The sequence below is a fragment of the Pristis pectinata genome, chromosome 7 (genome assembly GCF_009764475.1).
Source record: "Pristis pectinata isolate sPriPec2 chromosome 7, sPriPec2.1.pri, whole genome shotgun sequence".
In the NCBI taxonomy this organism is placed as follows: domain Eukaryota; kingdom Metazoa; phylum Chordata; class Chondrichthyes; order Rhinopristiformes; family Pristidae; genus Pristis; species Pristis pectinata.
Genome location: NC_067411.1, coordinates 40,968,072 through 41,256,429, shown reverse-complemented (window position 1 = coordinate 41,256,429; position 288,358 = coordinate 40,968,072). Strand labels below are relative to the sequence as shown.

General features: G+C 41.8%; 8 protein-coding genes across 22 annotated transcripts in view; 5 read left to right on the top strand and 3 right to left on the bottom strand.

The window, feature by feature from the left end:
* Positions 1–48,658, bottom strand: part of aco1 (aconitase 1, soluble) — a 72,530-nt gene extending 23,872 nt beyond the window's left edge. Inside the window, exons 1-10 of one of the 3 annotated variants that reach the window (XM_052019800.1) lie at positions 48,540–48,658; positions 42,962–43,117; positions 40,918–41,047; positions 23,654–23,822; positions 18,718–18,855; positions 13,901–13,970; positions 11,053–11,236; positions 10,049–10,188; positions 9,564–9,735; positions 7,374–7,474 (exon numbers count right to left, since the gene is read on the bottom strand). In XM_052019800.1, coding sequence (XP_051875760.1) covers positions 7,374–7,474; positions 9,564–9,735; positions 10,049–10,188; positions 11,053–11,236; positions 13,901–13,970; positions 18,718–18,855; positions 23,654–23,822; positions 40,918–41,014 — 1,071 coding nt within the window. In that variant the 5' untranslated portion in view covers positions 41,015–41,047; positions 42,962–43,117; positions 48,540–48,658. The remainder of the gene's footprint in view (positions 1–7,373; positions 7,475–9,563; positions 9,736–10,048; positions 10,189–11,052; positions 11,237–13,900; positions 13,971–18,717; positions 18,856–23,653; positions 23,823–40,917; positions 41,048–42,961; positions 43,118–48,539) is intronic. The other 2 variants (XM_052019798.1, XM_052019801.1) reach the window with 2 other exon arrangements.
* Positions 48,659–76,627: 27,969 nt separating this feature from the next.
* smu1a (SMU1 DNA replication regulator and spliceosomal factor a) lies at positions 76,628–100,668 on the top strand. The gene is made up of 12 exons (XM_052019918.1): positions 76,628–76,787; positions 82,394–82,604; positions 84,291–84,443; positions 87,060–87,170; positions 89,189–89,317; positions 89,692–89,811; positions 90,851–90,967; positions 93,670–93,797; positions 96,749–96,875; positions 97,700–97,867; positions 98,963–99,115; positions 100,344–100,668. Exons 1-12 carry the CDS (start codon positions 76,762–76,764, stop codon positions 100,440–100,442), a joined length of 1,542 nt encoding a protein of 513 aa, XP_051875878.1. The 5' UTR covers positions 76,628–76,761; the 3' UTR covers positions 100,443–100,668.
* Positions 100,669–101,018: 350 nt separating this feature from the next.
* On the bottom strand, positions 101,019–117,822 carry LOC127572548 (dnaJ homolog subfamily A member 1-like). Of its 2 annotated transcripts, none has more exons than XM_052019919.1 (9): positions 117,681–117,822; positions 113,652–113,799; positions 110,707–110,887; positions 109,700–109,804; positions 107,596–107,823; positions 105,989–106,103; positions 105,783–105,898; positions 105,385–105,485; positions 101,019–101,429 (listed from the first exon to the last, which is right to left on the bottom strand). In XM_052019919.1, the coding sequence occupies exons 2-9, from the start codon at positions 113,781–113,783 to the stop codon at positions 101,211–101,213; spliced, it is 1,197 nt and encodes a 398-aa protein (XP_051875879.1). In that variant the 5' UTR covers positions 113,784–113,799; positions 117,681–117,822; the 3' UTR covers positions 101,019–101,210. The 2 variants fall into 2 exon arrangements, with proteins under 2 accessions (XP_051875879.1, XP_051875880.1); XM_052019920.1 differs by having other exon boundaries at positions 117,596–117,690.
* A 4,014-nt stretch (positions 117,823–121,836) lies between these two features.
* Positions 121,837–150,912, top strand: aptx (aprataxin). Of its 6 annotated transcripts, XR_007956707.1 has the most exons (9): positions 121,844–122,078; positions 128,432–128,565; positions 129,891–129,937; positions 132,042–132,383; positions 139,385–139,435; positions 140,406–140,632; positions 145,118–145,244; positions 147,704–147,807; positions 149,509–149,656. XR_007956707.1 is itself a non-coding variant. In XM_052020546.1 (8 exons), exons 2-8 carry the CDS (start codon positions 128,436–128,438, stop codon positions 149,658–149,660), a joined length of 1,053 nt encoding a protein of 350 aa, XP_051876506.1. In that variant the 5' UTR covers positions 121,837–122,027; positions 128,432–128,435; the 3' UTR covers positions 149,661–150,911. The 6 variants fall into 6 exon arrangements, 5 of the variants coding, with proteins under 5 accessions (XP_051876506.1, XP_051876508.1, XP_051876509.1 ...); XM_052020546.1 differs by lacking the exon at positions 145,118–145,244 and having other exon boundaries at positions 121,837–122,027; positions 149,509–150,911; XM_052020548.1 differs by lacking the exon at positions 145,118–145,244 and having other exon boundaries at positions 121,844–122,027; positions 129,896–129,937; positions 149,509–150,912.
* Positions 150,913–153,434: 2,522 nt separating this feature from the next.
* Positions 153,435–154,595, top strand: LOC127572610 (actin-like protein 7B). Its single transcript, XM_052020064.1, has one exon. It carries the CDS (start codon positions 153,435–153,437, stop codon positions 154,593–154,595), a length of 1,161 nt encoding a protein of 386 aa, XP_051876024.1.
* A 4,506-nt stretch (positions 154,596–159,101) lies between these two features.
* On the top strand, positions 159,102–160,238 carry LOC127572200 (actin-like protein 7A). 2 transcript variants are annotated; one of them, XM_052019126.1, is made up of 2 exons: positions 159,336–159,365; positions 159,477–160,238. In XM_052019126.1, the coding sequence occupies exon 2, from the start codon at positions 159,477–159,479 to the stop codon at positions 160,236–160,238; it is 762 nt and encodes a 253-aa protein (XP_051875086.1). In that variant the 5' UTR covers positions 159,336–159,365. The 2 variants fall into 2 exon arrangements, with proteins under 2 accessions (XP_051875085.1, XP_051875086.1); XM_052019125.1 differs by having other exon boundaries at positions 159,102–160,238.
* Positions 160,239–166,423: 6,185 nt separating this feature from the next.
* elp1 (elongator acetyltransferase complex subunit 1) lies at positions 166,424–236,684 on the bottom strand. The gene is made up of 37 exons (XM_052019293.1): positions 236,509–236,684; positions 234,920–235,086; positions 232,847–232,999; positions 231,980–232,061; positions 227,386–227,466; positions 226,323–226,408; positions 223,944–224,043; positions 220,889–220,979; positions 218,689–218,812; positions 211,052–211,157; positions 208,723–208,944; positions 207,304–207,474; positions 206,517–206,616; positions 204,103–204,279; positions 203,423–203,529; positions 202,287–202,396; positions 201,571–201,624; positions 201,367–201,472; positions 200,056–200,171; positions 199,799–199,872; positions 198,411–198,489; positions 196,453–196,532; positions 195,457–195,588; positions 194,548–194,633; positions 193,338–193,486; positions 192,544–192,667; positions 187,943–188,040; positions 185,990–186,191; positions 185,272–185,333; positions 182,321–182,383; positions 181,642–181,702; positions 180,665–180,778; positions 180,452–180,563; positions 178,533–178,660; positions 172,115–172,269; positions 168,703–168,778; positions 166,424–167,250 (listed from the first exon to the last, which is right to left on the bottom strand). Exons 2-37 carry the CDS (start codon positions 235,067–235,069, stop codon positions 167,186–167,188), a joined length of 3,996 nt encoding a protein of 1,331 aa, XP_051875253.1. The 5' UTR covers positions 235,070–235,086; positions 236,509–236,684; the 3' UTR covers positions 166,424–167,185.
* Positions 236,053–287,924, top strand: tbc1d2 (TBC1 domain family, member 2). 6 transcript variants are annotated; one of them, XM_052019295.1, is made up of 15 exons: positions 236,661–236,794; positions 241,194–241,325; positions 242,118–242,529; positions 250,098–250,245; positions 259,585–259,720; positions 261,242–261,381; positions 263,818–264,017; positions 264,886–265,269; positions 265,973–266,083; positions 274,811–274,992; positions 277,013–277,516; positions 278,158–278,278; positions 278,946–279,131; positions 280,580–280,701; positions 282,829–287,924. In XM_052019295.1, the coding sequence occupies exons 3-15, from the start codon at positions 242,128–242,130 to the stop codon at positions 283,022–283,024; spliced, it is 2,832 nt and encodes a 943-aa protein (XP_051875255.1). In that variant the 5' UTR covers positions 236,661–236,794; positions 241,194–241,325; positions 242,118–242,127; the 3' UTR covers positions 283,025–287,924. The 6 variants fall into 6 exon arrangements, with proteins under 6 accessions (XP_051875254.1, XP_051875255.1, XP_051875259.1 ...); XM_052019294.1 differs by lacking the exons at positions 236,661–236,794; positions 241,194–241,325 and adding an exon at positions 236,053–236,090; XM_052019299.1 differs by lacking the exon at positions 241,194–241,325 and having other exon boundaries at positions 236,686–236,794.
* Positions 287,925–288,358: the final 434 nt, after the last annotated feature.

The following is a 288,358-nucleotide window of genomic DNA, read 5'->3' as shown; positions in this document are numbered from 1 at the left end:
ATTTTATGTCAAAAATTTTTCAACAAATAGTCTATGAGCTGGGAGCAAAGCAGATTGTATCATCTGCATATCACCCAGAATCTCAAGGAGCTCTGGAGAGATTTCATTCTACTCTCAAAAATATGCTGAAGACTTATTGCTTTGAAAACACCAAGGATTGGGACGAAGGTATCCATTTACTTTTGTTTGCCGTTAGAGAATCGATCCAGGAGTCAATAGGATTTAGTCCGTTTGAGCTTGTATTTGGACATAGGGTGAGAGGACCTTTGGAGTTGTTGAGAGAGCAATGGGTTAATGAGGAAGTGCACTTGAGTCTGTTGGATTATGTCCAAAAATTTAAAACTCGGTTGGAGAGAGTCTGCCAGCTAGCGAGAGAGAATTTGAAAACAAGCCAGATAAGAATGAAGACATATTTTGATAGACGTGCTCGGCCTAGGACATTCGCAGTGGGGCAAAAGGTGTTGGTATTTTTCCCTAGCCAAAATAATCCCTTGCAATCTCGTTTTTCTGGACCCTATGTTATTGAATCTCGAGTGACTGATCTAACATATATAATCAAAACACCAGATAGACGCAAGAAAACACAACTCTGTCATGTAAACATGCTAAAACCTTATTATGAGAGGGATTCAGTTGTGGCCTTGGTGGATGGTGTAAAGGTTGTTTCTAGAATGCCTGATGTTGATGTTGAGGAAGGCCAATTTAGACCAAATATTGTTCCATCGAAACTAAAAAACCAAAATATCATGGAGAGCCTTGAAACGAAGTTGGACCATTTACAAGTTTCACAAAAACAACAGATGAGAGAATTAATTTTAAAATTTAAAAATTTGTTCCCAGATGTTCCAAACAGAACATCGATAATTACCCATGATGTTGATGTTGGGGATGCAAAACCAATCAAACAACACCCATATCGAATGAATGTGGAAAAAAGTAAACTTGTTGATCAGGAAATAAAATACATGTTGGAAAATGATATTATTAGACATTCTACTTCAAATTGGAGTTCGCCCTGTGTTATTGTACCTAAACCTGATGGAACTGTTAGATTTTGCACAGATTACAGGAAAGTGAATGCTGTAACAAAGTCAGATGCTTACCCTATTCCTAGGGTGGATGATTGCACAGACAGAGTGGGAAAGGCTAAATTTCTTACAAAGATTGACCTATTAAAAGGGTACTGGTGTGTTCCATTAACAGATAGAGGAAGGGAAATTTCAGCCTTTGTAACCCCTTCTGGATTGTATGAATACAATGTTTTGCCATTTGGAATGAAAAATGCTCCGGCAACATTTCAAAGAATGATTAATTCAGCGATTCATGGGTTAAAACATACAGATGCCTACATTGACGACTTAGTGACTAGGAATGATACATGGGAGGATCACATCTCTGCGTTAGAAAGGTTGTTTGAAAGACTTTCCAAGGCTAACCTTACAGTTAACTTGGCTAAAAGTGAATTTGGCCATGCCACTGTGACGTATCTTGGTTATGTTGTAGGTCAAGGCAAGCAAGCTCCTGTTCAGGCAAAAGTTCAAGCAATATCTGAGTTCCCTATTCCCACAGGTACGAGGACTGTTAGAAGATTTTTGGGAATGGTTGGATATTACCGAAAATTTTGTAAAAATTTTGCTGATATTGCTCTTCCCTTAACTAATCTTCTGAAGAAGGGAGTAAAGTTTGTTTGGACAGATTCTTGTCAAGAAGCATTTGAGAAGCTGAAAGCCATTTTATGCTACCATCCTGTGCTCAAAACACCTGACTTTGAAAAGCCATTTTCATTAGCAGTAGATGCCAGTGATGAAGCTGCAGGAGCTGTGTTGTTGCAGAAGGGTGACCTTGATGATATTGACCATCCTGTAGCTTACTTTTCAAAGAAATTTAATGAGCATCAAAAGAATTATTCCACCATAGAGAAAGAATTACTGTCGCTTATTTTAGCCTTGCAACATTTCAGTGTATATGTTTGCACCGCTCAAAAACCATTGACTGTGTATACAGCTCATAACCCATTGGTGTTTCCGAGCCGAGTCAAAAACAAGAACAGAAGGCTGTTAAACTGGAGTTTAATTTTGCAAGAGTTTGATCTCATGATAACTCACAGTAAAGGCAAAGATAATGTGATTGCTGATTGTCTTTCCCGATGTTAAATGGGAAACATGTATCTGTACTAATCTGATAGTCTGTAGTTGTGTAGCATGATAATTATTAACATTACTAACTGTATGCGCGGTTGAATTTTTCTTGGGAAAAATTTTTTTTAGGTGGGAGGTGTTATGGACTCAGTGAAAGTCCCTTTAAGATAGAGAGTGTGTGTGTATGTGTGTGTGGGGCGTGCTTACGTCAATAGAAGATAAAGGACGTAATGACATTGTTGAAGAAGTAAGAAGAAGAAGAAGGAGAGAGAGAGAAGGGAGAGAGACACCAGCCTGCTTGTTTTCTCTATCGATGGATGAGAAACAATAACTGTGTTTGCCACTGAAATCCATGTATGGAAGTTGGAAGTAATCTGGTGGAGTTCACTTTGTTGCTGACCTGTAGAAGGAAACAGGTATTTGTGTGTGGACGACCACGGTTCGGATGCTTTTCGGGGTGAGGAAGTCACTACCGAGTAAACACTGAAGTGTCGTTTGGGTTCCATCGTGGAACATTTGGATTTCGTATGTACTCTCTCTATGTTTTTCTACATCTACATCTTATCTTCAGACAACGGTGGTTGTTGAAGAAGCCCTTGCTCATGTTTCACCTTATGGCTTGCGAAACTGAACTTTAAGAACCATTCCGGAACTGGGAGTTTTGGACTTTGTCACACACACACACGACGAGTTTAGTTTTGGGGTTAACGTTCGAGGTTTAACATTTTTGAATTCTAACATACTAACATTTTTACTTTTATTTTACGTATTATCATAAGTAGTGATTAATAAAATAGTTTTTAACACTGAATCATGCTCAGTGTGTTTCTTTTGTTGCTGGTTCGTGACAGTTCTATGGTCTCAGCTGAGTTGAAAGCCGGGTACCAGAGGGGGAAAGGCAGTGTCCAACCCACATCACTGTTAAAAGTACAGCTTTTTGCTTTAGCTGACCATCTATATGAAGTTACCTTATCTATTTTCATTGTAGCAGCATCACAACATATTAGGCAACACATGTGTATGATAGGAATAAAAGTTTTCTTGTTGCTCAGAGAAAGGTTAGTAAAATAGGGAATCTATGGGAATCACTGCCATTACCAAATAAATTAATCAGAGAGACTACAAAAGAAATACCAGGATGCCCTCACACTATGGAAATTGCTTAAACAAGTGAAATAATGTTTCCAGAAAAAAACTAAGAATAATTGTACTGCACGGTTTGAACTTTTAAATCTTGACTGCACTGCTGGCCAATCTCACTGCAATTGGGCTTTTATGTGGGGGCACAGAACTAATCAGCAAGGTTCACATTCCCAATTACTGAATCATTATGTTGACATTGGACAAGGAGGTCAAGTGCAAGGAAGACAGAAGAATGCTACAAAAAGTTTCCTGCTGCTGTCTGAGTTTAAATATAAAATAATACTAGTTGTATACAACTTCCCTAGAAGAATGTTACTTCCAGGGTCAGTGATGGAGGCATAAATCCTAAATGACGTCCTAAATAAGCAATTTGCGTTGGTAGTTATCAAGGAGGAGGACATGAAGATCAGTGTGGAGCACGCTAATATGCTAGGGCATTTTGAGATAGAGGAGGTAACGTTGGGTCTCTTAAAGAACATTAAGGTGGATAAGTCCCCAGGGTTTGATGGGATATACCCTAGGTTATTGAGAGAGGCAAGAGAGGAGATTTCTGGGGCCATGACTATGATCTTCGTGCCTCCTCTAGCCACAGGCGAGGTCCCAGAGGATTGGCAGATAGCTAATGTTATCCCATTATTCAAGAAGGGAAATGGGGATAATCCTGGAAACTATAGACTGGTGAGTCTCATGTCAGTGGTAGGGAAGCTACTGGAGAGGATTCTTAGGGATAGGATTTATGAGCATTTGGAAAGCCATGGCCTAATTAGGGCCAGTCAGCATGGCTTTGTATGAGGCAAGTTGTGTCTTACTAACTTGATTTCAGTTTTTTGAGGAGGTGATGAAAGTGATTGATGAAAGTAGAGCTATGGATGTTATCTACGTGGATTTTAGTAAGGCGTTTGGCAGGGTCCCTCATGGGAGGGTCATCCAGAAGATTAAGATGCATGGGATCCACAGTGATTTGGCCGTTTGGATTCAGAGTTGGCTTGCATATAGAAGACAGAGGGTGTTCCGCAGGGATCCGTACTGGGACCTCTGCTTTTGTGATACATAAAAATGACCTGGATGAAAATGTAGATGAGTGGGTTAGTAGTTCACAGACAATACAAAGATTGGTGGTGTTGTGGATAGTGTAGAAGATTGCCAAAGGCTACAGCAGGATATAGATCTGTTGCAGATTTGGGTGGAGAAGCGCCAGATGGAGTTTAATCTGGCCAAATGTGAGATGTTGCACTTTGGGAGATCGAATGTAAAAGAGAGAGTACACTGTTAAATGGCAAGACCCTTAACAGTGTTCATGTACAGAGGGATCTTAGGGTCCATATCCATAGCTCCCTGAAAGTGGCTGCATGGGTTGATAGGGTGGTAAAAAAAAAAGGCGAATGGCATGCTTGACTTTATTAGTCGAGGCTCTGAGTTCAAGAATCAGGAAGTTATGTTGCAGCTTTATAAAACTCTAGTTAGGCCACATATTCTGGTTGCCCCATTATAGATGGGTTGTGGAGGCAGAAAAGGTTTACCAGGATGCTGCCTAGATTAGAAGGCATGTGTTATAAGGAGAGGTTGGACAAACTTGGGTTGTTTTCTCTGGAGTGGCAAAGGCTGAGGGGAGATCTGATAGGGGTTTATAGGATTATGAGGGGCATCGATAGAGTAGGCAGCTGGTATTTTCTTCCCCAGGGTCGGAATGTCTAATACTGCAGGGCATGCATTTAAGGTGAGAGGGGGCAAGTTCAAAGGAGATATGGGGGGCATTTTTTTTAAAACGCTGAGAGTGGTGGGTGCCTGGAATGCACTGCCAGGGGTGATTATGGAGGCAAATATGATAGAGGCTTTCAAGAGGCTCCTAGATAGGCACATGAATGTGCAGAGATTAGAGGGATATTGACATTGTGTAGCCAGAAGGGATTAGTTTAGTTAGGCTCTTAATTACTAGTTTAGTTAGTTTGGCAAAACATCGTGGGCCAAAGAGCCTGTTCTTGTGATGTATTGTTCTATATTCTAAATCATGTCAACATTCAAGAGTAAAGAAAATCAGATTACTTTTCATACCACAGATACTGCCTGACCTGCTGAGTTTTTCCAGCATTTGTTCCATTCAAAATTCTAGCATCTGCAGTCTTTGCTTTCATTGTGGATGGCTGAACATAGGAAAAGGGAATGAAAAGGGAAAAGCAAGGAAAAATGTAATCACGACTATTTGCTTGTGCGAAGGTAAATGCTACCAGGAACTGGTTGGTCCAAAAAGCCTGCAGCTTAGCTTCTATATTCTAAAAGGAAGGGGAGTGAACAGCATTTGTGTAATGTGTGCCTCCATACATATTTTCATATTAATAAATACATGCTTAACAGAATAGTATGTATATTCTGTAAAAAGTGTATATACTGAAATTTATATTTTATGGGTCCCCTTCCAAGCCACTAATAATGTTGAATAAGGGATGCATAAAGAGATTATCACATTGCTGTTTGTGAAAACTTGGTGTGCACAAACAGACTGTCATAGTTCTTGTAACAGTGACCATACTTTACTGGCTGTAAGGTGCCATGGAAATATGCTTAGTTCTCGATACCTGCTGATTTTCTATCCACGGACATGTGTGGATAGGTTGCAAGGTTGGCCTCAGGCCTAATCTCGAATATTTTCTATATACATGTCCATGCTTAAGAATCAATCATTGTCTGTAGGAATAGGGTGAATAGAGCCACTTGTGTCAGGTTACTCCCTGCTGTGCGCTATTCTAATAGACAGCAGTCTTTGTTTACACAGCTGCACTTTGTAAAACCAATCACAGCTTGTAAATATCAATACATTCCATTGTAGTAGATTATTAGCCAATATAATTTCCTTCTAGGTCTTTGAACACTTTAATGTGTTTTTTAATGTCTGTTAGTAATTTTATAACATTACATGACATGCCTAGGTTTATTTGGGGAATGTTTTGGTTACAAAAGGGCCTTAGTGCCATCCACATTTTTTGTTCTCCATGGAAAGTACCTGCCCCTATCCCTCGCTGATAACAAGAACTTGGCGTACTGAAAGATAGTAAAAGAGGCGTATCTGTCTGTGCTGGTTGAATAGTTGAATTTATTTACTGATAAAATTTACAAAACTAGATACGTTCCTTAGCAAGAATTTGGGAATCATGGAAAGGATCGTAATCATTGGATTTGATGTGGAAATGCAAAGTTAGATAGTAAGGGGAGGTAGTACCAAAAGGCGCAGAATGTTAAAAGTCCTGATTAGGACTAAAAGCAATGCCGATTGCTGAATGGCAGTGTTGAAATGCTTGGTGAGGAAATGGAGGAATGCCAAATATTTAATGGGTTTTCAAAAGTGTGTGATAAATGCAGAAATGTGAGGCCAAGGAGAAGCCAGGGGCAGTTATGAAGAGTATGCTGAAGCAGAGAATAATGATGACATCCAAAATATACTTCAATAAATATTGGGGTGGGTCTAGGATAGGGACATTTCAGGGTGTATAGATTCATTATTTGAAAAAAATATCAGAAACACCATGAAAAGAATATTTAAAACTTCATAAACTTAAAGCTAAATTGAAGACTATGCTTGAACTAATTTTTAAAAAATCAAACATCAGGTGAAAAGAGAAACAAAATTACAGGCAAAGGGACTCAACTACAAACACCAGAAGGGTTAAAAAAAAGTGCTTCGAGTAAGTTATTTCAACTGGGAACTTCCTTGGAAAATCAAAATCAAATGAATGTTTATCCCTCCCCAAAACCACTTTCCAGTATTTGCCCCTAACTAAACCTCTATACTGTCAACCTCATTAGGAGTGAATACGCTTCAGAAGTACTTAAATGGCTATGAAACTCTTAGACATGCTGAGGTCATGAAAAGCACAATTGCAAATCCATTCTTTTTGTTCCTTCTTTCTTTGCTCAAACGTGCAACACCCTTCTCGCCACCCTCCATCCATTTCAGAACTTACATAACTACTTGAAAATGCTGTAACCACAGATTCAAAGACCTGAGACTACTGTGCATGTTAGAAAAAAGAACTAAAATTTGACTTGAGGTCTCTGCGAACTCTGAGATTTTAGCTGAATCTGTAGCGATAACTTTACCTGAGTAAACTCCGGATCCTGGGAAGGATCATTGAAATCTCGGAACATTCCAACAGCTCGGAGATATTGTTCAATGTAACTGAGTTTACTTTTATCTCGACCTTAAAGAAGGAACAGAACACAGCAAGAACTGTTGGTTTCTAGAAACAGAAAATATTTTCTTAATAGTTAAAAAGAAATCCTGATGTCAAAATGCAAAAGATACTCTAAAAAGCAAAACATTTCAGAACTATCAATGTGCAGCTGTAAAAAAAAACAATCTATATAAAGAAATTTGGCATGTCCCCTTTGACCCTCACCAATTTTTAGCGATGCACCATAGCTAAAAATGCATTCTGGATGCATCATGGCTTGGTACGGCAACTGCTCTGCCCAGGACCACAAGAAACTGCAGAGATGTGGACACAACTCAGCACATCACGGAAACCAGCCTCCCCTCGCCCCTTTACTGAGGCAGCAAGAAGTGTCTACACTTCTTGCTGCCTCAGTAAAGCAGCCAGCATAATCAAAGACCCCACCCACCCCAGACTTTCTCTCTTCTGCCCCCTCCTATCGGGCAAGTAAGCATGTACAACCAAGCTCAAGGATAGCTTCTATCCCACTGTTACAAGGCTATTGAACGGTCCCCTAGTATGATAAGATGGATTCTTGACCTCACAACCTAGGATTCTTGACCTCACAAAACAACCTATCTCATTATGGCCTTGCATCTTATTGTCTACCTGCACTGCACTCTCTCTGTAACTGTAACACTTTATTCTGTATTCTGTTATTGTTTTCCCTTGTACTACCTCAATGCACTGTTGTAATGAAATGATCTGTATGTACGGCACACAAAACAAGTTTTTCACCATACCTCGGTACATGTGACAATAATAAACCCACTTACCGATTTAAATGTTCACAATGCATTTGGTAGGTATGTGGTCATTAATACCTTCTACGTGTCAAATTTTCCTACAGCATTAAGTTTTGACGTTTTTTGTCTTTTATAATTATGTTGTGACTTCCACCATTTACTGTGTTCAGGCTTCACTCCGTTACACATTTTTCTTGTGGCTAGGAAGATAGCCAGTCAACCCATTTCCTAAGTTTCTTAATCGTGCTCTTCAACTTGTTGCAGGATCAGCATAGTAATGCCATTCCTCCCATTTCTCTACTAGGATGTGGAAACAATGACCTTCCACACAAAAATGATGGAAAGTGAGTGGAGTACAAATTTAAATCCAATAGCAGAACTGAGGCAATGCCACGCAGTCCTAACAAAATGTGGTGCCCTTCAGTCACAGGAGACTGAACATCAGACATTAGGAATAGGAAAGATCTGCTTGTTGACATGGCCTAAAGTTACCTGCATCCAACATTATTGAAACTGATCATCTTTTTCTTTATTTTATTTCTGCTTCTTGGAGCTTATGCACAAATAGCTCCTTGCATTCCTTCCAACAGTGACTATATATCAAACACAGAACATTGGCTTGGAAGCGTTTTGAGACAACCTAAAATTATTTTTTTTAATGCGCTATTGGTATTAGTACATTTTTTCTCCAAATTTTGTTTCTTAAAAATAGCTCAGAGCAAACCCTTATAAATCTGGAACGTCTGTGACCTACAGGCCCTACCAGCTGGCTCTTGAAGCCACAAAAACTGTGTTTATATTCTTCATTCCATAGTTCCAACTGGTTACATTTCCTAAAAATAAGTAATGGGAACATTTGGTCTCAGCTCTGCTTCCACAGTAGTGGAAAGATGCTAGATGGGTGTCAGGTCATGGCAGCCTTTACAGATTTTACATGAACCTTATTACACCATCAGTCTATTAGTATGAAAAATGTAATCTTTTAAAAAGCAGGTTACTGAAATAGAACACTAGGATCTAGAATGCACTGCTTATAAAGGCAGTGGAAGCAGTTTAAATAAAAACTTTAAAAAAGAAATTGGATAAATAAGGAACTTTACAGGGGCTAGGGGGAAAAACAGCAGATCTTAAGTCATTTAAAGTCATTTTGTAAGCCAGCATAGGGACATTGCATTGAACAGCCTCTAACTGCTTTATACAAGTCCACAATTCTATTTTTGGAAACTCACCAGTGCTTCAGTAGCATTCACTATTGAAGAAAAGCAGATGAGGAGCAAGAATAGATACAGATTACTGAACTGTTCATTTAAAGATAGTTTCCACGTTCTTACCTGTTTGTTCTAGGTACTTTATGCTTATGTTATCCACTGGAAAGAAAGCTGCTGTTGCCCCATACTCTGGGCACATGTTGGCAATAGTTGCTCGATCAGCAATGGATAGTTGTGCCACACCTGGGCCAAAGAATTCAACAAATTTCCCAACAACTCCAACCTGGCGAAGATGCTTTAAAGAATAACGAAGAAAAAAGAAAGGCCTCAATGTGCAAGTTAGTTATCTGCGTTAACAATAATTTAATTGTTCTCAAGTGGATGCCATAACCAGAGAAATATGAAAGAGGTTGCAATTCACTTTATGAAAATATGATACAAGTTTGACATCCTTAAGCTTGAAATATCGTGGTATTGACATTCATCAGTTGCTAAATGCTCATTATGGAAAGGCTGCCTGTTAACTTGCAAAATTTGATTAAAGTAACTTAGGATTGAATTTCTACCTGCTTGCATTTGTTCAGTGTATGAGAATATAGTGTACTTACTTTTGTGATTGTGAGCACTATATCTGTTGATGTTGCCAAAGAGGTTGGAGTTCCCATCAACTTATAACCAACTACTTTTGGTAGAACCATGCTGATGGGTTGACCAAGCATCACTGCCTCAGCCTCTATGCCACCCACACCTGCAAAAAAAAAAGAACAATTTTAAACCATCAGTTTCACATAATTTGGAACATCCCAGCATACAGAAGCTCCAGCAGCACACTCTTAGAATGAAACTACATACTGTATTGGCAATTGAGCATTTGTGCTCTACACAAGGAATGATTGGTCAGAAATGGGTTTTAAGGTGCAAGATGTAGAGAAATTATGGAAGAAATTCCACAGCTCAGTAACTAGGGAGCTGAAGGTATACTCCCAATGATGCAGCCAAGCAAACTGGGGATACACACAATAATATTCACTGATCCCCATATCCTTTGATTCCCTTTGTGTCAAAATCCTTTCAAACTTAGCCTAGAATATGCTCAACTTCCAACTCTCCCTGCAGATTGAAAACCCCATAGATTTATAAAGAAATTTCTCCTCTTAATAATATGCATGGACACTCATTAGCACACCTAACAAAGTTTCACTATCTATGCTCAGATGCTTGGAATCCTAAACCAAATTTCCCAGCTCTGGTGTTGCAAATGTATCCCCTTGTAATCTACAGTTAACAGTAGCATTTTTAACAATTAAACACATCTCAGTGAATTGCCATAAATCCTAATAAGCGACAGTAGAATTCCACATTTCTCCAGATTGTCAGAAAATTGGCATAAGGCATGTTTTAGGGTGAGACTGATGTTTCTTGACTGAAAACATTCCCACCATGATAAGATTTTCAAAAAAATATTCTTGAAAACTGAAAATGTGCCCTTAAGCAAATTTATATTTGAAAGGATTTTGGGAGAACAAAGTAGTAACCACTTTCATACAAAGATAATAAAGTTAATTCTCAATCATAATGCTTAGATAAAGAAAACAGCCAACAAGTAGCTTACCCCAGCCGAGGACTCCAAGGCCATCGATCATCGTTGTGTGGGAATCCGTTCCCACAAGACTATCAGGGTAGTAGCATCCATCATGATCAAATACCACCCGTGCTAAATATTCTAGATTCACCTGATGGATGATTCCCGAGCCCGGAGGAATGATCTTCATATTTTGAAAAGCTTTAGAGCCCCACTTTAATTTACAGAAAAAGGCAAGAAAAGATCTTAAGCTGAAGATAATTTATATGTACATTGTCATGCTAAATGCAAATCAAGGGTACCTAAACCTTTGCATTGTAGGTCAAAGCAAAAAGACAGCAGGGCAAACAAAAATAATGCTTTCTTAATCAGATTTTTGCAGACCAGGTGTAATTTGCAAAGTAAGTAGAGTCATAGAGCTCTACAGCACAGAAACAGGCCCTTCAGCCCATCTAGTCCATGCCAGCCTGGTTTTCTGCTTAGTCCCATCTACCTGCACCCAGACCATAGCCCTCCATACCTCTCTCATTCATGTACCTATCCAAACTTCTCTTAAATGTTACAATTGAACCTGCATCCACCACTTCTGCTGGCAGCTCGTTCCACACTCTGACTGAAGTAGTTCCCCTTCAGATTCCCCTTAAATATTTCACCCTTCACCCTAAACCTATGTCTTCTAGTTCGTCTCTCACCCAACCTGAGGGGAAAAAGCCTGCATGCATTCACCCTATCTATAACCCTCAACTTTGTATACTTCTATAAGATCTCCTCTCATTCTTCTGTGCCCTAGGGAATAAAGTCCTAACCTATTCAACCTATCCCTGTAACTCAGGTTCTCAAGTCCCAGCAAAATCTGTGTAAATTTTCTCTGCACTCTTTCAAGCTTATTGATATCTTTCCTGTAGGTAGGTGACCAGAACTGCACACAATACTCTAAATTTGGCCTCACCAATGTCTTATACAACTTCAACATAACATCCCAACTCCTGAACTCAATGCCCTGATTCAGGAAGGCTAATGTGCCAAAAGCTTTCTTTATGACCCTATCTACCTGCGATGCCACTCTCAAGGAACTATGGATCTGTATTCCCAGGTCCCTTTGCTCTACCGCACACCTTAGTGCCCTACCCTTCACTATGCAAGTCATACCCTGGTTTGTCCTCCCAAAGTGCATTAATTCTGTTTTGACAGAAATTTCTTAGAATATTAATGAAGGCTAAATATACATAAGGAAAAAATATTTAAAGAACCTTCAGCTACAAATTTTCCAGTTTTCCAGAAATTAATGCTTTGCTGTGCTACACTTCTTTCTGCCTTACACTCCACTTCTACATGGATATCACTGTACATTACCACAATCTGAACTACTGCTACTTACATTCATACTCACACTTACAACTTGAAACTACCTTTGCTAAAAGCATGTAGATATTTTTAACTAAAGAAATTACCATCTAATTAAAAAACATTGCCATTGGTAACCTGGGACTAAACCTGACATATTTTAAAATTAATTTTGTTATTCACGGGGTGTTCCCTTTCAGTAGCCCCAGCCAAGAACTGCTGTGGATCATTGTTCGGGTGTTCTCAAAATGCATAATTACTTACAATCCTGATCTCTTTAAATCTCTTTGTGTGCAGCTTCATATTATTTACCAAAATACCCTTTCTGGCGATTTACCTCCCCATGTTACTGAGTAAAAGCATTGGCAAAATTTCCCACAAAGGTATAGGGGCACCAAGGAACAGTGGGATACTTTCCCCACCCTCTAACACAGAGACAGTCCCAAGCCAATTTTAGCCTCCCAAGGGTCAACATGGAGGGATCAACCAACTCAAAAGACTGGGAATCAAAAATAAAAAAAACTGCAGATGTTGGAAATCTCAAACAAAAACAGAAAATGCTGAAAATACTCAGCAGGTCAGAACACATCTGTGGGAAGAGAAAGCATCATTAAAAAGGAGACAAAATGAAGGTTGTAAAGCTGGAGAGAGGATGGGGGATGTCTCTGATAGGGAGAAACTGGGGTGACCATGGGGATAAGCTGTAAACAAGGTTAGCTGGTCAATGAGTGAATGGAAGCAGTTGGAGAGTGAGAACATAGACAAAAGAATGTGGGAGTTGTGAAATGCAGAGCAGGAGGATATGCCCAGCAGGTCAGGCAGAGAGAAAAAAAAGCTGAGTTAATATCACAGATGGATAACTGATACAGATCATGAAATCAAGTGACCCGAGGTTGTAGAATTCAATATTGAGTCATTCCCCTCCCCCACCCTCCATGCAGCTTTACAGGTTTCTTTTGGCTCCTTTTCGGTTCCGAAACCAAAAATGATCCCTCTGTTTCTCTTCCGACAGATGCAGCCTGACCTGCTGGGTATTTCCAGCATTTATTGTTTTTTGTGTCAAAAGACTGGGAACTGACTTTGATATTTCCTGCCTCACAGTTTAGCTGCATGCCACTTTTGCAGGCAATATATGCCAGAGTATATATATATTTTTTTAACTATTTTAATCAAATATCAGTAATGACTATCAGACTCAAATGCTGGGAAGCAGGAAGGAAATTCTAGAATTACTGAGATAATCAAAAATCTGTGTAATGGTCTTTTCACAATCTTTTACATGATGTAAACACACTTGAGCACAGCTCATGAGACCTTACATTATCTCTGCTCATTTTCCAACTGTGGGTGGAATTGGAAGCGTTTCAGAATTCTGGTCCTTTGCCCACCCCCTTTCCTCCATGCTTCCTTGGAGATTCTTTCAGTTCACAAGGTCAAAGTCAAAAATCACGAGATCTTCCTTCCCAGACAAATGAAACATTAAAAATACATTTTTATTGCACAATGGTTGACAACACTACATAAAAAGAGATACCTTTAAAAATTCAAATCTTTCTCGGTTTCTTTCAAATTCCAGTTTTTGGTTTTGTTGCAAACTATCTGGCCTGCAAAGAAAGCACAAAACATTTGTCACATAGCTTATTACAAGGGCAGTACTCAAATTAACTTACTGAAGTAAATTGAGAGGAATCACTTAATGCAGTATTTTGAAAACTGTTTAAAATAACAGCCAGCAATCATCACTGGCATATATTGTTTATGCAACTTTATAATGAAAATAATAAATATCAAGGAATTATCCCACTCAAAATACTAATCTAGATGCACATATTCTATATGACTGAATAATGAGATCTTCAATATTTATTTTCTTCCTGATTGCACTGCAAGGCAAGAAATGGAATGGCACCATTACTCAACTTTACAACATGAACCACTAGCAAGAAAATGCCTGATTTATTAAGATAAACTATATGGCTTCTTCTTATTCTTTTAAAGTTATACTGGGGTTCAAAGAATTAAGTTTCAAGGATAGGCTGCATAGATTAAATTTGTTTTCCCTTAAAGTTTGAAGAATAAGTGAAATAATTAAGGTCATCAGATTGATGTGATTGTAAGAGTTTAATAGGATGAATTGAGAGGAAAAAGTATTTCCTCTGTGAGGAAATTGATATTGGTTTATTATTATCACTTGTACTGAGGTACAGTGAAAAACTTGTCTTGCATACTGATTGTACAGGTCAATTTATTACACAGTGCAGTTACATTGGGTTAGTACAGAGTGCATTGATGTAGTACAGGTAAAAACAATAACAGTACAGAATAAAGTGTCACAGCTACAGAGAAAGTGCAGTGCAATAAGGTGCAAGGTCACAACAAGATAGATCGTGAGGTCATAGTCCATCTCATCATATAAGGGAACTGTTCAATAGTCTTATCACAGTGGGGTAACACATGTCCTTAAGTCTGGTGGTACATGGGGAGAAGTACCTTAAATTTAGACCAAGGCTGTTCAAGGGGAATGTTAGGAAGAACTTTTTCACCCGAAATATATTGTAAATATGTAACCCTATTCTCCACTCCCAAGCCAAAAATGCTCAGGAGATACTGGGTCAACCAAACATTTTAAAGCTAAGATTGATAAATTTTCATAAAGTAAGAATATTATGGGTTATTAACCAAGGGTAGGAGTTAAGAAATATCTCAGTTAATGATTTAGTTGAATGATGTTACAGGCTTGAGAAAGGATGAGATCTTTGAAGCAGCATGCACTGTGGATAGACAGGGACTTGTGAATGCACTATCCTTTGATTTACAAAAGGTATTTGTGAAAAATAAAAGCTCATGTCATAGGTATCACATTGTTGTGGATAACAATTAGCTGGCTAAAAGGAAACAAGAGAATGGGCATAAATGGGACTTTCTTCTGGTTGCCAAAATGTAATGAATGGTGTGCCACAGAGATCAGTGCCAGGGCCTCTTTATTTATACAAATGACTTGGATGAAGGCACTCAGAGTATAATAGCTGTATTTGCTGATGACATACAGATATGAAAGTAGGCTCTGAAGAGCACACTAGGAGATTTCAAGGGGGGTATAGATAGGTTAATTGACTAGGCAAAGATTTGACAAATGGTGTATAATTTGGAAAAATGTAAAATTGTCCATTTGTCAAGAATTTTTAAAATTCTGAACAATGAGACAGTGTGGAGCTCTGAGATGCAGAGGGATCCTGGGTGCCTAACTGTTTAATTCACAAAAAAATAGAATTCCAGGACAGCAAGTAATTCAGGAAGGTAACAGAATGAGAATTAGGGGTCACTGTTTAAAACTTAGTTGGTCATTTAAGAAAGACAAGGTTTTTTTTCTCTGAGAGGATGTGTTTTTGGAATTTTCTTCCTCAAAAGGCAGTGGAAACAGAGTTTTTGGATATTATTAAGGCTAATTTTGATAGATTATTGATACGCAAGGAGTGTGTGTGTGAAAGGTCACATGGAGTAAGCAGCAACATGGAGCTGAGGTTACAATGGAATATGCCATAATCTTATTGAGCCGAGTGGCCCACTCCTGCTCCTAATTCATAAGCTCATATTTTCAATTAAACTATAAAATGCAATGTAAAATGTGCACAGTTCAATGTATTCAAAAAGGTCAATTTCAGGAAGCAAGTTGCACAGGATACCAAATATTCTCATGTCACTTTCACTTTGAGGGAATATGGAGTTCTCTCAACATTAACAACACTAATAAAATGAATATATTTCAAGAATTCCAGTGGTTTTATATAACTAGATATTTACAAGCCTTGAAATCTGCAGTTAAAATACAGGGTCACTTCAAGCAAACCAAACCAATCCAATAAAAGAGATCTGCAAACTTGTATTATGTACTAGTGTACAAAACCAACTTTGGTTCAATTACTAGTCTCCCCCATTTCTTGATGTGTGTGTGTTTTTTTTCCCCATAATTAAATATAAAAAAAACAGCAAATAAAAATAATTGTTTCCCTGTCTATTGCTTTCTGGGTTCTTGCTGCTTTGCCTCAGTCTCTTCAGAGTTTTCCACCAACCATGGCTACAGTTTTCACTTTTTGATCGCCTAGGATTTACATCACTAGATCCTACCTCCATGTGCAATGCTAGAAAGGTTTAGCTACACAACTGACAGCTTTGATTGCTTCCTTCAACGTTAATCCTATTCTCTTTTGATCTTCCTTGGAAAGTATCAAATTAATTCAAATAGAAAAGGACTTTTTCCATTAGCCCATGTTTATCAATGTTTTAAAAAAAATAACATCACAAGATCACAAGACAAAGGAACAGAAGTAGGCCATTCGGCCCATCGAGTCTGCTCCATGAGCTAAACTAAAACTATTCCTATCTAGCCCCAATTTCCGGCCTTATCCCCATATCCCTTGATACCTTGACTAATTAGATACCTATCAATCTCCTTAAATGCCCCCAATGATTGGGCCTCCACAGCTGTAAGTGGCAAAGAATTCCATAATTTCACTACCCTCTGGCTAAAGAAACTTCTCCTCATTTCTGTTTTAAACCAGTACCCTCTAGTTCTAAGATTGTGCACTCTAGTCCTGGACTCACCCACCAACGGAAACAGCTTAACCACATCTACTTTGTCCAGTCCTTCCAACATTCTAAATGTTTCTATGAGGTCCCCTCTCATTCTTCTGTATTCCAGTGAGTACAGTCCAAGAGCCAACAAACACTCATCATAAGCAAGCCCTTTCATTCCGGGAATCATCCTCATAAATCTTTTCTGAACCCTCTCCAACATTAGTACATCCTTCCTAAGATAAGGGGCCCAAAACTACACACTGTATTCTAAATGAGGCCTCACCAGTGCGCCATTAGTTCAGTTTAGCACATCAAAATCTAGGATTCAAAAGAGGTGGCTTAACTTCTATTTGAATTGATCTTTCGGCAGGTCCTCAAGATGCACATTGCCCAACACTATGTAAACTATCATGAATTTAAAACACTGGAAACAAAAAACTTTAATTTCAGAAAGAAGTCTGCACTTGCCTATTCATACAAGTTCTCTGTTTTTGTAATTATAGATTAACAGTATTCAAATTAGCCTATCAGCAGCTTTCCGCAATAAATATGCACATTACGCTGTTTTACCCATTTCCCTAAGGAGCCATTTGTACTTCAGTACAACACATAGATCAAAGTAAGCCTATCTGGAAAAAAAACTGCTAAGTGCATAGATCGTCTATATTAAAATAAAAGCAAAACAAGTCATGCAAATCCAAACTGAAACTACTATAAATAGATTAATGGATTTAGGAAACTAGCCATATTTATGCAAACACAAAACAGATGGCCTTTTAAAAAATAAGCAGGGAAGCAAACACTTGATTAATCCATACTAATGAAATAACATGCTGCATTACTTTTTAAGAAGCAAGACCAATCCTCTTAAAACCACCACCACAGAATCCTAAAGATTCATGTGCCACTGGGGCAAAAACCAGTTCATAAACAATAGACATTTCCATGAGTCATAAGCAATGGAACAATTTGCTGAATCCTGGTGATTCACTGGTTCAGGAGCGTAAGCAAATATGTCCCATTCGGGCAAAGAATAATACTAATAAATACAAGGTTGGTTTTCATTGAAGTTGTTTACTGCATCAGTTTAATTGCTGGCTTAAAGGTATTTAATATTTCTGGGAAATTTATCTAATTTTCAATTCAATGTAAAATCAAATAAATTTAAGTATTTTGCATGAAACTGCATTTGTGCATAAAGCAAGGATATAAATTCACCTGCAAAGCAGAGTGTAACTATGTAAACAGACTGTAAACTTTCAGAATAGGTGGCTATCAACTTGAACTTTCAGCAGATATAATTCAATCATGCATCTTAGCAATGTTTTTCAATGCAATTATTCATTTTCATTAAAAATTTTCACTTCATAACATGTTGGTCAGGCTTATCCTTGCTGACAAGGCTGATAAAAATAATATAAAAATGTTGTTCTCTCCCCTACATACACTTCGCATGACATCTCTTTTTGCTTATTATCTAGAATACCAAGAATTGTAATTAGATATTAAATAGACTCACTGAAATCACTCCAGCAGCATAGTATGCCCAATGAGATGAAATAGTAATTTATAAAAACATAAGCATGGATCTAAAGGTCATTTTTAAAAGCACATTCTGATTTCAAAGCAGTATCAGGCAAACAAGTAAAGAATGGTAAACAAAGCTCCAAGTCTATTTTTGTCACTCCTCTTTAGAAAACAAATTAACAAGGTCATTTAAAAATCTTTGCAAGCTCTGAAACAAGAGCTACCAACAATTTGATCATTGCAACTTACCATCTGTTAAAATCTACTTGGATGGAGTGGTCAATAACCAAGTCTGCAGGACAAATTGGGTTGATTTTCTCTGGATCTCCTCCTAGATTTTTCACAGCATCTCGCATGGCAGCAAAGTCTACCACTGCAGGCACACCACTGTGGATAGACACAGGTATAGTTATTTTCACAGAAATTTTCCATTAGCTTTAGGGTGAAAGGGGCATGGCCACATTTTTCTCTCTTTAAAACAGTAGACTGCAAATGTATAATGATTCAAAGTCAAGGATTTTGGTCCTGAAAAATATTAAATCACAGGAGCTATACAGGTAAAAAGTACCACAGTCACTTGTGTCCACTGGTAGCAGATGCTAGCCATCACATTATTGGAACACTAGATGGACATATAGACTGCTTTTGTCCATGGGATCTGTGCACAAATTCAATCCAGTCTGAAGGAATGAACTCAGTCTCAAAAGCAAATTTTATGTGCATGCAATGGTCTCAAAATAGATCACCATGCCCAGCAAGTTTTGGAATTAGACCACCAGGTTTCAACCCTAGTTATAATGGATAAGGCAAGTTCAGACAGGTCTTGGAACACAATAAAATGGAAGCAAGAGTAGCTAACAGGAGCCTCCAGCCTGTCCTGCCACTCAATATGATCATGGCTGACCTACCCTAAAGCTCAACTGTTCTTCTGTGCCAGTTCCACACAGCCCTCAATCTTTCAAAAAAATTATCTACATCCTCTTTAAATACTTCCAATGACCTACACTCCACAAACTTCCGAGGTGGAGAATTCCTGTGATTCACCACCCTCTGGGAGAAGAAATTCTTATGGACCTCAGTATTAAATGACCAGCCCCTTGTAATTATGTTCCCTCATTCGAGACTCTCCCACCAGTGGAAACATCTCATTATCTACCCCGTCCTGTCCCATTAGAATCTTATATGTTTTAGTAAGATCACCCCTCATTCTTCTAAACACCAAAGAATACAGATCCAAATTCTTTGGCCATTCTCATCCCAGGAATTAGCCTAGTGAATCTCTTCTGCACAACCTGCAATTTCCAAACAATTGGATAGCAGATTAACAGAGTTTTACTGTACATCTTCTTTTAAATAAGGGGAACAAAACTGTACCCATTACTCAGGTGTGACCTCACCAACACCCTGTACAATTGTGACAATACTTCTCTATTACTAAACCTCAAATCCCTTTCAATAAAGACCTATTTGTCACTTGCCTTTCTAACTACCTGCTGCACCTGCATGCTAACTTCCTGTGCATGAATCATGAAAACACCTTGGTTGTTCCAGACATAGGAGCAGAATTAGGCCATTCGGCTCATCAAGTCTGCTCCAACGCTCGATTATGGCTGATTTATTTTTCCTTCTCAACCCCATTCTCCTGCCTTCTCCCAATAACCTTTGACGCCCTTACTAATCAAGAACCTATTAACCTCCGCTTTAAATATACCCAATAACTTGGCCCCCATAGCCATTTGTGGCAATGAATTCCACAGATTCACCACCTTCTGACTAAAGAAATTCCTCCTCATCTCTGTACTAAAGGATGTCCTTCTATTCTGAGGCTGTGCCCTCTAGTCCTAGACTCTTCCACTACTGGAAACATCCTCTCCACGTCCACTCTATCTAGGCCTTCCAATATTCAGTACGTCTCAGTGGCATCCCCCCTCGTCCTTCTAAATTCCAGCGAATACAGGTCCAGAGCCATCAAACGCTCCTCATACGTTAACCCTTTCATTCCTGGGATCATTCTTGTAAACCTCCTCTGGACCCTCTCCAATGACAGCGCATCCTTCCTTAGATGTGGGGCCCAAAACTGCTCACAATACTCCAAATGTGGTCTGACCAACCCCTTATAAAGCCTCAGCATTACATCCTTGCTTTCATTTTCTAGTCCTCTCAAAATGAATGCTAACATTGCACTTGCCTTCCTTACTACTGACTCAAGCTGCAAGTTAACCTTCAGGGAATCCTGCACTAGGACTCCCAAGTCCCTTTGCACCTCCGATTTCTAAAATCACTCCACGTTTATAAAATAGCCTACGCCATTATTCCTTCTACCAAAGTGCATGACCGTACACTTCTCTACACTCTATTCCATCTGCCACTTCTTTACCCATTCTCCCAACCTGTCCAAGTCCTTCTGCAGACTCTATGAATCCACAACACTACCTGCCCCTCCACCTATCTTTGTATCATCCGCAAACTTGGCTAGAAAGCCATCAATTCCGTCATCCAGACCATTAACATATAACATGAAAAGTAGCAGACTCAACACCGACCCCTGCAGAACACCACTAGTCATTGGCAGTCAACCAGAAAAGGCCTCCTTTATTTCCACTCTTTGCCTTCTGCCAGTCAGCCAATCTTTTATCCATGCTAGTACCTTTCCTGTAATACCATAGGCTCCTATCTTGTTTAGTAGCCTCATGTGCAGCACCTTGTCAAAGGCCTTCTGAAAATCCAAGTAAACAATATCCACTGACCCTCCTTTGTCTATCCTGCCTTCAGTCCTTCCAGTTTCCCAAGCACCTTCTCCTTAGTAATAGCAACTACACTCACTTCTGCCCACTGACTCTCTCGAATTTCTGGCATGTTGCTGGTGTCTTCCACAGTGAAGAATGATGCAAAACATTTATTCAGTTAGTCCGCCATTACTTTGTTCCCTATTACTATCTCTCCAGCGTCATTTTCCAGTGGTCTGATGTCCACTCTTACCTCTCTTTTACTCTTTATATATCTGAAAAAACTTTTGGTATCCTCTTTTATATTATTGGCAAGCTTACCTTCGTATTTCATCTTTTCTCCCCTTATTGCTTTTTTAGTTGCCTTCCGTTGGTTTTTAAAAGGTTCCCAGTCCTCTAGCTCCCTACTGATTTTTGCAATATTGTATGCCCTCTTGCTTTTATGCTGTCTTTGACTTCCCTTGTCAGCCACGGTTGCCTCACCCTCCCTTAGAATGCTTCTTCTTCTTTGGGATGAACTGATCCTGCGTGTTCTGAATTACTCCCAGAAACTCCTGCCGTTGTTGCTCTATTGTCATCACTGCTAGGTCCCCTTCCAATCAACTTCGGCCAGCTCCTTTCTCATGCCTCTGTAGTTACCGTTACTCAACAGTAATACCAATACATCTTATTTTAGCTTCTCCCTCTCAAACTGCAGGGTGAATTCTATCATATTATGATCACTGCCTCCTAAGGGTTCCTTTACCTTAAGCTCCCTAATCAAATCTGGTTCATTGCACAATGCAAAATCCAGAAATGCCTTTTCCCTAGTGGGCTTGACCACAAGCTGCTCTAAAAAGTCATCTCATAGGCATTCTACAAATTCCTTCTCTTGGGATCCAGTACCAACTTGATTTTCCCAATCTACCTGCATATTGACATCCCCCATGACCACTGTAACATTGCCCTTTTTACATGCCTTTTCCATCTCCTGTTGTAATTTGTATCCCATAATCCTTGCTACCATTCGGAGGCCTATGTATAATTCCCATCAGCGTCTTTTTACCCTTGCAGTTCCTTAACTCTATCCGCAAGGATTCTACATCTTCTAAACCTATGTCACTTCTTGCTAAGGATTTGATTTCATTTTTTAAACCAACAGAGCCACCCCACCCCCTCTGCCCACCTGCCTGTCTTTTCAATAGGATATGTATCCTTGGATGTTTAGCTCCCAGCTGTGATCTTCATTCAACCATGACTCTGTGATGCCCACAACGTCCTACATGCCAATTTCTAACTGCGCTATGAGCTCATCTACCTTATTTCGTATACTGTATGCATTCAAGTATAATACCTTCATTCCTGTGTTCACCACCCTTCCTCTCAAATTAGTCTCCCTGTTGCCTGAAGTTAAATTCTTATCCTTTTCTGATCTTTGTCGTATTCTTTATTCTGGAGACTTCAGTAACCTCTCCTGCACTCTCCTTCCCTTTTACTTTATCCATACTTTTCCAATCTGCTGAACCCACCCCCCTCTGTCCTCCACTCATCTGCAATCTCACTCCATTTAGACAACAGTCCACCTTTTGATTCCTCTTACCAAAGTTAAGACCTCACACTTCCCACATTAAACTCCATTTGCCAAGTTTGCGCCCATTCACTCAACCTATTTACATCCTTTGACAACATCCAAATATCCTTATCATAGCATACCCTCCCACCCATTTTTGTATCATTGGCAAATTTGGGAATATTACACTCTGCTCCCTCCAAGTCACTGATAATAGATAGGTCATGTATCACAAATTCCTGATCAAGTTCAAATTAAGCACAGAGGCAAGCTCTAAATCCAAACCCCCAGTGAATAGTAGCAGCAAAATATTTAGTCACCAAACTGTTCTTATTCCACCATGTAGGCAAGTGGAATCTGCTAAGCTATTGCTTATGCCACTGACTGTTTCTCCAAACAAAGTGGTTCTATCCTTCTGCTCTTTCTGATCTGCCCCTTCTCGTTCTACTAAAAGATTTCCTACCCGCATCTTCCTGGTTTCTGCCATTGTTATTGCTGTTTCTTTTCCCAGCCTAGCTTTCAGATTCATTGCTTCTGCCCAGTCACACACCTCCTTCCCTTTGCATCATCCATCACTCTTCCCAAGAGTCAAGCCAAGTTCCATTTCCTTTCCATCCAATACATTCTTCCCAAAGAATCTCTCATCAACTTTCTCGCATGCCTAGAACCTCAGCACAGATGAGTGCTCCCAAATTCCAGATTTCACTTTGTAATGCCAAGTTTCTCTTCCTTCAAGGTTGTCAAATCAGATCATTATCGGATGAAAAAAAAATCAACCATTTTTTTCTTTCCAAGTATAATCTGTAGATTATTCCCATAAAACTTATTGGATAATCATGCTCAGATCTTTTTCTTCTTTTATTCACAAAATACTGTATGTTTCAGCATTTTACATTCAAGTTACCCTTACGTGAAATCTTGCAAGATGACACGAGCTGGCTTAAAAGGCACCTCGACATTTTGGTGTTGTGTCACTTTCCAGTTCAATATGTTTTCAACATCTTCTTTCTTCACCAGAAAACAATCACAGTTTCTGATTGCTGCTTCCAGAAGGACACGGATCGAGAATGGCAACTGTGCTATTGAGGGAGAGACGCAAGTCATTTTAAAACAGCTAACATTACAATGCATAAATTGCATTAGCAGCAGATACGAATGATCGTTAGGCAGCAGAAAGTTGGACAGAAAAACTCTGAACAAAATAAATGGCTGGTGAAGTAAAAGAAAAGAACTGCCTTGTGTTAATGTTGTGCCTTTATCATCTGAAGACACTTCAAAAGGAGCATTACCAAACTATGCTAGACATTACTAGCTACATATGGAAATATCAGGATGCGTGGCCAAACACTTGGTTAGAGACAGGGGTGTGTGCAGAAATTTAAATTAGTTTCTTTTTGGAGAGAGACAATCAATACATCGACACACATGCATGCACATCCTCAACATGCTTAACTATCATCAGGGATGGGGAGCATCTTGTTGGTCCCACTTTTTTTCCTTCCCCTGGTCAAAAGTTACGTCTGAAGGAGTGCCTTAGAAGTAAAAGGAGCAATGGATGCAGAGCAGTGTAAAGGAGGAATTCCAGAGATTAAACCCTAGACGGATGAAGACATAACTGGCAATGGTAGAGTGAAGAAAGTGGTTAGCAAAATCGATGCTCATGGAATTAAAGAAATCAGTAACAGGATGGATCAGAAAATGACTTACAGACACAAAGCAGAGGGTAATATAAACTGTTGTTTTTCAGATTGGAGGATGGTGGACAGTGGAGTTCCCAGAATTCAGTGCTGAGACTATTGAATTTTTATACATTATTGACTTAAACACAGGTGTGCATGGTTACATTTCAAAAACTGTAGGTAAAACAAGGCTTGAAAGTGTGGTAAACAGTGACCAATGAAGAGGGTAAAAATAAACTGCAAAACTGGAGGCATGGTACACAAACAAGGAAGGAATGGGAGGAGAAAGATCCAGTTGTTTTAGTCCATGTGGGTACCATTGACATAGGTAGAACAAGGAAGAAGGTTCTGCTGAGGGAATCTGAGTAGCTAGGGACTAAATTAAAAAGTAGCGGTTAGCGCAACGCTATTACAGCGCCAGCCATCGGGGTTCGATTGCCGTCGCCGTCTGTAAGGAGTTTGTACGTTCTCCCGTGTCTGCGTGGGTTTCCTCCGGGTCCTCCGGTTTCGTCCCACATTCCAAAGACGTACGGGTAGGTTAATTTGGGTTTAAAATGGGTGGCGCGGACTCGTTGGTCCGGAAGGGCCTGTTACCACACTGTAAATAAAATTTTAAAAATTTAATTTAAAATTTTGAAAAAATAGGTAATAATATCTGGATTGCTACCTCGGCACGGGGTCAATAAGATTAGAATTAAATGTGTGGCTCAAAGATTGGTGTGGGAGAAGTGGGTCTGAATTTGTGGGACATTGCACCATATTGGGGAAGGAGATAGCTGTTCCAATGGGACGGGCTCCACCTGAACCACGCTGGGACCAGGGTCCTGGCGAATTGTATAACTAGGGCTATAGATAGGGCTTTAAACTAAATAATGGGTGGGTGGGTTCAACTGATTGGAGAAGTATAGATAAAGTAAAACAGAAGGAGAGCACAGAAGAGGTTACTGTCGTCTCCAGAATAAAAAATAAGACAGAAAGTTTAGAAAAGGGTAAGAATTTAACTTCAGGCAACATGGAGACAAATTTGAGAAGAGGGGTGGTGAACACAGGACTGAAGGCATTATACTAGAATGCACACAGTACATGAAACAAGGTAGATGAGCTTATAGTGCAGTTAGAAATTGGCAGGTATGATGTTGTGGGCATCAGAGTTGTGGCAGAAAGAAGATCACAGCTGGGAGCTAAACATCCAAGGATAGAAGATTGGCTGACTGGCAGAAGGTAAAAAGTGGGAATAAAGGGGGTCTTTTCCAGTTGGCTGCCACTAGTGGGGGTCCGCAGGGGTCGGTGTTGGGTCTGCTACTTTTCACATTATATGTTAATGGTCTGGATGACAGAATTGATGGCTTTCTAGCCAAGTTTGCAGATGATACAAAGATAGGTGGAGGGGCAGGTATTGTTGAGGAATCAGGGGGTCTGCAGAAGGACTTGAACAGGTTGGGAGAATGGGTAAAGAAGTGACAAATGGAATAAAGCGTAGGGAAGTGTATGGTCATGCTCTTTGGAGAAGGAATAAAGGCTTAGACTATTTTATAAATGGGGATTGAATTCAGAAATCGGAGGTGCAAAGGGACTTGGGAGTCTTAGTGCAGGATTCCCTTAAGGTTAACTTCCAGAGAGTCTAGGACCAGAGGGCACAGACTCAGAATAGAAGGACATTGCTTTAGAACAGTAATAAGGAGGAATTTCTTTAGCCATACGGTGGTGAATCTGTGGAATTTATTGCCACAGACGGCTGTGGAGGCCAAGTCATTGGGTATATTTAAAGAGGAGGTTTATAGGCTCTTGATTAGTAAGGGTGTCAAAGGTTACAGGGAGAAGGCAAGAGAATGGGATTGAGAGGGAAAAATAAATCAACCATGTTTGAATGGCAGAACAGACTCGTTGGGCCGAATGGCCCAATCCTGCTCCTATGTCTTATCATCTTATGGAATGCTTAGCCTATTAAAAACATTGATAGACTGCAACCAGGATAATGTGTTCTGTTCTGACCTCTATACTTTAGGAAGGATATGAAGCTACTAGGAAGAGGGCAGAAAAGATTTATGAGAACAGTTCCAGGGATAAGTGATTTTAACTGCAGTAAAACTCAGGTAATCCGCTATCCTATTGTTTGGAAGTCCTGATGGTTTGGGATCTAGCTCACCTGACTCTGCTCCTTTTAAACATACCGGGGTCTCATTCTCACACTCCTTTCAAGCTCACCAAGGCCCCATTTCCCATGCTCCTTCTAAACTAATAGTTCCATGTTTCCCCATAAACTCACTGGGGCTCCATTTCCCACTCTCCCTTTGAACTCAAGGCCCCATTTCCCACTCCCTTTAAATTCACCTGGTTCAATAGAAAATTTATTATATTGCTGTGCAACATGTAAAAAAAGTGTGTTAGTGTACGACTAGGAGTAATATCCAACAATCTGGAAAATTGCCAATCTGGCACCAAGGTCCCAGTTGCCAGATTATCAGAGTTTTATTGTAAAAAGTGAAAATGGAGAGGCTAGATTCATTCTCCTAAAAATAAAGTAGGTTGAGAGGAGATTTGATTGAGATGTGTAAGATTATGACTGATTTAGATAGGGCAGACAAAGGGAAGCCATTCCAATTAGTGGCTTATTCAACCAGGGAGCACTGGTTTAAAATTTGGGCAAAAAGTACAAAGGGATTATGAGGAAAACTTTTATTTTGCAGCGAATAGTTACGATTTTGAACTCACTGCCTGCAAGGCTGGTGGAAACTGTATCAGTGTCTTCAAAAGGGGAATTGGGTAGACACACAAAACAGAACATGGGAAAAATATAGGGGACAGGAACTGACTGGGTTGTCTCATTCTGTGTTGTAACAATTCTATGATTTTACGAACAAAAAAAAACAAATATAGGCTGGAGGTCAGGTAACAGGAATTGCAAAACTAGATTATGGAAAATGCTGGAAATACTCAGGAGGTCAGGCAACATCTGTGGAGATAGAAACAAGAGTTAATGTTTCAATTCAATTACCTTTCAACAGAATAAGGAAAAGTTAGAAATTAAAAATATTTAAGTCGCAGAGAAGGGATGTGGGTTTTGTCTAGACAGGACAAAGGGAACCTCTGTGACAGAGTGGAGACCAAGAGAGACCAAATGACATTGAAAGTGGTGGTGCCTGCTGAGAAAGAGTAGCAAAAACTTGTTCATTGCAGCTGATCTGTCCAGAGGAGATGCAAATAGAAGTGGACTAATAATGGCTGAGAGAGACAAAAAGAAAGCTAGAACCCTGATATCCAAAAAATACTGTTAATAGAAATTTGAAATTAAAACAATGTTGGAAATACTCAGCAATTCAGGCAGCATTTGTGGAGAGGGAAAAAAGAAGCTAACATTGCAGTTGATGACCTCCATCAGGACAGGCCGGTTTTAATATAAAGTAGAGGGGCTAATTATCTGAAATCGCCAAATTCTATGTGGAATCCTAAGTGCCTAGTTGGAAGATGAGATGGTGTTCTTCCCACTTATGCTGGACTTCACTGCAATAGTACAAGAGATTAAAGGCAGGAAGGTCGGCGGCATGGGAAGTTAAAGTGATAGGCAATTTGAAGGTGAGGACTGTACGGAGATGGTCACCCAGTGTGAATTTGGTTCCTTCGCAGTACATGATATCACATTGTGAACACCCCATTCAGTATGCTAGATTGTAACTGATACAAATGAATCATTGTTTCACTGGAAGGACTGTTTGGGTCCCTAGAAGGTGGAAGGAACCAGGTGTTGCACCTCTTATGATTGCCTGTAAAGGTGCAGACGGAAGGGGAGTAGATGCTGATGAAGATGCAAAAGTGAACCAGAGAGTTGCAGAGGGAGCAGTCCCTTCAGAATGCTGAAAAAGGAGGGGAGGGAAAGATATGCTTGATGGAGGCATCGCATTGAATGTGCTAGAATTACAGAAGAATTAAAAAGTAGATAGAGCATGTCTATTCCACTGCTGCAAGAAATGGTCTTTAAAAAAAGAGCAAAGGAATAGAATTCACCGGCTGTTAAAAGTCCCAAATGTAATATGTTTGTAAAATCTCAGTCAAGCTCTCCATGAGCATAGATCAAAATTACTAAGGGGTTATAAGACCCATGTTGAAATGTGGGATAAAGAAATATCAAAATCATAGACAGATGCAAAGGAGTGAGGCATTGTGTTGAAGCAGAGGAGGTATTTCACTGGTTTAAATGATTATATTGACCATACCCATCTCTGGAATGCTTGAAGAAGACAACTGGGTACCCTTAGAGAGCTCTATTTCTTAGTAATGAGCAAGTTTTGATAAGCACTGTGAAATTAAAAAACTAAAAATAAATTGTTGGACCAAAACCAAAGCTAAATTATTGGAAGGCAGATCTCTTGTAATTAGTGGGGCCAGCAAACATCTTCTTCATAAAGTTAAAAGTAATTCTAAAAATCTTCTTCAAATATGATTAATGCAAACATCAAGTTTAACATTTGAGCAATTTTGAAATGGGTGAATCTGTCATACTACATTCCTCCAATATGCTAAGCTAAATATTGACCCTGGATGATGCAAAGCATAAATATTATACTGGCTAATGCATAATACTTTAATAGTTCTGTTTGATCAGCACTCCATCTGCCACTCTGAACACTCCCTTGCCCCTCCACAAGTGTGTATCATCTATACATAAACAATGAGTTTGAGAGTTGTCAACACCATCACTGGAACACACCCCAGCCCACCACCAGAAATGTACTGGCATTCCTTCATTGTCATCAGCTCAAAATGCTGGAACCCACCCCCCACCCCCAAAAATTAATGAACATTCTGGGAGGACCTTCACTGTAAAAGCCGCAGCAGCTTAAGTAGGCAGCTCACTACCACCTTATCAAAATGAATTAGGGATGGTCGATAAATGCTGCTTGTAAAATATCCCATAACAAAATAAAAATGGGATTCTTCGCAGCTTTTTGAAAGTAAGTACCAATGGATTTTATAATGGAAAGCTGTTACTAAACTGGAACTATTATAACTATTTTCTCTCCAAGGACATACATGTTTATTGTATCCATAAAGAACTACTCCGTAAATCAGTGCTATAAAAAGGCATATTCTGAGATGAGTGTAAACACGTACGCATGAACGGTAGAAACATCTCAATTACAGCAGTTTCCACATCATTAATAAAGCCAACAACTGAAAACAAAATAAACAATCCTTTCTCAGCAATCTGCAGCAATGATTGCTTTGCTGTCTAATTATCATATCAAGCTATGGGTTTGCCTTTAATTATGGAAAAGTTAAAACACTCCACAACTAAGTCCTATCGTAATTATACAAGATTATTTTTAATACATTTATGATGCAATAGCAAGATTAACGCATTAAACATCAGCCAATTCCACAACTCTGGCAACGATGCATTAGCATGAGCCAAAAAGCCACAATTTGAGAGGAAGGGTGTTAAGAGATACATTAGGCAATGGTGCTTTTGTTATTTTTGAAGATTTTTTTTCTAATGCTGGTTAGGGACACAATTGCAAATTTGTGTGACTGACACCAAACTGCTAAAGCACCCAGTAATGATAACACATTACAGAAGCATTGTTTGTTGTGTGCATTTTGGCTGCTGTTTTTCTCACAACACAATTATGATTAAAAACACTTTATTAGCTATATAGTGCTTTAGGATGTCCTGAGATATTGAGAGACGTAGCAGAAATATAATCTTTTCTTTCATACATCCCCTCACAAAACACAGGAGATAACCCACTAAAACAAAGCGTACTCCTTAACATGCATACTGATAAGACTAGAAACTTCCCTTGTGCCTTTGGGGATTACACCAAGGGAGGGTCTTATCTGAGATAGAGTTGTGCCCTGCCCCTCAAGCTCTCCTACATATCCAGAAGCACCACAACACCAATGCAATCCTGTAGTTTCTTACCATGCCCTTTGGGCAATTCTCTAGACTAACGGTTCCAATGCAATCCAAGAGAGCATCCCACCTTGCAACCCCATAATCTTTAAGTCAACCAGAACAATGTTTGGATCCTAACTTGCAACATCAATTTACCTAGTATATCTTTGCTTGCTGACCTACATCGACTCCCATAAATTTTAAAATTCTTATCCCTTTTCTCCAAATCTCTCTGTGCCTCCCACCTCTAAGCACACTCCTATGGCCACCCTTGTAATCTCCTCCAGCCCTACAATCCTTCAAGATTTCTCACCCTTCTAATACTGGAACTCTCGTGCATACCTGAAATTAATAGCTCCACTATTGCCAATCATGCCTTTAACTCATGGTCCCAAGCTCTGGACTTTTCTCCTCAAGACTTTATGCCTCTCTTTCTTCCCTTAAGGTGGTCCCCAAGTCTACTTTGACTGAGCTTTTGCTTAGCTGCCCTATGGGTCCAAATGTTGAAAAACACCTTGGGGCTTTTTAGTACATTGTAGATGTTATATAAGCATTGCAATTTTGAAATATTTCCTCCTAACACCAGCCCAGGCTCCAACTGCCAGCTTTAAATTAGCATCCTTCATAGGAGTAGGGATGTAGGGATGTTATAGGAAATTTATAAAACTGTACTAGTAAGAAATTTGTTACTTTCAATCTGATGCTTGTTGAAATGAGAGACAACAATTAGAAAATGTCATTTCTGAACTAAGGGAAGAGGGGTGCAGGATGAGGATCATTTGGACTTTAAGGACATAACTTCAGAGGTGCTTAGAGACAATGGCACAGAAACAAGCAATTGAGCCCAGTCAGTCCCTGCCAACCTCACTCGAGCATCTTCCAATCCAACCCTCAACCGCATAACCCTCTATTCCTTTCCCTCTCTCTAATGCTCATACAATCTCCCCGTTAATCCATCTGTACTACTCAATCAGCCATTCCCCATGAAACTTATTTCAACTTTTTTCTTTTATTACCTTTTGTTTTTCTTAGTGACCATGTTATATTGATGCCCTCTAGTTTGGCTAAATAGAAATACTGAAGACACAAGAGACTGCAGCTGCTGGAATCTGGAGCAACACACAAAATGCTGGAGGAATACAGCAGGACAGGCAGTGTCTATGGAGGGAAATAGTCAGTTGATGTTTCGGGTTGAGACCCTTCATCTGGACTGAACTACTGGAAACTACTGCCTCTTTCTCTAACTTAAATAGAAAATTATAAGCCATTGCAGCAGCAAAACAAAATCTTCAAAATAATAATGGCTGACATGGAAAAGTCACATTATGGAAAGAAACCATTCAGTCCATCAATCTCTACTGACTCTGTGCAAGAGTTTTCCAGCTAGTACCAGTCCCCACACCTACCCCACCCAAAGCATTGCATAGTTTTTTTCCTTTCAATTACTTATCCAGATCCTTCTTGAACACCATGATTGAATCAACCTCTACTATTCCCTCTGGTGTGCATTCCAGTTCTTATTGACTCAGTTTTTCCTGATGTGCCTTTTGGTTCTTTTGCCAATCACCTTCATTGTGTCCTCTGGTTCTTCACTTTTGTGCCAATGGGAACAGTTCCTCTCCACCTACCCTGTCCAGAATGATCATGATTTTAAATGCCATTATAAGATCCCTTTCGTTCTTAAAACAAACAGCTCCCCACCCCCCCCCCCAGTTTCTTCAGTCAATCTATGTATATAACAAGTTCTTCATCCCATTCTTGCAAATCTCTTCTGCCTTCTTTATAGCACTTCACATCTCTCCCAAAGTGTGGTGCCCAGAACTAAATACGATAAAGTTATCTCTTCGTATGCAAAGGCCAATTTACCAGCTTGTAGTTAAAATGCAAAGGGAAAAAAAAGCCTGAACTTCTAGGTTTAATCCTGCTCAGCTCAGTGGACTCTGCTGCAGGAATAGGTGCAACTTGACATTTTCCTATTTTGTTAACCCATTACAACTTTGGGCATGGTAACAGGGAGTTTTCAGGTGGTTGTTGCTGTCAGGGGCAAATCAGAGTGAACTGACTGCATGCAGCTTGGTCTCAACCTTCACGTGCAAAAGCAACTCCTTTGCTGCACAGTGGACGTGAGCATCTTCAGGACACCACCCAATCCATTATGCAGTGTGGATAAAAGGCAACATTGCTGTTTCTGGCAAATGTTCCACCTAAGCTGTGGCAGCATCAGATTATTGTTTGTCTCCGAGCAGAAGTTGCACTGGTAAAGCACAGAAGGCCAGCACTGCCTGCCATTCATGGGCCTGACACAGGTACTACTCAAAGTTACAGAGGGAGGGAAAGATCTCTATGGGAGATATGGCAGGTGTACACCTGCTTGGACTTGTCTATGTTGATGACTGCGGGTAGATCCACAGTATGGCCTGGTTTCTTGGTGCAGGGGATGCGTGGATAGGTATTGCAGGTCATTGGATTATAACCCGGTCACCAGAGATGGGCTGTTGCTGTGGGATCCTTTGCATTATCTTTGTTTTTGCATTAGCCATGGAGGTGTTCCACTCCACCCTTCAATAATCAAGAGCCAACTGTACTCAAAGTATGGATGAACCACTGAGCCAGGCAGCATCCGTGAAGTAAAACAGGCGAGTAGCCTGTGGAGTAAAACAGGAGGGAGTAGGGAAGAACAGTTCCACTGGGGCACAGGTCAAAGGTAAGGATAGAAGGAAGAAAAAAAGAAAAAACGGTGGTAGAAAAAAGAGATGTTAGGGAAGAGAAGAAGCATGGTGGGGGGGTGGGGGAGGTTTGTGGCGAAGGGGGGAGGGAATTACTTTAAGTGGGAAAATTCAATATTCATGCCGTTAGGCTGCAAGGTTCCAAGAAGGAAAATGAGGTGCTGTCCCTCCAGTTTGCGCTTGGAATTATCCTGGCAGTGGAGGAGGCCGAGGGCTGACATATCAGTGATAGTGTGGGAGGGGGACGTGAAGTGACTGGCAATGGGGAGATGCAGATTGTGGTTAAAGACAGAGCGCAGGTGGTCTGTGGAATGGTTACCTAGTCTGCGTTTGGTCTCACTAATGTAGAGGAGGCCATACCTGAAGCACCGAATGCAGTAGAAGATATTAAGCGAGGTGCAGGTGAATCTCTATCTCACCCGAAAGGACTGTTTGGGTCCCTGGATGGAAGTGGTGTAGGGCCAGGTGTTGCACCTATGTCAGGGAAGGGTGGGGGGAAGGGGGGGGGGTAGGGGGATTGGGCTGGTGAGAGGAAAGGGGTTAGAGGGGTTGGGAGTGTTAAAGGGATGAAGAGTGCAATGTAAGATAGGAGGTGGATGTCAGAGAGGTGGAGCAGGGTAGGGGGAGGGGATAAGGGGGGCTGGGAGTGGGCTGGTGGAGGTGCAAGGTGGGGTGCAGAATTTGAAGTAGATGGGGGGAAGAAACAAAGCAGAGACAACAGAAGGCGAAGCCTGGAGGGAGGGAGACCCTGGGGAGGAAGGGGGTGAGAAGAGCAGAGAGTGGTGTAGGGATAGGTCCAGGGAAGGTAACAGGCCCAGTTGGGGAGTCCAGGTGGAAGAAGAGGGCTGGGGGCGAAGACCTCTACCTTACAAAGGCCAGATGCCAACACTCGGACACTTCCTCCAACCTACCCCTTAACCATGACCGCACCAAGGCCACTAGGGCTTCCCCTTTTCCTATCTTCAGTCCTGAAGAAGGGTCCTGACCCAAAGCGTTGATTGCCTGTTTTTCTCCACGGATGCTGCCTGACCTGCTGAGTTTCTCCAGCACCATAGCATTTTTCATCTAGATTCCAGCATCTGCATTCCTTTGTTTCTCTATGGATGAAACACTGTTATTATAAAGGTTCATCGTGGCTTTCTTACTCTTATGCTCTATGCCTCTATTTATAAAGCCCAGGATTCCAGATGCTTTTTTTAAATTGGATTTTCAACAATTTATGCAGATTCTTCCACTCCCCTACATCTCCATGTTTCTGTGCCTTTTTACAGAATTGTGCTCTCTTGTTCATATTGCCCCTTTCTACCAAAATGTAACATTCTACATCTTTCTATGTTAACTTTGATTTGTCATAGGCAACCCAATTCTTCTAGCTTGCCTACATCCTCTTGAAGTCCATTCCTGTCCTCTTAACAATTTGTAATACTTCAAAGTTTTATGTCACCTGCAAATTTGGAAATAGGGCATGAATGTATATGAAGAAAAGATGTGGGTACAAACCCCTGGGGAACCCCATTGTACACTTTGGTCTAAAAATTAACTGTTCACTACTACTCTTTTCTGTTAGTTAATGGATTTTCTATCCATGCTGTTAGTAACCCTTTTATTCCATAGGCTTCAACCTTAATGACAAATACTGTGCACAGTTTTGGTTCCTGGTACTAAAAAAAAGATATAATAATAATGGAGGCAGTCCAAAAGAGATTCATTCCTGGAATGAGAGGATTGTTCTATCAAGAGAGGCTAAACAAGTCTTTCACAGCCCCAGCAGTCAGCGGGAACTTGAGGAGCAGGCCTGATTAGGGATAGTCACCATGGCTTTGTGTATGGCAGGTCATGCCTAACCAATCTAATAGGTTTTCAAGGAGGTTACCAGGAAAATTTGAAAGGAAGACAGTGGACGTTGTCTATATGGACTTTAGCAAGGCCTTTGACAAAGTCCCACATTGGGAGGCTGCTCCAGAAGGTTAAGTTGCTTGGCATTCAGGATGAAGTAGCCAACTGGATTCAATGTTGGCTTAGTGGGAGAAGCCAGAGAGTGGCAGCAGATGGTTGTCTCTCTGATTGGAGGCCTCTGACTAGTGGTGTCCCACAGAGATTGGTGCTGGGTCGATTGATGTTTATCATCTACATTAATGATTTAGATGATAATGTGGTAAACTGGATCAGCAACTTGCGGATGACACCAAGACTGGAGGCATAGTGAGGAAGGCTATCAATGCTTGCAAAGTGATCTGGACCAGCTGGGAAAATGGGCTGAAAAATGGCTGATGGAATTTAATGCAGACGTGTGAGGTGCTGCACTTTAGGAGGACAAGCCAATGTAAAACTTGCACAGTGAATGGTAGGGCCCTGAGCTGTGTGGTAGAAGAAAGGGACCTGGGAATAGAAATCCATAGTTCCTTGAAAGTGGCATCGCAGGTAGAGAGGGTCATAAAGAGCTTTTGGCACATTGGCCTTCATAAATCAGGGAACTGAGTTCAGGAGTTGGGATGTTATGTTAAAGTTGTATAAGATGTTGGTGAGGCCAAATTTAGAGTATTGTGTGCAGTTCTGGTCACCTACCTACAGGAAAGATATCAATAAGCTTGAGTGCAGAGAAAATTTGGACTATTGCTGGGACTTGAGGACCTGAGTTACAGGGGTAGGTTGAACAGGTTAGGACTTTATTCCCTGGAGTGCAGGAGAATGAAGGGAGATCTTGTAAAAGTATACAAAGTTATGAGGGTATAGATAGAGTGAATGTATGCAGGCTTTCACCCTTCAGGTTGGGTGAGACTAGAACTAGAGGTCATGGGTTTAGGGTGAAATCTGAAATATTTAAGGAAAATCTGAGCAGGAACTACTTCACTCAGAGGGTGGTGCGAGTGTGGAATGAGCTGCCAGCAGAAGTGGTGGATGTGGGTCAACTGTAACATTTAAGAGAAGTTTGGATAGGTACATGAATGAGAGAGGTATGGAAGGCTATGGTCCGAGTGCAGGTAGATGGGACTAGGCAGAAAACCAGGCTGGCATGGACTAGATGGGCCAAAGGGCCTGTTTATGTGCTGTAGTGCTATTAGTGAGAGATCTTTAATTTCCCCAGTATTGACTAGACTACTCAGAATATCAAGGGCCTGAACGGGGTGGAATTTGTGAAATGTGTCCAAGAAAGTTTCCTAAGTCAATATATACCCTACTTGGGAGGGTGCAATACTGGACCCTCTTGGGGAACAAGGCAGGGCAAGTAACTGAAGTGGCAGTCAGCACTTTTGCTCTAGTGATCATAATTCTATTAGTTTTGAGACAGTGATGGAAAAGGATAGGACAGGCCCACAGTTTAGGGTCCTAAACTGCAGCAGGGCTAATTTTGGGGGAATTAGAGGATCTAGCAGAGGTTGACTGGATTAGTCTGCTTGGAGGGAAAGGAATGAAGAGCAAGTGGGAGGCTTTTAAGAGTATGAAATCAAGAGTTCAAAAGCAGCATATTCCTGTTAGGGTGAATGGTAAATATGGCAAGTTTAGGGAACCTTGGCTGACAAGAGATATTGAGGCTCTGGTCAAAAAAAAAAGGAAGCATGCATTGGGTTTAGGAGGTTGGGGATGAGTAAATCCCTTGACTATAAAAAGATTAAGAATACACTTGAGGGAAATCAGGAGGGCAAAGGGAGGGTATGAGATGGATCTAGCACACAAGGTTAAGGAAAATCCCAAGAGGTTCTATAGCTATATTACAAGGGTAGTTAGGGAGAGAGTAGTTCCCCTTAAAGATCAGCAGGGTCTCAAGCCACAGGAGATGGGTGGGATTTTTAATATTTCCCCAGGGTAGGTGAGTCCAAAACTAGGGGGCACAGATTTAGGGTGAGAGGGGCAAGATTTAAAAGGGACCTGAGGGACAACTTTTTCAAGCAGAGGATCAGTATATGGAATGAGCTGCCAGAGGAAGTGGTTGATATAGGTAGAATAGTATCACTTACAGGGGCTTAGAGGGATATGGACTGAACACAGGAAATTGGGACTAGCTGAGTGTGTACTGTGGTCGGCAAGGCCTTGTTGGACTGAAGAGCCTGTATCTATGCTGTATTGCTCTGACTCCAACCTTTATTTCCTCTTTATCAATTTTTAAATTTGCCCAGTATCTCAACCACATCATCTTTTTGCTGAGATTCTAGCAGTATCTTTCTTGATGAAAGATGTAATATAGTGACTATGCCCTCTGCTTGCATGAGTTGATTCCCCAATCAATGCAACTTCTCTTGCTGCCCATTTATTGCCTATGGAAGATTTTTTGGATTCCCTTACTGAGGGTCATCTTGTATGATTTGCTTTACATACAAATGACATGACAGTTGAAACTTGGGCAAATAACATAAGTGCATAAGAAATATGAAATTGATTTGTTTTCCTTGCTTTCTAGGTGTAGGAAATCAGATGATATCTCCATTATTTTCCAAATAGTCCCAATTAGAATTTAATATCAGAGATGAACCATCTCAAAGTCGTATCAGGTCTAGAGAGGGCACAATCCATTCTCATCAATGAATACCAAATTACAAAAAGGTTTTTAATCTGGGAAATGTAGTTGTCACCTAGATCCACACTCAAACCTTCCAAGGTAGTTCACAAACAGTAGTAAACAAAATTTGATACCAAAAAAAGAGCTTGGTTAATGATATAACTTAAGTTGCATCTTAGAGTCCCAGTGCAGCATGGTGCAAAAATGGGCCCTTTGGCCCACCACACCCACGCTGACCATTTTGCCCATCTATACTAATCCCATTTGCCCACATTAGGTCTGTATCCATCTGAAAAGAAGTTAAGGTTTAGGGAGGGAATTCTAAACAGCTGGTATGATACTGAATTGCAAATAATCACAGGAATTATTACCTTATCTGAATGTGAAATTAAGAGGGGCTCTTAACTAGTAGCTGAATCTTTTTTTAAAAAATGTATGGTGATTGACATTTGCCTATAGGCCTATAAACAATATTTTCCCAAGGGCAAACTGTGACCACAACATTTTTTATTCAGTGAGTAAATAATTAAATCTATTTAAATTATTTTTTTTACAGCGTGGTAACAGGCCCTTCCGGCCCAATGAGTCTGTGCCACCCATTTTAAACCCAAATTGACCTACCCGTATGTCTTTTTTAGAATATGGGAGGAAACTGGAGCACCCGGAGGAAACCCATGCAGACATGGGAGAATGTACAAACTCCTTACAGTCAGTGGGAATCAAACCCTGATCGCTGGCGCTGTAATAGCCTCGCACTAACCACTACGCTACTGTGCCGCCCTGATAGTGAGGGTAGTAATGGACAGGGATCTGCTGAAGGTAAAGGAATCTCAATAAAACTAGGAAGATTTTTAGCTGCTGAATGTCCCAACTGCATTTTGTGCAAAGAATGGGCAAATAGCCAGTAGCAGTGTGATCTTGCAGCCATCCTAGAGTGCTAAAATCCATGGAAACAAAGCATGCAAACCAGAGTACAGAGACATTTAAAGAAATTAAACACTATTTACCATCACAGAAATATTTTCATCCATATAAACACTATCTCTGTACCAAAACAAAATTGTAAAAGGGCACATTCGTATAGTAAACTTTGTAACTTTTGACATAGGAGAATTGAAGAGTACTATGGAACAATGCTTTCTCACTTAAGTTACTTTGACCAGAAATTAGCCCGTTAAATATTTCAACAAAATTATAAATCTTTGTTAGCGCTACAGTGCAACCAAATCTAATTTCTGAAATACTGCAAAGATCATTGCCAATGTACATTATAACATTAATAATGTGCAAATGTAGTGCAAGAGAAGAAGCAAGGAATCAGAGTAAAGATCAGAATCTCTCTTCTCAGCAATGATACTGCAAAAGAGCAGCTGCTTTTTTCAGATGAGAGTAGCCCACAGCTTTAAGGAAATAGTGACTCAAGCTGATGTGTGTCAGTGGTGGTGGTTGTTGCAAGCCAATGAGGAGTTAGTGAATGCAGACATTTTTCTGACAAGTGAATAAAGCATAGATGCTGATATTATAAATTATTTTAAATTATGTAATCCATTTTTCTACACTATTCTTCTTCCATCACTTTGTCCTTCAGTTTTCAATAATCTCTGCAACTACTATAATGCACGTTCAGTTACAGAGGCCATGTTTGTTGCTGTACCATCTGAATGATATTCAGCTTTTTCTGCTTGTAAATATTAGCAACATGGCTTGCTATTTAACATTTGACACTATCAATGTTTTTAACTTCCAAAAACTGCCATCCCAGTCACTGAGATAATACTGGCTTTATACCAACCTTCAGGTGAGAAAACTGAAGACTTAATTCAACAGTCTTGGCTTTAACAGGAAAGTGTGATCAAAAATAAGTCTGGTTGTAACAACACCCTACATTTATACACTCTCTCTCTCATACTGAAATATTACAAGGCACTTAATGGTAATATTATCATAAAACAAGACTCCAAACCATACAGCTGACACCACTGTAGTGGGCCAAATGTCAAATAATGATGAGTCAGAGCACAGAAAGGAGAGAGCCTAGTGACAAGGTGTCATGACAACAACCTTTCCCTCATTGTCAGCAAAACAGAAGAACTGGTTGTTGATTTCTGGAAAGGGGGGTGGGGGGGAAGAGAAAGAGGAGAGAGAAGTGGTACCTGTTTACATCAACGGTGCTGAGGTTGAGAGAGTTGAAAGCTTCAAGTTCCTAGGCGTGAACATTACCAATAGCCTGTCCTGGTCCAACCATGTAGACACCAGGCAAAGAAAGCTCACAAGCACTTCTACTTCCTCAGGAGGCTAAAGAAATTTGGCATGTCCCCTTTGACACTCACCAATTTTTATTGATGCACCACAGAAAGCAGCTTTTCTAGATGCATCACGGCTTGGTATGGCAACTGCAAGAAATTGCAGAGTTGTCAACACAGCTCAACACATCACAGAAACCAGCCTCCCCTCCTTGGACTCTGTCTACACTTCCCGCTGCCTCAGAAAAGCAGCCAACATAATCAAAGACCCCACCCATCCCGGACATTCTCTCTTCTCCCCCCTCCCATGGGGCAGAAGATACAAAAGCCTACAAGCACGTACCACCAGGCTCAAGGACAGCTTCTATCCTGCTGTTATAAGACTATTGAATGGTCTCCTTGTATGATAAAATGGACTCTTGTCTTCACAATCTACCTCGTTATGGCCTTGCACCTTATTGTCTTTCTGCACTGCACTCTCTGTAACTGTAACACTATTCTGCATTGTTATTGTTTTCCCTTGTACTATTTCAATGCACTGTTGTAATGAAATGACATGTATGGATCTCATACAAAAAAGTTTTTCCACTGTACCTCAGTACATGTGACAAAAATATACCAATTTAAAGATATTAGGAAAGATGATAAAATGTTTAATTGAAGTGGTAGATTTCCAGGAGCATCTTTAAGGAGAAGGGAAAGGAAGGCAAAGCGTTTGGGGAAAATTTTTCCAGACTAAGGGCAAGTGAGCTGAAAGCAAGTGGGAACAATTAAAAATCGAGAGACTGTAAGAGGAGCGAAGTAGTCTACAAGATTCATAGTAAAATATTCCCCTCATTGTGGTTAGTAATTTATATTTGTTAATTTTGAAATGTGTGAAATGATCTCAGCAGTTTGGCAACACTTGTAGAGGTTTCATAAGCTACCTGGCGTTGACACTAATGTTCAAGTGTATTGCAGCTTCTTTTACTCAGCCTTTGCACTTCCATTTCCCATATTACTGGTGGTTCAAGCACTCAATGACAAGCAAATTAAAAATGCTGGATTCATCAAGATAGATATAAGACAATCAAGCTATATGTACACTCAATGGATAAATCATTATACTGTCATAGAAAGTGCATTCAGTTTTGCTTACCATATCTGTCATCTCTTATTTTGGACAGATTATAGAACTTCTTTTCCTTACAATTAGGATCAAGGGGCTCCAAGAGTTGTCCATAGGGGTTACTCATTGTAACTTGAGTATAATGGCTAAAAGTGATAACCTGAAGTACAAATTTAAACATTATTGATCTATCCAAAAAAAAATACAGCATTACACAAAAGTTCATTAAAATAGTCACAAGTCACTTTAGTGCCCAACTATTAAGGTGTGCTGTAACCAAGAAAAAGTCACAGGTTAAAAATAGCAGTACCACTGTAAAACCACAACAAACCCAACAATACTGCATTGTTAGACTGCAGTATTGCAACTAAAAATTTGGCAGGCAAGAAATGGTATTAGTACACCCATAATAAGGTATTATAATGGATCTCTACACCTACAACTATGTAGCTAAGCATAGCTCTAACGCCATGTACAAATTCACTGATGGCACCACTGTTGGCAGAATTACAGATGGTGATGAGGAGACATACAGGATTGAGATAGTTCAGTTGGTTGACTGGTGTCGTAACAACAACTTTGCACTCAATGACAGCAAAACCAAGGAACTGATTGTGGACTTTAGGAAGGGGAAGTCAGGCGAACTAGCACCAGTCCTCACTGAGGGGTCTGCGATGGAAAGGGTGAGCAGCTTCAAGTTCCTGGGCATCAACATCTTGGAGGATCTATCCTAGGACCAGCACATAGATGCAACCATGAAGATGGTACACCAGCATTGCTACTTTCTTAGAAGTAGGAGGAGATTTGGCATGTCATTGAAGACGCTGACAAACTTCTACAGTGGAAAGCATTCTCACTGATGGCATCACAGCCTGATATAGAAACTTAGATGCGCAAGAATGCAAGGGGCTATGGAGAGTGGTGGACTCAGCCAGTTCCGTCACGGTACAGCTCTTCCCAACACCAAGGACATCTACAAGAGGTGATGTCTCAGGAAGGCGACATCCGTCATTAAGGACCCCAAGCTATCCAGGCCATGCCCTCTTCTTGTTGCTGCCATTAGGCAGGAGGTACAGGAGCCTGTAGACCCACACCTTGAGATTCAACAACAACTTTCTCCCCCACTGCCATCAGGTTCTTGAACCAACCTGAAAAACCCTAATTCTACCTTGGACTATATTTCCCTCAACTTGAACTAATGTTGTTATGTCTTTGTTTACTTTGTCATGCAACTTGTGTATGATTTATGTTAATTTAAGTTTATATAATTTATGTTTGTTGTGTTTGCAACATACTGTGCTGCTGCTGCAAAAAGCAAATTTTCATGGCATTTATACCCTGGATATGTATGCTCATGACAATAAACTTGAACCTGAAAATACTGAGCACTTAAGCCTATGTTATATTGAAAGTGTAGAAAATCACAGTCAAGTTTATGAAAATAAACACTGTAGTTAAAGGACCTCATCCAAAATCTTGTTACTCATGTCCTAACCCATACTCAAGTCCCATTAACCCAACATCCTGTGATCAATGATGCAATGTGGCTCCCAGATGCACAGGGACTTGGAAATACATCACCATTCTTTCATTGTTTCAGGATACAAATCCTGGGCTTCCTCACCAATAGCTTTGTAGAAGTTCCTTCAACTGGTGATTCAAAAAGATGCTTCATCAGGTTCTTCTTAAGCGCTGTTAAAGATGGGCAATATATGCTGACCTTGCCAGAAATACCCAGATCTCAAAAAAAATGAACATAAGCAAACATACAGCAAAAGAAAAATAGCATTTGCCCTATTCTGCTCTTTTGTGTATTCTCAATTCCATCACTGCTGCTTTCAACTGCCAGTTCTAAGCTCTTGAACTCCCTCCCTAAACATTTCCATGCATCTTCCATTTATCCCCATTTCTCCCTTTCTCTGTCCCTCAAACTTATCCTTTTGAGAAAGTTTGTCATGTCCTAACGTCTACTTTTCTGCCTTAGTGTCAAATTTTGTTTGATAATGTTCTTGTGAAGCAGCTAGTGATATTTTACTATACCAAAGGCCCTTTCTAATAATGCCACTGTTATTACCTTCACAATGAGATATCAGATGTACTAATTCTCTCTCATAATTATTCCCCTTCAAAATTATGAGTCTTCTCTTATGTTTTTGTAGACAACTAGAAGTTTTCTGCCTGTGATTCTTTGATGAGATGATGGCTGATACTGTTAATAAAAAAAAAATCCCTGAACACAAAAAAAATAGGAGTAGGATTAGACAACTCAGTTTCTAAACATGTGCAATACTAATAGCAAAACATTTTTTAAACTGTTGCCATAAAATCTGCAAGGTTGGACTGATACTTTTCAAAAGGTCAGTCATAACTCCTAACAATGCTTAACAAACTGTGTTCTGCATTTGCTGACTTACTCATGAACTGATTGTGAAACGATTCACATTGACAATGCACCTTATCACATGCTTAAAGTGTGTTCAACTAATACAGCAACTAATTTGCATCTAGAATTTTCCACAATAAAATTAATGACTGCTTTTTCAAAAAAATAATTCATAAATGGAGATGTTCTTCATTCAAGGGATGTGCGCATTGGTACAGTCTATTCTTTAAATGCACTCATGGAGGTGGTGATGATCGGCACCCTTAAATTGCTGTAGTTCATGCAGTGAAGTTACACCCACAAGGCTGTTAAGCAAGCAATTCCAAGATTTTAACTCAACAGCTCTGAAGGAATGGCAACATCCTTCCAAGCCAGAATAGGATGCGATTTGAAGGGAACTTTCAGACTGTAATGTTCCCGTGCATTTGCAGCTTTGTCTTCTCAGTGGTAAAGGTCATGGGTTTGAGAGATGCTGTTAAAGTAGATACTGTGAGCAACTGCATACTACTTGTAGATGATATGCACTTCAGCCACACGTGGCAGCAGTGGAGGGAGTTTAGGGTGGTTGATGATGTATCAATCACGTGGACTACTTTTTGAGTACTCTTGAACCCACACTCATCCAGGTAACTGGAGAATATTCCATCAAATTCCTGCCTTCAGCCTTATGGATAGTGGGCAGACAATGGTGAACAAAGAGGCGTGTCACTCACAATAGAATACCCAGCCTCTGATCTGCATATGTAAATACAGCATTTATCTCATCCATAGTAACCATACCCCCCCACCCACCACACCCAGATACTAATGTCAAGCAGGGATGGTTAGACTCTCCCTTGTTGAAGATGGTCATTTCTTGGGATTTCTGCAGTACATATGAATTAGGAGCAAGAGTAGGCCATTTTGACCCTCAAGCATGCTTAATAAGATGCTGATTGATCTGACTGTAACCTCATCTCCACATTCCTGTCTACTACTGGCTTATCAAATAACCATCTATCTTTACCTTAAAATATTCAAAGACTGCTTCCACAGCATCTGAGGAAGAAAGCATCAGACTCACTACCACTGAAGAAAAAAAATGCCTCACCTCTGATTAAGTGGGCTGCACCTTATTTGTCTTTTAAAAAATAGTGACACCTAATTCTAGATTCTCCTGCAAGAGGAAACATCTACCTTGTCAAGACCTCTCAGGATTTTGTTTCAATCAAGTCACCACCCATTCTTCTGAACTCTGGCATATATAAGCCCAGACTGTCCAACCTTTCCTCACAAGACAACCTACTCATTCCAGGTATCAGTCTAGTAAAATTTCACTGAACTTCTTCCAACTCATTAACACCCTTTGGTAAAAAAGGAGATTAATACAGTAGTCCAGATGTGATCTCATTAATGGCCTGTATAACCACCCTACTTCTGTACTCAATTCAACTAGCAATAAAAGAAAACATTCTGTTAGTCATCCTAACTACTTGCTGTACCTGCATACCAGCCTTCTGTGTATCATGCACTTGGACAGCCAGATCCCTCTCCAGCTCAGAGTTCTGCATTCTCTCAGCATTTAAATAATACGCTTTCTTATTTTTCCTACAAAAAGTACATCCTTTCCCACATTATATTCTATTTGGTAGATTTCTGTCCACTCATTTAACTATATCCATTTGTAGCCTCCTTACATTCTCTTCACAACTTGCTTTCCTACCCATCTTTGTATGATCAGCAGATTTAGCCACCATACCCAAGGTGCCTTCATCCGAAGCACTTGTACAAATTGTAAAAGTTTAGACCCCTGCAATAATCTGACATTCAGCCAAACAGAAAAAAAGACCCATTTATACCTGCTCTCTGTTAGTCTATCCATCTTCTATCCATGCCAGTATGTTACCTCCTGCACCGTGAGCTTTTTTCCCCCCTCCTTGATATGGCATTTTATTAAAGGTCTCAGGAAATATAAGTACAGGAGATCCTGCAGTGCCCCTTTATCCATAGCACATGCTACTTCTTCAAAGAATTGCTATTTGTCAAGTCTTGCTGCACATTTCTCTGAGAAATTGGTGGTGGAGAGCCACCACTTTGAATCACTGCATTCTATGCATTGATGAGACTAAAAGAGTGCTAATGGATAGGACATAATCAAATTTTAGTCCTCAGAGTTCAGAGAGTCACACAGCATGGTGGACCAACTCAACTTGGCCCACCATGTCTGAGTTGACCATTAAGTATCGATACCATTTTTCCACTCAGATTCCTATCGTTCTTCCTCATCCCACTAATTTTCTCGCCATATTTGGGACAATTTACCTACCAACCTGTACATTATTTGGATGTGGGAGGAAACTGAGTTCCTAGGAGGAATCCAATTCAGCAAGCCCTGATCCTCCAGTCCCCTTATTTCTGTCCCCTTTCCCATATCCACCTACAGCCCCCCGTCATCCATTTTTGCTCCCCCCCCCCCAAATCTACTACCCACACATTTCATCCACTGGCTCTCCACCCAGCCCCTAATCTAGTTCTGGTTTCATTTTCCTTTTACCCCTCCCCTAATGGTTCCCATTATCACCATCCTTACTTGTCAAATGCCAGCACACTGGTAGCCTTCGTGTTCCTGCTCATCACCCTTCAGCATCTGTCTCCAGCTTCACCCTCTCCCCACAACCACCCCCCCCCACTCCATCTGTCTCTTTTTTATGTCTGCCTCCATCCATCTCCCTCTGTCTTCCCACTCCACCCCTCCCACTCTCCCATCTGGCTCGATCTGCCCATCATTCTTCATCCCCATCAGTCCACTAATCACCTCTGGCCCCCGTAACACCATTCACCCTTTCCTCTCGATGCTATCTCCCCTCTTCACTCTCTGTCCTGGTGAAAGCTTTTGATTCAAAACATTGACAACTCCTACCCTCCACCAACTCCCAAATGCTCTCAGCCTGAGGTTTTCCAGCAGATTGATTGTTGCTCCAAATTCCGGCATCTGCAGTCTCGTATCTCTGAGAGGAATTCACGTGGGTCACAGGGAGAACATGCAAACTCCACACAGACTGCACCAGAGGTTAGGATTGAATCTGAGTCACTGGAGCTGTGAATCAACAGTTCTAATAGCTGCACCACTGTGCTGCCCTGACTCATAATACAGTCCAGTATGTTTTGTACAAAATCTACAAACACTGAAGATCTTATCACTGTTTACATATTTTCCAGTCTTTTTCCAACCAAGGTGTCAATGCAAGCAAACGATCAGTTAAAGTTGAACAAACATGGTGTGGTAGGAAAGTCTGAACAGAAGTAGTATTGCGTCTAGTTCACTATGGATATAATAACGTATTGGTGGGATTTTTTTTTTATTATACTTCAGCACACTTAACCCAAACTGGAGAAATATGACTTATCAACAACCACTAGAAAGACTAGTTTGTATTTGGGTAGTAAAAATGTTCAGCTTACATAAACATTAAAATTCAATGTGGTGCAATACCTACCTTCACTTTGAGACTTTGACCGAAGCAGAATGTACTTTATTTTTGCACTTTTGAACTATTAAAAGAACATCTAAGCAAACAATAAATAAACTTTGCTGGTTATCAATTTAGATCAGGAGACAAAGAGTGGTATTTTAGTATTTAAAATGTGATTGGATTTCAATACTGGAGAAGCAATTCCAAACAAAATGGTTCATGTATATTGAGAAACTTAAGCAAACAGACAGAGAAAACTGATACATCTGTGGGAGAATCAAACTAGCATATGGAATGCACCCAGCTAGCTTTTTAACCAAAGGCAAGGTTGATTTTCTATACAACAACAAGCTTGCATTACAACACGCTGACTCTTTTCCCCACTTCTAGCCACTTAGCTCTGTTTTCATAGAACCTTCACATTTCCCCACACTCTGCTATCTTTAAACAATATTCTGTTCTTTCCACAGTTGCTGACTGACCTGTAAAGTGCTTCCAGAATTTTGTTTTAATATCATATTTTCAACATTTGCAGTTTTTGATATATACACATTCATCCTGTACTTTTACCCCAGTCATGCCGGAATTGCTACCACTGCACAAAATAATACTTTTCCCTTGCATTATTGCCAATGCAAGGGACCATGCAACTTTTGCCTTCATGGCTCTCATTGAACAAGGTCCTGTACCTTTCCCCTGCATTGCTGGATACCAAAAAGACACCATCTTTCATAGAATTATAAAAATTTACAGCATACAATGAGGCCCCTCAGCTCACTGTGTGCTGCATTGCTGTCACTGCACAGAATGCTCCATCTGTCCCCTGCACTACTGCCTTTGCAATGAAATGTACACTTTTTTTGTCATCACACAGGATCACACATCTTGCTCCTGCATGTCTTACTCTGCAGGCCTTGCAATTTCACAATATGATTCCATGGTGTACAGGAGTGTGCCCTTCCTCCCTGCACTGGTGTCATTCACCAGCATCATTCACCTTCCCTCTTTATGGGCATCATCACACAGGTTCCTGCATCTTCTCTTAGCATCAGTCACTGCACAGTCGCATGCAGTTGCCATTGCACTGCAGTCAGTGAACAGGAATCACATTTCCACACATTGCTCCTGCATTGGTGCTATTTTAAATTCGCACTTAAAAGGCACTTAAATGACGTTCAACTTTTCCCTGCATTGTACAGGACTCCCCAGCTTTCCCCATATTTCGGTCATCGCTTAGGACCCTGCACCTTGCTACCTACATTGGCGTTAATGCACAGAATCTGCACCTCCCCCAATTATCAATCACGACAGAGTCTGCAGCTACCCTGCATTGTTGTCAATGTATCAGAACTACACCTTCCTCCTGCACCGGAATCATTGCACAGTAAACTGCATGTTTTCTTTGCATCTAGAGTCACTGGACAGGACCCTGCTCCTTTCCCCCGGATGACTGTCATTGTAAGGAATCTGCACCTTCCACATCGGCTTCACTGAATGTACCCCTGTGACTTCTCCATAGAATACTGCCACAGCAGTGCCCTGCTCTTTCCTCCTACGTTCCTGCCATTGCACAGGGACCTTGCACCTTCCTCCCGCACTGGTGCCATTGCACAGGGACCTTGCACCTTCCTCCCGCACTGGTGCCATTGCAAGGGACCCGGCACCTTTCCCCTTCATTGATGCCGTTGCCCGAAGTCCAGTCCCCGCACGGCGCGCGCGATCAAGGCACAGCAAGCTGCAGCCCTGCGAGGGGAGACAGTAAGCGTGCTGTTCCCACACCGGCCCTCAGAGTCAGCACCAACAATAACTCCAATTACCTTACGCGAAGCCTGACACAATCCACTCCTTTTCACCGCGGCGTTGCTGCGGGAACCCCCTCCTCCGACCAGCGGCCGCCCGTCAACACACCTCCGCGCATGCGCCCATCCCGCTCGCGCAGTCGGCGTCCGCACGTCCTGTGGCTGTTGTTGCACGTCATCACGTAATTTGGCTGGCGAACATGCCCTCCCCCGCCAAGCACATGGAGCAGGTGTTAATGCCCCAACTCTGCCGCGGGTTCTAGCAATGGCAGAGAGAGAGAGTTTGCATTTCTTTAGCCCCTTTCACATCACTTTCAGGACATCCCAATATGCTTCCTGCCAATGAAGGGCTCTCACTTTGTAAAGATGGAAGCACGATAGCTAATGTGTGCATGACAAGCGCCCACAAACAGCAACGTGCCAATGAACAGGTAATCTGGTTCAGCAGTGTTGATTGAGGAATGGATACTAAAAGGCCTGGATAGAGTGGACGTGGAGAAGATGTTTCCATTAGTACGAGGGTCTAGGGTCCAAGGGAACAGCCTCAGAATAAAAGGACGTCCCTTCAAAACTGAGATGAGGAGGAAATTCTGCAGCCAGTGGATGGCAAATCTATGAATTTGTTGTCACAGGGGGCTGTGGAGGCCAAGTCATTGGGTGTATTTAAGGCAGAGATTGATAGGTTATTGATTGGTAAAGGGGTTAAGGGTTTTGAGGAGAAGGCGGGAGAATGGAGTTGAAAAAGAATCAGCCATGATTGAATGGTGGAGTGGATTCCATGGGCTGCATCTATACCTTATGGTTTTATGGGACATAAGGGAAAATCTCCCTGTTCTTTGAAATGCATGGGATCTTTCTGGAACAGCTTAGAGTTCAGACTTTCAACCAAAAAACAGTTATGCAGCACTTCCTGAATACTACACCAAAGTGCAGCCCAGGTTTTGTAAAGATCCTGCAGTAGGACTGGCATCCACAACTGTTGCCCCATAGGCAAAAAGTGCTACCAATTGAGCTACGACAAGGGTTACCAATGGTCTTATTTAGGTAGAATGCCCAATTATATAAATAGAAATTGGCTTCTCAGCTACAAAGATCAAGTCCAAGGCAAATGATTCTAAGACATGGGCAACACATTAGCCAATTTGTGCACATTTGATAACAACCAGATAATTCTATTTTAACAGAAGAGCAAACAACAGTAGATGCTGGAAATCTGAAGTAAAAACAGAAAATGCAAGAAATACTCAATGGGTTAGGCAGCTTGGTTTTAATCTTAATTCCCTTAATCAGAATTACCCTGCTCTTCAAAATTGTGCCTTGGTATTTTTGTATCCTCATGAGAAAGAAAATAGGATCTCATTTCATACGAAAAACAGCATCTCCAAACACTCCCTCAGTATTATACAAATGTCATCTTAGGTTTTTGTTTAGGTCTCCAGGGTGGGATTTGAACCTATAATCTTCCAACACAGAGGTAAGAATGAAGCACAGCCAGCACTGAAGGAGTTATAGTACCTTCAACTTCAAACATAAAATGCCTGTTTAAGCCATTTCTGAGAAGGGTTACATTGAGTCATTGTCCTTGGCAGTTAGCCAGGATACTGAACACAGTACGTGCAGATAGGAAGCTATGGGATCTGAAATTACATAATATGCAAGACAAAAAAAACACTTGCAGGTTCTTATCATCATGTTTATTTAAATTTGATTTGTTTGTGTCATTTCAAAATGTAGGCTTTCAAAGTGTCAAATTATTTTGGAGGCTGTTTTTCCTCATGTATTATGGAAAACATTGTACACAAGAACTCTTGAAAAGTATGTTTCCATCTCACAGAATGATTTTTTAAAAAACTTTTTTAATCATTCTAGATTTTCCTATCTCTTTAAATCAGCTGACAACCAAGCCTCTACTTAAGCAACCTGCTACCCGCAGTGTTCCGGCCTGGAAGCCTGACTTTAAGTTTATGGACCCCTGTCAGTTTTAACTCTGAATCCCACTCCTATTCTACCTTCATCTTTGTACATTATACGAATGAAGTTTGAAGCAAGCTTCAGAAGGGCCACCTCAAATTTCAGTTAGGATGTGTGACAGCCTTCAGGATTCAATGCCAACTTTACCATTTGAGATTACAGCTCCTGCACACTATCTTTCAAACAGTAGCTGCTGCTAATGTTTCAGTTAGTCCACTTTATACTTCCTGTTATCCCATCATTATGTTTCTTATCTATTACCGTCGCCTGTTGTCTTGCCTATCGTGTCCTTTGTCATTTAATCATTCCAGCCTTCTACCCCACCACAGATCTTCCCTTTGTTCTTTCCTTCCTTCAATCCTGCTCTGCCTCTGTTACCTACTTAAAACCTGGTTACCTAAAAGTTGTTCTCCAGCCAGTAGCACTAAGTGCCCTATATAGTAGTGTCAGCACAATTCCCTGCTTCTGAATTAAATTCTGTTAAAGTCATTAGAATGAATTTTGTTAGCAATGTGTCCCACTACCAATTGAGAATGAATTTCTAAGCAGTTATATCTATAACCGTTACCATTTCTGATGATTAGATGCATTAAAACTATTTCTCTCTTGTCAAATGCTGCCTGATAGATAGTTACAGCAATTTTTGTTTTTCTATTTCCAAATCTCATGACATGAAAGCATTTTTTTTTGAGGAATGCAAAACTAGTCCCAGCTTTCCCTATGTTTAACTAGATTAACAGTACTGCTGCTCAGACAGATCTGAGCAGAGAGCCCCTCTATACCCACAGCTTCTGTGACACTGGGAGATGAGTAGTTCAACACCTCAAACTATCACTTTGCTTCATAGCAGAACCATCCTTCAATGCATTGTTTATCTCTCTCACACATATATTGTCTTTTCCCAATACAATCTCTGCTGTTCACCTTCACCATCTAATAAGCATTGTTCAAAATGCTTTTTATTCTGGATGAGATGTTAAATCGAGGTTTCTGCTCTGATGGACAAGGGGTTCCATGTCTACTAGTATAAGGAAGAGCAATAGAAGTCTGTGATATCAGCCTATTTAGTACCCCTTCATAAACCATATGTTCATTTTTTAATTTTTTTTCATCTGGGAGTGGAGGACATGCCCAGGCTGACCTGCTGAGCATGTCTTCCTGCATTTCTCGCCTCCTACGTTCTTTTGTCTATGTTCTCACTCTCTAACTGCACCCAGTTATTCATTGACCAGATAACCTTTTTTTACAACTTATCCCGCTGCTCTCCCAAGTTTTACCCGATCAGATACCAACCACCCGCCCCCCCCCCCCGTACCTTAACAAGCTCCTTATGTCTGCTACAACAAAAAAATAGAAATGCTGGAAGAACACAGCAGGTCAAGCAGCATCAGTTGAGACAAAAGGTATATGTGTATGTTGAGATATATGTCCAACATCTCATATTCTGCTTGGATAGCTTTCAACTCAATGGTATGAACATTGAATTTTCCACTTTCAGGTAACCCACACTCTCCAGTGCTCACATCCCACACACTCTCACCTGTCCACCTAGTTTTCTTCTCCCTTTCTTCATTTCTCCCATCCTCCCCCCCCCCCCCACCTGGTTCCATCTGCCCATTATCCCTCCCCCATCTGGTTCCACCTATTACTTACCAGCCTCTGTCCTACCCCCTTTCACAGTGCTATACGTACTGACAATCTTTCCCATTCCCTCTCGGTCTTGATGCAGGGTCTTGGCCTGATCATTGACTTACACTTTTTGCCCGCACGGACGCTGCTTGACCCACTGAGTTCTTCCAATTTTCTGTTTTTTTTGTTGTTCTGGATTCCTGCATCTGCAGTCTCTTTTGTCATCTTCACAGTTCTGACGAAGGGTCTTTGACCTAAAAAGTATGCTGTGTTTCTCTTCCCACAGATGCAGCCTGACTGACTGAGTATTTACAGCATTTTCTGTGTTTGTTTTGTAGTAGAGGTGTCCCTGTCCAAGGCAGCTTGAGTGGTAGTTAAATAAAGCATATGGAAATAATGGAGCATCTATTAGAGCTGCTGCCTCACAGCTCCAGGGACCCAGATTCAATCCTGACTTCCAGTGCAGTCTATGAAAGTTGCCCATTCTCCTTGTGATCCTTTAGGCTTCCCCTGTGTGCTCTGGTTTCCTCCCACATCCCAAAGACCTTTTAGTTGGATGGTTAATTGGCTACTGTAAATTGTCCCCAATGTGTAAGTGAGTGGTGCAATGTGAGAAGAGTTGGTGGGAACGTGGGAAGAACAAAATGGGACGAGTGTAAATTCGTGCTTGATGGGAGGCTGAATCTCAGTGGGCCAAATGTTTTCATGCTGTCTGACTCTCTGATTGGGCAACAACATGGAATGTACAGTGTGGAAAAAAACAGAAATGCTGAATAATTTCTAAATGGTGAGTGATTAGAAAATGTTGATGTTCAAAGGTTCCCAATGTCCATGTATACAAGTTGTTGAAATCTAACATACAGTGTGCAGCAGGCAATTCGGATTGTTTTCAAGGATTTGAATACAAGAGTTGCTCTAGAGAGAGTGCAGCTAAGATTCAGTGGACTGATTCCATCAATGTTCTGGGAAATGCAGAGAGATTAAGTAGGCTTTGTCCTTTGGAGTTTAGAAGAATGAGACTTCATTGACACATACAAAATTCTTAGAGGGTTCTGACAGTGTAGATATGGGGGATATTGTTTCCCCGGCTGAGAAGTCTAAAGTCGGTGCTCATTGTCTTAAAATAAAAGATGAGATGAGAAGAAATTTCTTCACCCAGGGGTAGTGATCGGAGTAAGAATCACTTCATCTTACTTTCACAGCTCTCTATAATTTCTTTGGAGAGAGCTGCTGACTGCGAAATGAGCACTTAGTCATCTGTCCTTCCTTTCAGATACAGTGTTTCCAAGTCCAAATTTAGTAGCAATGAAAGTGAGAGAGAAAACACATCATAAAAAGAAAATTCTAATAAATAATGATGTCTAAAGCACAGTTCCTTGGATTCAACTGATACAAACATTTTTAATAGCTATTTTGGAATAGAAAAAGCTCATGAAAAAGAAACAGTAGACCTAATTTTCCTTATATTGATTTCAATGGAATTGGATTTTGAATGTGAAGTAGAAAGTGCATCTGTGATCTTATAGCACATTTGTGACTACCAACTGGAGATGAATTTCTTGGCATTAGACTTTACCACCAAAGCACAGGCCAGTTGGTCTAACTGGTCTTTGCTGCTGATCATATTCCTCACAAGCTTCTTTTCACTGCATTCCATCAACATTATCTTCAATTCCTTTCTCCCTTGTGTAATAAGAACATAAGAAATAGAGTAACCCATTTGGAAGCATGTGCTTGCTTACCTCCCTGCTACTTTTCTGCACTAACCCGAAATCCCTTGATTTGCTTTGACAAGGCTCCCCATTTAAATCCAGATTTGCTATTCAACCTCCCTCTATTGCAGTGGTTCTCACCAATCTCTGGATAAAGTTTCTCCTGGATTCCCCATTGGACTTACATGAAAATAAATGAGATATTTATTTATTAGTCACATGTACATTGAAACACACAGTGAAATGTGTCTTTTTGCATTACTGAGAATGTGCTGGGGGCAGCCCAAAAGGGTCGCCAACATAGCATGCCCACAGCTCCTAATCTGTACGTCTTTGGAATGTGGGAGAAAGCCAGAGCATCCGGAGGAAACCCACTGAGATATGGGGAGAACGTACAAAATCCATATAGACAGCGGCGGGAATTGAACCTGGGTTGCTGGTGCTGTAATACCATTACACTAACCACTACACTACCGTGCCGCCCTCATAGAAGTAACAGTAAGTCACGTGGTCCCTTGAGCTGACTGTGCCATTCAATGTGATCATGGCTATTTAATCTTGGCTTCAACTCCACTATCCTGCTAATGCCCATAATCTCTGACTCCTCTAAAGTCCAAAAGCAATATTCAATGATTTGACCTCTTAGCTTTCTGGAGAATTCCAAAGATTCACAGCCTTCTGAGAGAAGTTCCATCTCAGCTCCATCTTAAAAGGGCAACCCTTTCTTCAAAACTTATGCCCCTAGTTATAGATTTCTCACAAGGGGAAACAGTCCTTTCAGCCTATCTTGTCAACACCCCTCAGAATCAACTGTATAAGCTAAACTCCTTCTTATAAACTCCAATGAGTTTAAACCCAACTTGCTTAGCCTTTCCTTATAAGACGACCCCTATATCCCACACATTCTCTCTGAATTGCCTCCAACTTAAGTATACATGTTCTTAAATAAGGAGACCAAAACTTTAACTTTACCCCCAGGTGCAGTCTCACCAAAGTCCTGTACATTTGTAGCAAGACTTCCCCACTTTATATTCCATCCCCATTGCAGTAAAGCCTAATACTCCATTTTCCTTCTTAATTACTTCTTGCCCCTATATTGTTACTTTATATACTACTGCCAGATCTTTATACTTTCTTGATTATCCCTAATTTTGGTCAAATGGAAACATTTTCCACACCTACCTTCTCAAACTTTCATAAATTCAGGTACCTCTATAGGGTCAGCCTTCATTCAAATGAGACATTAAACTGAGACCCCATCTCAGTTGGAAGTAAAAGATCCCATAGCCACTATTTTGAAGACCAGGGGAATTCACCCTATAGTTCTGTAATAATATTTACCCCTCATTAAATACCCATAAAATAATATTTAGTCATTGCCATATTGCTGGTTGTGGCTGCTTGCTATGTGCAAATTGGTTTTTGCCATTCCTTCTTTAATTGGTAATTGGTTTATTATTGTCACATGTAACTGAGATACAGTGAAAAGCTTTTGCACACTATCCAGACAGATCATTCCATACATCAGTGCACCAAGGTAGTACAAAAGAGAAAAAAGCAATGGAGAATATAGTGTTATAGATACAAAGAGTAATACAGTGCAGTTAGACATGTAAAGTGCAAAGGCCATGACGAGGTAGATTGAGAGATCTAGAGTTCATCTTTATTGTATAAGAGGTCCATTCAAGAGACTTATAACAGTGAAAATAGAAACTGTTCTTGAACCTGGTGGTACGTGTTCTCAAGCTTTTGTATCTTCTGCCCGAAGGGAGGCCTATGATCAGGATGGGGGTGGGGGTGTCCTTGATTATACTGATTGCTTTCCCGAGGCAGGGGGAAGTGTAGATAGAGTCAATGGAGGGGAAGCTGGTTTTTGTGATGGTCTGGGCTGTGTTCACAACTCTCTGCAACTTCTTGCGATCTTAGGCAGAGTAGTTGGGCATACCAAGCTGTGATGCATCAGGATAGGATGCTCTCTATGGTGCATCTGTAAAAATTGGTGAGGGTCATCGGAGACATGCTGAATTTATGAGTTACTGTGCTTCAAAAATACTCCTGTGCCTCAGGAAAGATGTTTTATAAATGAAAATTGTTTGGTCTGTTTGCCTTTCCTTTATTTCTCTCTTCCTTCATTCCATTATTCTCTTGAAGCTGCAAATGTGGTGAGAATGCACATTCACTTAACAAAAAACATATGATTCACACTCATTTTATGAAAATGACTTTAGCTTCTTTTAAAGAAAATACAACTTAAAACCGAACAGTTTAAATAAAAATGTAGGCAGTTCAAAAATAATTTATTTTGCTTAGCTCCCTTTAAGAGGAGAGAAGGAGCATAGGTTTAAGGCGAGAGCAGAAAGATTTAATAGGAACTTGAGTGGCAACTTTTTTTACACAAAGGCTGGTATGTATGTGGAATGAGCTGCCAGAGGAAGTGGTTCAGCCAGGTACAATATCAATTTTTAAAAGACAATTGAACAGGTACATGGATTGGAAAGGATTAGAAGGTTGTGGGCCAAACACTGGCAAATGGGACAAGCTTTGATGGGGCATCTTGGTCAGCATGTACAGTTGGGCCGAAGGGCCTGTTTTCATGATGTGATAACTCTAATAACTCATAAACCATTACATACACGTGCGTCTGGTCACTGTCTCCCGCACTGTCACGTCACATCAGGAGATCTCCATTCATAAGCCTCCAACTTGATGGTGCCCAAACCCCACACTTCCTGCTTCTATTACCCAAGATCCACAAGGAGGACTTTTCTGGTAAACCCATTATTTCTGCCTGCTCTTGGCCCACTGAACTTATCTCCTCATACCTTGACTCAGTCCTTTCTCCCCTTGTCCAGTCCCTTCCCACTTACATCCCAACACTTCATATGCCCTCCACTATTTTGACAACTTCCAATTCCCTGGCAACCACTGCCTCATCTTTACTATGGATGTCCAGTCTTTATTCACCTCCATCCCCATCAGGAAGGTCTAACAGCCCTCCACTTCTTTCTGCAACAAAGATCCAGCCAGTTCCCCTCCACCAACACATTCATCTGCCAGGCAGAACTTGTTCTTACCCTGAACAACTTCTCTTTTGACTCCTTGGAAATCAAAGGTATAGCCTTGGGCACTTGCATGGGTCCTAGCTATGCCTGTCTTTTCATTGGCTACATGCAACAGTCCTTGTTCCAAATCTTCCCTGGTACCACCCCCACCACCCCACCCCACTCTTTCTCCGTAACATTGATGATTACATCGGTACTGCTTCCTGCTCCCACGTGGAACTCATCAATTTTATCACCTTCGCTACTAACTTCTACCCTGCTCTCAAATTTTATGACAGTTCTTTCCCTTTTCTGGATCTCTCTGTCTCCAATTCAGGAGACAAACTATCCACTGACATCTACTATAAACCCACTGACTCCCACAGCCACCAAGCCGCCATACCTCTTCCCACCCTATCTCTTGTAAGGATTCCATCACTTTCTCCCAGTTATTCCGTCTCCGTCACAACTGCTCTGAAGGTGAGACCTTGCATTCCAGGACATCTGAAATGTCCTCCATTTTAGAACCATAGAACCATAGAACAGTACAGCACAATACAGGCCCTTCGGCCCACCATGTTGTGCCGACCTTTAAACCACGCCTAAGACTATCTAACCCCTTCCTCCACATATCTCTCTATTTTAAATTCCTCCATATGCTTATCTAACAATCTCTTGAACTTGACCAACGTACCTGCCTCCACCACTACCCCAGGCAGCACATTCCATGCACCAACCACTCTCTGGGTAAAAAATCTCCCTCTGATATCTCCCTTGAACTTCCCACCCATTACGTTAAAGCCATGCCCTCTTGTATTCAGCATTGGTGCCCTGGAAAGAGGCACTGGCTGTCTACTCTATCTATTCCTCTTAATATTTTGTATACCTCTATCATGTCTCCCTTCATCCTCCTTCTCTCCAAAGAGTAAAGCCCTAGCTCCCTTAGTCTATCGTCATAATCCATACTCTCCAAACCAGGCAGTATCCTGGTAAAGCTCCTCTGCATCCTTTCCAACGCTTCCACATCCTTCCTATAATGAGGTGACCAGAACTGGACACAGTACTCCAAGTGTGGTCTAACCAGAGTTTTGTAGAGCTGCATCATTACCTCACGGCTCTTAAACTCAATCCCACGATTTATGAAAGCTAACTTCCCATAACCTTTCTTGACTGCCCTATCCACCTGTGAGGCAACTTTCAGTGATCTGTGGATATGAATCCCCAGATCCCTCTGCTCCTCCACACTACCCAAAATCCTGCCATTAACCTTGTACTCCGCCTTGGAGTTTGTCCTTCCAAAGTGTACCACCTCACACTTCTCCGGATTGAACCATCTGCCACTTCTCAGCCCAGCTCTGCATCCTATCAATGTCCCTCTGCAATCTTCGACAATCCTCTACACTATTCACATCACCAATCTTTGTGTCGTCTGCAAACTTGCCAACCCACCCTTCTACCCCTTCATCCAAGTCATTAATAAATATTACGAAAAGTAGAGGTCCCAGAACTGATCCTTGTGGGACACCATCAGTCACAGCCCTTTTATCTGAATGCACCCCCTCCACCACAACCCTCTGCTTTCTACAGGCAAGCCAATTCTGAATCCACACGGCCAAGCCTCCCTGGATCCCATGCCCTCTGACCTTCTGAAGAAGCCTACCATGTGGAACCTTGTCAAATGCCTTACTAAAATTCATGTAGACCACATCTACTGCACTACCCTTGTCAATCTGCCTGGTCACCTCCTCAAAGGATCCTATCAGGCTTGTGAGACATGATCTTCCCTTCACAAAGCCATGCTGGCTGTCCCTAATCAGTCCATGATTCTCTAAATGCTCATAGATCCTATCTCTAAGAATCCTTTCTGTCAGGAACCAGCAACAAAAGAAACACACTGAGCATGATTCAGTGTTAAAAACTATTTTATTAATCACTACTTATGATAATACGTAAAATAGAAGTAAAAATGTTAGTATGTTAGAATTCAAAAATGTTAAACCTTGAACATTAACCCCAAAACTAAACTCTTCGTGTGTGTGTGACAAAGTCCCGAACTCCAAGTTCAGGAATGGTTCTTAAAGTTCAGTTCCGCAAGCCATAAGGTGAAACATGAGCAAGGGCTTCTTCAACAACCACCGTTGTCTGAAGATAAGACGTAGACGTAGAGAAACAAAGAGAGAGTAAATACGAAATCCAAATGTTCCACGATGGAACCCAAACGACACTTAAGTGTTTACACGGTAGTGACTTCCTCACCCCGAAAAGCATCCGAATCGTGGTCGTCCACACACAAATATCTGTTTCCTTCTACAGGTCAGCAACAAAGTGAACTCCACCGGATTACTTCCAACTTCCATACATGGATTTCAGTGGTAGACACAGTTATTGTTTCTCATCCATCGATAGAGAAAACTAGCAGGCTGGTGTCTCTCTCCCTTCTCTCTCTCTTCTTCTCTCTCTTCTTCTTCTGACTTCTTCAACAACGTCATTATGTCCTTTATCTTCTATTGACGTAAGCACGCCACACACACAAATACACACACACACTCTCTATCTTAAAGGGACATTCACTGAGTCCGTAACATTTCCAACAGCTTGCCCACCACAGACGTAAGGCTCACTGGTCTGTAATTTCCTGGACTATCCCTACTACCTTTTTTGAATAAGGGGACAACATTTGCCACCCTCCAATCCTCCAGTACTATTCCTGTGGACAACGAGGACTCAAAGATCCTGGCCAACGGTTCAGCAATCTCCTCCCTTGCCTTGCGGAGCAGCCTGGGGGATATTCCGTCAGGCCCCTGGGAGTTACCTTTCCTAATATTTTCTAACAGCTCTAACGCATCCTCTCTCTTGATATCTACATGCTCTAGAACATTAACTTTACCAACACTGCCCTCAGTGTCATCTAGGCCCCTCTCCTTGGTGAATACTGAAGAGAAGTATTCATTGAGAACCTCACCCACTTCCACAGCTTCCAGGCACATCTTCCCACCTTTGTCTCTAATTGGTCCTACCTTTACTCTCGTGATTCTTCTGCTCTTCACATAAGTGAAAAAAGCCTTGGGATTTTCCTTAACCCTACTCGCCAAGGCCTTTTCATGTCCCCTTCTTGCTCTCCTCAGTCCCTTCTTAAGTTCCTTCCTTGCTACCCTATATTCCTCATGAGCCCTATCTGAAACTTGCTGCCTATACTTTATGTATGCTGCCTTCTTCCTCCTAACTAGTTGTTCCACCTCTCTTGTCACCCATGGTTCCTTCACTCTGCCATTTTTTCTCTGCCTCACTAGTACAAACTTATCCCTAACATCCTGCAAGAGATCCCTGAACAACAACCACATCCCCATAGTACATTTCCCTTCAAAAATGTCATCCCAATTTACTCTTGCAAGTTCTAGTCTTATAGCTTCATAATTTGCCCTTCCCCAATTAAATATCTTCCTGTCCTCTCTGCTCCTATCCTTGTCCATGACAATGCTAAAGGTTAGGGAGCAGTGGTCACTGTCCCCCAAATGCTCACCCACCAAGAGATCTGTCACCTGACCCGGTTCATTACCTAATACTAGATTTAATATGGCATTCCCTCTGGTCGGCCTGTCAACATACTGTGACAGGAATCTGTCCTGGACACACTTAATAAACTCTGCCCCGTCTAAACCTTTGGTACTAAGCTGGTGCCAATCAATATTTGGGAAGTTGAAGTCTTTCATGATAACAACCCCATTATTCTTGCATCTTTCCAAAATCTGCCTCCCAATCTGCTCCTCAGTATTCCTGCTGCTATCTGGGGGCCTATAGAATACTCCCGGTAGAGTAACTGCTCCTTTCTTGTTCCTAACTTCCACCCATACTGACTCTAGAAGGAATCCTTCTACATTATCCACCCTTTCTGCAGCTGTAATAGTATCCTTGACCAGTAACGCCACCCCTCCTCCTCTTCTCCCCCCCCTCCCCATCCCTTTTAAAACACTGAAATCCAGTAATATTCAATATCCATTCCTGCCCTGGTGACAGCCAAGTCTCTGCAAGAGCCACAATATCATAGTTCCATGTACTTATCTAAGCTCTCAGCTCATCACCCTTATTCCTGATACTTCTTGCATTTAAGTAAATGCACTTTAGCCCATCCACCTTTCTACTTTTATACCCTGTACTCTGCTTCTCCTTCCTCAAAGCCTCTCTACGTGTTAGATCTGACTTTTCCCCATCCACTTCTTCCTCTGACCTACCCCTCTGGTTCCCATCCCCCTCACAAACTAATTTAAACCTTCCCGAACTACCCTAGCAAACCTGCCTGCAAGGATATTGGCCCCCCTCGGGTTCAAGGTGTAACCCGTCCTCTCTGTACAGGTCCCACCTTCCCCAGAAGAGATCCCAATGATCCAAAAATGTAAAACCTTCCCTCCTGCACCAACTCCTCAGCCACGCATTCATCCACCATCTCCTCCTGTTCTTACCTTCACTGTCACGCGGCACTGGCAGCAAATGTGGGTTCAGGAAATGTGGGTTCCCTTCTACTGTGGTTCACTGTCACTGTCTCTCACTGTTTCTCAGACTTTTGCTCTCAACTCCCCCGCCATACACAACAGTTCCTCTAGTCCTCACTTTTCACTCTAGTAGCCTCCGCATCCAGCATATTATCCTTCATCATTTCTGTCAGCTGCATTGGGACCCCACTACTATCCACACCTTCCCCTCCCTACCCCTTTCTGCCTTCTGCAGGGATCCCTGGTCTGCTTAGCCCTTCCCACCCACCTCTCCCTGACCCCTGGCACTTTCCCCTACAACTGTTGGAGGTGCAAAACTAGTTCTTATACCTCCTCCCTCACCACCATCCAGGGACCTAAACAGCCCTTCCAGGTGAGACAAGGATTCACATGCACTTCCTCCAAACTCATCTGTTGTGGCTTCCTCTGCATCGGCGAGTTGAAGCACAGACTAACCAATCGATTTGCAGAACACCTGCACTGTCCACAATGGGCATCCTGAGCTCCCAGTTGCACTCCATCTCAACTCCCGTTCCCACACCAGCCTGTCCGTCCTCAGCCTTCTCCAGTCTCAGAGTTAGGCCCAACGCAAACTAGAGGAATAACACCTCATATTGCACACCTGCTCCCCTCCCCTACCTGGCACAACCTGCCTGTCATGTTATACCCCCTCCTCAGTCCACCAATCACTTTGGACTCCTTCCTTACCACTCCCCTTCTCCTCTTAATACTGGGCTATCTCTCCTCTCTGTGCTCAGTCCTGATCAGGGTGTCGACCGAAACGTCGACGATTCCTTTCCTCCCACAGATGCTGCTCAACCCACTGAGTTCCTCCAGCAGATTGTTTGTTGCTCCAGATTTCAGCATCTGCAGTCTCTTGTGTCTCCAACACCTCATGTTCTGCCTGGTTAGTCTATAACCCAAAAGTATGAATATAGAATTTTTCAATTTCAGGTAACCCTTAGCTTACCTACTGTGTTCCCCTCGATCTCTCCTTCCAGTCCACCTCTGGTCCTCCCACTTGTGTCCCTTTTCCCATAACCCCCCTCCCCCCCACTTCAGCCTTCCATCACCCATTTTCATCCCTCTCCCCTTCCCCCTACCCACACATTTTACCCACCGGATCCCCTCCCCCATCTGGTTACCTCTGCCCTTCGCCTCTCCCCTAAAGGTTCCCATTATCACCTTCCTTACTTATCAGATTCCAGCATGTGTGTTCCTGCTATTCAGCCTCCTAGCTGTCTCCATCTTCAGCCTCCCCTTGGCCCACCTGCCTGCATCTGCTTCCTCCTATCATCCACCTGCCTCTGTCTCCTAACTCCACCCCTCCCCTCCACCACTTTGCTCCCTTTGTCCGTCATTTGTCACCCCTCCTCAGTCCATCTATCACCTACTGGTTCCTGTCTCAGCCCCTTCCACTCTTCTCTTTTATACCAGCTGCCTTCCCTCTCCAATTTCAGTCCTAATGTAGGGTTTCGTCTCAAAACATTAACAGTTCCTCCCCCCACCCCCAACAGATGCTGCTCGACCTGCTGAGTTTCTCCAGCAGTTAGTTTTTTGTTGAACTTAAAAGCATGGTTTCTTCACGCAGCTGAGACTGGAATGCATAATGATTTTCATTGTCTGCTGTAACTTTGTGCATCAGTGAAGGTGCCATGATTACCTCCGCCACAGACCAGACAGCTAGATCATAGGCTAATGAGATGCTCTGCCCTTCTGATGATATCCAGTTCAGTATTCCACTAATCTAAGCAAAGCCCAGGCGATGTGGGCTAATATTGTGGCTCATTGATTGGTTGCGAAAGGATCATATTCCTTTAAGCTAACTGCTTATAGTATACGTGCTTTGGCTACAGTGAGTTTAGTCCAAAAAAACAGAGAGCCCAGTCTAATTTTTCAGGTTTGCAGAATGAATGAACTAAACTGTACCATTGAGAATCTGCATTAATAAGCATGGTCAGGCAGACTGTCCCGTTACATCCTCAGGTTAATTTTCTGTACTAGGGTTAGAAATTTGTTACAGGCTGTGTCTTGCTGTGTAAGCACAAAAATGGTTGCAAATCACACCAATTTACGGATGGCCATCATCTCATCAGGGCAAGGTACTGAGACCTTCCCCTAAGTTTGTGAGGTCCATCCCTCAGACAGCATAAAGCAGGAGTGAGCGCTTTGGACATGTTTTAGGATTTTACTGTGAAGCTGGTTCTACACACAGTCTCATTTAAGTTTTAAAGGAGATTTTTAAAATTGGGAAGGGGTTTGATCTGGGGGATATAGCCTCAAGATTTGGGGGAGTAGATTTAGGATGGAGATGAAGAGGAACTGCTTTTCCCAGAGAGTAGTGAATCTGTGGAATTTTCTGCCCAGGGAAGCAGTGGAGGCTACTTCATTAAATATAGTTAAGACACAGTTAGATAGATTTTTGCATAGTAGGGGAATTAAGGGTTATGGGGAAAAGACAGGGAGGTGCAGCTGAGTCCATGGCCAGATCAGCCATGATCTTAATGAATGGCGGAGCAGGCTCGATGGGCTGGTTGGCCTACTCCTGCTCCTACTTCTTATGTTCTTATTGCAGTAGATGAGGGTAAGAAGTGTCCTGAACTAACAACAAAAGGTGGTCATTAGTAAATCTGACTGGGAATATGGGAGAAACTTGCCTATCGAGGGAGAGGGGAGACAAATGGAACTCACTCTGAACGGGGAATGCAATTTATTTCTTCACAGCCAGCCCAATTGACGTGTTAGAGCCTGTCTGGTGTTTATACCTAAAGCAGAAGCCTAAGGTTCTGCTGAGCTGGGCTGAGAGTGGTGGTTCTAATTGGGTGAGTGGGTGACAGAGGGGTCGTTGTCGGAGAGAGGTAGTGGTTTGGCGTGTGGGAGGTTCAGGTGGCATGTTAGTGAATTGATCGGTGACAGTTAAGAGATCATGTTCAAGGTATCAGATCATTTACAGGGGTGAAGTAGCAAATAGATCACAGCTATGATTTATTGGGTAGCATGTTGTGTTGCGGAAACATATTTGCTCAGCTGTGGAAAGAGAAGCAGTTAATGTTTCAGGTCCAGGACCCTTCATCCGAGCAATTAACAAGTCCTGCACCTGAAATGTTAACTGTTCCTCTTTCCACAGATGCTGCCTGACCTGCTGAGTATTTCCGGCATTTTCTGTTTTTACTTCAGATTTCTAGCATCTACAGTTTTTTGACTTCCATCGCACAAATTAGCTGCTCACTCTTTGCCCTGTCTTCATTAAGCCTAGGAGTGGGCAGGTTCGAGTTGAGCTAGATTCATATTTCAAATATTGAGCTTTCTCACCATCACCTGATCCAAAGCCACCTGTTTTTTGACTGGCAGAGGGGTTTTAAAATCTCTGCTTTTCATGGGGGCTGAAAGATTAAGGAGCAAATGCCAACAGACTCTTCCTCTGCCTAGAGAGTCTATAATCAGGAATTAGAGTCTCACAATCAGGGGTGTGCCATTTAGTACTGAGACAAGAAGGACTGTGAATCTTTGGAATTTTATAACGCAAGAGCTGGGATTTAGTCTGACCTGATCACCATGACTCAGTATGCCAGAACTATATTAGCAACAAATTATACAGCTGTGATAGTTTAATCTGATCCCACCTGCTAAATTACTTCATTCAGTCAGAGAAATTCCTTCTGTTCCACCTATGGCCCGCCCCCAACTTTGCTGCTACCCATTCTGACTTTTGTTTTTTCTCTGGTTGGATGAAGATGCTCTCTTCTGAAACATTAACTGTTTCTCTTTCCACAGATGCTGCCTGACCTGCTGAGTTTTTTCAGCATTTTTCACTTTCTATTTTTACATCATGTTGGCTCAGTTTTTCTTGTCTTGCTTGTATGTCTGGCCTACTGGGAAGATCCCACAAGCATACCATTAACAACATGTTATACATACCATGAACCTTAATGTGCTATTAACTGCCACCACCAAGCCATCTCAACTCACGCTGTCACAGACCTTCCCCCTGTTCCACACAGCTTTCCCCTGTCTTCTCTCCTACTTAAACTAACTTGTAGCTCTCTCTTTCCCAGTTCTGATGAAGGACCACAGACCAAAAACTGTTTCTCTTTCCACAGATACTGCCTGTCTTGCTAAGTTTTTCCAGCATTTTATGTCATGGAGACATCTTAAATAATTTTTAGCAGTAATTAGGATCCAAAAGACAGGAGCCTGAAAATTCATAAGCACAGTATTGTACTTCTCAGAACCAGACATCAGAAAATTGAATTTTCCTGGAGTGGATCACAATTGCAATAATTTCTAGGAATTACAGTATTAATCTTGTGCACCTGACACAACTCCTGCCCCTCACCCACATCAAATGACTCATTCCTTGTATGCTGTTATGGAAATTAATTCATGTTGTACTAAAACCTCCCATCATTGCAGGCTACCAGGTCAATCTGGATTTAATAATGATGGGCATCCCACTCAGGTAGATCCTGCCACTTATGACCTCACATTTGAAACAACCCCTTGCCATTCTTCCTTGCAACAGTACCAAGGTATCAGCATCAATCTCAATCCCACTAATTGCTGATTGGTCTAGGCCCCAATTTCATGATTGACCCAGGCTCTAATTCACATCCTCTCAAGCTGCCAGTCTCCAGCCACCAGCACTCCCCAGGCACCTGTTACCACTTGACCACTGGCCCTATCTCATTCCTACCTCCCTGGACCCATCACTGGCTCTGGACACCTTGCGTAAAGCACACTACAGAAGTGGCAGCAGTAGGCCCATGACCAAAACACTCATTGCCAATGACTCTGTAGTGCCCCATTTAGGTGGACAAAAAAATTGTAGCCAATTGAAGATTGTGAGTGGCTGATCCATTACTGTTTCTTTCCATTGATGTATGTCAGTGGCAAATTATTGGTTTGGATATTTTTCCTAATTGAATTAGGTACAAAGTGTTCCAACTTTTGTTCCAAAATCTTTTTTTGACACTATTGATTCTAAAATTCTTTCATATATTTGGCAGAATAAAAACCCAAGGCTAAGTAAGAAATATTTACAAAAACTAAAAAAGGATGGTGGTATGGCCTTGCCTAACTTTAGATTATATTATTGGGCAATCAATATTAGATATTTAATTTTTTTGGATACAAGATTCAGATGTAATTCAACGCCCTAAATGGGTACACCTTGAGTCCCAATCAGTACTTGAATTTTCATTAGTTTCTATTTTAGGAGCTCCACTCCCTTTTGCACTTACCAAATTAAGTAAACATATGATTAACCCAATTGTTAAACATACAATACGAATATGGTTTCAATTTCGTAAACTTTTTTGGATTGAATAAATTTAATCTATCAAGTCCCATTCAATCTAATTTTTCTTTTATCCATCCAGAGTTGACTCAGCTTTTTCCATATGGAAAAGGAAGGGAATAGTACGTTTTCGTGATTTATTCATTGATAACTGTTTTTCATCTTTTGAACAATTGTCTAACAAATACAATTTGCCTAGGTCATACTTTTTTCGATATTTGCAAATTAGAAATTTTTTAAAAGCTACTATACCCTCTTTTCCCACACCTTACAAAACTGAAATTATGGAAAAAATTTTTGGTTTTAATCCTTGTCAGAAGGGCTTGATAGCAATAATTTATGATTTAATTATGAAAATTCGTTCAGAACCACTGGACAAAATTAAGAATGAATGGGAAAGTGAACTCCAGAACCTACAGACTTGGAAGAAAATTCTTCATTTAGTTAATACATCTTCAATGTGTGCCAGACATCCTTTGATACAGTTTAAGGTAGTTCACAGGACCCATATGTCAAAAGATAAGCTAGCTCGTTTTTATCAACATATAAATCCTATATGTGACAGATGTAAATTGAATGTGGCTTCTTTGACACATATATTTTGGTCCTGTCCTCTTTTGGAAAAATATCGGAAAGATATTTTTAACATTATTTCAAATGTATTGAAGATTGATTTACAACCTCATCCAATCACTGCAATTTTTGGTTTACCAAGGATAGAATCTGGCCATCTATCCGCCTCCGCTAACCGTATGATTGCCTTTGTTACATTAATGGCCAAACGATTCATTTTGCTTAAATGGAAGGATCCAATACCCCCTACTGCTTTTCAATGGTTCTCTCAAACTATATCATGTTTAAACTTGGAAAAAATTAGGAGTGGTACTGTTAATCCTTCGCTTAAATTTGAGGAAGTTTGGAGTCCATTTATTCAATATTTTCACATGATATAGATCCCCTTATAATAACCTTTTGTAGTGGTTGCTACCGCGAAATAAAACAAGACGCTAGTCGAAGGATTGTCAAACAAAAACTGGTTTCTTTTCCCACCTTGCGTGGGCCTTTTAGGGGAGACTGTTCCCGCCCAATGCAACTGGCAATGACGTAAGTACTACGTCATCAAGTCTTTCCCGCGCGCGGGTTCTCCCCGTCGCTCAGGAAAGACGAGGCCCGCCGCCATCTTGGGCCTCGTCGCCCCCGCGCCGCGCGACCCCACTGCCGAGCCGGTTCGCCCGACCGGACGGTGAGTTGCTACACAAACCCCCCCCCAGAACCGGCGATACAGTCCCCAAGGTCCGCGGGTTGTGCCAGCCGCCGCTTAGGGGGTCGGACTCTGCGTCGCGGCGTTGAAACCTCAACCGGTTGTTGCAGATCTAAATGGGCTGGTTTGAGGCAGTCCATCGTGAAAACCTGTTCCCTGCCCCCAACATCCAAAATAAAGGTGGATCCATTATTCCTTATGACTCGGAACGGTCCCTCATATGGTCGTTGCAACGGCGCCCGAGGTGTGCCCCTGCGAACGAAAACAAACTTACAGTCTCGTAGTTCTTTGGGCTGGCAGGATGGGTCTTGACCGTGCCGCGAGGTGGGAATCAGGGCCAAGTTGCCAAGCTTCTCGCGCAGTCTTTGTAGGACTGCTGGGGGTTGTTCCCCTTGGTCTCGAAGGTCTGGTATGAAATCCCCTGGGACAACTAGCTGACGAAGCACGGAGGTCTTCTTTGGGGGTAGTGCGTATGCCGAGCAGGACCCAAGGCAGCTCGTCAACCCAGTTAGGACCCTTCAGGCGGGCCATCAAGGCTGATTTCAGATGGCGGTGAAAACGTTCCACCAACCCGTTTGATTGAGGATGGTAGGCCGTGGTGGTGTGCAGCTGTGTCCCTAGCAGGTTCGCTAATGCAGCCCAGAGACTGGAAGTGAATTGGGTGCCTCTGTCTGAAGTAACATGGGCCGGAACACCAAAACGTGAGACCCAAGTTGTGAGCAGCGCCCAGGCGCAGGAATCAGTCGTGATGTCAGTCAGGGGGGTTGCCTCTGGCCACCTCGTGAACCGGTCCACGATGCTAAGGAGGTACCGGGCTCCTCTTGAAACCGGCAGAGGGCCCACGAGGTCGACGTGTATGTGGTCAAACCTCCTACGGGTAGGCTCGAACTGCTGCGGCGGGACTTTGGTGTGTCGTTGGATTTTCGATGTCTGGCAGTGCGGACAAGTCCTGGCCCACTCACTGACCTGTTTGCGCAGGCCATGCCAGACAAACTTGCTGGCGACCAGTCGGACAGTTGATCTGATGGACGGGTGCGCCAACCCATGTACCAAGTCGAAAACGCGTCTCCGCCAGGCTGTAGGGACTATAGGGCGGGGCTGACCTGTCGCGATGTCGCAAAGTAAGGTCTGCTGACCTGGACCAACCAAGAAATCTCGGAGCTGCAGGCCCGAGACTGTGGTTCTGTAGCTGGGCAGCTCGTCGTTGGCTTGCTGTGCGTCAGCTAGGGCCGTGTAGTCGACACCCAAGGACAGGTTGTGGATGGTCGGTCTGGAAAGTGCATCAGTGACAACATTATCCTATCCGGAGACATGTTGGATATCTGTTGTGAATTTGGAAATGTAGGATAAACGTCTCTGCTGATGAGCTGACCAGGGATCGGAGACTTTGGAGAAGGCAAAGAACAAAGGCTTATGATCGGTGAAAGCGGTGAAAGGCCTGCCTTCTAGAAAGTATCGGAAATGCCGGACCGCCAGATACAGCGCTAGAAGTTCCCGATCATAAGCGCTGTATTTCAGTTCGGGTGGTCCAAGGTGCTTGCTGAAAAATGCCAGGGGTTGCCAACGGCTTTCGATTAGCTGTTCCAGTACCCCACCCACCGTGGTGTTGGACGCGTCCACCGTGAGGGCGGTTGGGATGTCTGTCCTAGGGTGTACAAGCATCGTGGCATCTGCCAGGGCGTCTTTGGCCTTAACGAAGGCAGCCACAGCCTCATCATTCCAAGTGAAGTCCTTGCCCTTACCAGCCATCAGCGAGAACAGAGGGCGCATGATACGGGCTGCTGCAGGGATGAACTGATGGTAAAAGTTGACCATCCCAAGGAATTCCTGTAGGCCTTTGACTGTGTCGGGGTGGGCAAAATGGCGGATAGCGTCTACCTTGGTGGGTAGGGGTGTTGCCCCGTCGCTGGTGATCTTGTGGCCGAGGAAATCGATAGAGTCAAGTCCGAATTGGCACTTGGACGGGTTGATCGTGAGGCTGAAATCGCGGAGACAGGAATACAGCTGGCGGAGGTGGGAAAGGTGTTCTTGGTGGTTACGGCTGGCAATCAGTATGTCATCTAAGTAAATGAACACGAAGTCCAGGTCTCGGCCTACCGCGTCCATCAGCCGCTGGAAGGTCTGCGCAGCATTCTTAAGGCCGAACGGCATCCGAAGGAATTCGAACAGGCCGAATGGGGTGATAATCGCAGTTTTGGGGACGTCATCTGGATGGACCGGGATTTGGTGGTATCCCTGAATGAGGGCCACTTTGGAAAAGATGCAGGCCCCGTGTAAGTTCGCTGCGAAGTCCTGGATATGAGGGATGGGAATAGCGGTCCGGGGTGGTGGCGTCATTCAGCCTGCGGTAGTCGCCGCAGGGCCCCCACCCTCCGGTGGCTTTGGGGACCATGTGCAGGGGGGAGGCCCAGGGGCTGTCTGACCTGCGAACAATCCCCAGCTCCTCCATGTGACGGAACTCTTCCTTTGCCAGGCGGAGCTTGTCTGGAGGTAATCGTCGTGCTCGGGCATGAAGGGGTGGCCCTGTAGTAATGATGTGGTGTCATACCCAATGTTTGGGCCTAGAATTTGTAAACGGAGGTGCCAAAATTGATGGGAATTCGGCTAGGAGCTTGGTGAAATCGTCGCCAGAAAGGGAAATGGAGTCCAGGCGCGGGGCTGGTAGGCTGATTTCTCCCAGGGGATAGGTCTGGAAAGTGCTAGAGTGGACTAACTGCTTTCCTCGCAGGTCGACTAACAGGTTGTGGGCCCGAAGGAAATCGGCTCCTAGGAGTGGTCGGGCGACGGTGGCAAGGGTAAAGGTCCAGGTAAAACGGCTGCCGCTGAATTGTAATTGAAGTGTACGGGTACCGAAAGATCGTATTGTTGTACCGTTGGTGGCATTGAGTACAGGACCTGGTGGCCTGTTACGAGTGTTGTGGCCGGTCGGGGGCAAAATACTGACCTCCGCTCCAGTATCAATGAGGAAACGCCATCCAGGTTTCTTGTCCTGAACGAATAGGAGGCTCTGTCGGCAGCCAGCCGCCGTAGCCATCAGCAGCGGCTGGCCCTGGCGTTTCCCTGAAACTTGCAGGGTGGGCGGCATCGACGGGCCTCCGCGCCCCACCTCTGATGGTAGAAACACAGCTGGTCACCCGTATCGTCGTCTGTGTTCCTGGGGTGTGGCTGCTTGGTTGCTGGGACTGGGCGAGGCGGGCGTTGGGCTTGTGGCCTGGTGATTTGGCCAACGGACGAACCGCTCTCGTGTTTGGCCTTCCACAGGACATCTGCCCGGACGGCTACCTCACGGGGGTTGCTGAAGTCGGCATCAGCTAACAACAGGTGGATGTCATCGGGGAGCTGTTCGAGGAAGGCCTGTTCGAACATCAGGCATGGCTTGTGTCCCTCGGCCAATGCCAGCATCTCATTCATTAGGGCGGATGGGGATCTGTCCCCCAGGCCATCCAGATGAAGCAGGCGGGTGGCGCGCTCACGACGGGAGAGGCCGAAGGTCCGGATCAAAAGGTCTTTGAAAGCCGGGTACTTATCTTCCTCCGGAGGCGACTGGATGAAGTCTCCAACCTGAGCAGCTGTCTCCTGGTCCAGAGAGCTAACCACATGGTCGTACTTCGTGGAGTCGGAGGTGATCTGCCAAAGGTGGAATGGCGCTTCGGCCTGGTCAAACCAGACGCTGGGCCGAAGTGTCCAAAAGGTGGGCAGCTTGAGGGCCACTGCGTTGGCTGCTGCGCTGTCGTCCATTTCGCGGGTCCAAAAGCCGTTTGGACCGTCGGGGTCACCAATGTAGCGGTTGCTACCACGGAATAAAACAAGACGCTAGTCAAAGGATTGTCAAACAAGAACTGGTTTCTTTTCCCGCCTTGCGCGGGCCTTTTAAGGGAGACTGTTCCCGCCCAATGCAACCGGCAATGACGTAAGTACTACGTCATCAAGTCTTTCCTGCGTGCGGGTTCTCCCCGTCGCTCGGGAAAGACGAGGCCCGCCGCCATCTTGGGCCTCGTCACTCCGGCGCCGCGTGACCCGACTGCCGAGCCGATTCGCCTGACTGGACGGTGAGTCGCTACACTTTCAATTTAGAGGAACAGAGTTGACGACATAATATTGCTGTGTTTCTATCAAGAAATTTTAGTCCAGTTTTTTTAAAATTTTTTTCTTCTTTAGCTTAGTTTGGTTTGATATATTGTTTATAATTTTTCTTATTGTTTTGGGGTTTTTTCTTTCTTTTATATTTTATAATAAATCTTTTTCTTTTATATTATATTCATTCATTAACAGATCGTTGGATCTACAGATTTTTTTATACTTTATTGTTCTTTATGATTATCCGTCATGATTGTTCTCCTGATCTCTTTGTATTATATGTATAAACATTAATATATTAATCTGTATTAATTTGAAAACTAATAAAAAGATTGAAAAAGAAAAGAAAGAATTAGGTACAAAGTGAAGTAAAAATCAGGAACTCGCTTGTTCCCAGTTGATCTAGGTTAATTAAATATGTCAAAATAAGATTGAATTTGGTTGAACAAATGATGTTCATAGGTTCTGTGGGATTCATGTGTGACTGCTCCACTAATGGCGGAAAGGTTCTTCCATTCTTCTTTTCCTAAATCAGTGAAATGTTCCACATTAGAATGTAATGCAGATGGCATCAAACTGCAATAATTCTTGAGGTGTACTGTGAGGCTGTGCAAAGCCGAGGTACTGTGTATTACCAGAGCAAGTCAGAGATTGGGTATTTCGCAGTTAGTGATTCACCTCCATGCTCTCCAAAGCCTTTCCGCCACCTTGCACATTAGCAGTATGATGGTGTATTCTTCATCTGGATGATTGCAGTTCCAACAACAGTCAAGAAACTTGGCGAAATCAAGGTAGCCTGCTTGATTGGCACAATTGGCACCATCCTGAATTTTCATTCACTACTCTGGGTGAATCATCCACAAAGTGAACTATCGCAAAAAGGCATCTTTAGCAGCAACTCCCTAAACCTGTGATCTCGGCCACCTCCAAGGACTAGGGCAGCAGATATTTGGGAACATCAGCACTCATAGGTTTCCCCTTTAAGTTGCACACCATCCTGATGAAAATAGATTTGTCATTCCTTCACCATCACTTGGTCAAAAGCCTGGAAATTCCTACAGTACCTTCATTGCACGGACTGGTTCAAGGAGGTGGCTCGCCACCAGCTCCTCAAATCCAATAAGGAAAGACATTAAATGTTTGCTTTGCCAAAGACACCCATACCCTGAAAATTTAAAAAAAATATATCTCAGAACTTGAAATTTGAAATTGCAGATTTCTACTTCACCAAATTTCTTGTCATTGGGAAGGTCTCATCTTTCAAATGTCCTCACTCTTTCCAGAAGCCTTCCTAGAGTCCCACCACTGATCTATCGACAATGTAATCCTGTAAGCTCTTTTAATTAAAATAGCTCAGTGGATTCTCGTTGTATGTCATTCTCAAAATCCTAAAGGTATTTCACATGAAAATTAGTCCATTATAGTCACACCCACCCCAAGAGTACAGCAGCAGACAGTTAAATAAATATTCAAGTAAATGCACGATTACAAACTTTGCTCTGTTATCTTGTAGTTATCAAACCGTTAGATAATTTATCCATATCCCTATGCCTTTTTTTAATCTGCTCTGTAATGGGTCCTAAATATTCAGTTTCTTGCAGCCATTGCATGATTCCCATGTTCATTTCCAGAATCCTAATGTACCTGTTGGAGTTAGAATGAACCTCTCAGCTCTTTTCCATAATGATAACAGACTCTCTAGAGTAAAGGAGCACTCTCTGTTTGTGGCTAAGATTGCTAGCGAATCACCAGCAGACATTTAAACAGTGCAGCTTGCAGTTAATCTGCATGTTTAAATGGATCACTCCTTTTGAGTCTCATGCACTGGATCTACTTAACCCAGAAACAAACTAAGTAAGTGCCCTTTTATTGGTCATATAACACTTTGAGATGACATGAATTTCTGAAAGGCCAAATTTAGTACAACTTTCCTTTCCTCTGCAATATTATTGAGAAAGGAAGCATCATTGGCTAAAATATATCATAGGCACTGTTCCCAGATTGCACTTGCTGGAGTATAGAACAACTACCTGAAAGCATTTACTGATGTTTTAGAGTTCCCTGACTCACTACTAAAGAACATTGTTGTACACAAGAGGATTTCTACCTCCACGTGTTGCCTGTTGTAAAGCTCCTCTTGCATGCTGTCAGTATAATCATATAGGACCTGCAAAAATGTAATACTTTGCTTTTTAAAACTCAGAATTTTATGCGGCAATCCAGGAGGTAAACAATTGGTGTCCTCTTTCCCAGTAATTTGATGCAATAATCTGGCCCGTCACTATTGTTTCACTTCACATGATTTTATGATTCGAAGTGTTTCCATTCACACAGACTGGAAAAGGTAATTAAGACACACTGGATCAGCATTGGATACCATACTGAAATTTTCAGATTTTTTTGTGTAAGTTCACAATCAATGTTCTGTGATTGAATTTTATTGACTGTGTGCAGTTGTTACTTTCACTGTGCATGTTGTTGAATGAGATCCACAGTTCTAACTCAATACGGAATTAAAACACAGAAACAAGCCAATTATAAGGTGCCAGTAGTTATGCTTCATGTGAGTCTGCACCCACCCCATCAGCAGATCCTTCATATCTTCTATGAATGGTTAAAAGTGGCTATCTAGTGGTTATTTTCAGTTGTTCACCTCAGTCGAAATCTGTTAAGTAAAGAATAAAAGTTCTGACGAAAGATGGCACAACATGGTGGGCCAAAGGGCCTGTTTTGTGCTGTATGGTTCTAAGATCATTGTCTTGAAACATTAGCTGTTTCTTTCTCCATGGACGCTGCCTGAGTATCTCTACCATTTTCTATTTTTATTCCATATTTGCAGCATCTGAAGATTTTTGCTTTTTGATTACTTTGGCAACTTTGGGTCCTGATGAAAGTCGCTGCAATGGGTCTGATGACGGGTGACCCACAGGGAGCATACTGTTTGGTTTAGAGTCTTTGGGGCAAATCTCCCAAAGAGATACCATCCTGTAGCCGATCGTGGAAACCATGCACAGCACAAGCCTTTCCAACCATGACTGGCCTGCTCTGCTCATGAATGACCTCAACAGCCAGCGAGTCCCACACCAGGACTAACTTCTGACAAGCCATCAGAAAATATGCCCAAATTTTCTTAGGACCTATTGGCAGACCAGAAGCAGAGGCCCAGATTACCCATTTTGATTGTAGAACTCATCTTCCACAATGGAAGCAAAGACATTTATATAGCTCCAGTAGGATGTCCCAAAGCATTTTACAGTCAATATAGACATTGTAATGTAGGAATCGCAGAAGCCAATTTGTGCATAGCGAGCTCTCTCAAATAGCATTCACTTAGCAACACTCTTTTGAGCAACAAGAAGAAACTTAAACTGTTGTTTAGGGAACAACCATCTTTGAATACACCTAAAACAGTTTTCTTTGTACTGCAGTACTAGATTGGGACCCCACAATCTCCACCAATGGTATTAATTTCACATCATTGATCTCCATCCTAAACCCCACCAGTCTGATCTCCCTTATTCTTCCAGCAATCCCACATGCCTCAGTGGAGACCCTAATCTTCAACCCTGCAGCCTGTGCTAGTCAGAAAGCACCTCACAACAGACACCTTACCTGACCACTGATTAAAACCAGTCTAGCCCCAAACCTGATCACTGACCTGATCCAACAACTCATATGATAAACAACACGTGACTGAAAGTTCCAACCAAGATGCCAACTCAACCCATATTTAGGTTCCAATTCCGATGGCTGACAGCACATCTCCTGTCGCCTACCTAATCACCAATCCATCTCCAAACCACTCATTTTCCAACCCTACCCAACCAAGGCCCTTAAATGGATTGCCAGCCCCCACCCTCAGGCCCAGTCCCGATTACTGACCCATCTTTCCATATTGCTCCAATCCTGATTGCTTCAGGACTTACCCTCCCTTCTCCTCTTTTATGGCTCAAATTAACAAACCATACATTGTGCTCACCAGACCACCAACCTAACAGCTTAGACCCAGCCTTAGCTCTGCCTCTACCCATCCTCTATCTTCCTCTTCCTCTATCTTCCCCCACTTCCCTAATCCTTCTCCTTCCCCTCCCTCCTCGTCATCCTGCTCCCTGCCTTCCCCTCCTCATTCCTGCCCCTCAGCCCCTCCTCCCCATCCCCCTGCCCCCACACCACCCTCCCCCTTTTCCCATTATGCGTATCTCCCTTTCTCACCCCATTTCTTTAACATGCCTCACCAATAATCAATACTCATGCTCCTTATCTGTTCTAGTCTATCTCCATATAGTCTTTCGTCCTACACTCACTGCTTCCCTCAACTCCTTTGAAAACTGTAACCCCACCACTCTTTCCCCAGTTCTGAGGGTCAGGGACCCCAAAAGTTGACTGATTTTTTTTCCCACGGATGCTGCTTAACTAGCTGATTTCTTCCAGCATTCCTGTTTTTGTTTCAGCTTCTAGCTCCTACAGTTTGATTTGTTCTCCACCATTGATTCCTCCTCCTCCTCCTCCTCCTCCCTGCCCATTCTCTCCATCGCCGCGACCCCTGCCGGCGGCACCAGAGCACAGCAGGCTGTTGCGCATGACCGTTGGGCAAACGCTCCTCTCCCCGTGATTGGTGGAGGACCGACTTCCTGCCTGGGCCGGAAGCAGATGTGTGTGTGTGTGTGTGTGGAGGCCTCGGCCTCGGCCTGCAGGGAAGGCTTCGGCGGAGTGTTTTTTTAATTTAATTTTATTGGTGGCAAGCGGGAAGTCGCGGGTCGGACGTCATGTCGATAGAAATCGAGTCGGCAGAGTAAGCGAGTTGTTGGGGCTGTGATGTGCAGAGGTTCAGTGCCGGGCTGGCGGGTTACGGGGCGTGCGGCCCGGGGCTGTCCGCAGGAGGATGGGGCACAGAGCGGGCCCTTCGGCCCACAGTGTTGTCCTAAACTAATTAAACTAATCCCATCTGCCTACATAATGCCCCTATCCCTCCATGTGTCCATCCAAGAACCTCTTAAACACGTCTATTTGCCTCCACTGCCAACCCTGGCAGTGCATTCCAGGCACCCACCATTTGCCCCACACATTGCTATTGAATTTACCCCCTCACCCTAAATATCTGCCCTCTAGTAATAGACTCTTTGCACAGTCAAATCAGTGAACTGACCATATGTAATATTTGCAACTGGCTGGGCTCAGCTGGGCAATAATCCCGAGCTGCATTAAACTAACTGTGGGGTTTTCATTCCATTTGTAAGGAGGCTGTGGCGGGCAACTGGTTTGTGGATTGTAGGGGCATTTTGTGTAAGGAATTTTGAAAGCGCCTTTTGTGTTACTCTCGGGACATCCCAAAGTCACTTGCATACTTTTAGACTGTAGGCACTGCTAAGAAGTACTGTAGCTAATTTGTCATAGAGCAACAAACAATCTGCTGGAGGAACTCAGCAGGTTAAGCAGCATCTTTGGGTGGGGTGGGGGGGGGGGGGGGAGGGGAGCTAGGAATTGTCGACATTTCAGCTTGAAGCCCTGTATCATAGAGTTATACAGCATAGAAGCAAGTCCTTCAGCCCACCGCATCTATGCCGACCATCATGCCAATCTATTATTAATCCACTTGCCTGCACCAGTTCCATATCCTTCTATGCCTTGCTCATTAAATACATGTTCAGATGCTTAAGTGTTGTTACTGTTCCTGCCATCACCACCTCCTCTGGCTACTCATTCCAGAGTCTGAAAAATGTACCCAAGATCCCTTTTAAACCTTCTCCATCTCACCTTAAACCTATGCCGTCTTATACACCTCTACCATGGGAAACAGACAATGGCTATTTATCCCATTTATGCCTCTCATAATTGTGCTTGATCCTTTGGTCTCTCTGTTCAATAACACTCCCCAGGACCCTACTGTTCACTGCGTGTGTCCTGCCCTGGTTTAACTTTCCAAAATGCATCACTTTGCACTTGTTTGAATTATATTCCATCTGTTATTCCTTTGTCCACTTTCCCAGTTGAATAATACCCTGTTGTAACCTTAGACAACCTTCTTCACCATCCACTATCCCACAATTTTGGTGTCACCTGCAAGCTTACTAATCATGTTATCTACATTCTTATCCAGAACATTAATATATATGATAAACAACAGAGGAGCCAGCACTGATCCCTGTAGTACATCACTGGTCACAGGCGTCCAATCTGAAAAACAACCCTCCACTACCACCCTCTGACTCCTTCCACATGCAGTGAACAGTAGGGTCCTGGGAAATATCCTCCACGAGGCTGAGAATTATGTGAGTAGTATATTTTTAGAGGTGGCCACCCTGAAGTTTAAGGAAATGTAGTTGTAGAATGAATGGATAACTACCAGGCAGAGGAAGGGAGAGAGGGAGGCAGGTATTCAGGTAAGCCTCAGAGCCCATTTCACTCCAGAACTTTTTTCTATTGAAAAAATGTGGGGGATGCATGTTCTTCTGGGGAGTGCAACCAGGGCCAAGATCTCAGCACTGTGGGTGACTTAACCACGTAAGGGGAGGAGCAGGAGTCCAAGGGCAATTTTGATAGGAAACTGGATAGTGAGGGGATTGGACAGGTGTTTCTTTGGCCATGGATGTGAATCCAAGAAGGTATGTTGCCTCCTTCCTCCCAAAGTTATGGACTTTTAAGTTCGTAAAGATCTGCAAGTTTGAAGGTAGTTATAGAGGAGGACAAGGATGGACCAGAAATTAGGTACTGAATTAAGAACCTGGCAGAAGTGGATAGGGAGCAGTTATTTGCAGGTATATCTACATTTGGCTGGGGGAGTCACTCAGAAATAAAATAGAGTTCAGTGCCAGTGTATTTGGTATTGGTTTATTATTGTCACTTGTACCAAGGTACAGTGAAAAGCTTGTCTTACAAACCGATCGTACAGGTCAATTCATTACACAGTGCAGTTACGTTGAGTTAGTACAAAGTGCATTGATGTAGTACAGGTAAAAACAATAACAGTACAGAGTAAAGTGTCACAGCTACAGAGAAAGTGCAGTGCAATAAGGTGCGAGGTCACAACAAGGTAGATCGTGAGGTCATAGTCCATATCATTGTATAAAGGAACCGTTCAATAGTCTTATCACAGTGGGGTAGAAGCTGTCCTTAAGTCTGGTGGTACGTGCCCTCAGGCACCTGTATCTTCTACCCGATGGAAGAGGAGAGAAGAGAGAATGTCCCGGGTGGGTGGGGTCTTTGATTATGCTGGCTGCTTCACCAAGACAACGAGAGGTAAAGACAGAGTTCAAGGAGGGGAGACTGGTGTCCGTGATGCACTGGGCTGTGTCCACAACTCTCTGCAGTTTCTTGCGGTCCTGGGCAGAGCAGTTGCCATACCAAGCCGTGATACATCCAGATAGGATGCTTTCTATGGTGCATCTGTAAAAGTTGGTGAGAGTCAAAGGGGACAAGCCAAATTTCTTTAGCCTCCTGAGGAAGTAGAGGCGCTGGTGAGCTTTCTTGGCCATGGCTTCTATGTGATTTGACCAGGACAGGCTATTGGTGATGTTCACTCCCAGGAACTTGAAACAATGTGTTCCTGTAAGGATGAAAGAAAAGGCCAAAAGTCCAATAGATGTCAAGGGTTATTGAGGGTTGAATAAAGGGGGAAAAAGGGTAGTTCGTGGCAGGTATAGAGAACTGAAAATAGGAGAGGTCCTTCAGGAGTATAGGAAGTGTAGTGGGGGGTACTTAGAAAACAAGGAATTAGGAGTGCAAAGTGAGGGCATGGAAGAGCATTGGAGGGCAAGACTAAGGAAAATCCAAAGCATTTTATATATGTTAAAGGCAAGATGGTAACCAGGGAAAAGGCCCATTAGGGATCATAGAGGCAATCTGTGTGAATCTGGAAAACGTAGGCCAAGTTTTAAGTGAGTACTTCTCTTCTGTATTTACTATGGAGGAAGATGTAGTTGGAGAATTCAGGGAGGGGGACAGTGAAATCCTTAAAAAAAGAAGGCAATCTTAGCTGTTTTAACAGGCTTAAATCCCCACGACCAGATGATGTGTATCCCTGCTGCCAAGAAGTAGAATTTTGGGTGTCTGACAGAAATTTTCAAATCTTCTCTGATCACAGAAGAGGTGCCAGATGACATGAGGGCAGCAAGTGTACTTTTACTCAAGAAGGGCAGCAGGGATAAACCAGGTACTTACAGACCAGTGAGTCTAATGTCAGTGGTAGGGAAATTGTGAGAAAACATCTGAGGGACGGGATTAATCTGGGTTTGGAGAGAGAGGGATTAATCAAAGATTGTAGCTTTGACTTATTAAGTGGATATCCTATTTGAATAATTTGAATTTTTTAAAGAGGTGACTAAGTGTGTTGATGAGGGTAGTGTGTTTGATATAGACTACGTGGGCTTTTGTAAGGCCTTTGCCAAGATCCCATGGGAGATTGGTACAAAGGGCCCATGGGATGAAGGGCAGGTTGGTAAGTAGGATTTTAATTGGCCTGATATAGAGAGTGATAGTTGACGGTTGCTTTTGTGATTGGAAGCCTGTGATCAGAGGTGTGTCACAGGGATCAGTGCTGGGTCTCCCTTTCTGTTATTAATATATATTGACGATCGAGATGTGAATGTAGAAGGTGTGATCAGTCAATTTGCAGGTTACATGAAAGTTGGTGTGTTGTCTCACTAGCCACAATCAGGCTAAAGCTACAGAGTGATTTGGTGAGTTGGTTAATGGGCAGAACAGTGGTAGGTGGAATTTAATCCTGAAAAATGTGAGGTGTTGCTGTTTGAGGCTAAGGATGAATGAATGGTAGAACCCTAGGAAGTAATGATGAACAGAGGATCCTCAGTGTACATATCCAGGAATCCCTGAAGGGTAGATTAGGTGGTTAAGGAGGCTTGCAGGGTGCTTGCTTTCACTAACCAGGGCATAAAACTTAAGAACAGGGAGGTTATGATACAACTTTATAAAACATTACTTGGGTCACTGCTGGAGTTCTGTTACCGTCCTTGTCACCACACTATGGAAAGAATGTGATTGCACTGGAGAGGATGCAGAGATTTACCAGGATGTTGCCTGAGATGGGGTATTTCAGTTATGAGGAGAGAGTGGATAGCCTGGAGCAGAGAGAACTGAGGAGAGACCTGATTGCAGTATTCAGAATTATGCAGGGCATAGATGGGATAGATAGTGAGAAATTTTCACCTTAGCAGATGTGTTTATAGTTAGAGGGGAAGAAGATTTAGAGGATTAAAGGAAGAATTTTTTTATCCAGAGGGTGCTTGAAATTTGGATTGCATGGCTTCAGCGGGTGGTGGAGTCAGAGACTTTCACAACACTTAAAAATTATTTAGAGGAGCATTTGAAATTCCATAGTGCAGAAAGCTATGGGCTAAATGCTAGAAAATGGGGGTAGTGTAGTTAAGTACTTATGTCTGGCATGGACACGGTGGGCCAAGGGGCCTGTTTCCATGCTCTGCAACTCTACAACTTCAGGAGGGATTAATTTAAATGTATTTGTTTAGTGGCGATGGTTCTGACTTTAGTGATGGCCATTACTGATCTGCCACAATGGTGTTTTCTGGCCTTTAATCATAGCCCTTCATTCTAACAGCTATGTCCTAAATTGTCCTAGTCTAGTGTGTCAGTACCATTTTCACTTTGTATAGTGTATAAGGAGGCCTTCCATTGTGTAGTCCCGCCTCTTCAATGGGGTGATGCAGTTCATGCCACTCCCCAGCATTTTCCCCCAATTCATTTTGATATTTCCATTATAAATTCCTGTGGCTACAGTAATAAAACAGTCCATGTAAACTTGTTGCCCTATCTTTACACTCTCCCATAGGAGGGTGTGCAGCAGCCTCTTCACTTGGCAAAGTGCTAACTTTAAATATGCAGTTTTCCATGGTCAAGTAGAAAGTATCATCCTTTCATCTGGTTACTAGTATTGTCTATCAGAAAGTTTGAATTCAATGAGGTGATTACATAATAAAGCCAGGTGCTACAGTGTGTTGCTGTGGGAGGGCTGTATTATCACTTTGAGATAACTTATGTGCCCAGACAAATGATTATAATAGAGATCCTGCCATTATTAAAAAAAAACTGGGGAGTTCTGGTAGTTTTACTGATGTTCATTCATCGGTGACATCACAAAACATTTTCTAGTTGTTGTCATATTGATACTCGTAGTACCTCGCTGAAGAACCAAGCCTCTAGTTTATAGAATTTAAATTTAATTTAAAGTACTGAAGGTTTAGCTGTGGGGCACTTTAGAACTTTCTGAGGATGTGAATGAATTTCTTTCTGAATGTGGGCATATCCATTTTAAATGGGAAAACAGACTGGAGATGAGTGCAGATGAAATGTTTGTCATTTAGATTTAGCATACTTCTAAGTTGGTTTTATGTAATGCACTAATAGAATTGTGTTTTCTATTCATAGCGTTGTCCGCCTGATCATGCAGTATTTGAAGGAGAACAATTTGCACCGGACCCTGGCAACTTTACAAGAGGAGACCACAGTGTCTCTGAACACAGTGGATAGTATTGAGAGTTTTGTTGCAGATATTAACAGTGGGCACTGGGACACTGTGTTGCAAGCCATACAGTCACTGAAGCTGCCTGATAAAACCCTTATAGATTTATATGAGCAGGTAAGATAATCAAGTGTTACAAATAAGTTGGTGGGGAGAATGGACCATTCCTTGTGTGTAGTGGCTGAATGTTTCTGCATTGTGAAGGTTAATTCCTGATGAATTAGGGAAATATGCTCTGCGAATATTTCCTCAGTCCTGCCTTTTGAATTGGAGGTTCTCTAAAGGTTTCCAAGGTTTGCAGTCATGAGTGAGCTTGGTCAGGTACACTGCCTTGATCTTGATTTCCAGTTTCTGATTAGTATATGACTATACAAGTTCATAGAATAAGTAGAAATTCTGTGACAAGCATGAGATTTCAATAATGCCCAAACATGACAAATGGGGAAATGGTTGCAGACAAAAGGTAATTATAATTTGAATGACATGAAATAGGATTATTGAGTGATTGCGTTTTTAAAACTTTATTCAGTCAAAAAAAGTTGTGTTAATTTTTTTTGAATGGTCGAAGTGAAAAGACTTTGCTTTAATTTTGAATGGTTCATGAATAATGTATTGCCTCCAGTGATCAATTTTAAAATTCTTATAATATTGAAATTCCTTTGTGGGCTTGGCCTTTCTGATACGTTTATGTCTATAATTACATTTAAAAAATGTGTAAATTCTGTGACAACAAGCATTAGAATTCATCAACACTGCACAGGCTTAACAGTAAATGGAATCAAGCTGTTGGCAATGGGGCAAGTGGTTGTCAATATTGAGGTAAAGAAAATTGGGGGTGAGCAAGAAGCCAGAATTGGAGTTGCAGAAATCTGAGGATTATAGTACCGAAGGAGGTTATGGAGACGGGGGCAGAGTGATTTAAGCACAAAGAGAACCTTTAATTATATCAATTGTTATTATTAAGTCAAACTATTTTCCTGTGCATGATTTAAAGTTAAAAGGTAGTGTTTTCCTTTGGACTACTCAAAAAATGTGTTCTATTATCATTTAATAATGTGATTAAAACTGCTGTTAATATTGCAGTTTTTCACATGTGCTAAATTAAAACCCTTTTTTCTCGCAAATAGATGTAAGGATTCCAAGGTATTATTTTGAAGAAGGTTCTGAAAGTTACAATACAAATTTATTCTTTCTGCCTGTGATATAGTCTTCAAACTGAAACATTAAATATCTTTCTCTTTCCACAGATGCTAGCTGACCTGCTGAGTTACTTTCCAGCATTTTCTGTTTTTTATTTCAGATATCTAGCATATGCAGTTGTTGGATTTTCACATTGCTTTGCAACTCTAGTAGGTTTTCTTGGTTTACACTTAATATTGATTTTTGTAACAAGCTTTCAAAAATACATAAACCACTACAAAAACTTGTAACATAAGGTTGATAGTGAACCTTATGTGCATTAGAGCAAAGAATGTAGGAGTATGAATAGATCATTGATCCTCAGGAGCATCTTCTGCCAAATAGTGAGATCATGGCTGATCTGATTGTGGCCTCCATTTCACATGTGTCCGGGGAATATTATCTGTGAATGTCAAACCACGACTGTAACATGAAGACTTGATTTCTCCAAATTTAAAATGTCTGATTTTTGAGTCATTCTTTTCAACATTGGACACACAAAGAGGATGATTTTTATCTCTTTTTCCTGATAAACAGTTACTTTTAGGAACGTACCACTGTTGCAGCCTTTGTAAAATAGCCTGTGTATCACTGAAATTTTGAAATCTTGTGTTCTTTTTCTAGGTAGTTTTGGAGTTGATTGAACTTCGTGAGTTGGGTGCTGCTCGATCCTTGCTCCGACAGACTGACCCCATGATTATGCTAAAGCAGACCCAACCTGAGAGGTACATTCATCTGGAGAACCTACTGGCAAGGTCTTACTTTGATCCCCGTGAGGTAATTAACATCTGTCATTTGGCAAACTTTAGAAAAGGAGTAGACCACTGTTGAATATGCAGGCTATCTTGTTCAAATGTGAAATATTAAAATAACTTTCATGGATATTGTTTTAATTTTGTGAATTCTCATTTCTCTTGTAAAACTGATTTTTGCCTTAATTTTTAAAGAAAACATGTATCTATTCATTGCTTTAGGGAAATCAGATGCAAAATTGTATGTGTTCAAAATATTAGTGCTATCTAGACTTGTTTTGCTTTTGTCATGTGTATGATGAGCACACACCCGCACATGACTTTTGGCAGGGAAAGGCCGATAAATTGAGTTCGTTAGTAAAATGGACAAGTGCAAACTGGAGGAACAGCACCTCATTTTCCGTTTTGGAATCTTGCAGCCTAACGGCATGAACATTGAATTCTCCCACTTTAAGTAATACCCACCACCTCCAACCATGCCTCTTCTCCTCTTCCCTTTCCTAGCCTATCTCTCTTTCTTCTACTTCCCTTTTTTTCCTCCTCACCTTTGACCCATCCCCCCTGCATCTGCCTATCACTATCTCTTACCTGCATTTACCTGTCGCCACCTTGTGCCCACCCTCCTCCCCTCTTTTGACCACCTAACACTGCTCCGCTTTTCCCTCCTATATATTGGGCTTCCCCTTTTCCTATCTTCAGTCCTGAAGGGTTCTGACCCAAAACGTTGACCGCCTGCTTTTCTCCACAGATGCTGCCTGGCCTGTTGAGTTCCTCCAGCATCATAGTGTTTTTCGTCTAGATTCCCGCATCTGCAGTCCTTTGCTTCTCTAAAACAAAACACCCTTAGTACCTTCAAACTATGTAACAAGCTTTGTAAATGGAACCCAAACAGTTTTTTGTCAAGGCTTGTGTCAAACACAAGGTAAATTTTCAAATGCGAAGGCAGTAATTTTTTTCTAAAGCTTGTATTGTATAAAAGTTTCAGCATTTAAAAAAAAAAGCTTGTGTATCCATTTTAGCAATTTCATTTTTTCCTTCCCCGTGGGATATTTAACTTTTCTAACTTCATGGTTTAAATCTGATTTTGATATAGATTTTATTTTATTTCCACTACTTTGTCATCTCACACTACTACCAAGTAACTTGCATTCACTTTATTCTCTATGCTTTCATTAATCCATGTAGCTGGCTGAATTTAAAAGTCACGTTGAAAGTAATTGATCTTGCAGCAACAGTAATAGACATTGGATTCATATGGTTGCAGTGCAAGCACAAACTTTTCTGTTCTGCTCTGGTTTTCAAAAGAATATTTGTGATCCCAAAGTGGCCAACGTTATTAACAATCATCTAGTAGATAAATAAAACACCCTTATTCAATATTCAGAAGTCACCAGTTATCTGCAAATAAGAATCTTTAAAATAATTACCAAATAACTGAATTGATGACTTTTGAATATTGAACAAACTGAAAGGGTATTTTTATTCATCTACTCGATGATCGTTAATAGTGTTGGCCCTCCTTAGGATCACAGTTATTGTTGTGAAAACCAGAGTGGAATGTTTGTGATCATATTGCAGCCATTGTGAAACTTGATGTTGCTGCAAGTTTGGGGCAGGGTTTTTGAACAGAATTGTACTAAACTGCTTCAAGTGCTTTCACATTAAAGTTCTGTAGTCAACGTCAGATCTTCCATCACCAGCATCACATGCGTATTTTAGTTCCTCATTATCCATTGACTTAACATCCACTGGTCAGCATTGTTATGAGATCAGTCATGTAGTGCTGAGAATATTGGTAAATATTCCTCCAGAGCACTCTCGTGTGATATCTGGTGAATCCCATTTGTTATGAGATGGATTGCATTTGATGTATTACGCTGGCAAGGAGTGAAACATCAATAATTGGTGTGTGGCCAAAGCCAGGTTCAGTGTTGGGAACACCAGGGGTCAGGAATGTGAGTAAGTTTGAGGTTGGAACTTGGGTCTGGAGTGTGAGCCAGGTTTGTGACTAGACTCAAGGTTAGGAACAAAGGTAGGTTTGGCAAGCTGAAACTTGAAAGCTAAATGTCATGACAAAAATACAATATGCATCCAATTCCCTTTTGAAGGTAATTATTGAATCTGCTTCCACCATCTTTTTATTGGAAATGCATTGCAGATCACCATAATTTGTTACGTTTTTAAAAGTGGCACCTTTTGAACCCATGTCAATACAAACAGTACAGGACACTATAAAGAGTTTTGCTCCACCACTTCCCCCTACCTTTTTATATCGGCTATCTCCCCTCTTTCTTTCCAGTCCTGATGAAGGGTCTCGACCTGAAACGTCGACTGTCCATCTCCCTCCATAGATGCTGCCTGACCCACTGAATTCCTCCAGCTTTTTGTGTGTTGCTCCAGGTTTCCAGCATCTGTAGTTTCTTGTGTCTTCTAAAGAGTTCTACTGAATTTTATTTGTTACACTTAAAAACAAAACTTCAAAAGCAAAGTAATTCTCTGAAGCTGTCAGTACATCAGAGATTCTATTATGTTAGTGAATTAAATGTTTTTTTCAGCTGGTATGAGTATATTTGGAGTTTGAAAATTTGCTCTTCTAAATTGTCTGTCATGTCTCAGTAAATTGTTGTGTTTTTGCACGTAGGCTTACCCAGATGGCAGCAGTAAAGAGAAGCGGAGAGCAGCCATTGCTCAGGCATTGGCAGGCGAAGTCAGTGTGGTGCCCCCCTCACGTCTCATGGCTTTGTTGGGTCAGGTGGGTGGACTTCGTTTTCAGTACCCGGAGCATTCTGGTGAGAGATACTTGATGCTAAGCTATTTAGAACAAAAACATAGCAGTGACTGTTATTTGAAAGACCCTTACCGTTGTTTCTGCAACCATTGGAATTAATAATAAACATTTTAAAAACTTTTATGGAAACTCTTGCCTTTGTTTGTGAAAACAATACGGGCAACTCAACTGTTGGGGTGGGGGGGAGGTGAGAGAGTTGCATGCCTAGAAAGCAGTCCGTATGCAGTTTTCCATAATGCAAAGCTGTGTCATCTGCGCATGCGTCAAGAAATGCGAATTGAAAAGAAAAATTTGTGTTGATTTATTTACCTATTTTTCACACAAATTCTGTGAGAGCGAATTTTATTCTGCTTCTCAAATTTTTGGGGAGTGATTTGTAAATTTTGCAACGGCAAATTTCTGCAACATAAACGGACATATTGTGGGGGCTGCCTGTAGCCACTAAGGATAATGGTTTCTTTGTTAGAATGTGATACAATTTTCCTTTAAAGGGTAACATTCCATTCCTTGTCTGATATAGAGATTATTATGTTTCTCTCTCCCTTGTCTGTCATTTGTTAAATATTCTTATTCTAAAGTAGATAAAAGAGGGTACCTGAGCTGAGTTGCAAAGTGCATATTCTATTAAATATTGCAAACTGAAGTAAAGTTAAAGTTTAACCTGCACTTTGGATGATACTTATAATTCTGTGAGAGAAGGTGCAACAGAATTCCCAAATCTGATCAAAGTGAAAGTTGAGTTTATTGTCATATGCATGACTACATGTATGCATAGGTGCAATGAAAAACTTACTTGCCGCAAAATCACAGGCACATACCATCAGGTAAGCAGCATTCACAAGATAAACATAAATTATACACAATTTTTACAAGAAAGAGCACAAATAGAACAAAAAAACAAAGTCCATTTTAGTGCAAAATGATCAAAGTGGTCGTGGTTTTGCTAAATTGTAGTGATTAGAGTTGTGCCGGTTGGTTCAAGAACTGAATGGTTGAAAGGAAGTAGCTGTTCTTGAACCTGATGGTGTGGGACTTCAGGCTTCTGTACCTCTTGCCCAGTGGTAGCTGTGAGAAGATGGCATGGCCTGGATGTTGGGGATTTTGATGATGGATGTTGCCTTCTTGAGTTAGCGCCTCCTCTAGATATTAGAGGAGGGATACTGCTGGGAAAGGATGTACCCATGATGTATTGGGCTGAGTCTACTATTCTGCAGCTTCTTGCATTTCTGTGCATTTGAATTGCCGTACCTGACCATGATGCAACCAGTCAGGATGCTTTCAACAATACATCTGTAGAAGTTTGAGTGTTTGGTGACAAGCCGAACCTCCATAACCTCCTAAGAAAGTAAAGACACTGGTGTGCCTTCATTGTGATTGCACCTCTGTGCTGGGCCCAGGACAAATCCGATATGTTAACACCCAGGAATTTAAAGCTTACTGGATGTAGATTTGGGATCAGTAATCAAACAATTGCAAGAAGAAGAGGGAGACTCTAGCATTAGAACTCAAAACCTGATCAGGAGCCCTTCTTGCTGAATGAAGAGGTGACATTTTGGCACTCATGGTCTAAAGTGAAACTGGGAGGTTAGCGCTTAAGGAATCAAACTAGATAAATGGAATTAATACTGCAGATCACCCATTATTGTAATTGAATAGTGGCGCAGACTTGAGGGGCTAATTGGCTTACCATGCCTACCTTTCAGGTGTTAGCAGTAAATAATTTGTATTATGATAGGGCAGTGTTTTATCTTTTATCATTACCGTTTTTGCTAATAAAAGGGCAAAAGATTCTGCTTCAGAGATTACTTTGCTTTTGTAGATCTCACTGTGAATGACTTGCTACTTGCACATTATTAAGTTAAACCACTCCTCATAATTTGCAATGAAGGGATTTTAGACACAATAGAAAATGTTCATACGTAATTCAATATTTGATAAGTTGTTAGCTCTATGCTAAACCTTTTTTTTTGTTTTTTCTCCAGGCATTAAAATGGCAGCAGCATCAGGGTCTTTTGCCCCCTGGTATGACAATTGATTTGTTCAGAGGAAAAGCAGCTGTGAAAGATGTAGAGGAGGAGAAGTTTCCCACTCAACTCAGCAGGCATATCAAGGTAAATGATTTAAAGAGCATTAGTGAAATACTGGGTATTTGGCCATGTTACAAAACAGAATCAAGCTTATTCAAGTGGTGAAGTTAAGTAAGACGTTAAGTTAAGGCATTAATTATGCCATTCAGGTAATTGAGTGCAGTTAAGATCTCTTGGTTTCTTTCTAGTGTTTGATGAATTGTTATTGATTAACAGGTGAAACAGTATGTTTTAAATTTAGAACTCATTCCAAGTAATGTTAAGGTTTCTTTTAAAAACAACCCTCATTTTTGAAAAGAACAAGTCACTTAAGTGCTAGTGAGGAGGAAGCTATGTGCCAGAACAACTTGTTGGAAAGTAATAAGTTATATAGCTTGTCCTATTTATGCTTTCAACAGTTTGGCCAGAAGTCCCATGTGGAGTGTGCTCGATTCTCCCCTGATGGCCAGTATCTGGTTACAGGTTCCGTGGACGGCTTTATCGAAGTATGGAACTTCACCACAGGCAAAATTAGAAAGGTAAGTACAGACGGCCAGTAGAATGTTTCATAACATGTTAGTTTAAAGATCTGGCTTCTCCACATGGGCCCCTTAAGAATCAATTCAACGTGTCATTATTGTGAACTTCTAGCTCTTTCTGAAGTTCTGGCAATTGTTAAAGTCATGCCCTCCCATTTCTAGGTTCAATGTGCTTAGGGTCCAAGAGAAATATAAAAAAACACAGGAATGACTTGGTTGAACGTATTTCTCTTAAACCTTTTTATAGTGTTGCTAATATTAAGATCTTTGCTTTGATGCATGAATATTTGAAAAAATCCTTTAATTCCTGTAGTAAATTTGGCACTGGTTTTGAATGGTTTAAAGTGCATTGTGAGTACTCTGGTGTCCTACTGAATATCAGAGAAAAAAAGCTTTTCCTTTAAAAAGAACTCTTCTTGTTCCACTGTTACTAAATCAACTAATTCATTATCAGCTGAACACAAGCATACAGAATAACTATCCAAGCTTGGAATTTAATGGATATGATGCTCTTAACTCTAGAACAAACTCTGTTGGATATACCAAATCCATTAATTACTTTCTACTTGGAATTGATATATTTTGGTGGTATATTTTAACTCTGTGCATAATTGATTACTGATATTCTGCAAATTGAATTTATAGCAACTTGATACAGTGGTACTTTTTAAAAATGGTATGATTGAAGGTTAGGTCTATTGTTTGGCTGGAGGGGATTATATAGCGATATAGTTTGAGTTGTCTGGTGATTAATTGTTTCTTAGTTAATGCCAGTGCTAGTTTTGTAAGTAGATGTAGTAGTTTACGACAAATGTAGTGGAGATCTGTTTGATTTGCTTTGTATGCTACCAGTTTGGATTTGGTAATAAAATGTGCATATAAGTTGGAAGATTGTAGATTCAGAGTGTAAAAAAAAACAGTAAGCTGACTCTCCTGTGTTGCACTATGTGTGTCCTCATTGGTTTGTGGGTGGATTTGCTGCTCTTGTATAAACAGCACTGTGTTCACTTTTCTTAACTCCTCTCGTGTCACTTTCTAGGATCTGAAATACCAGGCACAAGATAACTTCATGATGATGGATGATGCAGTCCTTTGCATGTGTTTCAGTCGTGACACTGAAATGTTAGCAACAGGAGCACAGGATGGAAAGATTAAGGTGGGTAGCTACACTGAGAAAATATTTCAAAGATATGAAGGTTGTAGCAGGGTTTAAACTTCTGAACTGATCATTTAAATTCACTTGCAATGAAGTTGTTAGTCCATGAAGTAATTTTGCATTTCAAGGAGATGTCAGAGTAGAAGTAAAATTGAATCTGATGAGAAAAGTTGGGCCACCATCCTATTCTTGCTACTAGGTGGTTAAGAGTTAGAATCTGGAACTTGCACTACAAAGAGTGATTGGAACAAGATGAATGGGAGATGTCAATTTTCGGGTAAGCTGGTTTGAACAAAACAATGAGTGGGAAAGGAATAGGAGGTGTTGATGGAGTGGGAGAAGGTTCATGTGGGGCATGAATACTGTCATGCCCCACATGAACCTTTGCTGGGCTGAATGGTCTTTTAATTCAGTGTAGCTAATATAATTTGTAAAGTGCAGTTTCAATAATAACATGATGAATAGGAGCAGGTCTAAGCCATGAAGTCCATCAAGCTTTCACTGCCATTCAATAAGAGTTTAGGAGGCCATAGCTCAATTGTGATACTGTGTACAGGTCTTCCCCAGTTAACAAATGGGCTAAGTTCTTAACCCTTCCAAATGCAAAAGCTCCTACAGCCCTTAACTTTTGTGGGGATTCCAGTTGCCATGGATGGTAAGAAGTCAGAAGCTCATCAATCTCCTTCCCAGCAAGGTCATAGTAAATCGAAAAGCTAAAGCACACCAGTCACCTAGTGATGCCAGGTGGAAGAGGGCAAGTGCTCAAGAGAGTTTTTAAAATTTTAAATAATTTGTTTATTTCACAGACTCCTCCCCATTAACCAGATCAAACTGACTGTTAAATGTTACTGGTTTTTACACACCTGTGTTTGAAAGATGGTCTCCAAATATGTTCTCCACCCTTCGTTATAGCAAATTAAATCTTAGTTAAACAACAAATTAAATAGAACCCTTTGTTGTAGCAAAAATTTGTTAAGTTAACGTTCACTGCCTGTGGGAGACCTGTATGATCAGGAGATGAGAAGTGCAACCATGTCCTACCCATGATGTTTCTGCTCATGCATTTATGACTTGGTTATATCGGATCAGAATATCAGTCCATATCTTTTTCAAAGTTACATTTGAATTTTTCAAGCAGTACATTGCCATGTTTGTTAGTTAACTTGTTTTATTCAGATCATGATTAATTTCAATATTCAACATTAAAAGCAATTTGGCATTATCAGTAATAGATTGGCTAGACCTTGTCTCAAGGCTCCTTTATTATGTAACCTCTGGTGAATTTTCATGCTGGATACAGGAGTGAAATGTAGCCTGTGCAGGTGTCAGCAAAATTCACCTTACTGACTTAAGCAGGTCATTGATAATATGGTCATTTCCATACACTTATTTGGCCTGTTAAAGCATACTGATTAATTTTGTATTCATTGGGAATTCCTTACAGCCTTTCTACATTCATTTCCCTGTATAATGCCTTTCTTTTATAAAGCTAATTTTTCTACCACTGCACAATTTTAATAGCTCAGAAACGTTTCCTTGTGAACTCTCTTCCCATCCCTTCCAATAAAGAAAGTAAAATTAAGCCAACAGAATAAAAGTACACTGCAGTCTTATTTTGATTTGACAGTGGAGATCAAACTATGGCCATGAGTTTTGCATATGACTGTTCCAGTTGTCCTGGTTTCTGCTGATCACTTTAGCAATGGACTAAAGTCCCTATTTTTCCATCCATTCTTATCTCTACCACGTACTGCAGTACAAATCAAGGAATCATCACTTCTCATGTCTTGCTAACATCATTATTCAAATAGTGGAAACAATTAAAATAAAGCATTACTGGATTCCTAGCCTGCGTGTTAACCTCCACCTATTATGGACAGCTGATTACGTGGTGCCACTGTTATCCGTTTGATGGCTATACCCTGAATCCTCAACTCCCACACAGCAGGTCAGGCCCTCCAGAGGGAGTAATTTGCTACATTTTACTGTCCTATTCTGTACTGTAACTGCTTTTCCTGATTCCTGAATGGCCACTGCTTCTACCACTGAGAATTCCCCATTGTTAGCTCTTCATCTCTCAACTCTGGTCTGAAATTCAGTCTAGAAATGTCTCTCCCTTCCTGATGTACTGAAAAATCTCCAACATCACCTCAGCCTCTGAGATCTTAAGCTCATTGATCTCCGTTAAGAAACTTTCCAAAGTCTTCTATAGTTTAATTACCGTTCAAGATTCCCATATGTTAAAATAACTGTAATTACTGACCTTTTCCTGTGCTGACTAATCTTGTTATAAAAGTTAGAGTTACGTTCAATTCTTAAATTTCATTAAACTACTCACTAAAATAAATTCTCACTTTAACCTAATTCCCATCCCACCAACTCTACTTGCTTAATCAGAAGTTCCCAAGACTAGAGCTGATTTACTGGGGGCACATGGATCACTTCAGTCCTTTTAAGTCTCAAGATTGTCAATGTTTTGAATGCATGTGACCAAATACTTTTCATTGCAACAATCAGTCATGACAATGGAATTCACTATCCAAAAGAGTAGTGGAAGCAGATTCAATTTATACTCTCAAAAGGAAACAAGATACTTGAGAGGGAAAAAAATGAATAGAAAGAGCTAAGGAATGTGGATGCTTGGATTGCTCTTACAGAGGGCTAGTATGGGCACAATGGGCTGAATGTTTGCCTTCACACAGGTGTGGAAGATACAGAGTGGTCAGTGTCTACGCAGATTTGAACGCGCTCACAGTAAGGGAGTGACCTGCCTCAGTTTCTCCAAAGACAGCAGTCAGATTCTCAGTGCATCTTTTGATCAAACAATCCGGTGAGATTTCATTTGTTTAACATTTGTTTCAATGTTGTTTTGGGTTGTGAGTGTGTGGGGCTGATAAGGCAACAAGTATTCTATCCATAATGTGGAAAGGAAGCTCATGCTGAGCTAGGACAGTCTGTTTGAGCTTTGTACAAGACGTGACTTTTAATAATCAATCTCAGGAGGTGAAAATAAAATAAAACTGCAGTATAAAATCTTGAGCAAAAGGTAAACTGCTGGGAAAACTCAGCAGGTTAAGCAGCATCTGTGGAGGCAAAGGGATGGTAGATGTTTTGGGTGGAGACCCTGCATCAGGGAGTGTAGAGGGAAGATAGCCAATATATAGAAGTGTGAGGGAGAGGATGATGGGGAGATGGAACCATGGGGTGGGGGGAAGACGAGAGAGGGAAGGGGACAGGAAAGGTGAACCGAGGGAGAAGAAACCGAGATGGATACGTGTGTGGGTGACGGGCAGATGGAAGCAGGGTGATGAGTCTAGGTAACAAGGTGGAGAAGGGGTGGAAGAGGTGAACAAAAGGAAAAAGAACTGAGTGGACTAGTGGGAGTGGGTTACCTGAAATTGGAAAATTCAATGTTCATGCCATGGGGCTGTCGGCTACCCAAGCAGAATATGAGGTGTTGTTCTTCTAGTTTGCGTTTGGCTTCACTGTGGCAGTGGAGAAGGCCGAGGGCAGGCAGGTTGGTGTGGGAATGGGAAGAGGAGTTGATATGGCGTGCAACTGCAAGTTCAAGTTGGCCGATGCAGACAGAGTGCAGCTGCTCTGCAAAACGGTCACCTGGTCTACCCTTGGTCACACCGCGGTAAAGGAGAGCATCAAATACAATCGACCAGGTTGGAGGAGGTGCAGGTGAGTCTCTGTCTCACCTAGACGGGCTGTTTAGGTCCCCGGATGGTGGTGAGAGAGGAGGTGAATGGAGAAATGTTGCACCTCCTATGGTTACAGGGAAGAGTGCTGGGGAACAGGGAGGGGTGGGTGGGAAGAAATGAGCGGATCACAGAGTCGTGGAGAGTGGTACCTGCGGAAAGCAGAAAGTCGGGGAGAGGGGATGATGTGATTGGTGGTAGCTTCCCTTTGGAGATGGTGGAATTGGCAAAGACATGCTGGGATGCAAAGGCTAGTGGGATGAAAGGTGAGGACCAAAGGAACTCTATCTCTGTTCTGTCTGGGGGGAGATGAGATGAGAGCAGACGTGTGGGAAATGGAGGAAATGCATATCAGGGCTCCATTGACTATGCCAGTGGGGAAGCCACGTTTCTGGAAGAAGGTCCTAGGGCAGAGGTCCTAGAACAGAAGTGGCGGAGATGGAGAAAGTGAGAAAAAGGAATAGTGTCCTTACAGTAGACAGGGTGGAAGGTGGTGTAGTCAAGGTAGCTGTGGGATTCTGTTGGTTTATAGTAAATATCTGTGGCTAGTTTTATTTTTCCTTCCGAGATGGAGACAGACAGATCTACAAAAGGAAGAGAAGTGTCAGAAATAATCCAGGTGAATTTGAGGGCAGGATGGAAATTGGTGGCAAAGGTGATTAAATTGATGAGTTCCACACTAGTGCAAGAAGCAGCACTGATGCAGCCATCGATGTAGCAGAGAAAGAGGTGGGGAGGAGTGCCAGAGTAGGTTTGGAACAGGAAGCCAAAAAAAAAGGCATAGCTGGGGCCCACGTGAGTGCTGATGGCTATACTTTTGATTTGTAAAAAGTGGGAGGAATTGAAAGAGAAGTTATTAAAAGGGTAAGAACAATTTCTAATTTCATGCAATCCACACCCCATGTTCCTTTCCCACTCTACCAGTCCATCCTAGTTCTCTCTTCCTTTTTTCACTTTTTCCTCCCCTCTGCCTCTCAAAACCAAGACTCTTTCCCTCCCCACCTGGTTTCATCTGCCCACTACCCACATACCTATGCGCTGGGTATCTATTCCCTTGATTCGTGTTTCCTGTCCCCTCACCTATCTGGTCCCATGCGCACATCATCCCTCCCTTATCTGTTTCCACCTATCACCCACCAGCCTCTGTCTCTACCCTCTCCACCTGGTTCCATCTGTGTAATCTCCCCCTCCCCACTCCCACCCCACCCCTATAAGTTTCCACCTATCACCTACTTGCCACTTTCTCAACAACCCCCTCCCTCTCCTCACGTGGATCCATCTGCCCATCAAACCCCTCCCCCCCCTCCACCATCTGATTCCACCTATCACCTACCAGCCTCTGTCTCACCCCTCCCTGTCACTTTTATATACTAGCTATCTCCGCTCTACACCCTCGGTCCTGATGCAGGGTTTTAACAAGAAACATTGACCATCCCTTGCCATCTACAGCTGCTGCTTAATCTGCAGAGTTCTTCCAGCAGTTTATTGTTTGCTCCAGACCCCAGTCTCTGCAGCCTCTTGCATCACCAGTATAAAAATATTGCACATTAGAATCAACTTGTGACTTATAATCTGCTTTGGAAGTGCTAAGAATTTGATGTACATGGGTCTATGGAAGAATCAGATGAATTACTATTCATAAAGGGCTATCTCATTATGATGTAGCTCTTAAATCACATGCTGTACTCTGCCAGTTTTGACATTTAAGATGAAGTTTTGGAGTGGGGGCATTTGTGTGCTCTTTAACATTATCGGTTTCTTGTAGTTTATTTTAAATGGGAACATTTTTAAAATTAGTTTCCTTATTTTAGAACATGGAGGGGATCAATTTGTATATCATCATTGAATAGTAAATATGATTTGTTGCTAATAATCTCATATTCAAGTAGATGCAAAGGGATTAGCAGATATAAGATACTTTCCTATTTTGCACTTCTAGCTTTGTGAAGTTAAAGGAGAAATCTCAGTAAGATTCACCTTCTGATCTTTCGACATGGCTGGTTGCTTGGGTAAGAATTTGAGTGAGTGGTCTGCCACTATTGGTGGTATTAATTTTGTGTTCTGTTCTTTTTGGTAGGATTCATGGTCTGAAGTCTGGAAAAACACTGAAGGAGTTCAGAGGTCACACATCATTTGTTAATGAAGTGACTTTTACACAAGATGGACATTACATTCTCAGTGCATCCTCTGATGGCAGTGTAAAGGTATTAAACAGTATTGGGATGAAGGATGTTATACACTGGTGATTAATATACGAATCTGAAAATGTTCTTTTGTCATGTTAAGTACAACAACTTCTGTAGTCAGTGAATGAAGGAAATATAATTTACTGTTAAATCACCTGTAATTTATCAACTTTTTTATTCAGTGCTAAATTGTATAAAAGTAATTGTTTATTCATTTGAAGCACATGGGTCTTATTATCAAGACTCATCATTAATTGCTCATCCCAAATGTCTTTGGACTGAGTGTTTTGCTGGGCCATCTCAGAAGATAGCTAAAGAGTCGGCAATATTGCTGTGCAAAGACGACAGAATTTATTCCCCAAAGAACATAAGTTCACCACCAATTATGATCACTACTACTAAGAGTATTTTACTCTGAATTTACTAATAATTGAATTTGTATTTCTCAGTTGTCATAAAGGTATTTGAGTTTGTATCTCTTAACTATTAGTCCAAGCCTCTGATTACCACTATGCTATGCTACATGTATATTGTTATTATTCATAAGGGTGTAATATTCTTCTGTCCCTTTTAGGTAGCCTTTAGAATTAAGTAAAAATAAACTTGTGTATCAGAACCAACATATGTGTCAATCATCAAAGTTATAGCTTTGTTTTATCCAGGAGTAACAGATGAAGCAAGTTTTGTTTGCTACGATAATGTATAAGATTTTGTTCATTTTATGGAATAGAATAAATACCATATATTGTGTTTGGCTTACATGTATAGAGACAGCTGCTGAGTCAGTGGTAGGTTGATTCTATTATTAATTATCTGAAATATTTTTATCATCTCCCTTGCAGATCTGGAATGTGAAGACAACAGAATGTGCAAATACGTTTAAGTCGTTGGGAAGTTCTGCTGGTACTGATATCACAGTGAACAGTGTACACCTGCTGCCAAAGAACCCTGAACATTTTGTAGTGTGTAACCGATCAAATACAGTGGTCATCATGAACATGCAAGGGCAGGTATGGCTGTGCAGCAGCTTTCTCTGGTGACTTATTTCCATTTAAGGATTTAGATGCCTTTAAGTAGACTTTTGGATAAGAATGGTACTGTTTCTTGAAACAAGTTTATGGAACTATCATAAATAATTGTGTTACTTTCATTCAAAGCATGAGACGTGAGGTTTATATTGGGCTGATGGTTTGCTTCCTAATGTAATCATTAATTTTATTTGGATATTAAAAGATAAAGTAGTTACTTTTTGAAACGTAGAAATGTTTTGGCTTTTCAGAAGATATGCTTAGTGAAGTGCAGATCTATGGCAAGTTTATAACTTTTCCTTTTTGTAAATTTCATTTTATCTTTCCCAATTCTTTCCTAGGATTTGTTTTTTTTATACATATAGATTTAGTTCATTTGTTTTTTTGGGAAAAATTCTTTCTTACACATTTAGAGCCAATGGGAACTCACTAGTTTCATATGTGACTGTGTGCCTGGAGTATTACTGTCTGTCAAGTCACATATATTCATGCCTGTCAAGTATGTATCATTTGCAGTATAAGTTTTGCATGGTAAATTCTGCAAAATTATCTAAGGGGAAAAGTTATAGATTTGTTGACACTCTGAAATTTGAAAATCATGTGAGCAATGAATGTGAGTTCTTTTTATTTAAAATGTGCATTCTTTGCCGAAAGTAAATTGTTCCTGTGGTCAAAATAAACAGTTCTGGGAATGGTAGTTTAACATTTACTGGGTTAGACTGGAGAAGGGTCATTCAACTTGGAGCAGAGAGCACCGAGGGAGTTGAGTTGTTGAAATCATTAAAGGTTTCGATGAGTTGCTGAGACTGCCTGATGGTAAATGAATGGAGGGCACCAATATACAGTGATTGCTAAGAGAACCAGAGGAAATGCTAATTTTACTCAACTGGTTGGGATTTGGAATGCACTCAATAGGTCAGAGAATAGATTCAAGTAGCCTTCAAGATGCAATTGGATTATTTCAATGGAGTTTTCAGTAGTTTTTTCCAACAACTATGTTCAGTGCTCTACTATTGTATAAAATTGGGATTTCAAACCAAACATTTTGCTGGATTTAACCTTAATCCTTCATTACAGATTGTGAGGAGCTTCAGTTCTGGTAAAAGAGAGGGAGGTGACTTTGTGTGCTGTTGCCTGTCTCCACGTGGGGAATGGATCTACTGCGTTGGTGAAGATTTTGTGCTTTACTGTTTCAGTACAGTGACTGGAAAGCTAGAGAGAACGTTGACGGTAAGGGAGATTGTTTCTATAAATCTAAGTGCATCAAATTATATCTTATTTGAATACAGGATTAATATTAAGGGCAATCTGGTTTTGGTTTATTTGGTGCAGGAGCCAAAAACAATGTTACATAATATACTGAAGGCTTTAGTACAATATGTATTGTTGCTTATTTCTAACCCAGTTGAGGTCCTTTATCTTTGCATTGATAACTACAGGTCCTCACCGAATTCTGTTTACAGGTTCTGCTGCAAACGCAAGATGCCTGCAGCCCCACAGCTGCCAGCAAATCCATCCTGCCAGTCTCTCAAATGCTCATTTTGTATGCATGGGCTTGAATAAGTTGGGTGTTCGTAGGCTGAGGAGGACCTATATGATAGTTCATTTAACTTGTATTTATAAAGCACCTTAGTCACACCAAAATACTTTAAGGTTATTCATAGGATTATTCTCAAACAAAATTTGACACCTAGCCATGTAAGGAGATGCAAGGTTTTAATGTGTCTGGGGCTGAAGAGATTTGAGGAGGAATTTCCAGCTCTTAAGATGTTTACAGCTGAGGGTACCTCATGGAGCAATTAAGATGATCAGACTGCTTAGTTGAATGAGGGCTAACAGCATGGTTGTAGCACTCAAATTAGGTAAAAGGTAAGCATTTTGAAATCAATGAGTTTCTGGGTGAACAGGACTTGGTGCAAATTTCTGGTCATCCAAAGGCATGGGAATATAAATAAATGCAAGAAATGGAATCTGTAATTTAAATTTGTTTTAAGGTTTTAAGACAATGATGCTGAATTTCCCAATGGTGAAGCACTTAGATTGTGTGGGTTCAGTAATCATGTTGAGGTAGAACCAATTGTCAGCATACATCTGAAGCATGTGCCACTGAGGCATTGGGACTCATTAAGACCAGTAGTGGGAGGAGAACCCATCAATAATTTATTGGAGTAAATCAGGTCAGGCAGCATCTATGGAGGGAAGTGGACAGTGACATTTAGGTTGAGGCTTTTCATCAGGACTGGCAGCCTAAAATAATTTATTGGTAATGACTGGATAATGAAAAGTGGAGAGGTGGTGTGTTTAGTTATGGCAAATATTTTAGCCAGGGTTGAGGGATAAATTACTGCTGTCATTAAAGGCATAGTACATTATTAGGGCTTTGCTTGATATTGTGGGATTCAGCTAAGTTCAACAATGGGGAAATTGGAGCTTTAACCGATTTAATTCAATTCTGCAGGTTCATGAGAAAGATGTTATTGGAATTGCTCATCATCCACACCAGAATCTAATTGGAACCTACAGTGAAGATGGTCTCCTTAAACTGTGGAAACCTTAAGTACTTGTTCTTGTCTCATGTATATTTAGCTGTAATTGTGACTTTGTAGGATACTTGTTTCAATACAATTTCAGGACACCATTTTAGTTTTGGAAAGCTCTCCACATTCCCTATTGTAAAATGCAAACTGCTGAAATTACATGCATTCTTTTATAGTGTTGATTGTATTTCAATTGAGCACCACAGAACTTGGACTATCTTAATAAAATGCCATTTTTGGCACTGACCAAGTTGTGCAGTAATTTGTTACAGCAGCTAAGCATACACTTGTAATTGAGTTTAGGGTAGTTTAGTCAATTTCTAATTTCAATGAAGCATTGTATTAAGTCCCAACTATTAATTCAGCTTAACAACACTTTACTGCCCAAGATCAAAAGACTGACTCAAGGCATGTTCATTTTTAAAGTCAGTAAGCAAATTTCTATAGGGTGGAGTTATCTTTCCAAAGAATAAACCAAGTTACAGGTGGGTGTCCAAATAGACATCCACTATCCAATAATATGTACTCTCCATAAAATTTGGAACTGTAGTACTCCATTCAAAGCAAGGATAAGCAAAGATCAAGTGAAATCAACCTCCAAAGACAGTAACTTTTATTTAAATAAAGTTTGTAGAATACATCAAACATTCAATACAAGGATTATCCTCCAATTACAAACAAGACAACCATGATGTTAAACATATATAAATGATTACCAAGGCTCCAGTCTCCATACTTAAAATCTTCCACAAACACAGCTTGAAGTCACAAAGGTGGTCTTTTTGTTTTTACGAGGTCTGACACTGAACTCCAGTTCTGGGGTGTTCATCCTCATCATCATGGTAGGCCTCTCCATTATAGCGATGCCTTGTCTGCTGTGGATCAAAATCTACCAGATCTACTTGTTCCATGTCATCAGTGATATCAACCTCATGTCGTGGAGGCAGCAGTTTTTCTAACAGGCCTAATTTATCAGTGTGGATGGAGCCATTTGGAGGAAAATTCACCTGAAGCCAGAAGGATAGGGAGATTAATTTTATAACCACAAAGTATGCAACATTAAATTATGACTATACAAGCACTATTTTCACCAAAAAAAACCCAAACTGCTGGAGGAACTCAGTGGGTCAAGCAGTATCTGTGCAGAAGAGGAATTGTCAATGTCTCAGATCAAGACCCTGCATTAGGGCTGAAAATGGAGTACCCTGTCCTAATTCAGGGTCTCAAACTAGAAGAATGACAATTCCTCCCCCTCTGCTATAGATGCAACTTGACCCATGAGTTCCTCCAGCAGTCCCCCCTCCCCACTCCAGATTTCACAAGATCATAAAACAAGGGGGCAGAAGCAGGCCATTCGGCCCATCAAGTCTGATCCAAGGAAAACGGAAAAAGAAATGGGGAATGGAGGAAAAAAAACACCTATTCTAATCCCAATTTCCAGCCTTATCCCCATATCCCTTGATACCCTGACTATTTAGATATCTATCTCTTCCTTGAACACCTCCACTGCTGTACGTGGCAAGGAGTTCCACAAATTCACCACCCTCTGGCTAAAGAAATTTCTCATCTCTGTTCTGAAACTGTGCCCTCTGGTCCTGGACTCACCCACCAAGGGAAACAGCCTAGCCACATCTAGTCTGTCCTTTCCTATCAACATTTTAAATGTTGCTATGAAGTCCCCTCTCATTCTTCTGTACTCCAGTGAGTACAGTCCAAGAGCCGACAAACGCTCATCATACGTAAGCCCTTTCACTCCTGGAATCATCCTCATAAATCTCCTCTGAACCCTCTCCAATGTCAGCACATCCTTCCTAAGATGTGGGGCCCAAAACTGCGCACAATATTCCAAATGAGGCCTCACTAGTGCCCCATAGAGCCTCATCAACACTTCCTTACTTTTATAACACTATACCTCTCGAAATGAATGCCAACATAGCATTCGCTTTACCACCAATCCGACCTGGTGGTTAACCTTTAAGGTATCCTGCACAAGTACCCCCAAGTCCCTTTGTACTTCCGTACTTTGAATCTTCTCTCCTTCTAGATAATAATCTGCCTGCTTATTTCTGCTTCCAAAGTGTACAACTGCACATTTCTCAACATTCAATCTCATCTGCCATTTCCTTGCCCATTCTCCTAAACTGTCTAGGTCCCTCTGCAACCTTTCTATCTCCTCAATACTCCCTACTCCTCCACCTATCTTGGTGTCATCCGCAAACTTAAGCCACAAAACGATTTATTCCATTATCCAAATCGTTGATGTACAAGGTAAAAAGGAGCGGTCCCAACACCGACCCCTGCAGTACACCACTAGTAACCCGTAACCGACCAGAACGAGATCCTTTTATTTCCACTCTTTGCTTCCTGCCAACCAGCCAATGCTCCACCCATTCTGCTATCCTACCTGTAATTCCATGACCTCTCATCTTATTAATCAGTCTCTTGTGAGGCACCTTATCGAAGGCCTTTTGAAAGTCTAAATACACATCTACCGCCTCTCCCTTATCCACCCTACCTGTGATTTCTTCAAAAAACTCCAATAGGTTGGTCAGGCAGGATCTTCCCTTCACGAAACCATGTTGGCTAGGACCTACCTTGCCTTGCGCCTCTAGGTATTCCATAACCCCATCCTTGAGGATAGATTCCAATAAGTTTCCCACCACTGACGTCAGACTAATAGGTCTGTAATTTCCTTTATGCTGCCTCCCACCTTTCTTATACAACGGAACTACATTTGCAACCCTCCAGTCCTCCAGAACCATGCCGGAATCTATCGATTCCTGGAAAATTATCGCCAATGCCTCCGCTATCTCTAAAGCCACCTCCTTCAGAACCCAGGGATGCACCTCATCTGGTCCGCGAGACTTATCAGTCTTTAGCCTATTTAGTTTTCCTAGCACCTTCTCCCTAGTAATCTTAACTGAACTCAGTTCCATTTGGTGAGTCTCCTGACTAACCAGCACATTGCTGATGTTGTCCACTCTTCCAATCAATTAATTTCAGCTATTTCAATCAAATTTAAACACATTTCATGTGGATTGACAACTAACACCTGACCTTGATAAACCTCTAAGCAGAAGGCATTCTTCACACCTAAAGTCTTGACCAGATCAGTAGGATGAACACTTATGCAAATCAGTAACTTTAAAGCCTGCTGACATGATGCATTGCCAGTTTTAGTTCATATGCATTCCCTAAGTATCACTGCCTACAATTTTACCAGTATGTGATTAAGAAAAAGGTCAATGGGGCTCCAATACTTTGTTAAAATGCATTACAATTCATTCTTTTGCAATACTTCCTATTTGGAACAATGTTGAAATGCATCAATAGTTCTTCAACTGCAGTGACAATTTAGGTAAATATGATAGCAAATCTGGCCAGTGAAAAATTCTCATTGGCTGAGATGCAAAATATTGCCTACTACCCAAGCACTGGGGATTACCTGACATTCCGGGTATCTACACAAAACCTTGATGTAGCTCTATAGCAGATCTCAGACTGCACTTCAGTATTACTCAAAAGAACAATTTAACACAAGTTACCACTCCATGGAAAGCCATCAACCTCTTTTGGCAAGGACCTCATTCCAATTTGCAGTGGGAAGAGAAGAAATTGACTATCAGGTGGCTCCTTCTGCCTCCCTGCCTATAAACACCAAGAATCAGCATCTAATGGTACTTCTCCAAGTCAGCAGAGGTCTGGTGCAGCTTTAAGTTCATGTATAGTCAATCCCACAAAGAGCACAAACAGTTGGACAAAATGTTTGCTGATTGGCAGGTTAGATTTTCATGTGGATCATCTTTGTGTAAAGTACCAGAGAACAGTTAGGGTCTTTTGACCAGGAAACTCTTATTTAATCTACTGCTAGATAGCCCAACCTGCTACAGTAATAGCCAAAATTCCACATGAAGTTCAACTGTTAGTTAAACAATCAATGCTATAAGGTCAGCTTAGCAAGCAAAATTCCATATTTCCAAGCCTCCAGAAGGATTTGGGCATCCAATTTAGGTTCCTTAAATTTTAAATCAATCTGTATAATTTTTGTTTCAGATCCATTAAGATTATACTACTAAATGTGCACTTTTACATTCAATTTTAATTTATATTATTACACAACTGAAATCTTTCTTCAACACAACTACTGATGAGATTCAACAATAACTGCTTGAACATGTCAGAAGTCCTACAAGTATTTCCCTCTCATCATGAAACCATTGGTCAGCAATACCTCAATAGTTACATCTGACAGAGCTGAGTTTTTTCTGAGAGGATACTCCATGTACCACACTGTCCCCAAGACAACCATCTTTCCTCACCGTGAATGAAACTGGAGCTCAATACATGGCTTACTTTCTGGAAAAATGGCACTTTGAATCAGAGTGCCAAATCCTATATTTGATAACCCAAGGCATGTGGCCCTTGGATGGTTCAGTCTAAAAGCATCTTAAAATCCAATACCAAGGTCACATTTGTCACTTGTTCAATAACAAGAAATAAATATGGATCACTTCTACATCTGTATTTCATTCTAGAATAATTCAAAAGGTGTAATATGTAGCAGTAGTATAGAGAGTTTATCGTGAAGCCATTTTGTATGATGACTTCCATCCAAAGAGATGTTAATCAAGGTGCTATATGAAGTCAGAAATAACTTTAAAATTTAAAATTGGATTTATTCTTTGAACCAGTAAAAAAAAACAATTTTGCAGTGAATGGCCATATAATTGTAACCAAAACCACTGTATCCAACAAATAAGCAGTCTTCAATTTTGATATATGTTGAAACACTTTAAATATCAAATAGTTGGTAGTAATATTCTTGTTTATATTCTAAATGTGCACTCTTTAACCACAGTCTATGTCTATAATTCAGAATTCACTTAAGGGTTTCAGCACTATGTTAGGGTAAAAAGGATAAAAAGTTACTGGTCAGTGCCTAATTTGCAAACAATTACATACCTTGAACTGGATGATTAGACGACCCTTTTCATATGGTCTACGATAAATAGGAAATCCCTCATTCAGCACACACTTGATATCCCCATGTTTAACAATATGACCTGCAAAACAAAAAGCGGTGACATTTAACAGCACCAATATAGGAATCCCAAGGTTAAAAAATCTCCCTTACTCCAGATAATAATTTTCCTTCCATTTATGCCCTCACGATTCTTGGTGTTCTTTGCAAATAGCATTCTTAATTATACTTAATAGAATTTGTCCCTTCCTTAATAAAGCCAAGAGCCATATATTAGTCATATCAAAGCCACCTTCAGATTCTGAAAAAAAAATATAAAAAGGGATCCTAACCGGGTACATCCTTTCCTGGAATGGAAAACCACTTTTATTCTACTTACCAGGATGTGATGTGATGATTATAACTCTTTTATCCAAAGTTGTGATTGGACGATGAAAGCCACAAAGAGCCTCCACCAATTCCAGTTCCATATGCATGACAAGATCTTCCCCTTGCCTAAAATAAAAATGGAAAAATCAAAATAAGGTTTTTAATAATACTCATTTCACAATTCACAAAATCAATTGCTATTATTACTTTAATTACCTAGTGAAGACACTGTGGTCTTTTTGGTCAAGGACAATGATGATATCTCCAGGTTCCAGCCCAGGTTCCTGGTCACCTTCACCATGGAATGTTAGTTTCTGCCCATCCTTCATACCTTTTAACCCAAAGGCAAGGTGACAAGTAAATTAGACAAGTTGCTTAAAAAAAAGCAGCTAATGAAATGTCTCCAAAAGGATCCAAAATAGTGAAAAGCAAATTAATTCCTTCTGCAACACAAGGAATAGTAGGCTACTTGGTCTCTTGTACCTGCTCCACCATTCAATAAGGTCATGGCTGATCCTTGAGCACAATGCCACTTTCCTGTACTAACCTACCATAACCATGATTTGTCTAATACTCAAAAATTTATTACTCCATCCTAAATATACAGAGTGACTAAGCCCTTGTAGCACCCCTAGGTAGAAAGTGTCAAAGATTCCACCACCCTCTGAGTAAAGAAATTTCTCTTAATCTGTCTTGAATGGCCAACCCTTTATTCTGATACTGTGATCCCAGGTTCAAGACTGGGAAAACATTATCCTTACATTTATCCCATCAAGCCCTTTAAGAATGTGTCCCCCCCCCCCCACCAAGATCACCACTTGCTCTTGTAAGCATAGAACCAACCTGCTTAATCTGTTTTACAGGACAAGTCCCCCATTCCAGATTGAAAATCTTTGTTGAAAGTTCATAAACTTTACCAAATGAGCACTTTTTGGGAGGGGTCAGAATAAATTATGTAGAACCACAAATAAGCACAGATTGACAGGCTCTGAAACAGTCCCAAATATCATGGTAATGTGAATGAGAACATTACCAAGGCTTGAAATGCTCTTTTGGGTATGGATACCAAATCTGAATTGATAACAATGCCCAGGTGCAATGTTCACTAAACAACTTCAGGTCAGATTGGGAATGGAAAACAAAAGATCAATGGAGAGATTCTGATTGGGCTTTGATTTTATACCCAAGCAAACCTCACATGTACTGGTCCCCAGATGATACAAGCAAATCTGGCAAGGTCTGCAACTGGTCAAAACCAAGAGTAACTGACCCATGCCTGCATGTATTGACGTCTGGTCACAGAACAAGTTGGTTTAATTCCTGATACGTTTCAGAAAGGCATTTTAAACCTCCTCCAAAAATCCCTCATTAGTCACTAAAATTGGCAGAGTGCAAAGGAGGCACCATAACCAGTTTCAAAGCCTGGGATTTCGACTTTAAATAATGGATACCTACCATAATTGGAACAGTATGCATGATTCATACCCTTGAAGTTTCAGGGGTGCCAAAGGGAATAGCCCAACATTTAGCTATCTAATAGGTCAAAGATTTGAATTTTTCAGTCCCAGTAGCAAGCAAACTCAAAATAATCTAAAAACAATTCTTCTATGCATGAAGTATGTGAAACAACTCTTTCTCAAAACTACCAAAAATTACATTCCAAACAGGATCAGCACAGAACACTAATGTACAAAAATCCCAGTATTAAAATTTCTACAGAATAACTACAAGGGACAAGTTCCTTTAGCAAGTGTGACAAGCAGAAAACAAGCCAGAATTATTTCCACCCCCCTCAAAATAAAAAAAAGTTACCAACATCATACCTTTGTCAATATGAACTTCCAAAATCTTCTTTTCCACAACAATTTTTCTTCCACTACAGATTTTGCATCTATCCTTGGGGCTGATGCGCTCTCCTTGGCCATGACATTCTTGGCACACAGACTGAATTTGTTGAACCATCCCTGGTCCAATTTGGTGGATTCGTACTTGCATACCTGATCCACGACAGACAGGACAGCATTCCACTGATCCTTTCTTGCCACCACGACCTACAAAGGGCAGATGGGTTATGGATTATCGAATGATACAAAGAACTCCTTACACATCAACAACTGGAGTTCAAAATAATTCATCAAATCCTATCACATTCATGAGGAGTTAGATAGCCATTATCCATGTCAGCATTAGAGTACTGTGTGAATTCAAAGTCGACTTTGCTTTACTATGATTGATAGCTGAGTTTATTAATTTCTGCCATAAATGAAAACAGGAAGATGGTCCAAGACCATATGGCAGGCATTAAAAATAAACATGGAAGGACTTGAGAACAGTGAAGTAAGGAGAATGAGAGTCAATGCATTAATACAAATCCATAGGCATTAACTAAGAATGTAATTTCTGGGATTTCCTCAGTGCAGCATTGGCAAAGGGATGAAGAGATTACTAGTGTTGGAAAGCAAGACTGGATAGGTGCATCGGGCTCAATTTTGAAACCTCTTGTGAAAGAACTGCAGATTTTTTTTTAAAGTCAACAATTAAAACATGCACTTTAACATTGAAGAAAGAATGATTCTTACTTAGAGAAAACACGTATAAGGTTTCTTACATGCTCCCTTCTATAATAGGTATTTTCTTAAGATGTTCTGCACAGTACAATGGTTTTAAAGATTTGCATTTATGCAGCACTCTACAGAAAACAGTTCAAAATATGATCACGTATCATTTAACAGACTGCCAATTCACTAATGAAACTTCTGATACAGTAGTGTCAATTTTTTTCAGCTCAAATTTTGCACGAGTATTTGTGGAAATCTCAAATACACGTTTTTACTTCAAAAGTAATCCTTTACCTAAAAAGAGAGGTACACAAGAGGATGCTGGTGTCTGCAAAACAAAAGGTAACATCTAGCAGTCGTGGAGGGCTGAAGAGGAGGAAAATCAGCTAAAGAAAAGGAATTTTGGTCATATGTGGTTGAGGATCGTAGGGCTGGAGTCGGGCTGTTAGTATGCCATCATAATTACGCAGCAAAAGCTTTTCGCCACATTAGATCACCAAACGAACAGAAGTTTGCAATGGTTTAGAAATGCACATATGCAGAAGGCCATGGTGACATGATGTAGTGGTGGGCTGGTATTTGAAATGCAAGCAATTTTGGAATTTGCCAGGAATAGGAGAGATTTAAAACAATGACCAAATTATGTATTATACATAACTGGAAAGTCTTAATAACCTCACAAAGTATACTATACTCCCAGTGAATTTCCATGCAATGCAAGAATACAACAGATTGTTTTCTCCAGACCAGGTTTTCAGTGCCCAAGTCTAGAGTCCAATATTTCATGAAGAGCACAGAGCCAGGAACATGAGTTTTCACACCCTACTTTGTGGGGTGGGGGACATATGAGCATTTCAGAAGACAACACTAAAAATTTCTGAACTAGTTCACTTATAAAGGAGAAAGAACACAAAAATTAAACATATTCTGTACCATTATTTCCATCAGGTAGCTGATACTGCTCTTCACAATTCAGCACAAGGGTCTTTCTTCTGTTTTTGGAAATTGGTCAAACCAGGGAACTTAAATTAAGGATTAAACACTACTCACATTTTGTTAACTTATAAAGATGACCAAATTCATGAATAACCAGTTCCAATCTAATGGCAGAGCAATCCACTTCCATAAAGGTTTTAATACTATGGAAGCAGTACAGCTACTGCCTCAGTTCTTGAATCAATCCTGACCTCCGGAGCTGTTCGAGTAGAACTTGCACACTCTCCTCATGATAATGTGGGTTTTCTCCAGGTGCGCTGGTTTGCTCTACATTCCAAAGGGTTGGTTGGTTGGCCGGCCACTAAATTCCTCTAAACCCCTCCTATCCATGTACTCATCCAAATGAGTTAATTGTTGTAGACATATTCCATACCTTCACACTTCTCACATATTACATTCTTCTGTAATGCTAGTTTCCTAGTGGCTCCATTGTACATATCCTCCAATGACACAGAAAGTTGGTGGACCACATTTTTTCCTGGAGTTAAAATGAAAATTTCAATTTACTTGTGAATGTAGCATTTGCAATTATCATGCAAAAAAATCATGTCACTAACAAAGGCAGAAAAATCTAAAACACACATAAGGTAGCAAAATATTCAGTTACAGTTCAATACTGCACAAGGGTTTAACCATATGGTTTTGCTCCAGTCTATTTGATATTTACTCAAAAACAATTGTCACTTAATTTTTCTCCACATCAGCTACTAGAAGCTGGATCTCACAAAGCACTTTCTACTAACCAAAATACATTTAATGTTTCACAGTTATTGTATTAGTGTTTTTTTCCCCTCAGACCAAATCTAATACTGTATTTTCTTTGACAATTTTTTGTCTATACTTGTAATGTAGTCAATCCTCATTGACAGCAAGCTCTTATCTATTTGAAGTGGTCCAAGTCACCCAAAATTGACTTTTATCCCCACTCCATGTCAAAATTGTGGTACAGAACATTTAAAAAGCCTAATCTTAAAGATGAAAGTTAGAGCTGAGAAATTTAACTACCCTTGGATTTCTGATACATGAGATCACATTTATTGACATTAGCTTGTATCAGAGAAATGGCACCACATGGCATAATTTTAAAACAGTTGGTGGTATAACAATTACAGGCAAAGTCAAGTTTCAGCAAATTACAAGTACAATTACCTGAGTGATTTGACTCTGCATGCAATTGGTAACAAACAGCAGATTACTACCAAGTAATATATCATTTTATAAAGAAATATACTTGTGTTAATACCCACTGCACATAATAGACAAATCCTGTTAATTCTCCACTACTGGTAGCACATGCAAGTTTATACAGGACTTCTCATTGTAAACCCATTATGAAATGTTGTCAATACACGAATTCAGAAAACTGGAAGGAATCTCTACCTCTCCTCTCTCTGTGCATTCTGCCCCCTCCACCGAAGAACATGTCAAAGATGTCCATAGGAGAGCCAAATCCACCACCACCGCTACCACCTTCTTTGATGGCTTGTTCACCACCTCGGTCATAGAGTTCACGTTTCTTGGAATCGGACAGTACTTCATAAGCTTGAGAAATCTGTTTGAACTACGATATGGAGGATTCAAGTTATCTCAATGCCAGATTAACAAAAATATTCAGTGTCAAAGCAACCCGAAGTAAAACAGCCAATCTATACAATTCTGAATGGCTTAATAGCCTTACCATGCAGTTTTAGATAACTGTGGAAACTAAGCAACATAGCTTTATTTTAATAAATGTTCAAGTCTGAAGGCTTAACTTTGCAAGTTGGAAAAAGTAGTTAATGATTTTTTTGTGAATTCTAATTTTCATGTATTGCTAATGGAGTCTGTCTAGTTTGCTACAATAAAATCATTGCTCGTGTGCTCCACATTAAATTTGTGTGTACCAGATGGTGCATTGCTGAAGCAGTGGGGCAAGAATGAGCAGGAAACATAATAGCTTTAAAATAGCAAACTTAAAAGAAGTGTTGAATATCTGAAATAGAAACACAAAATCCTCGAAATACTCAGCACGAGGCAACATCTTGCAGTAAGGGCATCTGTCTGCTGATGACCTCTCACAGGCCATCAACCTGAACTAACAGTTTCTGTATCCACTTACAGAATATTTGCAGCAATTTCTTTTTAAATATGTCTTTCCAATTCATGGCATTATTTCTTCGCTGATTCCAATAATACAATCACAATGCAGGCTACCTTGTAATACGGTGACCCAAATGAAGATCAGCCTGACCTTGCAGTGAAGGAAAATGTGCTCGCTATTATAATGTGCAAAGTTTGACAATTGTTATAAGAGTATAAGCATGCACACCCAAATACAATTCCTAGCCATGTCAAAAGATTTGCATTTGCTACCTCTGTAATCTGAAGAAAAATTGACTAGAACTGTTTAAAAGCTTTTACAAATTATTCCTAAAATGAAAATGTTATGCTGAGGAAATGTGGATTTTAAAATGACACACCAAGCCAGAATTACCATTCAACAACAAAAAAGAGAATGCTGTCAGCAGGTCAAGCGGCATCCATGGAAGTGAAAGGTGCAAGTTGATATTTTGGGTCAAGACCCTGCATCAAGATTCAGAGACAACAAGAAAGATTGCCAGTATATAGCAGTACAGTGGGGGGGGGGAGGAGGAGAGGGGGGCGGGCAGAGGTGTAGAGAATGGGTCAGATGAACAAAGGGAAAACTAGATGGATAGGCGAGTGCATGTAGGGGAAGAACACCGGGGTGGGAATAACAATTTCAGTGTTATCTGAAATTGGAGAATTCAACCTTCATACCATGGGTTGTAAATTACCCAAGCAGAATAAAAGGTGTGGTACGTTTAACTTGCAATGCAGAAGGCTGAGGACAGACAGGTCAATGTGGGAGCAAGGAGGAGAGTTAATATGACATGCAACTGGAAGCTTGCGATCACTGTTGCGGACAGAGTGCAGGTACTTGCTAAACTAGTCTACACTTTATAGACCAGTTTAGGCCCCTCCTTGATGGTGAGGGAGGTGAAGGGACAGCTGTTACACCTCCTATAGTTGCAGAAATGAGCAGACCAGATGGTCATGAGGAACGAGGTCCCTATGGAAAGCAGAATGGGTGTGGGGTGAGGGTGCAAGATGGGAAGGTGTGACTGGTGATAAGACCATGCCAGAGTTGGTGGATGATGATATATTGGATGCCGATAGAGTGCAGGTACTCTGCTAAACTAGTCTAATCTGCGGATAGATTGGTGGGGTGAAAGGAGAGGATCTAGAGAGCACTGTTGCTGTTTTGTCTGGGGAGACAGAAGAGGGTGTGACAGCAGATGTGCGGGAAATGGAGGAAATGCCCATGACAGCTCCATCAACATTTCTGGAAGGTGGACGACATTTTGGAAGCACTGCAGTAGTAGGCTTTATCTTGAGAACAGATATGGCAGAGATGGAGAAACTGAAAAAAAGGAATAGAATCCTTTTCTTTTTCAATCTTTTTAATAAACTTCAAATTAGAACAATATATATAACATGAGTAATTATACATATGGTGCAAAGAGATCAGGATAACAATCATAACAGTTAATACATATAATCACAAGGAGAAAAAAAGTAATCCAGACCTCCCGCTCTCTTAAGTGAACGAATACAAAAAGGAAAGATTGAAAAGAAATGCAATTTAATTAGATGAAAGAACCCCCAAATCAAAAAAGTATTAATAACAAAAAAACAAAAACTTCAAAAAAACTGGACTGATATTTCTTCAATTAAAAAAGAAAAAAAACATTATTATGTCATCAACTCTGCTCCTGTATTCAAGGGTTATTGAAAGGGATCTGAAAAGGTCAGCTTATATCATATGGATATCATATTGAATAAATGGACTCCAAACTTTCTCAAATTTAAGCAAAGGATCAGCAGCACCACTCCTAATTTTTTCTAAGTTTAGACATGCTATAGTTTGAGAAAAACCACTGAAAAGAGGAATAGAACCCTTACAGGAGTCAAGTGGGAGGAGGTAAAGTCAAGATAGCAAAGGGAGTCAGTAGGTTTATAGTAGATGTCAGTGCCAAGTCTGTCTCCCAACGTGAAGACAGATCCAGAAAAGGAAGATAGTCCAGGAGAATGAGGGCAGAGTGGAAATTGGTGATGCAAGGTAGGTGGACGTAGGTGATGAAATTGATGAGTTCTGCACAAGTGCAAGCATCAGCACCAATGAATCATCAATATAGCAGAGGAAGATAGGCAGGGTAGGGAAGGATGCAAGAATAGGCTCAGAACAAGGACTGTTCCGCATAGCTACTGCTGGGAAGGAATTTGTTTACATTTATGTTTAATTGGTTTTGAAAGCACACACCTACCTTTTCACCTTCATTTGGATTCTTGTCAGGATGGTATTTCAAAGCTAGTTTTCTGTAAGCTTTCTTGAGTTCCTCTGCACTGGCATTGGGTTTAACCCCCAAAACATCATAGAATGCAGTTTCCTTCACCATCTTTCAGTATAATATACTGCAAAAAATTAAATTTAACTAAATCATCTGAGAAAAATACATAATCAACAACAATGCAGTGTTGAAGCCATCCCCAAATGAATTGCATGCAAAGTCAATTGATCTTTTTCCAACACAGTCAAGCAAATTCATGTTCAACTGTAGCATGATACCCTAAAGGCTAAATTCTTGCTTACCAAAGTTACATGGAACATACTAGCTCTATGAAATCAGCAATCTGTACCTAACCAGAAGTGGCCAGGATCAAAGTTTGCTTAAAAAAAAGGACCGACAATGGGCCAAATGACCTGTGTTGTAAATTTTTAATTCTGTCCATCATAAATCATTCAGAAATATGAAGACTCTTCACAACCAAGAATACCAACATGACTCAAGAGAACCTCCCACAAAGATGTTGGATATTATTTAAGGGCCATTTATTAAAATACAATGCCACTCAAATTGTTTCAGTATTATAACCTCATTATCTTCATTACCTATAAATCAATGACTGGAACAGGGCAGATTTGCTAATCAAACATTACCTCAAGATGTTTTACATCTAATTAAATGGTCTTACATAGCCTTTGTTACCTCATCCAGAAGACAACACTGATGATGCAGCACTATTGCCCAAACAGTGCACTTAAATTGAGACGAGAAACAAACATTGATCTGTTGCACTGCAACACACACCAACCGCTACTCACCATCAGCTCCCTTTCAGCATTCTCCTACGCAATGTACAAGAACATGAATAAGCAGCAATAGGCCCTTCAGCCCTTTGTTTCCATGATCCACCATACAATAAAATCCTGATTGATCACTTACCTTGTAATGACTTTATATCCCTTGATTCCCTTAACAACCAAAAATCTATCAACTCCCATTGTGTATATGTTCATCATTGGAATCTCCATTGGTCTCTTTAATAGAATATGTTAGAGATGCACTATCCTCTGGGCTAAGAAATTTCTTAAAATCTGGCCATAATGGACGATTCCTTAGTTTGACGCTGTGACCCCTGGTTCTAGACACCCCAGTCAGAGGAAGTATCAACTCTACATCCCCCATGTCAAGCCCTTTAGGGATTCTGTACATTTCAATGAGATCACCCAGCCTTCTTAACTTAATTACAATTGTTCTCCACTATCTAGTTTAAGCCTAATCTACTGCCCTAGTTACTTAATTCACCAGCACATTAACCCCAGCTCAATTTGGGAACCACATCCCCAACAGGACAGTTCACTTTCCCCAATACTGGTACCAGTGTCCCATGAATTGAAACCCCATTTCTTCCACACTAATCTTTGTGCCACATATTCAACTCCAGTCTCAATTTACACATGACTAAGGAAGTAATCCAGAAGGTAACATCTGTGGTTCTGTCCTTGCTCTTACTACTTCAGATGAACCTATCCACATCCTTGGTTCCCACAGGCTACAACAATTGAGCTCTTTTTCCCCTCAATCCCTGTTCCTCCACTACCCCAAACCACCACAAAAAATTCCTCCCCATCCCCAAGGAGACATCCTTAACCTTCATAAAAGGCAGGCAAGCTTTTAGGTCTTGTGTTCACATAAGAATAGTACCTTTCCTCTTAGACTGTCATCTAGATTCCTTTTCACTCCTCTCACTTGAATGGCCCCTTTACAAATGTTATGGTCAGTTTGCTCAACTTCTGTGCAGTAGTTGCTCTCATTCACACAATATACAACAATCTCATACTTGTAGTGAACAAATGCAATGGCCAAAACACTTCCAAAGCTATTTTCTGGATCCCTATATCTGCCTCAGACAGCCAATCTTGTTATAGCAGGGGAAAAATCCCACTAATCAAGCCTTAGATCACTTTGCAACTTGTGTGTATTTTTAATTATTTACCAGAATTGGAATCAAAGCACAGAAGGCTATTAAAGATTACAGAAACAAGCTGGAGTTCCTCCAGCTCTGTGTGTTTGGAGTAAAGAGATATCGAATATGATCCAGTCAAATGACCAAGTAGGCTTGGGGGGTGGGGGGGGGGGGTTAATTAGCCAACTCCCACTTCTACATTTGTAGTTGTAAACAAACACAGTTGTATTTCTGCCAATTGTGCCTGTGCTGTCTCTCAAGAGCTATCCAGTTAATCCTACTGCAATGCTCTTTAACCAAGGGACTGTACAATACTCTTAAGTATATAATAATTGCTATTTTGATTTGCAACAGGAAGTGCTGAAATCAAATTACCTCCTTTTTCCTCGATAGATGCTGACTTTTTTTATTGCCCAAAATTATCTGCTTTTTATTTCAGCTATCCAGCATCTGGAGTATTTCGCTTTCCCATTTCACTGTCACTGTAAAACCTGCTGGCTGTCACTAACATGAAGTGTTACACCTGATCCTACACCTCCTCCCTCACCACTATTCAGAGCCCTAGAAAGTCATTCCAGATGAGGCAATGCTTCACCTATGAATCTGACGGTGTCGTTTATTGCATCCTATGCTCCTGGTGCAGCATCAGCGAGACCCGACGCATATTGGGTGACTGCTTTGTTAAGCACCTTTGCTCCATATGCTGCAACAGCCAGGATTTCCCAGTGGCCAATCACTTCAATTCCATTTTCCATATGGACATGTCTGTCCACGACCTCATCTACTGCCACTTTGAGGCCAGATGGAGGTTGGAAGAGCAACGTCTCATATCCTGCCTCGGTAGTCTCCAACCTGATGGCATCGACATAAATTTCTCTAACATATGGTAACCCCTCCCGTCTGTTTCTTTCACCCTTCTTCCCCCCTTGTTTTCCCTCATTCCTGTGGCCCCTTCACCCTCTCTTTCCCCTCCCCCACCTTCACGAGCTGCCCATCACCTCCCTCTGGTTCCCCACCTCCTTCCCTTTCTTCCATGGTCTACTGCCCTCTCTCATCAGATTCCTTCTCTGGCCCTTTGCCTCTTCCACCTATCACCTTTTAGCTTCTCACATCATTCCCTGTGTCTACCAATATGTCTGCCCGTATATAATGCCAGCAAAGTTCTGTATTTTCAGCCTAGAGACAGAAATAACCATGTAGTTTATTATGAAGTCAGGAGTAATGAGAGGCCAGACCAGAAAACTAATCAGGGAGATGAGAGCTGTTATTCCAAGAGCAACTGAAATCAGGCCTCGACAGAGTAGATCGTTAATTTTGATGGAGGTCTCTAGGCTTGGCCTTCACTAGAAACAGCGCACATGAGACACATGACCCACTGTGCCTGGGCATCTTTGAAAGAACTACTTCATAACCCCATTCATGCCTTTTTTTCCCCCAAGCAATCCTCCAATTCTACAAACCTCTTCCCCACCCCTCCCTTTACAATTACTTATTCAAGTCACTGGAATTTTTTAATCCAGGTAATGCCGTCTCGACCGCTTTAGAGACACTTCCAAGAAGAGCAAAGCAATATTGACAGCCTCTGAATAGATAATATCTGCAAACAACCACACAGGGACGGGACGAGAAGCGACCGACGAGCAGAATGACCGCGGCCCGAGGGTCACGTGGGCCGGGCGCCGGCTACCGAGGCCGGAAGTCCGGGGGGGGGGGGGAGGGGAGACGGAGAGAGACATCGATGGCCTCATGTGGCGGTGGCCGCCGTCTGTAACAGAAAAGGGTCCGGGCAGCGCCGCCCGCGCTTTCAATGCAGATGTTTGACACCTAAACCATTAAAAAGACCGAGAAAAAAAAAGCCAACCGCACGTTTTTGATCGGACGAGGACGCGGTTGCTCCTGTTATAAAGAAATGAACGGTTAAACTCTGACCAAAGTACTGATTGCGATAACATTTCCACACCTACAGATGTCCCGAGAAAGGCGCACGGCGTGTGAAGCTTCAGCCGCCGCGATACGAGCCAGAGACCCCACCAACGATCACTTACCCGCAGCCACTCCGGAGACACCAGGAACCTTCTGGAAATTTCTGCTCTTTTGCCGGCTCATACGGGTACTTGTGGGCCGGCTGCTGATGTCATGACCAGGAAGTCCAACCTCGGCCGGCGGCGCGCATGCGTGGCCAAGGCAGAAGGCAGGGTTAGCGCTGCCGTGTGAAATAAAAACCTGCAGGTGCCGGAAATCAGAGAAAAAGAGGAACATTCTGGAAAATGCGGAATGTAATAGTAACATTTTGCTTCTCTCTTTGCAGTTCAATTTAGTGGCAGCCCATTCAAATCATCCGGCTGAAGATGGTCTGTTCTGATGGAGGGTCTCTGACCTGAAATCTTCTCTTTCTGCCCACAGATGGGACCTGACCTGTTGAGTGTTTCCGGCATTTTCTGTTTTCCTTTTAGATTTACGGCATCTGCAGTTTTATTTTATCTTTATTTTCACTTACTTGCTGAATTCACTACTGCTTCTCTTCCAGGAAGGCCAAACCTATAGTTTTACTCTGCTCTCCGACAGGTCTTCCGCCTGTCTCCCTTCCGTTGTCCCACCCAGTGAGGTGTCCCTCTCCCCATGTTCTGATCAAGGGTCACTGAACTGAAATGTTGACTGTCTTTCTTTCCTCAGATGCAGCCTGACCTGAGTATTTCTGGCGTTTTCTGATTTTGTTGAGGCTGAAGATGATTGTGAACTCTGGCTTTGCCTTCTGCACTCATGTAATGTGCTCTTAAAACCTTGAAAAAACACTGCTCATAGAATCTCCTCATCCCTTTTGTTTAATTGTTCACTGATATTCACAAATGGATGTAGTATGACTGCACAACTTGGTATCTGTGGTCACGCCATCTCTTAATATACTGCTTCTGCTGTTCAGCATACATTTAGTCATGTGTTGTAGCTTCCCTAGGTTAGTACATCATTTTAGGTGTGCTTTGTGCTGCTTCAGGCATGGCCTTGTACTCTTTATTGTACCATGTAGGTGTAACTTGCTTGGAGGTGACAAGAGACCTGCCAGACCATTAGTAATAATAATCATCAGTAGCATATTAATTAAGTTGCTTATTAATTAAGGTTCCAAAACTATCCCATTTCAAACAGTGGCAATGCTACAAAATACAATAGAAAGTCCCGTCCCCCCCCATTGTATAAAAGGGACATCTCCTTCACAGAGACTACGGTGGTTACTTCCATCAGCACAGTTACGTGTGGATAAACCTGCAACAACTATTTTGGGTGAGGACATAAACAATTTTTCTTTGCTACATTTCTATCCCAACCCATAATCTGGCTGTTCTTCAGAACTCAATAGTGGTTCTACCAAACAACTGGTGGATACTGAAGTCACCTATTCAGGACACCAAATTGGTGATGGAAGAGTCTAGAGTATTGACTTGAAATTATGAATTTTTGAGCATACCATGTCAGGCTGCTGCTTGACAAAATATTAGGATAGTTCTGTTTTTTTTACACCCACTGGTTAGAAAGGACACGTGCAAACTGTCTTTTGGGGAGTAGAGGTGTTGGTTAGGGGAAGAGGTGTGCCTGTGTCAGTCCTGTGCTTCAGGGTCATTGTTTTATCCTTCTGACTTATTATCACAAAATAATTATTTAAGTTACTGAGTTAATAATCTGATAATAGGCCTCTTATTCAGCAGAGCCTGAAAGTAAAGCCACATTATGAGGACATGAAGGCTTTGGAGAGGATAAAGAAAAATTTCACCTGGATTGGAGTATGTTAAATGCAAGGATAGGTTGGACAGACTTGGTTTTCCCTGGAGTATCAGAAGCTGAGGTGTGACCTGACAGAACTACATAAAATAGAGGTGTAGATGTCTTTTTCCCAGGGTGGAAATGCCAAATACTAGAAGGCATAGGTTAAGGTAAGGGAGGAAATTTAAAGGAGATTTGCAAGGCACGTTTTAAAATGTAGAGTGTGGCAGGTGCTTGGAATGCACTGTCAGGGAGGTTGTAGAAGCAGGTTTGATTACAGTGTTTGAGGCATTTACACAGATACATGAACAGGCAAGAAATGGAGGGATACAGGCCATGTACAGACAAGATGGGATTAAATTAGATTGGCATCATGGTGGGCCAATAGGTATGTTCCTGTACTATTCTATGTTTAAAAAAATATTAGGGGTTTTGGAGTAAATTCATATCAAATAACAATGGGTCTATTGAGCTAGTCAAACTGCAGAAATTCTAACTTGGAATCCCCAATTCAAAAACTGTTCAGGACTGGGGGCCAAAGAATCAAAAATCAATCTAGTAGAGAATTCCAGACAAACTTTTTTTTTACTCAGTTTGGTTAGAATATAGATTAAATAAAGCCAAATAGCATGGATGTGTTTAAGGGGAGTTAGATTAGCATATGTGGGAGAAGAGCATGCTGATTGGGTTAATTGAGGAGTAGTGGAAAGAATTGTTGAGACTAGCAAAGAATACTTAAGCAAGTTCTATGTGAATCAATTTTTCCAAACAATCATTACCAAGTAATTTTAGGAGACTCAGATTTAGTACTGTGTGAACAGGAGATTTACTAGAATTAATGAGTCATATGCAGAGACTACAAAATTAGGTTAAGTCAAAAAAGATTGAGGTATTTAAAATTGAAGTAATTAAAGGGAAACTCAGGTGGCATAGAAATTAGAGGTCAGAAAGTACAGATTAAAGGAAGAACCAGACTTGACTATGTCAGAGAACCATGGCCTAAAATGACTGATTTCTCTGCTCATTTAGTTCTGTAATGTGACTCAATGCAAGTGTGAATACAAGCATCAAATATCTCTAACTTTCCTTTTGTTCCTGGAGCAGTATTTAAAATCAGTTATGGCTCAGTTAACACACACTTGTACCAAAATGTTGACCCACTCAGGTATATAACCTGGGTGGACCCTCAAGTGTAGCCATGAGGGTGTGGTGCACCAGAGTGACAGCTTTCAGATAAAGCATAGAATTCAAGCTCTTTCAGGTATCCACAAAAGAAACCATAACACCAGTTTCCATGGTGTATTATTCTATGTATTATCCCACTTTCCTATCCAAAATTTATAGCTCAAGTAACACTAAACCATTAAAATACACTAATATCTTTATTAGTCACATGCACATCGAAACACACAGTGAAATGCATCTTTTTGCGTAGAGTGTTCTGGGGGCAGCCCACAAGTGTTGCCACACTTCCAGCACCAACATAGCATACCCACAGCTTCCTGACCTGTACGTCTTTGGAATGTGGGAGGAAACCGGAGCACCCGGAGGAAACCCACGCCGACACGGGTAGAACGGACAAACTCCTTACAGACTGTGGCCAAAATCGAACCCAGGTCGCTGGTGCTGTAAAGCATTACACTAGCCGCTATACTATCGTGCTATGCACAAATAGCTGCTATGCTTCCTATAATGTTCTTCTTTGGGCGCTTTGAGAAGTTGTAAAAAATGTAAAGAATTTAAAGCTATCTATCCAGAAGACCTAACTTTTGTCTTTCATGCTCTGTATAGATTTAACTATATGGTATGAGTTACCTGACTGAAGTTGCTGGAATCTGGAGCAATACGCAAAGAGCTGGAGAAACTCAGCAAGTCAAGCAGCATCAATGAGGGAAATTGAGTGTTGACATTTTGGGTTGAGATCCTTCATCTAGACTGAAAGGGGTGGGGGGGGGGGGAAGATAGCCATTTTAAGATGGGGAAGGGGTGGAGCCAGAGCTGGCAGGTGATAGGTGGATGCAGGTGAGGGGGATTGATAGGCAGAAAGGAGGTGGTGTGGGGGGAGAGTGGGAATGATGTCAGCAGCTGGGAGGTGACCTTTTCCGTCCATGTACTGGTCCAAGTGTCTTTTAAAAGTTTAATGTGCTTGCCTCAGCCACTTCCTCTGGCAGCTCATTCCATGTACTGACCCCCTGGGTGAACAAGTTGTCTTTTACTCTGGGTGCCTCACCATTAAGCCCTGCTGTCCTGCCTAACTACACACACACAACAACCATGCAGTTCACTTGTCCGCACTACGCATGTGCGTCGTTAATCGCAATCCAGATTTTCGCATGCGCAGTCGCCTGCAAGTGGGTGGGCCTTTTGCTTTACGCGTGCGTGTTCTAGTTTCCCTTGTGTGAGCATGCGTGGTCTCACTAGTTCCACAGTGCATGCTGGGAAGTGGGGCATTTCTGTGGTGACGAGGAGGGGAGGATTCCTCTTTGGGGGGGAAACAATTCAAACTGCTCTGTGGAAGCGGAATGTGGTGCGATGCTGGGAGTTTGAGCCAGGCTCTGAGTATTTAAACTGGCATTCCTCGCTCTAGTGTGGGATTTTCTGGTCAGATTCCAGCTCGTATCAGGCCAGTTGAAGAGGTGGGCCTGACTGACGTAACGGGGGCAGTGGAGGTGGGCAGGAAGGACAGGGTAAGGACGACGGACCTGGCTTCACCAGCAGCGCAGAGATGAGGGAGGGCAGAGGCATAACTCCGTTAACAGGAAAAATGGGTCGGAGGGAGAGTATGTGTTTGTCTTGTCTGAGGAGGAGGGCCACGTAGATTCTGATTTTAAAATTCAATGCATTAGTTGCACCACTTTGTTATAATTTTCTGCAGCTGTGCGACAGTTGGTGCTGACCTGCCCCGAGAAATGTGTATGATTCCGTATCCAAATACATCAGCAGGAAAACCCGTTGGCATATTATTTTCTGATACTGAAATAGACATGCATTTATATTTCAGTATAATGTCCTTCCCAGAATGTTCTATGGAAGGTCGGAGGCTATGATATACTTTGTGAGGTATTGTCACTGTTGTAGGGGAAGCAGCAGGCAATTAGTGTTCAGGTGTCCACAAACAGTAACGGGATATTGATGAGATCTGTGTTAGAAGTGTTGATTGAGGGACACACGTGGGTAGGCCATCAGTACGCACATTGCGTGTGTTTTTAAAATACCGCTCTGGGTTCTTTCATACCCCAGGGAGAGAGCAGACACTTTACAGCATCATCTAAAGAGACAGCGTCTCACTATAGTGTCTTTCAGTCAAGGTCTACATTATTAGCCTGAAAATTTGATGTCCCAAGTTTGTAGAGTGGGGTTTGTATTCGTGATCCCCTGATTGAGCACAAGAGTACTGCTAATTGCCCTATAACTGAATGTAAAGCAATGAAAAAAACTTGCAGTAGGTTCCTTGGGGTATAATATAAAGATAGGAAATTTGTTGAAAGAGCAAAAGCTGGAACTAGGAATGTTGCTCTGGGAAGATGGTTTTAGAGTTTTGAGGAGTTATTGTTCTAAATTTACACGAAAGATTTGTACATGATTGTGTGAGGAGGTGAAAGTTGAAAAAAGCATTTGGGAAGGATTTGTACAAAAATAAAGAATCTACATTACAGAAATATCATTTTACCTGACCCGTGGTAGTTTGCTTCATGTGAATCTTTCCTCTCCCTACTTAATCTCACCCTGCCATTAAAGGTTTATATTATTCTTTGCTCTCCCTACTTAATCTCTCCCTACTTAATCTCTCCCTACTTAATCTCTCCCTACTTAATCTCTCCCTACTTAATCTCTCCCTACTTAATCTCTCCCTACTTAATCTCTCCCTACTTAATCTCTCCCTACTTAATCTCTCCCTACTTAATCTCTCCCTACTTAATCTCTCCCTACTTAATCTCTCCCTACTTAATCTCTCCCTACTTAATCTCTCCCTACTTAATCTCTCCCTACTTAATCTCTCCCTACTTAATCTCTCCCTACTTAATCTCTCCCTACTTAATCTCTCCCTACTTAATCTCTCCCTACTTAATCTCTCCCTACTTAATCTCTCCCTACTTAATCTCTCCCTACTTAATCTCTCCCTACTTAATCTCTCCCTACTTAATCTCTCCCTACTTAATCTCTCCCTACTTAATCTCTCCCTACTTAATCTCTCCCTACTTAATCTCTCCCTACTTAATCTCTCCCTACTTAATCTCTCCCTACTTAATCTCTCCCTACTTAATCTCTCCCTACTTAATCTCTCCCTACTTAATCTCTCCCTACTTAATCTCTCCCTACTTAATCTCTCCCTACTTAATCTCTCCCTACTTAATCTCTCCCTACTTAATCTCTCCCTACTTAATCTCTCCCTACTTAATCTCTCCCTACTTAATCTCTCCCTACTTAATCTCTCCCTACTTAATCTCTCCCTACTTAATCTCTCCCTACTTAATCTCTCCCTACTTAATCTCTCCCTACTTAATCTCTCCCTACTTAATCTCTCCCTACTTAATCTCTCCCTACTTAATCTCTCCCTACTTAATCTCTCCCTACTTAATCTCTCCCTACTTAATCTCTCCCTACTTAATCTCTCCCTACTTAATCTCTCCCTACTTAATCTCTCCCTACTTAATCTCTCCCTACTTAATCTCTCCCTACTTAATCTCTCCCTACTTAATCTCTCCCTACTTAATCTCTCCCTACTTAATCTCTCCCTACTTAATCTCTCCCTACTTAATCTCTCCCTACTTAATCTCTCCCTACTTAATCTCTCCCTACTTAATCTCTCCCTACTTAATCTCTCCCTACTTAATCTCTCCCTACTTAATCTCTCCCTACTTAATCTCTCCCTACTTAATCTCTCCCTACTTAATCTCTCCCTACTTAATCTCTCCCTACTTAATCTCTCCCTACTTAATCTCTCCCTACTTAATCTCTCCCTACTTAATCTCTCCCTACTTAATCTCTCCCTACTTAATCTCTCCCTACTTAATCTCTCCCTACTTAATCTCTCCCTACTTAATCTCTCCCTACTTAATCTCTCCCTACTTAATCTCTCCCTACTTAATCTCTCCCTACTTAATCTCTCCCTACTTAATCTCTCCCTACTTAATCTCTCCCTACTTAATCTCTCCCTACTTAATCTCTCCCTACTTAATCTCTCCCTACTTAATCTCTCCCTACTTAATCTCTCCCTACTTAATCTCTCCCTACTTAATCTCTCCCTACTTAATCTCTCCCTACTTAATCTCTCCCTACTTAATCTCTCCCTACTTAATCTCTCCCTACTTAATCTCTCCCTACTTAATCTCTCCCTACTTAATCTCTCCCTACTTAATCTCTCCCTACTTAATCTCTCCCTACTTAATCTCTCCCTACTTAATCTCTCCCTACTTAATCTCTCCCTACTTAATCTCTCCCTACTTAATCTCTCCCTACTTAATCTCTCCCTACTTAATCTCTCCCTACTTAATCTCTCCCTACTTAATCTCTCCCTACTTAATCTCTCCCTACTTAATCTCTCCCTACTTAATCTCTCCCTACTTAATCTCTCCCTACTTAATCTCTCCCTACTTAATCTCTCCCTACTTAATCTCTCCCTACTTAATCTCTCCCTACTTAATCTCTCCCTACTTAATCTCTCCCTACTTAATCTCTCCCTACTTAATCTCTCCCTACTTAATCTCTCCCTACTTAATCTCTCCCTACTTAATCTCTCCCTACTTAATCTCTCCCTACTTAATCTCTCCCTACTTAATCTCTCCCTACTTAATCTCTCCCTACTTAATCTCTCCCTACTTAATCTCTCCCTACTTAATCTCTCCCTACTTAATCTCTCCCTACTTAATCTCTCCCTACTTAATCTCTCCCTACTTAATCTCTCCCTACTTAATCTCTCCCTACTTAATCTCTCCCTACTTAATCTCTCCCTACTTAATCTCTCCCTACTTAATCTCTCCCTACTTAATCTCTCCCTACTTAATCTCTCCCTACTTAATCTCTCCCTACTTAATCTCTCCCTACTTAATCTCTCCCTACTTAATCTCTCCCTACTTAATCTCTCCCTACTTAATCTCTCCCTACTTAATCTCTCCCTACTTAATCTCTCCCTACTTAATCTCTCCCTACTTAATCTCTCCCTACTTAATCTCTCCCTACTTAATCTCTCCCTACTTAATCTCTCCCTACTTAATCTCTCCCTACTTAATCTCTCCCTACTTAATCTCTCCCTACTTAATCTCTCCCTACTTAATCTCTCCCTACTTAATCTCTCCCTACTTAATCTCTCCCTACTTAATCTCTCCCTACTTAATCTCTCCCTACTTAATCTCTCCCTACTTAATCTCTCCCTACTTAATCTCTCCCTACTTAATCTCTCCCTACTTAATCTCTCCCTACTTAATCTCTCCCTACTTAATCTCTCCCTACTTAATCTCTCCCTACTTAATCTCTCCCTACTTAATCTCTCCCTACTTAATCTCTCCCTACTTAATCTCTCCCTACTTAATCTCTCCCTACTTAATCTCTCCCTACTTAATCTCTCCCTACTTAATCTCTCCCTACTTAATCTCTCCCTACTTAATCTCTCCCTACTTAATCTCTCCCTACTTAATCTCTCCCTACTTAATCTCTCCCTACTTAATCTCTCCCTACTTAATCTCTCCCTACTTAATCTCTCCCTACTTAATCTCTCCCTACTTAATCTCTCCCTACTTAATCTCTCCCTACTTAATCTCTCCCTACTTAATCTCTCCCTACTTAATCTCTCCCTACTTAATCTCTCCCTACTTAATCTCTCCCTACTTAATCTCTCCCTACTTAATCTCTCCCTACTTAATCTCTCCCTACTTAATCTCTCCCTACTTAATCTCTCCCTACTTAATCTCTCCCTACTTAATCTCTCCCTACTTAATCTCTCCCTACTTAATCTCTCCCTACTTAATCTCTCCCTACTTAATCTCTCCCTACTTAATCTCTCCCTACTTAATCTCTCCCTACTTAATCTCTCCCTACTTAATCTCTCCCTACTTAATCTCTCCCTACTTAATCTCTCCCTACTTAATCTCTCCCTACTTAATCTCTCCCTACTTAATCTCTCCCTACTTAATCTCTCCCTGCCATTAAAGGCTTATATTATTCTTTGTGAGAGAGAAGGCCTAGGCAGATAAGACTTGGCAGCAGGCAGGACCACGACCCTAAAATATAACTAACATAAATTGCTTTTATATTCTATTATATCAGTTTTAACATAACAAAGATGTCTTGAGGTAATTCACAGAAGCCATTTCAATTCGAAATTAACACTAAACCACACAAGGAGATTTTGGTTAGAGAGGCAAGTTTTAGGGGGTGTCTGATAGGAAGACAACTGAGAGGGGTAGAGAAACCTAGGGTGGGAATTCCACAACTCAACTTTGGTATGATCACCAATAGTGGGGCATGTCAATTTGAGAATGAGAAAGGAAGATATTTTGGAGGGTTAGAGGCTGGACGAAGGCTGCAGAGAAAGAGAAGTGTGCAGAAATTGGAAACAAATGAGAATTTTCAAATGAAGGCATTTTCTCAGATTTGGATAACTTGAAGCCATTGGTTGTTTCAAGAAAGAACTAGGGACATACTGAGGATAAGAAACTGAAATAGATCCAGGAATGGTATTCAACATTTGCTGTGATCAAAACATGAACATATATATTTTTTAATAAGGTAATGCAGCTGAATCTGTAAAGCTTGTGGTTAGGCCATACTTTGAATAGAGTTGAATTTTAGTCAATAAAAGGAAGGTAACTCCTACAACAAGCTGCAGGAAGAAGTGGTGGTTGCGATTTATGAGTTAGCAAAAATATTCAATAGTGGCATTAACTATATGGAATGTAAAACATAGGATCAGGCTATTTGATTCAAATGGCCTATGCTGGTTTATGATGCACAGAAGCTACTGCAGAAGCTCTTTCCTCATCAGCAGAACTTGGATTCCTCCCATTAGGAAAACCATTGTATGTTCCTCAACTGGCAGATTACATGGTACACATGTACCTTTTTAGGGAAGCTGTTGTATTTCATTTAAGATACTGAATTTTGGATTGGATCTGTCTGTATTAATAGAACATATGAAACCATGGTCAAAATCTAAATTGTTGCAAAGTTTAAAACCATAGAACAATACAGGCCCTTCGGCCCACCATGTTGTGCCACCCTTAAAACCACACCTAAGACTATCTAACCCCTTCTTCCCATATATCCCTCTATCTTAAATTCCTCCATATTGCTTATCTAACAATGTCTTGAACTTGACCAACGTATCAGCCTCCACCACCACCCCAGGCAGCACATTCCATGCACCAACCACCCTCTGGGTGAAAAATCTCCCTCTGACATCTCCCTTGAACTTCCCACCTATTACCTTAAAGCCATGTCTTCTTGTTTTGAGCATTGGTGCCCTGGGAAAGAGGCGCTGGCTGTCCACTCTATCTATTCCTCTTAATATCTTGTACACTTCTATGATGTCTCCCCTCATCCTCCTCCTCTCCAATGAGTAAAGCCCTAGCTCCTTTAGTCTCCTCGTAATCCATACTCTCTAATCCAGGCAGCATCCTGGTAAATCTCCTCTGCACCCTTTCTATGGAGTACTGCCTCCATATCCTTCCTTTAATGAGGTGACCAGAACTGGACACAGTACTCCAAGTTATGTATTAGAGCAACTTACTTTATGATATGTCTTTGGTGTAGTCAGATGTCTCAAAATGTTAAGCAGAAGTGATTGTCAAATAACAGAAACAAATTTAGGATAGTTGACCAAATACTTGGCCAAGGAGAGATGGGGAAGTTTATGATGGGAATTTCTAACTTTGGGGGAAGGCAGCGAAAGCTAGAAACATTAGTTGTATGGCAAGGCAAAGCAAAGCAAGTGGTCTAATGGCCAGAATTGGATGAGTGATGAAGGGAGCATTGTATGGTTGCAGCTTGTTACAAAGGTGTTGATGGATGTCTCACTGATAGTTTAATTTTTTTTTCCTTTCAGTACAATGCAGGTTTGTTGGCTTGTGAGTAAGGATGGAAGGCACCAACCAATACGTCTTGCACACGCTACCTGTGTATTCATTGGACGGAGTCCAGAGACCAAAATTACAGATAAAAAATGTTCACGGCAACAAGGTGAATGGAACAGCATAGATTACTCTCATAGGTAATTGTGGGGTATAAAACTGATTTTGTATTTAAGAGTAGTTATTTGGAACATTGGTTCAGTCCTCAGATGCTGGTGAGGTGTATTACAGAGTTACTGAGCTGGATGTTCCTTTTCCAGTGGTCTGTTTCATTTTATTATTTGCTGCTTTTCTTAACTTAATTTTCTATAACTGAGTGCCTTTATTGGGGATTTTAGGGGACAGTTAATAATCAAACGCATTACCATGATCTTCCATCATACAGGCTAGACCAGGGTAGTTTAGGAGTTTCTCTGTCTAAAGGATGTTGGGTGTTTACAATAATCCATTACTACTCACTCATCACAAAACAGGAAGCTGTCCAGCCCATCAGGTCCACACTCTGAATTCCTTCACAGCAATTGATTCAGTCTGCTTCCCCCCATTTGTTTGTAACCATGCAACTTGTTCTCTTTCATGTGACAATCAACTTCTCTTTCATTTTTGCCACTAACTTACACTAAAGGCTAATTTACAGTGGCCACTTAACTAACAAGTCTTTGGGAGGAAACTGATGCACCCAGCAAAAATCCACGTGGTCAGGGAAATTATTCTCTTGTATGAGCTTTACCAAACCTATATCATGGAAAGATGTTTAAATAAGCAGAGAGACATTGGTATCCATGTATACAAGACCTTAAACAGTAGATCAGAAAGTTGACAAAGTGTTTTAAAAATTAATGTTACAAATTACCTGGGTTTATAAATGAAGGGGGATGAAGCATAGCAGTCTTTGGAAAAGATATAAAGGTGATGTTTACTGGGATGAAACCGAGGTGAGGCACAAGTTATGAAAAGGTGTTGGATCTTAGAACTGTTCTTCATGGACAAAGAAGGTTAAGTGGAGACTTAATGAAGATTATCAAGATGTAAGGAGATTCCTAAAGTAGAGATAAATTATTCCTTGACCTAAGAAATGGGTCCTGGATTTTAAAACATCAGCAAAAGATTGAGAAGGGCGATGAGAATTATTTTTAGTCAAAATTGTTGAAATCTAGAATGCTCTATAAAACAAGTGCTGATGAACTTGCAGGTTTTAAGGGCAGCAAGTGGGAGTTTAGGAATAAGCAAGGCAGGCATTTCAAAGAGCTTGTGCAGACGTGCTGGGCCAAATAGCCTCTTTCTGTGCTGTATATATCCTTGTAGTGTCAGCAATGCCGTTGATAGTTTTATTGCCCTGATTTATGCCGAGATTAAGGAAAGTAAAGGTAAATTGTTATTTGAATGCCTGAACAAAATTAATATATTAAGTGTTCATTTTTCTGTTCCTTTCAGTACAGCTGAAAGCAGACTACAATAAAGGATATGTCCTTGTAAAACAGGTATATCTCCATTGCTTGTTTTATTAGTGTTGTATTTGTATATTTTATGTAAGTGCTGCTATTTTTGACATCTTTTGATTGGAGAAACTGTTTCATTGGCAGCATGCTTGATTCCTACAGGAGAGGTTAAAGATAATTATAAAAGAGCCAGATGGGGGAATGTGGAAATGTTTTTGCTTGTTGTATTGTGATCTGGAATGCTTTGCATGAAAGGATGATGGAAGCAGATTCAATGAAAGTTTTCAAAAGGGCATTGGATAAATACTTGTAGAGGAGTAATTTGCAGGGTGTGAGGGAAGAGCAGTATCGGAGATATATTTCCTCTTTGAAAGACCTATCCAATGCAGGTTCTACTGGCCCAGTGGCTTCCTGTGCTGTGATTCTGTGGAAGGACCAGCCTTGGGGTAATATTAAATTTCATTGACCAATCATGAGCATAGACTGCAAACGAGGGAAAAGTCATAATATGTGTTGTTTGAAAGATCAAGAAAATGGGGAAATGTCACAGCAGTTGAGGCGAATGTGATCTGCCATGATCATATTGAATGGCAGGACTGATTTGGGGTGGCCTACTCCTATTTTCTAATGTTATTGTTCTTGTCTTCTTGTGTTTATCAATTTGCTTAACATGCATTTTCTAAGAATAACAAATTGTTCAGTTCAGAATGTTGTCTAAATATCTGCAAGTTAATTGAAATACTAAAGTTTATAAATATTCGCATGTTAAAAATGACTTTCTACCTTAGCTGAACAGATTAAGTGGTGGATTTTAAAATAATTTTGCATTAGATTATTGGAACATTAATTTAAGATTCAGACTCAATGAGTCAGAAACAGCTTCTTCCCCTCCGCCATCAGATTTCTGACTGGTCCATGAACACTACCTTGTTACTCATTTCTTGCACTATTTATTTATTTTTGTAATTCACAGTAATTTTATGTCTTTGCACTGTACTGCTGCTGCAAAACAACACATTTCACGTCATATAAGTCAGTGATAATAAATCTGATTCTGAAGATATCAGACCCAACAAAACAGATCCATGATTTTTACATATATTCTATTTAATCTATCATCAGTTTTAAGGCTGAATGATTGCTTAAGAATTCAAAAATATACCTGATGAGCTTGTAAGCATTTTTAGTTATTATTTATCTGTTTATGAAATCCAAAGTTAAATAGAATGTCCATGATGTGCCTAAATCCCTCTAAAAGTAACCACTGGTGTGCACCAGTTGGGCAGATCAGGAGATTGTCCATGATGTGAACTGTAGTTTATTTTTGTCATCCCAGCAAATGGAAACATTTATGTTTAAATGCAACAAACTTAAAAACTGGAGAAAGTGGCTGAGAACATATTGGCTGGAATCTTGCCTGGATTCTCCTGTGGTTACTAATCCTGTAATTGATTCATTGTCTTGGCATTGTTCTTGGACTGCAGGAGCTGCTGTTTAATGAACTCTGAGCATTGTGTGAAAAGGCAATGGAAGCAGATTCAGTGGTAGTTTCAAAAGGCGAACTAGATAAATATTTGCAGAGAAATAATTTGCAGGGCTGTGGGGTAAGAGCATCTAGTGAGATTTGTTGGATAGCTCTTTCAAGGAAAGACGTAGTCAAGTCATTCTAGGTCATTATCATCTTTATGGTTTGAGCTTTATTACTTCAGTTTTCCCACGTGATATTTAATGCTGTGAGCAATCAGAAGCTTGTATTTGGACTTATAACAATGTTCCAAAGATTATTGATCAAATTATGATGCCGTCTAGACTGATCAATTAAACTTCCATGTCACAATTCAACAACTGTCTCTTGTTATTATAATGTCTATATTTACACTTCTGTCTCCTGGTATTGGAATTCCTTACCTTAAAACATTGTTGATATTCAGTTGCTGAATTTATTAAACACTGATCATTATATTTTGGACACTACAGAAATTGGATATGGGGGGATCAGGAGGACAATGGACCAGGTACAAGAATCTTTCTGAATGGCGGGGTAGATTCGCAGAGCCAAATGGCCTGTTCTTAGTTTATGTGTTCTAAAATACTGGAAAAGTTCAGTAGGTCTAGATACATTTTCTTCCCTTTGCCTCCTACAAAGTTAGGGATAAATCCAAGCAATGTCAATTCAGAAGATGTGGGAAAAGACAATGAAGTGCAGTTGAAGCCAGGACAGATTCTTCACATCGTCAATCAGTTGTATCCCTACACCATACAGTTTGAAGAAGAAATCTCAGAAAAAAAGAAACTGTCACCAAAGAGACCACATGAAGAAATTTCTCCAAACAGCAACTCCAGCACATTGAACAAATACCTTAAGACTGAGCACTCAAGTCCAAGGGAGCATAGCACATCTAATAACATGTCTGAAAGGAAGAAAGAGAAGACAAAGGGAGGACAAACAGTGACTGCAGCGAACAGTGCAGAAATATCAGAAAAAAAAGTAATTGATGTATTTGATATATTTTGTTGCATGTTATCATTTGAACTTTGCCTTGCCCCTAATTTCCCACTATTGGTATTTATATTGGTTTATTATTGTCACTTTTACCGAGGTACAGTGAAAAATCTTGTATACCGATTGTACAGGTCAGTTCATTACACAGTGCACGATAGTCTTATCACAGTGGGGAGGAAGCTGTCCTTAAGTCTGGTGGTACATGCTCTCAGGCTCCTGTATCTTCTACCTGATTGAAGAGGAGAGAAAAGAGAATGTCCCGGGTGGGTGGGGTCTTTGATTATGCTGGCTGTTTCACCAAGGCAGCGAGAGGTAAAGACTAAGGTCTGCCATATAGAAGCAGAAGTACAGTGAATTGTAGATGCACATAAAAATCAGTGTCTTCAGAGAGAAGCAGTTAATATTTCACAATGAAAAACACTATGTGCTGGAGTAACTCAGCAGACCAGGCAGCATCTGTGGAGAAAAGCAGGCAGTCAACGTTTCAGGTCACAACCCTTCTTCAGGACTGAAGATGGGAAAAGGGATAGCCCAGTATATAGGAGGGAAAAGCAGAGTAGTGATAGGTGGACAAAAGAGGGGAGGCAGGGTGGGCACAACGGGGTGATAGGTAGATGCAGGTAAGAGATAGTGATAGGCGGGTGCGGGGGAGGAGGGGAGAGTAGATACACTGGGGCATGGGTCAAAGGTAAGGAGGAAAAAAGGTAGCAAAAAGAGAGAGAGGCTAGGAAAGGGAAGAAAAGAGGCATGATGGGGGAGGTTGTGGGGATTACTTAAAGTGGGAGAATTCAATGTTCATGGCGTTAGGCTGCAAGCTTCCAAGACGGAAAATGCTGTCCCTCCAGTTTGCGCTTGAACTTCTCCTGACAGTGGAGGAGGCCGAGGACTGATGTATCTGTGATTGAGGGGGAGTTGAAGTAACCGGCAATGTAGCAACTGGAGATGTAGATTGTGGTTATGGACGGAGCACAGGTGTTCTGCAAAACAGTCACCTAGTCTGCGTTTGGTCTCGCCAATGTAGAGGAGGCCACACTTGGAGCACCAAATGCGGTAGATGATATTAAAGGAGGTTCAGGTAAATCTCTGTCTCACCTGAAAGGACTGTTTGGGTCCCTGGATGGAGGTGGTGTAGGGGCAGGTGTTGCACCTATGGTGGGGGCAGTGGAAAGTCCCCAGGGTGGGAGCGGGATGGGTGGGGAGGGAAGGAGGGAACTAGGGAGTCGCGGAGAGAGTGGTCCCTGTGAAAGGCAGAAAGGGGTGGGGAGGTGAAGATGTACTTGCTGGTGGGGTCCCGTTGGAGATGGCGGAAATGGTGGAGAATGATGCATTGGATACGTAGGCTGGTAGGATGAAATGTGAGGACAAGGGGGACCCTATCCCTTTTGAGTCTGGGAGGAGTGGGGTAAGAGCAGAGGTGTGGGAAATGGCAGAGATGCGGGGCCGAGCTCTCTCAACCACAGGTGGGGGAAGCCACAGTTAGTAAAGAAGTTGGACATCTTGGATGTCCTGGAGTGGAAAGCCTCCTCACGGGAGCCAATGCAGTGGAAGCAGAGAAATTGAGAAAAAGGGATAGCGTCCTTGCAAGAGACAGGGTGGGAGGAGCTGTAATCGAGGTAGCTGTGAGCATCAGTGGGTTTGTGGAAGATGTTGGTGGATAAGGAATCTTCAAAGATGGAGGTGGAAAGATCAAGGAAGAAGAGAGGTGTCAGAGATGATCTGACTGAGTTGGAGAGCTGGGTGAAAATTAGTGCAAAATTTATGAAACTGTTGAGTTCCGCACGGGTGCAAGAGGTGGTACCAATGCTGTCGTCAATACAGCAGAGAAGGAGTTGAGGAATAGGGCCAGAGTAGGCTTGGAACAGAGACTGTTCAATGTAGCCAACAAAGAGGCAGGCATAGCTGGGGCCCATGCGAGTGCCCATGGCTACGTCCTTGGTCTGTAGAAAGTGAGAGGAATCGAAAGAGAAGTTGTTTAGGGTGAGGACAAGTTCAGACAGGCGGAGAAGAGTGTTAGTGGAAGGGAAGTGGTTCTGTCTCTGGTCAAGAAAGAAGCAGAGGGCGGTGAGGCCGTCATGATGGGGAATGGAGGTATATAGGGACTGGACTATATGGTTCATGGTGAAGATGAATTTGTGTGTGCCAGAGAACTTAAAGCTTTGGAAGAGTTGGAAAGCGTGTGATGTGTCATGGACGTAGGGGGGAAGGGATTGGACCCGGGGGGGGGGGGGGGGGGGGGGGGGGGGGGGGGGTGGGGGGGGTGGACAGGATGGTGTCCAGGTACGAGGATACAAGCTCAGTGGGGCAAGAGCATGTGGAGACAATAGGTCTGCTGGGACAGTCCTTCTTGTGGATTTTGGGGAGGGGATAGAAGCGGGCAGTCCTAGGTTGCGGGACTATCATGTTGGTATCTGTGGGGGGGGGAGATCTCCCGAGGTGATGAGGTCAGTGGTGGTGTAGGAGATAATGTCCTGGTGGTCCTTGATGGGGTCATGGTTCAGGGGTAGGTAGGAGGAAGTGTCCGAGAGTTGGCATCTGGCCTCTGCAAGTTAGAGGTCAGTATGTCAGACTACCACGGCACCACCTTTGTTGGCTGGTTTGATGACAACGTCAGGGTTGGTGCGGAGAGTGTGAAGAGTAGAGCGTTCAGAAGGGGTGAGGTTGGAGTGGGTGAGGGGAGCAGAAAAGTCAAGATGGTTGATGTCGCTCTGACAGTTGGCTATGAATAGGTCCAGGCCCGGTGGGGGAGTCCAGGTGGAAGAAGAGGGCTGGAGGCAGGAGAACGGGTCATCAGAAGAGGGAGAGGACTTCTTACTGAAGAAGAAGGCACTGAGTCGGTGGAAAAAGGGCTTGGCATCGTGCTGGGCTCGGAATTCGATGAGGTGGGGGCATGGAGGTACGAAGGTGAGGCCTTTGCTGAGAACTGACTGCTCAGCCTCAGAGAGGGGGAGGTCAGGGGTGATGGTAAAGATCCAGCAGGGGTTAGAGTTGGAGCTAGAGGAGGAAGGGTGGGGGGTGGGTAGAGGGGCTGGGCTGGTGAGAGGAAGGGGGTGAGAGGGGTTGGGAGTGGTACAGGGGTGAAGAGTGGGATGAAGGATAGGAGGTGGATGGAGGGGAGGGAACACAAGGGGGAGCAGAAGGAGAGGTCAGGGTAGGGGGAGGGGATAAGGCTGGAGGAGGTGGGATGCCGAATTAGTAGACATGGGAAGAAACAGCAGAGGCAACAGAAGGCGAAGCCTGGAGAGACGGAGGCTCTGGGGAGGAAGGGGGTGGGAGGAGCAGAGAGTGGTATGGGGCGGGGGTCAGAGGACTGTGCGGCTGGGGAGGGGGGGCTGGAGGACTGTGCAGCCCTATGGTTTGATCCTGGTTAAAGGCATTATTCTGGGAACAGGAAGAATGGGACACTATGTGTCTACTTCCTCTCAAGGCTAGAATTGCTTGACATGCATGTACTAGACCCCATGAGCTATGAGTGTACCACTTTTGCAGAATTGGTATTGGTTTATTATTGGTTAAAACTTGTCTTGCATACTGTTTCTACAGATCAATTCAATACACAGTGCATTGAGGTAGTACAGGTAAAAACAATAACAGAATACAGAGTAAAGTGTCACAGCTACAGGGAAGTGCATTGCAGATAGACAGTAAGGTGCAAGTTCATAACAAGGTAGATTGAGGGGTCAAGGGTCTATCTCATCGTATAAGGGAACCGTTCAATAGTCTTATCAGAGTGGGATAGAAGCTGTCCTTGAGCCTGGTGGTACGTGTCCTCAGGCTCCAGTATCTTCCGCCTGATGGGAGAGGGGAGAAGAGAGAATGACCCGGGTGGGTGGGCTCCTTGACTATGCTGGCTGCTTCACCAAGGCAGCGAGAGGTATAGGCAGAGTCCATGGAGGGGAGGCTAGTTTATGTGATGTGCTGGGCTGTGTCTATGACTCTCTGCAGTTTCTTGCAGCCCAGGGGGCAGAGCAGTTGCCATACCAAGCTGTGATGCATCCAGATAGGATGCTTTCTATGGTGCATCAATAAAAGTTGGTGAGTGTCAAAGGGGACATGCCAATTTTCTTTAGCCTCCTGAGGAAGTAGAGGTGCTGATTAGCTTTCTTGGCTGTGGCGTCCACGCGGTTGGACCAGGACAGGCTATTGGTGATGTTCACTTCTAGGAACTTGAAGCTCTCAACCCTCTCGACCTCAGCACCATTGATGTCGACAGGTGCATGTACACCACCCCCTTTCCTGAAGTCAATGACCAGCTCTTTTGTTTTTTGACCTTGAGGGAAAGGTTGTTGCCATGACACCATGTCACTAAGCTCTCTATCTCCTTCCTGTGCTCTGACTCATCACTATTTGACATTCACCCCACTACGGTGGTGTCAGCTATATGGTTTGGACTGTTGTTTTATCATAATATTATCATTAAGTGCCTTGTAACATTTAAGTATGTGAGAGATAGTATATTTGAGATACAGCCTACTACGGTGGTATCATCTGCAAACTTGTAGATGGAGTTAGAACAGAATCTGGCCATGCAGTCATGAGTGTATAGAGAGTAGAATAGATGGCCGAGGATGCAGCCTTGTGGGGCACCAGTGTTGAGAATAATCGTGCTGAAGGTGTTGCTGCCTTTCCTCACTGATTGCGGTCTGTTGGTCAGAAAGTCAAGGATCCAGTTGCAGAGGAAGGTGTTGAGTCCCAGGTCTCGGGATTTGATGATGAGTTTGCTTGGAGTTATAGTATTGAAGGCGGAGCTGAAGTCAATAAACAATAGTCTAACGTAGGTGTCTTTACTGTCCAGATGCTCCAGAGATGAGTGTAGGGCCAGGGAGATGGCGTCCAATGTAGACCTGTCTCAATGGTAGGTGAATTGCAGTGGGAGGCTGGAGTTAATGTGTGCCATGACCAGCCTCTCTAAGCACTTCATGATGGTGGATGTCAGAGCCACCGGTCGGTAGTCATTAAGGCATGTTACTTTGTTTTTCTTAGGTACCGGGATGATAGTGGTCTTCTTAAAAACAGGTGGGAACCTCAGATTGAAGTAGGCTGATCAGCACAATATCTGAGCGCACAGCCAGGTACACCATCCGGGCCAGACGCTTTCCTCGGGTTCACTCTCTGGAAGACTGATCTTGCGTCCTCAACAGTGACCATGGGTTCAGTTGCATTGGAGGCTGTCAGGGTGGGTGGTGACAATCCACTCCCCTTCTGTTCAAAACATGCATAGAATGCGTTAAGCTCATCAGGAAGGGATGTCCTGTTGTTAACTATGCTGCCCGAATTCATAGCCTGTTATAGCATATAAGCCCTGCCACAACTGACGGCTGGTCTGGGACTCTATTTTGAACTGGTATTATCTCTTGGCATTCCTGATAGCTTTCCAGAGGTTGTACCTCGATTTCTTGTAAAGGTCAGGGTCACCTGATTTGAATGCAGCAGTCCTTGACTTCAGGAAGGTGTGGATCTCCCGGTTCATCCATGGTTTGCAGTTTGGGAACACCCGTATTGTCCTCTTTGGTACACAGTCCTCAACACACTTGCTGATAAAGTCTGTGATGGTGGTGACGTACTCATCAAGGCTGGCAGCTTAGTCTTTGAACATGGACCAGTCCACTGACTCAAAGCAGTTACGTAGAAGCTCATCTATTTCCTCAGACCAGCACTGCACGACTCTCTGTACTGGATCCTTCAGTTTCTGTTTGTATGCAGGGAGGAGGAGCACAGCCTGGTGGTCAGATTTACCAAAGTGAGGGTGAGGGGTGGTTTGGAAGGCATCTTTGGTCATATAGCAATGGTCAAGGTTGTTAGGGCCCCTGGGGGAAAAGGAGATGTGCTGGTAGTACTTTGGTAACATATTCTTGAGGTTGGCCTGGTTGAAGTCACCTACAATAATGAAGAGGGCCTCAGGGTATCCTGTCTCAAGGTTATTGACCACAGAATATAGTTCATTGAGTGCAGGCTTCATGTCTGTTTGGGGTGAGATGTAGACTGCCATCAGGATAGCTGAAGTGAACTCCCATGGCAGGTAGTATGGTTGACATTTCACCGTTAGATATTCCAGGCTGGGTGAGCAGGAGCTCTCCAGGACCGTCATGTCTGAGCACCACAAATTATTAAGAAGCAGACCCCTCCGCCTCTAACTTTGCCCGAGGATGCTGTATGGTCCATTTGGTGGATTGAGAAGCCCTCAGGTTGAATGGCACAGTCAGGTGAAGCAGGTGTAAGTCACATTTTGGTGAGACATAGACATAGTCCCTCGGTTCTCTTTGATAGGTCAGTCTTGCCCGTAGTTCATCAACTTTGTTCTCAATGGCCTGGACATTAGCTAGTAGTATGCTGGGGAGGGGGGTCTTGTACCACGCTGTTTCAGCCTCACCTGCAGCCCAGCCTTCTTACCGCGCTTCTGAGGTAAGCAGCTGCAACTTGTCAGTCCTGGAATGGAGCCACCTGGTAAGTGATTGCTTAAGGACAGACCCGGAAGACCTGGAGTGGATTTACCTGGACTGGAAAGTAAGTGACTGCTTGTGAACAGACTTGGATGACCTGGAGTGGATTCACCTGGATTGGAAGGTAAGTGATTTCTTCTGGCCAGACTTTGAAGATCTGGAGTGGATTCACCTGAACTGAAAAGTAAGTGACTGCTTGTGAACAGACTTGGAAGACCTGGAATTGATTCATCTGGCCTGTGAGGTAAGTCGTTGTTTCCATACAGGTCTGAAGGTCCTGAAGAGGAGTGATCTGCCCCAGCAGGTAAGTGGGGGCATCTAGGATGGCCTCAGTGTTGGGACTTGGTCCTGGGTGCTCCATAGGGTCGGTTCTGATGCAGAGAGGCCCTGGCATCAGGAGTCCCTGCAGGTTGGGTGTCGGGTCGGGCCTCGGGACTCGGCCTCTGCAGGTCGGGCCTCACATCGGGTCAGGTCTTGGGATTTTGCGTTGGTCGGGTCTCGGGGTCTCGTTATTCCTGACATCTAACTTTGCTTCTTCTGGATTTTCAGGGAATGTGGAGTCAGGGACTAAAAGTCTCAATGCAGGATCCAAAATTGCAGGTATGAATATTTTTTTCTCTCTCCCCAAAAAATCTCATCTTAAATTGCTATAAAATTATTGTGGTCTTCTTGTGCACTGGTACTATTAGCATTTCAAATCATATATTGTTTATAACATTAACTGAAAAGATATGGTTAATTGTTAAAATACATTAAAAGTGGATAAAAATGGTTGATCATGGAGTTACATGAACTCCATAACAAAGAAATAGAAAATACAGATTTTAAAATTGGGGGGTTTGTTTGGTCTCCCTATCTACCCTTTAACTTAAAGCTGCACTGTTTGTATCTTAACTTGCACCAAGTCCCAATTACCCCATTGTCTTTGTGTTTGCTGACCTGCATTGACTCCTGATTAAGCAGTGTCTCTATTTTAAAATCCTTGGATAAAAACAGAAAATGCTGGAAACGCTCAGCAGAATCAAGCAGCTTCTGTGGAAAGAGAAACAATTAAAGTTGCAGGTCCAAGACCCTTCATCAGAACTGGGAAGGAAAGAACACGAGCTAGTTTTCAGCAGCAGAGAAGGTGGAAAGAACAAAGGGAATATTTCTGATAGAGAGAGGCCAAATGGGTTATTGTACATTTTTCTTTGTTATATATTGATGATGGCAGGGTTATGGGATGTTCCCAACAGGCCAGGCTATTCTAATGGAGAGAGAGAAACTGAGCCAAAATCACAAATGAGTAACTGCCAGAAATGGCCAGTTCTGATACAGACAGAAAAAATAGCAGTGAAGGAGCCATCAACAGTTAGGTTGGAGTGGGATGCAGAATTAAAGTGGCAGGCAACGGGAAGTTGAGGGTAGCTCCTGTGGACTAAATGCAGGTACTCTGCAAAGCAATCACTTTATTCGCATTTGGCTTTTCTAGTGTAGAGGAGATTACATGTGGTCAGTTTCCTTCATAAGATGTCTTTTGGGTTATTTTCCTAAATGTTTTTACAGATGAATACAAAAATATTTTTTTCAGGTTTATAAGGATGATACCGTTGTAGTAATTAAGGACAAATATCCAAAGGCTCGTTTTCACTGGCTAGTTTTACCATGGGAACCTATCTCCAGTCTAAAGGCTGTGAGAAGGGATCACTTAAATGTGCTTCGACACATGAATGAAGTTGGAGAAAAGCTGGTGCAAGAATGTTTGGATTCCAAAGCATTAAGATTTCGATTGGGTTACCATGCTATTCCCAGCATGAGGTAAAAAAGGTTTATTTTTACACTGACAATTTGCATGAACATCAGAGCTTCTTTGCTGTGTTCGCCCCATGTAACTAAGTATATTTTTGTTCTCTTGGTATAACATTGCGCTTGCAGTAAAGGTGAACCCAAGGTTTGAAAGCTATTTGCTTGGGGGTCTCTTTACTGCTGCTAGGTTTTGTATACAAATGGTTCATTTTTGATGTCATTTGTTATTCCATCTAAAACAAGCACTTGCATTTATAAAGGATCTTTAATGTAGCAAAACATCTTAATGGGTTTCACCTGGGTAATCAAAATTTGGTATTGAGCTGCATAAAGTAGTATTGGGACAGATGGCTGAAAGCTTGGTCAAAAAGATAGATCTTAAATTGTATCTTAATTGAGGAGAGATAGAGGTGAAGAGGTTTAGGAAGGAATTTTCGGAGGTTACGGATCAGGCAGCCCAAGGTCACCAATTGAAGAGCAATTTGAAATTGGGGTTGTTCATGTGGCCAGAATTGGGTAAGTGCCAAAGGCCTTTCTTGCTATTTCTCCACTTTCACAATTGTGTTTTTTGCATTTTTAAAATAAAAAAAGTGAAAGATCAATGACAGACCCATCATCCAAAATTATTTGAACTACTTAATAATTGTAGAAGCAGGAGCTTACAAGAGCCACATTTTAGTCTTTGTCTGCACTGCATAGTTTTTTCACTTGTAATTCGGGTTTTGTGCCAATCAATCTGCAGAGTGACCTGGAACTTATAAAGGAGAATTCTTGTGCTATTATTGTTTTAAACACATTTAAATTGGCCTGCAAATTGCACTAACACTGATTCACAAAGTGCCTTATTATGCCCAGCAGATACAGTCCTCCACAAAGAGTGAGTTGCTTTGAAGAGGAGTGCCTGTTGTGAAGACAAGTTCACTAGCTTTCATACACAGCAAGCCTCTGCATGCAGGAACTAAGTTGAATGAATTTTCTTTGGTAGAATGAGGGTGTTATTGGTGACCAAGGCACGTATACAAGCTCCCATGTTCTTCATTTAGTACCATGGCATCTTCACCATTTAACTAAACCACAGGACCTTGCATTATTACCAAATTCAAAGAAGGACATTGGGGTAAAATAGCATATCTTCTGCAGTGCTGGATTGTTATACTGACTAGATTTGAATCCATTATCATTATTTGCCGTATCTACCAACTATACATGTTATTTATTTTCAAATTGGCTTCTTCCTCTAAATATTGTAAAATTGCACAATTTGATGTCACGTGCAAGAATGAGTGATAATGTTAGTCAGTATGTTTGTGAGATAACTGCAACTTTGTTTTCCACTGATGTTCCCTTGTGGTAAAGCCATTCTTTATAATACCAAAATTACTAATAGTAACTTTGTTATACTTCCATAGAACCATAGAACAGTACAGCACAATACAGGCCCTTCGGCCCACCATGTTGTGCCAACCTTTAAACCATGCCTAAGACTATCTGAGCCCTTCCTCCCACATATCTCCCTGTTTCAAATTCCTCCATATGCCTATCTAACAGTCTCTTGAATTTGACCAATGTATCTGCCTCCACCACTCCAGTCAGTGCATTCCATGCACCAACCATTCTCTGGGTAAAAAAACTTTCCTCTGATATCTCCCTTGAACTTCCCACCCATTACTTTAAAGCTATGCCCCCTTGTATTGAGCATTGGTGCCCTGGGAAAGAGGCGCTGGCTGTGTACCCTATCTATTCCTCTTAATGTTTTGTATACCTCTATCGTGTCTCCCCTCATCCTCCTCCTCTCCAAAGAGTAAAGCCCTAGCTCCCTTAGTCTCTCCTCATAATCCATACTCTCCAATCCAGGCAGCATCCTGGTAACTCTCTTCTGCACCCTTTCCAACGCTTCCACATCCTTCCTATAATGAGGTGACCAGAAATGGACACAGTACTCTAAGTGTGGTCTAACCAGAGTTTTGTAGAACTGCATCATTAAACTCGATCCTACGACTTATGAAAGCTAACATCCCATAAGCTTTCTTAACTACCCTATCCACCTGTGAGGAAACTTTCAGTGATCTGTGGATATGAACCCCCAGATCCCTCTGCTCCTCCACACTACCCAATATCCTGCCATTAACCTTGTACTCTGCCTTGGAGTTTATCCTTCCAAAGTGTACCACCTCACACTTCTCTGGATTGAACTCCGTCTGCCACTTCTCAGCCCAGCTCTGCATCCTATCAATATCCCTCTGCAAGCTTTGACAGTCCTGCACACTGTCCACACCACCACCAACCTTTGTGTCGTCTGCAAACTTGCTAACCACCCTTCTACCCCCTCATCCAAGTCATTAATAAATATCACAAAGAGATCCCAGAACTGATCCTTGTGGGACACTATTAGTCACAGCCCTTCAATCTGAATGCACCCCCTCCACCACAACCCTCTGCTTTCTACAGGCAAGCCAATTCTGAATCCACATGGCCAAGCCTCCCTGGATCCCATGCCCTCTGACCTTCTGAAGAAGTCTACCATGTGGAACCTTGTCAAACACCTTACTAAAATCCATGTCGACCACATCTACTGCACTACCCTCATCAATTTGCTTGGTCACCTCCTCAAAGAACCTTACTAGGCTTGTGAGACATGATCTTCCCGTCACAAAGCAATGCTGGCTGTCCCTAATCAGTCCATGATTCTCTAAATGCTCATCTTCTCTAAATCCTATCTCTTAGAATCCTTTCCAACAGCTTGCCCACCACAGACGTAAGGCTCACTGGTCTGTAATTCCCTGGACTATCCCTACTACCTTTCTTGAATAAGGGGACAACATTTGACACCCTCCAATCCTCCGGTACCATTCCCGTGGACAATGAGGACTCGAAGATCCTAGCCAACGGTTCAGCAATCTCCTCCCTTGCCTCGCGGAGCAGCCTGGGGAATATTCCGTCAGGCCCCGGGGACTTATCTGTCCTAATATTTTCTAACAGCTCCAACACACCCTCTCTCTTGATATCTACATACTCTAGAACGTTCACCTTACCAACACTGTCCTCAGCATCATCAAGGCCCCTCTCTTTGGTGAATACTGAAGGAAAGTATTCACTGAGAACCTCACCCACTTCCACAGCTTCCAGGCACGTCTTCCCACCTTTGTCTCTAATTGGTCCTACCTTTACTCCCATCATCCTTCTGCTCTTCATGTATGTGAAAAAATCCTTGGGATTCTCCTTAACCCTACTCGCCAAAGCCTTTTCCTGTCCCTTTCTTGCTCTCCTCAGCCCCTTCTTAAGTTCCTTCCTTGCTACTCTATATTCCTCATGAGCCCTATATGATCCTCGCTGCTTACACCTTATGTATGCTGCCTTTCTTCCTGACTAGTTGTTCCACCTCTCTTGTCACCCATAGTTCCTTCACCCTGCCTGACTGGGACAAATTTATCCCTAACATCCTGCAAGAGATCCCTGAACAACGACCACATCTCCATAGTATGTTTCCCTTCAAAAAAGTCATCCCAATTTACACTCTCAAGTTCTAGCCTTATAGCCTCATAATTTGCCCTTCCCCAATTAAATATCTTCCTGTCCTCTTTGCTCCTATCCTTGTCCATGACAATGCTAAAGGTTAGGGAGCGGTGGTCACTGTCCCCCAAATGCTCACCCACTGAGAGATCTGACACCTGACCCGGTTCATTACCTAATACTAGATCTAATATGGCATTCCCTCTAGTCAGCCTGTCAACATACTGTGACAGGAATCCGTCCTGGACACACTTAACAAACTCTGCCCCGTCTAAACCTTTGGCACTAAGCAGGTGCCAATCAACATTTGGGAAGTTGAAGTCTTCCATGATAACAACCCTGTTATTCTTGCACCTTTCCAAAATCTGCCTCCCAATCTGCTCCTCAGTATCCCTGCTTCTACCGGGGGACCTACAGAATACTCCCAGTAGAGTAACTGCTCCTTTCTTGTTCCTAACTTCCACCCATATTGACTCTAGAGAGGATCCTTCTACATATCCACCCTTTCTGCAGCTGTAATAGTACTTCATACTTATTCAAGAAAGATGTGGTATAAACAGCTATAACTGTTGAATGTGGATTATAAGATCCTGTCCAAGGCCATCGCCAACAGGGTGAAGTCTGCTCTGGGACGGGTGATCCACCCGCACCAAACCTGTGCTGTACCTGGCAGGAAGATCTTTGACAACCTCGTGCTGCTCAGAGATATGATCACCTACGTGCAGGACAGAGGGGGTGGACACCTGCCTGGTCAGCTTGGACCAGGAGAAGGCCTTCGACAGGATATCACACACGTACATGTTGGATGTGCTCTCCGAAATGGGCTTTGGGGAGGGAATCAGGAATTGGAATCAGGAATTGGATCCAACTGCTCTACACAGACGTCTGTAGCGCAGTCCAAATCAGTGGGTGGGATCAGTTTCCCCATCAAGTCTGGAGTCAGGCAGGTCTGCCCTCTCTCCCCTGTCTTGTTTATGTGCTGTATAGAACCCTTTGCCGAATCCATCAGGAAGGACGAGAGCATCAGAGGGGTGATGTTGCCAGGCAGCGGGGGCACCCAGGTGAAAACCTCCCTGTACATGGACGACGTCGCCGTCTTCTGCTCAGACCCGAGGTCAGTCGACAGATTGATCAGCATCTGCGACCGGTTTGAGTCGGCATCAGGGGCCAGAGTCAACCGCGCGAAGAGCGAGGCCATGCTCTTCGGCAAGTGGCCCGACCGATCCAACGTCCCCTTCACTGTCAGGCCTGACTATCTGAAGGTGCTGGGGATCTGGTTCGGGGGGGCCGGGGCGTGCAACAAAAATTGGCGGGAGTGGATTGGGAAGGTGAAGCAGAAACTGGGACTGTGGGAACAGCGCTCCCTATCGATAACTGGGAAGAACCTGGTCATCAGGTGTGAGGTGCTCTCAGGGCTGCTGTACTTGGCGCAGGTGTGGCCTGTTCCTCGCTCCTCTGGCTTGGAAATCACCCAGGCCGTTTTCCGGTTCGTCTGGGGATCCAAGATGGAGCGGGTCTGATGGGTCACCATGTACAAGTCCCTGGACAATGGGGGTAAAGGTGTTCCCAATGTCGCCCTCATGCTGATGACCACCTTCGTCTGTGGCTGCATCAGGCTCTGCGTGGAACCAAAGTATGTGGGCACCAAGTGTCACTACGTACCGAGGTTCTACCTGTCCCTGCTGTTGCGAAGGATGGGCCTGGCCCTGTGGCCACACGGCGTCCCAGTTAGCTGGACGTTGCCGCACTACCTGTCCTTCATGGAAAAGTTCTTCCGGACCAATCCTTTGGACCATAAGTCCATCAGGAAGTGGTCAGCACGGGACATCCTGCAGACACTGCAGGAGAAGGACTCGATGGACACTGTGGGGTGGTTCCCTGAGCAGACTGTCCAGACCATCTGGCAGAATGCCTCATCGCCAGAACTCACCAACAAGCACCGAGACCTCGCTTGGCTGGCGCTGGGAGGGGCCCTCCCAGTAAGATCAGTCCTGCATGGTTGGGGCATCACCCCCAGCGCACGCTGCCCCCGGGAGGACTGCGTTGGGGACGAGACGGTTGCCCAGCTCTTTGCGGGCTGTGGGTTTGCCAGGGGGGTGTGGCGAAAGATGCAGGGGTCCTTGTCACGTTTCATCCCCAGCAGCAGCGTAACAGACGATTCTCTGATCTACGGGCTGTTCCCGGGGACACACATGGAGACGGACATCAACTGCTGCTGGAAGGTCATCAACTCGGTGAAAGACACCCTTTGGTCTGCCCGAAAATTGTTGGTCTCCCAGCACTGTGAGATGTCCGTAGGGGAACGCTGCCGACTGGCACATTCCAGGCTGCAGGAGTACGTGCTGAGGGACGCACTGAAGCTGGGTGCAGCCAGCGTGAGGGCTCGGTGGGGAAGGACGACAGTTTAGGGTTCTTCTGCCACAGGAGGAGGGGCGGGGTCAGGCGAGGAAGCCACTCAAATGTTGTAAATATGGGATTGGAGTATCACCCCAGGGAGCCACACATGTGGCATCGGTGCTGTGTTTTTTGTATATAAAAAGGTAACACTAAGAATTGAACTGTATACGAATGTAAAGGTTTGAACAGTTTTATTATTATATATAGTTTCTTTTATTATGAATAAAGTTTATTTTGTATAAAAAAAATAAGTTACAAATGAAAGTGTTTCTCCTTGATCTTTTCTGAATTAGGGAGTTTGCCTTTTAAACGTTTCTGAGTAAAACAAAGCCAGTTTTGTCCTAATGAATGAGATACCCTTACTTTGTTTCGTAGTAAATCCCTTCTAATCAAGATTAATACCATTGGGGAATTTATTGATTTATGGATTTTATTATTAAAATACAAAAAGCATATGAAACAGCAGCAGGTGGTATGTGATCCCTAAAACCCATTATCCAACCATTAGTTTAGGCTCTAATTTTTAATTTTGTTTATTTCTGCTACAGTTCAGGGACGTTTTCTTAGTTATTGTTGTTTGGCAAAGTTGGATGTTTTCAATTACTAAAAAAAACCTTTATACAAATGCATTCGTGTTAGGTTTTTATAATAAATTACAGATTAATTGGTAGTGTCACAAATTAATCCTCCCTATTCAAAGTCATCTCTTGCCCCCTGCATTTTTACTACTCTGGTGTTGCTCTCTTTTCCCCATAAGTACTGTATATTTTGTTACTGCACACTCAATAATGCAATTGAGCAGTGATTTATCCACACTATTTGCATTTTAAAATCTGTGTTCAAAAATTTAGTGATCTCAGTTTTGAACATACACAATGATTGTCCTCTTTCCAAAGATTCACAACTTTGAAGAAATTTCTCCTCACCTTGGCCTTAAATTTCAACCCCATATTATTAGGTCACACCCCATAGTTCTACACACTTGGGTCAAGGGAAACAGCATCCAAGCCATAAATTCCCCTCAGAATTTTGTGTTTAATTACATTGTGAAGATTGAAATAATTTTGGTCTGGTTAAACTCTTGAATTGCTGTTTTATAATTATTTTTGGGTAAAGGTTGAATGAAGGCAGAAAGTTGTTGAACAGTTATGACTATTTTACTCTTACTTTTACCAGCCACCTGCATCTCCATGTTATCAGCCAAGATTTTGATTCTCCCTGCTTGAAGACCAAAAAGCATTGGAATTCATTTAATACGGATTATTTCGTGGAATCCCAAGGTAAGAGGAGCATCCATTTACTTCGATAGTTTTCAAATGTTCCACACTTCTTGTACTCCCTGAGACACTTATTCCAACTTTTGAAAGGTCAAAGCAACTGTTTTGGCATTCGTTCACATCACTAATCTGAAACGCTGCAGATTAATCCTTCTGAGAATAACTTTTGGAACTTGCAAATTTGTCTAAAGCCAAAAAACAGATTTTTCTTTTGAAAATAGTGTTATCATATGTATAGCATTTAAACAAAATACTAATAAATCAGCAAATATAGATATCTGATAACAAACTAATACTTCAATCTGGTGAACCAATCTGGATATTTATAATGCCTATGAAAGAAACTAGGTGTTGTAACAAGTTGTTAAGTCTTAATTTTTCTGAAGATTACTTGAAAGGTGATTCATGTGCAAGGACATCATAGTCCCTCAGAAGACACAAAAACCTTTCAATCCTTCACCATCTTAAAAAAAACTGCAGATTTTTTTTCTACCAAAGTCCACCGTGTCATGTTTTTCCACATTGTTTCATCTGCCATATCCTTGTCCATTGGCATAGGTGGTCTATAACTCCTTGAACCTTCTCTGCATCCTCCTTACAATTTGCATGGCCAACCATCTTTGTATCATCAGTTAATTGGATATTTAACACTTGGTTCCCTTATCCATGTCACGGACAGTTGGATCCCTGGCACTGATCCCTATAGCACCCCAAATATGACCCATTTATTCTTACTATTTTCTGTCCATTAACTGGTTAATCCTTGCTAATTACAGCACAAAAATAATCAAATTTGTCAAACATGATTTGCCTTTCATAAATCCAAGTTGACACTATCCAATCCTGCTCTTATTTTACTGTATAACAACATTTCCCTTACAACTGATGTCAGGCTAACTGATCTCTAGTTTCCTGTTTTTATTCTGCTTCCTTTCTTAAAGGGGTTACATTTGTTATCTTTCAATTAGTTTCCACAAGTACAGGATCTGTAGATTTTTGAATGATGACAACCAGTACATCCACTATCTTCATTGGCATCCCTTTCACCTCTAGGGTGCAAGTCATCAGGTCCTGGGAAATTATTGGCATTTAAAACTAATGTTAATTTCTTTCACCTTTTAATGTTCATTTCTTTCAGGCTATTCCTTAATATAATTGAACCTCAGTTTGTAAGGGACCTCCATTAGCTTTTGTTAATCTTTTCTACATATCTATATTTCAGTTTTTACGTGTCTCACCAGATAGTTTGCGTAGTTTCCATTTCTTTATCTATCTCAGTCCTCCTTCGCTGAATTCTGAAATTTTTCCAATCCTTTGGCTACCTTTCTTTTTCAGCAACATTATAAGCCTTTTCCTTTAGTATTATCTTTAACTTCTCATTTTAAGTTTTGTTTTCACTGCAAGTTCTTTACTTTTAAGTGATTATATGGCCCCCCTGCACAAGAACCGTACATATGATGTGGAAAGGGTTGAGAATGGCTCAAGATTATTTCGAATGACTGTTAGGAAAGAAACCTTGCCGTTTAATGGTATGGCAAGGATTGCAAGCAGGCTTTGGTATCAAGTGAGAGCTTCTAATCTATCAGCTACCTTGCATGCACCTCTTTCTGAACCTTTCTGTTAAAAAATGCAGACAAATGGAAACTAAAAGTCCTTCTCAATTTTAAATGAATACTAATGCTTGTATTTTTATAATTTACCTAGTTGTGATGAAGATGGTGGAGCAGAATGGAAAGGTAATTGTCAAGGATGAAATGCCTGAATTGTTAAAAATGCCACTAATGTGCCATGTCTGCCGACAGCAATTGTCTACCATTCCACAATTGAAAGAGCATCTGAGAAAGCATTTCCCTTAAGGTTTAACAATTCCATTGTTTCCACATGCCTTTCCAACATCATTCACTTACATGTTTACTATTTGTTGTACAACTGTACAGTTTAACAAAAATGGTTTGTTTGTGGTTATTTAGAAATAAAAAACAAAGAAGCTCACTGGTAAATTACTTCAATTACATACATGCCAAGGAAACACTTAAGAGTTACAAATTAGCCCTTGGCTATGCTTGAGATGTTAGCAAACTCGCCTCTACATCAGGATGTGGGTACACATTCCCAGCTCAAAATTTTAGGCTGACCTTCCTGTCCAACAGTGTGATAGTGCTATGCTGAAAAGTACTGTTATTAGAATGAGGCATTAAACTGAGGCCCTGTCTGTGCTCTCCAATGAATGCAAAAGGTTTCGTATTGTTACTTAAACAGATTATGTGGTCAGTATTTGAGAGTCATTTATGGGATGTGTGCTATATGCAAATTAGTTCCTACATATTCTACATCTGTGACTAATCTTAAAACATTTTGTGATTTCCTAAGATAATGAAAGACTACACAAATCTAAGCCACCTTTTACCAAGCTCTCAATGTTTAATTATATTATTTTGCTGTTTCGATAAGGAATCAATGGCATTCAGTGGGGAAATTGTTTTACGGTGCTGTGTTTTTTCTGCTGTTAACTCATAACATTACATTCTGCAGTTATAGATAATGTAATGGTCTAGCTGTTGAAGTCAACCCTATAGAGGTGGGCATATTACATTTTCAGTTTGTTATAGTACTGATAACCTGACACCTGCCAAATTATGTAAGCAGGGCCCACCTGTCACTCCAGGTATGGGAATAATGACTCCTTTAAGTTAAAGAAGCCTGATCCTTGTGCACGAAGTGCTAAGAAAGACCTAACTTCATACCACACTGAAAATAAGGAAAGTAAGGAACCACAGTGTTGGGATATTCTTACCCCTCTGTACATAACAATCACCCTTCTCTCACTTAATAAAGGAGACATTATTCCCATACATATGTACTTCACTCTGGATAAAATATAGCAAATTAGACTTGCAGTTGCCTTATATTTAAAAAGCTATATCTGACAATTAGACTGTTACTTATTTGAAAGAGTGAAAATGTGAATTGTTAATTGAATTTGATTTCTGTTTTGGTTATAAAATTTGGAACAGCTACCATTCTGAACATTTTTGCAAGTTTCAATATTGTATAATTTGTATTTGCTGAATTAAATGATGAATTTGCAAAACTCCCACTAACCTAATAGTTAGAAAATCTGTAGTCCTAAAACATCTTGCGTTGAATTCCTGGTCATTGTTTCCCAAGTGACCTGACTACTGTTGGGGCAGCACTTGAAGCACTACCAATGAATCTGGGCCAGGGTTGTGAGCACAATTTGACTTCTGGTCACATGCAGTTATAAGTGCCTCATAACCAGGATCCCTACAGCTAAGCATATTTCAGTGATTCCTAGGCATGTACAGACAAATGTGAAGAGAGGTTTGTGATCAACTGTGATGGCCATCATCATGCGACCCCCACTTAATGCTCCATTTTCAGTTTTCTGACATTATCATGATTTTTATCTACATTCAGGTCTAAACATGAAAGTAACCCAGGTATATGTCCAGTAACAAATTATGTTTATAAAGTAACTTTAACATAAAATCTTCCCAAAATGTTTCATAGGATGGATGGGATTTGATGCTGGTCATAGAGTCATACAGCACAGAAACAGGCCCTTCAGCCCAACTCACCTATGCCAACCAAGGTGCCTTCCTGAGCTAGTCCCATTTGCTTGCATTTGGCCTGTATCCCTCTAAACCTTTCCTATCCATATACCTGTCCTAATGTCTTTTAAATATTGTAGTTGTACTCTCCTCTACTACTTCTTCTGGCAGCTTGTTCCATATACCCAACACCTTCTGAAGAACTTCTATAAATCTTTAAATAACCCTCTTTAAATCTTTCTTCTCTCACCTTAAACCTATTCCCCCTAGTTTTAGACTCCCTTATCCTGGGGAAAAGACTGTCATCATCCACCTCAACTATGCCCCTCAGCCTCCTTTGCTCCAGGGAAATCAGTCCCAGCCTATCCAATCTCTCCATGTAACTCAAGTCCTTCAATCCCAATAACATCCTTGTGAATCTTATCTGGACCTTCTCTAGCTTAATCACATTCTTCCTATAGTTTGATGACCAGAACTGCACATAATATTGCACATAATAATACACTAACTACATTTGGGGTGAACTGATGTTTCCAGAGGGTGAAGACCATGAGAGTGTGGAATAATCAAATGCATGAGTATTTGTGATTAGGCAGGAAAAAAAACATTGTGTAAGGTGGCAAAACATAAGAATGCAACTAAATCAAGTTATCTCTGAGTAAGTAAGAGATGCATGTTAGAGGATGATTGTCTGGTTGATCATGTCAATGGCTCCTGAGAAGATGAATGATGTGCCACTTCACAGAAAGCATCTTTAAGTTAGCGATGTTTCAGCGCAGTGGGAGATGTAGAATGCTAATTAGGCATTCAGGTGAGGTGACAGGAGAGATCGGTACAAACTAGGTTTGGAGGTGAGCTGTGGTACGAAAGGTGGTAAAAATATTGGGAGCTCGGACTTAAAAGGTGAGATAGGAACTGGCTGAGAGGGTCCAGATTGCTGATCAAGGAGAAAGGCTGCAGATACAACTGAGCAAATTAACTGCTTTACCACAAAAGATAAAGACAATGAACTCACATGACACCCAATCATTTCTGTTCCGTTTTTTGTTGTGCATCGTAGTTTGGTATCATCTGCCGATTTCTAGATTTTACGTCCGATTAACATGTTCAAAATCTAAAATGTGCCAAGACCGGTTCACATTCGTATTCACAGACTGAAAATTGGTATTCATCCCACCCTGTCCCCGCAAATTGGCTTCCACGTTTCCTATAATGGTGACTACACTTCCAGAAACGTGCTTCATTAGTTGTAAAGCACTTTAGAACCTGCTGAGGCTGTAAATGTTGATGTAAAGATATGTATTTTATTCCATTATAGGCCTAAAATTATGCTTACCTTAAAGTTAATTTATATTATGACATGCCTAAGAACAACATGTGGCCATTGCAGTCCTCTTGTTCCACTGTGACCTGCAAGTCAATTCAACAGCTTGAACCCGGCGTCAAAAGTGCCGTTGCAATGTCCATATTCACCAGAGCTCTAAAATGTCTTCAATGCTCCTCTTCAATGGGGGAGCAGAATGTGGTCAAGCACACGTTTCACAGCAGATCCGCAGGAATCCGAATGTGCTCCTAGCCTCAAAGTTGAGGTATTTGGTACGTAAAAAATAATTCAGAAAGTACATATTGTGTCGACTTTATTGGGAACGGCCTTTCTTGGTTTCAGGTTCCATTGATGGGGCCGCAGGTTAACCATTAGTCCACACTGACAGGACGGCTTATGAATTCATTACCAACGCCACCGTGGCGGTGGAGTCCCACACCAACGTGTAATATGACTTGATAATGGGACACCTATCTGACGCCCATAGTAACAGCGACGACAGGCTTATTTATTTGTATGCGGTAGTATTCGGGAGAGAAACTGGATTGTTATCCCATCTAACAACCAAAGGTAGGTGCGGAAGAGGGTGGCCTTGTAAACGTAGAGGGAGCAATTGAGCAGTACCAGTGATGAAGTCATCCAGCTTGCACTTTAGGAAGTGTCCCCTACCAATGGGTGTTCTGTGTAGGAAATTCCCCTCCACCACTAGTCAATCGGTGAAATCCGAGCCCAGGATGAGATCCAGCTCCTCAGCGGACAGCCAGGTGACCCACACGGGCAGGGAGGTGAAGGAGGTGCGGGCATTGATGATTGACATGGGCACGGGCTACATCAAGGCTGGCTTCGCTGGCCAGTCCAAGCCGGCGGTCACCGTCTCGTCCATTGTGGGCAGACCAATGCAGCGCACCGCCAAGACCGGGGACAACCGTCAGGAGAACTTCGTGGGCAGGGAGCTGACGGCTCCCGCCGAGCTGCGCCTGATCAACCCTTTCCGCCACGGCATCGTGGTGGATTGGGACGGCGTTGAGGCCGTTCTAGGCTACGTCCTAGAGAAGGAGCTGCTGGTGAAGCCGGAGGACCACGCCGTGATGGTGGCCGACCCGCCACTCAGTCCCGTGACCAACAGGGAGAAGATGGCCGAGCTCCTCTTCGAGACCTTCAGCATTCCCGCCATGCACATCACTAGACAGTCGATGCTCTCCATCTACGCTTACGGTTGCATCTCGGGGCTGGTGGTGGAAAGCGGCCACGGATACTCTAGCGTGGTGCCTATTCACGAAGGCTACATCATGCCCCACATCACCACCACCGTGGACTACGCTGGCAACGACCTGACCAAGCACTTGATGAAGCTCCTCAATCAGAACGGCCACATGTTGAGTACCAACGACTACCAACTGGTGGAGCATATCAAACAAGAGTATTGCTATACTGCCATTGACTTTGAGGCAGAGCTTCATGGAGAGCCCAAGGAATCTTCAATGCACTTTGAGCTGCCTGATGGCAAAGTGATCACTATTGGCAAGGAGAAGATTAAGTGCCCCGAAGCCCTCTTTAATCCAACGCTCATGGGTTCCAGGGAGCCTGGGCTCCAAACGATAGCTTTGAATGTCATCAACAAATGTGACAGCTCGCTCCTGGAGGAGATGTGCAAGAACATCGTACTCTGTGGTGGCTCCACCATGTTCTCTGGCTTCCGTGTCCGTTTCCAGAAGGAACTGAGGAAACTGGCGCAGGATATGAACCCGCAGGTCCAGGCAATTCCCGAGAGGAGATATTCTGTTTGGTACGGAGGATCGATTTTATGCTGTCTCAAATCCTTCCAACAGCTCTGGGTCAGCAAGAAGGATTATGATGAGCGCGGACCAATAGCAGTCTATCGCAAATGTTTCTGAAAGGGGTCCTTGCGCACGGCTGATAATCATTATCGAACCTAACTAATTCTAAATCGGGGTTAAATTATGGAAGTAATAATAAAATCTTGTAAATTCGTGTGATTGGTGATATGTATAATCATCGAGCTTTTAAATGAGATCGAAAGTGCAATGAAATGCCTTACACCTCACATGGAATCCCATCATTGAAGGTGGTGAGACTACCAACTTTGCAGGTCAGTTTACCTTAGGCTAGAAATAGCTTTGGTCTGTCTGGCTTGGATGGTGTTCTGAACGGTACAGAGCCAGTGCGAGCGGTGCTCTCCTGTCAGTGCTCATTGATATTAATTCAAATATTTTTATAATTTGGACTGCTTTTCTTTGGTAATCTTTTGTTAGTGTCTTATTATGGTTTGCTTTAAATGTTGTTAAAAGTAGAAAAGGATCGTAGATTTCCCCAGATGTCTGATGTTGCAGCATGCAGAAGGGCCTTGGCTCCTTCCCCGATCCTAGATGGGTAATCTCATCCATCCCAATATCTCTCTGAAATCTCCACACTTCCCCAAATTCTAACCTGACCTATCCCCAATTTCCATCACCCAACCATTCAGGGCTATACCTTTAGTTGTCTTGCCTAAAGTTCAGGAATCCCCTCCTGAAACCTCTCTGCGTCTTTAAAGACTCTCCTTAAAGCCTATATCTTTGAGAAAGCTTTTCATCAAGTCCCCTATCAATTTATGAGGTTTGGGTCCAAATTTTGTTTGATAATGCCTCTGTGAAATGATTTAGGGCAGTTTTCTTGTTAAAGATGTTTACTTAAATGTAAATTATTGTTGCTCTCTTTAATCTGACCAATTTCAGTTTAGTGCTCCTATTATAATGTCAGCTAATCCTCACTGAGTTGCATTTGACCTCTGTGCCAGAAAATCATGTGTTCAAGTCCCACAAAAGACTTGAGAACAAAAAGTCTCGGCTAACACCACAATGCAGTACTAAGGGAGCAGTACACTGCCAGGGGTACCATCTTTTGAATGAGATGTTAAACCAAGATCTGGTTTCTTCTCTCGGGTAGACATAAGATATCCCTTGACAATATTTTGGAAAACATCTAGGGAGTTATTCTTAATATGCTGAACAATCATTGATCACTTACCACACTGCAGATTTTGAAACCTTGGTGAACTTTGCAAACATTGGTTGCCATGTTTCCTACTCAATGATAGTGCACGTCAATGACTGTAAGAGCGCTTGGGACTTCCTGTGATTGTGAGCAATTGAATTATTTATTTTTGTGAGTGTTGTTTTCTCCCTCACAGTTTGCTGGGATTGTGTCCAGTTTTCCTATTCCTACGTGGAACATATTGACTCCTGGTCTGAAGCGTCAGGAACAGTTTCGGCTGATTGTCCTCCACTGTTGTATAATCAAATGGCAATCAGATCATGCCTTAACTCAACCAACAGGGCAAAATGCTGAAAGGCCACTGGATCTGATACCATCGTCCAACATTTGTTGCTGCATTATTGCAGAGGAAGGGTTAACTATTCACCTGTGGTGCCCTGGCACTGATCTTTGCACAATGTATTGGAAATCCAATTTCTCCTACAGTATCCTTATTCACAGATTCAGAAATAAAAGAGAGAATAGCTTTTCCCAATGCTAAACAATCAAATTAAGTGCAACATTCCATAAAATCTGTGTCAATTTCAGCAGAATTCCAGCTATGAAGAGAGAAATAATTTGAAGGTCAAATACTCTGTTTTTACACAATGAGATTTGATTTATCCAATGGTCTACAAGATATCCATGCCTGGTAAACAGGACAACTGATTTAAAGAGCTGGAAACACAAGAGACTGCCAGTGCTGGAATCCGCAGCAACAATCTGGTGGAGGAACTGATGTCCTAATGCAGGGTTTCGACCGAAACGCTGACTATTCCTTCCCCGCTACAGATGCCGCTCGACCTGCTGAGTTCCTCTAGTAGGTTGTTTGTTGATCTCATTTTAGGAGCTGGTTGCTAAGTGGCACCGCACTAAAAGGTATCAATTCACAATATAAACTTATAGAGTCCAAAGAGATGATTACACATACACAGATCGCTGAGAAGTTGAGTCAATCAATCTAAATAAACAATGCTAAACTGCGTCACAGTGTAAGGAAAATTCATTCTGTAACTGTGGATTTGCTGCCAACCAGGAAGCTCAACAGTACAATATAAACTATTTCAATAACACTTTCTATTTTTTGTGATAATATTTTAGAAATAAAAGCATATGCGAGAGAAAATCCTACCCCCTTTATTTGTGGAGGACATACAACCACACTCTCCACACCCTTACACCTGGCCAGCTACTTGGCAACACAGAAGACACAAGAGATTGCCGATGCTGGAATCTGGAGCAACGATCTGCTGGAGGAACTCAGCGGGTCGAGCAGCATCTGTGTTGAGGGAAGGGGAACTGTCGACGTTTCGGGTCAACCCTGCATCAGGACTCGAAACGTCGACAGCCTTCCCCCACCCCTCCAAAATGCTGCTCGTCCCGCCGAGTTGCTGCAGCCTGGAACTGCACTCTCTCACCGGCCCGTTTGGTCTGCAGTTCAACTTCTCACCCCACCCTTTTGTCGTGACTTGTCTCCACCCCGGCTCATCCCTCCACCAAACCACTGCTGACTTAATTATCAGGTAAAATGCATTCCCTGAACGAATCTTAACTATAGCGAAGGGTTTTATTTAATGTAATTCTTCGCTTACAAAAATTTCTCTCGCTAACAAAGGGTAGAAAACACATATAACTTCTCGTGACATGCATCAACTCACTGCACATCGCGCTGTCGCCAGGCAACCAGCTGCCATCTTGAGAAGTACGGTCGCAGATACAATGATGTCAGAACAGTCCGGCTTGGGAATCAGCGCCTGCGCAATAACATCACTGCGCGGGAACAGCCGCAGGCGGCGGGCGATGGGCCGAGAAACCGGCTGAGCGCGCATCACTGAACCGGAGCCGCTCCAGGACCTATGGGCGAGCGTGGTCAGTGAACCTCCTCTCCCTCCACCACCCTCAGAGGTGGACTGGAGAGACTGCAGATGCTGGAATCTGGAGCTCAGCGGGTCAGGCAGCATCTGTGGAGGCAAAGGGATGGTCCACGTTTCGGGTCGAGATCCCGCGTCAGGGCTTGAGTGAATTGGCTTTTTTCCCAATAGGAAATAATGGCATCTAGGAGATTCAATAGTAACGTTCCACTGAATGAATATGAAGTCAACAATTGTAGGGAAATGAGCAGGAGAAAGGAACTAACTGGATATCTGTACCAATGAGGTACATGAGGCACAAAGAACAGCAACCCCCTTCACTGCCACATGCCACACTATTGCGGGCAGGGTCTTACCACCTAACCTCTGCTCAACAAGACACGACTACATGTATTGGGTACAGGTTGAATTGGGTTTACACTCTGACAGAACCTTTTGGTTGGAGTCAGTTTGGGACATGCCACATTGGCCCAGCTCACTGCTTTATCCAGATCAGGATTATCTTCATTGCTACTGACAAGAAACTAGCATGTCTAAGCTTATCACGTTTACGGTGATCCTAACCCCACTTCAGCAATTGAACACTACAGACCACCTCTTGCACTACCATGGACTTGTCTCTGATTGTGAATTTTTGCACTAAGGTCTTGTTTTTGCAGTTTTTTTTCCCTCTTCACTGTCTTCTAAAAATTATGTATAATTTATAATATTCTGTGTGTTGTCTGACCTACGTGCCTGTGATGCTGCTGCAAGTTTTTCATTGTACCTGTACCTCACGGTATACTCCATAAACTCGATTTGCAAATGGCTTGTCCTTGCACACAGCTCTGCTTTCCAAGATGAGTATGGCTATAGAGCCCTACACTTCTTCACAACCGGTGCCATACAAAATAGGTACAATAGTTAATAAAATTTATAATTGCAATACTGACTCCCTCCTCTGACATTGCATATGACATATTAAAGTTATTAGATAATTCACTGTCTTTTTCTGGTGCAAGTAGTAATCGGGGAAAGGAGTATTTTACAGACAAAGCTGAAGGGCCAAGGAGGGAATCTAAAGATAGGAATCAGACGGAAATTCAGTTGCTTCATGCATTTAACTCCACACCACTTTTCAATCCTGCAGAAGTCTGGATTTGAGCAGAGGTGCAAGGAGGGCAAATTTGTAGTGAGGGGGATCACGGGCGTCATCGGACATTGAGTCGTCACTGAAAGAGCTAGGTATGAGGGTGAGATGACCCGGTAATGGCCTGTGTCCGGTCTCCCTGGAGACACGGTTAAGCCCTACAAAAGGGTTGAGGTGAACCCAAGGGAAGCACATTGGTGTCTCGCCGTTTGGAGACTGCAGTACGTCCGAGATACAAGAGTGGGGTTTCAGTAAAGGAGAGGATGGTGACCAAACCAGCAGTGCACACGCCCAGGAAGGCGGGCACCCCGTCGCCTCCCCCCGGAGCCCAGAAATCCGCCTCCAGGCTGTCCCAGAGCGTCAAGTCGATGGAAGTGAAGCCAGGAAGGGCGCTGAAGGAGATCAGGTCGGTGATGATTGACCTGGGCACGGGTTACTGCAAGGCCGGCTACGCCGGGCATCCCCGGCCCTCGGTGGTGCTCTCCTCGGCGGTGGGCAGACCGGTGCAGATGAGCGCCAAGACGGGCGACAACCGCCAGGAGAACTTCGTGGGCGACGAGCTGGCCAAGTCGGAGCCCAAGCTGAAGCTGGTCAACCCCCTGAGGCACGGCATCGTGGTGGACTGGGACGGGGTGGAGGCCATTTGGGCTCACATCTTCCACAAGGCCATGAGGATCCAGCCCGAGGAGCACGCCGTGATGGTGGCCGACCCTCCCCTCAGCCCGGCCACCAACAGGGAGAAGATGGCCGAGATCCTCTTCGAGACCTTCAGCATCCCGGCCATGCACATCGCCTACCAGTCCATCCTCTCCCTCTACTCGTACGGCCGCACCACCGGCCTGGTGGTGGAGTGCGGCCACGGAGTCACACACGTCGTGCCCGTCCACGAAGGCTACAACATGCCCCATGTGACGGGCAGGGCCGACTATGGCGGCGCCGACCTCAACGACTACCTGCTCAAGCTGCTCAACGAGGCGGGCAACAGGTTCACCGAGAAGGGGCTGCACATCGTGGAGGACATCAAGAAGAAATGCTGCTACGCCGCCGTCAACTTCGAGCAGGACCTCAACCTGGACGTCAACGAGTACCTGGTGGAGTACGAGCTCCCCGACGGTCACGTCATTACCATCGGCAAGGAGAGGTTCCGCTGCCCCGAGGCCCTCTTCAACCCCTCCCTCATGGGCTCCAAGGAGCCCGGCATCCACTCCCTGGCCCTGCACAGCCTGGACATGTGCGATAGCAACCTCAAGTGCGACATGTACAGCAACATCCTCCTGTGCGGCGGCTCCACGATGTTCGAGGGCTTCTCCGACCGCCTGCAGAAGGAGATGAACAAGATGGAGAGGGGCATGAACCCCACCGTGCACTGCATCCCTGAGAGGAAGTACTCGGTCTGGCTTGGAGGCTCCATTATGGCCTCCCTCAAGTCCTTCCAGCAACTCTGGGTGCGCAAGAGAGATTATGATGAGAGAGGTCCATTCGTCATTTACCGCAAGTGCTTCTGAACCTATTTTGCTGGAACTTTTGGAAGCATAGTTTAATACTTGGCCTGTATGCACATCGTCTAATTTAATTTATGGTTTCTACCGAATCTCAACACTACTTGCCTTAACGTGTTTTGACATAATAAAGCATTTCTCAGTATTTGTTTTGTCCGTTTCTTGCCAGTGGGTCAAGACGCATTTATTACACCGGAGACACAAGAGACTGCAGGCGCAACAAACAATCTGCTGGAAGAACTCAGCCGGTCGAGCAACATCTGTGGAGGGAAAAAAATTGTCGACGTTTCGGGTCGAAACCCTGCATCAGAACCCCGTCCAGCAGATTGTTTGTTGCTTTTTTATTACACGGGAGTCATGTTGACGCCTTTCTATCCCAAAGTCTCGGCTCTTTGGGCAGGAGGAACAGTCTGTCAGAATACACGGCAAGAGCCCAGTAACACCTATGGCATAGGAACAAAAAGAGAAGTGGGACAAGACAATTTGTCCTTCAAACCTATGCCACCCTTAAAGTTTATAAGAACAAACACACAAGAAAATAGCAGCAGGAGAGTAGGGCGCCCGGCCCCTCAAGCCTACCCTACCATTCGATATGATGATTGTTCATAGTTGATCTCAGTGCCATTTTCCTGCCTTACCCCTTGATCCCGTTAATGTCCAGAATCTATTGATATTTGTTGTGAATGAACTCATTGACTGAGTTTCCATAACCCTCTGGCACAGGGAATTTCAAAGATTCACCACCTACCGAGTGAAAAAAACATCTCAGCTCTAAAAAACCTACCCATTATTTTGAGACTGTGACCTCTAGCTTCAGGCTCCGGGACAGTTCTCATTTACATCCTCCTTGTATCCAGCCTGTCCAGCCCTGTAAGAATTTTGTAAATTTCAAATCTCCTGTTCTTCTAAACTTTAGAGAATACAAACCTAATCTATTCAGTCTCTCCTCCAACAAACTCACAATCCCTGTAATCAGTCTGGTGAATGTCCACTGCACTTCCTCCATGGCAAGTATAACCTTTTTAGGCAAAGAGTATATACGTTGGTAAACTATTAATTTAAGTTTATGTTAATTTATGCTTGTAAGGTACTGCGCTGCTGCTGCAAAAAGCTAATTTTCATGGCATTATTGGGTATGTAGGCCCATGACAATAAACTTGAACTTGAGACAAAAACTGTACACAATACTCCAGGCATAGTCTGACCAAGACCTTATATAATTGCAGTAAGACGTTCCTCCTGTACTCTAAACCTCTCATAATAAAGATCATTTGCACTCTTAGTTACCTGTTACACCTGCATGTTGGTCTACCTTGAACATTCCAGTTGGCTTGTGGCCTTTTTGACTTCTTGTTGCTTAGGGTGGTGGCAAGGATGGATTGCTGTGGCATGGAGTCAACGGCACTCAAGTCAAGTACATAGTTAGGATCGAGATCTTCCAACTGTTCCTCCCGGTGTGTACTGACTGCCTCTCTGCCCTTGATAAATTGACCTCTGTTCTTGGCTTTCAATGGGGTGGGAGGCTGGGTGTAGATGGCCTTGAAAATGCTGAGGAACCCATGCACGTCATGGTTGTCAGCAAGTTGCTGGATCTCTTGCATTCCTTCCTCCCATCATCTATTCTTTAGGTCATCAGTTTTCTGTCAAATGGTTGCCTTCGATTACCAGCAGAGCTGTTTCTTTTTCCTTGAGTCGTTGTGGAGCTTAAAATCTAGGAATGCCTTGTGTTTGTAGTTTTAAGTATCTCTTGGTTCTCCTGGTCATTCTCATCAAACCATTCATGGTGTTTTCTGCTAGAGAAGTTAACAGTTTAATTTACTGATGTTATTTATACTGTGAACACTCTATGGTTCTTGTTGCTTGGGGGTCTTCAGGATGGTTGCAAAGCACTGTCTGAGAAGAGTGATCACATGGGTTCCTTGAAACCTTCAACACTGATTTTCTTGGAGCAGCATTTCTGCCCAATACATCACAGGCACATCCCTCCCCACCATCAAAAGTATCTACATAAGGCGCTGCCTCAAGAAGGCAACATCTATCATCAAAGATCGCGACCATCTGGACCATGCCATCTTGTCACAGCTACCGTTGGGCAGGAGGTACAGAAGCCTGAAGTCCCACACCACCAGGTTCAAGAACAGCTACTTCATTTGGTTCTTGAACCAACCTGTAGAACCCTAATCACTACCTCAGTATAGTAACACTTTGACCACTTTGCACTTCAATGGACTTCGTTTTTATTTGTTCTAATTGTGTTCTTTCATATAATTTTGCATATGTTTAATTTGTTTTCTCTTGTGAATGTGTGTCTCTAATGCTATGTACCTGTGATGCTGCTGCAACCAAGTTTTCCATTGTACCTGTGCATACATGTACTTGTGCATATGACAATAAACTCACCTTTGACTTTGTTGCTTCCATTGTTTAGAAGACTGGTGAATGGATATAATAGTGAATTGGCAATGGTTTGTCCAGGAGTTGTTAGCACCTGTCGTGGCATGGATGATGCAGACTCTTTTGCAAGCTCTTGCTCAGTTAATATAACAGATGCCAATGCCTGGATTCTGAGTGTTGTCATGAGGTCTCATGATTGTCTCTTTGGCAAAGGATATTGGTTATGATCAGACTGTGCTCCAAGCATTTTGTCAGTGAGATTGCACAGGGGCTGTTCTTAGGGCTGGAGGAGACAGGGAAGTATTAGATGGGGTTAGGTTAGGTGAGATAAGAAGCAGATGGGTGGGACTGCAGATCACCAGGGGAGAGAGGGAAGAGTTGCCTGGTACGGGGAAAGGAGGAGGGGACATGGTAGTATAGTGCAAGAGTAAAAGAGGTAGTCAGGATTGGGGAGTGGGGTTGAAGATGAAGAGATTCAGGGATGGGTAGTATTGAGGATGAGAAGGGTCAAAAGGAAAGTGGAAGAGGCAGTAGGCAAGGATATTGGAACCTGAGCCCACCCCTCTGAGTGTGTGTGAGAGCGAGAGAGTGTTTGTGTGCTATGGGCCATCAGGTTCACATGGTTATTGGCTTTCAACAGATGCAGTCAGGACGTCTACATCCTGGAAAACATTGCTCATCTGCATCCCAGAAGAGGACAAAGTGGGCAATTTCAACGTCAGGGTTGGAAAGATAAACTGGTGTTCAGTAAACAAAGTGTGGTAGAAACAGACACTAATGTAGCTCTCAAAAAGGAATTGGGTAATTATTTTAATAACAAGAAATTGTAGGGCCACAGGAGAGAAATGGAGAATAGGACAGATTGCTCTGTGCCCTAACAATTGCTTTCCCCAGCTCCTCAATCTTACTACAAGGCATACACCGCACTGAAGTGTAAACCATTTCTGTAAGGCTTCATAAATCTTTCTCTTCTTTCCTGTTTCAATTTGCAATAATAGTCTATACAGTTATTAATATGCCATTGACAATTATTAAATATTATAATGGCATTGGTTTTATCTTCACATCATAAAATTGGTCATGGATGATTGATTAGAGGAATATCAACAGTTCAATGTGTTGTGTCAGAGGGAGTGTTTATGATTTGATCTAACTTGGGTCCTAGTATTCATTGCAAAGGGATGTTCATACAAGAGTAAGGAAGTCAGGGTGTTGGAAGGCCCTATCAGGTGTTTTGTGAGCAGTTTTAATTTCCTTACCCAACTTATACTTGCTTTAGAGAAGATTTACCAAAGCTTCACTAGGAAGAATGTGTTGTCCTATGTAGAAAATTATGAGAATAACCTACAGATGATCTCATTGGGCATAAACTGGTCTTAAGACGACTTGATAGATGCTGAGAGGTTGCTTCCTCTCAGCCTGGAATTACAGATCAGGAAAAGTTTCATTATTAGGGATCAAATATTTAAGACTGAGATGGCTGGGAATTTCTTTATGCAAATTGTTGTGAATCTTTGGAATTCTCTATCAAGGTCTGTGGATGCTCAGTCAATTACTATATATTTAAGGCTAAAATTAATAGACTTTTGGACACAGATAATGGAAGGATATGGGGTTTGATAGAAATGCAGAATTACTGTAGTGTTCACTCATAATCTTATTGAATGGTGGAGCTGTCTCAAAGAGGTTGCGTGGCCTACTACTGCTTCAAGTTCTTCCATTCTCATAAGGTGACTATTTCTATTTGGTATAGGTGGTAGCAAAGGAGGAATAGGTCTGATAAGTTTTTTTTCTAAAACTAACAATAAATTAGTAACTCCGTTTTCAAAGCAGTTTATAAAACTAGGAACCTGTCTTTAGCGAGTGCCATTCACTTAGAAATACGTCCTAAGATGCTTCCCATAAAAATGGAAAGAATTATTAGGTGGGGATCATAGCTGAGAGTTTCAAGGTGATTTTTAAATGAGGGAAGGAAGTAGGTTCCAGAGTAGGAAGTCTGGAAAGATATGGCTGTCAATGATGGGGCTAACATACAGGAATACTGAATGAAACAGCCAGATGAACAAATTTTGGTGGTTGTAGGGTTAGAAATTATTTGATAGGGAGAAATGAGATTATAATGCACCAAAGAACAAGAACGAGAATTTTAAATTGGAGGTGAAGATAGAGCAGGAGTGAATATGGTGAGGACAGGAGCAATGGGCGAGTCAGATGTGGTCTGGAACACAATACAGGCATCAAATTTTTGGATTACCTGAACTTTACAGAGGAAGCAAGATGCAGGGCTGGTCAGGAATATTGTGGTACTGTACAGGCAAGTGTAAATGTGCTAACAGCAGTGATTAAAATATTAACAGCGGGTGGACTGAGCACAGAGCTTCCACCTCAATGTAAAGGCCCACTGCTTCCACCTTTATCTTTACGTAGAACATGCAAACAGCTAACTAAAGTAAGCTTTCCTTTTTAACAGGTCAAAGGATTGCAACCGAGGAATACATTGAAAAATTTGATGGGGATGAACAAATAACCACCACTTAATAAATAATGCTGGAGTGTGTGAAGCTTTGAAAGACAATGGGATTCAGATATTGGAGAATAAAGGCCCTTTGAACAGAATAGTGGAAAAATTAAATGAAGCAAAGTAGGACTTAAGGTCACATGACTAAATTAATAAAAGGGCAAATTTAGGACAGATGCCAGGAAGACCTTCACACAGTGCACTGCTATTATAGAGTAATCATGAAAAAAATAAATGGATTAATAGAAATGGTGAAGGGGACTTGGGTAATTCTGGAGCTATGAAGGTACATTGTAAGCTGATTACCCTGCCACAGTTCAGAATACTAGGTTAGACTCTCAAGGTTGACCTTTTCAGTGGGGTTTTACACTACTTAGTGAATCTGGAAAGAGCATCTGCTACAACATCAGTTGGAATCATGTGTATGTATTAATGAATAAAGCTCTAAAAAAAGACAAGCAGTAAAAGATTTGAGTAAATATACATGCTATGTACTGAATGCTAAGCACATCAGAGAGAGTTTGGTGTTAATGAACTTGTAGGTTTCTAACTGTCTGTGAAGGGCTTCATTATGCCCCATGCAATATCCTCAACTAATCATAATACCACTGATTTACAACCTTGCAAAAAGGCATTAAACTTTTAAAACATGGATAAATTTTGCACTGTTCTTTTGCAAGGTATCAAAGGAACATTCTGCAATCTCACATGACCCTTATTTTTTAAGTACTTATAAAATTTATCTTAAGGATTTTCCTTATGATAGCTGGTTCCAGTTTTATAAGTTGGAGAGCACACATTTCAGTGTGGCCTCCCCGTGCATACCTAACCAAAAGGCATGTCAAACCTATTAATGCAGAAGTAGCAGGTGGAATGAACTACTGAAAACACCACATAATAATGGTGATACTGCAAATGCTGGAAATACTCCAAAGAGTATTCAGCATCAGTGGACAGAATCAGAGTTAACATTTCAGTTTGCTGAAGCTTTGATGAGTTGCTTCAGTGTACTTTGTCCATGATACACAGTGCAGTTATGGTGTGCTACTGATAAACAGTCAAGGTGGTGTATGGGGTGTCCATTTTGTCTGAGATGTTGTTGAACTTCTTGAGCTCTGGTGGGCCTGCACTGATCCAGCCAAGTGCAAAGTACTGTGACACACTCCTGATGTGCCTTGAGATGGTGGAAAGGGTTTGGGGAATTGAGAAGTGAACATTTTGATGCAAAATGATGAACCTCTTACCCACATTTGGTTAAAGCACCAGTAGGCTATAGATCTCATCACCAATGTCTTTGCAATTTATTGTGCAAGCACTTTGCTTACTCAAACTCTTGCAACCAAACAAGCATCATACAAACCTCTACAAACAGAATAACATATAAATTGACAATCATACAGACTGAATGACTGACATCTGAATTTCTGATGCAGTCTTAAAGCAATTTTCCAAAGTGCCTATAAATAAAATCATTTACAACATTTTTCAGTTAGCAAGAGATCTTGATCTAAATTCAGATCTCACAGCAATACACTGAAACCTCCCTGTTATTTTACTTTTGTCAGTGATGGTTTTCCTGTTACAGAAAACATCTAACATTTGCAGATTCTGCCCTAATTTGGGGATGTATTTTATGTTCCTGCTGCCCAAGTGTTTATCTCACACCACCTTCCATGACAAATGGCTTTCTTTACCCATTTTGTTTGCTTTCAAAATCACTGTGGAAACATGGAAACATTTGTAAAAGAATATAAAATTCAGATTTTTACAAGGAAATAATAGGTGTTAACCAAGATTTTCAAGTGATGGTTTATAACTTCTTGCCTTCTGAGTACAAGTTTTATGATTGTAATAAAGACGTGGTCATACGATCAGTCACATTTTGTAACTGGAGAAAGCGTCCACATTCCTGTTTGTGCATCCATCACTGCTAATCATTTTCACGAGTCAGCTTTGCATTCACATTGCCTCATGCTGACTGCATTATACACAGATAGTAACAGATAGTCCAAAGATGGTGATGTGTCTGACTGGAATTGATTCATAGAATATTCAGCTTCCACTTCACATTCTTAGTGAGTTTAGGTGGGACAAAGACTTCTTCATCTGAAAAATGAAATACATGCGATCAGACAATACCAATTGATCTGAATTCAGGGTATGGTGGTTATATTACTCCACTAATAATCCAGAGGCAAAGGTTTCAATCTCATCACGGCATCCAAAGAATTGAAGTACAAGTAATTAAATAAATAAATCTGAAACAACAAACTAGTATCAATAAGGATGACCTGGACTTACTCAACAGGTTCCTCAATATCTTTTAGGGAAGGAAATCTGCCCAGGATGGCCTGAAGGTGACTCCCGATTCACTGGAGTTGACTTTCATTGCCTTGAGAAGGAGCCTATCACATGTGTTAGTTGTTAAGAAAGTGGCTCATCCTCAATTTGTCAGGATCGTTAAGCATAGATAATAAATGCTGATTTTGTCAGCCAAGTTCCAAATACCATGAATGAATCATATACATATAAATTTGCTACCAACACAACCATTTTTGTATTCTGATTCACCACTATATCTCACCTGTCCTCACCAATAAATTGGACAATTTTTAGTTTTTAAACCTGCTTCTATCAGTTGTAATAACTCTTAGTAAAGCGTGGCCCTATTCATTGTTTCCCATTATTTTCATAAACTGATGGATGGTATAGGTTTCTGCTGTTAATTTGGCAATGCAACATAAGCTCCACTGATTAATTCCACTAACCTATGCTGCATAGTCAAATTAATAGCAGAAAAGCAGCCGCCTTTAACTATCAATGATTATACAGTTTTAACACTCTGCATTCATTTAGTTCTTTCATGTGGTCAGGTTCACCAGCTCTGCCAGCCAGCTCCTTCACTCTAGTCAGCACCCAGTGCTTCAATAATAATAAGCGCTTCCTCTCCCGCAAGACAGAATATTTTTTATTGACATTTAGATAAAACCACTTCCTAAATGCTCTGAAATTTAGATATATGTTGCACTTCGGTTTCTTTATTATTTCCTAGTTGTGTTATCTTCATCATCTGCCTTCCAAATATTTTCCACTGGATTTCAAAAATCTAGCCAGACTCTCCCACAGTAGGACTGAGTGAGTGTTGTACATTTGGAGGTGCCATCTTTTGAATGTTAAATCCAAGCCACATCATTTCTCTCGGGTGGATGTTAACAGATACAATGGCAAAGAGAGCTGGGGAGTTCTCTTCCTTATCCTGGTCACTACTTATCCATCAAATACCAAAAGTTGATTATCTAGTTGTTATCTCATTGTGGAGCCTGGTTTTCATGAAATTAGCAACCGTGACTATACTTAAAAACTACTTTATCCATTGTAGTGGTTTGAGATGTCCCATATCTGTCATTTTTTTCTTACAGTAAAATAATCTCAAAGCGTGGGCGACCTGAACTTAAGTAAACGTCACTGCTGCTTTAAAGGTTACGCTGCTCATCTGTGAATAGCTGAATATGGAACCTTAACTCCAGGCTTTGCTCTAACCACCTTTGCACAACTGACCTTGGTGAGCTGTCATTCCACGTGGCCATTGGAGGGAGGCGGTAATACTATTTGCAGTAGAATCTGGTCCAAGAACCTAAAACAAGCAAAAAACATTTGATACAAGTGGCAAACATTAATACTTACCCAAATTTGGCCTTCCAATATACCAAATATACAAAACACTACATCTAAATAAAAGGAAATAAAAAAAGTTTGATAAATACATTATTTTTCTCTCTTCACTTTAGACAAGCTTGCTTTCATAGGAACAGCAGCAGCCTAGTCAACTGCCTAACTCCATTCTGCCATTCATTTGGCTCATAATTGCTACCCTTGGATCAACCTGTGAAATTTGAGGATCTTTCTATCCTTTTCAATCCTCGTTGGAGGAATTCTCCAGCACTAAGTGGGAACAATCCCTTGAGTGCACAATCTGGATCAAAGAGCATCACAAGGGATTTTTCTTGAACTGGCATAACTGCAGGTTCCCTCCAAGTCACACATCCTCCTGACTTGGAAATCTACTGATATCCCTTCATCATAGCCAGGTCCAAATTCTGGATACCCCTTACCTAACCATACCATGAAAGAACATAGAACAGTACAGCACAATACAGGCCGTTTGGCCAACAATGTTATGCTGACCTATATAAACCAGATCCACATTCAATCTATCTCCCTCTCTCCTTCACCTCCCATAACCCTCTACTTTTTTTCATCCACATGCCTATCCAAGTGTCTCTTAAGTGACCCCATCGTATTGGCCCCTACCACCACCCCTGACAGTGCATTCTGGGCACCCACCACTCTGTGTAAAAAAAACCTCTGACATCTCCCCTGAACTTTCCTCCACGCACCTTAAATAGATGTCCTCTGGTACTGGCCATTACTGCCCTGGGGAAAAGGTGCTGGCTGTCCACTCTGTCTATGCCTCTCATAATCTTATATACCTCTATCAAGTCACCTCCCATACTCTGTCACTCCGAAGAGAATAGCTCTAACTTACTCAACCTCTTCTCATAAGACATGTTCTCTAATCCAAGCAGCATCCTGGTAAATCTCCTCTGCACCATCTCTAAAGCTTCCACATCCTTCCTATAATGTGGCGACCAGAACTGAATACAATACTCCAAGTGTGGTCTAACCAGAGTCTTATAGAGCTGCAACGTTACCTCTCGGCTCTTGAACTCAATCCCCCAGCTAATGAAGGCCAGCACACCACACGCCTTCTTAATCACCCTATCAACTTGTGTGACAACTTTGAGGAATCTATGCACTTGGACCCAAAGATCTTTCTGTTCCTCCACACTGCTAAGAATCCTGCCATTAACCTTGTACTCTGCGTTCAAGTTCGAACTTCCAAAGTGTATCACTTCACACTTCTCTGGATTGAACTCCATCTGAAAGAAAAGCAGAAATGCTGGAAACACACAACGGGTCAGGCAGGCTGTGAAAGGGTCATGGACTGGAAATGTTAACTCTTTTTCTCTTTCCAACAGATGCTGACTACTTCCAGTATTTTTTGTTTTTATTTTAGATTTGCATCATCTGCAGCCTTTTTTTGATTTTCAGTGCAGTGGAAGGACTGCAGCAGTTCAAGCTGATGGCTCATCACCATCTTCTCAAGAGCAACAGGGATGGGCAATGACTGCTGGCCTTGCAACTGACATACAGATCCTGAAAGATTTTGAAAATTCTGCAACTAATTTCCCCCTCCCAGCATGAAAGGAATCCTTGACTTAAAAATGTATTCAGTTCTGGCTAGCCTGGTGCAACCTATGGCTTAGTGAGATTTATTGTTTATCCAGCATTTGTCAAAATGCGAGAACCAGCAACAGACATTAATCTTCCCAAATATAAGGAGTTAAACTCAAAAACTTCCCTTGAATTAGAAGTTGGGTTGGGGAGATGATCTAATTTAAGTGTTTCAGTTGATTGAAAATGTCAGTCTTCATTGAGTCTTGATTGAAGGTGTCACTCCTGGTGACAACACCAGAAGGAGGCGGCATTAAAATTAGAGCTATATTCTCAGGAGTGATGCAGAAGCACTTTTTCACATAGAGGGCTAGAGGAAATCTTGAACCCTTCCCCAACAAGCTGCGAGGCTGGGGTCAATTGAAAATTTCAAACCCAAGACTGAGAGATTAGTTTTAAGTCTGAAGAGTTAGAGAACCAAGGGGTTGATACACAGATCCCCCATGATCTGAATGAATGCTGGAACAGGCTTAAGGGGATAAATAGCCTCCTCTCTTTCTTAAAAGACGTTTGTGACATTAATTCAGTACTTCAGTTTTACCAGCACAACTTCCTCTGCCTTCAGGCTTCTGTACTAGGTTTGGCATTCTTATCAATTCATTGCAAACTTTTTAGATATGTATCATCTTTCTCGAGATAACAAGGAAATTTAGTGCTGCAGATAACTGATTCTTGCACTTGACCACATTTCCTACCTGGTAATCTGCTAGACACACAGTGCCTGACTACAGCAAAACCAATGTGTTTTACAATAACGTTGCACTGAAGAATATCAGCAAAGCCCTTGTATGTTATTCAGTTGCTTAATTTTAGCAACAGCACTGCCATATATTAGAGCCTGTGCTTTACCCCCAAACCTTGGTGTAAGCCATGCAAACAGCAATGTCCCGGATTAATTTTGATCATGCAAGGGGTCTGCTGAGGAATTTCCCAAATACTATTTCCCCAAAATTGGACCATGCTTTTCAAATAAAAAACTACTGGAGGAACTCAGTGGGTCAGACAGCATCTGTGGAGGCAAAACGATAGTCGATGTTTCATGTCTGATGCAGGGTCTCAACCCAAAACGTCAACTAGTTCTTTGCCTTCACACGTGCTGCTTGACCTGCTGAGTTCCTCTAGCAGTTTATTTTTTGCTCCAGGTCCCAGCATCTGCAGTCTCTGTGCTTTTAACACCCATTTGCCTCTCCCAGGGTTTCAGGAGATGTAGCATGTGTTAAAATGAAAATAATCTGAAGCATTATTATCTGAAAACTTTTGTGTGGGACAGGCAGATCAACCAGAGGCAGTTTTGTTATCCCGTCGCTGTTCATTAGGATAAACCTGCAGGCTCGAAGATATAATGAACTGAAAATGCAGAATGACGTTGATCACGTTTAATTAAAAATGACTGAAAATGTTTGCTGGCCTGAAAGAAGTAGACATGAATTCCCAGTCTGTAGACCAGATGTCCATTTCCCTTTACTGCTTTTACAAAGCATGCAGGAAACGACCTGATCTTAGTGCAAGTCGTCACGGCAGGTTATTTGCTTATGAAGAGTGGGTGACCTCTGGTATATAAAATGATATTTTATCTGAGATGGTAAATAGCAGAGGTTATTCCAGGTCAAGTACATCAAATGAGAAATAAAAATCCACTTGCATCATTTACTGATAACATTATCGCTTCACTTACTGGACAGGGAGTTGATCTCTTCACATCAGACTGCCAGATATCAGCAATTGACTTTTCCATTAGCTGTAGGATGCCTTCAAGAACTTTTTGCAGCTCTGAAGCCAGATCATCAAAGCCAAAAAGGACCAAAACTTTCAGCAAGCTGTGCACTTCACCTGGACAAAAGAACCACACACACTCAGCAACCTCAGAAAACAGGCTTAAGATTTAAAATTCATGTAAATAAATTAAGAAATCATATGGAACTGTAAAAAAAAGTACAAAAATAGGGATTTCCGGTGTGAATTAGCTCGGCATAAAAATATTAGGATTGTAAAAACTAATGTTAAATAAAAAAAATCCGTTAATACAAAGATCAAGAAAAACAGATATTGAACATCAGATTGAACTCAGTGATTGCACTCTTGCCTTTGAACTAGATGTTACAGTTCAAGTTCTACTTCAGAGAGCTAAATACAAAATCAAGGCTGACACCCTAAAGCAGTACTGAGAGCTGCACTGTCCAAGGTGCTAGCTTTTGGAGGAAACATTAAATGCAAGCCAATTGCCCTGTCTGATGCATGTAAACAATCCTATGAAATTTGCTGGTGCCCTGCCCACTATCCATCTTTCTCCAATGTCACCAAATAACAAACATTTAGTTGAATATCTCAATGCTGTTTTGCATGCTTGGTGAGAACAAATTGCCTGCCAGGTTTCCTACATTACAGTAGTGCGTACATCCATAGCATTTCATTGACTGCGAAGTCATGGAAGGGGCCAAAAAAAAACTTTAAACTTGCATTTTTTTCCCCTCTTAAAGACCCATTCACAAAAAGGGAAAAAAAAACAATGTAATTTGAGTTTGTGATGGGTGAAAGAAAACTAATCCTTTTAACCAATAATGGGGAGTTAAAAGCAAAGCCACAAATCCACATCCCCCCTTTAAGAGAATTCTAACCACTCCATCCAAATGCCTGTGAAACTCCCAACCTGATAAAAAGAGAAAATGTTAGCTAAAATAATTCACTTTGAAGCCCTCATGGTCAACATCTAATGAAGAACATAATTCCTGTCAAAACGAGTTCAATCTCTTAAAAGGAGCTGTCTGCAGTATAGATAATAATACATTATTCCTGACCAAAGTCCATCTTCAGTACTGACTTAGGAACAATGAGGCAATCCATTCTATGGAATTTAACCAAATGGTTACTCATGACAGTGATTTCCTGCTGTTAATAATCTTACAAAATAGGCAAAGTGTAGCGACTCACCGTCCGAGCAAGTGAATCGGCTCGGCGGTTGGGTTGCGTGTCGTCGGAGCAGCGAGGCCCAAGATGGCGTTGGGCCTTCGTCTTCCCCGAGCGAAAGGGAGAACCCGCGCGCGGGTAAGGTTTGATGATGTAGCATATAAATCATTGCCGTTTTAAGTGGGTGGGAACAGTCTCTCTTAAAAGGCCCGCGCAAGGCGGGAAAATAAACCAGTTCTTGTTCTGAAACCCATTGACTAGTGTCTTGTTTTCACATCGCAGTAGCAGCCGCTACATTGGTGACCCTGACGGTCCAAACAGATTTTGGACCCGCACAATGGACGGCAACACAGCAGCCAACGCAGTGGCACTCAAGCTGCCCACCTTTTGGATGCTTCGTCCCAGCGTCTGGTTTGACCAGGCCGGAGCACAATTCCACCTTCGGCAGATCACCTCCGACTCCACAAAGTACTACCATGTGGTCAGCTCTCTGGACCAGGAGACAGCCGCCCAGGTCGGAGACTTCATCCAGTCTCCTCCGGAGGAGGATAAGTACCCAGCTTTCAAAGACCTTCTGATTCGGACCTTCGGCCTCTCCCGTCGCGAGCGCACCGCCCGCCTGCTTCATCTCGACAGCCTGCAGGACAGATCCCCATCCGCCCTAATGAATGAGATGCTGGCATTGGCTAAGGGACACAAGCCCTGCCTAATGTTTGAACAGGCCTTCCTCGAACAACTACCCGATGACATTCACCTGCTGTTGTCCAACGCCGATTTCAGCAACCCACGTGAGGTAGCTGCCTGGGCAGATGTCCTGTGGAAGGTCAAACATGAGAGCGGTTCATCCATCGGCCAAATTGCCAGGCCGCGAGCCCAACGCCTGCCTAAACCAGACCCAGCAACCAAGTGACCACACCCCAGAAACACAGATGACGACACTGGCAACCAGCTGTGTTTCTACCATCAGAGGTGGGGCGCGGAGGCCTGTCGATGCTGCCCACCCTGCAAGTTTCAGGGAAACGCCAGGGCCAGCCGCCACTAACGGCTACAACGGCTGGCCGATGACAAAGCCTCCTATTCGATCGGGACAAGCAGTCTGGGCGGTGTTTCCTCATCGATACTGGAGCAGAGGTCAGTATTTTGCCCCCGACCAGCCACGACACTCGTAACAGGCAACAAGGTCCTGTACTCAATGCCGCAAACGGCACAACGATACGGACTTTTGGTACCCGTACACTTCAATTACAATTCGGCAGCAGCCGTTTTACCTGGACCTTTACCCTTGCCACCGTTGCCCGACCACTCCTAGGAGCCGATTTCCTTCGGGCCCACAACCTGTTAGTCGACCTGTGAGGGAAGCGGCTAGTTCACTCCAGAACTTTCCAGACCTACCCCCTGGGAGAAGCCAGCCTACCAGCCCCACTCCTGGACTCCATTTCCCTGTCTGGCAACGAGTTCACTAAGCTCCTAGCCGAATTCCCATCAGTTTTGGCACCTCAGTTTACAAATTCTATGCCCAAACACGGGGTGCAACACCACATCATTACCACAGGGCCACTCCTTCATGCCCGAGCACGACAACTACCTCCAGACAAGCTCTGCCTGGCAAAGGAAGAGTTCCGTTGCATGGAGGAGCTGGGGATCGTTCGCAGGTCAGACAGCTCCTGGGCCTCCCCCCTGCACATGGTCCCCAAAGCCACCGGCGGGTGGAGGCCCTGCGGCGACTACCACAGGCTGAATGACGCCACCACCCCGGACCGCTACCCCATCCCTCACATCCAGGACTTCGCAGCGAACCTACATGGGGTCCGCATCTTCTCCAAGGTGGACCTCGTTTGGGGATACCACCAAATCCCGGTCCACCCGGATGACATCCCCAAAACTGTGATTATCACCCCATTCGGCCTCTTCAAGTTCGTTCGAATGCCGTTCGGCCTTAAAAACGCCGCACAGACTTTCCAGCGGCTGATGGACGCAGTAGCCGACACCTGGACTTTGTGTTCATTTACTTAGATGACATACTAATCGCCAGCCGTGACCGCCAAGAACACCTTTCCCACCTCTGCCAACTGTATTCTCGTCTCCGTGATTTCGGCCTCACAATCAACCCGGCCAAGTGCCAATTCGGACTTGACTCTATCGATTTCCTCGGCCACAAAATCACCAGCGACGGAGCAACACCCCTACCCACCAAGGTAGATGCTATCCGCCATTTTGCCTGCCCCAACACGGTCAAAGGCCTACAGGAATTCCTGGGGATGGTCAACTTTTACCATTGGTTCATCCCTGCAGCAGCCCGTATCATGCGCCCTTTGTTCTCGCTGATGGCTGGTAAGGGCAAGGACATCGCCTGGAACAACAAGGCTGCTGCTGCCTTCGTTAAGGCCAAGGACGACCTGGCAGACGCCATGATGCTTGTACACCCTAGGAGAGACGTCCCAACCGGCCTCACAGTGGACGCATCCAACACCGCGGTTGGTAGAGTACTGGAACAACTGATCAAAGGCCGTTGGCAACCCTTGGCATTTTTCAGCAGGCACCTTACAGCACCTGAACTGAAATACAGCGCTTTTGATCGAGAACTTCTAGTGCTGTACCTGACGGTCCGGCATTTCCGGTACTTTTTAGAAGGCTGGCCTTTCACCGCTTTCACTGACCATAAGCCTTTGTCCTTCACCTTCTCCAAAGTCTCTGATCCCTGGTCAGCTCATCAGCAGATACATTTGTCCTACATTTCCGAATTCACAACGGATATGCAACATGTCTCCGGAAAGGACAATGTTGTTTGCTGACACTTTCCAGCTGACGACGAGCTGCCCAGCTACAGAACCGCAGTCTCGGGCCTGCAGCTCCAAGATTTCTTAGTCGGTCCAGGTCAGCAGACCCTCCTTTACGACGTCGCAACAGGTCAACCCTGCCCTATAGTTCCTGCAGCCTGGCAGAAACGCGTTTTCGACTCGATACATGGGTTGGCGCACACGTCCATCAGATCAACTGTCCGACTGGTCGCCAGCAAGTTCGTCTGGCATGGCCTGCGCAAACAGGTCAGTGAGTGGGCCAGGACTTGTCCACACTGCCAGACATCGAAAATCCAACGACACACCAAGGTCCCGCCACAGCAGTTCGAGCCTACCCGTAGAAGGTTCGACCACATCCACGTTGACCTCATTGGTCCTCTGCCAGTTTCAAGAGGAGCCCGGTACCTCCTTACCATCGTGGACCGGTTCACGAGGTGGCCAGAGGCGATCCCTCTATCTGACATCACGACTGATTCCTGCGCCCGGGCGCTGCTCACAACTTGGATCTCACGCTTTGGTGTTCCGGCCCACATCGCTTCAGACAGGGGCACCCAATTTACCTCCAGCCTCTTGTCTGCATTAGTGAACATGCTGGGGACGCAGCTGCACACCACCACGGCCTACCACCCTCAATCAAACGGGTTAGTGGAACGTTTCCACCGCCATCTAAAATCAGCCTTGATGCCCGCCTGAAGGGTCCTAACTGGGTCGACGAACTGCCTTGGGTCCTGCTCGGCATATGCACTGCCCCCAAGGAAGACCTCCACGCTTCATCAGCTGAACTCGTGTATGGGGCGCCCTTGGTCGTCCCAGGGGATTTCATACCCACCCTTCGGGACCAAGGGGAACAACCCATGGCAGTCCTGCAAAGGCTGCGCGAGAGGCTCAGCAACTTGGCACCAATTCCCACTTTGCGGCATGGTCAAGCCCCATCCTGTGAGCCCAAGGAACCACGAGACTGTAAGTTCATTTTTGTTCGCAGGGGCACACCTCAGGCACCGTTGCAATGACCATATGAGGGGCCGTTCCGAGTCATCGGGAATAATGGGTCCACCTTTATTTTGGACATTGGGGGCAAGGAACAGGTCTTCACAACGGCCCATTTAGATCTACAACAACCGGTCGAGGTTCCAGCACCGCAACGCAGAGGCCGACCTCCTAAGCAATGGCTAACACAGCCCGCGGACCTTGGGGACCGTATTGCCGGTTCTGGGGGGGGGGGGGGGGGGGTTGTGTAGCGACTCACCGTCTGAGCAAGTGAACTGGCTCGGCAGTCGGGTTGCGCGTCATCAGAGCGGTGAGGCCCAAGATGGCATTGGGCCTTCATCTTCCGCGCGCGGGAAAGGTTTGATGACGTAGCGTATACGTCATTGCCGTTTTAAGTGGGCGGGAACAGTCTCTCTTAAAAGTCCCGCGCAAGGTGGGAAAATAAACCAGTTCTTGTTGTGAAACCCATCGACTAGTGTCTTGTTTTCACATCGCAGTAGCAGCTGCTACAAAAGTAAAAATCTTCAAGTCAGCTTCCTATTTCTCAAAATATTAACTATTATTATTAACTATTAACCATTATTAAAGATGTTATAGGAGGACACTTAGAGATAATTCAAGTTAATCAGTCAAAGTCAATATGGTTTTGTGAAAGGGAAATCATGTTTAACTAACTTAAAGTTCTTTGAACACGTGCTGTGGATAAAGAGGAACCAAGGGATGTACTGTAGTTAGATTTCCATAACGCATTTGATAAGGTGCCTCATCAAAGGTTATTGTGAACATAAAAGCTCATGGTGGAAGGTACATAATAGGATGAAAAGAAGATTGGTTGGCTAACAGGAAACAGAGTAAGCATAAGTAGGTCTTTTGCTGGCTAGCAAGATGTAATAGTGCCAAATCCACATAGATCAGTGCTGGGGTCCGAACTTCTTACAATTCATTTAACTGACTTGGATGATGGCACTGAATGTATTTGCTGATGACTGGTTAGATTGTTTCTGTTGGAGTTTAGAAGAGTAAGAGGGAACTGGACTGAAACAAGATCCTGAGTGGTCTTGACAGGATGGACGTGGAAAGGATGTTTCATCTTCTGGGAGAATCTAGAACTAAGGGTCCTGTTTAAAAATAAGGAGTCACAGAGGAACACAAGTCTTTGGAACTCTCTTGCTTAAAGGGCGGTGGAAGGAGAGTCTTTGAACATTTTTAAGGCAAGGATGCACATATTTAAGACAAGGATGCACTTACTCCAGCTCCTAATTCAAATGCCCAGGTGTCATGAAAAAAAGTTTTCAATTTTCTGGAATATAAATATTATTTTTGACAAAAATGCCCCATCAGCTTTAAGGAGCAAGAGGAATCTACAGTTTTTTTTACAAAAAATAAGTGAGGGTTAGGGAATACCTGTCAGTTTGTCCACAGTGCATATTATTTCTCTCAATGCTTCCAGCAATGCTACATCTTCCATAGGACTCCCCTCCTTCAAGCTGTGCTTTTTCCGTTCTGCTTTCCTACGGTTTTTTGAACTCCGCCTGCAAAATTCACAGGTTCAAAGTGGTTGTGTGATACCATAGATTATTACTGTGGTGTTAGTACTGGGTTAAAGATTCATAAGCTTAAATAAAACCTTTAAGAAAATGACAAAAGTCAACAGATATGCCGAAGTGGCTTTCACTCTCGTCAGACCTGGAGGCTTAAGCACAACAGTCTCCAGTACATTGTCGAGTGGATGCTATTCTGCTGTAAGTGTTGTCTTTAAAGGGAGTTAAAGCTATGCTTGGTCTATTTTCTCAGGCAGATGTAAAAGAAACCATGGCACTTTTCCAAGAAGGATTGTGAATCTCAGTGCCCACACTTATCATTGAACTAACATCATTCAAAGTGTCAGGTTATCTTTGTCATTATCACACTGCTGTTTGTGGGAGCTTGCAATGCTCAAATTGGCTGTTATTTTTCCTACAATACTGACTGTGCCTCACAACTCCTTCACTGGCTGCATGACCCCTTGGGATGTCTAGAGCTTGTGAAAAGTGCCAGTTAACTGCAGGTCTTTGTTTTTCCAAACCACATCCAGTCATCATTAAGTCATGCTCAATTATCAAACTATGTGACTGGTTTGCATACTGCTGCTACTGATGCACTAAGTGGCTTGAAATTTTTTACCTCAAGTCTGTGTGCACTAAATAATAAAACACTTTTTTTCATTTTTACAGACCTTTAAAAGCTCCAGTAAAATTACCAAAAGTAGCAATCTATAGGTGTTGTACTTAATGCTATGTCAAACCCACATTCACTTTCACAAATAGTCAGCACTTTGCTATGGTTAAGAATCTGATCTCATTTGTATTGCAAATGTGCAAAAGCTCTGTTCATGTGGTATGATTACTTCGCAGTCCTGAACTTCGAATGTGCACTATTTTTAGTTACCACAAAGACTCCAAATGCAAGCAGAGACTTGAAATGCATCTTCTACAGATTACTGCAAATGAAAAGTAATTTACAATGTAGGAAACATATCTTTTAGAGTACACAATTTTCTAAAAATCACTCAACATTGTTCAATGGAGACACAAGAGATCACAAATGCTGGAATCTGAAGCGACAAACAAAATGCTGGAGGAACTCAGCGGGTCAGGTAGCATTTGTGGAAGGAAATGGACAGTCGATGTTTCGGGTTGAGATCCCCTGTTCAACTCCTGGTCTAATTTCCAACTTCTCTCCCCACATCCCTACCTCCACACCAAGGTGTTGACCATGGACTCTTGCTGCTGATCAGAAAGTCACAAGTTCAAGTCCCAACTCCAAGATGGCATTTCAAGATTCAGGCCAACACTTCCAGTACAGTACTTGAGGAGTGCCATTCTTCAGAAGTACTGTCATACAGATGTGTCATTAAGTTGAAGAAGGGAGCGGGAGTTTTCTCCAGGGGCCAATGTTTATCCCTCAACCAACACTACAAGAACAGATTACTGGTCATTACCACATTGCTGTTTATGGGATCTTCCTGTCTGAAGAATGACCAATGTGTTTCCTCGAACCAATTCTGCACGTTTTAACTGCCTTGAGGCTGCTAAGTGTTTGGAATGCCCCAGTGAAATGCAAGGTCATAATCACAAGTCTCTTTGATAAATCACCATCTTGCTGAAAGCCAATTTCTCCTCCCACTTAATGAGTTATTCTGATAACACTGTGAAGCTTGTCACAACACTAATTTGTATTAAATTCTGACACCCCAACTTGTGCCGCTTTACCTCTTTGTATCCAGGTCGGGACAAACTGATGCAGAAATGGAATCTTGTTGGGAATATTAACTAGAAACTTACGCTGATATCCTGGAGTTACTGTGCGAATATTTGGAGCTCACTCCACCTGCTGACCGCAAACTGCTTCTGTCTGAATAGAGATCAGAGTCCGGGCCATCGGCCACCTCCTCATCTACGGAAAATTAAGAGAACTAAACCACAAGTCCTAGCTCATTTTATAAAAATACTGCATCATTCTTAAAAACAAACCTAGCGTAGAATGTGTAAATTTACCTAATAATCCTTCCTGTGCTTTCAGTTTCATTTCCCATACAATTTTGAGCCGGGATTTATGACGGATAAATAAGGTTTTCTGAGAATCGAGGAATGCCATCTGGTTACTATGAGCTAGAATGGGAATAAAAAGCAGAATAATGTTCATTATTTGTACTGCAAGATTCCTTATTTTGATTAGATGCAATTTTACAACATAACTAGCGTTTGAATTTTTTTTTTAACAGACAAGAAGCGAAAAAGCACCCACTAAGTGCCCTACTAAATTTTATTCCCACCATCCCACCATCTGTGCTGGCAATAAATAGTTACTTCAAACAATAGCTGAAGATCAGGACTTCAGCCCAGGTACAAAGCTCATGGTCTATTGGGCAGCAGTAATCCTTGTCTTATATGCTTCTGATACTTGGGCTACCTACCACAGGGACCTCAAGGTACCGGAAAAATACCACAAATGCTATCTCTGCAAATCCTCCAAATTCACTGGAAAGTTAAGCAAACCAAAGTCAGCATTCTCTCTCACGATTTGTGACTGACAGGATCACTTTTGGTGCTAAAAACCATTTCCCAACAGAATGCAAATTTGGCTCACTTCAATTCCCATGCATGTGCAAATAAGGCATCTAAGTGTCCAAAAACTGATGCAGATTACTGACTGAAGTTTTATTTTAATAACTAAAATTAATTGATTTTACTGAACACTAATAAAAACTGAAAAGACATCCCCAAAACTAAACCAAAAATGAAAAGCAAAGAATACCTTAAATATAATCTTGATTTATCATATGAATATACAATATACAAATTCAAGAACATCTTGGTCGTCTACTGGGAGATGTGATACCAGTGAGGAATGACATTCAGGAATGATAACATTAGCCTGAAGCAGGAAGCATCCATTGCTGCATTTCATTAAGCACTGCAATGCAACTTCACCAGTGGAGCATTCCGCAAAGGACGAAAAATACACCACCTACCTTCCAATATGGAAGGTTTCAGGTTTGTTTCCAAAATATCAGTCCTGTTGTACTTGTAAATCTAGGAAAAGTGGAGAAATGTGTTTCATTATATATTTTAATGGTTGTGGTAGCATTTACCGCTCAGTCAACATCATTAAAAACATTACAACTTTGGTCTTTGTGGGAGCTTGCTGTGCATAAATTGGTAGCCACATTTCCTACGGTACAAAAGTGCCTGCATGTCAAAAATACTTCATTGGCTGTAAAGGGCTTTGGGATTTCCCATGGTTGCATGAGGCATTAATTAAACATCAGTTTTCTTATATACAATACTGGACAAAATTAGAGCAAAATATTTGCATACAGATGTTAACAATTAGAGATTTTATTGTGCTTGTAAAAGTTGCAAAGACCACGTTTATTGAGAGGCTATGGAATACCAAATTCTATTTGGGAGGGGGGGACCGTATTCCAACACATTGGGGTGATTAGGGGAACACAAAATGGGAACAAGGATTTCTAAGTAATATATCTTTATATCTATTAGTTGATGCAACAATCTGTAAATATGCAAAGCATTTTTTTCACCTTGGTACAGTAAAGCTGAAGAATGAATCAAGGAAATTGTAACTGAAAATATAAATTTGTGAGCTCCACTTGAATGAACCAACGACATTACATTATTTAAAAATCTTACCAGTCTTAATGACTCTTCCCAGGCGCCTCCTTCTAAGAGTGACGTAATGGCTTCTTCATAGTCCTGCAGTGAGAAAAGTCACAAGTTCTCATGGACATCTAAATAGAGACAAAGTTCTAAAGGTTGCAATGATCATACGAAGCAGTGGACACTTATTGTCCTTTGGGCAAGAACAGTGAACAGTTAGCTGAGATCTGGAATAGGATATTTTGTAAATTTGTGTTACTTATATTTTAAACAGCTACAATAAATTTGTCTAAAACTATCAAATGAACTGTATAGTCTTCCTTATTCTCAAAAAAGCCATTCTCCATTCACCACTGACATGCTGCCAGGCCTGGATTATATCTTTGGAAACCAACTGAGGGAATTCTTCAGGATCCAGATTTGGCTCATTCCAAGTGTGAAAGTCAGCATGAAATCATTGAATTAATTCTTCAGGGGTTAAGGAGAGAACCAGTTAGAATTCTATGATCTTGAAATACAGAATGAGACCTGTTGGCTTATTGTGCCTGCGCTGGCCTTCAGCTAACTTGTACAGTTAGTCCTGCTCCTACTCCACTTCCTGGCACATACTCCTCCTTCAAGTATTTGTCCAATTCTTTTGAAAGTTACTAATGAATCTGCTTCCATCATACTTTCAATTGGACATTCCAGCTGACAACAATTTGCTGAAATTTTATTCCCCCCCCAACCACCCGCACCCCCCACCCCCCCAACATCTTGCTTCTTGTTCTTTTGTAACTCACCTTAAGTCTGTAGCCCCGGTTATCTCTAATTAATGAAAACAGATGCTCCTTATTTAGCCCATCAAAACCCTTCATAGTTTTTAGTCACCGCTGTCATTCCGCTCCATAGCTTCCTCTTCTCCAAGTAAAATAAATCTCACTGTGTAAACAATATCTTTCACCCAGGTACCATACAAGTAAATCACCTCTGCATTCTTTCTAAGGCCTGACAAGCTCCTTAAAGTGTGGTGCCCAGAAATGGCAACAATGCTTCAAAGCTGGGGTCTAACCACCATTTTATAAAGACATAGTATTAAACCTCTGGTATAGTGGATAATCATCAGCTCTGTAATTGAAAACCGAAACACAATCTCTGTTTATTTCAGCTACTATCCAAACATGCTTGTCTGAACAAGACAAACTTTCCTATCCCTCTGCATGCTTTTGCTCCATCGCAGTGGAAAACTGTAGTAAGAGTGCTGCAACTATTGATCAGCAACAGATCACAATCAGAGATCTCCAGAGCAGCTTCAGAGGTCACCTGCTGGATTGCCCTTTCCTACAGGGTTACTCCAATTAGTTCACCGAGGCATGCACAAACCCATGTCTAACTAGCAGGCTCAAGGATAACTTAAATGAGCATATGAAGTAAGGTAGAAACCTGGTCAGCTATGTGCCTACATCCCAGACCATACATCAATCAAAAGTTTTAGAAATATAAATAAAGCTGCCCTGTCCTCCCATCTCTGTACTAAGTTTAGGAGAATTTGACTATGAATCTATTGTGAAAATCTACACAATTTCAAAGGAAAATATCCTTGTTTTTATTCATTCAATGCATGTTGCATCACACAGGCTAGGTTTATTTTGATCAGGTGTTTCTGCTTGGCTGTCTTTTACTTCCAATAAAATTTATGAGACATTGGCCAAAGGGGTACAAATGATCAAAAGATCTTCAAGCAGCAATTCCCTCCCATGTAAATAGAATTTTTACATTCTTAGAACAATTTAGAAAATATTGTTGCCAGAAGTAGGCAAAATAACTGTCTCATATGAATTAAATTTCAGTTTGATCTTTTGGGGGGACAAATTGTTAAAATGTATATATTTTTAATTTATTTAGGAAATGAATAATTACACAATATAATAAGGTTCTGTTTAGCATCTTAATGTTATTTACTGCCATGTAAAATCAGGTTAATCACAGGTATGATTTAGATAGCAGAAACATAGTTATTTTCTGATAAACATATTATTAACAGTATTAATAAAACTGCATTAGCTTATTGCTCTTAAATGAATTAAGGTGTAGCGGTTGCTACCGCGGAATAAAACAAGACTCTACTCGGAGGATTGCCAAACAGAACTGGTTTATTTTCCCGCCTTGCGCGGGCCCTTTAAGGGAGAATGTTCCCGCCCAAAACAACCGGCAATGACGTAAGTCCTACGTCATCAGGACTTTCCCGCACGCGGGTTCTCCCCGTCGCTCGGAAAGACGAGGCCCGCTGCCATCTTGGGCCTCGTCACTCCGACGCCGCGCGACCTGACTGCTGAGCCGGTTCGCCCGACTAGACGGTGAATCGCCACAAAAGAATCCTTTCTCAAGCACATTAACTTTCAAAATTTCTGCCCAATCACTTTGGTTCATATTTGGTCTTATGTTACAGCAATATGTAAATTAATTTGAGTGGAAATGAAGGCTAAATAAAAGTTTCTTGAAACAAGCAGATGTGTGTTACAATGTTACACAGATACTGGGGAAAATGCAATTATATGTGATACATGATCCAAATAATAACTAGCTGTAAAAATAAAGTGCAAAGTCTGCCTAAAGCAAGGCACAAGGCAAACTATTGCCTGCTAAATAAACTAATCCAAAATGTCAATCAATTACACACATGTACAAGGACACACACCTCTCTCTGGTGCCTGCAACCCCATAATTAAAAAAATTTACAATGAGACAGATTATACCTAACAAACCATAGAACTCCTGCACAGACTGCCCGGTCATTTCTTTTCCATATTTCTTTGGGAAACATTATCTGGATAAAATAATAACTGAACTGCACTACACTTCAGAATAGTTCAAAGATGTCTAACAGCAAGTTTAATATTAAGTCTCATCAGTCCAATAATATATTAAACAGGCCAGTTCACGGGAGCTGCTGAAATCGAGTCCACTGCTTTATACTTCCTAAGGGATCTCAGAAGCACATTTACCTTAGCATACTGCTCCAGGATTAAGGCTGCCTCAGAATATCTCCGCTGTTCCTTCAATCGCCCTAGAAAACACCAGATTTTTTTTCTCTAGTTAACTTTGAGCTTTTCAGGGTGAGGAATGTCAGTGATGTTTGACGAAGTATTTCCCCACATTTTAAAACAGCCGGCAGCAATGTTATTTAGTGAGTTGCAGAGTACAAGTCCCTCAATGGATAAATAATGGGCTTCAATTCCATCTCAGAGCTGCACTGGTGTGACAGAGACACACTTCAACACATCAGCTAGTTTGGTAGCAAGGTGCAGACAAACTCTTATTTGGAAGTGGCTGAACCTTAGGACCCAAGACATTCAAGAGTGATGTCCAGAAGCAGATTTAAATTCAGATTAGTTTATTGTTGTATACACCAGAGTGCAATGAAATTCCTTGCTCGCGTGAAGCTCACAGAGTGAACAGTATGTGCGGCAATAATAAATACAACAATGAGTGACTGCATACCATCTGGAAATATGGAACTCTCTCCCTAAAATTACTGCCAAAGCTGCAGGTCTGCTGAAAATTTTTAAAAATGGAGCTGTATCAGGCTTTGTTGAGCAAAGCATATTAATAGAAATTAAATCATGCTATGATTAAACTGGAACAGCTCAAAAGCAAAGTGGTCCTATCTGCGTGATACTCTGTTTAAGAAAAAAATTTTACAAAAGGCATACCAGTCCTTACCTGACATAGTCCGTGCCATGCTAATCACTTTGTCCTCAGTATAGTGGAGCTGAGCAGCCATGCAAAAAGCCTGCTGCCAATTACAGCATAGCAGGAAAGCATCCAGTGCCTTTTCACATTCCCCACATCGTGTCAAGATTAGCCCTGCCTGCTCATAGTATTGCTTCTCGATGAGGTACTCGCCAAATGCAACACTGATGTCCTGAAATAAGAAAGCAACAAAAGCTAGCATCTGGGATAACATGCTACATTACTGTCCTCCTCACTAAAATTCATTTCCTATGTGTTACATAGAATAAACAGCACAAAAGGTGGCCATTCATTGCTAGAAGTTGAGTCTTTAATCTTTAATAATATTTTAACTAACAATTTTAAAATCTGAGCAATTTATTTTCACTTTCTGTACGTTAAACATTAGCAGACAGACCAACAAATCATTAGGCTCTATAGTACATTTTACCTCTTTGTTTTGGCTGTTTTAACCCCCATTTTCATGTTGCTTTAATTTATATTTTCTGTGTTATTGATGCATTAGATTATTAATTTTTTGGAATAGTGTTTATGCTCCACACAATTCTCCTCCTTTTACATCCACCTCAGTTCAGCCTTTTAGCATGTCTTTTCTATGTTTTTCTCTCTCATCAATTCGTTTTCTTTTGATAGCCATTTGTGTGGTGGTGAGTTCTGAATCACTGAGTGAAGAACTCTCTCCTTATTTCCACACTGGAATCATTAGTAACTACCTTGCATTTATGGCTCCTAGGTTTGGATTTTCCCATTCGTGGGACTCATTACTTCCACATCAATCATGTTCAACCCTTTCAAAATGTCTCAATCTTCAGGTCTTCTCCCTGAAGGAAAAAGGCCTCGTTCAATCCTAACTGACAGATAAAACACCCCCTGAAAGGGTTTAAGTTCCTGAAAACCCTTGGGACTGATTTTAGAAGGCATTTTGTGAAAAATGCATCACCTGTCCTCTATCCTTAATTGGCATTTAGTCTTCTATTTGGTAGCTGCGCTCTCACCATTATGTACGCAACAAATCTTATAGACAAAGTTAACATAAATTTTAAAAGTTCTTTTCATTATAGAGGATGCAAGCTCTACAATTTTCAATCCCCTAAACTTCACCACTGAGCCATAACCACAGTTGCATAATTGACCTATCACTGAATATCAGACACTAAATTGTTGGGATTATAGATGGATCTGGGTTGTTGAAGATACAGGGAAAACTGAAGGACGGTGGAACAGATGAAGGGTCTTGGAACTGAAACATTAATCCTGTTTCTCCTTCCACAGATGCTGTCTGACCTGCTGAGTGTTTTTATTTGATAGTTTTGCTCTATGTGGTTGCAATGACGACAACTTAATTTACACAGGGTCGTTACATACTAAATCATTTCAAGGCTATAATGTATAAGATTGAGCTCTATAATATTAGGACAGGGTACCAAATGTTTGGTCAAAGAGGTGGGCTTTAAGGAGCATCTTAAAAGAGAGATTTGGGGCTTAGGGAGTATATTCCAGAGCTTCGCATCCTGAGAGATGAAGGCAAAGCTATCAATACTGAAGCGATTAAAATCAGGGAGGTGCACAGAGATGATTATTATTATTATTATTATTGTTATTATTAGGTATACTGAGATACAGTGAAAAACTTTTGTTTGTGCACCATCTAGGCAGATCATGCCATATGTAAGTATATTGAGGTAGTAAAAAGAAAACAGAATGCAGAATATTGTGCACAGCAGGACTCGAGAAGGTTAGAGATAGAGAGTTTGAGATTGTAAAAAGATTTGAAACAAGGATCAAAATTTTAAAATTGGAGTGCTATTTAACTGGGAATCTATACAGGCCAGAGAGTGCAGAGGTAGTGGGTGAGGAAGACTTGCTGCAGGTTGGGATACAGTAGTAGATTTATGCAGATAGACACCAACATTTTCATTATACCTTGTATTCTTGGCTCTTTGGTGAGAATAATTTCAAGGCATCACTGTACATCTTTTGGTCCTTTACCAAGTTTAGAAGCTCAGTGAAATGCTGACGACCTGAAAGAAACTGACATCAGATTGATGGAGCAATACAATGCTACACCTATATCACATCAAAGCATACTGATGAGAAATAAAATAGGGTTATGTTACTGATGTAATTCCTTCCACACCAGATGAGTCAAAGGCACTAGAAGTGTTCCCATGGGGATGGCATGTAAATAAATGCATCTATCTTGCCAAGTCCAACAGCACGCAAGTTCTAACCACTTCAGCCCCCATTCATTCGAAGTATGTAAACATACCTTTGATCTAGAATTTCCCAATAAACCCACAATATAGCTACTACAATTGCTCTGTCTGCATTGGAGATGTCTCTGATAGAATGCATCCTGATGAGGTAAACAAGTAAACATTATATGTGTGCTATGGTATCAAGTTGTACTCATTGCATCCGTTTTCAGTCCAATGGGAGCTGCTGACCTTAACAGTGGGAGATACGCAGCACAGAAAGCTGATATTCTAGCATGTGTTTAATGCTAGTCACGAAAGACATTTCCCTTCTAAAAGCTACAATAACCCTGATCGAAATAGGACCATTGAGGGTGATAAATCTGTAACTTGAGTCTGAATTCAATATTCCGGATAATGATAAACTGTTGGCAGTTTACTCAAATGAAAAAAAATCTCTTACTACCCCCATCTCCTTCAAATTGACTGTAACACATCATAAAGATCATCCTTCCTTCCATCCTTGCAAACAATGATCTCAAAACCAGGCAACATTCCTCTCCAAAATGCTTGAATAAAACAGATTTCTTTTCTAACCATATTGGCCTATAATGTCCCTGCTGGTCAAAGAAGAGCTCTCCAGCCTAATCCCACCTTTTAGCACTAGACCTGTAATCCTGCAGGTCACTGTTCTTTGAATACACATTTAAGTATAGTTTAAATGTGCTCGTTGTTTCTACATGTACAACCTTTTCAGGGAATGAGTTCCAGACCGCTTGCGGTGAAAAAAGGTGCTTCTTTATCTTTTTTACTAACCTTCTACTAACCACTTTAAAAGTACGTTGCTTGTTTTGTTTTTAACCTCTCAGCTATGGGAAAAATGTCTTTCCTATTTACTTTACCTAGGCTCTCAATTATAGGTGAGCAGCAGACTCTAGGTAGGGAGAATAGTTGGGGGTATAAATGTGGTATTAATGTAAAATTAGTGTAAATGGGTGGTTGATGATTGGTTTGAAGTTGGTGAGCTGAAGGGCCTATTTCTGTGCTGTATCTCCCTATGACTCTTTATGCACCTCAGTGAAGTCTCCCTTCAGCCTCCTCTGTTCCAAAGAAAACAACTCCAGCCTATCCAACCTTTCCTCATAGCTAAAATTTACTAGACCTGCCAATATCCTTTTAAATCTCTTCTGCAATTACATCTTTTCAATAACATGGTGACCAAGCTGTACATGTACTCAGACAATAGTCTCAAAAATGCTAAGTACAATTCTAGCATAACTTCTGTTCTTACATTCTGTACTTCAACTAATAAAACATAGCATCCACTAGGCCTATATAACCACATTATTAACGTGTCCCGCTACGTTTGCAGTACATCATTCAATACCCTTCCATTTATTGCAAGTTCCCTTGCCTTGCTGCATCTCCCCAAATGCAATGTTGCCCTTCAAATTTTGCATTATTCCATGTTGGAATCCCTCCGACGGGTTTCTGTTGGACCACCACAATAACCCTGAACACCCTATGTGTCTGCTGGCAAGCTACAGTACCCTCTTCATCCTTTCAACTTGTCTGCAGCCTTTGTTATGGCTGCAGACACCATCTATGCCATCAATACACTCATGACTGTGTGGCCAGATTCTGCTCTAACTCCATCTACAAGTTTGCAGCGATGAGTTGGAGTACAGGAAGGAGATAGAAAGCTTAGTGGAATGGTGTCATGACAACAACCTTGCCCTCAATGTCAACAAAACAAAAGAGCTGGTCATTGACTTCAGGAAAGGGGGCAGTATACATGCACCTGTCTACATCAATGGCGCTGAGGTTGAGAGCTCAAGTTCCTGGGAGTGAACATCACCAACAGCCTGTCCTGGTCAAATCACATAGAAGCCATGGCCAAGAAAGCTCACCAGCGCCTCTACTTCCTCAGGAGGCTGAAGAAATTTGGTTTGTCCCCTTTGACTCTCACCAACTTTTACAGATGCACCATAAAAAGCATCCTATCTGGATGTATCACAGCTTGGTATGGCAACTGCTCTGCCCAGGACCGCAAGAAGCTGCAGAGAGTTGTGGACACAGCCCAGCGCAACATAGACACCAGCCTCCCCTCCTTGGACTCTGTCTTTACCCCTTGTTGTCTTGGTGAAGCAGCCAGCATAATCAAAGACCCCACCCACCTGGGACATTCTCTCTTCTCTCCTCTTACATCGGGTAGAAGATACAGGAGCCTGAAGGCAGGTACCACCAGACTTAAGGACAGCTTCTACCCCACTGTGATAAGACTATTGAACGGTTCCCTTATACAATGAGATGGACTATGACCTCACAACTTGTTGTGACCTCACACCTTATTGCACTGCACTTTCTCTGTAGCTGTGACACTTTACTCTGTACTATTGTTTTTACCTGTACTACATCAATGCACTCTGTACTGACTCAATGTAACTGCACTGTGTAATGAATTGACCCGTACGATCGGTTTGTAAGACAAGCTTTTCACTGTACCTCGGTACAAGTGACAATAATAAACCAATACCAATACCCTCATCATCTAGGTGCTTCCATTCTTATCTAGTCACCACTAACAGTCAGGGATCTATCCTTGTTTCCTTTCTATTTAACATCTATATTCTCTTCCTCAGAGACATCACACAAAAACACCAGATTCTGCATGTTCCCCGGCAAAACCTGACTCTACTTCACTATCATCTCTGCTGACTGACCCACTGTCTCTAATTTACTGCATTATAGTGTAGAAAGAGCAGAAATTTTCTCCAACATATATTGAGAAGATTGAAATGCTAGTTTGGGGTTCACTGCACAGAATTTCTTTTCTAGCTGTTTACAACTCCCCTCACACTGGGCACTGTCTGATGCTCAACCAGACCATTTCCACACACAGCATCCTGGGTGACTCTGAGCAGTGCCTCTGACCCCATGTTTCATCAACCAAAAGAACACAGATTTATACCTTGGTAGTGCTGCTGCCCTGTGCTCTCACTTCATTTCTTGTTGCTTTTACACTTGAATACTTTTTCACTCATTTGGCCAGCCTTCCAAACCGCCATAAACCCAAGTTTATCCAGAACTCTGCTGTCTGCATCCTAATGCACACTAGATCCATTTAACCCAACACCCCTGTGCTCGCTGACCTACACTGAGACACTGTTTGACAGGTTGCCAATTTTAAAATTCTCATCCTTATTTTGAAAGTCCACAATAACCTTCCCATGTCTGTGACCATCTGGCTCAAAAACCTACCAACCTTCTGTGCTGCTCCTTTCTGACTTGCATCTCAAACTTAAATCACTCCATCACCTAAACTCCCTAAACCATGAAGGACCAGAGCTAGAGACTTCCCTCCTTAATGTCTCAGTCTATTTATGACACTCATTAAAACTATGACTTCTATGATGCACATTGAAACTTACTCTGACTTTGTCCTAACATCTCCTTGCATGACTTGGAATGAAAATGTGAAACTCCTTGGGACATTCCACCCATTAAAAAGTGATATTTAAATGCAAAGTACCATCACTAAGACAATACAGAATGTAAACCAGTGCTGTTATCAACACAAGTGCACACAACACAATATATGTGGGCAGGCGCAGTAGTGTAGCGGCTAGCGTAATGCTATTACAGCGTCAGCGACCCAGGTTCAATTCTGGCCACGGTCTATCAGGAGTTTGTATGCTCTCCTCATGTCTGCGTGGGTTTCCTCCCACATTCCAAAGACGTACAGGTTAGGAAGTTGAGGGCATGCTATGTTGGCGCTGGAAGTGTGGTGACACTTGCGGGCTGCCCCCAGAACACTCTACGCAAAAGATGCATTTTACTGTGCGTTTCGATGTAATAAAGATATCTTATATTAACTGGCTTGACAATGATTCATAATATTGCAAACATGCCACAGACTTGAACTTGTGGAAGTCAGGAAACTGGTTACACAATTCTGGGGAACGAAAAGCAGGCTAGGATTTGTTAAGAACGATCTTGTGTAAATCAAGCTCTTAAAGTAGGTGCAAGATGTCAGAATTAAGGAAATGCAGAGATCACATTTCAAAAGGAGGAGCTATGGATCTCTAAAATGTTTAAAAGAATTCCCTTGGAACACAAAACCTAACTATCTCTTCAAGGTTTTGCAAATCAGTCATCCCTTCCAGCTACACTACATGCACAAGCACGTACACAAGCCCAGATACTACAAACCAATAAATTCCTTGGAAATAAGTCTGCATACCATGCTTCTTTTGTCCTTTAGACATATAATTTCTGAAATGAGCAGGTTGTTCATCAAATCACAAAGCACTCTGGAATTGTACTTACCACATTTACTAAGGTGCTCGACAGCCTTTTTATAACGCTTTAGATATTTGTCTATGGTGTATCGCTGGTAATTAGTCTCCATTTTCTTTAATTTGTTCAAAAATGGCAGATATTCCTTTGGATCCTAAAGCAATAAAGTAACAATTGAACTAAGGTGAACCAGAACATTATTGAAATCAACTTCAAAACCCAATCCCATTTGATGTTAATGTAACTTTGCTTTTAACCAGCTATCTTATAACCCACTTTCCCCGAGTCACCTCATCTCTTCATTTTTCCTCTTGCTCCTTCCCTCAGCTACTACATTCTTTTATCTGTCCAACCACTCTCTTCTCCTGAGCCACCAAATTCATTTATCCATTAATAGCAATGCTGAGGTTACTGCTGCCCAGTTTTCAGCAAGTCGGGAATAAAGAGTCATTCCTGCAGTGCTGCTCTCTCTGTTTCAAGCTGAGGAATCAGCTGACGTCAAAGAATCTCCTCTTAGAGGAAGCAGGGAGATAACCATGTCTGCAAACTTCGGCTAAGGAACTGGGTCTTTACCAAAAACCATTCAACTACTTGATACTAGGGAATCCTGTTATGGATTTCCATCATTCTTCCCATTTCAGAATAAAAACTCCTATCTACAACTTTTCCAACTTTAGCTTTATTTAAAAATATTATTTCATTCAGTTTTGCCTTCTTTTCTATTTCATTAATCATTGGTTGCACTTTGCTCTAAAGCAACTGGGAAAGGATGATAAAGCTTACTTAAAAAAAATTGTTTAGAAAAATGGAAGAAAAATGCAAACCTTTTGTGATTTTTCTGCTACCATCATCACTAGGTCAAAGTCGTATGTACCCACTGCATGGTCATATAATTCGTTAACATCTACTAGGAAGAGGAGATACTTCAGGGCTTCCTCAGCACTGACTGCTTCAGGGTCACTTGAAGGATTCACTGCAATTTATAAGAATTAAAACAACACTTACAACAAGAAACAAATGAGTGTCTTCATTTTAATTTAACAGTGAATTCCCTATGGCATACCTCACCATTTGTCAAGAGATGGTATGCATTTATTGAAGCATGTTATGGCCTTTTGTTCTGATACTAACAGCATTTGTATAAGAGGCTGAGAGGATCCCCCTCTGAAGAAAGAGAAAGTGGAAGGCTGACAATGCTATTGTAGCATCGACCTGGGTATCATTATAAAATGGAACTAACAAACCAATGGGAATGCAGGGAAAAAAAATATTTACCCAAAGAATAGTCATTATGCGAAACTCTGTACCACCGAGAGATGTTCAGCCGATTAACTTGGATGCATTTATGGGGAAGTTGGATTAACAGGGAGGAGGAAGAGGGAAATGCTGACTGGGTAAGATGGGGAAGAGCCTGCTCGACTGGACTGAAAGTATCTGCAGTCCACATTTGGGTGGGATGATCAGCTTCTGTACATTCCATGTTTTTTTGTGCAGAAATTAAGAGTAACATGTGTTAATATTATTTCATTACCAACTCAGAGATATTTCCTGCTAATAACTCCAGTTTTGGTTGGTTATTTGGGAAGGACAAGTGCATATGTTATCACCACAGGTTCGGAGGTTAGTGTCCATTCTGAAGGAGGGACGATTAAGTATTCTATGTTTTTTAATCCAGCGAGAGTTCAATTGTCTGAGTGAAATGACTTAGCTCACATTAATTAATTATGTAACTATCCTCCATTAACTGCATTTTTCTGGATAAATTACCCAGTTTTTACTGGGAGAATTTTGCTGCAGCTCAGGTCATGTTACGTTTCCTTCACGCTTCAAAGGCTTGTTCTTTACAAAGTAAGAAGTGTTGTGAAGGAGGAGAAAAGGCTTTTCAGAACACTGGAAGCAAGTCAGTTTGCCACTTGAGCCTATTCCCATGTGAAAAACAATGCTCCTTCTGTTTTGATTCCAATGGATTAACATCTTCCAACACAGTGAAATTATCAACTTCAATCATAAAAATATCTGGGACATATGTGTTACCTCTGAGCTCATGGACTTTCTGGAGAGCAGTTTCCAGTTCTGGAGCACGTTTTCGTACATGGCAGGTCAGTATAGACAAACTGTACCTATGTAAAATAACACAAATTATAAGTACATTTAGATAGGAATTACTGAGTGCAGAATGATGAGTAAGTATAACTTACTTTTTGAGAACAACATTCTTCTTGAAGGAGTGGTCATTTTAAAGTATGAAAAAAATGTGGAAATGTGGATAACCTGTGGAAATTCAAATTTATCAGCTAATGGCTTTTGTCATTCCAGTGTTTGCAGCAGCTCAATGGACAAATATAAAAAAAAGCAGATGCTGAAATCAGACATAAAAACAGAAAATGGTGTGAATACTCAGCAGGTTGGGCAGCATCAGAACTGGTTGTGTTGATGAAGGGTCCTTGAAATGTTAACCATTTCTCTTTCCACAAGTGCTGCTTGACCTGCTGAATGTTTCCAGCAGCTCAATAGATGGAAGATTCCCCGCAGGAGGAAGAAGGTCATAGGTTCAAAAGACAAGTACACACATTCTGGACTGTCACTTCATTGTGCTGTTAAAAGTACCGCCTTCTGGAAGACTCATTAAACTAAGGCACTCCCCATATGACCCAGTAAAAACTGGGTAATTTATCCCTACCCCTTCCTTCAGAAGCGTACATGATAAATTCCACACCACTAATTTTGAAGAATAGCAAGAAAGCTCTACAAAGCATCTGGACCAACATTAATCCCTCAACCAAAACAGCGGAAAAGAAAGGATCTGGCTGGAGTTTGTTGTATGTAAATTTAATGCAACATTTGCTGCATTACAATAGTGCCTATAATTTGAGTAGTTCATTAGCTCCGAAGTGCTTTTAGATGTCCAGTGGTTGCAAAAGGTGTCTTAGAATACTTGCTTACTTGTTGGGGTTTATTCTCTCCATTGCAGTTCGCAATGCATCACAGATTGTGTCCACTTTATTCCCAATCTCAGGTACAGAAGTTGATGAGTTTGAGACATATGGATACATCATTTTTGTGACATCTTCCTCTCTGGAAAAGAGCACAGGATCACGTACACCAACAAACCATCCTCAGATTTAAAGATAAATTCAATTTAGATTTGAAAAAAATTAGTAAGATATTGGTTGCACTTAAATAACTTGCAGTCGGGAACAAATAAAATAATTGAGAAAGAGAACTACTTGAAATGTGTCCTCCTGTGCTATCAGGGAATACTTGACATCGCAGGACTCATTTTGTCCTAGGAAAAATGTGGATTGGCTGGGGAGTGCAGTGAGGGTAGGAGTTACATGGAGGTGGGATCAGGGAGGTATCTGAGGAAGAAGGAGATATTAGGGAGTTGTCGGGGGGGTGGGGGGGGGTGGATGGGCTAGGGTAGAGTGTAATCAATGGCCAACAAAAGGCCACATTTTCAGTATGGTACTACAAATACGCTTGATCAAGTTCTGCTACTTCCAACAAGGCCATGTTTCAAGTCTGAAATTTAGGGCAATATTTCTGACAATATTATTTGACAACGTACATAAAATCTGAGCATAAAATCTGTGTTGACATTCCTAGAACTGTCAGAAGAGGGAAGGAGTCGAGGTGACCATGTTCAAGAGCAAAGGGAGTTTAGCAAATGTGACCACAAGTTAAATGAGACAATTAACTGAAGTGATGTATTGTAGTTTTTCAAAGAAGAGCAGTATTTTCTCCAGTGTTCTAGGCCAATACTTATTCCACAATATCACTAACAAAAGTGACTTGGTCTATCACATTTCTTTTAGTGTGCAAATGGATGTTACATTGCCTACATGACTATGTTTCAAATATACTGTGACACTGGAAAGTTATCAAAGTTTCAATATAAATGTAGATTCTTTCTTTGTTTTTACTATGAAGACTACTTACTTCAGTTCAGTCAGGAACAAGTTGATATAATTTATGGAAGTGATCTGTTGTAAGAAGTTCTCCACGTTTTCTAAAAAGACCTGAGATAAACAGATTCATTTGTAAACACAGACTTAAACAACCAATCCAAGTCTCATTCCTGAAAATGTACATCACTTGCAAGATTCCATTTTTATCTTCATGTTAATCAGTTGTGGAGCAGGGCACTTAAACCAGACCCTGGATTGATTGAATATTTTTCTCAACTGTGAACTAACCTGGATCCTGTTTTCACATTATGGAAATGGTTTATTGTGGTTGAAGCCATACACCAAGTCTTCAACCAATCATTGATCTACTGTAATGGTTATTTGGAAAACATTGCCATCTGTACATTTAGATAATTGGAAATGCTTGAAATACAAAATTAAAAAATGCCAGAAATACTCAGGTTAGGCAGTATTTGCAGAGAGAGAGAACAATTAAGTTAATGTCTTTAATTGTTGACCTTCCATCAGTTCTAATGCAGTTGTACCATATAGGATTTTCCCTTCCATTATTTGTTCTGAAGTCGGGACATTTGTTAATCAATGGACACGATTTAGTTTCAATCACAACTAATCAGAAAGAGTCTGTGTCAGCACGTAGCAAAATATGGACAACTTTCAGGTTTGGGCTGATAAGCAGCAGAAAAAAAACACCTGCAACAAGAAAAAGTCTAACCACTTCTCCTTGACATTCAATGGAGTTACCATCTCTGAATCCCCAATCATTTGTATCCCTGGATCAACTACAGAAATAATGTACACTACAGGCAGGGTATACATTCTGTAAAATGACATTCTTCACTACTTTGTCATCTTGAACCTTTTCCACCATTTAGAAGTCACAAGTCAGGCATGCGATGAAATATTTTCCATTTGTCTGAATGAACAGAGCTTCAATAACACCCCAAAGGTTTCAGCAACATCCAGGACAAAGCAGCCCACTTGACTGAGATTCCGTTATCATCAATAATTTTAAGTCTACGTCATTAAGTTAGTGGCCCGTCAGCCATTGCAAACAAATTTTTTTTTATTTAAAGGACTAGAAGCAGGAATAAGCTGCACTCCACAGATCAGAAGGATCATGGCTGAACTTTAAGCTCAACACTGATTTCCTGTGCTTGACCATATCCCTTGACTCCCCAAATATCCAAAAAATTATCGCTCTCTGCTTTGTATATACTCAGCAGCTGAGCCTCCACAGTCCTCTTGTGCAAAGAATCTGAAATATTCACTACCCTCTGAGTGAAGAAATTTATTTTTGTTTTATTTCTGAGTAGCTGAGTCCAGTTCAGTGTATGATAATTGAGACTGTGACCGTGTTCTAAGCAACTCAGCCAGGGGAAACTCCACCCCTGCATCTACTATGTCAAGCTGCATAAGAAAATGTTTCAATTAGATCACATGTCATTCTTCTAAACTCCAGAGAGCAGCAGCACAGTCAGCATAAAGTCTCCTCAGAGGACAATTCCCCCATCCCAGGAATCAATCTGGATTATGCCTTCACAAACCTGAATTCTATCAACTCTACTGCCGTTTTGTTCTGAACTTCAATGGCTAACCATGTTGTTTGGTGATCACAAAGTGACTTTTGTACCTATCCCCCGCCATCCTCTCTCTCTCCATATCTGAATTTCCAATGAAGAGTCATCATGCTAGAGTAGCTTTTATTCAGATCAATCTTGATGCTATAAATTGCCTTCTCAGGACAAGACATTGAACAAAGAAATGAATTGCAATTACACATCACCTTTCAATCAGTCACTTTGTGAAAACTAACGTGTTGATAGCCTGGGAACCAAATCAGTGGAAGACATAGGATTAATGCAAACAGGAAGGAAATTCTGACATTAATAAAGATCAGTGGAAGACATAGGATTAAGGTAAACATGATGTAAGTTCAGATAATTGTAAAAATCTATCAAAAGTTCTCACCTTTGGATTGTGATCATAGATGAGATTGAGATTTATTCTCAGCTTTCTCATACATTCAAAGGCCTCCTTGAACATTAACCTAAACAGAAGGAATGAAAAGACTGACAATGGAATCACTGGTTCAATCTCCAAGAAACTCTCTATTGTTCTTTCTGTATAAATATAGTGAAATCTGGATAGTTCTAAAGCTAAGTCACCTGCAAAGAACAAATGGTAATGAAATACAGAAGGCACTCAAATTGTGGATAATTCTAAGATACAAACTATGGACTACTTTTAACATCCGAAGTTCTTTTAACATTTAAAACAGCAAGCAGCAAAAGCAGGGGTATTTAGAACTTTCACAGTCAGGATAACTGGCCATTCTTGGAGACTGGTACTTTTCTCACCCAAAATACTTATAAGGATAGTGCATGCTGATCAATGGGACGTAGAAATGGGCTTTGTGGGAAAAAAAGCTTGTGGAATGGGGACCTCTTTACTCAGCAAGCAGCTTTTTCAGTCTCTCCCTAATCACAGAGCAAGTTTCTCTGAACTTATGTCTGCTGGATAAGACGACCACATTCTTTACAGTGCATAAGATGACCACTTTCAAAATAAGAACACCTCCAAAAATAAAACAAACAACTGACATCAGTCTTCAGTATTTATAATTTACATGTTTCACTATATTAGCTGCTCAATTTTCCATTCAACAGGTTACAGACACCCTGTCCCCATGAGATTATTCCAGGTTGCTTGTCAGTGGCATTCTATCTGGGGCAAGATGTGTTCAGCGACTATCTCTCCAGTTTTCACACTCTTTGTAATACTGTAATAGATTAGGAAAATATTGTAAATCTTAAGATTTTTAACTACTCTCTGATATTACCAGCTTTCTTACAAATGTTTCCACAATGAAGACAAACCTTCAAAACTCAGTAATGACCCTTTACACACTCACCCATTATTCTAACCATAGAACAATACAAGCCTGTTCAGTCTATCATGCCTGTACCACTTGTGAAAGAGCCCCCCACTCCACTGCTCTTTCTCCATAGCTCTGTAAATTTTCCCTGTTCAGGTAAAGGTCAATTCTTTGCAAAGTTACTATCTGCTTCTACCACCCCTACCACTTCTACCACTCCCGATAATAAAAGTCTCATTTCTGTTGGTATCTTCAGTCAATTATCTTAAATTCATATTGTATGGATAAGACTTTTCTGCCAATGGAAACATCTTAACTTGCTCTATCAAATGCTTAAAAATGCTGATCACCTATATTGAATTTCTTAAACTTCTTGGCTCTAAAGGGAACAATTCCAGCTTCTGAGAAAGATCCATAAATAGCAATATTAGCATCCAAAAATTGCTTTCAACTCTGTAATGACTTTTGTTGGTGTACAAACCTGTCCAGGTATTTTCTGAGCTGGGCAAGTATTAACGCTCTGTGGTGAATAACTTCCAGATTTCCTCGTGGCATCTGCAGTGAATGGAAAACACATAATTCATTCTCAACAATAATCTAAACAACCCTCCAAGATCTCTGCACTTTGAATTCTGGCCCCATATCAGTTTTTATTTCACTACCACTGGCACCGTTCCTTCTGCAGACGGGGCCATAGTCTCTGCAGATCCCTTCCATTTTAGTAATTCCACTGCTAACCTGCAGAATGAGTTTGGCATCATGAGGTACCACAGTCACTATACGAGATCCCCTCTCCACTCTACGAACTGTCTCATCGTTTGGCTGGGAATCGCTGCTTGGAAGATGCAGCAAAGCTGTTTGTGAAGGAAATAAATTTAATCATTAGATCACAGAATATAATTTAAATAGCCAATACAAACAGAGGGATTAAGATACAACAAAAATCCATAAATTCACGGTTAAGAATAAGAGCTGCTTAGCAATTGTGTTGGATGTAAATACAGTCAAACTCCTTGCTGAATTTTTCTCATGTATTTTTATCCCACAGCCACTGTTTTAGAGTGGTTATATTGAGACGAATGCATCCACGCACTCTTAATAAACCTTACCATATCGTTCCTTGGCTACTGTCTCTGAATGAATCAAATGGTTCACAATCATAAGATCACATTTGACCGTAACTCTACCCCAACACAATGACTATCTATTTCAAAGTGCAGATGATCACATACTTCCACTTTCTCCTCAGCTCATTGGCTGATGAAACCTTCATAAGTTCCTCTGTCACCTCTAGTCTCAACACTGCTGGATGGACACCAAACCTCCACTACTGGTGAAACTCAGCTCCAATCATGCACTGAACCCCTGTACACTCACATTTGTCATCACTCACCTATGTTGGATCTTGGTCTCCAAAGACTTCATTTTCATTGTCTATCTGATTTTGAAATCGGTAGAATTGGCAGCACCGCACTATTAGTTTGCTGCTTTCTCTTTCATCTATTAGGAGCTTTCTTTTAAAAATATGAATGATTTCCCTTTTAGGCATTTAAATTTATTTCTGGCTTTACCTCTCTCTCTAAATTGCTTCAGCCCCATAATCCTTGAAAACTGACCTAGCTTCTTGCACATTCTCTACTCAACAGAGGCCATTGGTTCATTCCTGTTGGCCACAGTTGCTAAACTGCACTACTTTAGCACATCCTTCTCCTTTAAGAATCTCCTTGAAACTCACCCTACAGACCTAGCTTTTGGGTCAATCCAACGCTCAATGTCAACTCCCCCCCCTACTCCCCCAAAATTACACTCTTTTTAGATTTTTTTAGTGCCAAAAGGTATCATGTAAATCCAAGTACTGTTTGTGCAGATCTGCCAAATCCAAAGAAAGCTCACAGAATAAACCTCAGAAGAGGCAGAACTAGTTGGGTTTGTTTAAATTTTCTGCTCTTGAAACAAACAACATAGCTTCAAGAAGTTTGTCTAAAATATTGAACTTTGTATATCCAAATCCAGGTTACACAAGTTGCAGTTTACACCTTATAAGCTCACCTTTTAATGAAGTAGTCCTAAGACTGAGACAGCGACAAGTGTGTGAATGCGTTGTGAATAGCAGGAACTCATCGTGTACTATAAATGAAGTAACATTGGAAGCTATCTGTGCAGAACAGAAACAGCCCACAATAAAATTAACAACATTCACTGATTTTAATGTGCAAAGAAAATAATTACTTTAAAATAAAATGGAATTCTTACCTCTGAGACATTAACAAAAAATCGAGATCTTTCTGTCAGACCCAATACCATTTCCTGGAGGAAACAGGAAAAGGGAAAATTTTGAAATCACCAAAGTAACCCACCCAATGCCTCCACTGGTTAATGAAGTGAGTAGATAGTCATAAAAACAAAGTTTGTTGGCTCATTACCCAATGAAGGATAGCAAATGGAGCACTCCACCTGGGTAGCAGAATGCACAGTTAGTAGAGCTGGGTTCAGTCCTCAACTCAGGTGCCATCTGTGTGAAGTTTGCATATGATCAGGTAAGTTTCCTTTGGGTGCTCTGGTTCATTCCCACATCCCAAAGATATGTGGGTTGGCAGGTTAAAAGGTCACTGAAAATTTCCCCTAGTGTGTAGGTGAGTGGTGGAATTTGGGTGGGGAGGTTGATGGGAATGTGCGGAGAAGAAAATGGGATTAGTGCAGGAACAGTGTGAATCTGAGTTTAATGGATGGCACAGACTGGACGGGTTGAAGAGTCCATTTCCGTGCTGTATGACTCTACAATTGTAAAAGCAATGTATTTTGCCCAAGATTCAACTCTATCAAGGCCATTCAATGCTCCTGATTAGAAGCATATGTAATGCTAGGTAGAGATCAGATCTGACACTAATGAATGGTCTTCGGCAGAATACTACACATTGTATCTAGTGTACATTGTATATACATAGATCATCAATATACACATTGCTCACCTCCCCTTCAATAGTACATAGAGCTGTCTGTACACAAGGCTGAGAAAATTGTACAAAACATCCATCAGCTGACTTCCATGGTTTGACACATGGCTCAGAGGACTCAGTAGCTGAAACAGAAACATTGATATTTTATTAAACAAGTAAAACTTGCATTTTTGTAGTGCCTTTAATAATTAGTAATGTGTCCCAATCATGTAATCAGATGTTAGGAAAGTAACCAAAAATCTTGGTCAGAAAAGCAAATTTTAAATGACATCTTCAATGGAAAAGAGAAGTAGAGAGGTTTAGAGAGAAAATTCCATGGCTCAAGGTAAAGTTGCCATTAGAGAGACATAGCAAACCTACTCATTGCTCACTACGTACATGTAGGCTTTCAACACCATTCTCTCTCCCCCAAACCTTCAGTTCTGCAATTCATGAAAAAGCATGTAACAAGACTTCCTCATTGCATAAATACTTTAATAACAATGAATCAACAACTCAACAGCTAATTAATATGGTTGCTGGGTGTCCTTTTAATGCATTTGCCCTTTAGGTTAATGCTTTTTCCTCTATCCTCAAACACTCAGCAGCAAAATTCTTTAACCCACTCTCCATTATATGCTTATTTAGCCTTTCCTTTTGTACATCTTTACCATATACCTCAACCACTCACTGCATCCCACATTCTCACCACACTCAAGTTTCTTCTGAATTTCTTAGCAACTCTCTTATATTGACAGTGTCTGGTTTTGCTCTTCCTCACAAGTGGAAACATTCTCCCTCTGTGTACTCTCCAAAACCTTCCTTGTTTAAAGGTCCGCAACAGGGATCACCTTGAGGCCGTCTCTTTTCATGGCAAGAGTCCTCATTATTCCCTGACAGGCTGACTCTTGAGATTACTCTGCTGATGATGGACTGTCTCAGCCTGTAGAAACCTACATTAGGAAATTCATGGTTGATCTCTCCTTGGGAATTTTTAGCTAGTAAAATCCGTAGCTGGAAAGTGACACAGAGCAAAGCCGCAACTTCTTCACACATGCTCCTCAGGGGAGGAAGTTCCCTACCAGAATCCCACCTTCTAAGGAAATTGCTGCAGAACGATAAAGCACTAGCAAAGTTCAATTTAAATACTTGAATAGAAATATACAAACCCCAAAGGTATCTCAGGATCAATCCATTAGAGAGTTCCAAGGCTACACTCTGTGTCTTATGGTTGTGGCACAGGTTGATAATCTGCCCATCAACAGTTATGGGAGTCCTGGAACAATTAAGAACCCCAAAATAGTGAAAGTAATTATAACATAATGCAAAGGCATCAGCAAGCTCAAGATTAGAAACTAGAAATTTGCACAACGTAATCTTGTAGAAATAGATAAAACACATACTTGTTGATGCAACAGTGTGGATATAAGGAAAGATTTGTAAACCATATAATTGACATATTATAGTTTTAAAGTAAATTGACTTACTAGGAAAAGATCTGTGCAGAAAATCAGGAGAACAATGGAGACCAAACAAAACAACTACAATGGCTTTTATTTTTATGTGTACTATATTTTATATAATAATCATTAATGCCTACAAAAAAATTATCATTGGAGCTACCCTGAGACTGAAACTTTTAAGAGAATCCTTATTCTTTCCATGAATTGCAGTGGTTCAAGCCATAACTGACCATCATCTTTCAAGGGACATCTACATGGAGGAATAGAAAATGAGTTCTACGCATGATATGCTGCAAATATATGACCTCTGAACAGGGATAATTCCAGTACAATTATGATTTATGATTTAAATGTTGACTCTTTTGTTTGACCAGTTGAGTTCTTACCTGACCCATAATGCTCCCTCTTGACTCTCGTCTGATGAAGTTACCAGCTGACAGACTACAGACTGGGACGTGGTTGGACCTTGAAACACACCCATAAACCTATTTTCCTTTATCCAGGTTATAAAGCGTATCTTCAAAGGCATTAGAGAGTCACCTTTTCCTTCTTCAAAATTAATTCTGATATTTCCAAAATAAAACAAAAAGGTAGGACAAAGGTAGGACAAATATGGCTTAATGTAATAATTTAATAAAACAATTAATATAAACAATATTTTGAGTACCCAAGGCTCTTCTGAAACCACTCATCATGATGAGAAAATAGCCTGGAAAACTGTGATATTAATACTTCAGCATTTACTTTCTATTTCTATTCCTTATTGATTTTTATATAAATATAGTTAAACTCATAGTCCATAAAAACAGATGAAATAGAAGTGGGAGAAGGGCATTTTGCCCTTCACATGTTCTGCCATTGAATAAAATCATGGCTAATATGTTATTGCTGTCGCACTTTCCTGCACTAACGCCATATCCCCTACTGCCTGAATATCTAAAAATCTCTATATTGAATATACAAAGTGACTGAGGCCCACAGCTCTCTTGGGTACAGAATTTCAAAGATTCACTACCTTCCAAATGAAGAAATTTCTTCTCATCTGTGATCTGAAGGGTCAACCCTTTGTTGAGTCTGTAACCTCTGGCTCTAGACACCCCAGCCAGGGTAAACCTCAACTCTGCATCCACTCTGTACAAATTTTGTAATTTTCAATGTGATCATTCTTTTAAGCTCAAGAAGGTACAAGCCTAGTCTGCTTAATCTCTCCTCATACGACAAACTCACCAACCAGAAATAATCAGATGAACCTTCACTGCACTCTCGCTATCCCCAGAAGAACCTTCCTTAGTAAGGGAGACAAGACCTATTCATATTTCAGGTGGAGTCTCACCAGGGCTTTATGCAATTGCTGCAAGACATCTTTACTTTTGTACTCAAATCCTTAGGTAATAAAGGCCAACTTATAATTCACTTACTGAATCTGTACATTAACTCTCACTGCTACATGCAGAAGGCCATGCAGATTTCTTTGAATGTCAATGCCTTTTAGATTCTATTTTTAAATAATTAATACACTGCTTTTCTAATTTTCATCCCAGTCCATGCAATTTTCAGCATATATGCTCAGTGTGACAAAAAACTAACTAAATCTTGGTTCTGGCTTGGATTGTGGACAATCGTGACACAAATCAACGGACGTGTTGGCACTGTTAATTCCTTTCATCGTCTTAAATATGTCAATTTGATTACCTCTCAATCATTAATATTCATTGGAATACAAGCCTGGGTGTGGCTAAGCACAGCTTCAATGCCATCTACAAATTCACCAGTGACACCACTGTTGTTGTCAGGATCACAGATGGTGGCAAGGTGTCGTACAGTAATGAGGTAGATCAGCTGGTTGAGTGGTATCGAAACAACAACCTTGTGCTCAATGTCAGCAAGACCAAGGAACTGATTGTGAACTTTAGGAAATGGGAAGTCAAGTGAACATGCACCATTCCCCATTGAAGAGTCTGCGGTGGAAAGGGTGAGGAGCTCAAGTTCCTGAGTGTCAACATCTCGGATGACCTATCCTGGGCCCAGCACATAGATGCACCCCTGAAGAAGGTGTGCCAGTGTCTCTACTTTCTTAGAAGTTTAAGGAGGTTTTAGAAGCTTAGAAGACTCTTACAAATTTCTACCGATATACAGTGGAAAGAGTTGTGACTGGTTGCATCACAGCTTGGTATGGAAACTCCAATACACAGGAATGTAAGAGGCTACAGAGAGTGGCGGACTCAGCCAGTTCCATCACTGATACAGCTCTCCTCATTATCGAGAACATCATCAAGAGGCCATGTCTCAGGAAGGCGACATCAATCATCAGGGACCACCACCATCTGGGCTATGCTCTCTTCTCGATGCTGCCGTCAGGCAGGAGGTACAGAGGTCTGAAGACCCACACCTCAAGGTTCAACAACAGCTTCTTCTTCACTGCCATCAGGTTCATGAACTGACCTGAAAAACCCTAATACTACCTTGGACTATATTTCTTCTCTCTCTCTCTCAATCTTGCACTAGTGTCATGTTTATTTTTGTGCATGTGTAAGTTATGTATAATTTAAATTAATTTAAGCTTATGTTAACTTACATCTGCCCTCATCTTGTAATGTACTGTGCTGCTGCTGCTGCAAAAAGCTAATTTTCCTGGCATTTATACCTTGTGTATGTGTGCCTATGACAACAATAAACTTGAACTTCAAACTTCGACCCTTTAGTTTGGGCCCATGTTCAATCGCAGATTCAGCACTGCAGAGACAGCATGCACTAAGTATGATGTGAGGATTTCATGAAAGAGTAGGTAAAATAAGCTAACCTATATGTTTTGACCAGTTTGGGAGCTGTCATGTGGTTTGCCATTCCTCTTCCTCCAACAGCATCAGTTTTAATGGTGGAATCTTGATTCACACCATCACCTGTGAAAATATAAGCTAATTTTTAATCTTTCATTTTCTGTTAATCTTTCACAATAAAAGCTTCATAACTTCACAATGTACCACAGCACTCTGAGCTAATGAGGCATTTCTGAATGGAAATTTTTGACTTCCACATGAGGAGACACTCTTGGCCTTGCACCTCAACTAAAAGGGCAGTACTACCAACAGTACAGCAGGGTAGACTTGCTCATATTTCTGAAATGGGAGTATACCTCAGATCATTTAGAGTAAATAGGCAGGAGTTCTATCAATTAGACTTAAAGAACGTATTTAAAATTGTGAAGAAATTATGGATCAGTTTGATAGCCTAGATGTGTAGATGATTTTTCTTTCTTCAGTGGAAATTAAAACTAAGGTCCATACATATAAGTCACTCAAAATTCAACGTGGGATTCAGCAGGAATGTTGTTAGCCAGAAAGCACTGAGAATGTGGAACTTGACATCACATGCAGTGGTTCAGGCAAATATGACAAAACATGGGAGAACTATTCCTCAGATTGTGCCATGGTCTAAAATGGAGATGCATGCACTTACTTTACAGAGCAACAGGTATGATTGAATGATTAGCTTTTATACGTGGTAGCATTTTAGCATAAAACCATGACATGCTTTTCACTCTTAAAAATTATTTTAACCAGGCACTGAATCACTAACTACACACTCACCAGCCTGGTAGATTAAAATCCGGTTATCAGCTGTTAAAACTGCCAAATTGTTGCTTCTTTGAGGATCCAAGGAGAATATAATCTGATTAACTGGACAGGGTAATTGCAGTTGATAGGCACACATTGGAGGAGGAACTACTGTCTGGCGAAAAGGTGTCACATGTACTTTATCTGTCGATGACAAGGAAAACAAAGTACTCAAGTCAAAAAATGTAATAAAAAGTACTAGATTTTAAAATGTTGCTGAACAGAAAAATTAATTTCAATTTAAGTAAAACCAAAGCTGAAAAGTAGAAAATGCTGGAAATACTCAGGTCAAGCTGAATCGGTGGAAAGAAAATCAGAATTGACGTTTCAGAACCATAATCTTTCATCCAAACTAGGAAAAATAAAAAGGAAGTTTTAAATTGCAGAGAATACTTGGGTGGGGATGCAAAAAGACCAAAGGGAATTCTGTGATAGGGTAGAGACCAAGTGAATATGAGTGGCAAATGTGGCAGTGGAAGTGGCTGAAAGACGATGGTAAAGGGTAGTGAATGATGACAGGTGCATATGGAAGAGGTATCAACAGAGCACGAACAAAGAAATCTCAAATTACCAGAAGAGGTGGAAAAATTACTATGCATTCTGAAATTGTGATATTATACGAAATCATTGAATACACCTTGCAGACCCAACAGTGAAATGGGTCCAATCAGAAGATGAGATGCTGTTTGTTTATTATGTTATGGCTCACTGGAACATTACACGAGACAGAAGACAGAGGTGCCAGGGTGGGAGTGGTATGGAGAATTAAAGTTACAGGCAACTGGAAACTTGGGGTCACCTCAGCAGAACCGACATTCTGCATAAAGATTACCCGGTCTGTGCTTGGTTTCCCCACGTGGAGGAGACCACAACTTGAGCACTGAGTGAAATGTACTTTATAAGGAGTTCAAGTAAATTTCTGCCTGATCTGCAGCAGTGTTCAGAGACTTGGGCAGCAGGAAGAGCAAGTAAAAGAGCAGGTCACTTCAGAATTCAGAATGTAAAAGCTAGAGAAGGAAGACAGCGTTGACAACATTCTCAGCAGAACATGCAGCAGGCTTCTATCATCTAGCACACGTGGCCTTAAAGTGGGAAAACAAACTGATTCGACAATGGTGTACAAAAAGCAGTTGGATAAATAACTGTAGTCCTTCAAGGGAAGTGGGACTAATAGGAGAGCTCTTACAAAGAACTGGCAAAGTAGGTTGAAAGTTCTTGACTTGTACAATATGACTATGGCCTGGTTGGCTAATGGTAGCTTTCATTCAACCCTTGGGTTTTTCCAGTTCAAAAAGGGTACATCTTAGAGTCAAAAAGTTAACAAATCAAAAAAAAATGTAAACTGACACAATACATGATATACACATCTCAAACACAAACAAAATTTTTTACCTCCATTAATCACAGCTACATTAGCAAAATCAGTGCTGTCATCTCCTTTACTTCTATCTGTGGTCCAGTGCCAGTTATAGGAGAGGTAACACCATCCACTGCAGAGGACATGGAGTCGATAGGGGCTCTCGGGATCCCACATTAGGGACACAATGCATTCATAACCAAAATGTAGACTCTGCTTCAGGTACCAATGATAGTTTCCCACAGTCCATAACTGAACTACAAGAACAAAAAACAGAAAATATTACTTAATTGCTTTGACCAAGGTGATAAGTACAGTCATTTCCAATCAGAAAGTGTGATACCTGTTTCAAATACCTCACTGCTGTCTAACCAACACAGTATTTTAAAGAAAGGCAACTGAAGAGAGTGCAGTGACATTGTATGGCAATATGTCAAATGGATAGAAAATAGTATCCCAAGTCAGGTGGAGTAAACAACAGGGCTGACGAGATTATAGACATGTTGCAATGTGATACAGTGATTCCAGCTATGTACGAATAACTCTTGGCAGGGCCAAGAATAAGAAGGGAACAAAGAAGAGTCTGGTTTTTAAATGCAGCAAATTTTGTGATACAGGATGGACTGCCTGAAAGGGCAACAGAAACAGAACTGCTGAATGTTTACAGCAGGGAAGGAGGCCACTTGGTCCATTGAATCCATACCAGCTCTACGTACACATAAATAAGCAGGAGTCAGAGTACACCACTAGGGTCTTTGAATTTGATATACTCACAGCTGATCAGATTGCATCATCAATTCTGCATCCCCTGCTATCCTCAGTAACTCTTCACCTCTTTGCCCCTCTAGCTCTGCCTTAAATGTATTCAAAGACTCTGCTTCTACCATCCCTTGACAAAGAGCTTTACAATGATTCACGATGCTTCAAGAAAATATTTTGCCTCATTTTCGTCTTAAGTGTGACCATATATATTTTTACTTAGTGTCCTCTGGTTCTAGATTTTCCACAAGAGGAGACATCCTCTTCATATCCATTTTGTCAACACCCCTCAGGATTTTGTATGTTTTAATCAAGTCCCCTATTATTCTTCCAACTTCCAGTGATACAATCTTAGCCTGTCCCACCTTTCCTCATTGGGAAACCTACCCATTCCAGGTGGTCTACTAAACCTTCTCTGAAGAGCTTCCAACAGATTAACACCCTTATTTAAATAAGGAGAGCAATACTGTACACAGCATTCCAGAAGAGGTCTCACCAATGCCTGATATAACTGAAGCATAATCTCTCTACCAATAAATGATAATGTTCTGCTAGCTTTCCTAATTACTTGTTCTACCTACAGATTGGCCTCCTACAAATCCTCTGCATCTCAGAGCTCTGCAATTGATGTAAGAGCAACCCAGCCAATCACAAACCGATTATGTGGCACCCTTATCAAAAATATTTTGGAAGTTCGTATATACCACATCAACCAGATTTCCCTTGTCAACCTTGCCTGTTACTTCAGCTAAAACCTAATTGAATCTAGACATTTGGAAGATTATAGCCAGGGGCTCTATAATTTCCTCCCTTACTTCCCTCAGCAATCTGGGATGCATCCCATCTGGACCAGGGGATTTATCCACCAAGTAAAGCTAGCCCACCTAGTACATTATCAATTTTTAACCCATCAAGAATCTCAACTACACTCTTCTTTGCTGAGACTACAGCAACATCTTCTTTGGTACAGAATGATGTAAAATACTCAATTAGTACCTCAGGTATGCCCTCTGCTCCATTCCTTTTTGATCTCTGATTAATACTGGCTCTTCTTCCCTTTTGTTTGCTGCCAGTCCTTTCTCATGTTCTCACTTTCTCTTTCTTATTTCATTTTTTATTTCTCTTCAACACTTTATTTCTCTGAAGCAGACCCAATAGTAACATTCAAGAGAGGAAAATAATTCTGTGGGGCTATGAAGAAAGCAGAGGGGGTTGGAATTATTTGGATATGACTGACAAAGTGCTGACACAGTCAGGCAGAATGGTCTCTTTCCACATAATGAGATTCTAAACCATGTTTCCTATTTTTTGTGCAGGCCCTATTGTCTCAGGAATCAAAAATTACAGACGCTGGAAAATGAAGCAAAAACAGAAAATGCTAGAAACACTTGGCAGATCGGGCAGAACCCGAGGACATAGAAATAGTTAATATATTGGGTCGAAAACCCTTCATTTCACTAACTGGCTGGTATTCAACTTCTAAGCGTTGTACAAAATAGGGTGAATAAAAGCATATTAAGATTGGGTTGAATTTTCTGTTTGACCACACGATTTCCATTACTTGGGGGGAAAAAAAAATCGATGATCTGAGAGAGAATTCTTCACCATATGTATTTTGTTGGCCATCTTTGTCTTCTTTATCTGCTGATTTCAAATCCTCCAGCCAAACTGCCAGTACTGTAGATTCACTGTTCCAGAGCAGCTCCTTTACCTGATAAGCAATAAATACCCAACCAGTTAATAAAACATTGAATACTATAGGCAGAGCATACTAAACATAATACATGAAGATACCAGCTTACAAAAACCTACACTTCTAATACACTGCTAAGTGCATCGTTCGATCCAGTTGGAAACCAAGGACAGGTTGGATAAACGTCAACCACTAACAAAAACAACCTCTTATACAAAGACCATTCAGCATGCTTTTTCTTCTTTGTGTGATCACATCCATAGATATGCCAAGGCCATGAAATATCAAATATTTCAATAAAGTATCTAAATTTTTCTTTTTAAGATTATGTGGCTGAACATTATATAGAATCTGCAGCACAGCAACAGACCCAGTATCTTTTCAATGAACTTCCTTTATTCTCTTCATTTCATCTCACACTATCTTGCTACTGCTTTCTTCTTCAAGTATCAGCTTCCCCTTAAACACATTACAGGAAGCAGCTGAAATAGATAGGCTCCACATTCTCACCATTGTCTGGACAAACAAGTTTCTAATTAATTCATTATTCAATTTATTAGTGGCTAGTACACAGCTATGATACTTAATTCTGAATTTGTTTGCAAAAAGAAATGTCTTTACTATGTGAAGAAACTAAAAGCTGAAATAAGAACAGAAAATGCTGGAAAGAGTCAATATTTCAGGTCTGACTTTGCATGAGAATCAGGAAGCATTGAAAACTTTTGTTTTAAATTTGGCCAAAGTCTGATGAAAAGTCATCAACCTGAAAGGTTAACTCTGTTTCTCTCTCCAGAGATGTTGTCTGCCTGCTGAGTATTCCCAATAATTTCTGCTTTTATTTTTTACCACATTCACTATTTCAAATCTCTTCATAACTTTAGAGTTCATCTTTCGGTTCACACCTCTCCAAAGAGAGGAACCCCATTTTTTTCAGTCTTTCCTGATAGTTCTGCTAGAATTTTCACAAATCCTTTCTGCATGTTTTCCAGTGATGCTATATCCTCCTTATAATGTGGAGATGAGAATTGTGCACAAAACAACATGTTGCCTAACTAAAGTCCTGTACAGATTGAAAATAACCTTGTGTTTTCGAGCTCTAGTCCTCCAGAAATGAACATGAACGCTTTATACTCAATATGGGTTAGTTAACGCATTCTATTTTTAATGATTAGAAAGTCTGTTTCCTTATATCTCTCTAGATGTTCTCCTAAAACTTGTGGATGAATCATTAACCAACTGAATAGTCTCTATTTTTCCCAGCAAAACAAAAGAAAATCACACATTTAGCTACATCAAAATTAATTTGTACATTACAAGCATATTCTGCTGTTTTAACATTACCTTCTATTTTGTTGCCATCCTCCACAGCATTAACTAAATGCTTTACAGAGACAAATGTATCCTTTGTGTATTAATGCTTTGCATTTAATCTAATCAATCTTCATTATAGAGCATTAACAGATTTGTCACATAAACCTGCAGCATTTAATCTGATCATATGTACAAACTAGTTGCACCTTGCTTCAAACTCTGCCCAATGCCCATCAAAATATTGTTATCTACATTGCTTCACTATGCATGTAAAAACAGCAACTTGGGATGATGAAGGGACAATTCATTGGCACATTAAAAAGGGGGGAGAAAAGGGTAAAGCAGGGGGGAAAAAATCACAAACATATGAAAGTTTTAAAATATAAGAAACCAGCACATAACGAATGTCATGGAACTATTCTACATGAACGTAGCTAATATTATGTTCTACAGTTATAAAGCATGAAGCAAGCCCTTCACTCCAACTCATCCATGCGAACCAAGGTGGCTTCCTGAGCTGGTCCCATTTGCCTGCATTTGGCCCACATCCCTCTAAACCAGTGGTTTTCAACGTTTTTCACGCTGCGGACCCCCAGAACATGTCCTTGTTAGATGGCGGACCCCCAAAGCCCACAAAATCAAACAATCGATAATTCATGCATACAATGCTTAAATTACTGCACATAGGCCCTATTTAAATAGTGACTATTTCAATCACCGATAATTACCAGCGGTGACTTTCAGTGTTCAGTTCAATGTGAAGGTTGTGCCTGTTTTGCACAGCAGAGTTTGTCCAAACGTGGTGGTATGTGTGACAAACATACACGTATGTCATCCTCAATATTCAGTCTTGATCTGTATTTGGTTTTCATGGCAGTGACTGCAGAAAATGCTATTTCGCACAAGTAACTGGTTGCAAATGGTAACAGAACATTGACGGCTTTGTCGGACAGCAGTGGATACTCCTCGGAACATGCTATCCAGAACGACAACAGTGACATTCGGTTGAACTGGAAGTGCAAAGTCCTGTCAGATGACAGTTCAGCCAATTCTTCTTGTTCACGTCCAGTTAAATCAGTAAGCATGCATTCAAACGGATTTCAAATCCAATCAAACATGCTCGTGTCATCGTCACCGAAATACTCATGGAAATAATGTGACAGCTGTTGAATATGGTTCAAAACGGTGCTCGCAATGGCCTCTGTCTTAGTCTCATTCACTGTCAGAAAGTCAGCCAACAATGCAAACATATCATAGACGCCTTGCTCGCATCTTCCTGTCCAGATATGGAAATTTTTCTGGAAGGCATTGATTTTGTCATGCATTTTCAGAACATTTGAGCCAGGTCCTTGCAATGATAGATTTAAGCTGTTCAAAATGTTGAAAATATCTGCAAGATAAGCTAATCTGGCAACCCACGTCTCATCTGTCAAGAACTGTGCCAATGATCCGTTATGCTCATTTAGAAAAATGAGCAGTTCATCTCGCAATTCATATATACGCTGCACAACACTGCCTCGTGACAGCCATCTGACTTCCGTATGTAGCAACAAATGCTCATGCTCAGCTTCCATTTCACGGCATATGTTTTCAAACAAACGATGACTGAGCAGCCTGGCTTTGATAAGGTTAACGATTTTAATGCACGTGGAAAACACATCCGCAAGATTTTCATCCATATCCTTTGCAGCCAAAGCCTCACAGTGAATCATGCAGTGGGTTGCTGCTACATGTGGAGCTACTTCTTCACTCGTGCGACTAGACCCGACTTCTGTCCCGTCATTGCGGCAGCACCATCTGTGCATACTCCAATACACTGTGTCCACGCCAGTGCCGATTGTACAAAAAAAGTGTCAAGCACACAGAAAAGTTCTTCACTGGTTGTACGCCCTGGGAGCGCCTTGCAAAACAAAAAGTCTTCCAAAGCCTCTCCTTCCCAGCAATATCGAACATAAACCAACAACTGCGCAGCACTGGCAACATCAGTACTTTCATCGAGCTGAATCGCAAATGTGACTTGCAGAAGACGTGCTATCAGCTGGCTCTGTATATCTTCCGCCATATCGCCAATTCTTCTGCTTACTGTGTTATCAGACAGTGGAATGGCTTTCAGTTTTTGACTGGATTCTTTTCCCAGTGCAACTTCACACATACCTACTGCTGCAGGCAGTATAAGCTCTTCTCCAATTGTGAGAGGCTTTCTGGAACGTGCTATTTGTAATGCTACCAAATATGATGCGCGAAGAGCCTTCTCATTTACAGTGGCGCAGGCTGCCATTTTGCCTTTCTGCTTGAGGTACAGCTCCTTTTGCCGCTCAAAATATTCCTTCGGCTTACTGGCAATATCTGAATGCATTGTTGTTAAATGGCACTTCAATTTCGCTGGTCTCATTGCATCGTTGGACAGCGTTTGCAAACACACAACACAGAGAGGTTGGTCCGCATTTGTCCCCACTGCGATGAAGCCATATGAAATGTATTCTAGATCGTACTTGCGTTGTTTTCTCTTTCAGTCACCCTTATTCCCCTTCGTCATCAGAATCTTCCGGTTTCTGGTCAGCTTTTCTCTTCAGAAATTTCTCCATACTCAGCAATACATGCTGGACAGTATAATTACTATTACTGATAAACAAAATTATCAAAACTAATCTAAAATTTACACGCTTGCGCACTTTTCGTTTAACACTGTGGTGTAAATGCACAGTAAGTAAGCAATATTATTAAGGCACACCAACAACGTCACTCAGTCTCGCTAACACTACAGTGCACAACAGAATAGTAGTGAGTAGTGAACACTACTGACTACACAAATCAAATATTAAGTGGCAGCTTACCAGAAGGGAACACCGTCTAAGTCTCTAAGATTGGCGCCTATAACAGATAGAATAGATATGGCCGATTTTCTGAATAGTGGGAAACTGGAGCAAGCAAGTAAGCTACATCTTTGTAACAGGTCACTTTTCCATTTTTTTCTTGGCTTGCTCGCGGACCCCGGCAACCTGCCACTGACCCCCAGGGGTCCGCGGACCACTGGTTAAAAACCTCTGCTCTAAACCGTTCCTATTCATGAACCTGTCCAAATGCCTTTTAAACACTGTAACTGTACCCACTTCTACCATTTCCTCTGGCAGCTCATTCCACCACCATCTTTGTGGGAAAAAGTTGCTCTTCAAGTTCCTTTTATATTTTTCCCCCTCACCTTAAACCTTATACTCCCCAACCCTGGGAAAAAGACTGTGACCATCCACCTTATCTATGCCCTTCATGATTTTATAAACTTCTACGAGGTCACCCTTCAGTCTCCTTCACTCCAGGGAAAACAGTCCCAGCCTATCCAATATCTCCTTATAACTCAAGCCCTCCATTCCTGGCAACATCCTCGCGAGTTTTTTCTGCACCGCCTCTAGCTTAATCACATCCTTCCTATATGTGGTGATCAGAATTGCACACAATATTCGACGTGTGGTCTCACCAACATCTTAGGCAGCTGCAATATGACATCCCAACTCTTGAGCTCAGTGCCCCATTCAATGAAAGCGAGCATGCCATACACCTTCTTCACCACCTTCTCTATCTGTGCTGCCTCTTTCAGAGAACTATATACTTGTACCCATAGATCTCTCTGCTCTACTACATTCCCCAGGGCCCTATCATTCTCTGTGCACGTCCTACCCTGGTTTAACTTCCCAAAATGCATCACTTCATACTCATCTGAGTTAAATTCCATCTGCCATTCATTTGCTCACTTTCCCTGTTGATCTATATCCTGTTGTAACCTCAGACAACTTTCTGTACAATTTTGGTGTCATCTGCAATCTTAATAATCATGCCACCTACATTCTTATCCAGGTCATTAATATACATGACAAACAACAGGGGATCCAGCACCAATCCCTGCAGCACACCACGGGCCAGAGTCCTCCAATATGAAAATTAAGCATCGAGAACAACCCTGACTCCTACCAGCAAGCGAATTTTGTGTCCAATTGGCTAGCTGATCCTGGATCCCACGTGATCTCACCTTCCAGACTAGTCTATCATGTAGGACCTTGTCAAAAGTCTTGCTAAAGTCCATATAGACAACGTCCTGCCCTCATCAATCCTCTTAGCCACCACTTCAAAAAGCTCATTCAAATTCATGAGCCATGATTTCCCACACATAAAGCAATGCTGACTATCCCGAATCAGCCCTTGCCTTTCCAAATGCAGATAGATCCTGTCTCCAGAATCCCCTCCAGTAACTTCCATAGTACTATTGTTAGGCTCACCAACCTGTAGTTCCCTGACTTGTCCTTGCAGCCCTTCTTAAATAAAGGCACAACATTAGCCACTCTTCAGTCTTCTGGTACCTCACCCATGGTTAAGGAAAATACAAAAATTTCCACCAGGGCCCCTGCAATTTCTTCCCATGATGTCCTAGGTCAAGGCTCAGGGATTTATCCATAATGTGCCTCAAGACCGCCACACCTCCTCATTTGTAATATCAATATGTTTCAGGGAATCACTGTTCTCTTCTCTGAATCCCCTCACTTCCACGACCTTCTGCATGGTAGATACAGATGAGAAGCATTCATTTAAGTCTTCGCCTGGCCCCTGTGGATCCACACAGACGACCACAATGATCTTAAGGGGATCTATTCCCTCCCTCGTTACCCTTTTGCTCTTAATATACATAGAATCTCTTGGAATACGCCTTTACTGTGTCTACCCAGGATATTTCATGTCCCATTTTTGCCCTCCTGATTTGCTTAAGTGTACTCCTGATATCCCTTATACTCAAGGGATTTGCTTTATCCCAGCTGCCTATACCTGACATATGCTTCCATTTTTTCCTGACCAGGGCCTCAATGTTCCTTGTCAGCCAGGGTTCCCTAATCCTGCTAGCCTTGCCCTTCACTCTAATAGGAATATGCTGTCCCTGGTATTTTCCTATCTCACTCTTAAAAGCCTCCCACTTGCCAAAAATTCCTTTACCTCTAACGGCCTCTTCCAATCAATCTTTGCAAGTTTCTGTCTAATGCCATCAAAATTAGCCTTGCTCCAATTTAGGATCTTAAATTGTGGACCTGTCCTATCTTTTTCCATAACTATTTTTAAAGTAATAAAATTATGGTCACTGGTCCCAAAGTGCTCCCTCACTGACACTTGTCACTTCCCCAGCCTCTTCCCAAGAAGAGGTTGGGTGTTGACCCCTCTCAAGGAGGGCTATCTATATATTGCTTGAGAAAACTTTCCTGGACACACTTAAATTCTGCCCCATCTAATCCCTTAGCACTACATCTGTCCCATGTGTAAAATCTAAATTACATCCCAACTGTAATTTTGTAAATGAAAAGCAGTTGAAGATTAAATTGAAGCCAAATTTTATTTGTGAAAACCTGATTTCTCAAAGAACTTAAAAAAGATTAATATCACAAATAATGTATCAAACAGAACCACAATTTGAAGTCTATTCTGTTCAAACAGGCCTGTGAATTAACTATTAAAAATTTGGTGTTTGAAATCTTTCAATGTTATAAATCAAATAACAGGTTCAAATAGAACACCTGAAATGCTCTGAATTAAAAGAAGTTCAAAACACAGACATGGGTCAGTGTACAATTTCACTGCAGGGTGCACTGCCGAGACACGTTCAATCTTCTACCTATGCTTGGTTGGCTGCATATTCAGTTCTTATCCAGAAGAGATTATTGGATAAATCTCCAGTCAATAACCCTGGAGACTTCACTGCTGTAAATTACAGGGATTGATTTTACATACATCATTTAATTGTCCACCACTCATTTTGATAAAGAAACACTACTTTTAGTAGGAGATGCTGCTGTGGTTTTACTCACTAATTATGTTTGCTGGAGTTTGCAGAGACTTTAAAAAAAATTATACTCCACAGACCACTCGCTGTGGCCCACTGTATAAATAAGATTCTGTTTGCTGCAAGTCCTGCTCTGTCTCCTGCGCATTAACTGGTGCAGTGATATCAACAGACGTCTTGTGGTTAATTAGCTAAACTGAACAAATAAACAATGGGGCTTAGTGTCTATGGATTAAAGAAAGAAACATTGAATAGTATTCAGTATTAATTCAGTAGCTGAGTTGCTCTCGCTATACAGACGAATACATCTTTAGCCTCACTCATGACGTCCATGGTCAAATATGAAGAAAAACAATCTGGTCAAAGTATTCAAGGAAATGCAAGCAGAAGTGGGGGGAGGGGGGTGAAATACCTTCCAGTACTTGCCTTAACTTGGTTTTTCTCAAAAGGAAGTGAAAATTCCCCATGCAGTAAACCATTCTGTTCAAAAAACACAACATTATGTTTGTTCAGCTTTCGCTGTGTGGATGCAATCAAGCTCCCAGATGGTCTAGGGAAGGAACATAATGGCAAAGAGAGATTACAATGGTACATCACACATTCTCTTTTAATATCATAACCATGAAAACGTTACACTACACAGTCAAAACTCATTTCTATTTACAGTATGTACAATCAAACTAAGTTAACCATGTTAGTATGGTGCAGCATCAAGTATTAAATTTATGTGATTCTGACCAACAGCTAAGATGACCACAAGAAACAGATGTTTATAATACCACACCAGAAACATCTGTCTTAAACAGGATTTAGATCATGGACAGCATTAACAAGTACATGCAGAGTTCTAATGATATCAATCAAATCTGAGACATGAACCCACAATTCTAACTCAGAGGTGGGATTGCCACGAGCCAGCCAGAGCTCACATCTGTAAGCGAGGATGGCAAAATTGTTTATAAACAATTCAGCAGTAGCAAACATATTTCACTTAAAAACTGAGCGGGTTTAAAAGCAAAAGCTTTGAGAAGTCTATGATGGTGCAGTGCTCTGGAATCACCGTGGCCTAATGGTGGGTTGCAGTTTGATTTATTTGAAGGGTTTATTTGAAGGGTGGTGCCACAGCTGGTGCTGCTGCCTCGCACTGCAGGGACCCAGGTTCGATCCTGAACTTGGATTCTGTCTGTATGGAGTTTGCACATTTTCTCTGTGACAGTGTGGATCTCATCAAGGGTGCTCCGGTTTCTTCTAATGTCAAATTCTAACTCTAATGTTATTTAATGACAAAAACAATCAAAGGGGAGTTGATGGGCATGCACGAGAGGGAATAAGTTGCGGGGATGCAGGAAAATAAGGGAGGAGGAATAGGATTGATAAGATTACTCCCCTGGGCGTTGGTATGGACCCAAAGGGCCAAATGGCCTCTTCTGTGCTGTTAAATGCTGTGTGGTCTGAACTTACGTACCTGTGACGCTGCTGCAAGCAATTCTTTCATTGTACCTGTACCTCACTGTACTTGTGCATATGACAATAAACTTGATTTGACTTGACTTAAGTACAAGACTATCTTCGCATAAGGCAAGTTGCTCTTCTCATGTGCTACTTTTCTTAATCTCAGGATATTTCAAAGTACTTTACAGCCAATGATGTATTTTTAAAACTAGAAAATGTACACAGCCAAGCTGCACAGCTTAATGGTCCCATAAACCATGAAGGGATGATGATCAGATTATCTGCTTTAATGATGTTGGTTGAAGGTTGACTATTGATCAGCATACTGGGGAGATAGTCTCCGAAACAGTAGATATGGTATCTTCCACCTCAGAACGAGGAGAATATCTCATACACAATCTCAATTGACAGAGCAGAATTTCCTATGTGCTGAACTTGAAGCACTGGCCTTGATTTTTGTGCTCATGTCTCCAGCATTACAATTTATTTGCCTTATAACACTGAAAGATTTGAAATACAAAACCCTTGATGGCTAGTTAATTCACAGGCCCTTTTGAACTGAATAGGCTTCAAATTGCAGTTTTGTTTGATACATTGTGATAGTCGTTATTTTTAAGTTCCTTGAGAAATCAGGTTTTTGTAAATAAAATCTGGCTTCAATTTAATCTTCAACTGCTTTTCATTTACAAAATTACAGTTGGGATGCAATTTATATTTTACACATGGGAACACAGTGCTACTTGAACTGTGGTTGGCAATAAAGTATCAGGTGAGTTATGTGTGCTTAATCAACTTTTGGGATGATGGTGAATGGGGAAGAAGGGGAGAGAGAAGAAAAAGAGAAGCCAAACAACTCTGAATTTCTTGTGCATTTTCCATCTGCCTGTTGCACAAAACAGTGCCAGATCTGGGAAAATAGTTGATTCAAAGACACCAAATGATGGCAGAGGTAAAAAATGGAAATGTATACCTCTTAAAACATGCATGCAAGTTTGGCTATTGAGAATATCTATTTGAATTTAAGAAGTTCATGCCCTGCAGGACCATATGAGAAGAGCAGAACTTCCCATAAAATGTCAACTTGGATGGACAAACTGATAGCAAGTTACCCACTCAATCACTACACAAACATCCAAAAGGCACACAGGGATATAATTTGATTTAAATTACTCACTTCCAGCACAGGGCCTGTTCAAGACCATTAACAAGTTCACTGGTTGATTGGAGCACACATTCTCTGTTCCATACCCTCAGCTTTCTGGACCCTGTGTAAAGAATGGAGACACAAGAGACTGCAGATGCTGGAAATCTGGAGGAACTCAGCAGGTCAGACAGCACCTGTGGAGGGAAATGGATAGTCAACATTTCAGGTCAAGACCCTTCATCAGGGCTGCTTAGTGGGGGTAGGGAATTCTTGTCGAAACAATCCTGATAAAGAATTTTGACCCAAAACATCGACGGTCCATTTCCCTCCATGGATGCTGCCTGACTCGCTGAGTTCCTCCAGTGCCTTTGTGTGTTGTTCCTGAGTAAAGAATTTTAGTTTAAATTTGACAAGGATATGTTTAAACTATGAAAATATAAGACTTCCCAATAGATGACAAAATTACTAAAAGGTGAAAGATGTCAAACACAAAAAAGGTTTGCTGTTGGTATCCAGAAGAACAATGAACTACGTGACACTTAATGAGTGAAACATAGTGTAATAAAAGCTTAAATAGGTCCATTTTAAATTAATTCACCCTTCTTTCCTACTGAAAACTGAAAACAGCAGAAACACTAAATAATTACGTAGAATTAGTTCTTGAAAGAACAAGTTTGCACAGAGTTTCACCACAATTACTTCTGCAATACGGCTCTAAGAGCTTTGCAGGTCATGACTGGTACACAAGCACACTGAATTGCACAGTGCAAATTGTCAGCTACAGTTCTGCTTTAGAAACGTTAAATTTTGTTTGAGCAAGATGCCTTGTCCACACAGAAATCAATCATCTGGTTCATCAACTCAATTGCTTAATGCGTGCTTTCCACTTACCCATTATTGAATCTGTATTCTTTCCTACTTTCAAAATGTTTTAATGTGAGTTGGCTGAGCTAATATCTTACATACGTTTCTTTATGACATTTGACCCACTGAGTCTATGCTGGCTCTCAGAGCATTCCCGTCAATCCCATTACCTCACTTATTTTGATGTAAGCTATTTGTTTTCATGTCCTCCACTTCTGCTTCTCCTGCCATCCACATACACTAAGGGCAATTTATAGAAGCAAATTAACCTACCAGTATGTCTTTGGGGTGTGGGAGGAAACTGGAGCACCGAGTGCCCAACGGAAGAAAGTGCAAACTTCCAGTATGCAAGGACAGGATCAGAGGGTTCCTGAAGCAGTGTGGCAGTAGCTCTAACTGCTGTGCCACTGCACCACCCTTGCCCATTCTCAAGTGCGTAAAGAAGTGTTTAAACAAATTATCTCACAGTTAAGGCCAATGCAATTAATATAGTTTTGGATTGAAGAGTAATATGGATCTGCAAGGAGCAAAATTCCAGGCTCTCAGAGATAGACTGAACACTCTGGCTTCTATTAGAAAGTCAGACCAGCCAGTAAATTATCAAAAGCATTGCCCACCTTCATGCCTCAGTGTTTGGAACAGCATATCTGCTACATTGTGTTGATTTGGTTGCTAAATTCCAATGCCAGTTGTGTACTCTTGCATCCAATTCAACACAGGCAGGATAGGTGGAAGTATGCCATCAGCCAACCACTGAAGTTTTGAGGCCATACTAAATGAACTACAGTTATCTGAAGTTTCTCATCTGTGAAAGTCTCTGTTAAATGTGTGCACACTGTCAAAACATATCATGACATCCCACTGCACGATGGTTTCATTTCAGAGGTGCACAGCAGTGATAAATGTGGGGATATCTGCCAAATGTTCAGATTACACTAACAAACAGCTGTCCACGTGGGTGCCAGGTTCCTTATTTACAGTTGAATCCTTTCAACATGGTAAGAAGATCTACAATGGAATCCTGCATTTTATCAGGTATCCCGATGTTCTGGATATCCCAGTCCATTGCCATGGACCAGGCTCATTAATGGATTAATCCAGTTCCCCATGCAAGGGATTTTGATAGAAGCACACCCATTTTAGGTCAGTTTTCCCTCCAGGGAACTCTTTTTGCAACCAATGCCTTTTTTGGTAAACAAATCGGATTCATTAGTTGTCCACTTATCACCTTAAATAGTTAGTTCTTTCTCCAACACTCTTGTGGCTGTAGTTTGCACCATCTGTAAAGAGGCACCATAGGAACTTACTAAAGCTTCTTCAGCAGCACATCTGAAACCCACGAACTCTACCACCCAGAAGGACAAGAGCAGCAAGGGCATACTAACACCACCACCTGCAAGCTCCCCAATAAACAGTACAGGACATCACATTGACTTGGAAACATATTGCCATATCTTCAGCCGTTTCATCTAAATCCTGGAACTCAATCTAAGACCACAGCAGGAGCTCCTTCATCACACAAGTTCAAGGTGGTGACACGCCATTACCTTGTCAAGGACAATTAGGGATGGGTAATTAATGTGGGCATGCCAACATTGTCCACATACTATGAATTGATTAAAATAATCTACCTCAGAGTTTGGACCTGAATCTCACAAAAGCCCTGAACAATAGCTCATCCACTGCAGTAAATAAACACATATTATGACAAAGGCGGCCATTAGGCCCATTGCGTTTATGCCAGTTCCCAACAGAGGAATCACATCAGTCCCATTCCCCTAGCTTTACTTCTCTGCAGCCCTGCAACTTGTTCCCTCTCACATGCCCATCAACGACTCCCTGCCTTTCACCCCTTTGATTCTTTTGCTACTGACCTACACCAAGGGGTAATTTAAATGGCCAATTAAGATACCAGTACATCTTTGGGATGTAGAACAAAGTCAGAGCCAGCACAAACCCATGTGGTCAGAGGGAGAATGTGTAATCTCAACACAAGCAGCACCTGAGGTCAAGATTGAACTCATGGAACTGTTAGGCAGCAGCACTAACTGCTGCTTCATTGTGCTGTTCCATAAACAAGTAACAGGAAGACAGCAATGCAAGTGCACATGTGCAGCATTGTAACGGCTTGCAAAACTGATGTTTAGCTTCAAAAAAATACAAACAACCCACTAGCCTTTAAGAGAATTTTAATGTATTGAAGAAGGTGTCAGATACATACCTGTCAATGGACAAATGGCACTAACTGCAAACAATTGCCCATCACCTCGCCAGGTCACACGGAACTTACGATCGTCCCAAGGATGGGCCGGCTCAACTTCCTATCGTAGCAAATAAGAAACGTGTTAGATCAGGCACCCCAGCTGCGTTTTCCTTCTCCTGATCCTGAAACTTGCCTCACAAGTCTCCTTTAAACGTTCCCCTCTCACCTTACACTTATCCCCTCTAGTATTTGATATTTCCACCCTGGGAAAAAGACACTGACTATATACCCTATCTATGCCTCTTGTAATTTTATATATTTCTATCAAATCTCCCCTCAGCATCCGACACTCCAGAGAAAACAATGCAAGTTTACCCAACCTCTTCTTATGGCTAATAGTCTCTATTCCAGGCAACATCCTGGTGAACCTCTCCTGCACCCACTCCAAAACCGCCACATCCTTCCTATAATGTGGCGACCAGAACCACACACAATAGGCCAAATGTAGTCTAACCAAAGTTTCATAGAGCAACGGCATCCCAATTTTTATACCCAATGCCCGACCAATAAAGGCAAATATACCGTACACCTTCTTTAACATCTACTGCCTACTTTACTATCTATTTGTATTGTCACTTTCAGGAAGTTATGGACTTGCACTCCAAGATCCCTCTGTACTTCAATGCTCCTGAGGCTCCCACTACTTACTCTATAGCATCTGTGGTGGGGAAAATATTTGATCCATATACTTAATAAAAATGAACTGACTAGTTGAACAGCATCAATTGTAACAAAGCTGGTAGACTCCTTGGTGTTGACAGGTAGGCCAAATTCAGTGGTTATAACATTCAGAAATATTTTGACAAGGCAGAATACAGCACAATAAGGTGGAAGGTTAAAGGGTATGGAATTAAATTAGTAACAAGGGAAGACAGACCAGGACAGTTCAGTACAGTTTCTCAATGTAGTTAGGAATCAGTGTCCCACAAAACTCATACTGGGCTGATAACATTGGCATATCTGCAGACTGGAGAACTGCCTGGTCAGCTTTGTTATTTCACTACATTACCAACAGCAGCTAAGTGATATTTAACTGAATTTCCTCCCAAAGAGTTTTGATCCTCTTTGAGTAACTCTGCCAAACTGTAGGCTAAGTTAAGCTCTCAAACCCATTCGCAGGTTAATTCACATAAGATGTAAAATCTAAGTTTCACTGGATTCAAACATGGGCCTTAGAAATGGAAGGATTCTCTTACATACAGTATCATGCATAACAAAGAAAAATACCATTTAGCCCACTGATTAATGGCAGTGTTGAGCCACCTACTTCATCCAACCCAATCTGTACATCACTAGCTGTGTTCTTGCATTTAAGTAGCTGTAAACTGAACTGAGACATCGTGAAAGACACCAGAGAAACACAAGTATTTCTGTTTTAATATCTTCCTATTCCTTTCTCCCTCATTTACTTATTTAGCTGCTCCATAAAAGGCATCTATGCTATATGTCAGAATCACCTCAGTTGTAGCAAGTTCCACATTTTCCCCACTTTCTAGATGAATAAGTTTCTCCTGAATTCAGTGTCAGAATTACTTTTATGGTCTCAATTTGGACTTGTCACAAATGCATGTCCTCCACATCCACCCTGTCAAACCCACAAGAACTTCATTATAATTTTAACCCTTATCTTTAAACAGATCACTACCTGCAACCTATGCGACTCATGAAACTCAAAACTCAACTAACATACTGAACTCACTGCCAATACTCACATTGTGATTGTGGCAGGGGGATATAACCACCACCACACCAGCTCCACCCCCCCCCCCCCCCCCCCCCCCACCCACCTCACCACCACCAAACCCTGCTCACCCATGACATTTACTCAGCAGAATTCAAAACAAAAGCCCAGGAATGAAAACTGCTTTACATTCCGAATTACCAAATCCTATGCAAGTCACCGCACCACCCAGTCCTAATATTTGTTTCAGTTAAAATGGAAAATGCAGCAAGTACAGTACAATACAATAATTGGTTCTGTTTAAAAATGAGTGATATTAGACAGAAGGTTTTAAAAGTTTGGAATTTGTTTTCACAAAGAGTACTTGAAAGCAGATATATTGCTAATTTTATATACAAGATTAAGAGATTTTTTATTAGGCTAATTTATTAAGGGACATAGGATAATGGCCAATATTTGGAATTAGGTCACAGATCAGTCTAACTTGCAATGACCAGAAGGACAAATCAGCTTCCCTACAGAACTTGTCCATACAGTGAAACCAATTTAGATATTGACTACTTGAGAGAAATAGCTCATATCTTCAATAAAAAAGCAACAGAGGAGGGGTAAACAATGCGATCTTTTGATGTTGAATTCTTTGTCATTATACTCACCACTAGCTTACGAAGAGCTGCTTCTTTACCTTCAGTTCCATGGAACTGGGTCTCCTTTTTCCCCCAACCAACAGTGATGAATTTTCCTGAAATGAGAAAGTGATAGGTATACAATACACAAAACAGCTTGTTGCAAATTAATCACTTTATTCTTATTCCTTCCATAAAATATATTTATGAAGTAATTAAGATTCTCATTCTATTTTTTTTTGGCATCTTTGTACCAGGGAGCATATTTTGTCAGAAGTGAAGGTGCAGAGTGACATTATCAAGTGCCACATGTAGTTTCAACAAAATCTGGGAGGTTTTTTGACTATGGAGGAGACACAAAGAAGGGGATGGAGAGAATTCCAGACAGAAGTGCACTGGACTATCATAGAATCAAAAAGCACAACAAAAAATGGTCATTCAGATCATCATGTCCTTGCTAGGAAGACTAAGAAGGTACAAGTGTCCTCCAGTTGATTTGCTAGAGTAACAGACTTAAAGGATACACTTCAGTTCTTCAAATTTATTAAGGGCATTTAGAAAATACAAGTATGCAAGTTGTTCTTAAGTATTGGGGTCAAGAAGAATTGGGGCTATCTGTATAAAATTGAGAAACCTGTGAGGTAAGGGAGGAAGAACTAAAGAATAGGTACAAAGGATGGGTTCAGTAGGCAGTGAGGACAAATAGAGGGCTGGTGGAGGAAATATATTGCCCTGATAACATTTGCTCACCCAGAGCATATAATAGGGAGTTTAGGAACTCAATATACAGAAAATTATATTACATAATACCACTGTGTATACATGCAACTCCAAAATAATGATGTGAGGATATTCTGTAATTTATGATAGGTTTCTGGTAGAATATAGAATACATTCTGGACAAGTTGGTGCAAACCCTCTTCTGACAAAGTAGTTTAAAAATAGTTTTCTATTATTCTGAGAGAACTATGTTATGGTTCACTCTTCACTAAATCGTAGAAGGGGTATTTACAAATAGCTGACAGTCTGTACAGGGATAAAGGGGAAAAAAAACTTTTTCAAATTTATTTTTTAAGCAAGGAATTACACTTACCTTCACCAAACTCATCCTGGTGAATTTTGACTTCAGCGACTGGCTCAAAGTCCTTAGTCATCATTATTATTGTTTCTTGTCCTACAAAATAATATTTTAAAATCATTCCATATGCCTTTTAGTAATAGCAAATAGTGCATAGTTAAAACACTGATCCAATTTCACTAAATACAGAAAATGCTGGCAGTTTTTAAAAGGTCAGAGCATCCGTAGAAAACTGTTGAAATTTCAGATTAAACGACCCAAAATTTTAATCAGTATGTTGCTTTTGGATGTAATTTGACTTGCCGTTTTATAGCAAAAATATACAACCCATTTGAACTCTCCGAGGTTGACTTTTAGTTTCCGCCAAATTCTACCTAATCTCTTTGGACTTTTGCTACGACTGAATTCACAGTGGAACACTTTATGATCACCATCACACAACATGTACTAATGCTTCAACTGAAAAGCACTGTTAATTATATTAAAATGAGTGCCAATCGATGCTTTATTCTACCAAGTTAGTACAAAAGCTGAATACCATGGAATCTGGAAATAAAGTGCTAGAATTACTAGCAGGTCAGTCAGTTACCCTAAAGAGAGGAGCAGAGTTAATTTTTTATTAGTAATTGTATTGTATTTGCTGTTACATTTTTTAAACAATAACATATATATATCAAGTAAAGTTCATCCTTATAATCTGTCCCATGGACAATTTTCTCCCTCCTGTGCTCTCCATGCAGGACTAAGATTCCACAGTCCCTGGCATTCCTTTGGAGATCTCATCATTCTATTGCGTGGAGCTAAATGTGGCAGCAACATGCTGATTAAAAGTTCAGTAAAAGTTCATTAATCTAAAACTTCAACTGTTTCTCTTTCCACAGAGGGTGGGAGGCATTGTAACTGAGACCAATTCTATCTTTGGTCAACATTCTCACTCTCAGCTTTCAGACGAAGGATTATGGGACTGATAACCTTCCTGAAATGCTCTTAATCTTGACCCTAAGAAGGGCAAAGTCAATGAATGCACGAAATACCTTTTAAATTAGTCAGTGCATCTGCTGTTCTGTTACTTGTGGTCCAGACATTAGGAATGAATGCAAGGTTGGTAGGGCAAGTTCAGAATCATTCCCTGCTGATCTTAATATACTGAGGCTTGTTAAGGTTGCTCAAAGCATCCAAACCCTACCTGCAAGAATGGATCATCCTGGTGTCAAGGGACTAGGAATGCTCCAGAAAGCAGAAACAGGAGTTAAGCTTGGGGAAGTGGCAAAACCAGATGGTCATGGCTACAAAATGTGCATACAGAACTGGCTTCTTGTGGTGTGGGTTTATGGGAATAACTCATTGCTTTGTTTAAAATTGTGCTGACCACACACCCAAGTAGTCAACAGTGCTACAGTAACTACTATTTCTATAGTCTTATTCACATTAAATCTTTCAGAGTACAGACTTCCAAATTCTACTGAGGCAACATCTTTCAAACTAACTCCTCTTGTATTACATAAAAAAAAGAGAGCATGGGTTTAAGGTGAGAGGGCATGGGTTTAAGGTGAGAGGGGAAAGATTTAAAAGGGACCTGAGGGGCAACTTCTTCATGCAGAGGGTGGTGCGTATGTGGAATGAGCTGCCAGAGAAAGTGGCTGAGGCAGGTACAATAACAAAACTTAAAAGACATTTGGATAAGTATATGAATAGGAAAGGTTTAGAGTGATACAGGCCAAACACAGGGAAATGGACAAGCTTAGGTGGGCACGTTGGTTGGCATGGATAAGTTGGACAGAAGAGACTGTTTCTGTGCTGTATTACTCTGATTCCACAAAATCATAGCTGATTCTGAGCATCATCCACTTTTCTCCCTCATCCGCTCCCAATCCCCATGTCCTTGATCCCAATATTATGTCCAATATTACCTTTGAATATATTCAACAACTAAATACCCACAGCTCTCTGAGGAAGCTAGTTCTAATGATTTACTACTCTCCACATAGTTGTTTCTCATACAAGAATACACAGAAGAAAATAAGAACAAGAGAAGGCCACTCAACATGACTGATCTGCCCCAGGTCTCAACTCCTTTTCTGTGCCAGTTCCACATAGCTCTCAATTCACCATCCTCTGTGAGAACAAATTCCGACACACTTCAGTTTTAAATGGATTCCTCCTTATATTGTAACTATGTCACCTTGTTCGAGATTATCCCACATGGAAATATCTTAACATCCATCTTGTCATGTCTTCTTTGGAACTTAAATGTTTTAATAAGATCAACCATCATTCTTTTGAACTCCAAGGAGTACAAGACTAACATTTTAACTCTTTGTGGTAGGACAATCCTCTCATCCCAGGTGTGACTTCACCAACATCCTGTTCAACTGCAAAAATACTCTATTTTTAAACTCCAACCACCAAGCAAGACCAATATGCTATTTACCTTCCTAATCACTTGCTGCACCTGCAGGCTAACTTCTTGTGTTTTTATATGCACAAAAGTATTTAGATCCTCTGTACTCCACCTATATGCAGTCTCTCTCCATTTAGAAATAGTCTGCCTCTTGATTCCTCCTACTAAATTGCATGACCTTGCACTTTACGACTTTAAACAAGTGTTTTCTCCCCCCCAAACCCTCAGCCTACCTATATCCTGTTGCAAAGTCCAAACATCCTCATTGAAGAAAACCCTCCCACCTATTTTTATGGCATCAACAAACTTGGATAGCTTACATTCTAGCCCTTCCTCCAAGTCATGAACATAGATAGTAAATAACTGAATGCCAAGGACTGATCCTTGGGGCATTCCACTAGTTATGTCTTTCCAGACTGAAAATGTTCTGTTTATTCTCTCTATCTTTTATATTATAACCAGACTTCATTTCATGTTAACATACTTCCCTAGTGCTGTGAGCTCGTAATGCAGTAGCCTTAATGTGGCACCTTATCAAATGCCTTCTAGAATCCAAATCCAGAATGTCCACAGGTTCCCCTCCATCGACTCTGCTCATTACATCCTCAAAGTCATCCAGCAATTTTGTCAAAAGACCATGTTGACTTGGTTTAATTGCTTTAAGCTTTTCTGAATGACTAGCTATTTCTTCTTTGATAACAGACTCCATCACCTTCTCAAAAACAGATGTTGAGATAACTGGCTTGTAGCTTCCCAATTTTTGTCTCCCTCCTGTCTTGAATGACGGCTTCACATTTTCCATTCCATTGGAACGCTCCTGGAACTTGGTGAGCTTTGAAAACTTCAATCAATGCGTCTATTATCTCTGCAGCCATTTCCATTAAAATTCTTGGATGTAGGCCACTGGGTTCTGGTGTCTGCCTTTAGCCCCATTAGTTTATCCAATACTTTGTCCTTTGTTAGAGGGATTGTTACAAGTTCTTCCCTCCAATTTAAACTAGCAAAATAACTTAACAAAGGTAACAGATGAGCTGGTACCTTCTATCACTTACACATCTTCCTCTGAGAAATTAGAATCTCCATACTTTGCCACCACCCATGCCCCCAAGACAGGAGAGGTCAAACCTTTTGTTTGTGTGTTCACTGCACATGGCCCATGGCAGGAGGTACAGAAGCCTGAAGTCCCACACCACCAGGTTCAAGAACAGCTACTTCAACCATTTGGTTCTTGAACCAACCGGCAAATCCCTAATCACTGTAGTTTAGCAACACTATGACCACTTTACACTAAAATGGACATTGTTTCTTTGTCCTTGTTTTTTCTTGTAAAAATTGTGTACAATTTATGTTTAATTTATGTATTTCTTGTGCTTATATGATGCTATGTGCCTGTAATGCTGCTGCAAGTTTTTCATTGCACCTGTGCAGACATGTACTTGTGCATAGGAAAATAAATTCAACTGACATTGATCCCATCACCAAATCCTTCCCTAGCCCTGCAACCCTCTAAGATATCTACACTGCTCCATTGGTGGTCTCTTACTCATCTCTAATTTACAGTGCACCACCATCACTGCAATGCCTTCAAGTTCTAGAAATTCACTCCATCAGCCTCTGTGTCTTTCTCTGATCTCTTCAATTGCTAACTAAAAACTATTGCTCTGACTAAGCTTTGGGTTCTGATGTGCTGATATCACATGTAGTTGTGTATCAAATTTTGCTTAATAGACTCTTGTAGTGAAATAGTTTTGTAATATTTTACTACTTTCTGCAAAAAGACATCGCGTTGCTCAGGTTCTGGGTAAAGCTGCAAAGGGGCTTAGTAAGACATATACTGCTCCAGTAGGAGAGCAAGGGAAATTGCTTGCCCTTTATGAAACTTTAAATAAAAAAATTGGAGGCAGCACACTTATTGCAAAAATTTCTCTGTATATTTAACTATTATGGCATTAAAAACAGGAAGTAAATACACTATTTGCTGCAAGGCACCAGCCACGTTCTGGGATGGAGGAAAATTTCTATGGACAAGGTGGACTTGATTAAATCGAACTGGTACCATGATAATAACAGCATGAAAAAATGGATACAAGTTTAATTAAGTTTGACAATGCAGATGGCTGAATCAGCCCATCCACTTGTACTGTTCTAAAAGACCTATCCAAGCAGTCCTATTCTTTTCACTTGCACATTCTTTTGACCTACACATACCTGTGGTAAGTACAACCAGTTCCTGGTCTGGACTCCAGCTCATCCCAGTTAGTCCACTGTCAACACTGCCAACACATTCCAGCTGGAAGAAATTACAGAGATTCAAAATTAAGGAAAAACAGTTTTGTTAATATGTGCAAGCAACATATTCCTTATGTTTCTCTTCCTCTTTAAGATCCCCACTAATCCAAAATCATGAGCATCACAAGCCATCTACCTGTTCCTGGACCTCTTTGGTTCTGAGCTCAAAGGCTGCTATTCTTCTCCAATTTCATTCAGAGTCTTGCTTACCCATCAATCCTAAAGTTCACTGACTTAAGTTATCTTCTTGTGTGCTACCCCTGGATTTTAAAATTCTCATCATTTTAAAATACACCCACACTGTAAAATATATCCACTTGCCTGTTCCCATCCCTATAATCTCCTCAAGCCTATTATCCTCCAATACATTTACATCTCCTAATTCTGGCTTCCCAAACATCCTAAATTTTCATCCACTACTAGCAGCTGGGCCATCCACTCCTTAGAATCAAAGCTAATTCACTCCCTAGTTCTCTTCACGCTTCCCTCCTCCTCTGAGACACTAAATTTTACTTTGGGTCAGTGTCAGGTTTTGTCTGGTACTGCTTAGCTGAAGCAAGTTGTATGTTGAAGGCACTAAGAAAATGCAAGTCATTGTCCTACTTCAGTTGTTGTCTGCTGAGGAAGCAGCCCTTGTCCCCTATTTACAACAAAATACCTCAGAGGATATAATCAACTAACGAGTATCAGGTTACTGGGTACATGTGAAAAGTGTGTTTAGTAAGTACATGCCAAAGTAACACTTTATCCCACATTAAAATAGGAATATTATACTTCATGTTTTACCTGATTTGTGCTTAGATTATAAAGTATAACATCTCCAGATGCAGTGGCAATGCACACCGATTCCTGATCGGGCAGATCCTCAATACCAACAATACACCCAGTGCCATCTTCAGGGAGATATGCTTCTTCAACCAAAGATACCTTACTGACCACCTGCAAAAGAACATAAGAGAATTTGTGAATAACGTTATCAAAGATGAACTGGATTAAAATGATTCAGTTACTGGGCGCGAAGCACCAGCACAGTGAAGTCTATAAACTGGACACTTGGAGGACAGCTGTCCCTCTTTTGCGGAAGTGCTTATTCATAAAAAGGTAGTGCAATATATGATTTAATATTAGATAAATCAGCAGAATGGGGAGCTCCACACCCATGGCAGAGAAACCCCTCTAGCTCTAGAACTGAGAAATGCTAACATTTCTTTTCTAGAGATAGTTTATCTGCCTCTGTGCGAAATGGGTAAATATGTCACCATTCCATCCAGTATTGGTTCTTTCACAAAATCTACTGTCACATCACAGAGTGGTAAAAACTGACTTCACCACAATTTGGGGACAAAAAGAAAACACGCTGCAAAGGAGAAATGCCAGTAATCACGACACAATGAGAATTCCAAACAGTGTAGCTTTGCAACAGGCTGTGCTTCAAGAGATTAGTACACTAAAGGCTGTTTGTTGTCCATAATTTGCTGATGTCCACATTGGGTATCTCAATAAATGCCCATTGTTTTGCAGTTTACAACAAAAATGTTTCATTTTCTGCAGCATCATTTATGTCTGAACTAAAAGTAATGGAGCTTACAACAGTAAAGCACAGGAATAGGCCCTTCTGCCTAAAATGTTGTGCTGAACTAATTAAACTAGTAATTAAATGCCTAACTGAATTGATCCCTTCTCCCTACACAACATCCATATCCCCCTATTCACTGCACATTCATGTGCCTATCTAAGAGTCTCCTAAATGCCTTTATCGTATTTGCCTCCATCACCACCCCAGCAACAGATTCCAGGCACCCACCACATCTCCTTTCAAGTTACCCCCTCTCAACTTAAATGCATACCCTCTAGTAAATGAGATTTCGACCCTGGCAAAAAGATACTGGCTGTCTACTCCATCCATACATCTCATAATCTTATAAACCTCTATCAGGTCTCCCCTCAGCCTTCACAGCTCCAGAGAAAACAACCCAAGTTTGTCCAATCTCTCCTTAAAGCACATACCCTCCAATTCAGGCAGCATTCTGGTAAACCTCCTCTGCATCCTCTCCAAAACCTCCACATCCTTCCTATAATTAATGCAACCAGAATTGAATGCAATATTCTAGATGCGGCCTAACTAGAGTTTTATAAAGCTGCAACATAACTTCTTGACCCTCGAACTCAATACCATGACTAATAAAAACAAGCATGCCATATGCCTTCTTTATCACCCTATCAACTTGTGCAGCCTCTTTCAGGGAGCTATGGACTTGGACCCCAAGATCCCTTTATACATCAACACTGTTAAAGGTCTTGCCATAACAGTGTACTGTCTGTTTACAGTTGATCTCCTAAAGTGCAACACCTTACATATGGCCAGATGAAACTCCATCTGCCATTTCTCTGCCCATATCTGCAACTGATCTATATCCTGATATTACATTTTACAAATACTTACAAAGTGTAATATCAGAAATATCGCCGCCTATTTGTGCATAGCAAGATCCCACAATAAGCAATGTGATAAGGGCCAGATTTTTTTTTACAGTGTTGATTGAGGGATAAATACTCCCAGGACATCAAGGAGAACAACCTCTTCACACAGTACTAAGAGATCTTAATGCAGTTTATTTCTTTAATATCGGAAACTTTGTATTTAACAAAACTAAGCTAGGTTAGGAAAGCAGAAAGGACATCTCATCCAAATTAAATCTCATATGAATGTGGTACCTTCAATATTCCCTCAGTACTACATTAGAGTATCAATCTAGATTGTGGGAGGTAAATTTAATTTCAAGACTCTATAATAGGATGGGTACTAAAAGGGAGTGAATTGCTGAACTAGAGTCTGTAAGTATTAAAGCAAACTTATACCTGTTCTGTGTGTGGATCAAGTTCTGTGATTCCCAAATCTGATCCCACCAGCACTGTGCCTGTATCCGTACGAACAGTCAGACACTGAGGTGTTCCCAAGCCCTGCCATCCGCTACAGTGCAGGCTTTGCAGCAATTTCAGATTACGCATGGCAAATGCTGTGAAGGCTTCATAAAACAAGCAGAGAAAAATGTTAACAGATCATTGCAATAACTATTCAGTGACAAAACAAAAAACAGAATCATAAAATATTATATAGGCAAACAACAGAACTTTCATAGAGGCATCACAGGCATTATAGAACAAATGGCCACCTTTTGCTCAATTGTTTTTAAATTAAGAATCTTAAAACACAAAGAGGCCATTTTGCCCATTGTGTGCTTTCTCTATGTAAGACTGGACAAAGTGTATTCCATTTCCCTGATCATTCCCCACGGCACAGCAAATTTTCTCCTCTTCAAGCATTTATCCAATTTCCTAATGAAAATTTCCCAATGAATCTGATTCAATTCTCATGGGCTGTGCACAATTCAGGATCTTGCCAAGGCCAACTCATGAGTTTTGCATTGTGCTTGTCAATAGGAACATATACATGATTTGGTAGATAAACATATTAAGAAAGAGGTAAGTCTTCTGCTCCTTGCTGCAGGTGTGGTCTCATAACTCATTGTAAACCTTATATGGGCAACTTAATAATATACATGTCAGTTGAAACTTTTGAAGGGGCTCAAGAAATATCAGGGACATGGAGAAGGGAACACATTGGGCAGGAGAGTGAAATGGAACATGGAAACAAGTAGGCCGATTCAAGAGCTTAAGTTTGTGCAAGATGACTTGGTGCTGCTTCTACAGTTCCTGTCCTACATCAGCTCAGTTTTAAAAAGCTCTGCACCCCTGAATGAACTTCCCACTTGCTGTCACTGGGGTTAGCCTGGTAATAATAACACGCAGAGCAGTATTAATGCAAGAGATGTTGTTGATGTGGCTGATGCCAGAAGAGAGGGAGGACAGATGATTATTTTGGAGGAGTGGGCAAATGGGAGGAGGACTGCCGGTATTTGGAGGGGGGAGAACCGCGGCAAGGACGACAGCCGGTGCTGGGCTGGGGTGTATCGCCGGACCTGCAGGAGCAGGATGGTTGGATGGAGGAACACACACGGTTGTATGGAGGGTGAGTGGAGGAAGGTGGGTGGAACTAAGCGGAGAGTGGAGATCCAGGGCCGGGGAGGGGAGGGGGTGGGGGGAGATGCAGGGCCGGGGGGGTGGGGGAGATGCAGGGCCGGGGGGGTGGGGGAAGATGCAGGGCCGGGGGGGTGGGGGAAGATGCAGGGCCGGGGGGGTGGGGGAAGATGCAGGGCCGGGGGGGTGGGGGAAGATCCAGGGCCGGGGGGTGGGTGAGGGCTGGTGGTGGAGGTGAGGGAGGGCTGGTGGTGGGGGTAATCCAGGGCCGGGTCTGCTGGATTGTGCCACCCGCCGCACACAATTCCAGGCCCAGAAACTAGACGCCACTAACACGCAGAAACAGCCGGACAGCAGCTCTCCCCACAGCCACCCCCTCCCCGCCGCCGCCATCAACCCCCAACCCGCACCTCGTCCACGCCGCCGCCGCCGCCGGCCCTCAGCCACACGTGAACCCGGTTCACCTCTGACCCCTGCGTGGCCGCCGCGCTGCGAAGCGACGCCCCCTGGCGCCGCGGAGGACTCGCCGCATCACTCCTGTGGGAAAAGTGCGCACCGGGCGCCGTGCTGGTTGGGGGCTTCTTCTCCTTGGGCAGTCGGTCCGGCGGGGGTCGACGATGGTCCACTTCCACTCCAGCTCTGTGGACTCCGACCTGGCTGATGAGACCAATGTGGGATCCACAGTCTCTGCCACAGGTGGGGCAACAGGTGCTTGAGATGTGTTTGGGATGCGTTGAGATCTTGGTAATTGGTTTCTAAAAGCTTTTGTTTTGCATGCCTTCCATAATATCATTCCATACAGCAGTACATCAAGGCAGTACAAGGGAAAAGCAACAACAGAATGCAGAATAAAGTGTTACAGTTACAAAGAAAGTGCAGTGCAGGTGGACAATTAATGTGCAAGGGCCATGATGAGGTAGATTGGGAGATCAGGAATTCATCTTTATCGTATAAGAGGTCCATTTAAAAGTGTTATAACAGCGAGACTGGCGGTATATACTCTATTTCATGGCTGAGCCTGCCTTGGCCTCAACAACACTTTCCCACGCTGTCCCTATACCTCTTGACTCCAGTATACTTAAATATATTCAGCGATTCCACCTCGAAGAGTCACAACCCTCTTCATGAAGACATTCCTCATCATAATGAGCAACACCTTATTCTGAAACTGTGCCCCCAGTGGAAACATTGTAGAGTCATAAAGTGATCCAGCGCAGAAACAGGCCCTTCGGCCCATCAAATCTGAACTGATAATCAAGCACACATTTACACTATTCCTGCCCTAATACTATTTTATTCTCCCCATGTTTCAATCAACTCCCCTGCAGATTTTACTATCCACCTGCCCATTAGGGGCAATTTACAGCGGCCACTTAACTTACCAGCCAGTACGTCTTAGGGACGTGGGAGGAAACTGGAGCACCTAAAGGAAGCCCATGCAGTCACAGGAAGAATGTATAAACTCCACACAAACAGCACCCAACGTCAGGATCAAACGTGGGTTGCTGGAGCTGTGAGGAAGCAGCTCTGCTCGCTGTACCACTCTGCCACTCTTCCTTTCACCATTCACCTGGTCAATCCCCCTAAGAATCTTGTATGTTTCAATAAAATCAACTCTATTTTTTTCTATATTCCACTGAGTATAGGTCCAGAATGCTTCATCTTTCTCCATACATCAAATTCTTCATCACGGAAATCAAGGTCTTGAAACTTCTGTGCACTGTCTCCAATCCGAGTATATCCTTCCTTAAATACGGAGTCCAAAACAGTATACTGTAACTGTATCTCTGCCCCCAAGGGTGGTGGAGGCAGATCATTAGGTATATTTAAAGTGGAGACATAAGTATTTCAAAGATTGAGGAATTGACAGTTACGGGGAACTGGCACAGAAGAGGAACTAAGGCCAGCATTGATCAACCATGATCATGTTGAATGGCAGGGCAGGGTTAAAGGGTCTTGTTGCCTACTTCTGTTCCTTTTTTCTTATGTTCTTGTGTATGTTCTTTTTTTCTTCATAGTAGCAGGTTATAGTTATGTTTCTTTTTAACAATAAAGCACAGCATTACCATTGTGATGCCTGAGGCTTCTTTGTTGGGAAGTGTAGATGCTTTTTCAAATTTTCCAGCTTCAGTCCTTGCATAGCTGGCTACATGCTAAATTATAACTGCTGGGGATTAAGAATAACAGGACGACAATATTTATAAACAGAGTGGGTTTTTAAGGGTGCAATTCTTATCCAGTTTCAATGATTTTACACTTACCCTGAAGACAAAAATGGAAAAGCTATTGTTGTGAGTCCTAGTTGCATTAGTGCAATATAAAAATGACACCATTATTCTTTGAGGGTTGCAGTAAAACTTGCTTAAAGAGAAGGTAAAAGAGCAATTTTTATAGTGGTAAAATGGTGTTTCATTAGATTAGCATTTAACCACGTGTGGTGCCTTAAATTACATTAAATTAAATTATATTGTGCACTCAATCTGCAATCTTTTTTAATTGGTCAACTGTACTTTAATCAAACTATTTCTGTCTTACATTCTCACGCAAACATTACAACTGCATAATTGAAAAGGTTTATAGTTACACAGCTCCTTTCAAGACACCTTAAGTCCAGAACCACTTTTGAAGTTACTACTGTAGGAAATGTGGCAGCTAATTTGAGCATAGCGAGATCCCACAAATAGCAATATAAAAATAACTCCAATAATCTGCATCTTTGTTTTACTAAGGAGTAAACGTTCAACAGGTGATCAGGAAAAACTCCACTGATCTCCTTTTGAATAGTGTCAGGGGAGCATTTAAGTCTACCAGAGAGATTGGATGAAGTATTGATTACACTTCAAAAATACTATTGGCTGTAAAATATTTTGGGATCTTCTGGATGGGATGTGAAAGGTGCTATAGAAATGTAAATATTTATTTTCTTTTTTAAATGAATTAGAATTGGAATTAGAATTGGAATTGATTTATTATTGTCACATGTACTGAGATACAGTGAAAAACTTGTTTGTATGCCGTCCAGGCAGATCGTGCCATACATCAGTACAATGAAGTAGTAACAAGAAAACAATACAGAAGATAGTGTAGCAGCTACAGAGAAAGTGCAGTACAGGTAAACAAATAACATGGAGGTTGATTGAGAGATCAAAAATTCATCTCTAGCATATGAGAGGTCTGTCCAAGAGTCTGATAACAGCAGGAAAGAAGCTGTCCTTGAGTTTGGTGGTACAAGCCTTCAAGCTTTTGTATCTTCTGCCCGATGGGAGAGGGGAGAAGAGATAATGACAGGGGTGGGAGGCATCCTTGATTATGTTGGCTGCTTTCTTGAGTCAGCAGGAAGTGTAGACAGAATCATTGGAGTGGAGGCTGGTTTGTGTGACACACTGAGCTGCATTCACAACTCTCTGCAGTTTCTTGTGGTCTTGGGCAGAGCAGTTACCTTACCAAACTGCAATGCATCTGGATAGGATTCTTCCTCTGGTGCATCTGTAAAAATCGGTAAGAGGCAACAGGGATGTGCTGAATTTCTTTAGCCTTCTGAGGAAGTGGAGGCATTGGTGTGCTTTCTTGGCCATAGCGTCAACATGGCTGGACCAGGACAAATTGTTGGTGATATTTACACCTAGGAACTTGATGCTCTCAAAAACCAAAATATAACCAATATTTTACAAACTATGGTTCATTTATTAATATAGCTTGGTATTTCTTGACGACAGTAGAAGAGCTGTCATTTGTAAGGGATACTGATTTTTAATTTGCACATGAAAAGTATCTAGAATTGTGGATGGGTGATTCTGCAGTGTTGGAGTTCTCCCTGCTGTCCTGGCCAATACCACCTCAAGCAACAAAAAAAAATCCTTGGTCATTCATTATCACATTGCTGTTTGTGGAAGCTTGCTGTGTACAAATTAGTTGCTGACTTCCTTACATTAAAATAGTCACTGCACATCAAAGGTACTTCACTGGCTGCAATGTGCTTTGCATGACCAAAAAAAGCCCCAACGAAATACAAGTCTTTCTTTAGTTGTCGATTGGCTAAAATTTCAATTGAAATCTTAAATTTCAATTTCTTCTGCACTGTACAATTTATTTTTTTCCCAGAAATGAAGTGTTCGCTATTTCTGGATTGTGTAATGTCACTCTGGAAATTCCACTGGGAATTTCACCCATGCACATCTATGTGATTTCTGCACTGGGCCATATGGGGTGATATTATTCCCCATGCAATACTCCTGCAGGAACCTTGGACTATGTTGTCCTAGAAGTGACCGTCATTGAGTTATCCGATGACAACCTGGTCTTCCCAGTGCAAAGTTGGATTCCTCACCTCTAATCATACTATCTTTCTTCCTGTCCCATTCTGCCAGACCCTCCAAGATCACTGCCAATTTCCCACTCTCCCTCTTTTCTCTGCCCCCTACAAGCACACCTCTCCCCCCCGCCCAGGCTCCAACTCTCTCATTTCCCAAACTTCTAATGCAGTCATTCTCCAAGGCCCCCAAGCGCTTGCAGCAGGAGGACCGTAACATAAATGGCTGTTGGCACCCTGTTGGCCCATCTTTGCGGATGCCCTGGGGTTTCTACGCCCAAGTGCACAGGTAAGAGCAAAGACTAGAAATGAATTTAATGAAACGTTCAGTTGAACAAATTAAAAGGACTGGATTATATTTTCAACGCTAATCAAAAAATAGGAATTGGTTTATTATTGTCACTTGTACCGAGGTACAGTGAAAAATTTGTCTTGCAAAATTATTCCAACATCATACGCATTCGGAATAAAGATCTTGCGGTTTGGCCTGAACTTGTTTAAAAATGCTTTCAGGAATAATGTGCAAAATTTCGCAACTCTGTTATGCAACAAGGTTAAATTGCGCGGTGACTGCGGCCAGATTGGTCCAACCTCCTAGATTATAATTTCCGCATTTATCAACCAATTGCTCCTCTCGCGGAACTGCGATGCATATTTGGAATTTTGCTCGGCACGACCCAAGTCAGTCTTCACCAGTGTGTGGGGTTGCTGTTCTGGGGTTGGAAAACGATGAAGGCAGCAGCTGCTCAGAGAAGTTACCTCTTTATTATACTCCACCCCGTCTAGGAACCTCGAACCAAACATTGGTAGGTGTGCTCGGGACCAACATTAATCTTCGGAGCTGACTCTATTACTGACTTTACTGGGCGTGGAGACTAGATGCTTGACTTATTTTGTCAGTGTTCAATTCGAACGGAGGTAAGGTCGATTACTTGGGAGTGAATGTTAATGGTGTCTATGAGCAAAAAAAAACTTGAAGCTAATAAGGAGTCTGTCAAAGCGAGCGAGATGTACCGACCCAAATGTGATTTTTGTTTTTGTGGCTGCAAGCTCCCTTAGTTTGGACGATCTGCCGTGACTGGAATGTTGAAGTTCCCTAGATTTGTTGAGTGATGCCTCTGTTTTCTGTTAAATCAATATTATATATATTTTAACAGAGTAGATGTTAATGCAGCATCTTTCATGCTCAGCTCGTCCCAAAGCGCTTTACAATTAACGAGTGTTGCAATGCAGGAAACACTTGCACAGCAAGATGCCTCGGAACTTTGATTATGCTGATCGAAGATAACCCAGGGCAGCGAGGAGAACTCCCCCGTTAACCTTTGGTATGATATCATAGGTTCTCTTTATGTCCACCTGCAAGGGCAAGTGGGACGTGGGTTTAATATCTTATCCTTGAAACACCACCAACGGTAGCGCATTTCTCTCTTAGTACTGCCCTGAAATATTAACGCTTTAATATACTGGAATGAGACTTGAACCCTCAACCTTCTATTTAAAAAAAAGAGGCCGACATTTTTATAGCACCTTTTCCAGTCCCAACCAGAGCATTGAAAACTGCTTTACAGTGAAGTAGTACTGTTGCAATAAAGGAAATGTTATATTTAAGTAGTGCTTTTGAAATTATTCCTATTGTTTGTTGCTTTTTACGTATTTCCTTACAGTATTTGCAGATTGGAGAATATTTAAATCGTAGACATATGATTGCAGGATTCAAAGAATGATGGCAGATGAATTACAAGTGGGAAAAGCCAACAATTTGGAGGTGTTCTCGTTACCAGAAAACTCGGCTGTCCAGAAAGAATGTGATGATGTGGATGAAGAACCAAGTGAGACAGAGGATTTATCAGATTATTTGAAATCTCTGAGTGAAGGACAGGCACAGTCCAAAAAGTTGTGTGGGTATCTCAACAAGCTAGGAGGCAAAGGACCACTCAAAGGCTGCAAGACTCGTTGGTTTGTGTACGATCCAAGGAAATGCCTTCTGTATTATTTCCGAACAGCCCATGATAGCAGTCCATTGGGGAGCATGGATTTATCTCATGCTGCATTTAATTATTGCCTGGAAGCTGAGGAAGGAACCTTTGAAATCAAAACTCCAGAGAAGGATTATACTCTGAAGGTGAGAGCCAAGTTAAAGGTTTGTTATCTGCTGGGCAGTGATAATCGATTCTGTACAATGTGCCAATCAACAATTAATTTTTTTAAATGTTCATTCCCCTTTTATATACTCTGTTTTATTCACAGACTAAGTTTCAATCAGCAGCTTTTATTAATAAAAAGAATAGAGACTAAACAATTTGATTGTGAAACAAATTTATTGGGTTTTGGCACTCCGCTGGCTCTACCTCTCAGTCCTATTTTAAAAATGTGCTGTATTGGATGTTGTGTAATATATTTTGTCGTCCTTTTGTTTTCCATCACTCATGGTTTAATTTAAAATAATTCAAAAGTACATTTTAAACTAACTAGTGAAACTGCAGCAGATTCAGCAGTTTGATTTGCCTTCATTGCAATATTCTGGAAAAATATGCAGTTATAGACACTTCCTTCAGTGCCAAATATATGGTAATTACGGCCTAATAACTTACTAACTTCTTCAGTAAGGCAAATGTGGTGTAAATAGGATGTAGCTGAGGAGCTATCATCTTCCCACACTTGCCCATCTGCAGAGCCGATTTGAGCTAACAAGTAGTGGAAATGTTAACTGGTGACTTCAGAAAGTAAGGCATGGCATAGAGAGTCAGGGTGTCAACACATGTTTTGTCATGAGTGGGGACGGGGTGGGGTGAGGGGAGGGTGCTGAAAAGACATTGACCCTATGCAGCAAATAGACTCCTTCCCTACAGAATGCAAAATTGAATAAGTACCTTTGATCTGATGGTGTGTTATTGCATTTGCTATTGGAATCAGTTGTTTACTTTCTGATTTGATCAAGTAATTTTTTTACAGGGTATGTGTAATTATTTATAAAACTGAAGTATGGTGGGTACATAATTTTTATGGAATTACAATTTTGAGATTCTTAGGTGATGTTCAAAGTAAAGCCCGACTGACCTATTTACAAGTTTTAGTCATCATTTCCTGAGAGCGTGCATTGCAAGAACAATAGTAATTTTATTCTCTGGTGTTTGAACCACAATTAATTTTCTGCAAAGTGTGAGCCTGCCTTTGCATTTTAGGCTTTGTATGCAAATCTAGTGAAAGCATCAACCACACTAACATTTTGAGTGGGGTGGATGTCCTCCATGAAAAAGGCCATACTGAGGACCTGGCATCTTCCCACTCCTCTTCTAATTGCTGAGTTATTCCATGGTAGCAGGTAGTGAAAGTATTAACTATAGCCTTCAGCAGTACGGCATGGCATAGTATGTTGGGCTTTTTTCACAACCTTTTTCATGAATGAGAAAATCACTGACCATGTCAGTAAATGGATTGCCTTCCCTGTTGGAAGTATAATTTCATGGAAACTAAAGAGAGGGAGGTGTATCATTGAAGGATAAAGGCTTAGTAACGGCTGTTGTAGTTTTTTCCTGTTTTATTACAGTATATTTCTTTCACACAAATAACACTGCAAGTTTAATTGTCAAAAGACAATGGAGTGGAAACAAGGAAAGCAGCCATTCACCTAACCTTTTTGTGTTGGACATTTTAACTTGCTGCTAATTCCATGTCCATGTTATATTCCATATACTTTCTTAATTCTCCTTTCAATAGAGGGCCTTTTTAAACATCAATAAATGTTGATGTGTTTTTTTGCTTCAGGAGCCAACCCTGCTTGTGCATGCTGCTGCTTTGCAACCCTGCGTATAAAGTCTTATCTGCTGCCTGTCTTGCATCTTTCACATCTTTCCTTATGGAAATGAATTCAGCAGTGGCGAACAAGAGTATTATTTATAGCACCCTGCTGTCATTCCAGGACGCACAGCTGCTGTCAATAGGATGCAGCAAATTTTCTGGCACAGTTTCCTAGTTTCTTACTTCAAAGCTGCTTAAGTCAAATGAAATGGTCATTTTGGGGGGGGGGGGGGGGGAACATTCTTCCTTTGGTGGTTTTTATGGCATAAAATTTTACAGAATGGAAAGAGATCATTTAGACCATTGAATCAGTGCAAACCTTTTTGAAGACACATCCAGTTGATCCCACTCCTTTGGATTTTTCCTCCTATCCCTGCAACTTTCTCTACTTTTAAGTGGTGGTATATCCAGTTCCATCTTGGAATTTACCATTGAATCTGCCTCCATCCAGGGACCTAAACAGCTTCCAGGTGAAGCAGCGATTCACATGCAGCTCCTCCAACCTCACCTGTTGCATTCGGTGCTCTTGATGTGGGATCCTCAACATCGGCGAGCCCAAGTGCAGACTAGGTGACCACTTTGCTGTGTACTGAACACAAAGGCGATCTGGAGCTTCTGGTGCAAGCCATTACAGCTCCCTCCCCATTCCCACGCTGACCTGTCCATTCTCAGCCTCCATTGCCAGGGTGAGACCAAATGCGAACTAGAGGAACAGCACCTCTTTATTCTGCCTGGGTAGTCTACAACCCAATGGCGTGAACATTGAATTCTCCAGTTTCCCCCTCTGTTCCTTTCTCTCTCCTCCTGATCTACCCAAGTTTTCTCACCCAACCCTTTCTTTCCAACCCACTAGCCCTGCTGCCCAGTATCTTTCCCGTTCCCCACCTGATCCATCTGCCTATCACCCATACATTTTATCCGCTCAGCCTCCTATTTTCTCCCTTCCCCCATCTGCCCAGCATCCCTCCCTTATCTGGTTTTACCCATCAGCTTCCTTTCTTATCAGCTTTCATAATCTGCAGCCCTTTGTTATCTCCACTAAATCATCACTCAGTTTCTATCGCTGTCTCCACCCTCCCTCCCTCCCTCCCTCACCTGAATCCATCAACCCCTCCTCACCTGGGCCCACCTATCACTAGCCAGATCCTGCTTCACCCCTCCCCCTCACCTCTTTACACTGTCTATCTCCCCTTTACATTCTCAGTCCTGATGCAGGGTCTCAGCCCGAAACGTCAACTATCCCTCTGACTCCACAGATGCTACCTGATCTGTCCAGTTCCAGCAGTTTGTTTTTTTTTGCTGTCTCCATTGTCCTTTGAGATCATGCATTCCACATACTGACACTGGAAAAGAAAATTTCTGTACATTTGGATAACTCTGTCTTTGGTGGAAAAACAATGGTGTGGAGTTATCAGAATGTGAGTGCAACTCTATACAGAAGTCTTTCTGCCTTCTATTTTTAATGTGGTGCAAGTAGGCAATGTGCTAGCAGATACTCACTCATATTCATAGACCCATCATGTCTGCCGGCTCTTTGAAAGAATTATCTAATTATTCCACATCCCTCACCACCACCTCCACACCACCCCCCCCTCCCCCCCCCCCCCCCCCCAAGCTCCGGACCATTAATGACATGCAAACATCCCCATGTCCTTTCTATCCACTCCTTTTTATCTTTGTTTCCTCTTTCTACTACTCTATTTGCTAGATCCAAATGCAAAATATACAAATGTTTTAATGGAAATTGTTTTGTGAATGATATTGAAATAGTTGCATTTGAAGTTGAAAATGACACTGGAGTCTTTGTAAACTTGAAACTCAAATGTATGAATAATACAAGTAGCATTGAACAAAAATAACATCTTCAAATCACATAACTGGTATTGAAGAGCTTGGAAGAATAGGAAGAGATCTCTTTGAAACCTACAAATCTTAAAGGGCTCGACAGGTTAGATGCAGGGAGGATGCTTCCCCCGGGTGAGGAGTCTAGGACCAGGTGGTATAGTTTGAGAATAAAGGATAGACAGTTTACGACTGAGATGAGGAGAAATTTCTTCACTCAATGGGCGATGAACCTTTAAATTCTGTGGAAGTGGAGTCATTGTGTTGTAAGACTGATAGATTCCTGCTCATTAAGAGAATCGAGTGATATGGGATAGTGCTGGAAAATGGTGCTGAAGTAGAAGATCGGCCATGAAAGGCCATATGGCTTGCTCTTTCTTCTATTTCTTGTGTGTTAGCTTGAGTTGAGATGGCACTTTCCAATGTAAACTCATGGGTATATCAGGATATAATCCAGTAGATAATAAGGTGGTGACAGAGTTTTGGTGCATGCAGCAATGAAGATGGGAACAAGTGAGCACTTGGGCAAAGTGATCAGGGAATCATCAGAATTCTGGAAGAACAGATTGTTTCTCATAATTAAAATCTATTGGAGGTCATCAGGATGATGTCAATAGATATTGTCATTAGGGACGTACAGAAGGCATTTGATAAAGCTGTTCATAAGGTTACCAAGTAAATTAGAAAGCTGTAATAAGAGGTCATAAATTGTAAGCAGCAAAAGACTTTAACACAGATAATGCATTTCAATACGAAAAGCAGAAATCTTAAGTCTGAAATTGGGTCCTAGAGAAATGGGTAAGCAAATTATTAAAAGCAGTATCACAGTTAGCAAAGCCATTGAAACTGACAGCATTGGAATTTATTTCTATGGGTATAGCATTCAAAGAATTCAAGTTACTGTGATGCATTTGGGATGCAATTTAGGGTGTGTGTAGAATGTAATGGATACTTCTGGTCTCCATATTATAAATAGGATATAACAGGACAGGATAAAATATTAAACAGATTGGAGAGAGGATGCTTCCATCAGGAGTTTACATCCACCAGGAAAGGTTAAATGGGTTGGGCTTTCACTTTTATAGGTGAGCTGATAGAGTCCATAAAAATGATGCGTTGGGCTGGACCAAATATAAATGGAGAAAACATTTCCTTCTGTGGAAGAATATAAAACCAGGGATCATAAATACAAGATTGATAGCAATTATTCCAGTAGGGAAACTAATTGCATTTGGAATTCGCTTCCTCAGGAAATGGTTCAAGCGAATAGCCAAGACGCATTTAAAACAAGATTAGATGAATGTATGAGAGAAAAGGGAATAAGAAGGCTGATGTGAAGCAGATTTAACGGGAGGGAATGTCTGTCCAATATTAATATCAAAACAGACTGTTTGGGCCTGTTTTTCTTACCCATTTCTCATGATTTAAAATGAAGCAGTATGGAAGTAAATGTAGCTTTTTGATCTTGGTTGGGATAAAAGTAGAATTAAAGAAATGTCTGAATAATTGACTAGATATGCTGAGAGGCATTCCTTGGGGATCTGCACTAGAGTCTTGGCTTTTTACTACATAATCACAAATTGCTATATAGCAGAAGGTCCCAAGCCACTTCATCTTTCAAACAAAACTTGAAGTTATGCCACATGAGATCTTGAAATGTATGAACAAAGAGGGATGTTTTTAAAGAGCATTTTAAAGGAGCAACAAATAGGAGAAAGATTTTGGGAGGGAATTCCCAAGCTGAGGGCTTTTACAGCCAAAGGCACAGCCACCAGTGATGGTATGCTTAAATTTGGGGTCGATGGAGGCCAAAATTGTAAAAGTGCAGATATTTCATAGGATTATGGGAGGAAATTAGAGATGGTGAGGCCAAGGAGGGATTTGAAACCAGGAATTGAGATTTGGCTTTAGAGTGTTGACATGTTATGTGAAAATCAATCAGGCAAGGGATTGGAAAATAAGGAGGCATAAAAGTAAAATTAAAGCAAGGATGATTAAGAGTGAAATGAGCAAGCAGTTTTCATATAAAGACAACATAATTTGCTTCTACTAAAGTCATTATACACTAGGTATGAAAATTTAAGTTGACCCCCAAAAATTTTTGATTTTACTCCATTCTTGAGGTGTGTGGGTATTGCGTTTAAGGTTAGCTTGGGAGTAACTGCCAAAGTTGCCTTGGTAAACTACTGCAGTCCATTTTTTACAGATGTACTTAATGCACCTATAGTGATGTGAGTGAATGTTTGAAGTTGCTCATCAAATTGGTATTTTGATTTGGATTAAGATTAATCAAGCTTCTTGATTAATCAGTCTTTTGGCAGTGCACTCATTTGGCCGTGGAGGGTACTGTATTAAAGTCTTGGCTTTTGTCATCTAGATGGTGGAAATGTGGCGCTCACCTCAGGATACCTGGGCTTCAACCTGCTCTTGTAGCTTTGGTGTTTTGTGACTATGGAAGTTAAATCTCCTAAAAAATTATAGGATAGTGCATCAAAGAGAATTTCTAGTCAGCCCCTTATCTGCATTCTCGTGAAGAAAAGTTCAGATGGTCTCACCCCACTGCTCCTTTCTTTTTTCCAAATCCCTGCAGTTTTTCTAATTTAAGTATTTATTTAATTCCCTTTTTGATGGCTAGAATTGAATTTGTTTCCACCCTGTTAGGCTGTGGATTCCAAATACCACTTATTACATAAAATTGTTTCTCTTGCTGTTGCTGCTGTTTTCTTTTTGTTAATCACCTTAATCCAATGCCATCTGGTTATCAACCTTTCAGTCTTTGGAAATAGTTTCTCTTCATTTATGCTCAGGAACAGTCACCTTTACATGATGGAATTCATCATTGTGATGGAAAGTGATGTATCTGAAATGAGGGTGCTAATTTAAGCAAGGAAAACTGCCTCTGTATGAAGAATGAGTTGTCTGTGACGGACCGGAGAGTTTCATTTGAAAGGCATGACAGTGGATAAGCAACAGCTAACATTTAAGGAATGAATATAGGAACTACAACAGTTATCCATTCTTTCCAGAGCCAAAAAGAAAAACAACCCAACAGTGGCTAACAAAAGTATTTAAGAATAGTTTTAAAACCAAAGAGGAGCCATATAAAGTTGCCAAAAAAAGTAGCAAACCAGATGGTACACCAGATCTGACCTGGCTCTGGGGTGAACTTAGGTTCAGGAGGCCCTGTCAGTAGGTTCTAGATGATTCTCACAATGTGTACATGGTTGCTTGGGACTTGTTTTCAGCTGCTTAAGTGATTCAACCCAATGTTTGACAAGTATCAATTTACTGACATAGCAAGCGCTTTCACCAGGTGTGGAGGCTATGAAGGAATGTTGGCAACTGTTGTCAATTCATACAAAGAGTTTATAAAATTCATAGTTGCACTATAGTATGATATTTAGAGTTAGTTTGTTTAAGAACTTGAAATGGTAAGGTAATACTTCTGGGTGCAGGGATGTTGAGTGAGTAAAAACTTGTGCTATTATGATGCAATTTGTACCAAGTTCCCTTCACCCATCAACCTTTATACTTGCTGACTTCCATTAAAACCTACATAGAAATGCCTGAGTTTTATAATTGCCCTTGTGTTTAAATGATTCCATGGCCTTCCACCTCCCATCTCTGAAATCTCCATCAGCTCTTCAAGCTTCCACATCTCCATGCCGCTCCAGTACTGACCTTGTGGGGCACCTCTGATTTTTATTAGTTCAATATTGGTGTCATGTCATTAGCTACCTTAGTTGAAAACTCTGGAATTCCCTCTGTAAACCCATCCACTGTACTTCTACCTCTTCCCTCTTTCACTTAGCTTCTGGTCTTTTAATATCTCCTTGTGGAGCTCAGTCTCAAATTGTGTCTGCTAATGCCCTTTATGGAGCATATGGGATTTTCTGCCACTTTAAAGGTGCTTTTTTTGGATGCAAAATTTCATATTCCTCTGCCTTTTCTTTCAATAATCCAAGTGAATAGCTGTAAAACCTGTGGTTATAGAGCTAGAGGAATCTGCAATGACATGAAAATGTACTTTAAAAATAAATTGTTTTACAGGCAAAAAATAGAGAAGTCATGATGTACTGGTTACAGCAATTGCAGCAGAAACGCTGGGAACATGATGATAAGCAGAACCACCTCTTTGAAGGTGATGTCCCCACTTCTGAACAGTCTCCTGACTCCCCACCACCATTCAAAATAGAAGGTATGTCCAATGATATCACGCTGGCATGTTTCAAAGCTTAGCTGAAAAACATTATCTTCTTAATCCACGACAAATAGAGTGTTTAAAGTGAATTTCCTGGCAAGGAACACCATATATTGTCCACACTTTCTTTCCAATTTTTATCAAAGTAAATCTGCATCAGTTTTAAACTGAGTATTCCCTCTCTAAACTGCTCCATTTCTTTCTACTCCCTTATGATGTTTAAAATCTACTAATTATCAAGCTTTTGGTTAACTGGCTTTACGACATAATACAATAGAACTATGAACACCCAACAAATCCTGCTATTTGAAGGCAGTAAATGTAGTTGGACTAAATATAAGAGTAGAACTTCATTTGCATTACAACAGCATGACCGTACAATGTTCCAAAATTAAAAGGGCTAACTTTCAGTGAGTAGCACCTTTTATGATCTATGATATTCCAAGGAGGTTAAGAACCAATTAGTTAGTTTCTGTATATATTATCACAGTCATTATGCAGTTGCCAGTTTACGTACACTAAGCTCTTTCTCATGCACACATACAGGCACATACATGTACACACAGCTTTGTAAAACGTTGGTTAGGCCACAGCGAGAGTACTGTGTGTAGTTCCAGTTGCCACAGTATGGAAACTATGTGACTGCACTGAAGAGGGTGCAGAGGAGATTCATCAGGATATTGCCTGTTACGGATCATTTTGAGTTATGAAGAGAGCCCAGTTCAGCTGAGTTAATTTTCCTTGGAGTGGAGGAGGCTCAGTGGGGAGGGAGGTAACTGCCTGAGGTATACAAATTTGAGGGGCATGGGTAGAATAGGTAAAGGGGAGCTGAGGAAGAATTTTACACAGGGTGTTGGAATCTGGAATGCACTGGCTGAGGGGTTGGTGGAGTCAGAGACTCATGACATTCAAAAAGCATTGAGATGAGCACTTCAACTGCAAAAGTATAGAAAGCTTTGGGTCAAATGCTGGAAAACAGGATTGGTATAGAATGGTACTTGATGATTGGCATGGACAAGGTGGGCTGAAGGGCCTATTTCTGTACTATATGAGTCTATAACACAGACATACACCAGTAAGGTAATGCTGGAATAACAGGCTGGATGATACTTGCCTTCAGCTGGCCATTCCAAGAGAGCTGTTGGATATACCTGCTCCCTCTTTAGCTTGCCTCTGATTTTCACACCTGTGCCTTGAAAGATGAAAGTTGAAGACAAACTGGTCATTTGACAAGACATCTGAGCTCCCACTCCATTGTTGGATTTGCCACTCAGTCCAGTGGCAAAGATTTGGTGTGCTGAAGATTAGTGTGGTTGGGTGGATGTTATAAATTTGGAGAGCAATGTGGCTCAATCTGTGTTTGCTGATGGGTAAGTTTTGACCAGAACGTTAGGGAGACCTCCCATGTAATCCCAAAATACCACCTGTGGGATCTTTTATTCCCACCAAGGTCTTGATTTAATTTCTAATCTGAAATACTGTACCTCTGCTTCTCCTGCACTGTTTAGTCTCAGGCATTGGACTTGAACCTGCAGTTTTGTGACTCAGAAGTGAAAGAGCTATCCACCAAGTCTGAACAATGCAAATTATCACGTTACTTTGAAAATGTTGTCATAAATGTGGCATCCATCTTGTGTATACATTCAAACAAATGTACTGATGGGGTTTGTTGTAGGAAGAATACTAGCAAGCAAAATTCCTGGATCTTTGAATAGTGTGTTATTATCTATTCTCTGTGTGAACAGACAAGTGCCTTGGGCAACCAAGTGCTCTCAGGTGTCCATCTACATTCCACATTATTTTTTATGAGGTCAGGGTGTAGCCACTGAATTAAAATGAGATTATTGACAAGAATGATAATTGCCCAGAAGAAGAAAAATGCAGCAAGAGTGCTGATTGTATGAATACTTGGAAAATGAATACTGGATCACCCCACAGGCTTTAAAGATCCTTGCAGAATCTCATGAATTTGGAGTATTGAGAGAAAGTGGTCTTTGATATACATCACAGTGTGATGTTTATGAGGGTGAAGTGATATTCTTGCCCACTGCAACACATCTTCGTTATCGCTTAGCCTTATAGTGCCAGATCCAACCTCCATTGGTCTTCTGATTTCCAGTATTATTAGAATTAATTTTAACCCATCTTGAGTAATAACATTCAAAGAAAACTATATTTGAGAGGGCAAAGGTGTTTTGTTGAGGAGACTGGAAGGGCAGGATTAATTGGCCAGCTCTACCATCGGTCTGCTGCGAAATTCTATAATAAACAAAAATGTTGAAGGAAAATGGAAGGATGGAGGGAAGGGCTCTAAGCTTTTAATCGAATTTGGAATTGGTTTATTATTATCATTTGTATTGTCATATGGTGAAAAACTTGCATACCGTTCATATAGATCAATTCATTACACGATACATTGAGGTAGTACAGGGTAAAACAATACAGAATGCAGAATAAAGTGTAACAGTTACAGAGAAAGTGCAAGTGACCTTTCTTCTAGGTTGTGCTCAAGTTAATGACTGTCCTTACATTCTTGAAGTCTCTAGGACAACCCTGGAGTCTCTACCCTATCTCAGCTCAGTGGAGGAGGAAGTATTTTTCATTTAGTTTGGGTTCTGAAAAATTTAGAGATGCTATACAAAGGATTTTATGGGTGAATTCACCCTTTTCTTTGGCAGCAGGTTGGGTCTTCTATCTGACCTCCTGGCACTGCTTGGTCTCTACAGATATTTATGTGTCCCAATTAACTGAAGCATGGTCCCAGTTGCAATGTTGCGAATGTGGCAGCAAGTTTATATTCAAGCTCCCAGAAGATGCATTGATGTTTTCTAAAACCATGTTGATACAGAGATAAATCTGGTCATAATAGTGCAAAGAAATATTTTGCATTCCAATAATGAAAGCAGACAGGACCTCTAATAGTGCAGCCCCTCCCTTTGTGCCATATTGTATTGTCAGCCTAGACTTTGTGTGCAAGTCTCTGGAATGAGACTTTAACCTCCAGACTTGGAGGGCAGAGCATCCCCAAACATGCCCGTGCAGACGCTACTTACTCACAGTTGATTAACAACTAGCTTGTTTTAACATGCAAATATTTCGGTAGACTTGGATACTGTTTGATATCAACATAAACCTTGCCAAGCTGGTTGATCGACTGCGAAAAGAATAGTGAGTCAGAGTATTCTAAACCACACCTTAATCCTGAATGACTGTTGCAGTCTCTCAACTCATGGAGAGGTAGGTAATCACAGAATAAGAGATTCTGGTTTGTTATCACTTATTGAATTGCTGAGTTGGACTCCTGTACAGCTGGCAATAGTTCAGTCTCTGCTCATTGTAGGCATCAGCAGGCTTAGTGGGTATACTTCACGTACACTGTCTGCAGTCCATGGGCTTTCATTCACCTACATTAATGAGATGGCCTTCAGCTCTGTTTTCCAACTGAAATCATCGTATGAGATATTAGTCAGTCTTGGACAGAAAACTTGGAAAATAGCTAATTATCCATTAAGTTAGCTAGTGAAATAGAACTTTGACTTGAACAGCATCCTCAGATGTCCCAGAGTTTGTCACAGTTAATTGAAGTACTTCTGTGAAATGTAACTGCTGCTGCAGGGTAAAGTGGCACAAGCAACAATGAGACCATCTGTTCTTTAATGATGTTGCTTTGGGGTGAATGTTGGCAAGGAAATTTACAAGAATTCTTCTATTGTGCTTCAAAACAATGATCTGAGGTTTTTATGGCCAGCTGTGAGAGTAAAGGGGGTGGCACTGATTTAACATCAAAATCTTGTGGGGATACTTCTGCCAGTGCCACACTCTGTCAGTGCTGACTACTTTCTGACAAGATCACTCACTATTAGTTTCAAATATCCACAATAGTTAAATATAACATTTTTAAGGGAAGTGCTGTGTTAGCACTCCTATCTTAAGATCTCCCAAGCCTTTTATGTGTTTTCCTCTCTTACTTTTAAGGTGGGGAGGGGAGAGAAAGGTTGGTCACATAAATGTGCTCTGAAATGCCAATCCACAGGCTCCATGCTTTCTATGCAGAGTTCCACCTACAACTGAAGCTCGTTTCTTTCCTCCTACTTCTCCTGGCTCTCTATCTTCAGTATAAAACACTTAGTTTTTTAAGTTGCATCAAATTACTCAAGTGTTTTCAAGATCTCTCTTCAGTTCCCCATTATGGCTATTCTTGCTTAATTTGCTCTCATTCTGAATTCTTTAGGTCTGCACTGATTTAATTGCCCTCCTCACAAACAGCAGAATCTTCATTTGGAAAATAAGTGAAAGCTCTTAAATTATTCAACCATTTCTTCCTTTTCATGAAATGTGTGCCTGTTGTAGTGTTGACTGCTTCGTAGGCTCTAAGGACTGGAATTCCCTCCTTAAACTTTTCTCTTCTTAATACTTTCTTTAATATCTACTTCATTAGCTAAACTTTAGATCATCTAAACTACTATTTCCTCCTTAGCTGGCTTCCTTGATTTTTGTTCTGTAATGATTATGAAATGTCTTAGGACTTTGTCACATGATGGGTACCTGCAGTGTTTCCAAACAGTGAGAGAGAATGTGGAGTTCCACCTGCAACTGAAGCTTGTTTCTTTCCTCCTCCTTCTCCTAGCTCTCTCTGTTAGCGAGTTAAGGGCTAGGATGACTGGAGCTGAAGGAGAAGTTTGTCCCATTGGCTTGGAAGGAAAGTGACAGAGGTGCATGGTCTCAACCCAAATGACAAAGGAAGCTTGGAGCTCGTTGGGCTTGTTATTAGAAGTAAGGGAAAAAGATCTGGGGGGAGAAGAAGACATTTTGCAGTAGAGAAGGAATCCGATAGGAGAGGACAGTAGACCATTGAATAAAGGGAAGGAGGTAGGAAGCAGCAGGGAGGTGACGGGCAGGTCATGAGGGTGGGGGAGGGAAAAGAGAAGAGGTGAGGGGGGCCACAGGAATGAGGGAAAACAGGAGGGGAGTAGAAAAGGGAAAACTGAGGGAAGTAGTTACCTGAAGTTAGATAAATCGATGTTGATGTCATCAGGTTGGAGACTACCAAGACGGAGTGTGAGGTGTTGCTCCTCCAGTTTGCGTCTGGCCTCAAAAGTGGCAGTAGGAGAGGTCGTGGACAGACACGTCAGTGTAGGAATGGAAAGTGGAATTGAAGTGGCTGGCCATCGGGAGATCCTGGCTGTTGCGGCAGAGGGAGTGAAGGTGCTCAACGACGAGGTCACCCGTCTGCGTCTGGTCTCCCCGGTGCAGAGAAGGCCGCACTGGGAGCACCAGATGCAATAAATGACATCCTCAGATTCGCAGGTGAAGTGCTGCCTCACCTGAAAGGACTGTCTTGAGCCATGAATGGTGGCGAAGGAGGAGGTGTAGGGGCAGGTGACTGTGGTCAAGGTAACTGTGGGAATCAGTGGGTTAGTAAAGGATGTTGGTGGATAATCTGTCTCCGGAGATGTCAGGAGAGACAGAGAGATCAAGAAAGGGGACAGAGGTGATGGAGGTGGACCAATTAAATTTGAGGGCAGGATGGAAGGTGGAGGCAAAGTTGATGAAATTGACGAGCTCAGCACGGGTGCAGGAAGCAGCCCCAATGCAGTCGTCAATGTAGTGGAGAAAGAGGTGGGGAGCGTTACTGGTGTAGGCTTGGAACATGGACTGTTCCACGTAGCCAACGAAAAGGCAGGCATAGCTGGGGCCCATGTGAGTGCCCATGGCTACACCTTTGGTTTGGAGGAAACCAAACCAAAGGGAGGAGCTAAAGAGAAGTTGTTCAGGGTGAGTACCAGTTCTGCCAGACAGGAGGGTGGCAGTGGAGGGGAACCAGTTGGGTCTGCAATAACTTGCAATATAGTTTGTTTTACATTAAAGTCTATTTCTTCATCAAACAAAATTTGTTTACATACTACACTTCAGTAAACAGTCTACTTAAGAACTAAATCTACTAAAACAAATGAAACTTGTGATTTTAAAAAAAAGTCTCCCCATAAAAGGCAAAATTATTTCTGCAGCAAAAGACAGTGAGGGAAGGATAACTGCAAAAAGTAAATGATGTACAAAGATCAGTACCCTTCCATTGTAGCATTGCAGGCTCCAGTTATGAATAACTGAGAAATTAGCCAATTTCTGCCAGTCTGACTGGGACCTATCTTATCACTATATGCAGTTTTTAAACAAACTTAGAGTCATGCAACAGATGGAATTGCGGCTGCAATGCCAGGAAGTTGTCCTTTTTGTTTCTATAAATGTGCATTTAATCGGCAGGGTTGTTTTATTTTCAGACATTACTCCTAATTCCTCTTCTTGGTTTTGTAAGCAAATGTCTTTATTTTTTGGCTTAAACTCAAGTGTTCTTTAGAAAGCAGTCAGAGAACATGAGATGAGCAGCAGGATGTTTCACAGAAGGACTAGCAGCAAGTCCAAGAAACATTTGTTTTTTTTTATCCATCCAAGAATGATGGTCCTTGTGACTGTTTACTGTTTGATGCTTGCTAGCTTTTATGAATTGCAAAATTAGAATGGGATCTTGAGCTTTATTAAGTGCTGAAGCAAGGAGTTCATGCTAAACCTTTATGAAGTACTAGTTAGGTGTTACTTTTGGACAATTTTAGGAATGATGTCAAGACTATTTGAGAATGTGCAGAGATTTCCAGGGTAGTGCCAGGACTAAAGTTGAGTGAGGATATTGGAATTACAGGAAGTCCCTGGATTACGAACGAGTTCAGTTTTTGAGTCTGTTTGTTAATCAAATTTGTATGTAACTCGGAACAGTTACGTACAGTTCACATCTAGCGTCATTTAGTCAAATGTTTGTCTTAGTATATATTTTACCTAAAACATCATAAATGTAATAATGCAGTAATAATAATTATAAATGTAACTACAGTTTTCCTTCGATGCATCACCATCACTCACACGCTTTGAAGCCATGATTACGAGGGCTGATGAACCAGTTAAAACGAGCAGTGTTTTGAGCATCGCGCAAAGTAGTCCGCCTGTCCATTAGTACGAACCATTGTGTGTAACTCTATTTTTAAAAAAAAGTAGGCTTTACGGAGGTCGGTTCGTAAGTACCGGCATTTGTAAGTCAGGCATTCATAACCCAGGGGCTTCCTGTATTCTTTAGTTATGTGACAACTGGTGTGCTTACCTTTTAAAAAAGAGAGTTTATTTAATGGAGAGACAAGAGACTGCAGATGATGGAATCTGGAGCAAAAAAACATCAAACTGCTGGAGGAACTCGGCAGAGCAGGCAGCATCTGTAGAGGGAAATGGAAGTCAATGTTTTGGGTCGAGACCCTTCAACTAGACTGACAGATAGAGGCGAGATATCCAGTATAAAGAGGTCAGGGGAAGGGGTGGAGCAAGAGCTGGCAAGCGACAGGTGAATTCAGGTGAGGGGTGATAGGCAGATGGGGGAGGCAAGAGTAGAAATAGCAACAGAGGCTGGGAGGTGATAGGTGGAGGAGTCAAAGGGCTGCAGATGATGGAATCTGAAAGGTGGAGCATGGAACCAAATAAGGGAGGTGGGGAGGGCAGATAGAAACAGTGGGGGAGGAAAACCAGTGGGAGGAGTGTGTGGGTGATGGGCAGATGGAGTGGATGGAGGAGGGGGAAGAAACTGGTGAAGGGGGATGGTGGAGTGGGTGTAGGAAGAGCAGTCTAGATCAGGAGTGGGGGGGGGGGTGGGAGGAAGGGGACATTAGAGGAACAGGTTACCTAAAATTGGAGAATTCATTGTTCATGCCATCTGGCCGTAGACTACCCAGACGGAATAGGAGGTGCTATTCCTGTAGTTTGAGCTTAGCCTCACCCTGGCAGTGGAGGAGGCCGAGGACAGAAGGGTTGTTGTGGGATTGGAGAGGGGAATCAAAGTGGCTTGCAGCCGGCTACAGATGGCCATGACGGACAGAGCACAGGTACTCTGCAAAGCGGTTGCCTAGTTTGCACTTTGTCTCAATGATGTAAAGGAGGCCACATTGAGAACACTGAATGCAATAGTCAAGGTTGGAGGAGGTGCATGTGAATCTCTACCTGACCTGGAGAGGCTGTTTAGGGCCCTGGATGGTGGTGAGGAAGGAGGTGTAGGGAAATGTATTACACCTTCTACAGTTGCAGGGGAAAGTGCCGGGGGGGGGGGGGGGGCGGGTGGTGAAGATGAGTGAACCAGAGAGTCATGGAGAGAGTGGTCCCTGCAGGAAGGGGTGGGGAGAGGAAGATGTGGCTGGTGGAGGGATCACAGTGTAGCTGGTAGAAATGACGAAGAATGATGTGCTGGATGTGTAGGCTGGTGGGGAGGAAGGTAAGAACCAAGGGAACTCTATCCTTGTTCTGTTGGGGGAAAAAATGGGGTAAAAGTAGAAGTGCAGGAAGTGGAGGAAATGCAGGTGTGGGCTTTATTAACTACAGTATTGAATATTATTATTTAATAATTTTCGACACTGAGGGGTTTTGGTATATTGAAAAGGGCTAAAATACTTCCACTGGCAGCAAGGTCAGTAAAAGACAAAGATATGAGGGCCAAGAGCCAGAAAGATTTTGTTTTGGAAGTGACTGGCTGTGATCTGGAATGCACTGCTTAGAAGCTTATTTTTGGGCAATCTCTTGGGATTGAGAACAGCTAACTTTCACTTTGGTTTTGTGGATCCTGAGGTGACTAATTGGGTCTGAGTGAGTAGATGGAACAAATGGTAGCCAATGGGACAGGTAGTTTGAGGAGCTGCACTCCTTCTGCCATGTATGAAGGGACTCCATGCTTCGTAGCCTATTAAGTGCTTTTTAAAAGTGCAGTCGCTGTTGTCATGTAGAAAATGGGGCAGTTGATTTCTGAATCAGGTTTATTATCGCACTTATGACATGAAATGTGTTGTTTTGCGGCAGCAATACAGTGCAAAGACATAAAATTACTGCAAGTTACAGTGCATTAAAGGAAGGGATAATGAGGTGGTATTCATGGACCATTCAGAAATCTGATGATGGAAAGAAGAAGCTGTTCCTGAACAGCTTCTTCCCTTCTCCACAGCGAGCTCCCACAAGTGGTAATGTATAGTGACTAAAATATCTATTTCTAAACAATTCAATATGTTGTTTTATTTTAATTTTGTCTTCCTTCTTGGATTTTTTTTTTTTAAATTTCGTATTTAAAAAGTCCTAAATTATGTAATCAACTTAAAATGTGGAGTATTAGGGCTAAGAACAAATTTGGTTCTTTTGACTATCAGAGAGAAGCAGAACTTCAGTACTGCAGGTGTTTATCAAACACCAGGTGGGAATTGTCGATGACAAGCAGCTTTGTGTAATTTCATATGAGAAGAGAAATAACACTATCTTTCTCCTCAGAGGAAACAAATGAATTCTTGGATCCGGTGAAGACACCTACAGGCCTGGTTGGGGAAGAAGCGGCTTCACTGCCTGCCCCATTGCAGCCAACCACTTTGTACAACATCTCCCTCAAGCATCTGGGAACAGAAATCCAGTGAGTGTTTGTCATTACACTGCTTTTTAAGGGGAGGAATGTCAATTTGCTACAATTTGAAAGGCACTGTCTAAAAGCAGTGGTTGGGGTCAGTTCAATAATAAAGCGAATTGGGTAAATACTTCCAAAAAGTTGCATTACTTGGAAAGCTCTATCGAAATGCTAGCACTAACATGATGGTCTGAAATGGCTACCTTCTATGCTGCATCATTCTGTAAGATCTGGGAAAGGCCTTGGTCTACATTAATGACCCCCAAGCCTTTTAAGGGCATTTATTTACCTTTTCATTTTCCACTCTTCCCCACCCCACCCCTATCCCCAACATTCACCAGGCACTTTGGTCATTTTCTTCAACTAATTTATGTGCTAAATTACTGCAGGGATTAAAAAATGCATTGAAACTTTTGGGCATTTTGGGCTTGCTTCATTGGTCTAAGCTATGTTATATCAACCATCCCTCTCCCCCAGTTGATGAGTTAGCAAGAAGTAATGGGCCTTTGAGCTGGGGAACAGTAATGGATCTCTAACACCCTGAATTCGGAAGGGATGAAAAGAAAATCATGATTTTCTACGGATCTCCTGGAACATCCATTATTGCATAAATAGGATTAATTTAGCTAGGAAATTAGGAACGCAGCTGTTCCTCCACCTCCACTTGAAAAACAAAACATGCTGGCTCATTTAATAACTTAAATGAGATGAATAGACATTTACCAAATGTAAAGGTTTAAAAGAATAGAGAGCCAAAATGGACTTTGCTCCCATGGTAGTTTCTATTGGATTTGACCAGAGCTAGGCTTTTGTTAGTCAGGGACTGTACATTGGAAAAATAAATCTTAATAATTCTGCTTGCATTGTGGGCCATAAATACAACTGAGTCACTGACAAATTGAATGTGAAACTTGAGAGAAACCAGGATAGGTGACAATGTGGAACTTGTTACCACACAGACTGTTTGAGACAAATAATCATAAGGGGAAGCTGAATAAACACATGAGGGTGGGGTAAAAAGATGGATAAAATGATTGAGGGAGAATGGGGGGGGGGGGGGTTGGTTCCATGCTCGTGTGGAGTTTAAACACTGCAATGGGCCACTTGGGCTGCTTGGTTTGTTTCTACTCTGTTGGCTCTTTGAGTTTTGGTTAATGATAGCAATCTAAAGATTCAGCATTAACTCCAATGGAATGCAATACTGCACACAACAAAACTTGGAAAAGGTTTAAAGCATTTAGACTTTTACAGAAGGCAATGTGCAGTAAGTCTGCAGATCACAACAGGTGATGTGAGTGTGCTTGGATTTTGATGCCACAGTGTGCTTTTTTGAGCCATCATTAGGGTCAGATCAGTTTGTAATATTTTAATTCATGTTGCCAATAATACTGTAGCACAGTCACTTGCTGAAGGTTTGTTCATGCTAGTCGCTGCTCAGTGGTGATTCTGTTCTTGTGTTTTTGCTCCACACCCCCTCCCCCCCCACTCCCCTACCCCTAACCTCCATGACTGCCCCCTCTCCTCGTACAGAAATTTTGGTTCAAAAACTGTATTTCAGTTTTATGGGAACAAGCAATTAAGGGAAAATCGAACAAGCTATGAGGAAATCAACCAGGCAACAAGTGAAATGAGTGAAAGTCCATCCCTACCCAAAGGAGCAGATATATCAGGTAGGACTGCATGGATGGAATAGTGGGTGGAGATGGAAATGAAGGTGGTGGGGAGAAATGAGAACAGTCCCAGGCAATGATATAAACAGTCTAGATGAAGGGTTTCAACCTGAAATGTCGACTGTCCATTTCCTTCCATAGATGCTGTCTGACCTGCTGAGTTGCTCCAGATTCCAGCATCTGCAGTCTCTTGTGTCTCCAATGATATAAACCAAGCCCAGTTCTGTTAGATTTAGCTCTGTTGGGATGTGTCTTAACCTGGCGATTTGGCCATGACTTGTTGTGCTTTGTTTTTAAACCCTCACCTTTGCTTGCCGACTTTATTTTTGCAATGTGTTTTTGGAGAGGTTTTGACCAGGGGAGTGGAGGTACCAGAATGTTGAACCAACTGTGCAGATTATCACTGCTGGTTTGTGTTTTCTCCCCCCCCCCCCCCACCCCCCGATGATTGATTTTTAATAAGAACTACTTTCTTTGGAAACAGTTCTACAACCTGTTGAGCAACTGGATGTGTGCTTCTGGCACAAGGTAGTCATTTTAAGCAATGGTACGAGGTTGGGGGGGATAAAAAGAGAGATAAATGATGGGGGTGGAATGAAGGGAGTTGGGTGTATGCCTGTGTGTAGTTTAAACACTGCTCTAGGTCATTGTCACAATCCCACTTTTAAAATGAAGATGCATGCATCCTGGTGCTCAATTTCAATGCAAAACATCGACAATTCCTTTTTCCCCAGAGATGCTGCTTGACCCACTGAGTTCCTCCAGCAAATTTGTTTGTTGCTCCACTGTTAAAATGATGGGGGTAAATTTGGCATTGATGTGAGATTAGGTTTGTGGCAGGAATTTTGTCTTGGGGGTGGAAGTCTTCTGATGGATCCTCTCTAGGCCCTTCCCTTCAAAGTGTGAGAAAGTAGATGGGCTTCAATTTAATGTCTCACCGAAGACGTTACCTCTGACGATGTAGTACTCCTGGTACTATTCTGAGAATATCAGTTGTATTGAATATTTGAGTACAGAATAAAACAAGGCAATTAAATGTACCAACTACCAGTGGCCACAGATCCTGAAGAGAGGGAAGCAGCTGGATCAAATCAAAAATTCTGCTCAAAGTGAAGATTCTTTCAAATAAGAAACTAAGCTTTGAGGGGGAAAATGAATTGACAGTACAAAGTATTTGTAAAGTAGTGTCAGGGGAAAAAAACATAAGCAGGCTGACTAGGAATTCACATGAAAAATTAATCTTTGCACTCCACCCCTTAAGAAGTTAATGAGTGGTTCTGCTGTAATGTGACTGTCATTCAAACTCAAGTAATATCCTGCCTTTAATGGATTGCAAGTGGATCACTTGCAGTCCACTTGGTCAACCTGTAAAATAAAACTTCTGCAGTGTTGGCAGCAAATTTTGTTTTGTTGTAGCTCCATTTTGCAAGTAATTAGAAAGGTTATTTTATGTAGCAGTAAGACTCGAGCAAGGTTAATCCTCTTTTTTTGTAATTTCAATAAGAAAAAAACCTTTTCTTCACTTACCACCTTTCATGGCCATGAGGTCCCAAAGCACTTTTTAGCAAATGTAGTACTTGTGAAGTTAGCTGCTGTTGTACTGTGTGAAATGTTAAACCTGAACCCACAAACAGCATTGAAACAAATGAAACAGATTATATAAATTGGCCAGAATGCTAGAAAGACTTCCTTTTTTTTTCTTTGAAATTGTACTGCAGGATGTATTATGATCCTTTGACAGTTCTTTGACATTTGACAGGCCTTGATTTACAGCCTCATCCAGGGTAGGACACCTCTGACATTACAGGAAGTCAGATTACAATTCTAGGGTGGGACTGGACCCCTCCCTTCTGAATCATAGGTGAGAGCATTAGCTCCTTCAGCCTTTGAAACTGATCTACAAGACATGCAGGCACCTTGAACAGTAGCACAGGATCCAGACCTATCCAGAGAAAATAAATGTTACATGTTCAATTATTAACCAATAAAATGTCCTGCTTGAAAAGGTGGAGGAAGCAGATTCCATGTAATTTTTAAAAAGGGAATTGACTAAATATTTGAAGGAGTTGGACTAAAGTGAAAGTTCAGTCAGAACAAATAATAGCTCTTTGCAATGGTTGGCACAATGCCAATAGTCCAAATGGTTGCTGACAGTACTATATCATTGTACAAACACAAAGGGACTTAATACAAAAAAATTAGATGAAAAATACTCACTTTCCCTGAAGTGAAGCTCAGTTCAGCGTTGCCATTTTTTTTTGATGTAACTGTTGCTTTCAGTTTAGGAATAGAGTTCTTTATTCCCAAGCCGAAAGCTGTAATCTTGCCTGTTTTTCTTTACAATTGGCTTTTATAGCAGGAAGTTGTGTTTGTGTGGCAGTGTGCAATAGGCCTGCACCTTAAACCACGCCCCACCCCCACTTGTTTTTCCCTCAGTTAAAGAGTGTCATCTGGAAGTGCAGAAGCCTCCATCCCAGAAGTCTTCAACAGGCAACTTGAAGAACATGGCCGGTCTACTTAATGCTAGTCCAGTGTCTCAGGAGAGGCTTCCAGTGAAGGATGGGATCTTCCAAGACAAGGACACCAGGTTACACAATGACATCTTGAAACTCACAAGGGAGCTTGATGCACAGAGGGTAAGGCTTGCAATAACCCTGTAGCAGGTGTGTTTATGAGCTTACTCAAACTGTACCCAAAATAAGAGTTCCATTCTAGGGGGTGTTTTTATTTTCTTAAATCTTATAGCAGCTAGTGAGTTTCCCAGACCTCTTTAGAAGGCATTGAGAGCAAGAACAAACTTGCATTTTTGTATCACTTCACAGCCAATGACGTGCTCAGTGAAGTGACTTGGAATGTGGCAAAAGCAACAACCCTGACCCATGGCTTGCTGACTAGGGTGGGAATACAACCCACTGAGCTACGGTGATGTCCAAGAGAGAAGAGTTTCACATAACCAAATTCCCTTAGCCCTGGTTTCATCCTGGCAATTTCCTCTGCATTCTCTCAAAGGCCTGTTTTACCTTGGATTTTTCTACTGAGGAAGTATAAATAGATGCCTGCAAGAAAGTACAGTAAATTAATTGCAAAATTTTGAATCCTGAAAAGTGCCATATATGTTGCTCACTTGGTACTTTTTAGATGTTTTTGAGGCTTTCTGTCTCGTTTCCCTTTCAGACATTGAGTTCCAGACCCCCATGTCTCTTTGGGTGGAATAAATTTTCCTCAGCTCTCCTCAAATTTTTCTATTCATAATTCTTAGGTATTTGACATCTCTGCTGAGGGAAATAAGTAATTTCTATTCATGGTGATCAGGTCTCTAATTTTGTACACGCCAAGAAAATATCCCCTCCTATCTCAATGTTGTAAAGAAAACAGACCCAGCTTAACCAATTCCCACTCATAATTAAACTTCTCCAGCCCTGGCAATGTTCTAGTGAGTCTGCTCTGCACCTTCACTGGTACAATCATGCTCTTCAGTGACCATTTGTTGATTCATTGCAACAGGACTTGGTAAAGCTTCTGCACAGGGCTCTTGAAGCAGCGCAGCAGGAGAAGAGGGCTTGTAGCTCATACCTTGCGGCTGATGACTCCACCCGTCTGGAGCTGGTGAGGCACAAGGTGCGGCAGATCAGGGAGCTGGAGAATCGGGTGCGCCTGCTGGAGCAGGAGAAGCAAGAGATGGAACAGAACTTGAAGCTCCAGCAAAGCCACATCGAGGAGCTGAAGCAGCACGCCCAGCTGCTGATGGAGAAGAACCACGCCAAGCAAGAAGTCATCCTAAAGCTCTCAGAGCAGATGGCGGCTGAGAACACTGACAAGCCAGAAGATTATGACGAGGTCATCACTACAACCCTGCATGAGCTAAGGGAGAAAGTTTCACATATGAAGGTAAGCTGACAAATTATGACAATAGCTGGTTTTACCAGGCAGAATGTGACTCGCCATCATCACCTCAAAGCTGTAAGGAATGGACAATGAACACAGGCAGCATAGTAGCACAGCTGGTAGAGCTGCTGCCTTAATGCCAGTGATCTGGGTTCAGTCCTGACCTCTGGTGCTTTCTGTGTGGAGTTTGCACATTCTCGCTGTAACTACAAGGGTTTCCTCTGGATGCTCCATATTCCTCCTGCATCTCGATGGGGCGATGGAATTTGGGAATAATAGCTGTTGATTTTGGATGAGTGCAGATAATTAAGAAGTTTGTAGAACTAGAGGAAATCATATGGTTGAATGGGGGTGCAAGAACATGATCTATTATTTCTTTTTGAATAATCAGATTGCATGGGAAATTGATGTACACATCAATGTAAGATCATCTTAGAAATGCATCTGAGCAAATAAAGAAGTAGTTGATCCAAACAACTCTTCCTGCTGAATCATAGAATAGGAGATGGAGGCTTTTTGCCCCTTAATTTCTTGATTGTTCCTTGGTCTTGTCCAATAAGTCTGTTGTTGCTCAGCCTACTTCAAGTATTTATCCAATTCCCTTTTTGGAAGTTCCTATGTCCTTTTATGGCATTGCTGTTGTAAGCTATGGACAAGCTAGAGTTACTTGGAAGTTATCCATTCAACCACTTTGTTCTTTGAATAGGATGTTGAAGAAGGCTACAAAACGCAAAACAAATTCTTAAATTCTGAGATCTATCAGATCACCAAGCTGTGGCAGAAAACCAGGGATCGTGAGAAGGCCCTGACCATGAAGGTACTTGGGGGTAGTGTGGAGGAGTGAGCTCGTCTCTGCTGGGCTATGTGGTGTGGGTTATGGCACAGATTGTATCAAGAAAGTCACTTGTAAACACCATGGCTGGTTTTCTTATCAATGAATATTTGTATATTTCCAGCTAACTGGAGTTGCCATGTTCTCCCGCTCTCTGTCTCTTAATAATACCAAAGCATAAAAACTACAAGCAGGAGCAGGCCTTAAGCTTGCTCTACCATTCAATAATATCATGGCTGATGCTCTACCTCAGCTCCACTTTCTCACCTGATCTCCATATCCTTTCCCTTAGTGTCCCACAGTCTATCAACTCATCCATGAATATACTTAATAACTGAGCATCCACAACCTACAGAGATGGAGAATTCCAAATATCTACAACCCATTGAACTTCTCATCTAAATCCTAAGTGGCCCTTATACTATGATAGAGTTAGGACACCCTCCATGGTGTTGTCTGGCACTATAATTACACAAAATAGGATGGTGTTGGATCCAGCATTTCCAAACTTTGTATCCTGAAGCATTGTCGACCATCATCAGAAATATACACCATCACAATCTGTAACCTCATGGCTTGCATGTCCTCTACTATTACTGTCAAACCAGTGGATCAACCCAGATTAAATTCGGTGAGGAGTGCAGAAAGACATGCTGGGCACAGACCCAGGCAAACCTGAAATGGTAATGCTAGCCTAATAAAGCTGCAACACTGAACCACAGGTCTGCTAAACACTACAAACAGTTAATCAAAAAAGGCAAAGCTAAGTAATCCCATAAATAACAGAACAGATCAGATCAAAACTCTGCGGTCGTGCCACATCTAGTCCTGAATGGTGGTGGACAATTAAACAGCTAATAATTGATAGAGGAGGCTCCAAGAACATCCCCAGACTTGGCGATGGCAGGACCTTGTATATGAGAGGTGAAGGCAGGGTTGAAGCATTTGCACTATGTCCAGAATTTCTGAACAAATAATCCATCCTTGGCTTCCTTCCGAGATTCCCACCATCACGGAAGCCAGTCTTCAGCCAGTTCAGTTTACTCCATAAGATACCAAGAAATGGCTGAGACTACTTGATATAGGGAGGGCTGTGGGACCAGATGTAGTACTGAAGACTTCACTCCAAAACTAGCTGTGCCTCTGTTATTTACCTAAATATGTAGAAAATTGCCTGGGTATATTCACTTCAGAAAAGGCCGGCACATTTAATCAGCCTACTTATCGCCCATTCGTCTGCTCTCGATTAGAAAAGTGATAGAAGGTTTCATCTATTACACTGTGAAATGGCTATTTACCAATCTCAGTTTGGGTTTCCTCGGTGCCACCTTGTACCAGACTTCATCAGTCTTGGTCCAAACATGGACCTAACAGCTGAATCCCAGAGGGGAGATATTAAAGTAGCAGACTGACCAGTGTGGAGGAGGCATGGTAAAACTAAAGTCAAATGGCATCAATGAGAAAAAAACTCTAGTGGTTGGACTTGTGACTTGCATAAAAGAAGATAGTTGTGGTTGTTAGAGGTCAGTCCTTCCAGCCCCGGAGTTTCCAGGGGGCAGTGCTCTAGGCCAGCTCCTTCAAAGACCTTTTATCCATGGTCTTAGAAGTGGGGATGTTTGCACACTGTTCAGATGTGCACAACTCCACAGCAAATGAAGCAGTCTATGCCTACATGCAGTAAAAATCTAGACACTCCAGTAGCACTTCCCAAACCTACAACTTCAACTGTCAAGGACAAGGGTTTCAGGCAACACCTGCAGTTCCTCCTCCATGTTGCACATGGCATTGCCTCAGGAACAAATCACCGTTTCTTCATCATCACTGGGTTTATATTCTGGAACTCTACTGGGATTTGGCAAAGCCCACATCCCAAGAAGTGAATAGTTTTTCTTTAGGAAAGCTCATCTAATTCTCAATTTTCCAGCTTGAGGAAACAATCTTTTGGTCCCTACCCAACCCTTAAAGTCCCATATTTCAATGAAATCCGTTCTTGTCATTTAAAACTGCAGTGGTAATGGACCACACTTCTTCAATCTCTCCTCGTAATCAACACCCCTTCTGATTAACTGAATTCACACTGCATTCATTCCAAAGCAATTACATGTTTCATTGAGTGTTGAAAGAAAAGCTGCATACCGGTACCCCAGATGAAATCTCACTGAAGCACAGCACAATTTCATCAAGACCTCCTTACCCTCCCATTTGCAAAAATTAAGTTGGCCTTTATTGCCTTTCAAATCATTTATTACACCTGTGCTTTAAGTTTGTTTCATGAACCTGCACATCAAGATCCCACTGCTTACCAACATTTACTAGGTTCATTCACTTCTGACGTTGAATCCTAAACATAGATTCATGCAAAATAATAGGAGCCCATCTCACCCTTCAAACCTTGGGTAATTTGCCCCAATCCTCTTCTGTGTCCTCAACCTTCCAAATTTTTCAAGCAATGAATATGATTCAGTTTTTGAAACTTGACTCTGTTGTCCACCCTTCCAAGCAGAGCATTGTAGATTAGCATTCCTTGAGGAAAATGTCTCTTTGCCTCCCTCTCTGGGTTTTAGCCAATTATCTTTAATTCTGTGTCCTTTGGTTATTGTCCCTCCTAGAATTGGAATTGGTTTATTATTGTCACATGTACCAAGGCACAGTGAAAACAATAACAGAATGCAGAATAAAGTGTAACAGCTACAGACAAAGTGCAGTGCAGGTAGATAATAAGGTGCAAGGTCATAACGAGGTAGATTGTGAGGTCGAGTCCATTTTATCATACTAGGGAGCCATTCAATCATCTTATAACAACTGGATAGAAGCTGTCCTTGAGCCTAGTGGTACGTGCTTTCAGGCTTTTGTATCTTATGGGAGAGGGGAGAAGAGAGAATGACCGGGGTGGGTGGGGTCTTTGATTATGTAGGCTGCTTTACTGAGGCAGCAAGAAGTATAGATAGAGTCCATGGAGGGGAGGCTGGTTTTCATGATGTGCTGAGCTGTGTCCATAACTCTGCAGTTTCTTGCGCTCACAGGCAGAGCAGTTATCATACCAAGCTGTGATGCATCCGGATAGGTTGCTTTCTATGGTGTTGTAGCGGTTAGCTACACACTATGAAATGAAGACACAGAGTCGCCGGTTCGAAATCAGAAGTCGAATGAATGACGGGCGCGGTGCGCCTTTAATATCCCAAAACTTCCCGTGCTACAGTTCCCGCACTGATGTCACGCGCGTGTCACCTGACCTTCCCGCACACGGGCTTTCCTAGCCCGACGATGGGGAAGAAGGAGGGCCCCGCGCTATCTTGGATCGGGGCCTCCGACGACGTTCGCGATGTCGGGAGCCGGTTCAATGCTGGTGCGGTGAGTCGCTACATAACCCCCCCCAGAACCGGCAATACCGTCGCGAAAACCAGAATTAAATAAACTATGACTTGGGTGGCCTGCCCCTGCGCTGCGCTCGCTGGTCCACCACGGGTTGGTCCAAGTCTAAATGAGCCGGCTTCAGCTGGTCAATCATAAACACCTCCTCGTGCCCCCCAATGTCCAGCACAAACGTAGACCCATTGTTCCTGACGACCCGGAATGGCCCTTTGTACGGCCGGTGCAGCGGTGATCGGTGCGCGCCCCTCCTGATGAAGACGAACTTACAGTCTTGGAGGGAAGTCGGCATACGGGTCAGGGCCTGTCCGTGTCGCGAGGTGGGAATCGGGGCCAGGTTTCCAAGCCACTCGTGCAGCCAGTCAAGCGCCGTGGCAGGTTCTTCTTCTGGCCCCCGAGGGGCTGGTAGGAACTCGCCCGGGACGACTAAGGGCGTTCCGTAGACCATCTCCGCGGACGAGGCGTGCAGGTCCTCTTTTGGCGCCGTGCGTATCCCCAGCAGGACCCAGTGGAGTTCATCTACCCAGTTGGGCCCCTTAAGGCAGGCCATGAGTGCCGACTTCAGGTGGCGATGGAACCTCTCCACCAGCCCATTGGATTGCGAGTGATAGGTGGTGGTGAGGTGGATCCGGGAACCCCACAAGTTGGCGATGGCAGACCACAGGCCGGAGGTGAATTGAGCTCCCCTGTCTGAGGTGATATGTGCCAGGACACCGAAACGGGCCACCCAAGTTGACAAAAGGGCCCGTGCGCAGGACTGGGTGGAGGTGTCTGCGAGGGGAATGGCTTCAGGCCAGCAGGTAAAGCGGTTGACAATTGTGAGGAGGTACTACGCTCCTCAGGAGACTGGGAGGGGGCCGACCAGGTCGACATGGATATGGTCGAACCTCTGGCGGGTAGGTTGAAAATCCTGCAGGGGGGCCTTGACGTGCTGCTGTACTTTAGAGGTCTGACAGTGAGTGCAGGACCGGGCTCATCCAGAAACCTGGTTACACAGGCCATGCCAGACGAACTTGTCTGACACCATCCGGACTACTGTCCGGATGAATGGGTGTGCAAGGCTGTGGATGGCATCAAACACCTGTCGGCACCAGGCAGCTGGGACGATGGGGTGGGGTCTACCTGTGGAGATATCGCAGAGCAGGGTGCGCTCACCAGGGCCTACCAGTAGGTCTTGCAGTTGCAGGCCCGAGACTGCGGTGTGATAGCTGGGCATCTCCATGTCCGTTCGCTGTGCCTCCGCAAGGCGCCGAAATCCACCCCCTGGGACAAAACTTGGATGGTGGGCCGTGACAGTGCATCCGCGACCACGTTCCCTTTCCCAGACAGATGGCGGACGTCAGTGGTGAACTCTGAGATGTACGACATGCCGCTGCTGCCGTGCTGACCAGGGATCTGAGACCTTGTTGAAGGCAAAGGTCAACGGCTTGTGGTCAGTGAAAGCTGTAAATGGCCTGCCCTCCAAGAAGTATCGGAAGTGTCTGATGGCCAGGTACAATGCCAACAGCTCACGGTCGAAGGCGCTATATTTGAGGTCTGGTGGTCGAAGGTGCCTGCTGAAGAACGCCAGCGGTTGCCAACGCCCTTCGGTAAGCTGTTCTAGAATGCCTCCGACCGCTGTGCTGGAGGCGTCGACCACGAGGGCAGTCGGGACGTCCGTGCGAGGATGCACCAACATGACCGCGTCCGCCAAGGCCCGCTTGGTTTCGACGAACGCGGTGTGAGCCTTTTCCGACCAAACAATGTCCTTGCTTCCGCCTGATAGGAGAGCAAACAACGGGCGCATGATGCGGGCCGTGGATGGTATGAACTGGTGATAAAAGTTTACCATACCGAGGAATTCCTGCAGGCCCTTGATGGAGGTGGGTCTGGCGAAATGGCAGATGGCGTTGACCTTCGCAGGCAGGGGCATGGCGCCATGTTTGTTGATCCGATGGCCCAGGAAATTGATTGTCTCCAGTCCGAATTGGCATTTGTCTGGGTTAATGGTCAGGCTGAAATCCCTCAGGCGAGAAAAGAGTTGGCGGAGGTGCGTGAAATGTTCCTGGTGGCTGTTGCTGGTGATCAAGATGTCGTCGAAGTATATGAAGGCGAAGTCAAAGTCGCGCCCGACCGCGTCCATCAGTCATTGGAAGGACTGAGCAGTGTTCTTGAGACCAAAGGGCATCTAGACGAATTCAAAGAGGCCGAAAGGTGTGATCGGCGTCGTCTTTGGAATGTCGTCCGGATGCACCGGGATCTGGTGATACCCGCGGACGAGGTCGACCTTGGAAAAATGGGCCGCCCGTGCAGGTTGGCAGCAAAGTCCTGAATGTGCGGCACGGGGTACCGGTCCGGGGTAGTAATGTCGTTGAGGCGTCGGTAATCGCCACAGGGTCGCCAGCCTCCGGCTGCCTTGGGAACCATATGTAGCGGAGAGGCCTATGGGCTGTCCGACCTGCAGATGATCCCCAGCTCCTCCATTTTTTTGAATTCCTCTTTCGCGAGGCGGAGCTTGTCTAGGGGTAGCCGCCGGGTGCAGGCGTGGAGGGGAGGGCCCTGGGTGGGGATGTGATGCTGGACGCCGTGCTTGGGCAAGGTGGTGGAGAACTGGGGCGTTAGTACGGATGGGAATTCTGCCAGGACCCTGGCAAACTCGTTGGTTGAGGTGTGGGGCCGGTTGCTTGGCCTCACCCAATGAGAACGTTTGGAAGGTCCTGGCATGTACCAAACACTTACCCCGCAAGTCAACCAGCAGACTGTTGGCACAAAGGAAGTCTGCCCCGAGGAGTGGTTGTGCAACGGCGGCCAGGATTGGAGGTTCCGAACTGGAGGTGTACCAAACGGGTGTCAAAGGTCTGAATGGCGCTGCTGTTGGCGGCTCTGAGGGCGGGTCCTGGTGTGCAGTTGCGAGTCTCACGGCTGTTGGGAGGCATGACGCTGACTTCGGCTCCGGGGTCCACTAGGAACCAACGTCTGGAACGCCTGTCCCACACGTGCAAGAGGCTATCCGGGTGGCCAGCCGCCGTAGCCATCATTGGCGGCTGGCTCTGGCGTTTCCCGGACCTGCATGGTGGCTGGCATCAGCGCCCCACCGCTGGTAGTAGAAACACCAATGGTCAGTCGGTGTCTCAGACCTGGTGGCGGGTGGGGTGCGTTCGATTGCTGGGTCGCTGGATACGTGGCGTGGCAACGCACTCGACGGACGCCCCGCTCTCCTTTTTCGCCCGCCAAAGGACATCCGCCCAGGCGGCCACCTTCCGGGGGTCGCTGATATCGGCATCTGCCAGGAGCAGGTGGATGTCGTCGGGTAACTGCTCCAGGAAGATCTGCTCAAACAGCAGGCAGGGTTTATGCCCGTCTGCCAGGGCCAACATCTCGTTCATGAGCGCGGAGGGGGGTCTGTCGCCCAACCCATCGAGGTGGAGGAGGCGGGAGACCCATTCACGTCGGGAAAGGCCAAAAGTCTCGAGAAGGAGGGTCTTGAACTTATTGTACTTCTCCTCCTCCGGGGGCGCCTGGATGAAGTCGTCAACCTAGGCTGTGGTGTCTTGGTCGAGGGCGCTCACCACGTAATAGTACTTGGTGTCGTCCCTGGTGATCTGGCGAATTTGGAACTGGGCCTTGGCCTGGTCGAACCAGACACGGGGCCGGAGGGTCCAGAAGGCGGGCAGTTTAAGGGCTACTGCCTGAACCTCTTGCTGTGCAGACATTGTGGGTCCAAAAACGTTTGGGCCCGTTGGGGTCACCAATGTAGCGGCTAGCTACACACTACGAAATGAAGACACAGAGTCGCTGGCTCGAAATCAGAAGTCGAATGAACGACAGGGGCGTGGTGCGCCTTTAATATCCCAAAACTTCCCATGCTACAGTTCCCACGCTGACGTCACGTGCAGGTCACCTGACCTTCCCACGTGCGGGCTTTCCAAGCCCGACGATGGGGAAGAAGGAGGGCCCCACGCCATCTTGGATCGGGGCCTCTGGCGACATTCGTGATGTCGGGAGCCGGTTCGATGCCGGTGCAGTGAGTCGCTACAGTGTATCGATTAAAAATTGGTGACGGTCGACAGGGACATGCCAAGTTTCTTTAGCCTCCTGAGGAAGTAGAGGCGCTGGTGAGCTCCTACCAGCTTGTACTCAATCTTCATAATTTTAAATGGCCTCTCAGATTTTCACTCTGCTTCCACTCTGATGCCAAACAGTTGATAACTATTTCAGATTGATAGAGGTCCTAATTTGTCATCCTAGACATGAATTACACTTCTGATGGTTGTCCTATCCAACATACCAAAATACAGACGTGATTCAGTAACTGTCTGATATCTAAGACAATAGATATATTTGGGCTTGCAAATGTTGTTTTCCTCATTCCTGAGATATGGACATTCCTGGCAAGAACAGCATTAGTTATCCATCTCAAGATAAGCTTTACCTTGAGCCCCTTGCAGTCCTTCTAGTAAAGATACCCCGCAGTGCTATTTGGTAGGAAGTTTAGTGGCAATGAAGAATGACAATAGATTGCTAGGTCTGGACAAATTAAAAGAAACAACTTGCTTTTTTTCTCCTCCTAATCTGGTCAGGAATCCCCATTCAAACAGGGATTAGATCCTGTAGGATTAGATTGGGAACCTGCCATTTTACTGCATTTGGGATCCTGCATTTGGAATCCAGTGGAGTAGCAGCAGATTCCAGTATACACAAGATTTAGTTACCTGGTAGAAGCTGACTTCCCAGTGGTTGGCTTTGGAACTGCCTTTCATCACCAGCACAATTTGGCCCATTAAGTCATTGGACCACAAATGGTGTCTCCACTTGGTGAGCAACTCGGGTACTGCAGAAACCATTTCATTGAATATAGCCAGGCAGGAGAGCTACAGAATATCCAGAAGCCTCCTCATTGTATTTTGTGAATCACACCTTTCTTCTGCTTCTCCTTCTACATATTCTTGTAGCTGAAGGTATTCAAAGGATATTCTGACACCTATTCTGAGTCAGTGAATGATCTGTCTGATTAACCCCATTCCTCTTGCTCTTTTAGACCTGCCAAAATTTTTCCTTCATAAATTTACGTCCAATCCCCTTTGCCAAACTCCAATTGAATTTGCATCCATTACCTGTTCAGGCAAACCACAACACAAAATCTAATTGTTTACATAATACTTTTGCATTTTTCCTTAACTGTGATCTCTGATCTACCAACTCTCCCACCAATTAGAGGGATTTTTTTTCCCCATCTGCTGTTTTGGAACACCTCATATCTAAGATTTCCATTTGCTTTAAGAATTATGTCGTTGAACAGTTAAATGAGCAGATGTTTATTGACTTTCAGAATCTTGCTTAATCTTCCACTCTCTCTTGCTCCAGTGTGCATATCTGGAGGCCAGGTACTGCCAGATTGAGAGTAAATACCTGGTATTGCTTCACAAGCTCCAAGACATCAGTGGCCAAGATGAAACCTGTCAAGAACTAGTAAAGCAGTTTATTTCTGACCAGCTGAAATGGGAGATGAAGGATGAATCCAGTCTTACAGTTGGCAGGCTTTGCAGGTGATACAATTTTTGGTTTGAAGCTTTAAAGAGCGGTTATGTATATCTGCTCCTGTTGTGCCCGTGAAAGGGGAGTATCACCAGCTCCAGCCAGTTGTAATATGATACATATAATTACTCTCCTTGCCTTCAGGATTAGAATTTCCAAACAGATTTTATCAGTCCTATGCTGTAATTTGCATCATTTGTGGAAATAAGACTGAGGGCATTGGCAATGGGGAAAAGAAAATCTTATCATAGATAGTTTGGAGGGAAAAAGGAATTAAAAAAAAAGACTTTGAAATCATTGAAGGTCCCAAAGGGCTTTAGAGCCAACGAGGTTCTTTTGAACTGTAAATTACTATTACAATGTAGGAAATGCACGGAAAACTTGTGTACTACATATCTCACAACTGGCACAACTGATAATTTGCTTTAATAATGTTAATTAAGGGTTAAGTATTGGCCGGGGTATTGGGGAGAACTCCTCTGCTCTTCCATATTGTTTTTATATTTGAATGAAGAATAGGTGGGACAACTCATCCAAAAGACAGTGGCATAGAGCCACATTCCTGCACTGAGTACAAGCCCAGATTTTTGTGAAAAAGTTTCTGGATAGAGACTTGGACTCTCAATCTTCTGACTCAGGAAGGGTGATCATCACTAAGCCACCATTGTCATTAGATATGCACCCCGTTCAGTTCTGTGTGCTGAATAATATGTCTTCCTACCACAGCTACCTTTACCTGAAAGATGTGATAGATTCCATAGGTGCTAGTTCAATGGAGTTCCCAACCCTCTCTCCACTCCCACTAGTATTCTGGCAAACACTTATATCTCACTTAATATTTTTAAAAATTTATAGACGTGCAGTTTTTGTTTGATTTTCACTTACATGCTAGATATCTTAGATAAAAACAGAAAATGCCCAAGATACTCAGCAGGTCAGGCCACATCTGTTTAAATTTTCAGGTTGGAGACCCTTTGTCAGAACTGGGAGGAGTCAAAAGAATCTTGCTAAGCTTCTGGGAGGGTGGGGGAGGGGTGTGTCTCTTGTCTATATTCTTTTCTCCATGTTCTCGCTCTCTAACTGCTCTCATTCACTCACTGACCAGGTAACCTTGTTTGCAGTTTATCCCCCATGGTCACCCCAGATTTACCCATTTAGAGACCTTGCCTTTCTCCCACCCTCCCTGAAGCTTAACGAGCTGATTTTTCCTCCTCCCTGGTTTTGATGAAGGGTCTTTGACCTGAAACATTAACTGTTTCTCTTCCCACAGATGCAGTGTGACCTGCTGACTATTTCCAGCATTTTCAATTTTATAATTTTAGATATTATCATGGTACTGTTTACTAAGCTCCCTCTATCTCTACTTCCTTGAAGACCTTAAAATTATAGTCAGAGTTGTGCAGCATGGAAATGGGCTCTTTGGCCCAACCTGCTTGTGCCAACCAAGGTGGCTTCCTGAGCTAGTCTAATTTGCCTGTGTTTGGTCCATATCCCTCTAAACCTTTCTTGTCTGTGTACCTATCCAAATGTGTTTTAAATATTGTAACTATACGTGACATCCCAACTCGTACTCAGTGCCGTGACTAATGAAGGCAAGTGTGCCATGTGCCGCCTTCACCACCCTGTCTACCTGTGTTGCCACTTTCAAGAAACTCTGTACTTGTAACCCTTGGTGTCTCTCTTCTACAACACTCCCCAGGACCCTGTCATTCACTGTGTATGTCATTCCCAAAATGCATCATTTTGTATTTGTCTGAGTTAAATTCCATCTGCCATTCCTTTGCCCACTTTTACAGTTGAGCTGGATCCTGTTGTAAATTCTACCTCTCTGACCAAGCTTCTTTTCTAATATCTCCTTATGTGGCTTGCAGTTAATTTCAGTTATTAATGTTCCTATGAAGGGCTTCTTGTTAAGTTAAGAGTTACATATGCAATTTGGTGTTGTTGATCTCTTTAGTTGGTCATTTGCAGCTACATTCACTGATTAAACTGTGTTTCTCTACCTGTTTCCTCCCACCCTCTATCCCCAAGTGAGCATGATGAATATGGCTTCAAGTTGGTATCTTCCCCGGTGCAGGACCAAAACATCTTAACCAGAATCCAGGCTCTTGAACGAAAGTCTAACAACCTGATGGTCAGTCAGGAAGGTCAGGAGAAAAACATCCTGGTGAAATGGGAAAACCTCCTCTCCAGCAAGACCTTTGGAGAACTGGTGCCGACACCAGAGTTAAAGAACCTGATCAGAAATGGCATACCCAAGGAACATCGAAGGCATGTTTGGAGATGGTGCACTAATAGACGGGTTCAGCAAATAAGGGAGCGATACAGTAGCAACCGTTACCAGGAGCTGCTAAAGCTTTGCAAGAACAAACAGCAAGCAGCCTCCAAGCAGATCGAGCTGGACCTCCCACGGACACTGACCAATAACATGCACTTCAGCTCACCCACTTCCAAGATGGTTCAGATGCTGCGCCGGGTGTTGCTGGCATACTCATGGCAAAACCCAGATATTGGGTACTGTCAAGGACTGAACAGGTATCCACCTTGTGACACCTCCCCCACTACACCATAGACAGACCCCACCTGCTTCCCTGAGGGAAGGGAATCTGCTAACCTCAGTCTGGCCTATGTGCAGCTCTAGACCCATGTGGTTGGTTGTGAATTACTCTCTGAACCAGCCTAGTAGGTCACCCTGTCTTAAAATAAATAAATAAGTGGCAGGAATCACTCACCTTTTTCCACACTCACTGTTCTCATGGCTGCCTACCTCTTGCACTAGCTTACAACAGGACATGGTCTAGACCAATCTGCTCTCGGGTGAATATAAAACATCCTATTATGCTATTTTGAACAGCATAGCCAAGTTACACCTGGGCTGCTGGGCAATATTTAGTCTTCAACCAACATCATGATAAACAGATTATCAGGTCACTTTTCTTGCTGTATAAGGGAGCTTACTGTGTACAAACTAGTTGCTGTTTACAAACTAACAAAGTTCTTGAACTTTGGAACACTACGACGAAATGAAATACACTGCAGAAATTTTTTGTAATTTGTTTCTTTTCTGTCTGTATCTTGAATGAAGCTTGGGAGCAGAGAAGGGGTTAGTGGTAGAAGGTAGAGAGGAAGGAAAATATTAGTTTAATAATTGAATATCAAAATAAATTGCTTTCCAGACTGGCAGCTATTGCATTGTTGGTGCTGCAGGAAGAAGAAGATGCCTTTTGGTGCCTGGTCGCTGTTGTTGACTGCATCATGCCAGAAGATTACTACAGCAAAACTCTCACAGGCTCCCAGGTGCAAAACTGTCTTGCATCACTTGTAGTGTTTACTTCTTTGGGGAGGGTGGTGAAAGAGCTTTGAGAAGACAATTTTTTAGGATTGAGATGGAGTTGTTTTTTCTGAGTTCCTTCATGGGACATGAGTGCCATTTTGTGGACTGTATTTATTGCCCCTTGATCTGACTGGTTTGCTGGCCTTTTCAAAGGGCAGTGTAAAATTAACTACATTGATGTGAATTAGGAATCATTGCCTAAAGATGGTAGATGTTCTTCCTTGAAAGACACAAATGAACCAGATGGGTTTTTGCAAGAATCCAGTTATTTCACGGTCACCTTTAGGGTACCACCTTCTGTTTCAAATTTAATAATTGGTGGCCCAATGTCTACCCTATCAAGCTCCTCTTATCATTTCAAAGACATCTTTCAGGTCACCTCTCAGCTTCACTTCACTTCACTGGAGAAAATAGTTACAACCTGCAGCTCCATTCTTGTTAGTTATAATGTCCTTTAAGGCTGCAAAAGAGGTGACTTGGTTAAGGCTCAATCATTGTTAGTGAGCTTTGGGACAGAGTAGGCCACTATTATACATATGGAAATAGAGCATTATTATTAGACCTATAACTTCATTTTGTAGAAGTTGTGAATATTAAAAAAGGTTAATATTATTCGTACCATTGTTACAGGTTGACCAGAGAGTCTTTAAGGATCTATTGTCGGAGAAGTTGCCTAGGCTGGTGTCCCACTTTGAGCAGTACAATGTCGATCTTTCTTATATCACTTTCAACTGGTTCCTCGTGGTCTTTGTGGACAGCCTGCAGACTGACATCCTCCTCCGGGTCTGGGATGCATTCCTCTACGAGGGAACAAAGGTACTATCAAGATCGGGGCCTTTATGAGATTGTTCATGTATGGGATGTGGGCACCACTGGTGCAAACAGTATTTATTGCCCATCCTCTAATTGGAAGGTGCTGGTGAGCCTTCATTGGAGCAACTGCAGTCAGTATGGTGAAGGTACCCCAGCAGCGCTGTTAGGTTTTATTGTTGGCATCTTTTGCAGCAGCTTTAAGACAGTTGTATGTCATGCTTGACTTAGTTGAGAGCTAACCACATTGGTGTGGGTCTGTAGACTGCGTAAGGATGATGGATTTCCTCTTCTAAACAACATTAGGGAACCAGATGAGATTTTACAATAATCTGGTCATCTGAGAATCAAATTTACCATATCAGTGCTTTATTATCAGAATTAGCTAAATTTAAATTCTTTAGCAACCATGGTGAGATTTGAGCTCTCACTTTGAGATCATTAGGCTTCCAGATTGCTAGTCCACTCTTGCACTCTTCCAAAACAAAATGTCCAATAAATAATGAACAGACCTTCATTGAGATGAAGACCAAATGATTTGGTCGAGATCAAGTAGATGTACCCTATAGGTGGCAGGGGAAGGTTGTAATTAAGGAATTTGCATGATTAGCCAGAAAAAGGGGTGGTGGTCTGGTGTTCAGAGGGACCTAGACAGCCTTGTGAAGAATACTGCCTTCAGGAGGCTTGCTCTTTGTGTAAAATGGCCACAAGGCTACATCCAGGCACTTCTGACAGGTGAATTTTTATGAGGATTAATACTACACAAGTTTACAGATCTTGGAGCGAGCAAAAAATGTAATTTGAGTGGTGGTTCCTTTAAGTAGCACATTTGCAGGGACTAGCTGAACTTGGTTGTTCTAAAAGTAAATGGAGACTGTTGTTTTTCGAGCCAATGAGATTGGAAATAAATTTTGGACCACAACTGTTGCTGTCATTTTCGGGAGTTTTATACTGGAAAAAGAAAATTCCACCAAAGCATCAGGAGTTGAAATTCCTGATGGGTGCTAGGATCCCCGGAACTTGTGTGCAATATTGTTGCTGTGGGTTAAGCTGATTTCCAACAGCAAAGCACCACCTTTTTGTGGGATTGTTTGAAGGAATTTCAAGGACATTGTCTGTATTTTTCCATAACTACATAGATTTATCTGAAGGCCCCAGTGGTGGATAGGTAGGAGCAGCCAAAGGTTACCTTTCAAACATGAATCAACTCAAATTTAATATTCTTGTGCAGCAAACTAGAACTCCTGCAAATAGTTGCATTTTTATAAACACATCCACTCCCCTCCCTCTGTAATAAATGTTTCAGGCTTGTTTTACTGGAGGTGCCATGAGTTCTGGCTATAGGAAGGTACAGCACAGATGTTTCTGACTACCTTGCAGGTCACTGACTGTCTGTGGATCTGTAGGAGAGTCACATTGACTGAGACCTTTACATGCCATCTCTTGTGTTTCAGGTTATATTCCGGTATGCGCTGGCAATCTTCAAATACCATGAGGAAGAAATTCTCAAACTTCATGACAACCTGAGGATTTATGATTACCTGCAATGCCTGACCAAAAGCATTTCTGAGGGAAGGTAAGAACCACTTTTGATTTTAAAAAAGAAAATAACCAAAATAGCAGATAATTTAGCAAATAGTTCCTATTAATGACACTGTCCCAAGTATTTGTCTGATAAAGTATCTGTAACCTGAAGATGCTGGTGTCAGAGCAAAAGTATGAGTAGCAAGTATAATCAGGTTGTTTGGTTATCATGGAGGACCTGGTTCTACAGGTTAAAGGTCATTGCTTTTGGACTTCTTCCTTGGGGGGTGGCCCATTTGTCATCACCAACCAAGCCAAAGGGGAAGAGTTTTCCTCACTGCACAGTCAGCACCACTCTCACTTCCTAGTTGAGGGTTTCACTTCCCTTGGAGGTGATGCAGAGATTGATTTTGATTGACTTCAGTTAAAGGAAATATTGAACAGATTGGAGGTACAAGAGACTGCAGACACTGGAATCTGGAGCAAGAAACAAAATGCTGGAGGAACTCTGGGTCAGGCAGCATCTGCGGAGGGAAATGGACAGTTGACGTTTTGGGTCAAGACCCTTTTGAGTTCCTCCAGCTGCTTGTTTTTTTGAGCAGATTGGGCCTGTAGGAGAATGAATGGTAACCTTGCAGAAACCTGCAAGCTACCAAGAGAGCTTGAGAGGTTAGTTCAGTGAGTATGTTTCTCCTGGTGGGGGGAAATCTATAATTAGGAGGCATAGCCTCAGGACAATGGATTACCCATAATGAGGACTTCTCACAGGGACGTATGGTTCTTTCAAATGCTCTGCATCAGATAGCTATGGAGGTCAAGTATATTCAAGGCTGTAATTGGCAGATTTTAAATGGGGGTAAATTGAGATTTATGGGGTTCATGAGGCCAAGGTCAGATAACCATGATCTTACTGAATGGTGAAGTAGGTGTCTTTATGGCTGCCTTCTGCTCCTCTTTATGCTTGCATGCATGGTAGTTTAGTAGTTCCTGATCAGTCACCTGGGACTCTGGAACAACCTGGAGAGGAGATCAAATCCTTCTATGGTAGCTGTGGAGTTTAAACTCTGCCGATGAAGTTAGTCAGAAATTTTGGTCTTGCCCATGAGCTAAAAGATCCTATAGGGGGAAGTAGTAATAATACGGTTCTTAGCCTGTTGTCATTGAGCATTTAAAACCAACTTATTGCACACCTTTTCAGGAGGATACCAAACATCACATTGGTAAGATGGCTCTTCTAGAAAGATGAAATTAAATTGGCTAATATGCATTTATCAAAACCAATCCTGCAGTTGACAGATATTTCCATAAATGCACCCCTCTCCTTGAAAGGAAGGACTCTTGCACTTGGTTGGTGATCCTAAGATCTCCTTGTGCAGTTTGGTGTCAAATTTAGAGTAATAATGCTCCTGTGAAGTATCTTAGTTTATTTAAAAGTGCCCTAAGTTGTTATTGCTCTTCAAATAGTGGCACTGGCTTTTATATCCATGTCAACAGGCAGAAGCTAGTGGTTGCAAAGCCCACTCTGGGATATGAAGAAATAATCAGCAGTGGAGGAGCAACTGTTTATTTGGGTTAGATGTTAAACTGAGGCCTGCCTTAGTTTAGTGCTTTTTCCAAAAAAAGAAGCATCTGCTGTGATGTTGTGTTTCCTTAGTGCTGGGTTCAGAGCATAATGACACTTCGCCACTCAGCTTCTTGTCTCCAATCCAAATGTGAAAGGGAACATGCACAATCCAATGTCTCGGTGAGCTGAACATCCTCATCTAAGTAAGAAGAATGTGGGTTCAAGTCCAGCAACATGAACACAAAAGTCTAGATTGATGCTCCAGTACAGTACTGTCTTTTGAGTGAGGCAGTGAGACCCTGTCTCTTCTATCAGGAACCTTTAAACCTCTATTGCACTGTTTTAGAAAAGAGCAGAGAACTTCTCCTTTGTGCCCTGGATCAGTATTTATCCTTCAACCAGTGCTGTGAAAGCTGACAATCACTCATCATGGTCAGCTGCCTGTGGGAGCTTACTGTGCACAAACTGGTTACTGCGTTCCTTGACTACAATCTAAAAAGCACCATATTGACTCTGTAGCACTTTGGGATATCCCAAGGTCATAAAGCGGCATTATATAAATATTGTTCTCTCTCTTCTGTCACAAACCATCACTGTCCTTTTGAAATCCCACAGGAAACTGATGAATATTGCATTTGTTGAAATGAACCCATTCCCCATGAGGCTGCTTCGGAACCGACGGACTGTACATCTGGAGAAACTCAAAGCTGAGCTGAGGGAGCTGGAAAGGATACGGGTAGAATATGTGAAAGACAGAGAAGAACATAAGGAACTGATTGGTGTTGTTAGTGAGGATGAGGAGGAAATGTAAAGGGCATGTTCTGCAACCCCTGTCTCTGAAATTTCTGCAAGGGAGGTTTGGGAAACCTGACAATGTCTTCAAGGAGCTGCTGCACCTCAGATGCCCAGTGATGACAATTGCTTTCTGCAAGATGCATTTCCTTAATTTGTAGGAGAATGCACTTGAGTAAACTTGTTGGATTTTAATTCTTTGCCTGTTTTGTGCTTATCATGGCTATGTGTTGCTGGCCAGATAAAGCAGAGTGTAGACATGGAGTAAAACTTGTTGACCCAACAAAGGTGGCATTGCCAAAGCTCTGAGAATGGCCCCAGAACGCTGAGAATATTTTTGCTTTTCTCACACCAAAACATCCTGTGAATGAGACAGATTATTCTATCCCAGAGTATTCCTGGCAGTCTTGTCCTGTTTTTTTGATTGGAATACTTCCCGATTTTCGTTAATCTGAGCTCTGATGGAGGGTAGATCCTAACAATGATAGGATAGTGGAGTAGACAACTGATTTCACAGGAACATGCATAATTTTGGTGGCTGATTCCTAATTCAGCAGGCAGGTTTGCACACACTGACTGATGTGGTTGTCAGAATTGTTTATTTGGATATTAGCTCCATAAAGGGATTTGTGTGTAAACTGCTCCCTTTGGTATCCAGTAGAGAGGATGCATTATCTCAAAGGTATTTGAAGATGCAATGCCCCTACAAGAGAGGGGAACAATTCCTATTTATGTGCCATTAATGTTTAACTGTTTATCTTGTGTGTGTTACTCAAATGTTTTCTATGGAAGAAATTCTTGAAATCTATGAATTCTCCTCATCTTGTTGGGTATCTGTGAAGCTGGGAAGTTTTGGGTGCAGCAGACTTATCAAGTTCACCCTAACTCTAAACGTGCCCAATGAAGATCATTATGTAAAACTTAAAGCTTCTACTAGGTAAATAAAGGTACTCTGTTTGTTCTTGGAAACTAGTTTTCCCAATGAATGAGAGGCAGGAGATGATTTTTGTGACATTAAAACAGCCAGTGAAAACCTCGCAGTAAGAGCCAAGACAAAGGTATACATTTCCAAAATATACCTAAAGTTCCTTTTGTGGTGTGTTTTCATTGTAAAGTATCACCTTCAACAAAACTGTTGTTGGGTTAATTCATAGGCTGGGGAGAACAGAGGAAGCCATTCAGCCCCATGGGTCCTGTTTTCCCAATTACTGAGTTCAAGGTTTAATCTGTGACCTAATTCCATGTACCCAGTCTTTCCCCATACACCTTAGGCTAACAAAATTCTATCACTTTCAGATTTTAATATTGGCAATTAACTTGGTATTAATTTGCTGTTTGCAGAAGAGAAATCCACTTTCTTTAATGAGAAATTTAATGTTTCCCCAAAAGCTTTGAGATTGTGATTTCTTGGAAAAATAATCCATTGTACACAATCAAAGGGTGTTTAGTTTTTGCATGCAATTTCTGAAGTTATCCTTACTTAGCGTATGACAGAAGGCCTTTTGCCAATTTGCAAAAAGTAATTTTTAACCTGGTTTTATTACATGTTCTGTGTTGACCACTTTGTTATAAATAACACAAACCAATTGTAGATGCTCTGAGCATTTTGTTCTGGTTTGCCTTTTCTGCACCGTAAGATCCACGGAGTGGGCATACGCGGTTACTATCCTGAATACAGCATTTGATGTGGGATGTCAGACTTCAATAATTAGCTTGCTTGAAATGTGAGTAAATTATAATGGCATACAATCTGTTTATTCCTTATAATTTGCTGAATCTTTATTGATGGAATAAAAATTCAGCAAATTATAATGAATAAACAAATTGTTTGCCATTGTAATTTAGATAGCATTAATTATTGAGATATTGTATCTTTTCTGATTTCTATTTTCCTTTAAAGATGAGCCAGAAAATATTAAAAATGATCTTAAAAGAAACTAATTTGGAGATTTAGAAATCAGTAAATAAGAGCAAATGCAATGCCAGAAAGGTGATCAACTTTAAATGTTAACTCTGTTTCTCTCCCCACAGATACCACCTAACTTGCTGAGTATTTCTGTTTTTATTTCAGATTTCCAGCATCTGCAATTTTCTTTTGCTTTTAGAGGTCAAAGATGTTGGACATAAGCTTAACCCTCCCTCCCCTTACTTGTGACCATGATCTCTTACAGGGGACAAACACCGTTCCTACAAAAGATGGTCATGGTATAAATCCATCCAGAATTTGGGAAACTGATTTAAAAATTGCCCCCAAAAATTTGTTGAATCCAATCCCTGGTATTTTTTATTGTCTTTTAAAGAACATCAAACATGCATAAAGACCTACTAGTTGCTGCTTTTGACCACAGAGTTCTCGTTTCTGACAAAGGGCCTTCAACTTGAAATATTAACTCTGTTTCTCTCTTCACAGATGCTGCCTGACCTGCTGAGTGTTTCTAGCATCTTGTTTTTATTTCAGATTTCCGGCATTGCACTTTAGAGTTTCGTTCTTCTTTCTGGAACTTTTTTTCTATGGTTGATTGAGTCATTTGAATCCTCCAACATTTGGAGGAGGTGAGCATTGTAATCCAGTCGGTTGCTCCTCAGAGACACTGTGCTTGTGAATATGAGAAGCGAAGCTTAGATGCTTCCTGGCATCTCTTATGGCCTCTGGACTCATCTGGACATGCCTCTCTCAACATCACTGGATGGCTGGTACCAGATAGAAACTTAAATGGTTGTTGGGAAGAACAGAGGGAGAGAGGATATAGTAGAGCTGCTGCCTCATAGCTCCAATAACCTGGATTCACTCCTGACCTTAGGTGTTATCTGTGTGGTTTGCATATTCTCCCTATTCCTCCCACATCCCAGAGATGTGCAGGTTGGTAGGTTAATTGGCCAATAAATTACCCCTAGAGTAGTTAAGAGAGAATCTGGGGGAGGTGATGGAAATGTGGGAAGAATAAAATGCCCTTAGTCTAAAATGAAAGCTTTATGATTGGTGGAGACTAATTGGGCTGAAGCTGTGTAATTCTAAAAATAGAGGTAATCTAAATCCACATTTGCAACATTAGATGCCCAAACTTTGTGTTAACAATTACAGATTCTTTCACAATTATCTTTAAAATTATCATGGTGAATTATTTTAGAGCATGTAGCAACCATATTTGTAACCACCAACGATCAAATGATGGTTTTCAATGGAAACCTGTCTACAATAGCTGTGTCTGATAACTTGCCATGAGGCAGCCATAAACCAAGTTTCATAAAAGGTCAGGCAAATTACTTGTGATTGTCATCATTTCTGAAGGAAGTAACCAATATTTCCTTTTGCATTGTGCTAAGTCTGGTCAGAAAAATCTGGAGGGAAAAGTCTTCAAAATATCTAAATCTGCATTTAATTAAGATGAGTTTCGACACCTAATTGTAATAGCAACTGCTAAAGTGTTCAGTGGAAGCTGAACTGCCTGTACTCTCACTTTTAGATTAATTATACAGCTGTCAGACATAATCCACGCAAAGCAATACTTGAGAAGCTTACTTTAATCTTCATCTGCAAATTAATTCCCTATTTCTTGGTTTGTAAATCTGCCAGCTGAGGTGACACTGATGTTCTCCTGCTAATATGCTTTAAAGCTTCATTAGTAAACGTGCATAATATTAGGCAGAGCCAACCACTACTGCACTGATGATGCTGTTCTGCCAGCACTTTGTTCTCAAAGCCCAAGCACATGATGTTCAGTGCCCATGAATTCTTATCTCCCATTCATCTCTCGTGTCCTCTTATCCTGTAGGTACTGCTTATGGTGGAGTGAAGTCAGTGACACATGGCCATTACTTCATGTGAGAATTTTACACGTATTGGTAGGCTATTTTACCAATTGGACTTTCACAACCTTAGAGTTGTAGAGAGTTACAGCAGGGAAACAGGCTCTTTGACCCATGAAGTCTGCACTGACCATCAACCAACCACTTACATTAATCCTACATTAATCCCATTTTTGTTTTGTTTATTCTCCCCACATTCTCATTAACTCCCCCCTAGATTCTACCACTCAACTACACAAGGACTAATTAACCTAACAATCTGCATGTCTTTGGGATGTGGGAGGAAACGCACGTGGTCTACCTTGTATGATTCCTTCTGTCAACTACCAAAGAGACAACTTCCTAATAAGAACCCAGTGATCAAAACTGGAGAATTTTGCTTCATGTTTAAGCTTCACCCCATCCCTCCCAGCCTGAGACCAATAAATTCACTGAATCTGATATCTTCCTGAGCTACCTGGTCCAGTTCCCTGAGATTTTTTTATACAGTTTAAAAATCCTATTTATAGTCGATAAATATTCAGCCTAACTCAAATGGAAAATGATTCCTTGTGTGACTTTTTTTTGTATTAAATGCTAATATATTTTGAGTACAAGGTACAATCATAATTGTTCGAACTACCAACTTGCATGTCAACTTGCGAACCAAGAGTTGCATGTCACTCCTTCATGGTGTGACATCCTTTGACAGCACATTTTTTATTTAAAGGACCACTTGCCTTCTATACTTGGACATAAGCAGGCAATAATAAATAAAATGATCATGCTTTATTCCTAAATATTTTGTGTTGACTTAAGTAGGTGTATATTTTTGATAAATGTATTAAAACGTTTCATGCAATGCTGCAGAAGGTTGGAGATTATTTTTCTACTAAAATGTATTTTCTTTAAGTTGCAAATTTATATAAATAAATATAAAAATAGGTTGAATTTATACTGAACTATTATTTATTTGTTCACTGTTTTTTGACATTACCAACAAGGAAGCATTTATTGCTCTTTTGTAATTGCCCTTGAACTGAGTGGCATTTTGGGTCCATTTCAGAGGGAAGTTAAGAATTGACCACATTACTGGGTTTGGGGTAACATATAGGCTAGAGGTGGTAAACGTGGCAAATCTCCCTAAAGGACAGAGGTTTTTAACAACATCCAGTAATTTCATTGTCACAGTTACTATTAACTAGATTTTGTTTTAATTACAGATTCATTTAATTAATTGAACTTAAGTCCTCCAGTTGATGTGGTGGGATTTAAACCACCATCTCCTGATATTTAGTCCAGGCCTTTGGATTACTAGCACGGTAATGTACCCACTGTACTATGTTACCCCAAATCTAAATGTTCCATCTAATATAATTTGAATCAATTCTTCTGGGAAACACTGCACATTTAAAATTTTTCATTAAAATAAAGTGACATATTTAAAATGTGAAAGAGTTGATTAATTTTAAATAACACCTGGTTATTGTAATAACTCACTTTGCCATTTATTATACCATGGTCTGAGAATTTGCTCATATAGAATGTTTAGTCTCACTCCCCCATT

What these genes read in the sequence shown, in the direction of transcription:
- aptx (XM_052020547.1), top strand. Translation starts at nt 128,436, where the DNA reads ATGCAGGTTTGTTGGCTTGTGAGTAAGGATGGAAGGCACCAACCAATA. An exon ending in AAAATGTTCACGGCAACAAG is followed by an intron (nt 128,566 to 129,890) that starts GTGAATGGAACA and finishes TGTTCCTTTCAG; the next exon opens with TACAGCTGAAAGCAGACTAC. An exon ending in GATATGTCCTTGTAAAACAG is followed by an intron (nt 129,938 to 132,041) that starts GTATATCTCCAT and finishes CCTCCTACAAAG; the next exon opens with TTAGGGATAAATCCAAGCAA.
- LOC127572548 (XM_052019919.1), bottom strand. Translation starts at nt 113,783, where the DNA reads ATGGTGAAGGAAACTGCATTCTATGATGTTTTGGGGGTTAAACCCAAT. An exon ending in GGAAGTTCATATTGACAAAG is followed by an intron (nt 106,104 to 107,595) that starts GTATGATGTTGG and finishes TTGGGTTAAAAG; the next exon opens with GTATGAAGGATGGGCAGAAA. An exon ending in GTCTAATCATCCAGTTCAAG is followed by an intron (nt 101,430 to 105,384) that starts GTATGTAATTGT and finishes TTCTGGCTTCAG; the next exon opens with GTGAATTTTCCTCCAAATGG.
- elp1 (XM_052019293.1), bottom strand. Translation starts at nt 235,069, where the DNA reads ATGCGTAATCTGAAATTGCTGCAAAGCCTGCACTGTAGCGGATGGCAG. An exon ending in TGCCATTTGTCCATTGACAG is followed by an intron (nt 220,980 to 223,943) that starts GTATGTATCTGA and finishes TTCTTTACACAG; the next exon opens with GGTCCAGAAAGCTGAGGGTA. An exon ending in TCTATGATCACAATCCAAAG is followed by an intron (nt 196,533 to 198,410) that starts GTGAGAACTTTT and finishes TGTTTATCTCAG; the next exon opens with GTCTTTTTAGAAAACGTGGA.
- LOC127572610 (XM_052020064.1), top strand. Translation starts at nt 153,435, where the DNA reads ATGAGATCCAGCTCCTCAGCGGACAGCCAGGTGACCCACACGGGCAGG.
- tbc1d2 (XM_052019294.1), top strand. Translation starts at nt 236,062, where the DNA reads ATGGAGGAACACACACGGTTGTATGGAGG. An exon ending in CATCTGGGAACAGAAATCCA is followed by an intron (nt 259,721 to 261,241) that starts GTGAGTGTTTGT and finishes CTCCTCGTACAG; the next exon opens with AAATTTTGGTTCAAAAACTG. An exon ending in AGAAAGTTTCACATATGAAG is followed by an intron (nt 265,270 to 265,972) that starts GTAAGCTGACAA and finishes TTCTTTGAATAG; the next exon opens with GATGTTGAAGAAGGCTACAA.
- smu1a (XM_052019918.1), top strand. Translation starts at nt 76,762, where the DNA reads ATGTCGATAGAAATCGAGTCGGCAGA. An exon ending in TCATGGCTTTGTTGGGTCAG is followed by an intron (nt 87,171 to 89,188) that starts GTGGGTGGACTT and finishes TTTTTTCTCCAG; the next exon opens with GCATTAAAATGGCAGCAGCA. An exon ending in TCATGAACATGCAAGGGCAG is followed by an intron (nt 97,868 to 98,962) that starts GTATGGCTGTGC and finishes CCTTCATTACAG; the next exon opens with ATTGTGAGGAGCTTCAGTTC.
- LOC127572200 (XM_052019125.1), top strand. Translation starts at nt 159,102, where the DNA reads ATGGAAGTGAAGCCAGGAAGGGCGCTGAAGGAGATCAGGTCGGTGATG.